We start from the raw sequence: 288,358 nt of genomic DNA, 5'->3' as shown, positions 1-288,358 counted from the left end.
TCCTGTACCAGTGGGCCCTGGCAGCTGTCCAAGAGTGCTGGGTGCTGATGCTAGCCCTGAAGGGGGTGAAACAGTGGACCCTGTGAAATCACACAGTCATTAAGTGACTGACAGCCTTTGCTTGACACCAGCAGCTTGCATTCCTGTGTGGTGCTAACTGAGCCACTTCTGCTGCCTCCACAGCTATCCCCTGACAGTTACCAATAAAGGAATGCTTTCTCTCTCTCTCTCTCGCCCCACAGGGAGGCCATCAACACCCACATCTGAGATACCAGCCCACCACTAGGATTGCACCCACACCATAGATTTAACGCACTCTTATACTGCTTCAACAGTCAAGATTTCCTCCCAAAGAATCCTGGGAGCTGTCCCTTCTTGAAGGTGCTGAAAGAGCTACGATTCACAGCACCCTTAACAAACTTCCATTCCTGCAGTGCGGAACCTTGACTGTTAAAGCCAACAACAACATATTTATACCCCAACCCTCTGCCTGGGTTTCCCCAGCCACTCTGGGCGGATCCCAACAGAATATTAAAAACACTATAAAACATCAAACATTAAAAGCTTCCCTAAACAGGGCTGCCTTCAGATATCTTCTAAAAGTCAGATAGTTGTTTATTTCCTTGACATCTGATGGGAGGGTGTTTCACAGGGCGGGCGCCAGGCCCTCAGTACTGGACTTCAGCGTCCAGGCTGTGATCCAGGTTATATACTACAAGGTTTGAGGTCCGGTCTCAGTTGATAAAGTTCTTCCTGGTCCCAAGTCCGAGAGCCTGCAACGCTTCACCTCCTTGCTTGGGGGCTTATAGAGCCAGAAAGCACTGGCCAAAGCAGGCCACTGTGGAAAGGATTGGCAGGCCCATGCCCAAGAATGTCACATAAACAATAGGAGCAGAGTTTCTGGCCTTGGGGACTATAATGGCAGCTACTAAATGCAAGGCAACAGCATGGCAATCTTATCAGCTGGGTGAACACACAAGATAAGGATCCTCCTAAGCACCACTGGAAAGAGCTAGTTCTCTAAGCTCTGCTGGCATCCAGCCTCAGACCTGGTGATGTGTTTGCTCTCAAGTCTTTGGTTTGTTCTGGCTATCAAACAGCTTGCAGCAAGGTTTAGGCCACCTGGGCTAATTAAATGTAAATACGCAGGACCAACAATGGACATACCATAGCCTTATTATAAAACCCAATAGGTCATTCCTCAATGGCAAAGCCTTGGGTGGAAGTCACCACTACCCCTTACTAGAGAAGCCGAAAGGACACTTTGCTTTGAAAGTGAGTTCCCATAAAACTAAACTGGCACTGACTGAGCTCATCAAAACCTCGCTCCTGAAAGACGCAGGCCACTACAAAATAGATTATTTCCCACCCTGAAAAGCTACGCCTCACACACAGCTTGTTAATTCGCTTAAAAGCATCCTTGCAGTACATTAGCGATAAGCTGCTGGAAATGCATTCCAAGGGACTAGCGGGGTGAAGGGAAAGGATGGATGCCCAAGGTGAGCCATTGCCAGAACGGAATCATCTGGGCCACACAGCATCCCAGTCCAAAACCGCAGTGGCTGCAGTCTCCTTCATGGGGACCACACACTGGTGGATTAAAATGCAAGCACTACAATTACCCAGAGAGAAGGGCTCCGGGCACAACAAGGGGGAGATTAGCTTTCCCAAAGAGATATCTGAGCAGCGGAGTTGCCAGCCTTTGTTCCAGGATTTATTAGCAGTCACAGTGAAATTTGACTGGATACATCTGCACAGGATGGGCCTCTGTGCTCCTGGCTCAGGTCTCCTAGCACACAACCAGAGAAGCAAGGAAACAGTCCCAGGGAAAAACCAGGTGGGATGTGGCATGGCGTTTCTTGAGTGAGCGCTGCATATCCCCTTCTGTCAAGAATGAGAAACCCCTTTTCGACCCAAGGGTCATGTTCCCTTGTTGGTAACCTTTCTGGCAGATGTAGAGCCCAGGCAGGTGGAGCAAAAGGTGTGTCTCTTACTGCTGAACAGTAGGCCAGTGTTTCCCAACTGGGAGCCACATGGCCCCCCTGGGGCCCCCCAGATATACCAAGGGTGCCACAGGTGAAAATTGTTTAAATGGGGGGGGCACAGAACGAGGCTAAGGGGACACAGAGGAAAGTGAGAAGTGAAGAGAAATAAATCATTAAAAAAACAACACCAAACCCTGATTGGCTGGCTATCCGCTTGGCCAATCACAAGCGGGTAAGGGGGCGGCCCACCAGGGTCTAATGCTGCTTTTTGCCACATGTGTTTTCTTCTAGCAGTCCTGGTTTGTTTCCGGCGGGAGAGGGCGATCGCTGAGGCTCCTGTTTTGACCAATAGAGCCCGTGATCCAGAACCCCCAGGTCAGGTAAGTGCGGTGGTGGGGTAGCAATGGGTAGGGTTGGGTGAGCTGGAGCTGCTTGTTGCTGCTGCCAGTGCTGGGTCTGGTGGCAGCCTGGGCCTGACTCTGCAAGGTGCAGGGTGCAATCCACCCCAGCACCTAGTGGATCAGGGCCTTTGGATGTTGCTGAGGGGTGCTGGGTCCATCGGCAGCTTCAGCCCGGCTCTGCAAGACGCGGGGTGAAATCCACCCCAGTGCCTAGCAGAGCAGGGTCATCTGGTGCTGCTGACTTGCATCTAGTAAATAACTAAGTGTCTACTCAGAAGAAAGCCACATTGAGTTCCGTGGACCTTACTACTATACAGTGGTACATTGGTTCTCAAACTTAATCTGTTCCAGAAGTCTGTTCCAAAACCAAAGTGTTCCAAAACCAAGACGCGCTTTCCCATAGAAAGTAATGCAAAACGGAGTAATCCATTCCAGACTTTTAAAAACAACCCCTAAAACAGCAATTTAACATGAATTTTACTATCTAACGAGACCATTGATCCATAAAATGAAAGCAATAATCAATGTACTGTACTATAAAATAAATAAAACAGTATTGTAGATGATAAAAATTAAAATTAAATATTTTTCTTGCCTGCACTGATGATAGTCATTGTTTGGATGGGGGGGGGGGAGGAGGCTTTTATCCATTTCCGCAGTCACACAATCAATCAATCAATCAGTAGCCGAACTGGGATCCACACAGTCACAAAAACAAATTAACTGAAAAAGCCTCAAAACAAAAAACACAAAATAAATAGCAAAAACAAAAGCACCAAATATAAGCTCCAAATATCACCTGAGAACACTGTAATTGGAAACGAAAGGCTTGAATTTCAATGGGGGGACGCAAATTAGCAGCGCAACAGGAAACACAGGGGGACTCAAAACAGAGCACGTTCGGCTTCCAAAAAGAAGTTCAAAAACTGGAACACCTACTTTTGGTTTTGCAGCGTTTGGGTTCCTTCCAAGTTGTTCGTGAAATAAGCTGTTCGAAAACTGAGACACCACTGTAGTGTTTTATCCAGGCAGCCAGGGCTACTCCGGCTGACAAGATCTTTTTGCATCAGGTCAGTGAGGACCACTTGCTTTTTAAAATTCTCCCATATATACAGAACTCCCTGTGTGCCTTTTGGACTGTATCTGTAGGTTTCCCGCTCTGTGGCAAATAACTGTTATCAAATAAGTGTTGTTTACTTTTTATAATACATGGAAGATGGATCTCCTTCTGAAGGTTCTGGACTCTCCTTCCTTGGAGGTTTCTAAGCAGAGGTTGGATGGTCATCTGTCATGGATGCTTTAGCTGAGTTTCCTACATTGCAGGGGGTTGCACTAGAAAGATGACCCTTGCGGTTCCTTCCAGCTCTATGATTCTATGTTTTTCTGCTTCAACAATATTTGATTATGCTCCTAGTATTTTATGTAATTGTATTTTGCATAAATTATAAAAATATAAATAAAACATGTTCTATTTACAAACATAACATTTAAATAGATACCTTTCTACCAGTAGGAGGGGGGGGGCATGGGTGTAGCTAGGATGTTTGTCGAGGGGGCAGAAACTCAGATTTGCATTGATTTTTTCTTATGGGGGAAGACAGCTGCCCCCCTTGGCTGCATCCATTGGGGGAGTAGGCGCACAGGAAGGAAACAAGGTCAGAAGGGGGTCATAAAAAGGTTGGGAAACAATGCAGTAGCCTATGTTCCAGCCATGAAGCCAAAGGTTTCTGCCCTCCCACCCGCCTTTCCATCCAGACCAGCAAGAAGCATAGTCACAAATCAAAGACACAATCTATCCAGACAAAAGCAGTCAAGGTCAGCAAGGGATGTGGCCAGGGCTGCATTAACCATTAAGCAAAATAAGTACGTGCTTAGGGCATCAAGGGAAGGAGGGCACCACGGAAATTGTCCATTGTCAGATTTTTAACGTTAATGGTCACTAATTGCTCCACTGGGCATTCATTTTCTCATATTAAAAATCCCAGCAGAACAACTATGCAACAAGGCAGGCTAGATGCCTCATCTCTGCTAAGCATAGAAGCAGATGTGCTATGTAAGATTAGTTCTGAGGATCTGATCACTGACTTTGAAATTAGAAAAAGGAGAAAAAAAATTCAAATAGAAATAAAGTGGAAGTATACAAAAATGAACATTATTTTCCATCTTACGGTAGGTTTCGTTTCATTTCGAAAAATAAAATGTTACTTAACAGTTTATTATTGCTTATGTTTTGAATTAGTTATAGATGGGGGGCACCCAAATCTTTTTAGGTGCTTGGGGCCTCTAAAGCTCTTAATCTAGCCCTGGATGTGGCCCAGGGAAATTCCCTGAAGGTCACGCAGACTGGAGGCAGGAAGGGCAGTACTGTATATAGGCCACAGGTAGCTGTTCCTCATCCCTGCCCAGTGTGGACTGTGGTTTCTGTTCACATCCTGGGATGCTGCTCAGGCAAGAGATCAGGGCAGGTGCCCTGAATCAGAGTACCGAGTACTAGAGCAGAAGCAACTTTTCGGCATGCGATGATGGGCTAACATTGGAAGTATAAAGCTTTCAAAGAACAGCAGCACCGTGCAAGCTTCTCCTCCCTTGGATCCTTCTAGAAAGACGAGCCAACTCAAAGGACTGCAAACAAAAATTGAACCACATGCGTAGGAGGAAGGAACAAAACGCACAAAACCCAGAGTGGAAGGGGTTGTCCACACACAAAGCACCACTACACAGATTCTTTTGCTTTCCTGGACCTCATTTCCAAAAGTATGAGAATGAATGAAAGTGACTCATAAAAAGGGATGGTGTAAGTGCTCCCCTGACTGTACTTTGACGCAGAAAAATCTCTGAGAAGAGCACAGAAAACTGGGGGAAAGCTCTATCTCATTATCTTAAATACTGTAGAATGCACCGCATTATGATTTGATGGGCTTTATGGATGCCACTGCCACTCCCGTGTTGGTTCCATTTGGGACAAAGAAGCCTTCGATGGATAGGAGAGACGTGAGCAAAAAGCAGCGCTAATGTTCTGCAGTTTCCCTGCAGTGGTGGGAGGTGGCAAGTATTCTATTTAACAGGGAGAATACCATTGCCAACGTGTCCTCAGCTTTGCATTCTTCATCTAACAACAGACATAGCAACAGATAAATACACTCTGACAAATTTGTCAACACTGCATTATTGGCAGCCAAACGAAGAAGAAGAAGGGGGAAAAAAAGATGACTCTGAACTAGGCGCTTGAATTCCTGCCAAGAAGTAACAAGTGGATCGGCAGCTGAGCTCAGGGATTTAAATGTTTAAAAGCCACAAATAATCAGAATTAATAACTCTGCTCCATTGTGTTCTTGAAACCAGGCTAACTAGTCCATTAAAAGAAAATAAAGCACAATCACTTCCTAAGCAGTTTGCCGTGTGCTGAGCTTCTGGATGTAAAGCACAAAAAACCCTATTGGAATTATTGAAGGTTTTCATGGACGTGAGCCAGCTGAAATTATTTACGGGACAGATCTGAGCAGGTGCTTTGCAGCTTAAGGCATACTTTGCTAAACCTGAGTTACTAAAGCAGTTTTGATCTTACAGGCTCTTCACTCATTTTCTCCAGCAAACCTTTCAGGAAAGACCTACATTAAGAATAGAATAATATACAGCCTTAAACAAGTAGACACATGAAGACTTTAATTAATTTGACTTTTATCATTAAATAAGCAACAAGCTCCCCATCAATACAAATTAATGGAAGTTGTTCACTTTCATTGTAGCATAAAAGTACAGTCATACCTTGGATCTCAAACTCCTTGGCTCACAAACAAATCAGCTCCTGAACGATCAAAACCCGGAAGTGAATGTTCTGGTTTCTGAACAATTTCCGGAAGCCAATTGTCCAGCATGGCTTCTGCGGCTTCTGATTGGCTGAAGGAGCTTCCTGCAGCCAATCAGAAGCTGTGCTTTGGTTTCTGAATGTTTTGGAAGTCAAACAGACTTCAGGAACGGATTACCTTTGAGAACCTTTGTACTGGGAACAAGTGGATGGAGATCTGAAGGCAAGCGTGCATCAGAGGCCAAATGTCACACTCTTGGATCTTCAAAATTGGCAAGAATTGATCAGATAATGGGCCATTAGTGATACATCAGTGCATAGTCTGACTCTTTGCCCCATTATCACTTACATTATTTTGTAATTTCTGCCTTGCTCATCCATTTATTTCTGAGTGTCTAGTGTCTGCATGACAGCTAAGGATTCTGAATGCTTCTTGGCCTATGAGCATAGCTGTCAACCCTCCCTCTTTTTTTTTTTGAGGGAAACTCCCTTATTCCAAGCCACAGCTGTCAACCTTCCCTTTTTTTGGCTGGAAATTCCCTTATTCCAGTGCCGTTTCCCGCTGCTATCCTGGATTGTTAGATATACCGTAGACCAGGCACAGGCAACCTTGGCTCTCCAGATGCTTTGGAACTACAATTCCCATGATCCCTAGGCTACAGGGCCAGTGGTCAGGGATCATGGGAGTTGCAGTTCCAAAACATCTGGAGAGCCAAGGTTGTCTATGCCTGCCATAGACTGTCCCCGGGACAGGTGAGGTGGCTGATCCCTTATTTTCAAATCCGAAAGTTGACAGCTATGCCTATGAGTGCCAGTTCTGGGTTTGATAGTTGGAAACCGCAGCTCAAACTCCTGTTCAGTCATTATGTTTGTCACGCAGCCTTGAGGATGCCATCATTTCTCAGCCTAACCTTCCTCACAGGTTTGATGTGACAATAAAATGAGAAAACTCCTAGCCTACCTCTTTGAGCACCGTAGAAAAAGATTAGGATAATAAAACGTGTGACAAAATAAACACACCATTTTACAAGAAAGTGTATTTTGCCACATAATGGATTGCAGCTGTCCAGTTTGTGGGGGATTTTTAAGAACACCAAAGACCAGGGCAGGACAGTCACTTCTTTGAGAAAAGACTCCCCACCAACCCTGGTGGTTTAAGAACGGCATGGTGCCTCTTTAGCATCTGAGAGAGGCAGAGCTTGGGGAGTATGTAACGGCTCTTGGCAGGAGAGAAGTCTCTGGAAATGAAACTTTACAACATTACTAAAGCCTGAGCTGAAATGAAAGGAACAGGATTAGGAATAAGACATGAGGTGGCAGCTGTGCTGTCACCACAGGGAATTTACCCACTTCAGCTCACTCACTTATTTGAAGAGAGCTGGAGTAGCATGGAGGAGATGTCTGAAGGCAAAGACAGGATGTGTGGCCTTAGGCCTTAGGAAACTCTGTCTTGCCAGCTTTGGGGCTTGGTTGAAGATGCAAGGCAGGATCTGTCCACAAGACCCTAGGTGGCTTAGGTCCACTCTACCCACCATAAGACTCTGTAGCTTTAGCTAGCAAGCTACCCAGAACTTAGATAGGTTTGCTTGGAAGAACACAATAGCACCTCTATCTATCTATCTATCTATCTATCTATCTATCTATCTATCTATCTATCTGTTGTCTGGGCCAGCAGACCCTCCAAATGTCCCTATTTTCCAGGGACAGTTCCAGATTTACAGAAGCCACCCCAGTTTCTGATTTGATCCTGGAATGTCCCACTTTTCCTTAGGACATCCCTATTTCCATTGGAAAAATGTTGGGAGGGTATGGAGTTATGTGATCCATGCCACTAAAATTAGGCTTGAAAGAAACATTCCACTGTGGCCAACACACTGGCGGAGCTTCATTCTCCGGCACCAGGGGTGGAGAGTAGGCGGCGGCTGTGTGTGTGCGTTCTGGGGGCGTGGCGCCTGGCACAGGTGGGGGAACAGCCGCCATGGCGCCCTCGGGATTGTGCTGCCCGGGGTGGAGTGCCCCCATCACCCCTCCCTTCCTACGCCCCTGAGCCAACAGAACAGGTTGCAGCATTTGCTTGACTGCAGTCTGGTGTGATGCCCAAAGCGGTTTCCCCACTTAGCAAATATTCCTACAGGCCCGAAATGTTTGGTGACCCCTGTGTTACAGCACTTAGCTTTTCTCAAATTGGGGTGGGGGTAGGGATAATGGTCACATCAAATATCAGGGCGACTTTTACATTGCCACTTGAACATTAGGTTCATTCATTACACTGTACCGGTGTCAGAACATCCTGATCAAATATTAAAGCAATGGAACTCATCAGGATGATAGAATGTCTAGGAGACAACTCACCATAATTGTCCAAGGAACAAAGAGATGCAAGTTGAATTGTCAGATCTGGCTGCATCCCAGCCCTGAATGTAATATCTGACCCACAACATTTCATGGAAGCTCACTTTGCAACAGGAGTGGGGAATCTCTGGCCCATCAGCCCTAGGAAGCTTGGACAATGGCCAGGGATGGTGGAAGCTGCAATTCAGCAACATCTGGGGTGGGGAAGGTTTCCCACACCTGCTTCATAAATTCAAACTGTCCCAATTTGAAATATGATCAATGTAGATAGAGATCAGAAAATATTTCGAAGCGGAGAGACTGTTCAAAGAGAACCTTCCTTCAGACGCTGACTTGTTCTCTCTTTGACTGGTTTCTCATGGGAGGCTTCCCTAACCTGGCCTTGCTGGCTGGGCCTTGCTGGCTGGGCTGATGGGAGTTGTAGTCCACTTTTTCAATTTATTTCAAAGCATCTGCTGGCGATGGAGCTATTGATAGGGCTGCCATACATCAGGGATTTCCCAGACATATCTGGGATAAATTTGTTGGAAATAGCGTCGGGGTAGAATTTCCAAAAATCGGTAAAAATGTGCAGGGAAACCCAGGCGTGTGACAGTCCATGATTGAAGTGTTAATTTTTTGGTGAACCCCAGATCTTGATGCCCATCAGATCGGTGATGTTGGAGGAGTGGTCCTTCTACATGTTTCAAGCGTAAATTATTTCCTGAGCTTCTGTTAGCCCCACTGGGGAGGGGCGGGATCCAGACATGATATACCATAGGTTCTCTAGTGGAGTTAATAGCAGCTTGGGGGTTAGGGCAGACAGGCCTAGAAAAATGGGGAAAGGGCTAAACACCTCCTGCTTCACAGCACTGTTCCAATCAAGATCAGAGCCCTCCACAACAGCTTTGAACTAAATAAAGCCACCAAGTGGTCAATAAGAAAATAAATAAATAACGATCCCAACAGATTATTAAGAACATGATAAAACATCAAACATAAAAAAACTTACCTAAACAGGGTTGCCTTCAGATGTCTTCTAAAAGTCAGATAGTTGTCTATTTCCTTGACATCTAGGAGGGCGTTCCACAGGGCAGGCACCACTACCGAGAAGGCCCCCTGCCTGGTTCCCTGTAACCTCACTTCTCACAGTGAGGGAATCGCCAGAAGGCCCATCAGAGCTGGACCTCAGTGTCCAGGCTGAACAAAGGGGATGGAGATGCTCCTTCAGGTATACAGTCGTACCTAGGTTCCTGAAGGCCTTGGGAGTCGAACATTCCTGCTCCATAATGATTGAAAACCAGAAGTGAGTGTTCCGGTTTTTGAACTTTTTTTGGAAGCTGAACATCCGGCACAGCTTCTGCTATTGTTTCCGGCACGCCTGTGCAATTGGAAACCAACCGGAAGCCGCGCCTTGGTTTCTGAACATTTCAGAAGTCGAGCAGACTTCCAGAATGGATTCCATTCGACTTCCAAGGTATGACTGTAATGGGCCGAGGTGGCATCAATCCACAGATGTCATTTGTCTGCTTTGGTTTCCAAGGCCGTAGGACAAGAAACCTGGCATTCCTGACCCTAGAACTCCAGGCAGCCCAGCTGAAGCGACATATTGCCAAGAGGTATTCCAGTATGGTATGAATAAAGATCAAAGTGCATTGCCTGGATGGCCAGGTTGATACGCCTTATCACCTCTTCTCAGAATGGGGCTATTATTCTGCAGTTCCACAGCATATGTGTCAGATTTGCCTGTGGGGATCCGCAGTGCCAGCACAGCAGACAGGCCATTATCCCAGCTTGTGTTAAGCATGCTGGGGTTCAGAAGGCTCCAGCAGACAAGAGAGAGATGTTATCTTTTGCTGCCCATGAGAAAATGGTCTACGGAAAATAAAGAATGCACAGAACACCCTGAGATTATAGAGAGCCCCTATTATAGAATGTTTTGCAGTCTAAGGATTTGGGCAGGGCAGTTCACCAGGCTGCCTCTTTCATTTCCTTCCTTCTTTATTTTTCCTCTGATGCTGCAGCAAAGAACGGAGATAAAGGATGAGCAATGGGATGGGGTGGATTTCTTAAGCAAAAGGAAAACATGACATATATTGTGAAGTTTTATTGATGCAGCCTTTAATTTGGATTAAAAAACAACTTCAAAAAATAGATATTTTTTAATTATTATAAAACACACACACACACACACATAACACAACTCTGCAAACCTTGTTCCAACATTTGGGGCTTTTTAGTTTAGGGGGGGAAAGCAAGTAAAAGGAGATGTGACAGAGATGTATAAATTTATGCATGGTGTGAAAGAAGTGGAGAGAGAGAAGTTTTTCTCCCTCTCTCAAAACACTGGAATTTGTGGACATCCAATGAAGCTGAATCAACATTCAGGACAGACAAAATAAAGTAAAAAAGCGAATTATGGACACCAACTAGGATGGTTTTATAAAAACTTGCCATGTTCTACCTCCACTGTTGGAGGAAAAATGCTTCTAATACCCATTGCTGAGAATTGCAGGTGGGGAAGGTGCTGTTCTGGATGAGATTGACCTTTGGCCCAATCCAGCAGGCTCTTCATGTTCTGTCCAAATCTGCTTCCTTGCAATTTCCACTCATTAATTCTAGCTCTGCCCTCTGGAGGAACATCTTCTACATGACAGCCTTTCAGATATTTAAAGACCAGTATCATCTCTCTCCTTCACCTTCTCTTCTCCAGGCTAAAAACACCCACCCTCTTTCAACTAGTCCTCTTGGATTTAGCTGTGATTACAACATTGCAGCGGGTGGGACTAGAGGACCCTTGGGGGTACCTTCCAACCTGTCAGAAGCCGGAGTCAAGCAGAAGTCAGCAATAAAAACATGATGTCTGTGAAGTTAACACTTTATTCAAAGCAACCAAAACAGTGCAGGCCTAGTGCTCTTCCCAGCTGCTCTTCCCAGTAGGTCTTGCTTCAGTTAGGCAATTGCGAGGGCAGATGCCTAAGTCTCCTCCTCTCCAGGGTTTTTCCCAAGCAGTTGTAGACTGCATCTGCACATGACCAATCTTCAGCAGCCTGTCTTGTGGCTCCTCTCCCCTCCTGCCTCCTCTTCTGCCCCTGAGCCTGAATGGTTCCCTGCCCCAGCCTCTTCCTGCTCACCAAACCATGTTGCCCCTTCAGCTTCTACCTCCTCCTCCTCCTCCTAGTCTTCTCCCTCTGACCACTCATCGTCCTACCACCAGCCCCTGATTCTGAGCCTTCTTCTCCTGGGGGTTACCTTTGGGGTTCCCCAGCTGGTGCCTCCCACCACTCCCTGACATCCAGCTGATCCATCACATCACCCTACATACAATTCTCTGATTTGGTTCCAGAACCCTCACTCTCCTAGTCACCCTCCTCTGGAAACCTCTAGTTTGTCAGCATCCTTCTTAAAATGTGGTACCCAGTGGAAAAGTGGGGCAGCCCCTGCTCCAGTGCCAACCCTGTAGCGTAGCCTAGTAGCACCAGGGATCCTATTCTCTCTCTGCTGTCACCACCCAGTTATGTGTGACCTAGGTAAGAAGCACGGGATTCCCACTGCCGTACAGTGGTCTCTTTGAAAGCAGGGAAACAGCCAGATGAATTCCACTTCTCAGCCCATCTCCCCTCCTGCTCTCCCAGACCCCTAAGCAACTAGTAGCGTAGCCCAAACAGTTGAAGCCGTGTGGCAGGACAAGCAGCCCCTGAGAAACCTGTTCAGAAACCAGCCCAGCCCAGAATCCAATTCAGCAGTTTATTCAAAAGAATAAAAGTTAGCATGTATGCAGATCAAAAGTGAAACAGAACATTATCTTGGTATCGCTGTTTCTACACTGGTCCAGACTAACTCTGCAAAACATACTATTGTTGTCACCACCAGCTTCAAGCATACAGTGCAAGTTAGGGGGATCAACAGGAACAAAGGACCATTTTGCAGCAGTCCACTTTTAAGGGTGTTTGGGCACCTAGGTGGGACTTGACTGACAGCTAACAATATTCTGCTAATCAGAAGCCTAGAATCATAGAATCGTAGAGTTGGAAGAGACCACAAGGGCCATCCAGTCCAACCCCCTGCCGAGCAGGAAACACCATCAAAGCATTCTTGACATATGCCTGTCAAGCCTCTGCTTAAAGACCTCCAAAGAAGGAGACTCCACCACACTCCTTGGTAGCAAATTCCACTGCCGAACAGCTCTTACTGTCAGGAAGTTCTTTCTAATGTTTAGGTGGAATCTTCTTTCTTGTAGTTTGAATCCATTGCTCTGTGTCTGCTTCTCTGGAGCAGCAGAAAACAACCTTTCTCCCTCCTCTATATGACATCCTTTTATATATTTGAACATGGCTATCATATCACCCCTTAACCTTCTCTTCTCCAGGCTAAACATACCCAGCTCCCTAAGCCGTTCCTCATAAGGCATCGTTTCCAGGCCTTTGACCATTTTTGTTGCCCTCTTCTGGACACGTTGATAGCTTTCGGAAGTTGGGAGATAATTATATTGGTGTAACTCATCACTAGATTTCTGCCTGTTGCTTCTCTACAGAACCTCTATTGTCAGTTGTGGATTCACAGGATGACCTGACTTGTCCACCAAGGCATAATGGAGAAACAGAGAACAGGCCCACCCTTCACTAGACCCATACTCCAGATGTGGGTAACCAGCATAAGCCAAACTTCTAACAAGACAGAAACATTTTTCCTTAGGATTGATAATATATTTGCCAAGAATGATGCATGTCATTGGGAACCATGAATTGGGGGGGGGGGAACCCAACAACAATCTGCCCTACACCTGGGATGGTGAAGTAATTTCAGCCATTTTAATCATTCTAACAGCAGGCCCATAAAACTTTATCAAATGGTAGCAGAAAGGCAGGGAGGAATATTACCCAGGTGCAGGACAAATGACAAAGCAAATATTTAAGCAAATATTTCCCTCCTAAAAGTGATAAGTCACTGAGAACCAGCGCCAGCAGCAAGTGGCAACTACAGAATAAACATACACATGCAGACATAATTTTATTTGTATGCTCAAGGCTACTTACAACATTAAAAAATACATAATTACAACATAACAAAAGTACCTATAAACAATAAATGAAACATTTTTTAAAAAAATACAGAACTGAACTGAACAATTTCCACATAAATCTCAACAAGATCTAAAATAAAGATGCAAAAAAGCCAACAGCAGCAACAGCAACAACAGCCGCCCTTCAGCAACTCCCTCTCCAAACAAGCCCCCCCCCCCAGCGAAAGATAGCTAAAGGAGCCAGGCTGTCACCAATGTACTGTGAGAAATCTAAAGCCAGCTGTCTCCTTGCACACTTCATTCACAGGCACACACCTTGAGTGGCTTGGATTAAGAGAAGAAATGTACAGTACTTGAAAGCCTCAGGAGGCAAGATGTCCCAGGGACAAATCGGTAACAATAAACCAGCTTTGGGACAAATGGAGACAGAAAAGAATCACATTGATATAGAACAAATTGGTCATTCAGGTTTCTCAGTGACACTCTGAACTGTTTCGAAGCGGGAGAGGTGCCAATTACGCAGCATCTGGAACCACTTGGGTAACAGCTACTTTCAGAGAGGTAAGCCGAGGTTGTTGTGAAGAGGTTATTCTAAGGAGAGCCAGCCAGGGGATTGGTTTCCCTCCTGATATTTGGCAGGCACAGCAAGCCAGCCATGAAGTCTATTAAACTGTTTGAATTTTCCATCTATTCTTGTGGCTGTAATTTTAGCTTTATTGTTAGCTGGCTCAACTTCAGAATATATTTTTAAACAAAAAACAGCTAGATAAATACTTTTAATTTTAAACATGCAAGAGTAAAATCAAAGGCTGCTGCAATGTATACAATGTAATTCAGTAAAATATATACAAATTTGATACAAAACTTAAAACATTTACATTATCAAAACATGACCTAATCAGCACAAAGCTATGGAAACACTTTAATATGCCAGTTGAAACATTAAATAATAAAATTTATAAACTAAAATCATCACATGGCCACTGTTGTATTAAAAGAAATATTAAACAATACAATCAATAATTCTGTACAACTTTGGTGAGAGGAATCCATCTTGGTATGGCTGGGGTCAGATAAATTCATCTCCTTTACAGTTAATAGCTACCTCAGCAATATAATTTTTCCTAATTTTCCTGGCGGCAGTTGCAAAAAGTGCTACACGCCAGGTCACATATTTATCTGTGTCTGCAAAGAGATAAAGAATCATATCAGAAGGATTCTGGTCAGGGGACCTTGTCATTATAGGTGTCAAAAATCGTTCTCTTACATCACTGTATAAAGGACAATGTAACATATAATGCGTAAGGTCCTCTAATTCAGGTCCTCTAATACAAAAAATTCAGGTCCTCTAATACAAAAAATCAGGGCCAAATAAGATGGGCACATACAGTTGCAGACCAAGTGTCCCTAGTTTCCAAGACAGTCCCGGATTTTCAGATCCCTAGGAGAGGTATAATAATAATAATAATAATAATAATAATAATGGTCACCCTGAAGAGGAACCAGTTAAAAGTTACTGGTTTCTGCAGCCACAGCAGACGATGATTCTCCAGCAGTTTGACTTCACCCCCAGAGGTGCACTCCATTGCCTCTTGAGACAGACAGATGCCAACAAATCGCTACACCACCACTGTTGTCGGGGCCAGAGCAAGAGGTTGGGTGAACCAAGCAAGCAGGATTCAATGGTGAAGAAAAGGAGCAGATTCAGGGGCATACCCTCCAACATTTTCCCAATGGAAATAGGGGTGTCCTATTCCTGCAGCCAATCAGGAGCTTCTTGCAGCTAATCAGAAGCTGCGCTTTGGTTTCTGAACATTTTGGAAGTCAAATGGACTTCCAGAATGGGTTCTGCTCATCTTCTGAGGTACGACTGTAAAAATTACCCCACCCATCTGCATAGCTGCCAAGTACTCCATTTTCCCCGGGAAACCCCCGTATTTTCTTACCGTTTCCCAGTGTCCCGAATGGCAAAATACCCCGTATTCCCCTGGATTACGGAGCTCCTGCCGGCGGCAATGTTCTTCTGGTACTGCGCCGGCACCGGACGTCGTTTCTATGTACTTCCAGACATGCGTAGAAGTGACTTCCGATGCCGTTGTGCCCATTTCCAAAATGTCTGCAGCGCCAGAAGTTGCTTCTACGCACTTCCGGACATGTGTAGAAACGACTTCTGGCACTGCGGACATTTGGGAAATGGGCACAGCAGCATTGGAAGTCGCTTCTATGCATGTCCGGAAGCACGTAGAAGTGATTTCCGGTGCTGCGGTGCTGCTGATCCCGAATTTTTCAATCCGGAACTTGGCACCTATGCTCATCTGACTCAGCTGCTCCAGCCACTCTGGGCTGCTTCCAATATATATATAAACATAATAAAACATTAAACATTAAAAAGCTTCCCGAAACAGGGCTGGCCTTCAGATGTCTTCTAAAGGTTGTACAGCTACTTATCTCCTTGGCTTGGGGGGTCACATAACTCCATACCCTCCAACATTTTTCTGTTGGACGTCCTGAAGGAAAAGTGGGACATTCTGGGATCAAATCAGAAACTGGGATGGGTTCTGTAAGTTTGGGACTGTCCCTGGAAAATAGGGACACTTGTAGAGTCTGCGGGGGGCTCCTCCTGCCAGTGTCCCCTCTGCTTGGGTGTAGCCCTCAACCATGCTGATCCTTAGGAAATTCAGAACATAGGAAACTGCCTCAGAACAAGCAAGAACAGTGGTCCATTTAGCTCAGTATTGTCCACATTGACTGACAGCATCTCTCTGGATTTTCAGATGAGTGATCTCTCACAGCGCCACCTGGAGATGCCAGGGATTGAACTGGGGACCTTCAGCATGCTAAGCACATGCTGTGCCACAGCCTTGTCTCCCTTTGATACTAGCCACGGCAATGAAGGTGACTGGCACCAGGAAAACACTAGAGCAAGTGGCAATTGCTGTCCTTAATTCTGTTCCGATTACAGCGAACCTACCACTTATGCAGGATTTACATTCCAAGGATCATGCCTAAAGCCAAAATAGCATATACTCAAAATACATTGAGTTCAATTGCTAAAGTCATTTTTCCTAGAACTCCATCCCCTTTCTATTTATTTATTAACCATGCGAGTAAAGCTGAACGCACATAATTTAAATGAACGTAAATTGCGGGCTAACTGTACTAAGGGCTGCTTCAGACATGTCTAGTTTCTTGTACATCAGGGGTGGCCAAGGAGGTGCCCTCCAGTTTTTGTGCACTACAGCTTCTATTATCCCTGACCAGTAGCCATTCTACCGTAGGAAGGTCTGAGTCTCCACAACATGTGTAGTAGGGCACCACCTTTGCTACCCCTGCTGCACATATATCATTTCAACTTTGGAAACTCTGTATTTCATGCACCACATGTGATGGATACACACTGCAAAACAGACACACGTGAGCTGACCACAAATGGGATCTCTCAGCAGGGAATGTGTCCTGTGAAAAGGGTTCTTGGGCGCATCGCTTCTGCTCAACCTTGCACTGACTGAGCTTTCACAGTCCTGTACCTGCTGGATTTCCAATACAAGTTATTGCAGCATGCTGAACATCAAAATTGTTGAGAGAGCAGAAAATATATTGGACTGTGCATCCAATTCAGTAATGGCAGGATCGAAAGCATCTCGGGTTCCACATAATTCAGTAATAATATTATCGAGTCTGGAGGGACAGCAGAACAAAAAGCCCCAGCGACAGAATTTAACTTGGGCTTGATGCAAAGGTCCTTGTTCATAACAATGCATGAAAGGTTGTTTCATCAGTTTTAAGCATTGTCTTGCAAATGTACTGAATGTTCCCTTGCTCTGTATTACTGGAGAGTCTAATTTACCTTCTCTTTACCACACCATTTATCACTTTGTATATCCTCTCTCATGTCCAATCTATTCATCCCCTCCATAAACAATTTCATTCACTCCTACTCAGTTTCTCTGCAGGCGTGAGATGTGTGCTCCCATCTCCCGGGCCTGCTCCCCCTTTTGTTTTCAAATGAATCCTTTTAGACCGAATGCCTGATTAGCTTCGAACACAGCATTCAGATGACTATCTGCATTTTATTAATCTACCTTTGTCTTCTTTCTGACATAACTGCCCTCCGCAAAGTGCTAATTAATAACACTAAACAAGCCTCTCATCGCAAATGCAGCCTGACCATAGAACAATGTCATACGGGATCCAGGGAAGAAGCATTCTGCTTAATGTCTCTTCCACTCTGCATAGTGTTACAAAAGTGGCGTGGCAACTCCCAGTCTCTGCTGAGCAATGACAAGATTCTGAGTGGGGTGTGTGTTTTCCGGGCGCTCACCCAGGGTTTGTGTTCCTTTGAGAATCAAGACACAGAAGGGACTGTCGTAGCTTTAAGAAATATGATCTATTCACAGATACACACCTGAGTTTAGATGGAGGGAGTCCTGATCTCAAGAGAAGTTTGTTCCCCACAGCAGTGCAGCACTGGAGTCCAAGGCATCTCTCCCAGCCTCCCTTCAGCCAGCCTGCCAAGATGGTTCTGTCCTCCTTGTCTGCTCCAAACAACTCCTCCCCATCCCTCTCTTGCTTTGGGTTCCCAGACTCAATAGAGGACAGGACTTCTGTTCCTTTAATTGCCCTGCTCTCTTTTGAGTCTGGAAACCTTAAAGAGAAACCAGCAGACCCTTTGTTTAATTTCCAAGCAAAGGGTCTGCTGGTTTCTCTTTAAGGTTTCCAGACTCAAAAGAGAGCAGGGCAATTAAAGGCACAGAAGTCCTGTCCTCTGTTGAGTCTGGCAACCCTACTCTTGCTTGGCGAGGCCCCAGGCAGTTCCCTTCAGAAAGAAACACACAGACATGAGTGTGTTGGGTTAATGGGATAAATTAGGCCACAACTTTCTTGGTTACAGATGTGAGCGGTTTGGCTTAGGCATTTGGCTGAAGTCAGACTATATCCTGACTCTCCTGCCCGTCTGCAAGAAGCCTCAAAGGGTCAACCACTGATAGGGGGAGCCCTATGCTATACATTGATTATGAGCTCCCCAAGGGTCACTGATGGGGTCATGGCATGGCCCTAGCCCACGCCCAGGCTTCGGACAGGAACCACACACCCGGATCCCTTTAATGGAGCATGGAGGGGCAGGCAGAGGCAACAACCTCCCCTCCCATAACAAGGTTTACCCAATGCCTAACCTTACAAAGTTGTGACAATTGCTACAGGGTAGGCAAAAACCAAATGGGTGGTGCCAATTTGCAAAGTGGGAAAAATTCCTACCTGGCCCCAACAATAAGGTGACCGGCATTAGTCCATAGCAAGGCCAAAGTCAAGCAATGCATAAAAAGAGGGCAGGTAGGCTGGGTGATCTGCCGAAGGAAGCAAAAAGGAAGGGGGGCAGCCACACCATGGTTTAAACGGCAAGTGGCCATGCCCTCTGGCTGACCCAATTGGTAAACTGGGAAGGGTATGTGTGATGCGGCCAGGACCCCTAATGACGTGGGCAGCATCTATCCGCCCACTGGGAGGTCCCAGATGTCTGCCAGCAATGCCCCCGCCCCGGAAGGGGAGCGGTCTTATCCAAAGCTTAGTGGTTTTTGGTTTTTTAAGGCACATTTTTTCTGAGCACAGCCTTCCCACTCCCCATCACTTTGGCAATCTCTGTCTGCCCAGGCCCAAGGTTTCCTCTCTGATGTGGGTCATCAACACCTTTTGTTGTGTTTGTTTGTTGTGTGCCTCTGTCCCAGATGAGGAAAGGAAGCTTAGCCTGTGCTCCCCACTGGCCTGGAATCATCCCTTCTATATTCCAGATATTAGCTATAACCTGACATTCGTCAATTTCTACTATTCACTAGTAGACTCTCATACCAAAATTGTAACAATATGGATCAGAACCGATAAACCGCAAGAAACTTGTAATATCCCAAAATATGACAACACCATCAAGGAAGCTGTGCTATTGCCTTCTCCATCTTCTTAGTTCCTCAGAAACATATGGCTTGCAGAGGGAATGGACTTATTTTATTATCTAGGTCAGCAAGCCCTTCTTACTAGCTACAGAGTGCAAAATAGTAATGCAGTTTCATTATCTATAAACTGGAATTAGGGAATGCAAGTTTAACCATTCAGATTAATCCACAAACTGGCAAAAAAAAAGTTTAAAAGGAGCCCGCTATCAGACACACTCCGCTAGGAAGCTAAAGCTGGAGGGTGTAGGATGAAAGATGACCACAGAACACAATAAATCATTTCAGCTGGTCCCTAGTGACTGGTATAAATTGGAATAACCCCAGGTGTTTGGCTAGTTGATATAATGTACCAGCAATTACATTATATCAACGGGCAGCATCGAAATGGGCAGCATCGAAATCAGATTGATTATATTCTCTGCAGCCAAAGATGGAGAAGCTCTATACAGTCAGCAAAAACAAGACCTGGAGCTGACTGTAACTCAGATCATCAGCTTCTTATAGCAAAATTCCAGCTTAAACTGAAGAAAGTAGGAAAAACCACTGGGCCAGTAAGATACAATCTGAATCAAATCCCTTATGAATACACAGTGGAAGTGAGGAACAGGTTTAAGGATTTAGATTTGGTGGACAGAGTGCCTGAAGAACTATGGATGGAGGCTCGTAACATTATACAGGAGGCAGCAACGAAAACCATCCCAAGGAAAAGGAAATGCAAGAAAGCAAAATGGCTATCCAACGAGGCCTTACAAATAGCGGAGGAGAGGAGGCAAGCAAAATGCAAGGGAGATAGGGAAAGATACAGGAAACTGAATGCAGATTTCCAAAAAACAGCAAGGAGAGACAAGAGGGTCTTCTTAAATGAGCAATGCAAAGAAATAGAGGAAAACAATAGAATGGGGAAAACCAGAGATCTGTTCAAGAAAATTGGAGATATGAAAGGAACATTTCGTACAAAGATTACCATAATCAAGGACAAAAGTGGTAAGGACCTAACAGAAGCAGAAGACATCAAGAAGAGGTGGCAAGAATACACAGAGGAATTATACCAGAAAGATATGGAGGTCTCATACACCCCAGGTAGTGTGGTTGCTGACCTTGAGCCAGACATCTTGGAGAGTGAAGTCAAATGGGCCTTAGAAAGCACTGCTAATAACAAGGCCAGTGGAAGTGATGATATTCCAGCTGAACTATTTAAAATTTTAAAAGATGATGCTGTTAAGGTGCTACACCCAATATGCCAGCAAGTTTGGAAAACTCAGCAATGGCCAGAGGATTGGAGAAGATCAGTCTACATCCCAATTCCAAAGAAGGGCAGTGCCAAAGAATGCTCCAACTACCGCACAATTGCGCTCATTTCACACGCTAGCAAGGTTATGCTTAAAATTCTACAAGGCAGGCTTAGGCAGTATGTGGATCGAGAACTCCCAGAAGTGCAAGCTGGATTTCAAAAGGGCAGAGGAACCAGAGACCAAATAGCAAACATGCGCTGGATTATGGAGAAAGCTAGAGAGTTCCAGAAAAACGTCTACTTCTGCTTCATTGACTATGCAAAAGCCTTTGACTGTGTCGACCACAGCAAACTATGGCAAGTTCTTAAAGAAATGGGAGTGCCTGATCACCTCATCTGTCTCCTGAGAAATCTCTATGTGGGACAAGAAGCTACAGTTAGAACTGGATATGGAACAACTGATTGGTTCAAAATTGGGAAAGGAGTACGACAAGGTTGTATATTGTCTCCCTGCTTATTTAACTTATATGCAGAATTCATCATGCGAAAGGCTGGACTAGATGAATCCCAAGCCGGAATTAAGATTGCCGGAAGAAATATCAACAACCTCAGATATGCAGATGACACAACCTTGATGGCAGAAAGCGAGGAGGAATTAAAGAACCTTTTAATGAGGGTGAAGGAGGAGAGCGCAAAATATGGTCTGAAGCTCAACATCAAAAAAACCAAGATCATGGCCACTGGTCCCATCACCTCCTGGCAAATAGAAGGGGAAGAAATGGAGGCAGTGAGAGATTTTACTTTCTTGGGCTCCTTGATCACTGCAGATGGTGACAGCAGTCACGAAATTAAAAGACGCCTGCTTCTTGGGAGAAAAGCAATGACAAACCTAGACAGCATCTTAAAAAGCAGAGACATCACTTTGCCGACAAAGGTCCGTATAGTTAAAGCTATGGTTTTCCCAGTAGTGATGTATGGAAGTGAGAGCTGGACCATAAAGAAGGCTGATCGCCGAAGAATTGATGCTTTTGAATTATGGTGCTGGAGGAGACTCTTGAGAGTCCCATGGACTGCAAGAAGATCAAACCTATCCATTCTTAAGGAAATCAGCCCTGAGTGCTCCCTGGAAGGACAGATCGTGAAGCTGAGGCTCCAATACTTTGGCCACCTCATGAGAAGAGAAGAATCCTTGGAAAAGACCCTGATGTTGGGAAAGATTGAGGGCACTAGGAGAAGGGGACGACAGAGGACAAGATGGTTGGACAGTGTTCTCGAAGCTACGAACATGAGTTTGACCAAACTGCGGGAGGCAGTGCAAGACAGGAGTGCCTGGCGTGCTATGGTCCATGGGGTCACGAAGAGTCGGACACGACTAAACGACTAAACAACAACAACCAGCAATTATATTTATGTCACCACTGCCCCCTGCTGGACAGGAAGTTAGATAGGTGTAGGTGTGCATGAAATTGAGCCTAATTACTGCGACCTAAGAAAATGACACACCAAAACCAGATGCAAAAGAAGACGAGGCACCTGTAGCTTCAGTAGCTACATGGAAAACAGCATTTCAGCAGCTGTAACTTGGGTGAAATGCAACTGTGCAATAAAACCATCTTTTACTCAGGTGGTAGGTGAAATGGCATATCCAGAGATACATTTGGGCAGCCACAAAGCACTATGTAGGCCTGTAGGGTGTCCAGTTAAGCTGCTCAACCAAGTGTCTCCTAAGGGAAGCCCACCATTCAGACACGGGTAATTTATTCACAAGAGTTACAGACCAGGAAGGCAAATCATCCAATCCAACAGAACTTTTGTAGCTCTTGTTTAGCACTCACTCAACACATGCTATAGTGCAGTTTCAATATATGTGAATAGTTTATTCATTGGTGAAGAGACGGCTGGTTCCAGACAGGTGGAATGCCCCAGATTCTCTGGTTTGCTTCACATATTGCCTCACTCAGTATGTTTGTGAAGTGTTATGTCCATCTGGGAACATCCTAGGGGCCTACAGAGGAGATGGCAGGAAACGAGTGGCTATGGATGATGGAGATTCCCTTGCCTAATAACAAACCACTGGAAAAAACAGCTTGAGGCCAGTCTACCACCATCACCTCCATCCACCCAGAGTTATTTCTGAGGGAAGGAGGAGAGGAGCTAAGCACTTTCCCACATTGCCCCAGGGCCCATACCCCCCAAGGAAACTTAGGAGCAGAGGGAGGACTGACACCAGAGGAAGCTTCCTCAGAATACAATTCCACCCCCCACCCCCCAAGCAATCAATTCATTGCAAGGGAAATAATTTTTGTTTAAATGGCATTTTATTTTATTTTTTATAAATCTTGTACACTGCCCTGAGATTTAGTATGAGGGGATTTTATGCAACAAAAGTGAGGCAAATGGCAAGAAAATCTTCCTTGGCTCCTCCCGCCAAAAAAAATCCTTGCAGGATTGTGTGCCTCATACTCAACACTGGACTGTGGGGGGGGGAGAGAAATTTGTCTATAAAACATATGGGCTATATGCACTGGGGAGAGGATACATCTTAAAGGGGAAATGCATCTCCCCTTCACACCTCATAGTGCAGGCACCCCCAAACTGCGGCCCTCCAGATGTTTTGGCCTACAACTCCCATGATCCCTAGCTGACAGGACCAATGGTCAGGGAAGATGGGAATTGTAGTCCTAAACATCTGGAGGGCCGAAGTTTGGGGATGCCTGTCATAGTGCCTTTAAGTGTCCATCACAATAAACACCAGGGCTTTTTTTTTCTTCAGCAGGAGCTCACCGGAACTCAGTTCTGGCACCCCTCAGGTGGGCGCCATTGCCATTCTAAGAAAATGTGGGAGGAGTTTGTGACCTCTTTTTCTAGAAAAATCACTGGCAAACACCCATTTACAAGTGGCAAACACCCATGGTGTTTGAAGAGCGAACTCTTTTAGATTCCTAGGAGGCAGAGTTGAGGGATGCTCCCTTCATCACTTTGTATATTTTTTCATTCGTTCTTCCTCTTTTGTCTCGGGCATTCAGAGGACAAGATTAGGAGACTGTTTGGCTTTCCCTCCGTTGTGCAGTTTGCATAGGCTTTGCCCTTATTTACAGCATCTTGCAGTGACCTTGTAAGAGCTACAGAGACCCACGTGGCCGCAAGTCTTGGCTTGATTATTGTAATTTCACTCAGCAGGTTTTTCTAGCGCTCTCAGCTCTCTCAAAAACAAGCAGCGTGCTTGGCTCTCTGTTTTGGGCTACACTGATCATATTAGCTCCACTCCGGCTGCCTATGAAAATGTTGAATTGACTAAGCTGGCCCTGTCATTCTTAAAAGCCCTTCACTGGGCAAGCTCTGGCTGCATTCGAGACTTGGAAGCACAGCTGCCTGATCTTCCCTTTCCAAACCTATTTGTCAAGCCGCGTCTCACTCTTCTCTCGGATCACTCTTCCAAATTCACTCCTACAGCACAGCAATATATGGAGAGACTGTGTAGGTGGGTGCTTTAAAAAGAAAGCAAGGTGGAAACACCAGCACATGTGAAATGTGATAATCTTAACATGCTTTGTGGTACTTCCCAAGTGCTGGATGCCGGAGGGCCAATAAACTTTTGACACTCTGGAGAGATTGCTGCTTAAGCCCCCCACTGCACTTGCTGTTGAAAACCAGCCAAGGCTGATGTTTAGACACAGCATAATATGTACCTGCCATTTTAATCTGCATTCCAGCACAGGGGAATCGGCGCCAGTATAGGACAGGGCCAGGTGGAAGGAGCTGAGGAGCAATGCCAAGCCACAGCATGGGGACACCTAAGTCACTGCATTCCTTTCAACCCTTCTGAGCACCACTGCAATCTGCCATTCATATCTCATTGTGAAAGGTGAATGCATGTGAGGTACCATTTGCACACAAAACAATGCCCAGAACTCTGTACACACCATCCTTTTAAAGCACATTCAATGTGCATGCTTTCCGTCAAAGAACTCTTTGTTTACCCCTCAGAGTTACAGTTTCCAGCACCACTTAACAAATGAAAAGTTGGTATCTAGTATTACAGGAAACTCCCCATTTACATGCACTCAAGGCATGTGCGACCACAACCGTGTGCATCACCACAAACCCAGAAGCGTCACGAAAAGGGAGGGGGGAACAGCCTTTAAAAAGTGCGAAAATGGCCCGGAAACAGCACCTAGCAATCCCAGGAGCCTTTACAATCCCAGGAGCTTTTGCACCAACCTTTGAGGCCTGTGGAGAGTTGGAGATTGACAAAGGAGGTTTGGAGAGAGTGGTTGTGGTGGAATTTGGTGGAGTTTTTGTTTTTTAAAGGGATTTTCAAAGACTTCAAAAGAGGTTTAGAGGGTGCTTGCAGGCTTTTTCAATGGTTTTCCTAATATATGTGTGTTCACTTAAACATGTGGTGCCTCGGAACGTAACCCCCGCATAAATGGAGAGTTGCCTGCATTATCTCTGGAAGTGTGTTTTTGTAGGTTGTTTTTTTTAAAATCAAAATTGTTTCAGTGGAGATGACTGAGGCTGATCTTTAATGGGAGCAGAGCAGGCATAGAGAGAGCATGTGACCCTTTCCTCTCCTGCCCTGGTCCTCAGAAAAAAATATCCCTTTTTTGAAGCTAGCATTCGCAATGGGAAGAAACTCTCACACTTTAGCAAACAAACTAAAGAGCAAGTACTTTGACATGATCTGAAGGCAGCCGGGATGTCAATCTTTCGTAAACTAAGCGAGGCTTGGTGAATGCAAAGCCATCTTTGAAGCTTGCCTAAGAGGCCATGGGCTCCATAGAGCAAAGGCAGGATATTAAAAGTCAGAACTAGATAAAACGTTCTGTTCACAACCTGAGCTGACATTTTTTGGTTACAATTTTTCATTTCAGGTCACACTGACAGCTGGGGTTGGGGGGGAACAACCCATTTTGGCCGGTTAATCTCTGTTCCTCCCAAATGCTTTGTTTCTCATGGTGCTGGATAAAAGGTTTTTCTGGAAATCCTCCAAATACTCCCAGTGGAGCCAAATAATTTATATCATCTGGAGAGAGAGAAAAAGAACACCTCCGAATGCCAACGAAACAGCAAAACAGAATGTTGTCTGCTGGAGAGCAAATAAAACAGGAAATGCAGGTACCCAGTCCAGCAGAATTAATGGCTTCTCTCTCTCTCTTTGTCTGGGCCTAATGATATAAGTGGTTGTGTTCTGCAGTGAAGAAACAAGGATGTTCAGAAAATGACTGTTATTAAACAGGCGTAAAAGGTACAGGAGTGCCTGGCGTGCTCTGGTCCATGGGGTCACGACGAGTTGGGCACGACTAAACGACTAAACAACAACAACAAAAAGGTACAGGGTGACCTTGCATTTGGGCAACCTAAAAAGTGGGTCATTGGAAACCCAGCAGAAAGCACACACCATACGGCAGGGGTGGGGAACAAGTGACCCCCAGGTGTTGCTTCTGACTTCAGCTTCTACCATTCCTGATCACTGCCCATGCTGGCTGATGTTGATAGGACCCAGATTTCAATAAAATCTGAACAGCCACAGATGCCCTGACCCAGGAGGCTACTGTAAGCTGCAAATACTATGCAATAAAGCCAACAAATAGAGGTCAAAGCATCACTGATCAAGGGTCTAGAAGCCAAGCCTTATGAGGAATGGTTGAAGGAGCTGGGTATGTTTAGCCTGGAAAAGGAGACCAAGAGGAGATAGGAAAGCTATCTTCAAATATCTTGAGGGCTATCACATGGAAGATGGAACAAGCTTGTTTTCTCCTGCTCTTGGGGGGGGGGGTTAGGATTCGAACCAATGGCTTCAAGTTACAAGAAAGGAGATTCCAAATAAACACCAGGAAAAACTTTCTGACAGCAAGAGCTGTTCAACAGTGGAACGGTCTCCCTCAGAATGTTATGGACTCTCCTACCTTGGAGGTTTTTAAGCAGAGGTTGGATGGCCATCTGTCATGGATGCTTTAGTTGAGATTCCTGCATTACAGGGGTTTGGACTAGTTGAACTTTGGGGTCCTTTCCAAATTTACAATTCTATGATTCTACGGTATGATACTGGAAGGTGAGCTGTGTTTATGATATGATATGATACGATACGATATGCTAGGACACTATTTTTTTAATTGTTGGAACAGTGTTGGCTTCATAATGCTGCTGGCCATTATTGTCTTGCAATTTCCTCCCTCCCACGGCACAAGATTAAGAGGATGTTATTGGAAGCCCGTGTAAATGCATGGATGTAAATGCAGGGAGGGGTTTGTATGAAACATTTTGTTTATTTAATGATCATAATGCTATTTCATAAGATATATCACGGTGGTGTACAACATGCAAAATTTAATAAGGTCAATAAAAGTAGCCATTAAAACACAATGAAAAAGAGCAACAAAGCATCAGTAGATAATTAGGTGGTGGAAAAGAAAACAAGACAGCTTTCAGAAGACATCTAAAAGAAGGCAGGGATGTTCTAGTGGCAGGGAGTTCCACAGGGCAGGGCTTGGTCCCTAATGATTCCTTCAGAGTGATCATTCCCCCTTCATTGTCTCTCATGTTCCCACATTCCCAGAACATTCATACCAGGCACAGTCTATCAGCTGATCCAAACTTTGACAATAATGCCTATTCTCTTCTCTCTTGAACCTTTCCCCAACAACAGCACATCTTGCCATCTGTCCCTACACTGTGCGTGCTGACAATTTTAAAGCACAATAACCATAACAATAAAAGCAACAATAACTCTAATATAATGCTCGTACATATTTCATAGCATTTTAGCAGCTAAGGGAGGGATTAAATGAAAGATGAAGCTATGAAATGTAGAGATTGCAAACTGCATTGTCTTCCTTTCCCCCCTTTTATTGAGTTTTTCTCTTTTTGTGAATAAATTGGCCAAACTGCTATTTTTCTCTCTAAACCTATGTATTGAAAGCTTAAATTTGATATCTTATTAGTCACTCTGAAATCATAGTAATTGCTGAAAATACTATCCAAAAGTGGCTTTCAATTGATATGTAGATTCCGTGTTTGCGAGCACTGGGTTATTCTAGGGCAAAAAGGCACCAATTTGTTCTCTTACCCTCATAGCTTCTCTTGCACAAACATGGGTTTTATGAATAGCCATTAAACCTGCAATCAAATAAGCGTTTTCATATTTTTATCGTTATGTGTCATAATACTGTTGCTGCTCGTCTAACGAATTTTCATAGTAGCTACGAGGGATCAAATATAATTGGCACCCCCAAAACAGGAGGAGTGGACAAAAAAAGGGGTGCATTAATGACAGCTTTTATGCACAGGTAATACTTGCGATGTGTGATTAGCACAGTTTCTTTTCACACATACTTTTGCAGCATAAAATGTAAGCAAATAAACAGCACTGTAAATAGAAGCACTTAAGTGGAAGCTGCGTAGTAATTTGCTATTTTTCAAACTGGTATAATTTTCAGAGAAATATCAATGCACTACATTGATTCCGAAAATCTTTGCAGATGGCACAGGTCACTCTTCAGAAGTGACTCATATCATGCTGCAAATTACTGACGCTGGCAAGTAAAACCTTCTACCTCAGTGTTTCAAAGGATAATCAGAGTTACTTACAAGGGGCTTTCTCTGTCAAAACCAGAAGGAGAGGGAGAGGGAGAGAGTCATACTTTTTACTGAGCCAGCCTCTGTTCATAAGTGAGTGTGCAAGTCTTTGAGCAAATGAAGAATTCCTTGCAAAATCAAAAGCTTGAATATGCTTTCACCAACTGAGAATGGTATAATAGAAAATATACTTTGCCACATAGCACCTGTCAGTCTCTGAAACCAATTCTCTACCAAACCCATTCATAGATAAATACTCATAGACTTATTCACGGTTCTGCTGCCATAACCTCATGTATTAACTGAGTGAGCAAACAAGGATATGACAATCTGTTCTTCAGCATGCTATGGTGGTCATGAGAGGAGGAACACAGCTGCTGATCTGAATAGCTAAGGAACAAAACCTTTCAGTCACAGATATTCACAGCCCCCCCGAACAAGCCCCCCCCTTCCAGCAACTCAAATAACAATTCCTGCAACATGGAAGAGGACACACTGATGATGATGATGATGTCACTTTTTTTCCTCAAAGGTGAACTCAAAGCAAGTTAAAGAAACATTAAAAACAAGTACAAAAAAGAGTAAAACTATCTTAAAACCATAGAATTGTAGAGTTGTAAGGGGTCCCAAGGGTCATGTAGTCCAACCCCCTGCAATATAGGAATCTCAACTAAAGTATCCATGGCAGATGGCCATCCAACCTCTGCTTAAAAACCTCCAAGGTAGGAGAGTCCACAATTTCCCGAGGGAGACCGTTCCACTGTCGAACAGGTCTTACTGTCAGAAAGTTCTTCCTGAAGTTTAGTTGGAATTTCCTTTATTGTAACTTGAAGCCACTGGTTTGTGTCCTACCCTCCGAAGCAGGAGAAAACAAGCTTGTTCCCTCTTCCATGTGAGATATTTAGTGATGGCTATCATATCTCTCTCTGTCTCCTCTTTTCCAGACCAAACATACCCAGCTCCTTCAAGCGCTCCTTGTAAGGCTTAGTTTCCAGACCCTTGATCATTTTGGTTGACCTCTTCTGCACACATTCCAGCTTGTCAACATCCTTCTTAAATTGGGGTACCTAGAATTGAACACAGTATTGCAGGTTTGGTTTGACCAAGGCAGAGGAGAGTGGTACTATTGTTTCCCTTGATCTGGATACTTCTGTTGATGCAGCATAGAATAGCATTACCTTTCATCACACTGTTGACTCAATGGTCGTATGTATCGCTGCTATCTTTAAGCTTAAAAAGAATGACTGAATAAAAAAAATGGCTTTAAAACAGAGAGTGGATAGATTTTTGTTATTTTAAGGTGGTCAATAAATACATTGGCAGTTTAGTATTGGGTGCCATTGTTTGTGTGGCAGCCCCTCACATCCCCCATTGTTAGAGGGCCCTCAGACAAGAGAGGAAGGAATGAGGCCAGCGCTTCAGCAAGAAAATGTTCATCTCCTATAAATTGCCTCAACAAGGCATCTCTAGCGGATGGTGCTAGAACTATTAGCGTGTATTGATTGTGTTTTTAACTAACAGCCCAAGGCAACGCTCACTTCAGAAGGGAACATTTCAATTCTTTATATCATTGATGTGAACGAATGAATGAATAAAACAAAACCCTGGGCTTCTGAATGTGCCAGTAATGGACAGAGCTAAGAGTTCCCTGGGCAGGAGTATCCTGCTCCCTTGCACTGCCAACCTGGGGACTATAACATCCCTATTCCCCTTTGTTGCCACGTCCCCATGGCAACTGGCCAGCGGACCGAGCTGGCTTGCAGTTCTGCACAAAAGCGAAGCTTCAAATCAGACACTAGCTTTGGCTCTTCAGTTTTATGGCCTCTCATCTCACGCTTCGCCTCTTTGAAAATGAAATTTATGAGCAGAACCGTGAACTTTACCACATCGCTAATTTTACGGCTGCCCTTGTCGAACTGCTTCCTGCTGTTCACTGGTAACACTCTGAGAGGAGGAGAGACCTGTGGCCCCGGGGCCTAGCTGCCTGTCAGCAGGTGCAAAGGAAGTGTGAAAGATTTGTGGAAGGAAGAAGTGGCCCCGCTCACCTAGAAAAAAAAATGGTCCAAATGACTCTAAACCTTAACCCAGAAGGTAGCTCAAAACCACCCAGTGAAAAGAAAATGACCCAAACAGTCATTTCTCTCTGGAGGTATCTAATTGTAGAATATGCCAGAAAAGCACATCAATGATCGGGGAAAAGAATGACATTGATTAAAACGGTGCTTCCTACAAATTATGCTTCCGGGATTCTAGAGAGTCACAGGAGGCCAACGTGGTCCCAAGCATGTCTCTCGGATAACAAAGCTCCTTCTTTTTAATTTCTGGTGCCTGTGGTGTTCTCTAAAAACTGCACTTGCCACACATGTCAGGTTTTGACTATTTTTCCCACCCAAAACTTATGTGGGCCAGATTAGCTATTATCCATGATGGCTAAGTGGAGTCTCCACATTCAGGGGCCCTCTAACAATATGCTGGTAAACGGCAGCAGAGAGGGTTGTTGCCTTCATACTCTACTTGAGGGCTGCAGGGCCTTTGGGAAAGATACTCTCAAAGTCTCCCTCTCACTGCCGCTGCTCCTCTGTCTCATCACTGCTACCACCAGAGACATGGCCAATGAGCAAGCAAGCAGTGGCAGTTCCTCACTGCCGCCCTTGTTTGCTTGCTGGCCCTCACACCTGAGCCACATCCCAAGGCAGGTGAACAAACAAGGTGCAATGATAAAGAAGAGGAGCAGGTCCAGGGGGCTTTTGTCAGTGGGTGTCTAGTTGGGCCATGAGCTCTTGGCAACTGGACCTGCGTGCTCATTTCCCTGCAGCATCTGGCTGGTCACGCTCTTTAATATAGTATTTTCAAATTTTTGTAGCCTGCCCTGTGACCTCATGGTGAAGGGTAAAGGTAAAGGGACCCCTGACCATTAGGTCCAGTCGTGACCGACTCTGGGGTTGCGGCGCTCATCTCGCGTTATTGGCCGAGGGAGCTGGCGTACAGCTTCCACGTCATGTGGCCAGCATGACAAAGCCGCTTCTGGTGAACCAGAGCAACACAGAGAAACACTGTTTACCTTCCCGCCAGAGTGGTACCTATTTATCTACTTGCACTTTGTGCTTTCGAACTGCTAAGTTGGCAGGAGCAGGGACCAAGTAACAGGAGCTCACCCCGTCATGGGGATTCGAACCGCCGACCTTCTGATCAGCAAACCCTAGGCTCTGTGGTTTAACCCACAGCGCTACCTGTGTCCTATGGTGAAGGGTAGGTAAGAAATAATAGTAATAGCAATCATATTTTTTGCTCAACTAGTTTGACTTTTGGTGTGATCCAGCAGGGCTTTTCTTTTGTTCTTATGGTGTCTGTACATACTGTACCTATATACTTACTAGAACAAGTCAGGATCAGCTAATCTAGATCTGTAAGTTGAGTCACATCCTATGTAATACACTCAGTGTATTTAATTGGTTAGTTCTCACTAGCTTCATAGTTAAGGAAGGGACTAAGCTGAGGGATAATTGACCCAGATTCTTGTTGCACCACCCCTAGCTGCTTCTCTTTAAGGTGGAGCCTATTCTGCTGCTACCATACAGTTTCTGATTATTCCTCCTTATTGTTATTTTTAATATATAAATATTTGTTTTACCTCCTTCTTCAAAGACCAGCAACACTTTTAAAAACAGCAGTGTCATCTGTTATAAGTCCCCAGTCAACTTAGCTACAAATTCCCTGTTACGCTGTGGAAGGTGATATCAAATTTTGCTATTCAAATAGGAATTTTACAGCAGGAGGAAGAAAGCAGACAGTTATCAGAGCACTGTCCAACTGTGAAAGATGGAAAATTGATCTGAGAAAATACCGTGCACCTCCAAGCACAGGGTAATGTGGCCAAAATGAAATTGAATTGGCTCTACATAGTGAATTCCACAAATTAATCTATAGTTTAAAATAATGCAATGACATTTGTTGTTGTCTTGCCTTTATCCTCTCCCACACAGCCAACACTTTGAAAGTTGAAAGGAACCAGATAAGAATATTATTACTTTACTTTTCTTCTTAGGATCCATGCTGAATGTAAACCCTTTATTTGGAAATGTTTCAGGACTTTTAACAACTAGTTTGCTGCCATAATTTCAAATGTTGTTTTTGGCCGTATAACTCTTGCCCCGAATTGTTTGGTCTTGCTTCCTATTGGCGGCATGTTTCCAGCCCTCTCTTTACACAGCAAACCTAAACGCACAAGTGAAAATGCCCCGTTGAAGGCAGACGGACTTACGTCTGAGCAAACATGCACAGGGTTGCTTTGCAGGGCTCTCTATCTGCTTGCCTTTGATATTATCCCTACCCTCATCTTCCCTTTAAAATCCTTTCTTGTCTCCTGCATTGTTGTTCAGTCGTTTAGACCAGCGTTTCTCAACCGCTGTTCCGCGGCACACTAGTGTGCCACGAGACGCTGGCTGGTGTGCGGCGACGAGAAGGGCGATTTTGCAGCTGCAAACTCCACCTCCCTGGGCGTCCTATTTCTTCACCCCTTCTAGTTTCCACAGACCAATCAGCTTTCATTATTTCCATTTTCCCCATGCCTCATGTGACATCCCAGAATCCTTTAGCCAAGATGGCAGCCCCCAGCAGCTAATAGTGCCGCACGTGTGTCTCTTTTTTGGAAAATCGAGCGGACTTCAAGTAGCTACTTTTAAAATATTCAATCTCCATCATTCAAAAGGTAGTTTGTTGCTAATTCACGGAGGCATGAAGACCAAATCGTCCTCTCACAAGTCCGAGAACACGCACAAGGTAAGATACGGGACGGCGGGGTCGGGTGGGGTGGATCAGAAACCCGGATCTTTTAAGAACTCAGCAGCGCTGACTCGCCGGAAAGCAATATTTGGCAAGTGTTTCTTACAGTCATAATTACAATATAGGGCGGCACAGAGTTAATTTTTTAAACTTTTTTAATGGTGGTGTGCCTCGTGATTTTTTTCACGGAACAAGTGTGCCGTGGCCCAAAAAAGGTTGAGAAACACTGGTTTAGACTCTTTGTGGCCCCCATGGACCAGAGCACGCCAGGCGCTCCTGTCTTGCACTGCCTCCCGCAGTTTGGTCAGACTCATGGTGGTGGCTTTGAGAACACTGTCCAACCATCTCGTCCTCTGTCGTCCCTTTCTTCTTGTGCCCTCTATCTTTCCCAACATCAGGGTCTTTTCCAGGGAATCTTCACTTCTCATGAGGTGGCCAAAGTATTGGAGCCTCAGCTTCACGATCTGTCCTTCCAGTGAGCACTCTCTAAAACACATGCCTGTGTGAAGGATACAGCAAGCACCAGTCCCTCATGCTGCCTGTTCTTCGGCGGCATCAATTATAAATTTGCTTTTCACTTTGCACCCAGTGGGGGGATTCACAAAGCCCAATACTCCCTGAGCATTACATAATGTCTAAAATGGTTCTCTGAAGAAGAACAAAAGCTTACACACAAGGCAGCAATAGTTTCTGAATAGTTTCTCTACCTGGCAGTCCAAATATATACATTTTGGGTCTGCTTCTTCCATGCTGAAACAGCAAACCAGAGAGCTGGGTCTTTTGAACCCTCGGGACTCCTTAACAATGGACAACTGACCCACAAGATGTGGCAGCTTGAAAGCTTTTTAAAGGGGGATTGGCCACTGCAATGGTGGGTGAGGCTATCAATAGCTATTAGTAAAGATGACTATTGTTACACCTCTTAATGTTAGCTGTGTGTTTATGATATATGTAGTCATGTTTGTTCTGTCTGTGTCAAGTATTCCTGTTTGTTCTTCCCTTATAAGATGCCTCTAATCCCCCCAGTTAAACTTCTAAGTATAAACTCTGCATCTCTTCTTTATAAACTGCCTTTATCCTCAGTTTAATTGCACTCCACCAGTGTTTAATGCCCCTGGTGTAATATGAATGAATTAAAAAAATTCCTTCAGTAGCACCTTAAAGACCAACTAAGTTTTTATTTTGGTATGAGCTTTCATGTGCATGCACAGGAATGGCGTATGAACGCTTAGCTTAGAAAGAACACTCTGCTACCCAGAAAGAAGCAACAGGCAATGTTAGCCTCATCACAAAGTGTGGTATTTCAGCACATACCCAATCACTGGTGTTGCTGGACAAATGTCTCTCTAACCATGCACTGACAGCCTGTGGGAAAGATAATAAAGTGTGTAAAAGAAAATGCTTGAGCAACTGATACCTGGAGAAAAAAGTATAACTGATTGGCCACAGTGATAGCAGAATGCTGAACTAGATGAGCTTTTGGTCTGATCCAGCAAGGTCTTCTTTTGTTATTACTTGCTGAATACAAGCTGCATTTATTTGTGTTCGGGATTGTGCTTTCCCTAGAAGGAAAGAATAGTTTTGAGGTTCTTGAAAGGTGGCTGTGATGGCTTCCTGGTGCTCTGGCCCCTGATCCGTGCCTCTGCGCCTCAAAACCGGCATGAACATTCCCCACTAGATTCACCTGGCAAGAGAAACTTCACTGCAATCCCTCTAAGGCATCCATTTGCTTGACGTTTCTCAAGTAGCAGCAAGCATACGCCAAACCCCTGATTCTCCAGGATCTTTCAGAAATCCTGATGTTCACTGTGATGGATGCCACATGTAGCGTTTGACAGCTCTGAAGTTTCTTTGCTAGACTTTTTATGTTTATATGCCACTGTTTTGTAACACGCAGCTCCCCTGAGTGTGGTACTTCATCTCCTTGAATAGGCACCATTGACCCGTAGCAATGGAGATTCGTGAAAGTGCAACATACTCATTACCATGTTGAACTTCCTCCTGCACAGGTCAGCAGTGGGTCAGATGTGTACATTGAAGTGAGTCTGCTATTAAGGCGTTCAGGGGAACCAACAGCTGCCATGCTTTTTTGTGTTAGCTTGGGAGTGTGGTTTAATTTGAGTTGCGCTGCAGGAAGATGTATAAAACCACCCTTTGCTGCCCTCTGTTGCTCGTGTTCCTTTCAGGCTACTCCACACTGGCATCGTAACATTGCATTTACTGTATAGGATAGCAAGATGGCAATATGCCTTGTAGGTGTAAAATCAGCTAAAGTTACAAAACTCCCATCCTGACCTCATGCTAATGCCAGGACATGATGCTACAAAGGATGGCAAAAGACCATTATAAGGGATGAGCTACTAGTCAACTGCTTCTGGATCCTACTTTGATGGCTCTGAAGCAGTTTAATCTAAAATAGTACTGAGCCACTTCTTCTTCTTCCTTATTGGCTACTAACTCCTCCTCCAACTCCATCAAAGTTGTTGCATGCATGCTTATGCAATGGGACCGCCCCCCTCTTTCCTCTTGCACCCCCTAAATTTGCTCTGAGGGCTGTAGGAAACCTCAGAACAAGTTTAGGGGGTACATGAGGGTGGGAAATTCTTGTTCTACAAGCAGACCTTGTTCCCTGCACACCTAGTGATACATTGAATTCTACCCAGTATGTCTAACATCCCTTGCCTGAGTACTCTTTATATATTGGACAGAATAACATCCATTAACATATTAGACACCCCTAAATCACAACATGACAGCAATTGTGCCACAATCAGAAAGTGGAAAATGGCCTACAGGCAGTGCAAATAGAAAGGAAATGAGCCAAGCCACACACTACAAGTCGAGTCTACAACATATGGTCAATGAATGAAGCATGTAGAAAATATTTGCTCATTTTACAGATATAAGGCTGAGACCCGTGAATCCAACAGTGAATGCATGGCAGAAGCAGCCGTGTTACTGAGCTCCTTTTACAGCAGATAGCAGTAGATTCCTTATGCATTCAGACATCCTCTTGTACACTCTCATAAACACTGATAGGACATAAAACACAACTCTCACCCTCATCTTCAACATGCTTGCAGCTGGGGAAGACAAAGAACAGCTCAACTTAGCCTGAGACTCCTAACCCCGGTTCTGATTTGCCCAGCCCGCCCATTCTCTGCCACATACCAACAGCAGTCTGGCCCTGTGGCAACAAACGCAACAGTAGCTCCTTGTCAACATCGGCTGTGGAGATGGCCAGGCAAGGAACCTGCTCATCTCAAGCTAAGATGGGAACAAAAAGATTGAGGCCAGGGCGAGTCTTGGCTTTCTCTGGCTTGTTTCATCTCTTAAGTCTGGGATAAACAGGAAAGACGCTGGCCTATCAGTGCTGTCTCAGTTCTGGAGCATGAGACCACACACACACCCCTCCCATTTCTGGCCCCCTTAACTATATTTGTCCACCAGTGTCATTCACCTCTCAAGCCCCACAGATGCCTGAACAATGGAGCTGCATTGTGTAGTGGGGTTTCTGTTTGTCTCCATCCATCAGCCCTGTGAGCAAAGAACTGACACCAACTCAATCACTACCATGGACAGCTCCCCTTGAATGCTTCCTCAATTGAGGAGCAGACCCTGACTATAGGCTGACATCTGTTGCCCAGCATCTCCTATCCCAGTAAGAGACCACAACTCTGAAATACCCCCCAAAGATTTGCTGTTACCTGCTTCCAGGCTCAGCTTGATCTCTCGGCAACCACCAGCCAGCTGCCTATGAAACCGACTGTGTGCATCACTGACGCTATCAATTGGGATAAAAATGCAACAGATTTGCTGAAAACAGAAAATGACTCAGAGGATAAAAAAAGTGAAAAGGAAATGGAAAGATCTTCAGGTGAATCTTGCAAAGTGTCATTTTTAGAAACAATGGGAGGTTCAAAGCCTCCCAGTGAGGCTGCCTGAGCAACAATGAAATGTAACTATGCTAGGAGAAGGTGGTAAAATTAAAAGGACTAGAATAAAACACTATACAGCCCCACATGATAAAGCCCATACAGCACTGCTCCATCCTCTATCCTATAAATGTGAATCGAAAAGATTCCTGCACTGCAATTTTTACTGCACTTTAATTCAAGGACTGTCATTTGGTCTTCTCCCCTGCATGGAATGCTGTCTAAACACTTATGCCCTTTAATATAGAGATCTAGTAAATGATAAACAATTTTGCACTGAATATATACTATTTAGACTTCAGCCGTTTCTGTTTCAGCTTGCTGGTTAAAGTCTTTGTTCTGGGCATTTTATCAAAAGATCAATACCATTTCTTTTACTAAGTTTTACATTCCTATTCATCCATGGAGCATCACCATATATGTAAAAACTGAATGCCAGGCTAATGTTGGACATGGGCTATGCACACAGTCAGTGTCATCCTTTCACCTGCAATCATTCATAATTCCACAGTATTCAGAGATGTGCCCAGCTCTCCTCTACTCTCTGATCATACCACTGCACTGAAATGGCAGCTATTCTTGAGAAAAATAGTGTTTCAGGAGGTTCAGTTTTGCTACATGCCCTGGATCAATAATCCATCAATAATCCTGAGCCGTCTCAGTGAGCATCTGCCTGTTCACCTCATTTAGAATGCCTCTCTCCTTCCTATTATCTTCTTTCCTTCTCAGCATGCCACACACCTCCATCTTCCACCCTGTTTCCCCCCCCCTTTAATTTTTTTTCCTAAGTAGGTCACTATTCCCTCTTGCCCTCTCATTTATTCTCTCTCCACTAATCTACATCTATATTTTTTATTTACTCCTCTCTCTCTTGTTCAGTTTGCTCTATCTTTTTTCTTTTCTTTACGAACTGTTCATTTCACTGACAATTACCATAAAGAGATATTCATGAAGAAATAGCAAAAAGCCTCCCTTTCTCCTCCGCAAACCAAATTTATTTCACATTTTGTCCATTCTCTATTTTAAAAGCAACCAACTTCAAATGAGCCTTGCGTGCGCTGAGAGGATTCGCATTACTACAGAAATGAAAACGCTGATGGAGAAGATGGGTTATTTTGCTCAATGACCATCAGGCTCCGATCTCCTTTTATAATTGATCGTGAAGATCAGTAAGGATGATAATAATGGTTCTCATGTTGTGTTTTTCACCCACTGCCTTAGGCCTGAAATGCATATTTTTTGGGGGGCAGCATTTATTCTGACATAGGCACATTTTGTGCTATGGTCCTCTGACTTATCCTTTGTTTCTCTGAACATCAACTCAGCTGAGTTACTTGCTCTGTGGGCAAGCTCACCCAAGCCAGGATGCAGAGCAGAGATGAGCAACCTGTGGCTCTCCAGAGGTTGTTGAACTCCAACTCCCATCATTCCCAGTCAATGGCCATGCTGGATGAGGCTGATGGGAGGTGGAGTCTAACAAGACCTCCACTGCTGCAGTACAGGAATGAAAAGCAGCAGCAATCTTTGCTTGCCCCACCCTCTCATCTCTCCAGTGTCCCCAAGTTACATTAGAAAAAGATTGCAGCTATGCCCTTCATAGGGTGGTTTGTTTGCTGGCTGGCAGGCAACTACATTTATCTTTGATATGCTAAATCTCTCCTTGCAGGAGCTCTTTATGCATTCTGAGTGATATTCCACACATGAAGTCCCATCTCACACTGTTATATGTGTAACCTGCATCTCTTACATCTTACAGAGTGTGCAAAGCTCCTGTCCAAACAAGCTGAGAGGTAACAGATCATTCATTTAATGAGGGGCCTGTATACTTGATGAAGGTTCATCAACATATCTCCAGCATGCAACGCGTTTTGATGTTTCCAGAGGGAGAAGCAAAATTCTGCATTTTGGGGGGCAGGAGCCCACTTTGCCTCCATAGTCCAATTGCAAGCAATACTGCCTGCAGTTATTGGAATTTGCCATTTTTCATTTGTTTCCCCTGTTGATATACCTGGACAAATGTAGCTCACACTCAGTGATCTCTGCAAATCAAAGCAGGTCCCCAACTGTCAGTGGGAGCATTAGCCATGCTGGGGACCCCTCTTGCAATGGCGTGAGCTGTTTCAATAAGATAATGAGAAATTAGCCAAGTGTTTAAGAACAGATGCTCTTTCCTCTGAGAAAAGCAGGGCTTGTTTTGTTGTTTGAACAAATCTTTCACCTAAGCTGTTGCTGGCTGCGATGGTGCTGATTTGATGTGACACACACCATTCATCTTCATAAAAGTTTTAAGCCCAAGAGAGACAAACTGAGGCTTGTTGTCACTTACTAGCGGCTCTGGTGAAACATGACAGATGAACATCATGTACCACCTCTTCCAGCCAGCGCATTTGCGGGAGTAGCAAAAAACTCATTTACTTGGTTCATAAGGTGACTGCCTTTTCCTTCTTTGCATCTCTTCTGAAAATCTCTCATACTACAAAATAGACAGGAGATGGCCCAGCAATTAGATTTATTTTCAAAGTGTCTTCTCACACTGATGAGGCTTCTCAGAGATTGCTCATTTTTGATGATGCCCAATGGAAAGTATTAACTTTGAGATGCACATTTCCCACGAAACAATTCCTGGTTTGGGGAGTTTTGATAAGATGCTACTGGTACTTTAATTACCAACATACAACACTGGAATAAATCAAGGACTGCTATCCTTTTCCATGGCGTTTCCCCAGATAGACTCCCACTATATTTATTTCTTAATTGTGTAAAAATTTGGACTCAGCTTCTCCTAATCTCTAAATTCAATGAAACTATAAAAACAAAATAAAAGCAATAATCAAATGCAATACAATTAATAACCAGGGGGGGGATGGGGCAAGGCTGCAGGGTCTACTTGGCAGCCATGGGACATGTAAAAGAGGCAAAGTTTGCATCCTGTCTGAAAAAGAGAAATTGGCATGGACATCTTGACCTTATGTGGGTCACAAAATAGAGACCAAAGAACGTTGGGTGGGCTCATTTTTCCAGAGTGAAAAAAAAAACCCTTGTTTTGGTATGTCTGCATACCAATCTGATACAATGGTCAGGGAGAAGGCTGCCCTCACAACCCACCAGGATACAAGACACAGACTGATGCCTGCTTGTGCCACAGTGCCACCTCAGTAATAGAGCCAGAGTCAGAGCTAGCTGAGAGGGAGAGCAAGGTGGCAGAAGCCCAGCTCCATTGTCATGAGGATGGAGACACTTTCAGGAACCCACAATGTGTAGCTCCAACAGGGCTGTAGTTTCTGTCAAGCCTGTTTCTGGAGTGAAACAGAACACTATCCCTTTAACCTTCCTCCAGGAAGTTGGAGCCTAGGGCACACACATCGGTGCAGGATTGTTTAAACCTTCATTGATAGTGGAAACGATTTGTCAAGTTGCTCATCAACCTGGTCTTGGGTGCTTCCAAATGTGGTCAACGTAGCAGCAGCCCGAACCCAAACATTGCTGTCCTGTTTTAAGCTGCAAATGTAAAAATTATTGCAGACATTCATATTGCACAGCTTGAAGCAACTGGATGCATAAAAACTGACTCCTTTTGGAATAAAACATTGTCCAGACCCTTAAGTATTCTTGAAAGCTTTACTAACCTCAACCTCTTCAAAAACAGTTCCAAAATGTTCAAAATGATACATCCAAATAATTCCATAAGACATATGCCTGTCCAAGACTTAGGTTCATCTTCTTAGAAATAAAATGACTTATAATCACAGCTGACAAACATAGGTCTCTCTCACACACAGGCTCCATTTCAGCCCAAGGCTGTGAGCTCCTGGAGTGAATCATTTACACATCCTTCTCCCATGGAGCCTGGGAAAAACAAAGAAAACAGCCACTCCCCTTCCAAGATGCCAAATCTGCAACTGGATACCTTCATCACATGATATAAAGCTAAACACTCAGTTTAAGAGCAGAGAACACCCCAGTTAATTATCAACTACCGTAGTTAGAGATCAGAGAGTTGCATGGTGAGGCCCCAGGACCCCACCATTCCCCTTAGATAATAAACACATGGACACAAATATTCTGAGTTAATAACTTAGGTTACAACTTTATTGATTACAGATGTGAACAGTTTGGCTTAGGCATTGGGTAAAACTGACTATATATTGACTCCTGCATGCCTGCAGGAAGTCTCTTAAGGGTCAACCACCGATAGGGGGAGCCCTATGATATACATCAATTAAGAGCACTCCCAGGGTCCCCGATGGGACAGTGGTATGGCCCTAGCCTACGCCCAGGCTTCGGACAGGATCCACACCCCTGGATCCCTTTAATGGGATATCCTTAGCGTGGAGGGGCAGGTAGAGGCAACAACCTCACCTCCCATGAATCGGGCCTACCCAATGCCTAACCTTACAAAGTTGTGCCGATTGCTACAAGATAGGCAAAAATCAAATGGCTGGTGCCAATTTGCCAAGCGGGGAAAAATTCCTACCTGGCCCCGACAATAAGGCAACCGACATTGGTCCATAGCAAGGCCAAAGTCAAGCAACACATAAAAAGAGGGCGGGTGGGCTGTGTGATCTGATGAAGGAAGCAAAAAGGAGGCCGACCCCCCAGCTGCACCACAATTTAAACGGCAGCAGCCACACCCCTAGCTAACCTGATTGGTCAGCCAGGGGGTGTTATGTGGCTGGGAGTTCCGATGACACGGGCAGCATCATTCCGCCCCCTGCCAGGTCATAGGGAGGTCCTGGATGCCCGCCCGCAACTTCATCCTCTGGGGGAAGAGGAGTAGTCCTCTCAGTATGCTGCCATGGAAAATCCCCAATGTTAGCAATACGCATTCAGGCATTATCCATTTCAGTGTCAATTAAACAATTGTACTTAACAAAAACAACTGCCTTCAGACTTCTGAAATCCAAATAATATCCTGAAGTCAGGTGGGCAGTCTCCCTTTTTCTAACATGTGGTGGAAAGCCAGGGGTGGTTTTTATTTAGATAATAGTCGGGGAGGGGTTAAATACTCTCCTGCCCTCCCCACCCTGCTGCACCCCTGATCATGATCTCCATCCTTCCTCACCTCACTTCAGGAAGGATGGCAAGAAACAAATGCAAAGGGAAGGGTTAAAGCATGGGTAGGCAAACTAAGGCCCGGGGCCGGATGCGGCCCAATCGCCTTCTAAATCCGGCCCATGGACAGTCCGGGAATCAGCATGTTTTTACATGAGTAGAATGTGTCCTTTTATTTAACATGCTTCTCTGGGTTATTTGTGGGGCCTAGGACTTCATTCATCCCCCCCAAAAAAAATATAGTCCAGCCCCCCCCCCAAGGTCTGAGGGACAGTGGACCGGCCCCCTGCTGAAAAAGTTTGCTCATCCCTGGGTTAAAGTGATAGAGCTGATTGCTAGAGAGGAGAGGCGGACCTTACTGAAGGAAAAGGCTAGAGTAGAGCAATCTGCAGATGGTGCAGCACTGCAGATGGTGACAGCAGTCACGAAATTAAAAGACGCCTGCTTCTTGGGAGAAAAGCAATGACAAACCTAGACAGCATCTTAAAAAGCAGAGACATCACCTTGCCTAGAAAGGTCCGTATAGTTAAAGCTATGGTTTTCCCAGTAGTGATGTATGGAAGTGAGAGCTGGACCATAAAGAAGGCTGATCGCCGAATAATTGATGCTTTTGAATTATGGTGCTAGAGGAGACTCTTGAGAGTCCCATGGACTGCAAGAAGATCAAACCTACAGGTATCCATTCTTAAGGAAATCAGCCCTGAGTGCTCCCTGGAAGGACAGATTGTAAAGCTGAGGCTCCAATACTTTGGCCACCTCATGAGAAGAGAAGACTCCCTGGAAAAGACCCTGATGTTGGGAAAGATTGAGGGCACTAGGAGAAGGGGACGACAGAGGACAGGATGGTTGGACAGTGTTCTCGAAGCTACGAACATGAGTTTGACCAAACTGTGGGAGGCAGTGGAAGACAGGAGTGCCTGGCGTGCTCTGGTCCATGGGGTCATGAAGAGTCGGACACGACTAAATGACTAAACAACAAACAGAGCAATCTAGTGAACAGCTATGCCTGCTACCCCCAACCTGGTGCCCTCCAGCTGTTTTGACTAGAAGCTCCATCAGCCTCAGCCAACAAGCTGAAATGGATGGCAGTTATAGTCCAAAATGTTTTGGTAAGGCTGAGCTGTAGGGTGGGTCATCTGCACCGCTGCCCATTGATTTTTTTAAAAAACCACACACACATATTTCATTTTTTTTTAAAAAAAAGCAACAGTCCGAAAGCCAAGCAAGAAAACACAGAGTGGGAAGTTTTGTTCACGATGTCATGGAGATGCCTTGTAAAAACCAAGTGAACAAATGCCCTGTGCAGAAGCAGACTTTGTCTCAGGTTTCTGCAGTGCCCTGCCTGAAATGGTAGCATTGGACCTCTATTCTGTTCCACTCCTGACTGGTCTCCCTGCCTGCAGAGACCTAAGCTTGCAGCCAATCCCTGATTAGAACTGCAGGTGCTTCATCTGCAGGCTCCAGTTGTGGACTGAATACATGCATGCTCTCACTAAACACACACACACACACACACACACACACACACACGGCCATGTAATGATTTCTTCCTATCTTGGAATTGCCACATGGACCAATTCCAACATGATTGATTTTAGGTGTGTGTGTGTGTGTGTGTGTGTGTGTGTGTGTGTTGTTTGCCTTCCGGCCACTTTTTTCATAACCCCAGCATTAGGCATTGGACAATTTAAAATTTGCATACAAATTAAATTAAATCTTTTAAATTAATTAATATATGTAAATGGGCAATAACTGGAGGCTTTCCCTGAGAGGACTGGCAACACTAATCATAGCTGCAGCGTTCCTGCTGCAAATTATTCTAATGGCTAGCAGGGGAGAATGTTCCTGCTTGCCAAGTTCCAGTTTTAATTCAAATAAGATCGTGCACTGTATGTATGCCCATTTATTTCTATTTAGAGTCATTGTTCTTCCCACAGCAGACACTCCGAATCCCTGAAAAGTCCCCAACACAGTGAAAAGAGATAAGGCTCTTTCTTTTCCAACTTGGCTGCTAAAGAAGGCAGGTTTGTTTCTTCCCATGAAGTTTTCTACCTTTATAAGTTATCGGTCTTTCCTAGGACCATGACTGGAATGACAGGTCACCTGCAGACTGTCAGTGTTTTACAGGAGGGATTCAAGCACCTACCAGCTAGTCAGGTTGGTACAATTAAAGTGGATACAGAGAAGTATATTTTTCAGAACCCATCCTATATTTTGAGATTGTTTTTTAATTGTAAGTTTTAAAAATGTTCTTAAAGGTATTTAAAATTGTTGTAACATGCCCTTGGACCTTGGGCTGAAGGGCAGGTAAAACAAGAACAACCACCACCACAACAAATAAACATGATATTATTATTAAAGTGGTCTGTTGCCCTAGCACAGGCATCCCCAAACTGCGGCCCTCCAGATGTTTTGTCCTACAACTCCCATGATCCCTAGCTAACAGGACCAGTGGTCAGGGATGATGGGAATTGTAGGCCAAAACATCTGGAGGGCCGAAGTTTGGGGATGCCTGCCCTAGCACAACAGAGCAGTTGTGGACTTTTTGCTGTTAGGAAAGTGATTGGGAAATACCTTTAAAAACATTTTAAAAACTTATAATTTTAAAAAAAACAATCTCAAAATATAGGATGGGTTCTGAAAAATATACTTCTCTGTATCCACTTTAATTGTACCAACCTGTGTCGGACAGGGCAAGTCCTGTCGTGAGGCAAAGTGAGGCACCTGCCTCAGGTGACAAATTTTGAGGGGTGGAAAGTGGCTAGAAAGGTGTGCCATGTGGTCTGCCCTGCAGCCCCTAAGCTAGGTTTCTGCCCTAGCATAGCTGGCGCATCAGTGAGGCAACCCACCTTGGGTGGCATGCTTTATAGGGGGCAGGAGAGTCCCATATAAAGTGGCTTTTGACAAGCCACCAACTTTCTCCAGGCTGCCTGTCGTGGTTCACCTGTAAAACCACCACAGCAAGGTCCTGATTTCATCTCCCTTCACCAGTCAGCCTTAGACAACAGCTTGGGATTTATTATGCTGGGGCTTGTGCTCCAAAGCGTGAGGATGCTACCGTTATCTGGAGCTGACAGGCCATCACGAAAACACTACTGTCAAACTGACAAAGCCGCCGTAAACATGCCTCCCAACTCTTGCTTGCCTGGAAACTGCAGCAGCAGCAAGACGAGAAGCGTTGCACTTCGGGGAGTCAAGCATAGCAAGGATCTGAAGAACACACACTCTTCGTTTGTCAAGGAATGCTCTCCACTCCCATCATGCAGTGGAGAAAACAGGAACCTGCCATTTCCCATTGTCATTTTAACCTGTTTGTTTTTAAACTGAGTCTTGTCCCTTTCCCAATGGTCTGTAAGATTTTTTTTTTTAGGAAAGTCCAGGCATAGAGGAATGGCAAAGCCCCCCCCCAACCTGGTACCTGCCAGATGTTTTGGACAAAAAGATCCATCAGCCCCAGCCGCCAGCAGGACCAAATGCCAGAGATGTTTAAGGTTTCACAAGAGGGTGAATGTGATATGGATTTTCTCACTGCTTTCCCTCTTGATACTTATTAAGAACACACAATGTGTACCTTTGCCATGTCTTCATTTTGTAGCTGGCACAGAGACTGATTTAAATAGACTTCTTTGAATTTTCTTTTCTTATTTTCTTTTAAAGCAGGGATGGACAATGTGTGGTTCTCCAGATATTGTTGGACTCCCATCAGCCCTAGCTAGGCTTTACAATGGTCAAGGGTGATAGGAATTGAAGTCCCACAAAATCTACAAGGCCACAAGTTTTCCCCTTCCTGCTCTAAACCATGCTTTTCATTTCTCTGGCCCTTGTTGGTAAAGAAGAAATGGATAGATTTCTACGAAGCACACCTTTCCTCAGGTACAGGTACTGCAGTTTAATGCTAGGAAAATGCAACAACCCTGCAACAGATGGGTGACCATATAAAGAAATATCATGAGGGAGATACACAACAAAGGAGATTGAAGGGAAGGTTATCAATGGCTACTAGTCATGATGGTTATGTACACTTCTTCAGATACACTGAAATAGAAGTCCGCAGACGCTTATGTAGAGAAAGGGTGGGGAGGGGGTATCACTCAGAAGGGTGGTGGAAATGGGTGATTGACAGACTGATAGCTGTTGACGACTGTAAACGACTGCAAATGGTCTTGCATGAAAAAGCAAGGGTTGAGATGGCTGAAGATCGCTTTATCATGTATAATGAGATAAGAACCCAATGTCTCTGTTCAAACCAGGTCCCTCCGTGGTTTTGAGCTTGGTGATAAGTTGCAATTCAGCAACTTCTCTTTCCAGTCTATTTCTGAAATTCTTTTGTAGTAAGACAGCTACTTTGAGATCTTGTATAGAATGTCCTGGGAGATTGAAGTGTTCTCCTACTGGTTTCTCTGTCTTGTAATTCCTGATGTCGGATTTATGTCCATTTATCCTTTGGCGTAGGGTTTGGCCTGTTTGTCCAATATAGAGAGCTGAAGGGCACTGTTGGCATTTGATGGCATACAAAGTAATGTCTCTGAACACCAGTTGCTGGAAAACCACAGGAAGGGAGAGGGCTGTTGTGTACCGGTCCTCCTTATAGGTTTCCCACAAGCATTTAGATGACCACTGTGCGAACAGGAAGCCAAAACGGTTGCTTGTCCCTATATCAAAAATACATCTGCACAGTCTTTTCACAGTTCATTCCTTTGCCATTTTTAAAAAGTCACATGCTGTCATGTTTTCCATGTCCGTCTGCATAGTCAGAACCCTATAAATACATTTTGTGAACAATTACAAATAGCTTCATCCCCTCCCCCCCATTCTGAATTAGTACACAGCCACCTGTGCAGCCATGAGCTAGATAAAACCATTTTTAAAAATTATTTTTAAAAAAGGTATTTAAAAGGGAGGATAATTAACTCTACAAATGCTGGTAAATAGACCAAAGAGACATTTCACTGAATAACATTTTTAGCCCTTAGCTCTCATGTTTAGTAGAAGTTGCCCCTCCCTGCCAGGGTGAAACGTACCAAAATATGAAAGAGGCAGGAAATGACATACGACCCTTTCTACCAGATAGTCCAAGTCTCATCACAGGAACTGGGCTTCAGCAACCCAAAATTAGATTTTTGCTCAATCCAACGTTCCCTCTGAGCAATTGTCAGTAGTGCTTGTCAGAAAGGAAAAATGTTCTGACTCCATGAGACTGCAGCCCTCGAACCAAATCCTCTGAAACGGAGCCAGTGGTTTCATTGGAACTACTTTGGATTAAGTGATTTGATGCTTGAAGCCCATATCATTCTGTCAGTAGACTTGGAGGGTAACCTTCTATCACTGAAACAAACACCAGCTCCCTTAGGAGAAAAATAAAACAATCTTTCTAACGAAGTTACCTAAAGTCAAATCCAAACTCCATTAGCAGCTGTGAGTAATTTATTGGTTGGGCAATTGCTGCAGAATCACTTCACAGCTCTGAATTCATGTTCAAATGATATCCTGGAAGTTTGTGGAGAGGCATCAATAACCAGCCCATTCTCTCTTGTTTAACATTGACCAAAACTAGTGATTTTAGGATAAATGGCAGCCGACACAGACCTATGGCATCCCCTGTGCATGGTATCAGTATCATGAGTGTGTGTGTGTGTGTGTGTAAGGTTTTGCACACGCTGCCAGGGTGCTGTGGTTTTCCTGTTTTTCCCCATGGGAGTGAATGGGAACCATGTATTTACAGAGGAGTGCCAAAGGTGGTGTATTCAGTAATAATATTAGTCCACAGGAAAATGGGTAGGTAATTTCAATTACGGTATGTGCTAGATGACAACATAAGCATGAAAGGGGGGGTTGAATATTATATTCTTTGGGAAGAAGAAGAAGAAGAAGAAGAAGAAGAAGAAGAAGAAGAAGAAGAAGAAGAAGAAGAAGAAGAAGAAGAAGAAGAGGAGGAGGAGAAGGAGGAGGAGGAGGAGGAGGAGGAGGAGGAGGAGGAGGAGGAGGAGGAGAAGAAGAAGAAGAAGAAGAAGAAGAAGAAGAAGAAGAAGAAGAAGAAGAAGAAGAAGAAGAAGAAGAAGAAGAAGAAGAAGAAGAAGAAGAAGATATGCTGCTCATCTGACTGGGTTGCCCCAGCCACTCTGGTCACTTCCAATAGAATATAAAAACACAGTAAAACATCAAACATTAAAAACTTCCCTATACAGGGCTGCTTTCAGATATCTTTGGAATGTCATACAGCTGTTCATTTCCTTGATATCTGATGGGAGGGCGTTCCACAGGGCGGGCGCCACTACCGAGAAGGCCCTCTGCCTGGTTCCCTGTAACTTCTCTTCTCACAGTGAGGGAACAGCCAGAAGACCCTCGGAGCTGGACCTCAGTGTGAGGGCTGAACAATGGGTGGAGAGACGTTCCTTCAGGTTACCAACTAAATGTGAAAACTTTCATGTGAAAAAAAAAGTAATGGAAAGTGGATTAATCTGTTCCAGACGGGTCTGTGGAGTACTCAACCTGAAGCGTACTTAACCCGAAGTATGAGTGTAATTGGTTCTGGAAGTCCGTACTTAACCTGAAGCGAACTTTCCCATTGAAAGTAATGGAAAGTGGATTAATCTGTTCCAGACTGGTCCACGGAGTACTTAAACTGAAAATACTCAAACCGAGGCGTACTTAAACCGAGGTAGGACTGTATAGCTTTAAATCAACAAACTAGGACCACATTCACAACATACATTTAACACACTATGGCACCATTTTGAACAGTCACAACTCCACCCAAATAATTCTGGGAATCGTGCTTTGAGGGTGCCGACAGCTGTCAGGAGGCCCCTATTCCCCTCCCTCACAGAGCTACAATTCTTGGAGTCGTTTAACCATCAATCCACCTTCCCAGGGATCTTTCATTGTCAACACACAACCCCCCACTCTGTGAATGCAATGTTATAAAATTATGTAGGTCTCTGGGCACCTTAAATAAAGGGGATCTTGACCCAGGTAGAGTCCGCAGATCCTGGTAAACTAGCGCAATTGCCGCTGCTTACCGCTACGAAAATAAACAGAGCCCCAGCCAGAGCTGTCAGAGCAAGGCAAAATTTATTAACCCAAACAAAAACAAAGAAATAATAAAAGGCCGTTGCAACAGCGGTTCAACCCCACGCAGCAATAAAGTGGAGAAGAACCCCGAACAAAAGAAGCTTTGGATTTTTATAAGAACAGTTTCTCCATGTTACACAGTTAGCGTGAAAAAGGCGGGAAGCGGGCGGAAAGGAAGCAATCAGGCCTGTACAAAAGTTTAACAGTCCGTGATGGGTGGCGAAAAAAGGTGACAATCTTTGGTGATAGCTGACTGATGCATGAATAATTTTTCCTATTGTTTCAGGATGACGCAACGGAGATGCGGAGAACATCGGTGATAACAAAATCTAAATAAAGTTGTTTTTCTCCCTTGATTTTGTGTATCTGTGTCATCTGTCCGCGGCCAGCTAGGTGGCAGTGTGGTATTACATATGATGAGGCGGGAGGGACAGTCATCCTAATTCAGCAAAATATGTGAGAACTAATACACCGGAGTTCATAAACATATATAGGAACCAACTTGTGATAATGCGCTGAGCGGGGTATACAATATTGATGATAAGTAGCAAGAAGTTACAGTTTCATGTGCATTCTAAAGAGGGGTTACATACAATTGTAGCGGGTGAAAAGTGGAAGGAACGATTACGTTCTGACAGCGATCGTGCAATGACAGCTACAGCGGAACACTTTGACATTCAGTAACAAAATATAACGGGATCTCAGGCCAAACAGTGTATCGAAGGAAACATTTGTTAGAGACAGTATAAAGAAAATTCCTCCTTTATTTTGGTACTGTTTACTGCAACAAGATCGGCTGGGCTTCCTTGGAATCGATAATCTCCTTTCCTGGAAGGGGGGGGGGAGCGGAGACGCTTGGTCAGCAGCGGCAAGGAGTTTGTGTAATCAGACGAGATAGCTGTCATTTCCAAACATCCTGGCTTGGCTTTGTTATGTGTACCTTCCTATGGGCTTAGGGCGGAGGTTGTGGTGATCGGATCATGTTGATTGGGATGGTGGGGCATACCGGGGCATGTCTGGTTGAGACAATAGAAGGATTTCCCCATCCCGGTCTCAAGTCAGCTTTCCCTTTTGACCTGATTTGGTACTCTGTGAAACATGGCTTCGGTGTGGCCAAGAAATGCGTGTCCCCTCTCTGTTCATTACTGAACCCTTATTTCATTTCCCCTCTCTGCGGCCTAATTTTTAATTTATTAAAAATTAATGCCGCACATCAACGTTTGCGTAATCACCATTTCCCAAATGGAACATCGGAATTTCTTCTGGAAACTCGGGGGCTCGCTGGAGGGGGGCTTGGAGGCTTACAGAGGGAGCTAGAGATCTGCCAGCGGCTGTCGCTAAGGGACAGCTCTGGAGGCAGCAGCAGGAAAGGAATAGGAGGAGTGCCAGGGATATAGCAATGTAAACGGTCCCCTTCACTACCTCCCTAAGCCAAGTGACATTTGGGAGCCATGACCAAGGGTCCCAATTCCCCAGTCCCTCATGCTGGATGTTCCTTAGATCATGAACGAGGGAGTCCATTGTTTGGAGATGCGCGGTGACGTTAAGGGTCTGATCCGAAATGTAGGAGCAGCACTCTGCCCCGATGAGCTTACATGTGCCGCCCTGGGAGGCCAAGAGGAGGTCAAGAGCAAGGCGGTTCTGTAGGGTCATGGAGCGGACCTGGGTCAACTCTGTCAGGACTGACATGGTGGAGGCTTCAGATTCGTTTATAAAACGGAGCAAAATGTCCGTCAATCGTAAAATGTCCAAGTGGTTAGAGTAGGCTCCGTACGCAGGAATGAGTGCACGGAGCCATGTCTCTCCACTAGCATTGGGCTTCCGGGAAGTCACTGGGGAGCGTCTGTTCCTTCTACGGCCATGGGGTAAATTCCGGGTTACTCGAAGCCCCGGGTGCACATGACCCAGGTAGCAGGATCCTTGCATGTGTATGCTGACCCAAGTGAAAGCTCGTGTGGAACAGACCCAGAACAACCCACCCAAGGGTTCCCCAATACGGCCGGTCTGAAAGGTTTCCACAAGGGCCGCGCTAGGGGTTTCGGTTATAAAGGGGTAAAGCACTGCGGTTAGGGCAGATTTCATATTTGGGTAAGGGCGGGAATGGGTACGGTTCTGAATCCATGTCCTGTTTCCCTCAGGGTCACTAATGACAGTCACTAAGCAGGAACTGGATCCTATGTGGTCCTTGGTTCCCGAAAATTTTCTACATAGTGGCCCGGTGATTTCCCCGCTTAAGTAGATATATTGAGAGGTAGGCTTTATAAAGGTCAGGTTGCGGGTGAAGAGGTATTGGGATCTGTACTGATCTAGTGTGAGGGGTGTAGCAACAAAAGGTACTCCTTGCTCAATATGTGCTGGGGTATGAGCGCATATCCAGCAGTCAGTGAGGTTAGTTGCATGGGCTACCTTCTGTACTAATTGGATATAGGAGTTGCCTTGCCAAGCGGATATTAGGGAGTTGCGTTGGGAATCAAGGAACTCAGATAAGTTGATAGATCTGGGGGCCGTGCCGACTGGGTGGAGGGGGTCATGGCGTTGAAGGAGATACAAGTCGGAAGCTATCCCTCCACATCTCTGGGGCCCCTTGAAGTCCCACTCTAGATCAGTGCTACCCCCAACCGGGTGTAACCATCCTTCCACATACTTGTTCCCATCCCATGCTGAAAAGGTCCCCAGATCCCATAGACAGCAGAACTTTCGTACACAAATACCTTGAACTGTGGTGGTAGTGACAGGATGGGTGCAGGTGAGTCCATAAGTCCAGAAATCATTAATAGCGGAGTCCGTATACCCTTCCCAGAGTCCATGTCCTATCTCAGTGGGGTCATAAGTCCTGACTGTCATTCCCCATTGAGTTTTGTGATAAGTTCCATTGTGGCAAGTTAATCGGTTCCACAGGTTGTCAATGGTGTAGAATGCACGTCCGATGATGGAATACGAGGCAGACCGGATGAGCAATTCCCAGACTTGAGTGTCCCGTAAGCGGGGGCGGAAAGCATGTCGGAGCCAAGTCATGGTTCCGGGCAGGCAGAAGTCGAGGTTTCCCAAGTTGCTCCGAGATGAGGGATCGGTGGAATCAACCGCTCGTCGGTCCAGGAAGAAGAAATCCGTCGGGTTCCCTCCACAGTCGAATGGTTGTTTCGCGGCTACCAGGAGGGCGGAAAAACTGCATGCCAGGAGCAGGAGGCGGTCCATCTTTTAGGGGTGAGTCGCCAATCTGTGTGGGAGAGAAAGAAGAACATGACAGACACGATACACCTAGGGAGGAAGGGAATTGGGGCTTGGGCTTGACGGCATGCAGGGGGGGGGTGAGGGGAGAAGAGGGTTGTGATAAGGGTAGGTAAAACAAAAACAGGGAACTCAGGCGTCAGTTTCGGTGGTTTTCTCCTTCCGGAATTGCAGTCGAATAGGAGGGTGGTCAGGATCGTCTGGTCGTGGGTCAAGCAGAATCTGTGACATCCACCTCTCTGGGGTCTCATAGCCAGAGTCGTCTCCTTGAGGTGACGGCGTAGTTGGTCGAGCTGCGGTGTCGCCAGGAGGGTCGACGTCAGGGTGAGCGTTCGATGCAGAGTCGTCTGGGGGAGTGATGTCCTCGGATGGCGGTCGTGTAGGTCTCTCAGCGTCGTCTGGTTGAGGCTCCTCTTCCTCCGGTGGTGGGGCTGATTTGCAGAAGGTGTGGTGGATCCATGCAGAGCGTTCGGCCACCTTGACAGCAGTCGGGGTTGTGAGGAGGATCTGAAATGGTCCTTCCCATTGCGGTTGTAGGGCAATACGTCTGTAGGTTTTGATGCGTACCCAGTCTCCCGGTTTAAACGAGTGGGCATCAACATCAAGGGGTACATTTTGACAGTTTGCAGCATATTGGTGGAGCCTTTTGAGTTGCCGCTGCAACTGTCTTACATAGGCAATTAGTTCATTTTCCCCAGCTTCCAGTTCAGAAATTGGGAGTTGGGTAGTATGGGTTGGGGAAGGTCTTCCAAATAAAAGTTCGTAAGGGGAGAGTTTTAAAAGTCCTCGTGGCTGACTTCGGATATTATGCAGGACTAACGGGAGGGCATTAACCCATTTGAGGCCTGTGGCTCTGCATACCTTACCAAGTTGGGTCTTGATCAACCCATTCATTCGTTCAGTTTGTCCGGACGAAGGGGGGTGGTATGGGGTATGGAGCTGCCATTTTATCCCAAAAGCCTTGGAAATGGCTTGGACTATTTCAGCCGCAAAATGGGTGCCACGGTCTGAGTCTAAACGGCGTGGAACTCCGTACCAAGGTATAATTTCTTGCATGAGGATCCTGGCTACAGTTTGTGCGTTTGCGTGTTTGCACGGAAACGCTTCTGGCCACCCCGAGAGGCGGTCTGTTATCACTAGCAACTGTTTATATCCTAAGCAGCTAGGAAGTTCGGCAAAGTCCAGTTGAAGGCTTTCGAAGGGAATGTACGCCCATGGTCTAGAGCCTGGGGGTTTGCGAGGTTCGGTTTTGGGGTTAAAACCTGCACATATGGGGCAGTTTTTAGTCACTGATTTGGCAAATTGGTGGACACCCGGGGCATACCAGTGTCTAAGAATGCTGTCACTAAGTCGGTTTGTCCCCCAATGTGTGAAATTATGTAGTACCCGGAGGTGGCGTGGTACCCAAGCCTTTGGCATTGCCAGGCGGCCATCTGGCATAATCCATAAATTGTCCTTAAGTTGGGCCCCTAGTTCCTGCCATGAGGTTATTTCTTCTATGCTCGCAGTGCGATACATTCGAGTGAAGTCCACGTCGGCTGGAACTACAATGGCCTGAAATTCATTCCTATACATTTCCCCTCTCATGGCCGCTGCCTCCTGGGCAGCGGCATCCACAATACGGTTTCCCGTTGACACAAAGTCTTTCCCGTTTGTATGTGCCTTACAGTGTATAACTGATATGGCCTTCGGGAAATGTATGGAGTCCATTAACCTTTTTACGAGGGGGGCATGAGAGATCTGTGTTCCTGCAGCTGTTAGGAATCCTCTTTGTTTCCAAAGAGTTCCCGTAGCATGTACTAACCCAAAACAATATTTAGAGTCAGTGTAGATATTAATGCTCTTGCCTTCGCCTAATTCACAGGCTCTGATTAGGGCGATAAGCTCTGCCGCCTGCGCACTGTAGCGTGGGTTAATAGGCGCAGCCTCAAGGATGGATTCATGTGTGACTACAGCATAGCCGGTTTGTCTGTGCCCTGCCACCACCTTGGAGCTTCCATCAGTAAAAATCGAGAGGTCTGGGTTTTCTAAGGGGAGATGATGTAAGTCTTCCCGGGGTTTTTCTGCCAGTCGGACAGCTAAGGTGCAATCGTGATGGGGGGTTCCATCATCGGGCAGAGGTAGAAGGGTGGCGGGATTTAAGGTGTTGACCCTTTTAATGCGTACATTCGAGGGAGTGAGTAGAGCGGCTTCGTACTGGTTTAGACGTTCGTTACTGAAATGTTGACAGTTCCTTAAGTTTAGTAAGGTGGCTACTGCATGTGGCACATTTAAAATTAGCTCTTGGTTTTGAACTATCTCTAGGGCTCTGTCCACTAATTCCGCAGCCGCGGCAATCGCCCTGAGACAACCTACAGTCCCCTTCGCCACTGGATCTAATTGTATGCTGTAGTACGCGACAGGACGTTCCTGACCTCTGAAGGTTTGCGTCAGAACTCCGGATGCTACCCCCTTCTGTTCATGTACAAATAATGAGAAGGGGAGACGGTAGTCTGGCAACCCTAAGGCTGGAGCTGACCTCAGTTCTCTTTTTATGGTTTCAAAATTTTGTAAGCTGTCCTTGGACCACTGAAGAGGTTCTGGTTCATCTTTATTAGTCATTTTTACAAGGGGTTTGGTTAATTCTCCATATCCTGGGATCCAGGACCTGCAAAATCCGCTCATTCCTAGAAACCCTCGGAGCTGTTTCTTGGTCCTTGGCAGGGGAACCTTAGCTATAGCATCTACTCTCTCAGTTGTCAAAGCTCTTGTTCCGTGGCCAATTATGTGACCCAAGTATTTTACTTCAGTTTGGCAATATTGTAGTTTTTTTGGTGAGACCTTGTGGCCCTTGTCGGCAAGGGCGGTTAGCAGATGGACAGTGTCCAGGTGGCAATTAGTGTCGGAGGTGGAGCAAATTATCAAGTCATCTACATACTGTAAAAGGGAGGAGCCTCCAGGAAAGGAGAGGTCTTGTAGGTCCCTATGCAATGCACAGGCAAAAATTGTTGGGCTCTCTACATATCCCTGTGGAAGTCTAGTCCAAGTCAGCTGTCCCTTTTCCCACGTGAAGGCGAACAGAAATTGGCTTTTCTCATGCACTCTTATGGAAAAGAAGGCAGAGCATAAATCGATGACACTGAAATATGTACTATCTGGTGGGATTCCGGTCAAAATGGTATTAGGGTTGGCGGTGATGGCGTGGCGGGGTATCACAAAGTTGTTGATAATTCTGAGGTCTTGGACAAGCCTGTATTTAACTGGGGCACCCGGGGGTGATGGTTTGCGTACCGGCAGGAGTGGACTATTGCATGGGCTGACGCAGGGAACAAGGATGCCTTGATCCATGAAATCCTGTATCATTGGTCTCAATCCTTCTATTGCCTCCTGCGGCAAGGGGTACTGTTTGATGGAGGGGTATGGGACATCGGTGCGGAATTTAATAACAACGGGATCTGCCGATTTTAAGAGTCCCACAGAGGTATTAGTAGTTCCCCACAGGTGAACTGGTACCTTGTCAATCAGAGGGGTTGGTATTTCTAAATCAGTCGGGTTTTCTTCCTTTAAAATGCCTTGAAAGGAGACTGCCGCCTCTTCTGGCATGTGGAGGTAGATACCCTCAGCGCTGCAAGTTATAGTTGCCTGTAATTTACATAGTAGGTCTCGCCCTAGTAGGTTGACAGGGCTCGAGGTCAGTAGAAATGAGTGCTCGGCAGCCAGGGGCCCTATCGTTACTTTCGCTGGCTCTGAAAGAGCGCATGTCCTGGGGATCCCGTCTATGCCCATGATACGTTGCTTTTGTTGACTGGACCTCAGATGACTGTCGTTTAAAGTTGAGAAAGTTGCCCCTGTATCTAGTAAACACTGATACTCATGGCCATCTATGGTGATTGTGCATATGGGGTCATGGGCTGATAAGGCAATTGTCGGGCATACCAGGGCAAGGTTCGAAGGATCCCCATTTAATTGTCATTGGTTAGTCTCTGAATTAAGAGTGGGGTGCATTTGCTCCTGGTTAAATTCCAGCGGTAGTTGGAATGGGCGCTGATTTTGGAAAGGGTTTGGCGCTATCGGGTTAGGGTTTTGTGCTGCCGTGGATCCCATCCCTAGAGCTGGTTTTGGTGCCACGGTATTTAAAAGTAGCGGACAATTTCGCTTGAAATGCCCTATTTGATTGCAGAAAAAGCATAGAGAGGTGGCCTCTCGATGTTGGACATTGTTAGCCCTTTGGTAAGGAGAGGCTTGACGATTTGCATGTGCGTTCATCCCCCTAGGTTGTGTGGGAGCCTTTGAATTTCTGAAGGGGTAACTCGGTTGGGGGTTATATGCGGTACTGGCTGCACTCAAAGCCAAGGCAAGGACTCTAGCATCGTCCTCCTTTTCCTTCCTTGCCTCCTTTTTCTTTTTCTCATCCCTTCCATCATAAATGGTTTTCGCAAGCCCGAGGATCTCACTCATGGGTTTCCCTTCATAGGCTACTTGGAGGGAGAGGAATTTTCTGATGTCTGGACAAGCTTGGTCTTTAAAGAAGCTTTTTACCACTACTTGGTTGTCTGGGGTATCAGGATCGATTCCCCCCCATGTTCGAAAGGCGGTTATTAGCCTGGTATAGAAGGCGGTGGGAGTTTCATCAGGTTCTTGGGTTACCTCCCTGATCTTAGTCCAATTTGTAGATTTTTTTCCCGCGAGCCTTATCCCATGTAAGATGGCTTTTCGAAACGCCTTCAGATACCAAATCCCAGGCGTGGTGTTATAGTCCCATTCTGGTTCGGTTCTAAGTTGGGCTGCAGTTAGAGGCTCGATCCCTGCAGGTTTATTGAGTTGGACATCAGGTAATTTTAGGGCTTCTGTTGCTTTCTCTAAAATCTCCTCCCGTTCGGGCTCATTAAAAAGACCATTCAGGAGCATGTGTACGTCTGCCCAGGAGGGATTATGAGTAGAAAAAATAATGGCAATTTTACGATAGCACATGTCAGGATTGTCTTTTAAGGTCGACATCTGCTGAGCCCAATTCAGTAGGTCCGAGGTTAAAAAGGGAACATGGGAATAGACGAAGTTCGTCCCATCTGAAACTGGGACTGACCTTAAGGGATATTGTCCCTGGGTTTTCTCGGTAGCCTCTGGTTCCTTTTCTATGGGGTCTCTTTCCTTTGTGGATGATCCCTTTAATTCCGATAAAACTGTCACTAGTTGCTCCACTAAATTGGTTTCTGGGTCACGACTACGAGTTCTACTAGCAACAGGACTTAGCTGGGGGGGTACTTCAGCAGGAATTCGGGCTTCGAGGTCGCCCTGAGGTGCTGGACTTAGACTAGGCATGGCAGGAGTTACAGATCCGCCCTCCACTGCACTCCGGGAGTCTTGGACCTCAGCCTCCCGTTGTCTGTTTGCGTTAGAAGGAGATGGTGCCGGGGCTTCGGCAGGGCTGCAGAGCTGGTCTACCGGCTCTTCTATAATTGTTTCCTGGTACGGTGGGGGTCTTGAGCTCCTTTCCGTTATTACTGGCATTTGTGGGGCTGTTGGACCTTCAGTCCCTTTAAGAAGGATTTTTGCCTTTTCAAATAAGTTGAGATATCGAATTTGCAAGGGATATTGGTCTTCTAGGGTTATTCTTAGTGCAGAGATTCTCTGGGCATTAAAGGAACCTCTCGGTATCCACTTCTCCCCCTCTGGATGGTCCGTGGTGACGCGGATCCAGTTTTTCTGGCAGAGTCTCTTTAGTCGATTTTTGTCAAGTTTTTCCACCCCAGGTAATTCATGCCAATGTTCGAATATGAATTGTAATGGGCTTTCATCCTCAGAGTCCCCACTTTGGCGAAGCTTCCATTGAGCTTTGCCACGGCTGGGAGTCTGGGACAGGAATTCCTTTGAATTATGCGCACCCATGTTTATTCTGGCTCTTTATACTGCAGTTCTGGGTCCCCGACCCTATTCTTTGGACACTCTAACTTCCGAGTCTATGACTCACCCCCACGTTCTAGTGGTTTTCCTGCCTGCCGTTCGCGTGCACTAACTACTAGGCGGCCTGGTGCAGCTAAAACCCTATTGGAACCCTCCCACTGGTCATCAATTGCCTGAGGGTTCCACAGCAACTTCCCTGCCTCTTACACACTAAACTCAGCTCCTACTGAACGCTTGCCTATGCAATGCCAGGTCGGAACTGAGGAATAAAAGGTTGGAAAAGAACGGGTGCACTTGCGTTCCCTGGTCATGGGTCATACCCAACAATGGGTCGCCATGGCAGGGGGGCGTCTTCACCCGAAGATTAAGAGCAGAGGAATAGGAAACAGAGCTGGGATAGCCAGATTCCCAGATTGGTAGAAAAGGCGACAGTTTGCTCAGACTTCTGCTCAGTTTGGCAGAAGGGAGCTGGGACAGTCTTTCTAAGCACTGCGTTTAACGTAAAGACTGTTGCCCTGCACCTCAGTTCTACTTTATACCCGTGCCTTGGCAGCCTTGCTGCAACTGAGGTCCAAAGAGGAGAGTAGAAAAGGATAGTCTAAGTGGAGAAATAGATTTTTAGTTGCTGTGGTTCTTAGCTCACCCAAAGTGTCCCCTTTTTATACTCACAACGATTCTTCCCTGAAGCTCCGGATTCTCAACACTTAAAGTCCTGGTAGGAAAAGAGAAAAAAAACCCACACAACCTTCCCCGAAACGTTGCTCCGCTGTGGCCGGTCCCGCTGGACTCCCAATTACTCCCCAGAGCTCCGGCCCCTGAGGTCTGGATGCCCCCTGCAAATGGCAGGAGCGCGCAGGGCTTCCCTTTCCCCAGAAAGGTCGGGGCTCAAGGAAAAACTGGGTCCCTTCGTGGTCGCCAAAATCTGTTATAAAATTATGTAGGTCTCTGGGCACCTTAAATAAAGGGGATCTTGACCCAGGTAGAGTCCGCAGATCCTGGTAAACTAGCGCAATTGCCGCTGCTTACCGCTACGAAAATAAACAGAGCCCCAGCCAGAGCTGTCAGAGCAAGGCAAAATTTATTAACCCAAACAAAAACAAAGAAATAATAAAAGGCCGTTGCAACAGCGGTTCAACCCCACGCAGCAATAAAGTGGAGAAGAACCCCGAACAAAAGAAGCTTTGGATTTTTATAAGAACAGTTTCTCCATGTTACACAGTTAGCGTGAAAAAGGCGGGAAGCGGGCGGAAAGGAAGCAATCAGGCCTGTACAAAAGTTTAACAGTCCGTGATGGGTGGCGAAAAAAGGTGACAATCTTTGGTGATAGCTGACTGATGCATGAATAATTTTTCCTATTGTTTCAGGATGACGCAACGGAGATGCGGAGAACATCGGTGATAACAAAATCTAAATAAAGTTGTTTTTCTCCCTTGATTTTGTGTATCTGTGTCATCTGTCCGCGGCCAGCTAGGTGGCAGTGTGGTATTACATATGATGAGGCGGGAGGGACAGTCATCCTAATTCAGCAAAATATGTGAGAACTAATACACCGGAGTTCATAAACATATATAGGAACCAACTTGTGATAATGCGCTGAGCGGGGTATACAATATTGATGATAAGTAGCAAGAAGTTACAGTTTCATGTGCATTCTAAAGAGGGGTTACATACAATTGTAGCGGGTGAAAAGTGGAAGGAACGATTACGTTCTGACAGCGATCGTGCAATGACAGCTACAGCGGAACACTTTGACATTCAGTAACAAAATATAACGGGATCTCAGGCCAAACAGTGTATCGAAGGAAACATTTGTTAGAGACAGTATAAAGAAAATTCCTCCTTTATTTTGGTACTGTTTACTGCAACAAGATCGGCTGGGCTTCCTTGGAATCGATAATCTCCTTTCCTGGAAGGGGGGGGGGAGCGGAGACGCTTGGTCAGCAGCGGCAAGGAGTTTGTGTAATCAGACGAGATAGCTGTCATTTCCAAACATCCTGGCTTGGCTTTGTTATGTGTACCTTCCTATGGGCGGAGGTTGTGGTGATTGGATCATGTTGATTGGGATGGTGGGGCATACCGGGGCATGTCTGGTTGAGACAATAGAAGGATTTCCCCATCCCGGTCTCAAGTCAGCTTTCCCTTTTGACCTGATTTGGTACTCTGTGAAACATGGCTTCGGTGTGGCCAAGAAATGCGTGTCCCCTCTCTGTTCATTACTGAACCCTTATTTCAGCAACTAGAAAAAGGTTTCCCATTCATGCTTTTTTGGGGGGTGCAACCCTGAGTTCTTATGTAAGACAGAGGGAGCAAGTCTTACAAAGGCACTTATTTTTAGCCTAAAAAACCCCCGAAGAAAATATTTCTTAAGTGAACTTTCTTATTCCCCTATTCTTGTGACCCTGGGAATATTCAGGGGGGGGGAGGGAAGGCCCTGTAACAAGTCTACTTTACCAAAAGTCAGCCTGGGTGATAATGCTCCACAGTAAAATATTCCTGTGTTGTGGAAGCGCCTCAACTCTCCATCCGTGAGAGGGTTCTTTTAACCTTCATCTTGAGGGCTGCATCCAGAAAGGGATGTATTGTTAGATGGGGTGTTCCTTATGCATGGAGATTTTTCACATTGGCATAAAAATGCCAGCCCATATCCCTACCCCCACCCCATTTAATCTGGATTTACTGGGGGGGGGTTGAATCTGTTAAATTTGTCCATTACTTGTTTGCAACATCTGAATGAGCACCTGAGGTCAGAGAGGGACCCACTGCTCATTGGTTTATGGTGTCCACTGTCCAAACTTTTTTCAAAGAGGGCCAGATTTGATGACGTGAAGGACCGTGAGGGCCAACCAAAGGGCCAACCAGGTTTCTTTAGGGTTGAAGTTGTCGAGTTTTTTTTTTTAGGATTTTACCCCAGGAACTAAACTGCCACAGGGGCTGCAATAAACCGACTGGCGGGCAAGATTGTTGTTTTTTAGTTGTTTAGTCGTGTCCGACTCTTCGTGACCCCATGAACCAGAGCACGCCAGGCATTCCTGTCTTCCACTGCCTCCCGCAGTTTGGTCAGACTCATGTTGGTGGCGTCGAGAACACTGTCCAACCATCTCATCCTCTGTCATCCTCTTCTCCTTGTGCCCTCCATCTTTCACAACATCAGGGTCTTTTCCAGGGAGGCGGGCAAGATTAGGCCCCCGAAATGGACATTGGACATGCCTGGATAGTCAAATGAGATTTCTTAGCCTGTCACTTCCTCCACTATCCAGTAGAGAGCACTAGTGGATTGTGGACTCTCATTATTGCAACTTGACTGGACAAATTCACTTGGAGATACCTGCTATGCCCTTATTATTAATTTGGCAACCCACCACAATTTGAGCAACTGCACGAGGCTGTCTCCTTTGCATGCTGTCTCATGACCTTTTCCTTTCCAAGGCACTTCTCCATCCTTTTGACGGCCACACTGTTCTCCAGGGTCTAGGTATCTCAAGCCATTGGCAGTTGGAAACCCTCTATGCCCCCGGTTCTGTGTGACATTAAGATAACTCTGCGAGTCACTGCCATTTGGCTCACCAGCATCACCCTGAAATCCCTCATGTAGCATAATAGATTAATGAAATTTGTAGAGACCACCTGATCCAGTGAATCACTAGGTGTCTGGGTCCCAGCATGAATGCAAAGGGACAACTTGTCCTCTTCTGATGATGGTATGTTGGGGCAGCAACATCAGCATCAGCAACCTTTGCATGAGCCACCACACAGCTCCAGCACAGCAAGGTGGGATAAGGCCAACACTCTCCATCTTACATCATATGCTATGGGCTGATACCTTGTTCTGACATTCTCCACCAGAAATTTTATGAATCTTCGGAGATCTGCTCAAGCCCTGCCTCTAATTCTTTGGCGTCAGATAGCTTAAAACAGGTCAGGTTCACTTTGCAATAAAAATTAAATCATCGTTGTGAAGTGCTGGCAATACAACTTGTCTCTTTCAGTTGTTCCAAGTCCTTACTGAAAGATGGGGAGCGGTGATTTATTAAGTGGAAGTATTTTGGGGAAATCAGGCACCAGGCCTGTGGGTGTAGCACAGAAGAATCCTACAGCGTGCAAAGCAATTTCAGCAGCACAGAGAAGCTTATGATGACATCCTTTCCCACATCACTCACTAGGTTGCCAAAGTGACACAAATAGCCAAGCACATGAAAGGGCAGGGAAGGTGAGGAGGACTCTTGCTATCTTCTCAGCCAGGAGGGTTACATCTCACTAGAGGTTAGCATCCTCCTGCACAGAGCAAGGGTGCTGCGTTAAGAGGATTAGAAATGTAATGTAAGGCAAAAGGGAAGTGAGGCTGATTTTCCTACTTGAAACACTAATGAGTTCTTAAGTCTCCAGTGGGTAATAGTGCTGTCCCCAATTCTATCTTTAGCCTTGCTTAAAGTGGGGCTGAAAAGAGGAGAGATGGTCGATGCCACTGAAAGTCAAAGCTGGAGAAACCCCAAATAAGAAGACTGAAAGGCATGCAACTCCTGATTTGGATACATCACTGGGTATCATTTCTTAGAATGCTTATGGTAAGCCAGTGAATTGCAGGGCGATTCATTCCAGAGATCTCCTCCCCAAAACACTGGCTTTCAAAAAGCTGATTGCAAAAGCCAGGTATACTTTACTCAAAATCTTAAGTGAATAAGGGAAGCAAAAGAGAAAGACTTGTTCACAATGAAAGAGAACCAATATTCTATACTGTACTGTTTTTTGTAAGCCGCTTAGAGATACTTTGATTAAGCAGTATATACATCCGGCTAAATAAATAAATAAATAAATACATGGGAACCAATTTACAAGCAACAAGAATTAAGTATTGAAAATGTTGTGGATTTAGAGATATGATATAAAAGGGGAACTCTAGTGGATTTCATAGTACAGTAGTTCTCAAAAAAAGGTGTTAAAATCATAGAACTGTAGAATTGGGGCATTCCTCCGGCCAGGGCATTCCTTGATTCAGAAACCAGATTCAGACATCATAGTTTGAAATGGATTTGCCAATCTTGCTTTGCGCCAGGCCACCAGGGGCGCTGCTGCGCCTGCTGAGAGGCGCAGCTGAGGCTGCCCCAGGCGCGCCTCCGCTGTTCAGCGGCTTCAGGCCGCTCTCCGGAGGCGCGTGGGCCTGGGGCCGCCTCCGCCACGCGCAGGGGCATCGCAACAGGGGGCGGGCAGCGCCCCCGACCCAGGGCCGGCCCTACGGCAGACTGGGTGGCGCAGTGCATCTGCGCCCGCAGTGCTGGGAAACGGGGGGGGGGTGCGCCGGAGGGATCCATCACACCATGGCGCCGGGCATGCTTAAGACGTCCCTGCCTCCGGCCTCCAATTAACCCATTTGTTTTAACCACATGCCTTCCTTTCTCTTTGCGCTTCCCCTCCTCTTGCAGCAGAGGTCCACAGCACAGGAGTCCACAAACACCTAGAAATAGAGGCCTGGAATTCATAACTTACTAGTGATTTGCATTCTCTGGTTCTGCCCTGTAAGCAGACAGGCTGATGAGAACCAAGATTTAAAACTTGGGAATATATCCTCAGCAAATCCTAATACATCTCCATAATATGTGATGCCCTTAAAAATCTTCCTGGCCGCACCTGCCTTTATCATCTCTGTATTATTTTGATGAGGTCATCCGGTTCTGCCAAGGCTCAAGCCATCCTGAAGAGGTCTCTCGTGACCTTACAAGCCCTTTTCCCTCATCCGTGTTTATTCCAGTCCCTTGTGGTGCTAAAGCCCAGTTTCTGATGTGACTAGTTAGCCAGGCAAGCTTGGATTTGAAATGGGCTCTCTGACTCGTCCCAAAGAATTAAGTGCTCAAGGCGAGTTATCTAGCTAATAGGTTACGCGTTTGGCGTAAAGGCAGGTGCAGTGCCTCCTTCCATTGCCAGCTTGTTCCCGACTCTAATAAGTTTGCCCGGCCCTGCTCTGTCAGCTACCCCTCCCAGACCCAGACTTTCACTTACCCTTATTGGAAAAAATAATTGGATGGATTGAAGCGCGGCACCATTTTACTTAACAGATAAGAAATTTCATATCTTCCCTGATTAGAGGCCCTGAGATACCAAGCTCTCCATAGCCAGCAGCTGAGGCAATTTCATTTCACTTCTGCTGATATGTGGAGAAAGTTGGTGGACTGAACACAGCAACCCTGTTGCTTTAATATCCTTCCCCATAAGTTGACACTGTCCAAAACAACAGACACCCATACGGCAGGCATCTCTCTTTGCCTCAGCAGGAACCTCTCTGGGGGAGATTTAACTTTGATACAATCATACAGACTTCCCTTGTTACTCTGACACTCCTATCGCTGTTGTTGTTGTTAGGAATGTGCAGACATTACTCGTGTGTAGGCCAACTGGGCTTACAGTAGGAAAGTGGAGTCTACTTTCAGAAAAAGCTGCTGGTAAATTCCGGTCATAACACGACTAAACGACTAAACAACAACAAATTCCGGAGTCCATGGGGTGGATGTGTGATACTTTGGTAATAATAATAGACAACAAAAATAATATGCCACCCATCTGACTGGGTTGCCCCAGCCACTCTGGGCAGCTCCCAACAGAATATTGAAAACACAATAAAACATCAAACATTAAAAACTTCCCTGAAGAAGAACTGTGAAGTATTTATTTATTTAAACCATTTCTGAGCAGCTTTTTGTCAGTGCAGGTTCTCCTTACAATAAAGATTTATTGTTCTCTTCCAATGAATAGTGTAATAAATGTGAAGACCAATGTTCATAAGGGGTCACAAATTATTGCTACTGTGCCAGAGAAGTAAATTTAGAGCAACAATCATATGCATGTCTACTCAAAAATTCATTTGAACAGGGCTTACTCTCAGGTAAGTGGGCTCTAGGAATCTCACTTTGGAAATGCAAAAAACAGCAGTCCAGTCTCCAGCATAAATCATTTTAACTAACGCAAGGAAAGGTTCTGAGTATAACACAAATAATGCCTGCATACCTTTAAGTATTACTGATAAGTTTTAAGGCAGTAATTTCAAGTTGCGAAATGCAGTTCTTTTAACCCCTGCTTAAAAAACCCCCAAATCAGCAGTTTCTATAATTAGCCATAGGGTTAACACAGTGAAAAATGCTCTCAAACAAATTATTATAGATTGCAAAATAGTCAACATCTGAGCTGGAGAATGTGCTTGAGAATAGTTTTGCCTCCATTTGGAACCAGCAGCACACAAAATTAAGACTGGTAGGCTTGCAAAAAACAACAACAACAAAACCACAACATGATTTGTGTTGATTTGTAAAAATATGGAGAAGGGCACAAACTGGACATCCAAGGTGGAGGTGGTGAAATTGCAGCATTACATAGAGTGTTTCACACATTACACAAGACAAACCTAGATGCTGAAGTCGTCACGAGTATATTTGCATGTCACGTTTTGCAAACAAGTTTATTCCATTTCAGAACACTTAAAATGTCTTTGGCGTTGAAAAATAATACGTGAAAAGGTGTAAAGACATTCATAAGCATTCCAAAATTTATGGAATAGCTTATGAGTGCATATAATATGCTTTCCTTGTTCTTGCATTACAGAGAAGCAAGCCCACATGCCAGGCTTCCTGTGGTGTTATTGTCACTTTGCTAGCATTACTAGAACTTGTTATGGAAAATAATTGAAGCACCAAATAACATTTCCCTACAAGGAGATGCCAAGAGATGATTTAAAGGGCTACCAGGTTTGCGATAGTCACTTGAAAGTTCTGTTCATGCCAGTTCCCTGCCACATACATGCCATACCAGCTATATGTAAGTTTAATCTTATTGCCTGCCCCTGCAAATTTCATTTTCAAGCATTTAGAGTGACATGCAAAACGTTTTGTTCTGTGCATGGTGCCAATTATATTTTCAAGGCCTTCTTCATGAGCTGCTTGGTGTCTAGTGCTGGAGCGACCCAGACCTGAGTTTCGGAGCTCATGACAGAATTCCATCCTGCTCATATACAAAACTGATGTCGGGTTTTTCCAAATCAATAACTTCACCTTCTAAAATCTTCCAGAAGAGCCTGTAGCGGTTTTTAATCTATTTTAAATGTCAGAACAAACAACAACTCTTCACAAAGCCTTCGCTAGCTGGAGGCAAAGAGATGAGCAGGCATCACTTCCAGGCCTCATCCAACGGCCTGTCTATCATTTGCCCTGCATCAGGTGTCACATTTGCAAACTTTGCTCAAGTACACAGGGGGGGCGGCGGCAGGGCCGGATTTAGGTTTGATGAGGCCCTTAGCTACTGAAGGTAATGGGGCCCTTTATATGTCCTTTGTCATCAACAAATTGTCGCTGTTTTTTATGTTGAATATATGGTAATTTATGGACCTAATAGGTATCTAAAGCCATTTGCAAAGAACAAAATATGTATTTTATCAAAATAATTGTTGAACTGAAACCAGTGATATTTTAGGCAGCAGGCTAGCAGGCGGAGTCCATTACTTATATCATAGGAGCCTACACAACACAAAACACTGTTGCTGTATGTAGGTTTCATTTTATCTTATATTTTGGAAATGTACATCCAGGTTATTTTTTTCTTTATTTTTTTGGGGGGCCCCAAGAGAGTGGAGCCCTAAGCTATAGCTTGTTTAACTTATGCATAAATCCGGCACTGGGTGGGGAGTGGGGGAGAAGGGCTTACTTAACATGCATAACATGCCACCTGAGCCACCGTTGCCCAGTTAATTTTTTCTCTGCAGCCTACATGCAGCCACTTAACTGCAAGGAATCACTTATACAGTGGAACCTCGGTTTATGAACACCTCGGTTTATGAATTTTCGGTTTATGAACGCCGCGGACCCATCTGGAACGGATTAATTCACTTTCCATTACTTTTAATGGGAAAGTTCGCTTCAGTTTATGAACGCTTCAGTTTATGAACAGACTTCCGGAACCAATTACACCCATGTTTCAGTTTATGAACGCTTCAGTTTAAGTACTTCACGGACCCGTCTGGAACGGATTAATCCACTTTCCATTACTTTCAATGGAAAAGTTCACTTCAGTTTATGAACTGTTACTCCGCGGACCGTCTGGAACGGATTAATCCACTTTCCATTACTTTCAATGGGAAAGTTCGCTTCAGTTTATGAACGCTTCAGTTTATGAACAGACTTCCGGAACCAATTGTGTTCATAAACCGAGGTACCACTGTATCTTATTTCCACACTGTGCGTGAGGAGGGCAAAGAGGGGTCAGGTATGTCAGGGGAGGATATTAGCCACAGTAGATGTTTCAAGTGGTGTTCATTATCATTAAGGATCAACGAGGAGTATTCTTAAACAATGAACTTTTTTAAAGCAAGCTTCCTTTCAACTGATCATTCTCTCTGAACCCCCACCCCCACTGTTGCACACCACCCAATCTCCGAGTGGTGCAAGATACCAGGGGTTCCAGGCCCTTTTTCAGGGTTTGTGTTTCCTTTTGGAATGAGAAACAGCAGAGACTCTGGTGTCTTTATGATGATCTATGGTTTATAATCACTTATATAATAATAAAGGTAAAGGGACCCCTGACCATTAGGTCCAGTCGCGGACGATTCTGGGGTTGAGGTGCTCATCTCGCTTTATTGGCCGAGGGAGCCAGTGTACAGCTTCCGGGTCATGTGGCCAGTATGACTAAGCTGCTTCTGGCGAACCAGAGCAGCACACAGAAACGCCGTTTACCTTCCCGCCGGAGCAGTACCTACCGGTATTTATCTACTTGCACTTTGACGTGCTTTCGAACTGCTAGGTTGGCAGGAGCAGGGACCAAGCAACGGGAGCTCACCCCTTCACAGGGATTTGATCTGCCGACCTTCTGATCGGCAAGCCCTAGGCTCTGTGGTTTAACCCACAGCGCCACCCGCATCCCTTATATAATAATAGATTCATAGAATTGTGGAGTTGGAAGGGACCTCAAGGGTCTTCTGGTCAACCCCCCTGCCAGCTAAAGTATCCATGACAGATGGCCCAGGGCCATCTTTAGCAGATGTGGCGCCAGGGTGCAAATATCCGCTCAGCGCCCCCAAATTACCACGGATAGTGGGGGCAGCGAAGTTGCACACTGCCAGCCATGCAGGGGTGTGTGCAACTCCCCCCCATGTCACTGCGGGAGAGAGATCCCTGCAGAGGCTTGGGAGGGAAGCTGCGTGCCCGCCAGCCATATGTTTGATGGGCGCAGCTGACGGGCGTGCAGGGAAAGGGGAGACCGGTGGCAAAGCCACACAGCTTCCCCCACTCACTGGGGCACCCCTGAGAGGCCGGTGCCCTGGCGCAACGAACCACTAAGCCATATGGGAAAGAAGGCTCTGAGATGGCCACCCAACCTCTGCTTTAAACCCTCCAAGGAAGGAGAGCCCACAACCTCCTGAGGGCGATGGTTCCAGTGTCGAACAGCTCTTATTGTCAGAAAGTTATTTCTGATGTTTAGTGTGAATCTCCTTTCTTGTCACTTGAAGGCATTGGTTCGAGTCCTACCATCCAGGAGAAAAACAATCTTGCTCCATCTTCCATGTGATAGCCCTTGAGATATTTGAAGATGGCTACCATATCTCCTCAGTCTCCTCTTTTCCAGCTCTGAATTCTGAACATCACGGGGGCCCCATAGCATCGTCTTCCGGAGAAGCCATCGAACTCCAAACACATACTCTCCAACCCTTCTCTGACGAAAATAGGGATGAATTACCATACCGTACACTCCAACATTTCTCCAATGAAAATAGGGACATCCTAAAGGAAAGCGGGACATTCCGGGATCAAATCAGAAACCGGGGTGGCTTCTGTAAATCTGGGACTGTCCCTGGAAAAGAGGGACACTTGGAGGGTCTGCAAACATAATTTTTAGAGCGGGTCTCAGATTTGCAGGAATGTCACAAGTTTGATGCGCTGGTGGTAACTATATTCTCAAAAGCTGGTAGCTTCATTCTCAAAAGCTGATAGTTAAGATTCATCCTGCACATTTTCTTGTCGTGAGAGGGGAAGATGTGCAGACATTGTTAGATTCACATCTCAGGGGGCCTTTTTTATCTCCAGCTATTTCTAATACATTTTGCTTGCAGTGCCTTTGCCTGGCATTTCCTCCAGCCCATTGAACCACAGGAAGTAGAAGTGGTGGGGATTTGGAAATAATGACTTTGCTGAAGCAGATCATCTTGGAGATGCCCCCATCCCTTACACACAGAGAGAATTCAGACCTCTGAGGACACCATCAGGCATAATCGTCAAGTGCAAAGCCATTTAGAAGATTGAAGGAAGGCAGAAGGTGCAAACAGTTCCCATCCATCAGGCTAAGCAACCCTAAAAGTGACTGGCAGTAGCTTTAGCCTGGGTGGGTGATTTTGATGGACATGTGGCCAGGCACAGTGTAATGCCCTCAAGAAATTCAAATGGATCTGGTAAGGCATGGACAAGCATGGACTTGTTGCAACTGGGAACTGTAACTATGGAGAGGCCTCGAACAGAGAAACAGTTGGGCAGGAAGTTAGCTGCAGGTTTTTCTGCAGGCGTTCCAAGTGGCGGTCAGACAGCAGCACGAGAAAGACCAATTTCCTTTTTCCATTTGATCTCAATCTTACTGCTCAAGTGTAAAGTGGACTTGTCAAAAAACCAGGCAAGGATATAGTGTGCTGTCTGCCCCCAATCATTTCTGTCCCATAAGGATGTAAACAGCTCGGCTTGCCTTTTTGACGGCTTAAGAACAGCACATCTATGAAATCTCACTGTCTCCGTTGGGGGGAAGTGCTCATGAGATCCTTTAACTTGGTAAACATCCTATAGCACAATTTCACCCCTTCCTTGTTCATAAAAGATAAACACAAAGGGGATTCATTCTCTTCACTTAAAAAAAAAGTTTTAAAGAGCATTGTGGATTACAGTATTTTAAGCAATATGTTTTTAAATGCATGAGCGTTATATTTTGATGTCAGTGTATTGCAATATTTTATGCTGCCATCCTGCTTTTAGAAGATTGCTAGCTGTTCCGGCCATATGGACAATGCAGGCTGTAAAGATTGGCTATATAGATAATAATAATAATAATAATAATAATAATAATAATAATAATAATAATATAGGGATGTGCCATCACTATAGGGCAGATGCAGGGTGGGCAATGTATCAGATGCCTGAAGGTTAAACATGCAATGCAGAGACCTTCTCTTTACTTGGTTGTATGTTCCTTGGAAGTGTCCCACTACATCCTGGCTCAAACCTGTTTGTCTTGTGCAGTATTATAATGAGAGCAAACCACCAGGCAATCTGGCAGTCCGTTACCTAGCCAGATGGGGTGCAGGGCAATGGCTCATATACTTGCACTTAAAGCTTCAAGCAGATTGGAACGGAATCCAGCTCATTCCAGGCTGCCATCCTACACGAAGGCTCAAATTATCTGGCAAAATGCTAGCTACAGAAGCCAGGCCTCTCCAAGTCCTTTCACTGTTTTCATAAATCATGTCTCACTCTGCCAGTAGCTGCCTCCCTCATCCCGTGGCTGGGATTTTAGAGAGAGCCAAACAACATATTTTAGCGTCTTCAAGAAAATGTTGTTTCCTTTTCTTGGTAGGTTCCCCACCCCCACCCCAGTCCTCCCATTGCACTTCCTTAACCAGGAATTCTCTTGCTTCAGAGATGTGTTCACCAACACTATTCCCAAACCCAGATCCTTCAAGTGACCCTATTTTCCAGGGACATTTCCAGATTTACAGGTGCCACCCCAGTTTCTGATTTGCTGACAGAACGTCCCGCTTTTCCTTAGGAAGTTCCTACTTTCATTGGAAAAATGTTGGAGGGTATGGAATTATGTGACCCCCCAAGCCGAGGAGATACAACTTTTAGAAGACACCTGAAGGCAGCTCTGTATAGGGAAGTTTTGTAATGTTTAATGTTTTATTATGTTTTTAATATATGTTAGAAGCCACCCAGGGTGGCTGGGGCAACCCAGTCAGATGTGTAGGGTAATAATGATGATGATGATGAAATAGAACACCCCTGTTTTCATCAGAGAAATATTGGAGGGTGCGCAAGCCCTTAATAGAAGGAATCCTCTCAAGTTGCTTTCTCTTGTTCCACTACCTGGCAAAGGCGGGCTTGAGAAACACAGTTCACAAACAGGCTTTACCGGAGGCTAGGGCAGACATTGTGCTAACTGAAAGCTCCAAGGAGCAAAAACTGGAGCTGAACAACAACAACAAAAAGCAATTGACCAAAGAGCTCTGAAGCTCACCCCCTTCAGAATGTTTGACTTCGGCAAAACAGCAGCACAAGGCAGCACAGGCCACGAAGAAGCAGCGATTAAGGCAAAGAACATTTTCATTTCCCTCTTGTGGCCCTGCTGAGACTCAATCCCTATAATCACAACCAAAGCCGCCGAAGGGAACAGCCTTGGTAGATGTATGAGGAGCGTGACACAAGAGGGTCAGAACAGCAGCAAAAGGCCTGGCCTAGGAAAATCCCCAAGATTTGCTGTTCTTTGCTTTTCATCACATTTACTTCTCCCCCCCAAAAAAAACCACACACCCCCAAAAAAGAAAGGTTACAGTCGCAGGAAAGGCTGTACCAACCAGCAGCTCAGTTGCTCAGTGAGCACAAAGCCTGGTCTTAATCTATCTCCTGACCACCACAATGCACAGAGCAATCTAAATCAAAGTAGAGTTACACACTTTTCAGTCTTCCGTAATCAAGAACAACAACTACTCAGCCTGAGTTTTAGGCTCTGGGGGATACCTGGGATGTTGGCTTTGTTGGTGCTAGGCTGGGAGCCGAGAAGTGCTTGTGCTGTCAATGGACATCAAAGGAATGGCAAGTCGCAAAGGCTGCCACGTGCATGTACGCTACATGGCCTCTCTTCACAAAGGCAGCAATGAAGAGGAGGCCGCAAATATGGGACTAAAATCACTGTCACAGTCTTCATAGCATAACTACGTTGAATTCAACTGGGAGGAGTTAAAATTGGGGTGTGGAGATGAGATCCAATCACTCTACTCTTGGCACGCAAGGAACTGGCCCATACTGCTTGTGCCCCTCGAGTGCTTTGCTCACTCTTGAGCCTGGTCACCTGCAGAAATACTTGAGCCCAGTGCACCTTATTCAGCAGAAAACCAGGACCATTTTAGCTCACAATTTTGGGAAATTCCAGCCATCACAAGACTATGGTGGAAGAGAAAGAAGAGAGCACTGTTGCCTCCTGTTCCCTAAACCATCCTCCCTCCCAGATGATGAGCCCCACAGATCAAGGGTGGGGGAGCATTCTTTTTACAATGACTGTGGTGCATTTAATGCAAAGTTAGGGCATAGCCTGTCAACCCGTTGCACTAGGGAGGAATGGAAAATGGGATTCATTTCATTCTAGGTTTTCCAGACACCATTGGTTTAGTGTTCCAGCTAGGAAGCTGATCTAACCAACTGAGCTGACTACAGGTCAAGAAGTCCCTGGTTCAAATTTAACCTCTGCTACAAATTCACTAGATGGCCTTAGACAAGACTCTCTCACACACACACATGCACAGCCCTTTCTGTGACACACATGCACAGCCCTTTCATATGGTGATGATGTTGTTGTTGTTTAGTCGTTTAGTCGTGTCCGACTCTTCGTGACCCCATGGACCATAGCACGCCAGGCACTCCTGTCTTGCACTGCCTCCCGCAGTTTGGTCAAACTCATGTTCGTAGCTTCGAGAACACTGTCCAACCATCTTGTCCTCTGTCGTCCCCTTCTCCTAGTGCCCTCAATCTTTCCCAACATCAGGGTCTTTTCCAAGGATTCTTCTCTTCTCATCAAGGATTCTTCTCTTCTCATATGGTGATGATACAGATCTCTTATTACTTAAATGTATACTCTGCTTCCTGGCCAAGAGAGACCCTCTAAAGTGGCTTTTTTCGAGATAATGAACTGTTCACAAAGTGCTTTGATAATTGCACAACTATATCAATTCTAGTCTATTATCATCATCATTATGTAAAACTACAGAGATGGCAGAGGTGCACCTGCCTTGTCATGAGCAAGGAAGAACACAGTAATTGGTGAGCAACTGGCCTGATGGCTGGCCTGCCAACAGTGCAGGAACGAGGCAGTTGCCCCAGTGAACCATCTTGCAAGCCAAGTTGACGGGTAAAGTGGGACGGTCTAAGTGGTATTAGTAACTGTTATTGCAGAAGGAATGGTATAGTAATATTCTATATTTAACAATGCAGAGTAAAAGGGCGCCATCTTGTGTGTTTGCATTTTTGTGTCTTGACCAGTTTCAGGTTACACATCTGCTACGACTCCTACCATGAATTTGTGGGCAATTCAGCCTCACACGTTACCTATGCTATATACAACATTGATAAAGACACTTTTCTTTGGAAAGGCATCCTAAATTAACCATAGACAAAGGTAAACTGGGTCAAAGAGTCCTCTTCAGTGAGCACGGGAGCAGGCTCCTGAGCAATAGACACTGCCTGGGACTCGCTGAGTACAACATAATGGTTGAATGGGAAACAGAATCACTTGAAGCTACGGTACTACTTAAGACAGCAAAAGCTTAGCCACACGCTCAGCTCTGCCCAGGTCTCTCCTTTTTTGTCTTGAGAATAACTTCACTTTATCATAATTATTTTCACATGATAAGTTAAGCAATGTCTCCAGAATGTAAGGGGGGGGGGAGAGATACCTTTGACACAATCTGGTCTCCCTTTTTCTCTTTTATTGAAGAACAGGATATTTTAATGCGATCATCATCACAGAGGTGTCTGTGGAGGGGATATATTGATTGGGTTCCTATTGAGGATATTTGGCGAGCCACCATGACAGTGATGTGGGACTGAGGGTTGGAGTGATCGTTTTGTGATATTATGGCAATGGACCAGCCTTTGAATAAGTGTTACAACAACAACAACAACAACAACAACAACAACAACAACAACAACAACAACATGATGCTGAATATATGCCTGAAGGGAATATATTCCCTTTGTGGCTTCTATGGTGTGGTTTGAAGAAAGTGCTTTCTTTTGAGACCCAGATGTGGACTGGAGACATGAATGCTTGATTCCTGGAAGAAGCTATAGCAGCCAACTTGATATACACCCAGTTGTCAGTGCTCTGAATCGCAACAGAATAATTTATCCAGCAGCTGGGAATAGTAAAGTAGGGAAGCACATTAGTCACACGTTTCTCCAGAACCATAGCCCTTACATTTCATCACTAATACCTGCTTGTTGCTATGGAAACTGTTAGGACAAGAAAGGGTAGTTTCTTCACCACAGTTTTGTCCATGTTACCGCCAGGAAGGCCTTGGAAAAGGAGTCACGTCGTGGCACCACAATGATCCTTGTCAGGTGGAAGCCCAGAGAATTGCTCACACTCATACTGATTCCAACACTTATTGCTATCATAGGGGGTCTTCAGACCTGGAAGAAAACTGACAAGATATCACTGCTGGTGTGTTTCCACACAATGATGGACAAAATGAGATGTGATAACATATTTCAATAGAATAACCTGTTTGTGGAAATTTTAAGCAAGCATATTTTCAGACGCACACGGATGAACACATCTAGAATATTAAAAAACGAACTTCATGCCTAGTTTTCTGAAAAGAGATGCATCAATTGGACACATACAACTACCCTGTCTCTGTGTCTTTCTTTTCTTACCAGGGTCAAACTAGTATATATATATAGTTTATATATATAGTTTTTATATATATATATATATAGTTTATACACACACACACACACACACACAGCTGCCACTCTTCTGTATCTTTCTTTTTTTACAAACTGCCCTGCATTTGTTGCATTGAGGGTAGAATTATGTCATGTTTTACCTTTTGTTTTTACCTATATGTTATGTAACCTGTAACAAAGCATTCATGCCCACCTCTTGTAGTTTTGTAATGACTTCTTGTAGGTATCATTAGCTTCAGAAGGAGCAGGTTTGGAATGGAGAGAGGGCTGGAGACAGGAGGGAGTTAACCCTTTATTTCTTACTCCTTTTCTGCAAAACATCTCATATTGCTCCCTCCCCCATGGGCCGAAAGGCAGCTATGGTGGGGGATTTTGAGCAGAATAGCAAGCAGAATTCCTCTCTGGCTATCACTGAGGACTAGAATCGAGGATCCAACTGGAATGCAAACTAGGCAAGACTGGGAAAATGATAATTGAGAAGACTTGTGACTGTGTGCGAAATAGGGAGGCAATGTAATCCTAATGTACTTTGCAGAGAACGGTCTTCTATTTGAGGGGCTGGTTTAAAGATGAAGACGTATAAAGTCATCCATCAACCATTAGTGGTTGGACAGCAAATTTCCCCGTGTGACAGAGTAGGTGCACATGTTGCCTGATCAGTCTTCCCCACTGATAATGTAGTGTATTTCAATATAAATTATTGCAGTTATTTTTAATTTTTCATCTAAATTGGCATGTGTGATTTTTCTGCAAGTCTGTGGGTTGCATCCAGTGCTGCGCATATCAAGTTCTGTTTATGCAATGGGGCCTTCTCCTTCCTCTCCCTGTGTACCCTCAAAAACTGCTCCTGAGAGTCCGCTAACCCTCTGGAACAACTCTGAGGGTGTGCAGGGGAGAGGAGGGGAGGAGAAAATTCAATTGCACTAGTGGAAGTGTACTGTGCTAGTGGAACAGCAGCATTGGACATACCGTAACACTATGTCCTCTTTTATTTTCTTTGGGGGTGGGTGGGATGCTGCATTTCCCCATTTGGGGCAATTCACAAGTTGCCACACTGGTGTAAAAGATAAGGGCACCAGCAGTCATGGGCGTACCCAGGATCAAAACTAGGGGGGGGCAAGGGGAGGGGCCAAGGCACGGAAGGGGAGGGGCCACAAAGTGGGCGGGAACGGCGAACTCGCGCTCCACCGGGCTGTGCCCCTCCCTAGCAGCAGGGCTGGTAGGCGGGCCCGCCGTGCCGCGCTCTCTGGTTCCCCGCCGCGCTTGGCCTTGCCAGAGGGCGCGACGGGGAGCTGGAGGGAGGGCGCAGCGCGGCGGGCGGGAACGGCGAACTCGCGCTCCGCCGGGCTGTGCCCCTCCCTAGCAGCAGGGCTGGTAGGCGGAGGCGGAGCCCAGCCCAGCGGAGCGCGAGTTCAGCGTTCCCGCCCGCCGTGCCGCGCTCTCTGGTTCCCCGCCGCGCTTGGCCTTGCCAGAGGGCGCGACGGGGAGCTGGAGGGAGGGCGCAGCGCGGCGGGCGGGAACGGCGAACTCGCGCTCCGCCGGGCTGTGCCCCTCCCTAGCAGCAGGGCTGGTAGGCGGAGGCGGAGCCCAGCCCAGCGGAGCGCGAGTTCAGCGTTCCCGCCCGCCGCGCCGCGCTCTCTGGTTCCCCGCCGCGCTTGGCCTTGCCAGAGGGCGTGACGGGGAGCTGGAGGGAGGGTGCAGCGCGGCGGGCGGGAACGGCGAACTCGCGCTCCGCCGGGCTGTGCCCCTCCCTAGCAGCAGGGCTGGTGGGCGGAGGCGGAGCCCAGCCCAGCGGAGCGCGAGTTCGGCGTTCCCGCCCACCGCGCCGCGCTCCCTGGTTCCCCGCCGCGCTTGGCCTTGCCTGAGGGCGCGCCGGGGAGCTGGAGGGAGGGTGCGGCGCGGTGTGGCGGGAATGGCGAACTCGCGCTCCGCCGGGCTGTGCTCCGCCTCTGCCCACCAGCCCTGCTTCTAGAGTAGGGCAGCTGCCCTAACTTGCCGCATGGTGGGTACGCCCTTGCCAGCAGTGCTTTTTTTCTATAAAAATAGGTGCCACTACTCCCATTGAAGTTGTTACAGTAAGTGCCAAACTTTTTAACAGCAACAAAAAAGAGTTGCCAGTACTGTGTACCCTCGAGTACTCTCTGAAAAAAAGGACTGGGCACCAGACATAATACACAGCCATAGAAATCATAGAATCATAGAGTTGGAAGGGACCCTGAGGATCATCTAGCCCCGTGGCTCTCACAGCAATTTGATTTTTATGGGGGGCAATTGGAGAATGAGTTATTAACAGTGAATGGCCTTTTAGGCTTCCTCCGCGTGAATAGGAGTTCACTTTTTGAATAGTAAGAAATATATTGGGGGGGGCATCAGGATTTTAGAGATGCTTAGGTGGGGCATGGCCAAAAAAAACGTTGGAAACCACTGATCTAGCCCAACCAACTGCACAGAGCCATCTTTCCCATTGGGTTTACTGGTGCGTTGCGCCAGGGCACCAGCTTCTCAGGGGCGCCCCAGCAAGTGGGGGAGCTGCATATCAACCATATGGCTGGTGGGCATGCAGCTTGCCTCCCAAGCCTCCGCAGGAGGAGAGCGATCCCTGCGCACAACTATATGGCTGTTGGGCATGTAGCTTCCTTCCCAAGCCCCCGTGGGAGGAGAGCGATCCCCACAGAGGCTTAGGAAAAGGTTGACAACTCTGGGAAATAGGGGGGTTGGGCACCGGAGGAATCTTTGCACCACGGTGCCGGATATGCTTAAGACGGCCTTGTACTTGCAATGCTGGAATGTGCAGCAGTCCCCTACAGGGGTCAAACCTGCAACCTTGGCGTTACCAGCGCCATACTAGAAACAACTGAGTTATCCAGTCTCTGCTACTCACACAGTGATCATATGCTTCTGGCTCTGTTGCTAGAGATCAGGCATCCCCAAACTTCGGCCCTCCAGATGTTTTGGACTACAATTCCCATCTTCCCCGAACACTGGTCCTGTTAGCTAGGGATCATGGGAGTTGTAGGCCAAAACATCTGGAGGGCCGCAGTTTGGGGATGCCTGCTATAGATGGTGAGGAATGCCTTTCACCAGCTGCCCTGGTAAGAACATAAGCCCTGCTAGATCAAACCAGATCACTCTCCCATTCATGTTCCCCATCAACTGGTATTCAGAAGTATGGAGCCTCTGATTACAGCGTCATCATGACTAATACCCATTAATCTAGCTATCCCAGTTCCGAAGTCATCTAAACTGGTAGCCAGTGTCTCATAGTAGCAAATTCCATAATTTAACTATGTGCGAAGAAATATTTCCTTCCGTATGTCCTGAAACATCCCCCTCTTCAACTTCATTGGATTACCCCAGGTTCTAGTATTAAGAGAGGGAGAAAAGTGCCTCTCTGGCAATGTTTTCCAAACTTTTATATCAAGAGTATGCACCCCTTCCTAATAATGTCAGACCTAGCTACTATCATTCTTGCCTTCGTAGTATGTGTGGCTGGTCTCTGCATCTCGAACTGGGGCTTTGGTTACTCTTTTGAAACTTGCAGAATATGGTAAGACTCCTGATTGCATGTTGCCTTCCAGTCAGCAATTAATGTTGCCATATTAACATACAAAGCCAGGGGCGTAGCCAGGATGAAAATCAGGGGCGGGGCAAGGGGAGGGGGGAGGGGGCACAGCCGGGCAAGGAAAGCTCCCTTTTCCCTTGCCAGCTTTCCCCCCTCCCGCCCCGGCGATGGCGGAGGGGGAGGAGGGGATCGGAGCAGCCCGATTTTGGGCTGCTCCGACTCCCTCCTCCCCCTCCGCGATCGGCAGGGGCGAGGGGGAGCCAGGATCAGCCCGATTTCGGGCTGCTCCGACTCCCTCCTCCCCCTCCGCGATCGGCAGGCGCGAGGGGGAGCCAGGATCAGCCCGATTTCGGGCTGCTCCGACTCCCTCCTCCCCCTCCGCGATCGGCAGGCGCGAGGGGGAGCCAGGATCAGCCCGATTTCAGGCTGCTCCGACTCCCTCCTCCCCCTCCGCGATCGGCAGGCGCGAGGGGGAGCCAGGATCAGCCCGAAATCGGGCTGCTCCGACTCCCTCCTCCCCCTCCGCGATCGGCAGGCACGAGGGGGAGCCAGGATCAGCCCGAAATCGGGCTGCTCTGATCCCCTCCTCCCCCTCTGCAATCGCCGGGGCAGGTGGAGGGAAAGTCCCAGAGCCGCGCAAAGCGGTTGCCTGGCTTTCCCTCCGCCCGCTCCACAGCCAGCCAGGGAGAAGGGAGACGGCACCGGGCGGGCAGCGGGGCAGGCTAGCCAGCGGCCCTGCTTCTAGGGGGGCAATTGCCCCCTCCTGCCCCCCTGCCTACGCCCATGTACAAAGCACTAAATTACTTGCCCCTTTGCACCTGTGGAGTTCTTGCTTATGTTTCATTGCCGTCTTTATAAAGCAACAGAATGCCATGAAGCATCCCAATCCAAATACAAAATTCTCAAACAAAATAAAAATAAAAATGCAGAGATTCATTTTCAGCATCTGCCCTGCAACTGTGGAACTCCTTGCTGTTGGAGATTCATTAACACCCATGTAAGAAACTTTGTAGGACCTATTGGTGGTTCAGCCTGGTAGCAGGTGGTAATCTTGAGGGTTTTAAAGCCCAGTGATTACATGTGGCACAATGGGTTAGTTAGTGCATCTGGTGGTTAACCAGAAGGTTGGTGGTTCAAGTCCACCCAGGGACAGCCGTGGTTGGATTCCTGCAATGCAGGGGGTTGGACTGGATGACCCTCAAGGTCCCTTCCAACTCTACAAGTCATGAACACAACACATGAAATGTCAATTTGCCCCATTGGTTTAGTGGGGCTCTTAGGATGGGCAATTAGGAAATGAAATAAAAAAATCTAGTGCTTAGAGTTGTAAAAATGACATCTGGTCAGTTTACTGCAGAGGTTACTAAGGCTAGAGCTTTTCATTCAGGAATCCCTCTTCTTCACAACCATGCAACCACTGCTTTTATAAAATCAAACTACACTGATCTATTGTCTTCAGCAGGACTTGCTATGGATAGCTTTTTCTCAATGAGATTATTGTGTTGAAGACCAAAACTGTGGGAGGCAGTGCAAGACAGGAGTGCCTGGCGTGCTATGGTCCATGGGGTCACGAAGAGTTGGACATGACTAAACGACTAAACATGTTGAATGACTTTAAGGCAGTTCCACCAAACACGGAGTGTATCTGAACCTCATCCATCATCACATCTCCCATAATTATCCAGGTGATTAAGATAAAACAGAAGTCTCAAGAGAGCATCCCAGTTTTAATTCAGTAATTTGTTTTTTTTCCCCAGAACCATGGGACCAGTAAGGAAACACTGCAGCTTTGTCACCTTTGCCAGAATGGGAGTAATTTTTATTTATTTATTTGCTGTATATGATGCATGATAGAAATAATGCGTGGAACAGGTCCCCAAGGCATATACCGGTAATACATACAAGGCATATGAACTGGATGGCATGCCAGGCCCCCTGGTACTGTCCTCAAGGTCTGTCAAGTAAAGAAAGGTGCAAGCTATTTCATGCGCCCTCCTGAACAGAGATGTCATGGGTGAATGCACACATGCTGCAAAGCCTCGTACCAATTATCAGCTACAAATGATCCTCCAGGCTTCCTCTCTTTTATAAATTGCACACAACAAGAAGCCTGGGCAGAAAAACCAACTAATTCTCCTGAAAAATGCAGACCTTTTAGAAATCACCTGCTGCCAGTTTGAGGCTCCTCTAACAACACACATCAGAAGTCAATTGTGTGATAAGCTCAATGTAGAGACTGAAGTAAGCTACTTAAGACCTTTTCTTTCCTTGTCTTTTCAGGGATTCCTGCTGATTATGTGCATATGCGTGTCTAAAAGACTTTAATGGGGGGCTTCAAAAGAGGGACTGAGAAAAACCAGCTGCTGATTCTGCCATTCTCCTTCCAGGAGCTGGATAGCAGAGACAAGAGAGCGCATTTAAAGACACCAGAATTGCCTTGCTATATCAGACTCAAGGCCCATTTAGTCCAGCACTCTGTTTTCAGCAGTAGCCACAGTTAAAAACATTAACAAAGGGGGAAAGTAAACCTTTAGTGGACACCCTCTCACGTCCTGGAAACAGAAATAACTGCTCCTGCTTATCCTGGCTTATGCTGAACGATATGACTTCCATAGCTGCCAAGTTATCCCTTTATTTATTTATTTATTTATTTATTTATTTTAAATACATTTTTATTCCATTTTCCAAATTCAACAAATTAACAAAACCAATCTTTTATACAAAATCTTATATTCACATCTTTTACCTTGCTCCGCCGAGCTATGACTTCCCCCCCCTCCCTTCATGCGGGTTTCTTATTAATTCCCTTTTTTGCAGTTCCTTTTTTGACATATTGGTCAATTCGTAAGATTTATTTTAATCCTGCGAGAGTTTTTAACGATCTACAGTTTTTCTCCATATAGTCCACATATTTACTCCAGTCCTTTTGAAACCTTGTCTCCCCCTGGTCACGAATCTTGCATGTCAATCTAGCAAGTTCAGCATAGTCCATCATTTTTGTCTGCCACTCCACAATTGTAGGTAATTCCTGTAATTTCCATTTTTGGGCTAACAAAGTCCTAGCCGCGGTTGTTGCATACATAAACAGTGTTTGATCTTCTTTTCTAATCTCTCCTCCCATTATTCCTAACAAAAATGCTTCTGGTTTTTTTGGAAAAGTATATCTAAACATCTTTTTCAATTCGTTATATAAACTTTCCCAAAATCTTTTAACTTTTTCGCATGTCCACCACATATGATAAAACTCACCATCTTTCTCTTTACATTTCCAGCAACTTTTGTCACTCATTCTATACATTTTAAAGTTATCCCTTTTTTTAAAGGGATTTTCCCTTATGCTGAATAGGCTTCCTCGCGAGAAAAGGGAAAACTTGGCAGCTATGGACTTCTGAATACAGAGGTTCCACTTTTACCAGCCATGGTTAATAGTTAATAGCTATTGGTGGGCCTATCCTCCATAAATGTGAGTCTAATTTCCTGGCTACCACATACCCTCCAACATGGTGAAGTGAAAAACCGGGGTGTGCATCTTCTGGGGCCATGCTCTTGTGTGAGTTATGTGAGATTGCAACCCTGAAATAATCACTTTTGGGGGGGGCATGCTCTTGCAGCACCCAAAACATGTGTTTTGGGGTGCCGCACAAGATCGTGCCGCCCAAAAATGCTTTTGGGGGGCAAGATTGCAGTGCCCCAAAACATATTTTCTAATTGCATACACCTAGATCATGATCTCTCCTAAGTTCAAGGTTTCCCCTTCTCCCTAAGTAAGAAAGCTAGAATCTCTTAGATATTTCATAGGAACATAAGAAAAGCTTTGACGGATCAGGGCAAAAGCCCATCTAATCCAGTGTCCCTTTCTTACAGTGGCCAGCCAGATGCCTATGAAAATCATGCAAGCAGGATCCCAGTGCAACTGAACTCTTCCCAGTTATGATTCTCCGCAACTGGTATTCATCCTGCATAGGATTATATTGTTAATGCCATTAAATGAGGCTGGGAAATAGTCTAAGTGTGAGCATACCGTAGATTTATGAAGTGTTTTGATATTTGCTGTACTTACATTCCCAACGAGATGGACTTTTTCATTGCTATAGAACTCTGTTCTGACATTTTCAGAGCTTTCTGTTATGATCCCAACATTTCTTTCCTGGGTGATTACAGCTTATCTTGATCCTTTTGTCAGTGTGCATGGGAAGTTGGAATTTATTGCCCCAACGTACATAATTTTTCACTTATTTATGTTTTCCCTCTGCAGGAACAGGCAGTCTCTTCAGAAGAACAGCATCATCCATTACAGGCAGCCGTTCCAGACACAACAACGATCATTCAGGAATCTGCTGATAAAAAAAGTACATCCAACATACTGAATGTTCAAATGTCATATTATAAAGACACTTTAATACACAGGGGTTAGGCAGCTCAGAGGGTGTCATGGAAGCCTTAGAGGAAACATCAGTCATAAACCTAGATGAGAACTTGATTGTCTCTAATGCTATCAAACAAGATAGAATAGCAACAGGCAATGCTTACATTTGCTCAGGTACAACCGCATCCAGTACCACCTTAGAGACTAAACTATGGAATGACATTATCCACCCAAACAGAAAGGAATAGGAGAGACTGAATGAGGACAAAATGCGTGCTAGGAAGAACAGAATGCTCTTACTGCAACAAAGACCATGGCCTCGAACCACAATGGACTGATGAGAGAGAACCCTCTAAAGGTCTGCTTCTTTTCCATTTCTTTCCTGTTTCTGGTGCATACAGCCTTGTGCAGGTCTACAGTCTTGTCCCTGACATCCTTGGACAGCTCTTTGGTCTTGGTCATGGTGGCTACTTTGGAATCTGTTGGATTGATTGCTTCTGTTGACAGGTGTCTTGCTGGGATTACGGGTAAGACCTCTCCCTCACAGCAGGTGCTTCTAATCTCAGCTTGTTACATACAGTGAAGATACCAGGTAGCCTGACATCTGGCTGGTTGATAGGGGATCAAATACTGTATTTCACTCGTTATAATGCACATCAATCTCTGACTTTTGTCTTCTGGGTTTCTGGGGTTTTTCCTGTTGTTATTCTGTCTCTCACAGCTACAATAAACCTACCATTAAAATTATGGGCTTGTCATTTCTTCATCAGAGGGCAAATGGGCAAATTTAGCAGGGGATCAAATACTTCCCCCCCCTCACTATATGGGGTTCTCAGTTTCATAAATTGTAGCTCATATGGCTGGGCTATCACATTTGGTCCAAAGAGGATCGGCAGTTCCAGATGATATATTTGAGTCTGTAATTTTGTTTGAACCTGTTAAATTTATACCCCACCTTTCCACAGAAATGAGCCAAAAGCAGCTAACAAGGATACAATTAATGCAAAGGGTTGTATCTGGTGAAGTCCCGTTAGCACAATAACTTCAGCTTCTGCAATAGAACTTGCCCTCTCGCTCCTCTCTCTGCGAACACACACCAGATCTGCCCCAGAGTGTTGAGGGAAACCCCAGAACTGTTGGGGGTGAACAGGGAGAGGAGAAGGAGGGGAAGCGCCATTGTAGAAGTGGAAGTCTTTGGGATAACAGGACAGCTTCACTGGATACAACCCAAAGGGACAACAATATGAAATATATCACAATATATAACCAGAGATTTAAGAACGTCAGTAAAACCAACATAAGACAAAATAGCACACAACAAAAATAAGACACCCATAATAAAAAAAGGTCATTACTTTCTCGGTGGAATGTCAATGAAGGGGCTACATGGGCGTCCCAGGAAGGAAGCACCTGAACATAAGGGCAGCCACAGAAATAGTCTTTTAAAGCAGAGGCTGGATGAGTATCTGTCCTGGAAGCTTTAGTTGAGATTCCTGCATTGCAGGAGGTTGGATTCGATGCCCCTAGGGATTCCTTCCAAATTCCAACTTGATGGTTCTATGATTCTATGAGTCATTGCCAAAAAAAAGATGCCTTATATTGGCAAGAGGAGAGAGTTTTCTCCTAGTGAGTTCACAAAAATTTCCTGCAAGGTCAGAACAGCAGAAAAACATACTGAAATTCAATAGCCATAAATCAAAAGCTTAGTTATTCACAACCACTTTTCCTACAAAGGCTCCTAGTTGCTTTTTAAACAGATAACAAAAGGCCAGTGTTCAGCAGTGGAAGTTTCCCCAGCCTATCACTGCATCTCTGGGCTAAGAAACACGGCACTTAAGGTATCTGTCAAAGGCGCAGAGCTTCTGTCGAGCACAAAAGGGGGAATATATATATATAGCAACCCTGGTATTTAGGGTCCATCTGCCCACCTGCGGCAAATCACACTATAATTCGGTGGGGAAATGCATGTCATCTCCTCCTCCACAGGAAATAGGACAAAAGAGAGGCCATGATCTTGCCCTCCTCAAGTGACTCAGGGCAAGTTCACACTTCCGCAGTGATAACTTCAGTCGTAACATGATTGATGACTCACTGTAGATCCTTGTCTTGAGGAACCAATTTAGGATGAAGCATTAGTAGACCACTTAATAAAGCTGAGACCATTGTCAAGGAGCAGCAGCATCTCCTTTACAAGTAGGCAACGGCAGAGCCAGCTCAAGAAAGTGCTACTCCCCATTTCCCACAATGCCCTGGGAATTTTCTCTCTAATGGCATTATTTGTGCCTTCTTTTTTTCCTTCTGATCTGATTCGTCCTTTTAACACTTTATCTAGAATCACCAGACGAGATGTGGAATCTGTTTCAACAGAGTTTGCAGGGAAGGAAAAGAGGATACTACCTGAAACATGAAATAGCTATTAACCTTAGAAGCTGGAACTCTCACTCCTAAAGCATAATTTCTCCTTTTTTCAGATGTATCGGTTGCACCCGCCTGGTTATTTATAAGTGTTACATCTGGTCACCTGTAGCACGTATTGCCTCCATGTGATCCAGGTATGTGTGAAAGAAATGATAAACTAGCACAGAATATGTATACGGAGATTTTCAGCCTTTCTAATTTCCTCATACCACCCCACCACCCCTAAAAGCAAGTCTGCAGTCATATTGGGGCATTTGTTTTAATTCTGCTTTCTGCCTTCCTACCCAAACGTGGCCAGTTTTCCAACAGAGGAGGAGGAGGAGGAAGAGGAAGAGGAAGAGGAAGAGGAGGAGGAGGAGGAGGAAGAAGAGGAAGAAGAAGAAGAAGAAGAGGAAGAAGAAGAAGAAGAAGAAGAAGAAGAAGAAGAAGAAGAAGAAGAAGAAGAAGAAGAAGAAGAAGCTTGATAGCTTAACATTCCCAAGAAGAAGAAAAATGCATACTTTTCTCCTACTATCACTTCATGGCTCTGCTCCTGTTGCCCACAGCTTTCCCCATCTATGCCCTTGCCATAAATAGTGAATGGTGTAAAAACACTGGACACAATCCAGCTAAAGCAAAGCAAATTTATGGGAGAATTATATAAATGCTGAACATTATCTGAACAAAATTGATTCAACTTAACAGTGATTCCCTTTGGCTGGAAGGAACTCCTGCTTTTCCAACTGAAGAAAACAAATACATTTAAATGGATGAACATCGCTCATAATCTTTGAAATGCAGAATAAAGGTATGTGCACGTTAGCGGCTTAAAACACAGCGAGGCCCTTTTCCTCACTGCATTTCAAGTACACACCAAAGAAGGGGTCATGGGCGTAGCTGGGGGCAGGGAGGGTCAGCTGCCCCCCTAAATAAATATAAATAAATAAAAATACATAGCTAACTGAGGTTCTGTCCCAACAAAAGGCCTGCCCCCTAACAAAAATCATGGCTACATCCACGTGTTTTTTTTGGGGGGGGGTATCTTCATCGGATATACTACCTGATTTGTTTCCCCACACCTGCAACCCCCCTGAATGCCTATTCAAGGAAGCTGTCAATTGCACATGTTCAATGGTTGCCTAAACTGTACACACCTCAGCTTAACTGCGGCTAGTGTTTTCAAGTAGGATGGAAGCTCCAAAGAGGAGTGTTTCTTAGGAAATTACAGGATACCAGTGTGGTGTAGTGGTTAAGAGTGGTAGACTCGTAATCTGGTGAACTGGGTTCGAGTCTCCGCTCCTCCACATGCAGCTGCTGGGTGACCTTGGGCTAGTCACACCTCTTTGAAGTCTCTCAGCCCCACTCACCTCACAGAGTGTTTGTTGTGGGTGAGGAAGGGAAAGGAGAATGTTAGCCAATTTGAGACTCCTTAGGGTGGTAATAAAGCAGGATATTAAATCCAAACTCCTCGTCCTTGTGGCTAACGTCATGTGTACTTGGCTTCAAACACCAGTGGTGGGAGCACACAGGAGCTAGAGTAAACAGTAATGTGTGCATAGCCCAGGTTTCTTTGTTACAGAATTAGAACCTTTTGGTAGATCACATAACATCCTGGTTCTAGAAATAGGTATGTGTGTGTGTATACACGCCTACCTTACAATTTTTCTAATCCAGTTTTTCTAGAACCAGGATGTTAAGTTCTTCCTCCTCTCAAATTTTTCCAGTCACAAAACAAAGCGCAACAAAGTGCAAATCCACAGGTTGACCACTGTGATAACAGGATGCTGGACTAGATTGGCCATTGAAGATCCAGCAGTGTTGTTCTTCTGTTCTTATGATGCTGAAGAAAAAGACAAAAAGTTAAGGTTTCTATGTTCTTCCAATTTTTCCTCGAACCCACACTATACATTACTTCCCCCTGGTTTCCCCCTCACAGAGCTTCAATTCCCAGCACTCTCAGAAAACTACAGTTGCCAGGATTCTTTGGGGGTAGTCACATACTTTAAAGGTGTGCTAAATGTGCTTTAAATGCCTGGTGTGGATGCCACACGCTTGCTTCAGTGGCGAAGATTTAGTTCACTTAATGAAACAAGGAAGATAAACCACAAGCTCGTCCAGCTCTTTACCACAGGATCTTTCTCCATGCTCTGTTGGTGAAAGAGTTATGAACCAAAACAAAGAGTAAGGTTGTGTGGGTGGGGAAAGAAACAGGTGAGAAGGTGCTGGTCACACCAGGGAAAAGGAGCTTGGGAAATAATGAGATGTACAGACTTTGTACAGACCCCAGGTAGTGTGGTTGCTGACCTTGAGCCAGACATCTTGGAGAGTGAAGTCAAATGGGCCTTAGAAAGCACTGCTAATAACAAGGCCAGTGGAAGTGATGATATTCCAGCTGAACTATTTAAAATTTTAAAAGATGATGCTGTTAAGGTGCTACACCCAATATGCCAGCAAGTTTGGAAAACTCAGCAATGGCCAGAGGATTGGAGAAGATCAGTCTACATCCCAATTTCAAAGAAGGGCAGTGCCAAAGAATGCTCCAACTACCGCACAATTGCGCTCATTTCACACGCTAGCAAGGTTATGCTTAAAATTCTACAAGGCAGGCTTAGGCAGTATGTGGACCGAGAACTCCCAGAAGTGCAAGCTGGATTTCGAAGGGGCAGAGGAACCAGAGACCAAATAGCAAACATGCGCTGGATTATGGAGAAAGCTAGAGAGTTCCAGAAAAATGTCTACTTCTGCTTCATTGATTATGCAAAAGCCTTTGACTGTGTCGACCACAGCAAACTATGGCAAGTTCTTAAAAGAATGGGAGTGCCTGATCACCTCATCTGTCTCCTGAGAAATCTCTATGTGGGACAAGAAGCTACAGTTAGAACTGGATATGGAACAACTGATTGGTTCAAAATTGGGAAAGGAGTACGACAAGGTTGTATATTGTCTCCCTGCTTATTTAACTTATATGCAGAATTCATCATGCGAAAGGCCGGACTAGATGAATCCCAAGCCGGAATTAAGATTGCCGGAAGAATTATCAACAACCTCAGGTATGCAGATGACACAACCTTGATGGCAGAAAGTGAGGAGGAATTAAAGAACCTTTTAATGAGGGTGAAAGAGGAGAGCGCAAAATATGGTCTGAAGCTCAACATAAAAAAAACCAAGATCATGGCCACTGGTCCCATCACCTCCTGGCAAATAGAAGGGGAAGAAATGGAGGCAGTGAGAGATTTTACTTTCTTGGGCTCCTTGATCACTGCAGATGGTGACAGCAGTCACGAAATTAAAAGACGCCTGCTTCTTGGGAGAAAAGCAATGACAAACCTAGACAGCATCTTAAAAAGCAGAGACATCACCTTGCCGACAAAGGTCCGTATAGTTAAAGCTATGGTTTTCCCAGTAGTGATGTATGGAAGTGAGAGCTGGACCATAAAGAAGGCTGATCGCCGAAGAATTGATGCTTTTGAATTCTGGTGCTGGAGGAGACTCTTGAGAGTCCCATGGACTGCAAGAAGATCAAACCTATCCATTCTTAAGGAAATCAGCCCTGAGTGCTCCCTGGAAGGACAGATCGTGAAGCTGAGGCTCCAATACTTTGGCCACCTCATGAGAAGAGAAGACTCCCTGGAAAAGACCCTGATGTTGGGAAAGATTGAGGGCACAAGGAGAAGGGGCCGACAGAGGACGAGATGGTTGGACAGTGTTCTTGAGGCTACCAACATGAGTCTGACCAAACTGCGGGAGGCGGTGCAAGACAGGAGTGCCTGGCGTGCTCTGATCCATGGGGTCACGAAGAGTCGGACACGACTAAACGACTAAACAACAACAACAACAGACTTTGTAGCAGGTTTATCAATGTTAGTGCCATCCCTTGACTTTTCCACAAGGGCTTGCTCACCCCACCCCACCCCACCCACTTAACGCTGCAGGGACATAAATAAAGCTGCTGATATACAATAGTCACATATCCCCCGTGAAATCTATTTATATTCAGCGGCTTCACATGGTGTCATGAGCTTTCCCTGTGAGCGTTTTTCAGGCTCTGTACCTTATGGAATGTAGCTCAACATGCTGTTATGAAATAAAAGTGTGATTTTTCTCTCTTCTCCTTCTTCTTGCTCCACGGTGCATACCAGAACCATATTTCAAATCAGGAAATTTAATCAGGGCAAATTTGCTCCTTTCCACTTTAGTGGGAGAACGCAAAATGTGGAGCTTCATAGGAAATTGATTTGTTTTAATCGTGAGACAAGAAGACAAATCCCGAAAACATACCATAGATCTATTTGCTTTTGTACGCGAGAAAAAGGAAGGCGAGAGTATTGTAAGCAGAACAGGAACCTCTTCCATAGCATGAAGGGGAGGTAGAGGTGCCTGTTGGTGTGTGCTCAAACTCTTGCAGTGCTGTGCAGACCCTCATTTTTATCCCAGCCCTTCTTCAGCCCAAGCAAGCTCATTTTCAAGCTCTCTTTAGCCAGGCCTCCATTGCTAACAGGATTTTTTCTTTCCCCCAGACTTCTCTCCATTCTCATATTTGATTCTCTTCATTTCCCCTTAGTGGGGAAACTGCCTTTGATTTGTGGACCCAATTTCCCCCTGTGTAATTCTTCTCTGCCCTATGAATTGGCTTTTCACTTGTGCATTTCTGTTTGGCTCAGTAAGGATTAAGAAACTTCTTTTACTGTGTCAGTCCTATTTCTGGCCTCTGCCTGTTATCTGGGAATATAGGACAGGGGTGGCGTGAGAAGAGGGTTGTTAACAGGCACAGAGATCTGCCATACAGCCTCCTCTCTCTGGCTGCAAGGAGATAAAGTTCTCCTCACAATGGGGAGTAGCTCTGTTATTTCTCCCTTTGTCGCCAAAGACAGCTGCTGAATTTTCTCTCTAAAACTCCTTTTCCCATTCTAAACATTATTACTGTTCCCCTGCTTTTTAGTGTGAAACCTACACAATAGGCATTAATCTAGTAGTGATGGTTTGGTATTTTTAAGAGGCAGATAAGAATTGTGGGGAGAAAGAGAGAGAGAGAATGAAGACTGCCTCAGTTTTTCCCAGACACAAAAGTTTTTACTGCTCCCATAAGGGGCAATGCAGGAATTCTGCGTCCTACATTTTGCTCCACCCTCAAGAAAGACTGTAGCCTGTGAGGAAACACAAGGGAACAAACCAGCTTATTGATTCCATGGCGCCTCAGTAAGTATTCTGGGACAGGCCAAATATATATTAAAGCAGGCCTGCTGATCTTGCACATTTTTACAAAATATAAACAAGGCCATCATCACTTTAAACTGTTAATAGCTTTCCACAAAGTACTTTGGAAATTACAGTTTTATGAAAGTGCTGGCCGTTCTTCTCCATGGTACAGATCTCAGCTTTCTCACAGAAATTCAATTCCGAGGTGCTGTACTCAAATTACTACAATTCATTATGTTTCCGTTTAGAAGTTAGAAGTTTGTCCCTAGAGTTCCTGTAGGCTAGCGATCAGGACTAGACTTCCCACTGTGCTTAGGGTGAAAAGAGGGGCGAAAGAGAAAGCTGGAGGATGAAGGCAGAAGCTGGTAAAAAGAAGAAAAAGCTTATACTGTAAACTATTTCTGCACTTTAATCCTGCCTCTGCTGCTTGCTTTGGCTTCATTATCGGGGACAAGCAACAAAGCCCGGGTTTCATAGAGCCTAATTAGATGCAATAGCAGCCATGTCTGGTTGTATTTAGAGCATGGTGAGAGTCTAGAGGCACATGGAGAGGTAAAAAAGGTCAAGTTCCCTGGATGGTTAAGTCCAGTCAAAGGCGACTATTGGGTTGCAGCGCTCATCTCGCTTTCTGGCCAAGGGAGCTGGCGTTTGTCCACAGACAGCTTTCCGGGTCATATGGCCAGCATAACTAAACCGCTTCTTGCATAATGGAACACCATGACAGAAACCAGAGCGCACGGAAATGCCGTTTATATTTCTGCCATGGTGGCACCTATTTATCTACTTGCACTGGCATGGTTTCGAACTGCTAGGCTGGCAGGAGCAATGGGAGCTCACCCCGTCATGGGGATTCGAACCACTGACCTTCTGATTGGCAAGCCCAAGAGGCTCAGTGGTTTAGACCATAGCGCCAACTGCGTTCCACAGGCACATGGATGGGAAGAGTTGAATCCACCTTACTTCCCTGAGGTCTGTTGCTCGAAACCCATCCAGTCTAGCTCCATTTGCAGAAGTGTTTTGGGCTGAAGAACATATCCAAGGAAGAATTCAGCTATCCACATAATACAGCTATCAAAACGGGGGGGAAATTGTATTTGGGAAATAAGATTAAAAACCAGACATTTCTAGGATTCTATGATTGGTGTGATTTTATCCCTGCCCCCCACACATAAAACTAAATAACAACAGTAATTGGATCCTAATGTGCATGGGCTTGGGGTGGGTGGGTGGGTTGTGTCACCTGTTACTGTAGGGTTTGGCAAAGTGTGCCCCCTCTCCCTCACTTCAGGAAAGTGTCAATCAGCTGGGTGAGGGCCTGAGCCTTGTCACCTCACAATTGGCCACCACCAAAGAATCATGTTTTGTACATGGGAAAATTTAGCTGGTTCAAGGCACGGGTGTCAGTTTGTTTTAAGTATCAGCCAGATGCTGTTTCATCCTGTATGCTTCTGAAACTCACATCCCATCATAAAACCCTCCAGCTGGCAGGCTCCCTCTTAAGACCTGCTCTGTAGCTTTGTGCTCAGTGAGTGACAGCGGCTTCTCATTTGTTTCTGTGCATAATCCTAAGAAGTGGATTTAATATTTCTAAATGTACTTTCACACTTCACAAAACTCAGCCCAACCTCTTAGTTTCCAGGGTCAATTTTGTTCTGCAGGCGGCTGGAAGAATGTTGGGCAAGATGGATGAAACTTAAAATGTGCTCATTTCCGAGATGTTCTGTTACTCAGGTCTCCACATGAGAATTATGGTGCCCAAAGATGCGCTCTTTGTTGACCCTATTTTTTAAATAAAAAATATTGAGGGGTTTATTATTATTATTATTATTATTGTTATTATTATTACATTTGTTAATCACCTTCTAAACTACCACCTTGAGGTGATTAAAAACATATAAAATAGTTAAAAACACAAAAGCAACAAAAACATTTTAAACAAGACCAAAACCCTGGTGGCCACCAATTTATCCAGCTAGGAAAGCCTGTCATAATAAACATGTCTTTCACTGTTCTTGGAAAGTGCAGATAGTTGGCACCTGTCATATTTTGACAGGAATGCTATTCCACAGAACAGGGCATGCACATTAAAAGCTCTGCTCTGAGTTACTACAGAATGGGCCTCAGTAATCTTTGGAACTTGCAGAAGAAACTCTCCCACAGTCTGCTTTGCTCTACTGGGTGTATAAGGGAGAAGGTGGTCTCTCAAGTAACCTGGTCCCGAGTTATATAGGGCCTTAGATGTTAGGACCAACATATTGAACTTGGCCTGGTAGCAAATTGGCAGCCAGTGCAAGTCCTGCAAGCAAGGTGTTATGTGCTGGCTCCCACAAGCAACCCACCTGCCACATTCTGCACCAGCTGCAGCCTCCAGGCCAACCCCAATGGTATTCCAACACAGAGCACATTGCAGCAATCCAGCCATTTTTTGAGGAGGCATGTGTCTGGTTTTTCTTAGAGTGCTCACTCCTTTTTTTTTTTTTTTGGTCTATTTTATTTGTTGCAGGGGTAGGCAGTTTGCCTCTTGTGCTGGGGTGGGTTGAGCTCTGAGCACTGCCAGGTTTCCCTCCGTGAAATGGGCAGTTTGATACACCTGCAAGTTTCTTAGATTTCCAGGTGTGTCTCCAGGTCCCAAAGGGTCTATTACTTTTACCAAATTTATCTGTGTTGTTGTTGCTGTTTAGTCATTTAGTCATGTCTGACTCTTCATGACCCCATGGACCAGAGCACGCCAGGCACTCCTGTCTTCCACTGCCTCCCGCAGTTTGGTCAGACTCATGTTCGTAGCTTCGAGAACACTGTCCAACCATCTCGTCCTCGGTCGTCTCCTTCTCCTTGTGCCCTTAATCTTTCCCAACATTGGGGTCTTTTCCAGGGAGTCTTCTCTTCTCATGAGGTGGCCAAAGTATTGGAGCCTCAGCTTCAGGATCTGTCCTTCCAGTGAGTACTCAGGGCTGATTTCCTTCAGAATGGATAGGTTTGATCTTCTTGCAGTCCATGGGACTCTCAAGAGTCTCCTCCAGCACCATAATTCAAAAGCATCAATTCTTTGGCAATCAGCCTTCTTCATGGTCCAGCTCTCACTTCCATACATCATCACTACTGGGAAAACCATAGCTTTAACTATATGGACCTTTGTCGGCAAGGTGATGTCTCTGCTTTTTAAGCAGAGACATCACCTTGCCGACAAAGGTCCATATATTTATCCATGGAAATACTTAAATTGCTTGAGCTCTCCAGGAGCTCTTTGCCAGGATTGTCTGGCTGCTCCAAATGGGCACAATTCATGAGCTGTTTATGCACTGCTTTAAAGGTGCCTCCTTCATAAAGAAGGTATTTATTATAGAGCATCATAAACTCACTGTGGTTTTAAATGTTGAATTTTAACAACTTTCTGTATATTTCTGGATGGACCACCCCCTTGCATCTTTTCAAGGTATGTTTCAAAATCCACTGCACAAGACATATTTTAAAATTAAGTTATTTATTCAAATACTGCGGAAGGGACTGGATGTTTGCAATATGTTTATGGCACCCAATGCTGTGAAGCAATCAGCTAAGAATAATCAAAGTCAATTCCCATATTCAGCATGAGCTAAAAATATGGAGCTGCTTAAAAAACATAACATTAAAAAAAGCTTGAGGCTTTTGCTTTGTTTGACCTTGTGATTTGAGAACAGAAACCATTTTAAACGCAATAGGTTCTCACAATTTCTAGGCAGCTATCCATTTATCTATTCACAATACAACCCACTCTTCCTATGGGGTGTATAAAACACCTGTTGGTTAGCAATCATTTATGAGCATCTACGTGCACTTTGTTGCGTGTGATTTTTAAAAAACAAAATCTTACCTCAGAACTTTCCAAACTGTGTGTCGTGACACGTTAGTGTGTCGGCTGCAGTGTGTAGGTGTGTTGTGTGAACGCTCCCTGTGTTCCGCCCAGGTCTGGATAGTTTAACCTCATTTGCTAGTAAAACTGAATTACTGTGTCGCAAAATGATGCGTGTCTAAAAAATGTGTCACCAACACGAAAAGTTTGGAAAGCTCTGTCTTACCGTAACATTGATCTTGAATTCAGGTTGGTTGCCTCTACTGTCTTTATGCATCGCCATATTGAGAAACGGATTCTGAATAGACAGCCCCGGAATTTAGTTTGTTTATCTCCTCTCTTTCCTTTCACTGCAGCAAAATATTTTCATCCTGCAAGCTCTTTGGAGCACGCTCAGAGATTGCTGATGCCCAGACTTTTAATTCAAGTCACCCACTGAGGAGGCAGTGGTGGTGGAAGAGGTCCAAGCCATTGCTAATGACGTTGGTTCAAACATTCTGTTCAGGGCTGGATCTACAGCGAGATAATTTTCTACCACCTGAAGATGGCTATAACATTGTGAGGTTACATCCCTTCCAGCCACACAATTTGGCTTGAATTGATTCTTTTACCTAGTACATCACCTAAAATCAATTATCTGGCTTTCCTAATACAAAGACTGCCATGATTCTCTTTATTCATGTTCTCTACCTGTTCAGGAACCTGTGTTTTCACTTAAGGTGTGGAACAGACCTTAGTAACACTGGCCTTCGTTTTTTAAAAATGAGGAGCAACCATTGCTTCTTTATCCTAGGATGCTAGACACATAACCTGATGCACCTAGTAGAGACTTATTCAGTCTGCAATCTCCATCTTTGTAGAGTTTAAAAGTTGACCTCATGCCTGCAACATCCAGACTCCCCCCTGCCCTTCTCTCTCCCCAACACTTGTTTTCACCTTGCCTAAATAAGACTTCGGGGTAACTCAAAAGCTTGCCATGTTGACCACTGGGACTAAGGCGAGTTTTATAAGGTGAGTCCTATCAAGACTGCAACTTACCAATTCTCATCTGTATTCCTCATGGACTCCTGACTACTACAATCCATCTGTGATTGTACCATGGCCAAAACACTGTGTCTCTGCAATGGAAGATCCCTTATCGCTACCACCCCCCACCCCACGTTGAAGACACAGAGTCCCACAGATAGAAGCTGAAGATCATGGCAGGTTGCCATGGCAATGTGCATTTAATCTCACTGTTTCCAAGGCAACTGTAATGGCCCATTCTTTTCCTCTAAAAGATGTCAAAGGTAAATGAGACCTGATTAGCCAAACGGGGACATGAGTCAAAGAGCTGATAGGCTACAAAGGCTGAAAGCAGGAACTCTTGTCATTAAAAATAAACTACCCAAAAGCAAGGGGAGGACTGCATAAAAAGGCCTAATTTTAAAGCCCTTCAAATAAGGAATGCATGCATGCTAATGATAACACTATCTTCTTACCCATGTTCTTCATAGCTAAGGGCAGATAAAGAGCTACCCTAAGTTTGGTTTTCTACTTCAGCTGTACATCCTACCGTTGCAAGTATCGGTGTGGGATGGGACTGAGCCCAAGAAGGTGGGTTTGATATGGTGATTGTGCCTCCTGTCAAGACTGCCAATTATCACTTCTGGTTTGGGTTCAGCATGGGAGACTTCAGAACAGTTTGAAGAAGGTGTTGGGCTGGGAATGCAGGAACTGTGCCCCAAGAAGCAGAGGCCACAAGCAGAAGACTGTGCCCCAAGAAGCAGAGGCCACAAGCAGAAGACCTGCTTCAGAACACGCTCAGAGACAACCTGTATTTGCAGACCACTTCTTGGCACTAGAAGGTCTTGCCCGACTTTGGCATTCAAACATAAGTGTGTGTGTTCATGTACAGGTACAATCAGGTGTATAAACTTAAGAAAGCTCCATTTACATCTAGGAGTAAAGGTTTAGCAGGAAGGCCTGAACACACAGAATGTGTTCATGATATATAACAGTCTATTCCACATACCGGTATTATATGGAAAATGAATTTTGTACCAAACATATTTGAATATTGCAGTTTGTAAAGTACCGTGCTTGGAACTTTATTTTAAAAGTATATAGGTTGTGACCTGTATTTAGCTCTGATACAACACCGCCCTACAAAACAAAACTCCATATATATCTGGGTCAATCTGCAACGTTCTTTTAATTTAATGTTGTTAGCTGTCTGAATTATTATTATTATTATTATTAACGTGAAGGGTGGCATACCAAAAAATAATCTCAGAATTCTGGCGTGAGCTCTTGCACTAATACATTTAAACTGCCCCATCCCAGGGATATTCTTTCAGCTGAAAGAATCCCAAGCAAAAGTTGATGTATCAAACGTCAAAGGCCCCAAATATGATAAGATTTCCCTTTCTTCTGACTGTGACCGAGCATTTTCTACATCTGAAGAAAATGACAAGTGGAACACGAGGCCAATAAATTATGTTTTGTATTTAATTCTCCAATATTCATCATTTACACATTGAGAGAGTTAAGAATGCTGGCATTGTAAGGACCAAACAAACCATTTAGATCAGGGGTAGCCAACATGATGCCATTCAGATGCTGGACTACAATTCCCTTCATCCTTGACCATCAGCTGGGGTTCATGGGAGTAAGAGTCCAACAACACTGGGAGGGTTCCACATTGAGAACACCTCAATTTGGATCATAGAACAGAACTTACTCTTCTCATTCCTACATCGGTGCTGAACACAGATGCAGTAGCAATCAATGGTTTCCTTGGACCAAGTTGATGCTGGAAGGTTGGGAGATACTTTGAAGCTAAAAAAGATTGCTACACTCAAACAGGAAACTGTGTACTTTAAGTCAAATAGAATAAGCCTTGAATACCAAAGCCAACTTGAAAGAAATTCTAGAGTGTGAAAATCCATACCCAAGGTCACCCACCGCTCACAATGCTTTTCCTATAGGGGGTGAAGGTCACAATCAGGATTGTTTTACTTGCCCAAAATGTATAAATATGGTAAAATAGGCATGCATGCAATCTACACATGATGGTTATGTTCAGGTGAATTGGTTTGCACCAATATACACAATATAGTGAAAATGTCATGTATGGTCAGATGTGTCAGACACCTGATTTGTCTGCAATTTTGAAAACACAACAGCTCTTAGCAAAACATTTAGTGAAAATTGCATGTTCTCAACACAATTAAAATATTACACCATCTCTCTGCCTTCCTTCTCACATAGTAAGTGGAGATTCAGGAAGCTCTCAAGTTTTTAAGGGCATGAATGCTTTGGAGCAGAAGCAAATCTGCATTACACTCAGATAGCCTAGGGAATCTGAAATAATTTGTGACCAGACTCTTTCTCAACTGCATTTGTGTTCCTTTGTTAATGGCTCTAACAACCCCATGCCCCTCCCTCTTCGCCACTCCTTTGCATTGCTCTACTTCAGGACCTTGACACCACCACCTCCCTATGCTAGGCATTTTGGACTATAAGAAACAACCCTTTTAAGCAATTTCTTCAGCCATTTGCATCTCAAAGTATAAGGGTGCCCCCTAGTGAAGTAATGCTATAAATTCTAGTAGATAGGCAATCCAAATCTGCACCCTATCAGTTGTAGCCGAGTGCAGAGGAGCAAGAAAAAGAGGTGGCTTAATTGACATTTATGTAGAAATGGCTAGAGATAACAGATAAATGGATCTGGGATTTATATTCTAACTTACCATTTCCCCATACTGTGGGAAAATTAACACCCCCTCCCCACCCCCAAATCCTCCAGGTTAGCAGGAGATCAAGTTTCTCTACCACTGTCAAGGCTTCCTTCTCCCCACTATTCCTCAAAGAGGGTATGCCCTTCACTTTAGATTTTGATTCCTTCTTGGGGTAGATGTGTCAGACCCGCCAGAAAATGAGTTGCGCTCTTCAAACAAGCATGTCTGCTTCCTTAAAACTGAACAGGTGGCAGATATAAAAGAAAATAAGCAAATATGAGTTACATGTTTTTTTTAGGAACAGGCAAGCCACATAATTAACTACCTTAGTTTTTCTGAACACAACAAATGAACTGATAATTCATCTATATGGTTTATGCTCTCATGTGGAAACATACAGCTTACATTTTGTTACTTGTAAGAAATTAAACCCGACAATAGGAAGAACTCTCTAATCCAAAAGGCAGCTGAGGTTCATTGGGGGGGGGATCAGTCCCAGCTGAGCAATAACAAAGGTCACTACAAAGAACGATGCACAAATGTAGGCACTTTATAAAATGTTATGACCAATACTCAGTTGCACATCCTTCACAGATAAATACCCCTCCAAATAGCGTTCCAAAAGTCCACTAATTAGATACAGGATTTCCTTTGTGGCCAAAGAAACAAAAAATTATCTAGAGGCATGCAGTGCTACTCAGTCCAGTTCTATTCCAAAAATGAAGCTTTCAATTCCCATGTGATTTTAAAGGAGAAACAGAGTCAAGGCATTAATGATTTAGCACTGTAATTAAGCAACACTTCCTTTAAAACAACAACAATACTGAGCTTCTTGGCCAAAAGATGAAACAAGTGGGGGGTTTTTATGCCTCCTGTTTACCATTTAGAGAAGGCAAAAGGACAAAGGAAACCTTAAGTTATGAAACATGTGCAACATAACCTTCTCCCCATTTGGAACTCACAACATCCTCACAACAAAATTCCCTTGCAAGACAATCCTTAAAAACTTTGTACATAGCAACACTCCTTTCCCCAGGGATCCAGATCATCCGTACAGGATCCTGCGTGCATTCAAATGCATATAGGCACCATGCAACAGGTGCTTTTGAATGTGTGGGGAGCAACTGTGGGCCCCAATAACTCAGCCATGCATTCATCAGGGTACAAATGAAAATACGGGGGGGGGATGACTATTAACATACATGAAAATTACATGCTGTGGAAAATAACTTCAAAAAACCAAAATATGTTAAATTACAGAAGTATGTACACATATCTCCCAAGGTGATCAAGTGCTATGCAGCGAGTCATCAGGGATCCTACTGAGAAGATGCATTTGGGATTAAGGAAAACATAGGTGCCCAGCCCACTTCACACCTAATCATGGAGAGATCAGTTCTTATACGAGACTCAGTCCAGACTATTTGCATGGTACCATACAACTGATTACACCAGCTGCTGCTGGAAGCTGAACATAATGAAAAAGGGATATGCCACTCAGCATCCACTAGGGTCCACATGGAGATGGTTGTTCAAAGCTTAACTGAGAAGGATGATCCACAAGAGCAGCCTTGTTCTGCCTGTGGATTGTTGACCACCTGAAATGCGCTGCGAATTAGCTCCTGGTTGAAGTCCACCATGGCCCCTTTCACAAAGCTCAGACTGTCCAAGTCCACAACCACTCGGGCACCACCTTGTTCAAAAATCCTGGAGGAGGAGATACAGATAGTTGCAGTGATTTTGAAATGCAATAGATACATATCCAAGATCTTATTTGCCCCTACTTCCAGGTCACACTCAAACATAGGTGTTACAATCAGCAAGATCTTAGAGAATGCCCACTCCATCACAAGCCCCCTTATCCTTCAAGGCTGGCAGGTGAACCCTTTGCCAAGACTCCATCTTTCTCACTGGTAAAAACGGAGACAGGGTTTTCTTGGCTGTGATCTCCACACCTCTTGAACTCCCTTTCAAGAAAGGCCTGCCTTTGTCTGGCCAGCTTTTCAGGAGGAGGATGAAAATCCTGCTTCTTCAAGAAGCTTTTGATTTGGCCTAAGCACCTCTCTTAGATTTATCTTTTCCAGGTGAGTAGCTGAATTAGTCTGCTGCAACAGAGCCTTAGATACAAACACATTCATTGTGGTATTTTGTGCATCCGATGAAATGAACTCTGGTCTATGAATGCTTATGCCACGATACATTTATTAGTCTTTAAGGTGCCATAAGACTCTTCGTTGTTTTAGTTTACCTTGTTGATTAGATGATTATTATATGTATTTTGCATGGCGGTATTAGTTAACCTGAATCATTAAGTGAAAAAGAAAAGCAGAATGCATGCATTTAGGGGTAATTGTAACACTGAATGCATTGTGCTGCCAGGAGGCTTGGAAATGATATGCACAATTATAGCGTTGGAAAACAGTACAACGGGATTATCTGCACTATATAATAGGATATTCATTCCTCATTCAATCATTTGCTCGCTCTCTCCCTCTCACCCCTCCCCTAAAGTTCTCTCTCCTCCACCACACAGGAACCTATGCCCTTACCTGTCATCAGAATTCACAACTGTATCCAAAGAAAATTTGTACTGGAAACCAGAACAGCCACCTCCTTCTACATGCAGCCTCAGAAACTCAGATGCTCCTGCAATCTCCAAAAGTCTCTGTTGAAACAGGAAAAGAACGCTAAGTGGTGGATCAGATTCATACAAAAATATTTAGCAATCACTTGAAATCCAACATCAAACTAGCAAGATCCCTCAAAGAGATGGTAAGTGCCAAATACAGAACAACCCAGGCATCCCCAAACTTCGGCCCTCCAGATGTTTTGGACTACAATTCCCATCTTCCCCGACCACTGGTCCTGCTAGCTAGGGATCATGGGAGTTGTAGGCCAAAACATCTGGAGGGCCGCAGTTTGGGGATGCCTGGAGCAACCTAAAGCAAAACACACACGGGAAAGGCACGTAGCACCAATCAACCTGGCAGCACATTCTTTCACATGAACTCAAAGAGAACACTTGGAGTGCCTTGGGTGAAAGTGCTGCCATTGCTGCAAACGTTAAGGACTGATTCGCATCCAGTCTTTGACACTACAGAACATGCCTGGCCTTTTCACTTTTTGCTAAGCCTGGATTGAGTACCCCACTACTAGTTGTATCACAGTTTGTATGCTACTGCAAATTACCAACCCTCACGTGCAGCCACATCAAATTATGCCTCTCTGATGTGGACAGGCCATGGAGATGGCTAATAATATGCATACTTTTTGGATTAAAGCAACCGCACACTCAGCTACACATATACATTCTTTTATGACATTTTTGCACCAAACACCACATCATACTGCAGCTCAGGAGGAATCAAGACACTACAGATGCTACATACAGCTGGTGCTTTCCAAGAAGCCATACCTTCACACAGTTCTCGCTGAGGTAAATCTGCCCCTCGTTGGAATCAGTCAAGGTCTCTCCAGAGGCAGAGGATGCAACCCACTGCACTCTTATCGTTGGCATGGAGGCACCATTCTGTGTGGTGCAGGATGGGGCTTTCATCAGATGCCAGTGAGGAAGAGAATGGCTGTGTGGGAAAGTTAAGGAACAAATAAGATCCAAGGAATGGAGGTAGTGTAAAAGCAATAAATGGGGGAAACAACTACAGACAGATTGAGGGACTTTTAAGCTAAGGGTCAGAAATATACCCCCCCCCCAATCAAACCTGAACACACAAAGGCAGGTAACTTTGACTCTGTACTTCAGGCATGGCCAACCTTGGCCCTCCAGCTGTTTGGGGACTACAACTCCCATCATCCCTAGCTAACAGGACCAGTGGTCAGGGATGATGGGAACTGTAGTCCCAAAGCAGCTGAAGGGCCAGGTTTGGCCATGCCTGCTATACTTCCTAACTATGAGTTTCAATAGCAAAACTGTGGAACTAGAGAAAGCATTTACAGAAGACTGAGGCAACAAGAATCAGTGAGTGAGCGAGAGTGTACCCCCCCCTCTCTGTCTCTTACTTTCTCTCAATTAGAAATTCTTGTCTGAGTGAGAAAGAATATCTGATACAGTACTCTGTCTCTTAATGATCTACTCATTAAGCAAGGGAGAAGAAACCTGTAGTAAGAAGTATCCTCTTAGACAGAAAACAGAATCCAGCGCACAAAAGTGAGGATCTTTCACAGAATGCTTGTTGTTCTGGACCTTTTCACTCGGGCAAGAGAGAATAAGTGATGTGACCCTGAATACTGGAGGGAGGGAGGGAGACAAGAGAGAAAATACTGCACCCTGTGGAATAGGCCTGAATCCCTGTCTGAATCCTAAACAACCGATTCCTATGATATGGTGTTTAAGCATTTACTGTTAGGTTGGGACTAAGTTCACAAAGGGCTGAACATACACCAATTGTTCCAAGTCGTGTGCTTCCTGCTCTTGGTTAGTCATCATCTGTCATGTGAACACTTCCCTTCCTTTCCTCATTTTACAAAGAAACCTTTTTCTAGCTCGCTATTCATGAGTTTACTTTGGTGCTGAAGTCATAATAAATGTCTTTCCTCCTTATAGCTATAGGAGATTGACTGCAACAGAGCTGGCTATTCCTTGATCAGGAGGGAGGAGCTGTTGTCTATAACAACCTTATAACAATTTTAATTCTTATAGAAACAAAGAAGCATATGCCCATACACACACATTATAGAGCAGAAATGGTAAAACCTTTGACTGAAATTAGCACTGCTTATTTTCATCTGCTCCCTGGTTCTGGATGGCCATAGATACATTAGAAACCAAACCATCATCTGTAGTTATTTTCCCCACTGTACTGCTGTCATTATCCATATGCCTGAACCTTGCCTGAACCCTGCTAAGCTGCTGGCCTCAATACAATCTTCAAACTGTTGAGACACACAGGGTAATTATACTGTACAGTACAAAAAGAGCGCTTCATTTCATTTTCTTTCAGTTTTTCTTAACAATCCCTTTGTTCTTCCCTGGACCATTTACTGTTTTGTTCCATGAATCTTTCTCTCAGTGATATACCGTAACATTACTACAGCTCAGAACTCTTGAGCTCAATATATAGACTTTCTGCACGATTGTTTCAGCCCCCAGAGCATTAAAGAACAAGCATTTATACTAACAAGAGTACCACTGACTTCAACTTTATTTTTTTAAAAACAAACATGGAAACAGATTTAAGCTACAGTCCTAAATGCACTATGTGCCCCCACAAAATGTAGTGAAACGAAAGTAATTCCTGACATTTCAAGACTTTTGGGTATTAAATAACAAATGAAAACAGAACATCATTAGGCATGTCTTCTTTGCAGGTTTGCTGACAAGTGCCTAACAGCACAGTTGCATGCATCTGAATGTACAGATAGTTTACAACTTAAGGCACAAGTGTGGGTTTTTTATGAGCAAATTTAAATTTAATATTTTTATTGCACTACCCAAAGGCCATGGCAACATCCAAAGAAGAAGGAGGGGGGAAAACCCCAGCAGTTGCTACATATGCGGTAAAACCATGATCATATCCACCAAAATTTCTTACTACACAGAATCAAAAATAATTCTCAAATAAAATGTGCAAATTAGATCTCAGAGACCCCTTTGCAATTGACCACTAGTCCATCCAGTTCTTTCCTCCTAATTGTCCTAGTTGCCAGGGCATAGAGAGCCACCTTATAAGTCACAGTCATCAGTATCACTGATGTAACCCTGCACATACTGCACAGGAGACTTGCCTCCAACAACACTGTTGCCAGTTAAACATCTAAATGCCTTAAGAATCAAAACCTACCCCTCCTTGCAAAGCAGTGAAATGCTCAGTCACTGAATTAACATGGCATCCTCCAACAACATGATGCTAGGGATCATCTAGTCCAACCCCCTACAATGCAGAAATATGCAGTTGCCTCATATGGGGAGAGAACCTTGCAGCCTTGGCGTTATCAGCACCGCTCTCTAACCAGAGGTGCTATCAAGAGACTTATTGTTGGTTGTCTTGGAATTAAACTCTTGCCTTCGTTTTCTCCACCTGCAGTACCAGAACCAGATATGACCCACCACAACCAGTCGCAGCGCTTTGCCCATTTACTTGTTTGTTCCCACAATAAGAGAATATTACGCTCTAAAAGCCTTTGCCTCTGAGAAGAAGCAGGTGCGGTTGGCAAACTTTGCAACACCACATATATTTCCCTAGTAAGATAGACGGTTGTGTTTGTTCGATGTGTCGCCATGGCGATTCTCTGGGATCCCTGGACTTAAGCTATCGGGACCTATAGGACACGGGAGGGGGAGGCAAATCTCCCGACCCCCTGTTTGGGGTAGGAGAATAAGGGCGCCTAGGAATACGAGAGGAGCGTGTGTGTGTGAATGTGTATCTCCCATCGACTGCGAAAGGGAAACCCCGGCTGTGTCGTGCATTGAAAACCAACAAGGGGTGACACCTCGCCCGCGTTCGCCGCCGGGAACACCGTTCCTCTTCGCTTAACCGACAGTCGCAAAGCACGGAAAGGGAAAAGGCCCACCACTACCTGCTCTGCCCGCAAAGCCGCAGCGCCCTGAAGCTAGCGAGCGCCGCCAGCGCCGCCATCTTGATCCGCCTAGCAGCGCTGCTATTGGCGGAGGCGTGGCCATATGTCCCGCCCAGACAACGAAGGGAACGTACGGGGAACCGAAGAGGCTGCTTCCACTGGGAAGGGGAGGGGAGGAGTGGGGAAGATCACGTGCCTCCGAGTGAAGCCGGGAGAAGCCGGGCGGAAGTGTCCTCGTTTGCCTTTACTGTAAGTTCTTTTGGGTCTCGCTGTGACGTCGAAGCGTGCGTACGGCCACGCCCACTACTGTTGGGGTTGTGTATCGAGTTTGAGGCGCGCGTAGGAAGGAGCCTGGGGCGCTCCGGATGATGCTAGGCTTAAGCAACCAAAATTTCAGAGCCTTGGCCATGCTGACTGGGGCTGGCGGGAGTCCAGCCACATGGGGGGGGGGCACAAGTCTCCCATTCCTTAGGGCAGGCACCCCCAAACCTGGCCCTCCAGCTGTTTTAGGACTACAATTCCCATCATCCCTGACCACTGCTCCTGTTAGCTAGGGATGATGGGAGTTGTTGTCCCAAAACATCTGGAGGGCCGAGTTTGGGGGTGTCTGCCTTAGGGTACAGCATGTTTACTCAGATGTAAGCTCAAATGAACATATTTCCACGACCTACATTCACTGTTGCTTCAGGGTGAGAGCCCGTGAGGTGTTGCGGTTAAGAGTGTGAAATTAGGATGTGTTAGATCAGGGTTCAAATCCATTAAGCTCACCTGGGCCAGTCACTGCCTCTGCTGTGACCTACCTCACAAGGTTGTGGGGATTAAATGAGGATGGAGAGGACAATGTAGAGCTCCTTGGAGGGAAAGGTGGAATATAGATGCAGTAAATTAGGTATATCCCACCTAATTAAAGGGGGTTTAATTTTGAAAATATATGCCTATGAACTGGTTGCATGGCCTAGCTTGATTATCAAGCATCCCTATAGCCAGCTTGTAGGAAGCCGCCCCATGATAATTTTTTTCATAAAGGTAAGATCTTCCCTATTTTGCATGTCTCACTTGCCCAACGTCTCACTTGCCAATGAACCAAAGTACCAAGTGTCCTAAACTGTATTCTTACAAAGGCACAGTGCAATCACTGTTCCAGAGGTTTACTGTAAAGGTACCCCTGACCATTAGGTCCAGTCGTGCCCGACTCTGGGGTCGCAGCGCTCATATTGGCAGAGGGAGCCGGCGAACAGCTTCCAGGTCATGTGGCCAGCATGACAAAGCCGCTTCTGGCAAACCAGAGCAGCACACGGAAACGCTGTTTACCTTCCCGCTGTAGCGGTACCTATTTATCTACTTGCACTTCGACGTGCTTTCGAACTGCTGGGACCGAGCAATGGGAGCTCACCCCATCGCAGGGATTCGAACTGCTGACCTTCTGATCTACATGTATATAAAAAAAGTAGGCATGCCTATGTCCCATTTCAACTCACATTAGTTTCAGAGCGATCTTGTGCATGCACTTGTAAATACTGTAACCCTCTCCCTTTTTCCCCAACTGGGCATACCCCCAGTAAATATGCATAAGATTGCTGCCTTAGTGATAATTTGTGTAAATGCAAGTGAGGTTAAAAAAAGTAATTTCGTACAGCCTACTGCTCTATAGCAGGGATAGGGAACCTGTGGCCCTCCAGATGTTGCAAGACTTGAACTCCCATCAGTTTCAGACAGCATAGGCAATAGCTAAGGATGATGGGTGTTGCAGCACAAATCTGGAGGGCTGCGGGTTCCCCATCTTTGCCTACAGTATGTCTGTCTGTCTGTCTGTCTGTCTGTCTGTCTGTCTGTCTGTCTCTCTCTCTCTCTCTCATATTTCCAGTAATAATCAGTAGTTGGTCCTTATTGTGCCGAGTAAGGGCTTGTCCACACTTCTGCTTGCCCCACGATTAGAAAGCCTGGGTCCATAAGGTTTTGTACTTGTCCCACACTTCCTAGGCACAGGTCCAAGCAGGGTTTTTTCTGTTTGTCCCTCCACTTCCCCTGGGAGACCCCACCGTTTACCACTGAATCAGAACAAAGATCAATGTGCAGAAAAACTGATCGACATTTGTTCCGATTCAGCAGTATCAGCAGGAAACAGTGGGCTTTCCTGGGGGAAAGAGGCAAGGGAAGCAGAAGTGTGGACGAGCCCTGACTCTCTCTCTCAAGCCAGTTGTCACCATGATAATCTGCCAGTGAATTGTGAACTCACCCATACCACTCTCAGCAACTGCACCCTCAACTCTTCTGTTATTCCTTTTCCATCTTCAGAACATGCCTTGAGCTCCCTCTATGTAGGTGAAAGGGATGCGCTGGACAAGCAAACTGAGGTAAAGTTTAAATTTTGCTGCTACTAGATTCTCTTTTTTTGGTGATCTGACATTGGACAGGAGAGACATTTCAAGGGAGCTGGTTATCAGTTTTGTGATAAAGACAAGGCAGAAAGCTGTTGCTCTGTCCAAACAAGGGAGTGTTTCTAACCTTGAAAACTGGGCTAAAGGGTTTCCAGAAGCAACAGTCTTCAAATGACATATGGCATAGTTTCCTTAACTTCAGCTGAGATGCCGGTACATAAAGTCTTAATGGTTTAAGACTGAGTCAACGGAAGTGAGGTTAACCAATGCATTGCAGTGGAGGTGGCTGCTCTAGCCTGAGCACTACGGTATGTGGCCCAAACCCAGTAGTAGTAGTTCAGGATGGACCGGAACTGAAATCACATCACTCATAAACAGCTGTGTACTGCTATGGGTAATGGCGATGGCAACTTAGTAGCCATATAGCCTTTTACTATGGGTTTCCTTTAGTTGAGCGACAGGTCACCAGCTCTAAAGCTGTCCGTTTCTGTCTTTATAACTAGGAAATTCTCTCTAGCCCCCACTTACCCTTACATCTTTGAAAGATGTTTGCTCTGGCTTTGGTGGCTCTGATGGGCTTGGAAGGTTCAGCGAATGCTAGTCATGGGGAGTATTGCTATTTCCAGTGAAGTGGCATAACATGGCACAACTGTGGCCTGTATGTGCATTATTATTATTATTTAATAAATTCATTAAACACTTGTTTCTTGCTGCAAGCAACTCAAAGCATCTTTACAGAAACAGAACAACAAACAAACAAACAAACAAAAACAACTCATATATTCAATTAAAACCATGGGGGGGGGGACATTAAAAACATCCCCCATTACTCCCTCTTCCAGGCCATACCGTAATTTGGAATGAAGACAATACAGCAGGTGAATCAGGTAGGGGAACAGGTTCAGACTTTGTTTGGATTCAAGCAACCTAGTTATGCACAGTGTTGCCATTAAGTCTGCTGCTAGGTTTTACGTTGTGATTTTAAATGTGCATTTTTACCGGCTTTTTTTTTTAATGGGGATGTATTGCTGTTATTTTAAATTCTGTGACCCACCCTGGTATCTTTTGGTGTAGGGCAGGCAAAATATATTCTTAAATAAATATGGCAGGACAGGGGCTTACGGAGAACATGCTTTCATCATGGTGATCTAAACCAACTATATTTCCACTGGGGTTGAAATTGCTTTATGGGGTATTTCTCACACATTAGCTCAGCCTCAGCCTTCACCAACCTGGTGCCCTCCAGATGTTTTTGATATCAACTCCCATCAGTCCTAGCGAGCACAGCTATGTAGCCCAAAACACTGGAAGGCACCAGAATGGTGTAGTCTGCATTGGCTCAGAGGAACTGAGAGTTTGTTTCTGCTCCCTCATTGCTCCATAAGGTGTAACTTGGGTCAGCTGCTATGTGTTGTGCAACATTATGTTTCTCAACTGGCTGAGAACTTTTCAATTTCTTGGCCTTCTGCCCATTTAGGAGAAGCAGGAGTAGGTGTGGGTGCCATTGAGGAATTTATGAACAGGGTAGAGGCGGCAGATACCTTCCTCCCCACTCCCCCCATCTCTTCTTTTTCACACTTTTTGCTAGGTACACATTATTGAGTGGATATAATGAATCACTGCCAAAATGAATTTGTCTGCATTGTGGGACTGCTGCAAGGCTCCCCACCCAAGATCCATTTGGTTCCTGGTGCTTTCCAGCAACTCCCCTTAGCCCTGAAGCAGCCATGCCAAAGCAGGAAAGGCAGTGTTTGAGTATGAGGCTCTTAATCTCAGGGTCGTGGGTTCGAGCCCCATGCTGGGCAAAGAGATTCCTGCATTGCAGTGGGTTGGGTTAATGATCCTTGTGGTCCCTTCCAACTCTACAAATCCTATAATTCAACATTCACCTGGGAAAGTTTCAGTGGGGCTTCCTCCCAAACAGGTGTGCTTGAAAGTAACACCTGTTGCTGGAAGCAGAGGCTTTCCTCGTCGACGGGGGGGGGGCTCCAGGGTGTGGTTGGACTCCAACTCCCATCAGCCCCCACGAGCAAAGCCGATTGGCAGGGATGATGGGAGCTGGAGTCCTGGCTCCTGGAGGAACTCAGGTTCCCTGTTGTAAGCCCGGCAAGGTTACAGGGGCTGCCAGGGCCGAGCGAATGTAGGGTTCCTTGGCTGTGCGCCCGGCTCTCTTGCAGCAGGCTCGAGGCTTTCGTGGCGGCGGCTGGAGGCGCTCTGCCGCTTGGCGCCCCTTCTCTCTCGGCGAGGCGCCAGCCAGGCAGCGGGCCAGGCGAAGGCGGCGCGCGATGCGGGCCCGTCCCCGTCAGGTGACCGCTCCTGGGCGGGCCCGGCCTGGGCTGCCTCTCATGTGACGCCGCCGCAGAGGCGCAGGCTCGCACTTCAGCCTCCGCTCCACAGCCGGCCGGGAGAAGTTTCTTGGGGGCGGCGCGAGAGCAGACGGGACGAGACGAGACGATGCTGGCGACGACGTTGCTCCTGCTGCTGGCCGCCGGCTCCGCGGTGCTGGCCGAGCCCCTCAAGTTCGTGGACTGCGGTGAGTCGCCCTTCCCCCGCCAAGGCGCTCTTGCCTTCCTTCCTGCCCCCCTTTTAAAACGCGGCGTCTAACACCAAGTTCAGACCTTTCTCCGATTGTGTTCGGTAGTGACCTGACCACTCGGGGCGGCACTTCCTGCTTTGCAAAACATGCGCGCAGTCTTTCTAACGGACAGCCCTTCCGCAGCCTGGGACTCTCCAGAGAGGCGAGTTCCCCTCCGACGGGTCACACGCTGCTGCTGCTTTTGCATTGCATTCTCTGCCCGCCAAGGCGTGGGGAAGGTAGAGAGGTGGGTGTTGGTAGGACGTCCTCCTTCTCTCAGGTTAGACAGCTGTCACCAAGGAGCAGCGTTGCCATGTTCAGGAGGGCGGAAGTCTGGCAGCGCACTGTCTCGCCAGGGTGATACATGCGCTGCTTTTCTCCTGCTTGGACTACTGCAATGCGCTCTACATGGGACTACCTTTGAAGGTGAATCGGAAACGACAACTAATCCAGAATGCAGCAGCTAGACTGGTGACTGGGAGTGGCCGCCAAGACCACATAACACTGGTCCTGAAAGACTTACGTTGGCTACTGGTACATTTCCGAGTGCAGTTCAAAGTGTTGGTGCTGACCTTTAAAGCCCTAAACAGCCTTAGACATATATACCTAAAGGAGCGTCTCCACCCACATTGTTCAGCCCGGACAGAGGTCCACCTCCGCAGGCCTTTCTGATGGTTTCCTCACTGCGAGAAGTTACAGGGAACCAGGCAGAGGGCCTTCTTGGTAGTGGCACCCTCTCATCAGATGTCAAGGAAATAATTTTCTGACTTTAAGAAATCTGAAGTCAGCCTTGTACCAGGAAGTTTTTAATGTTTGATGTTTTATTATGTTTTTATATGTGTTGGGAGCTGCCTAGAGTGGCTGGGGCAACCCACCAGATGGGTAGGGTATCATTATAATTAGTAGTAGTAGTAATCAGGGAGCTTAGTCTAGAGAAAAAGGATGCTCTGTCAGAGGTAAACTTATCTCTCCCAACAGGTTTATATATCTGCTGCTGCTGCATTTTCCTCCTCCTACAACAGGAGCCCATCCCACACATTGCCTACTCTTTCCCTTCTTCCAGAAGACAATTTCATAGGTGGTGCTGAGGGCTCCTTTGAGTCTGGAATGTTCCGCTTGTGATCATGTTTTCCTGCATAACAATCAACCCAGCCTACACATTGCTTTGGTCACACAGACTGCTTGAAACAGTCTGTATACCATGGCTTGTTGTGCCTGCTACAGGATCAGCTGCTCCAAGCCAGTGCCAGCTTCTGGAAGGTATGGAGAGAGGAGGGAATGACATATGTCGGAAGGCTAGCCAGTGTCACATGGAAGCTGAGTGGCATAGGCAGTTCCTTGTTTGAGGGCAAATAAAAATCCAGCTAGCAACCACCAGTTCCGGTTTGGCCCTCAGGAAATTTAGATGTGAAGGCTAGAACTGGGTTGCCCTCACTCTTCTGTAACAGGTGTGGCAAACCTTTAGCCCTCCAGGTGGTGAACTACAACTCCCATGTTTGCTGGAGCTGATGTGAGTTGTAGTTCAGCAACATCTGGAGGGCCGACGGTCCTATAGTGTGTGTGGATTGATATGGAAGAGATGAAAGCAGGGACAGGTGGTGGCCTAGGCTTTCCTCCATTAAATTACTTCTCCCCAGATGGTTTGCTCTGAGTGTTCTCAGTCAGAGTTAACATCTGCTGGGTGCTAAACAGCTGGGGAGAAGTCCTTTCAATGAGGAAAGTAGGAAGTTCAGGTCCCTTCCCCAATGAGTCCACAGCGCACTATTAATATTCCTCTCACTTCCCCACTTTGTAAGGAAACAGCAGGAGTTGGGGTGTGCCATCATATCTAGTTACAGCTTTAGACCACTGGTCAGCAACTAGTTTTGCTAGAGGCTGCTTTGATAAGGCACTGTGGAGTGGTAGGCCGGGGAACATCACCTGGCAACATGACGTGCCTTGTACTGAGATAGAGCATCGGTCCGTCTCTCTCAGTATTGTTTTACACTGACTGATAGCAACTGTCCAGGATTTCAGACAAGAGTCTTTTCTCAGCCTTACCTGAGTATGCAGGAGATCAAGCCTGGTAAGAGCAGTAGCAGATGCTTTTGCCACTGAACTATGGCCCTTCCCTCAACATGGCCCAGCAGTTACTCCTGTTGCTGCTCTCTCCACATCCTTCAGCAGCTGGCAGCGGCTTGGGGCTTGGGTAGCAAGCCCAAGAAGCCATGGCACAGAGGTTGATGGCTGGGCTAAAGAGACACTTCTGCTTACGCAGAAGCTTTATGGTCCTATTGAGGTTTGAAGGGGAACCACTTTGATGCTCTTAATACAAAACTGGCAGCGTGGGAAGCAATAACGGAGCAAGAAGCCACGCAAACCTTGTGTGGCTGCCAGTGCAGCCGTTCGGAGCTCTGCAAGGGTGCCTGGTGGCTTAGGAGTGACCCCAGATAAGTTCGTCAGATACCTACCCCATAGACAAGCCCTAATTGGGAGGTAAAGTATGTAGGTGTATAGAGCAATTCAGTTCCCTTTGTGATGGACTGTATGGGGTTTGAACCGAGTGGGGGTAGAACTGCTGAGCTGGCCTCTCCCCCTCCACCTGTTGAATGTGAGTTCTGAGGATGTGGGAAGGTGGGGCAGGGCTGAGCCATCCTGGGGTCTTCTGGATCCTGAGCTGGTCTTGCTGTCATCTGATGAGGGGCATGGGGCTTGATCCAGACCTGATCGTCCTGCTCTCCCCACCACTACCCTCTTATGTGGCTGCCATGATGGCTCCACTTCTCCACGAAACCCCGCTAGTGGTGAGTGGGATTAGACATGCCACCTTATCCAGGCATAAAACTTTGGCCACAGGTGTGCCTAAAATAATATAATGCAAATTCATGTGTGTTCACTGATTGAGAGCTGGAGCCTCCAACATCATACAGCAGATTGGCTCAGTTCATGTCTTTCATACTTTTTTCTTTTTAAAAAATAAAACTTTAAAACAACATAGGTGTTAATTGGATTTTGTTCTATATTCATTTTACTACTGTTGCCCAATCTTACTGTATCTCAAATTGGTCTGACCTGATACCTTCTAGGAAACATGAATCGTTAACAGTATCGGATGGCCTACTAGAATGTATCTTAAATGTATCGGAAGAAAGTGGGTTTCCTCTACTGCTGGGAAAAGCAATTGGAATGCAATTTGATATTGCCCAGTTTTACAGCATTGCCATGTTTTATTGCAGGATCAATATATAGGGCAGGGTGCACCTAAGAAGCCCTGTCAGTGGAAGCCCTGTGCATGCACTTCTGCCTGCGCATTGGTGCGCAACCCCTGAAATTGGCTTTTGCGGATGGTGTTGGGAGAATCCCCCAGAATAGCACACTTTGTACCTAATACCACAGGAAATTATATATGGGACTTTCCAATGTCCAAGTGGCTACTTTCTTTTTCTGTTGGTTTCAGAGTTTATTTGAACAGTGCAACCATGTGCACAGGTTCCTGGGGTTAGGGAGCATTGGACTCAATGAGGTTAATTTATGAGTTAACATGTATAGGATGGGACTATAAGGCTTCTGTCTAAAATGCACTTAACGGGCCATAAGTCCAACTGAACTGTGTGCGGTTTACTTGTGAGCAGACATACTGTTATTGTAACTATTCTATATTGCCCCATTCTTGGACAGGCAGGCTTTTCAGTTCATTGGCAATTTAAACTCAGATTCAGCAGTTTTATGAGACCACAACATCCTTCCACAGCTGCATGTGTATCTGAGCAAACTACGTGAAACTGTTATGAAAGTCTGATGTGTTGCAAGTCATGTGAGGATAGAAGTCATTTTTCCAGGGCTGATTCACACTTAAATGCTTTTTATGAGTATGCTGGTCTTGTCAGTACTAACCACTGTGCAGAAGGGAGACACACTCACTGGTATTTATTCCATTTCATTCCTGAGTGTAAGTGTTTATGGGCTCTTGTATGATACGCCAAACCTGGACCCATGATAGCAATGCATAGTGTTGTATCCAAGATTACCATCCTGTATTGCGAGGACATTGAACTGATGACTGTGTTTCCCTCACAGGTTCCAAAGATGGAAGCATTGTGGAGGTCAATGTGAGTCCTTGCCCTGAACAACCTTGTGTTCTCCACAAAGGAGAGGCTTACAGTGTCAATGTCACGTTTTCTAGCAGTAAGTATAGCCTGCTGATCTCTAGCTTCCTTGAGGCAGTGATAATGATGGCAGGGGTGGGGCATCTCTGGCCTGCAGGCCAAATTTGGCTTGAGTCCCAGTTTGGTCCGCAAGGCTGTTCTCTCCACATCACTCCCACTTTTTTCTGCCCCACATGTCAGCTGTGGAGCAGGTAGAGGCACAATTGGATCAGTAACTTCTTTGCACAGCTGATCCCTGCAGAAAGAGGGTTGAAGGCCCAATGGGCAGTGACTTAGAATCATAGAGTTGGAAGAGACCACAAGGGCCATCCAGTCCAACCCCCTGCCAAGCAGGAAACACCATCAAAGCATTCCTGACAGATGGCTGTCAAGCCTCCGCTTAAAGACCTCCAAAGGAGGAGACTTCACCACACTCCTTGGCAGCAAATTCCACTGTCGAACAGCTCTTACTGTCAGGAAGTTCTTCCTAATGTTTAGGTGGAATCTTCTTTCTTGTAGTTTGAATCCATTGCTCTGTGTCCGCTTCTCTGGAGCAGCAGAAAACAACCTTTCTCCCTCCTCTATATGACATCCTTTTATATATTTGAAAATGGCTATCATATCGCCCCTTAACCTTCTCTTCTCCAGGCTAAACATACCCAGCTCCCTAAGCCGTTCCTCATAAGGCATCGTTTCCAGGCCTTTGACCATTTTGGTTGCCCTCCTCTGGACTTGAGGCCTGCAGGATTGGCCGTGTGATTCCTGATACTTCCCAGTCACTAAGCATGGGGTTGGTAAATGCCAAGCTGGGTCAGGTGCTTGTGAAGTGATGCGCAAAGGGCTTTGATGGATGGTTGGAACAGCCCACATGCCAATCATCTGATATCACTTTGTTGACAGCTGGGTTGCCCTGCCTGCTGTCAGAGTTGGCCCACAGGGTTAGGATCTGATAATGATCTGGTGTGCCAAGTCAAAACAGTTCCCCAGTCCTGATCTATGGGACTGAAACCTTTTAAGAGTATTGTGTTCAGCATTCAAAATGAGGATGCTTCTGCTGTTTGGAGTGTCTCACATGGAAAACATTTCAGTGCAGGAAAAAAACTACATGTATATCTTGGTATGGGATAATTGCAGGGGACTCCTGCTTGCTGCCTGTACACATTTGGAAAATTTTAATTGGCTATGGCTTTTCAGCACATATACATGCTGCAAAAGAGAAATATATATGGATAATTGCATGCGCTTAGTCTTCATGCCTTTTTTTTCTATTCATGGAAGTGTTTTGTATAATCTGAGAGGGTATAATCTTAGCAGGTGAGGGTAGCATCTTGTATGAGAGGGTATAATCTGAGAGGGTATAATCTTAGCAGGTGAGGGTAGCATCTTAATCTTGTATAATCTTAGCAGGTGAGGGTAGCATCTTGACCCCCTCTCCCCACTTGCAATGCAGCAATCAGGGGAATGTCACAGGGCAGTTGAAGAACGTCTGTAACACGCTTTAGTTTTGACATGAAACAGTGAGAGCACTTCTGTTTGTTGTATGCCGTCTTGGGAACCACCATTCTCAGCCCCAGTATAAAGCTCCCTACTTGGTTCCTGTTTTCTCAATCTGTTTCTTCTCGTGCAGAGACTGTGAGCAACGGCAGCCAAGCTAAAGTATATGGAGAAATGCTTCACATGGACATCCCCTTCCCACTTGATCAGCCTGATGGATGCAAGAGTGGAATCATTTGCCCTATCCAGAAGGATCACTCCTACAACTACCTGAACAAACTACCAGTAAAGAGCGAGTATCCATCTGTGAGTGTCTCACCAGGCTGATCCCAATACAGTCATACCTCATGTTGCGTCCGCTGCGGGTTGCGTTTTTTCACGATATGAACACAGCGGACCCGGAAATGTTTACTTCTGTGCGCTTTGTGCATGCACAGAAGCACTCTATTGTGCAAAAGTGCCACTCGGGCTGCAGACTTTTCGGGGTGCAAATGGCACCCTGGAATGGATTGTGTCCACAACCCGAGGTACCACTGTACTTACAACTGCCTTTCATATCCCTTTAACATGTTAATGATATAAGGTGCTCACAGGAGGTGATGGAGCAACTCAGATCATCATCATCATCTGGCTGCCCCTCGCCAAATCAGAGAGATGGCAGGATAGCAAGGGGCTAAGGAGGATGTTCACACAAGGCAATAAGCCCAAGTATGGTTTGCCATAATGGAAAGTTCCCCCATGGGGGCGGGAACCCTTTTCATCCATACAGAAAATTAGCACATCAGGGGAAAGGCTCTACTAGAACCCTTTCCCTTACTATCTAGCTTTCTGTGTGCAGGGAAATGCTTTTGTATGAAGAAATGTTCAGTCACATGTCTGGGCCCTACCTGCAGCAATCTCTTTATTAATGGGCATAGTGTCCTGATTGTGTGTTGGGGGTCCTATGGAAGAAAATGTACAGTATGTATTCTATAGCAGTAAAATTTATTCTCTGGGTAGGGTTCCCAGATTCCAGCATAGATGAGGAAAGGGTTTGAACCCATCTTAATCTGAGAGCATCATTTTTAATATCATGCCTCCTAAAATAAATCTGAATACCAACCCCTTCTCACTTCTTTTCTCTGTTTTCCCCCCGCAGATAAAACTTGTTGTCAAGTGGGAGCTGGTTGATGACGACGGACAGTTGATGTTCTGTTGGAAGATTCCAGTCCAGATCTCCAGCTAAGGAAACCCAGCTTAGATCCTTAGGGCTTCATGGGGGAGGGAAAAGAGAGAATTCGGTATAGAGAGGAAACAAATGCTTTGCTACACAAGGCATTTATTCTTTCAGTTCCTGTAGCATCTGTGCAACAATTACTCCTCTTCCCTCAGAGCCAATTTCTGGATGCAGCAGGAGGTCAGTGGTCAGAATGAATCTATCCAAGAGAGACTGGGGCTTAAAGAAGTTTTGCTGTAGCTCATGGCAAAGGTTCTTGTAACCATTGGTGGAAAAGATCTGTGGTGGATCCTAACTGCTTAAAATAGAATGTGCATCATGAGAAAGACTTTCTGAAACAAAAGCGGGTCAGCAAACATCAAGATTATTGCTGTTTGCCAATACTTCAGTGCCTCTCCTGGTCAGAAGCTGGCTGCAGGCTTCCATCTGCTTCCCACCCACCTCACAAGTTCCCTGCCCCTTTCCCGAAACTTCCCTTGGATCTGCATTTATCGTCTGGAGCCAGAAGATTGAGCAGCCACCACCCGTGGCTACTTGCTGCAGAAAAGGAAAACTTTCCTTTCAATAGATGCCAAACCAAATGGCATTTGGTCTCTGTGTAGAGATCATTTGTATTAACCATTTTGCACATCTTGTAACTCGCCTAGAGTTGCTGGGGGAGATGCTCTCCAAACCCAGCCTCTTTTTATAACTTTCTTTTAATAAACCCTTATAATGAAAATGTCTGCCTGTCTTGTTTAGGGGATGGTGATGCGTTTTCTGAATGGGAGCCAATTATGTCCTGGCATTGCACACCTGTCATTTTAAAGTTACATGAGCTGGGTTTAACTTGGTTAACTGAAAGTGATACACGCTTACTCAGAGGAAGGCAATAAGATCAGTGGAGCTTACTCTCACAGTAAGATTACATCCTAGCATTTTGCTCTCTACTGGGTGAATTAAATGCTGGAAGAATCTGCAGAGTTCTCCCTCTCGTGCAGTTAGTTTTTGTTTAGCTCTCTTCCTGGCCTTAATCACATGCTACTGAGAGAATGACTTGTGTCATTTCAAGGACATTGCATATAGAGACTTCCCAGGTCTGCAAACAGTGTGGTTGGAAGGGGATGCTCCTGTCAATAATTCGGCCGTCCCGGGGGGCCAGTTGTCAGACTGGTCCCACAGGCCAGATATGCGATTGCTCTCACAAACGTGATGAACAACACACAAGTCAGTAAACAAGGCTAAACTGCTTTATTTACATATAAACAAACTGGGAGCTCTACATCATGGCTCCCTCTCTCTGGCATCACAGCCAGTAAAGAGAAAGAACAAAGGAACAACAGTCCCACGTAAGCATCCTGTCTACGTCACTTCCACTCTGTGGGAATGAAAACACATACAGTCATATGATGCACAATAACCCTATGACTGCAGACGGGGAATGAATCTCCTAACAGCTCCCAGTCAGTGCCTGTTTGCGCTGCACTGAGTGCAGTATGATTTTAAAGTGTCTTTTATTGACTTTTTTGTTTGCATAGAAATCCAATTGTAACACAGTAAAATATAAAATAAAAATGCAATTAAAAATCAGTATTAATATTTAATGCGATGGATGTGCCTCCTGTGAATGGCCTGCTCGCTTCGTATCTAGGAATGACAGAGCAGCTGTCCCAGCCCTTTTCAGCCATGCCTGCGGACGACCTTAAAAAACACCCTGTGGGGCCATATACCACTGTTTGGGAATGCCTGGCCTAAAATTCACAGTTTACAAACCAGCTCTTCTCTTTTACCCTACCCACTTGGCTTCTGGCTAACTCTTTGCAGCGGCTTCCGGTGCCAAGCTTGGGAAAGGATAAGGCAGAAACATTCATGACCAGCTCCAGCCTAAAAGCTGTAAGGCACAATATAAAAACCATTTATTTTAACATCGTGTTGAATTTTTCCCAACAGAAAAGCACCACAAAGAAAACTTCTCAGAACTAAAGAGCTGTAGTCATCCCGTCCCCCCGAGCCAATACTCCAGCAGCCATAGGAAGTGCGGGGGGGGGGTGCCCATGGTTTGGATGAACCAAGAGAGGCGGCATCCAATCTGTGCCAGACTATATAAATAGAATCCATACACGTTGAACATGACCACCCCTTTTCCTGGCTCAGGTACAAAAGACTGTGTACCTTTCCTTGCTAGTGAGGGGGGCTTTGGGACAGGGTTAGACAGACCTGGACAGGAGAAGCTGCAATGTTTGTGACACCTGTGGACTGAAGAATGTTAATCATTCCCTGTGAGAAATCTACAGAGTCCAAGCAGTACCTGTGTTGTTGGGGGATGCCGCCCATTTAGCACACAGAGCTGGAAGAGTCCTGCACCTTACTGTCCTTTTGCCAACTGTGACAGAGTGACTTGGGAACCCCACAGCAACTAGTATGAGTAAACATGCATTGGAGTGGTTTTGCAGTGAGTTAAAAGTGTGATATGAACCCATGGAGGGGTGAGAGGGAAATGAATACTTGTCATATGGTGAGGCCCTGTGAGAGTGATTCCCATGGCATGAAATTCTGCAGCTTCATGATATGAACTGGAGGGCAAAATAGGTGAATGGGAATGAACATACTCGTGACCCACACAATGCAAGTTAGTATTTGGAGATCAAGGACGTTGATAAAAATGAGGATGACAACCTATATAACAGGACACGATGAAGCGACTAGGACCTGAGTGTTTTCACCACAGTTGAAGCAGGAGGCTTGGGCTGAGCGGGCCAGCAAGAGAGACGGAGGAACTCTGGAGCTTCTCACTGGCCTTTGTCCCTGTGAGTTGAGCCCAATGAGGTTTTTGTCCTTTGGGAACAAACAATCGACGGGTTTTTAAAGCTGTTTCTTTTCCGGCTGAGCAGACCTACAGTTCTCAAAGCAAATGTCCGTAGGGGTTCCATGGCTGCTTTTTGGGTCACGCGGCCTCTGCATTCTGAGCTGTCCCTGGCACGCAGCGGTGGGGCTCAGCTAAAGCTACGTAACCAGGCAAGCAGTTGCAGCGGTAGGAGCCTTCTGTGTTCTCGCAAGTGCTACCTTCACACAGGTTCATAGAGGCATTTGCTTCCCCGCACTCATTAACATCTGGTGGGGGAGAGAAAAACAATGCATCCATTAGGCCCAGCAATGCAGACATTCTCTCCTATTCCCTTTTGGTAGAATTCACAACAAGACAAGGCTTAAACGATATATTGAGTGCATATAAAAACACACACATTTGAGCCCAGATTCTGTTCTACACATGTATTATTTGCATACAGGCATGGCTTCCTTTTGGGCCAGAGGGAGCTGGGGGGGGGCAAATGCTGTGGGTGCAAGAGCCAATGGATAAAAAACATTAAAAGCCGGAGTGGGCAATCTGTGGCCCTCCAGATGTTGGGCAGACCCCAACTCCCACAAAGGACAGCCAGCATGGCCAATGATGATCAGAGATGTGGCCTTCCAGATGTAGCTGAACTACGATTCCCATTATACCTGACCTTTGACAATGCTGGCTGTGGCTGATGGTAGCAAACGCCATGGTTCAGTGTTTTGTATGTGTACTAGCAGATTCTTATTCAAATCTATAAAAAAACAAGGGTATCTGGGCTGGTGCCTAAAGGGGCAAAACACACCAAAGTCCATAATTGGACAACATCTTTATTAGGACAAAGCCAAAGTCTCAAAGATGTGGCATGTTTCAAATTATCCAGAATTCTTCATCAGGCAAGATGGTACACCAGTTTGAGTGTGGTTGGATGGGGAAAAACAATAAGTTTTTTTGTAAGTTGCTTTGGGTTGCCTTGGGCAAATAAAGCGACCAACAAAAGAAATAGATAAATGGTTGGATGTTATAGTTATGAAGTCTTCTTATAGGTGCTAAGGTAATAATCAGGTTGAAGAAGAAAAAATTGCTGCTACCCCCATTTCTCTGAGAAAACAAAGCCCAGCTTGTAAGCCAGTTCTGCCCCACACCTTAAACAAAACCAGAAGTTCCTGGGCAGGCAGGCTTTGCCCAAATGACTCATGTTTCTCTTTACTTCTGCTCTCCACTTGCCCAAGAACCTAGGGTTTCATTTAAGGAGATTCCTCAAACTCAAAGGTTTGTCAACTTACCCACACAGGCCATGAGTATCAAGTCTAACTGGAAGCCATCAAAGCAGTCGCAGGTGTAGCCCTCCTGCACTCGCACACAGCGCCCATTCTCGCAACCATTCAGGATCCCACACTCCTCAGCTCTCAACCCTTCAAAGCTGCTGTAGCGTTGTCCTGAAGACACAAGGGAACAATAAGCCAGTATAGAGAGGGACTCTCAGTGTCTACCCAGAAGAAAGAGCATCAAGGGACACACACACACATGGTCAATGTATTAAAGACAAATGTGGGCCAGATAAAAGATGTTGTGGCTTGTGTATCTTTGCTCTAGCCTATTTCCTTCCCCATTAACCCCACTTTTAACTATAAATGAAATAAAACTTTCCACTTCGTTTTAAACATTCGACTCCAACTAAACACCAGGAAGAACTTTCTGACAGTTTCCACAGTCAGAACTTTCCTCTGTTTGATAGTGGAATGAACTCCATTGGGAGGTGGTGGACTCTCCTTCTTTGGAGGTTTTTAAGCAGAAGTTGGGTGGTCATCTGTCATGGATGGTCTAGTTGAGATTCCTGCATTGCAGAGGGTTGGACCAGATGACTCTCAAGGTCTCTTCCAACTCTACCATTCCATGATTCTATGATTCAGTATAATAACAGTATAATAACAAGAACTAACAAAGAAGAAGAGGATTTCCCTCCCTCCTTTTGCCCTCTCTGTCCATCCCGCCTCAACCTAATAACAAGGATCTGTGTGTGGAAGCAGATTTCCCCATTGACACTAGGTATAAATCTGCCATCCAAATGGAGAGTTGAATGTGTTTCCAATTTACAGCTACCGATATGCACACCCATATCTCCTTACTTGGATTAGCACAGCCAGCTCCAGGAAGTTATTACAGGGCCTCTGCTTGAGATGTGAAGTACCTCACATGATCATACACAGGTAGTGGCTCGAATAGGTGTCCCCAGATTTGGCTCTATGGAGCTAACTCCAGCTGAGAGGCTGCTGCAGCAGATATTCAGCCCTCAAGACAATTTTACAGTTGGAAGGCTATGCACCCAGTCCTGGTTTCTCCCTAGGTTTTTTGGGCACCCAGTACATCTGTACATGGGGTGCTCTGCTAATTACAATAGTGATATTTTGTGAATTCCTTGGGTAGAGATTAGCTCAAAGAATCTCCAAGATGAAATTGAGCAAATGTGTGCCTACAGTCTGCTAATGTATCTGTAGCTCATCCCTGGGTATAAGATGGATTTTCTACAACTTTTCTTTCTTTTAGCATTTACCAATTTGGCCAGGCACATAGCGAGGTTGAGTTTGTGCTGGGCGGAGCTGTGCTGCTTGCAGGGATGAATCACCGTCAAATCCATGACTCGGTTCCCTGTTTGAGAGGCTGATGTCAGGTGCTCCATACTCAAGACCCAACTGGTTGTAATAGGGTTCTAAATCTGGCCTGTAGAGTCCATACTGATGGTCTTCCTGAGTTGGCCCATATTCATAGCCAGGCATTTCTCGGAGTTCAGCCTCACTTCTGGCAACATTACACAGCTGGGCAAAATCCTCTGGAGGGAGACACAGAGAAAAGAGGCTGATAAACACACCACCATATCCCACCTGCCCAAGTATTGCAATAATCTCTGGAGGCCTTTCTCCAAGTCCCTCTACCTTTTGAGATGAGTCAAATGGTGACGGAGAACAGGGCATTTTCTGGGGTGGCCCCTTATTTATGGAATGCTCTTTCCAATGAGGTTTGCCCAGCTCTTTGGCTGGCCACTGTGAGAACAGGATGCTGGACTATATGAGCCCTTGGCCTGATGCCTAAGAAAAGCCTCCTGTAATGACATTTTTATTTGCCCAGGTGATTTCAAAATGTTGTGTTTTTACATCTGATTATACTGTTTATTTTATACCAAGGCTGTTGCTGCTAAGTGTTATGTTGAGTTTATTGTTACAATTCCTGTGCTAATCACTGTAAGTCACTCTGAAAGTTTTATGACTGAAGAGTGAGTTACTAAGAAGAAGAAGAAGAGTTTGGATTTGATATCCCACCTTATCACTACCCTAAGGAGTCTCAAAGCGGCTAACAATCTCCTTTGCCTTCCTCCCCCACAACAGACACTCTGTGAGGAGGGTGGGGCTGGGAGACTTCAGAGAAGTGTGACTAGCCCAAGGTCACCCAGCAGCTGCATGTGGAGGAGCAGAGACACGAACCCGGTTCCCCAGATTACGAGTCTACCGCTCTTAACCACTACACCACACTGGCTCTCGCCAGTCTTCGCAATCAACCAAATCAGCATATTCTGGATGCTAGACAGTATACCTGGGTGCCAAGTACTCTTGTGCTTGGGTCCTGTTTGCGGGTTTCCTACTACCGGTAGCATCTGGTTGGCCACTCTAAGAAGAGGATGCTAAACCAGATGGGCCATTGGTCTGATCCAGCAGGCTCTTCCTATGTTCTTATGCCAGATAGTGCACAAAGGACCACGGATTCATTAGAGTGGGCAGGGGTTGAGGTTAAAGCTTGCACTACGCAGAAATAGCTGCACCATATGCAAAAATATTATTTAGTACTTCTTTGATTTATCCATGAAAAGGTCTCGGCCGCCGAGACCACATAACACCAGTCTTGAAAGACCTACATTGGCTCCCAGTACATTTCCGAGCACAATTCAAAGTGTTGGTGCTGACCTTTAAAGCCCTAAATGGCCTCGGTCCAGTATACCTGAAGGAGCATCTCCACCCCCATCATTCTGCCCGGACAGTGAGTTCCAGTGCTGAGGGCCTTCTGGCGGTTCCCTCACTACGAGAAGCCAAGCTACAAGGAACCAGGCAGAGGGCCTTCTCGGTAGTGGCACCCGCCCTGTGGAATGCCCTCCCACCAGATGTCAAAGAGAAAAACAACTACCAGACTTTTAGGAAACATCTGAAGGCAGCCCTGTTTAGAGAAGCTTTTAATGTTTAATCGATTATTGCATTTTAATGTTCTGTTCTGTTGGAAGCCGCCCAGAGGGGCTGGGAAAACTCAGCCAGATGGGCGGGGTATAAACAATAAAATAATAATAATAATAATAATAATAATAATAATAATAATAATAATAATTCTCATGGGTCAAAGGAGGAAGCTTCATTTTTTTTTCTCCAGCCTTGTTGAAGAAAACAGAGATCCCCATAGATATGGGACAAAGTCATATATGTGAGGTCACAGTATGTCTTTGATGTGGATTAGCTCAACAGATACTCAGGTGTTATAAGTAGCAGTAGATGTATTCATTATTAAATATTATTAACAATGTATCAATAATACATTCTTGGTAACATTGCTGATGATGACTCAAGTTCTTGGAGATACTGTGAAGGGTCAAGTCAGTGATGTGAATCCAATTGCTCATGTGTGGATTTGCCCAGTGGAAATCTTATATGAGGCCTAACCTTAGCTGTTGAAAGGCACACCCCCTCCTCCCCAAATCCCAAGGGATTTGTGCATTCTCACCAGAGGACCTAGGGGGGCAGAGTGCACAGTCCTGACTCCAGGCGTCTCCATAGCGGCAGCAGCATTCTGTGTACGTGGTTCGTTGCCCCAGCAGTGGCTCATTGCAGATGTAGTTGGAGACACTCTGCCAGCAGATGTCTAAGTGAACGTCAAGTTCATCCACATCATCTGCCGGTGAAAGAAACAGAAAAGCCATCGGAGCTACAAAACCTGCTTTTAGAGACCATTTTGCGCTGTAGTCAGAACTGCACTCACCTGCGCTGTTGGAAACATTGACACAGCGGTTGCGGCTTGCATCCAGCACGAAGGGAAGGCTACAGAAGCAATGATAGGAACCAGCTGTGTTGAGACACTTGCCGTTTGCACAGGCATCTTCATTTTCACATTCATCAAGATCTGCAGCCACAGAAGCGCAGCAGAAAAGTTGACATCAGTAAGACTGACCTCTTTGACCCTCTCACACAGAAAAAGATCCCCCCCATCAGGTGTACACAGAATTTCGGGGAGTAACTTACTTACTCCATATGATGCTTAAAAGAAAAATGGAGGGGAGGGGAGCACCGTTCCCTACAATTGTGTGGGCAATTCTACAAAGCACAGAAAATATATCAAGTAGCTAGAAAGAGATTTCTCACCAATACATTCAAGCTTGCTGGAGTCATAGATAAAACCGGCGCGGCAGAAGCAGGCATACCCTGGCGCTACGTTCACACAGTGACCATTACGGCAGACCTCGTGGCCAAACATTTTACACTCATCAGCATCTAGTGGAGGAGAGAGGTTTAATCAGACCTAGAAACCGAACAGTTAAGACCAATGGGGACCCTGACCTATTTATTCTCAAGGGTGGTGATTTTCAAGCTATCTATCTTCAGGGAACTCATTTCACACCTAACTTGCTATTGAACACCTGCCTGTTTTAGAGGATTCTGGGATGCATTCATTTAATGTGTGCTGCTGTGTTGGTCAGGCCTGTTGTGCCTCATCATAGTTGTGAGTGACTTTTAGAACACTTTCACCCTAGAAATTTACTGTGGCAAAGCCAACCTTTGTTCAGTCATTATTTTTACAGGGCATCTCTTTGACATTGTCAGCAAATCATAGTTCTTCTATACCCCCCCCCCCCAATAATTCTTATTTTTCTTTCCAGACTGCAAAAAAATATCCAAGTTTTGGGGAATCAACTAGAGATATTGATCACCTTAGTGCCAACTCTTCCCTGTTTTTTAAGAGGTGTATATTTTGACATGCACAGAGACACAATAGGTAGGCTATACTGCCAACACACCCCTTAACGGTTACCATTCCTACTGGTACCATTTTATCAGCAGGTTTTTTCTTTTTTCTTTTTTTTAAAAAGAACATGTTAATGACTTTTCATCTTTGTTTTCAAAATGTTGAAATATTTGTGCTTAAATATAAAGGTGTTTCAGTGTACACAGAGAAAAGTGTCATACCCCCCACCCCACAGTGTGAAAAACCTACTCCCAATTCTGCATGTAGCATACAGTGAAGAACAACTCCTGTTCCCATAATAAAGTTAATGGAAGAAATGGCCACATACAAAAATGATAATTCAGGCTGAAAAACCTTTCTAGATGGCAAGTATCAACCATGAGTTTTCAATTCTCAACTCAATACTACTACTAAATCCTGCTGCAGGAAAGATTCGACGCTTTTAAACCTTACTCCTATTACACTGAAGGTTTATTATATTCGGTGCTATTTTTCTAGAAAAAGAGGTGCTGGAACTCACCATGAACACCTCCCTCGTTTTCTTAGAATGGCACCTGAGAGGTGCTGAAAATGTGTTCCAGTGAGTTCCATTATATTCATACAAGTGAGTAAACTAATCATTTTTTTGAAACATAAACCACCTCTGTATGTCTAATGCAGAAGGTTTGAAAAGCAAGAGAGGCAACTGCAGTCCTCCCTTCTACTTAATTCCTTCATCTTCTACATACTCTGATAAATTCTAAGACTTGCACGAATGAAAGTAGACCATTTTATGAGCACTTACAGCAAAATGATTTCTTTAAACTCAGTTCGCCTCCCTGGTCCTTTCCTAAGGCTCCATTAAGAACTCAATAGAGACTGCCTTGGTCAGTCAGAGGGGCTGCCAGATTTTATTTTCTGGCCTGATCTCTAACTATCTGACAATTTGTAGTTCACAGTCTTATTCTGTATAGAGCTATCCCAAGATTTATTGGTGATGTTGCCTACTAATCTTTCTTTCTCACAGACTGTCACAAGTAAGATTACAAAAGTTTGGGAGAGTATCGCAGATCTGTTGATTTAGGTTTTACTCAGTTTCTCATTTTTCCAATAATAAGTTCAGTTCACACCATTTCAGCATCAATTTGTGGGTTTTTTTGGGGGGGGGGAGCCTTCATGAAAATCCACACACCTGTTTGCAAGCAATTTCCCCTAATACAGTGCATTTACGTATGTTATTGTCACATATGTATTTTTCTATACATTTCCCCCTAATGCATTCTTGTATTCATTTGTTGGTTGAAGAACTGCATCAATATATTTGGAGAAGTGTGAAATTTGAAGGGCAGCTGTGTTTCTGTTCACATACTGGTTTGTGAAATGTGAATATGTGAAGGTTGTATTAACATGGGAACCAAAAACAACAACAGCACCCCATCCTTAGTCCAGATTGTATCTGTCTTCTCCCCAATTCCATGACTAATAGTAGCTTGCAGAAGGCAGCGGTATGTGTGTGTGGGGGGGGGGGAGGCTGTCCCAGCACTGCTGGCCCCCACCAGCTGCTTTTAAGTCAAGATACAAATGGTTCAGTTTTTAAGTCAAGATAAAAGTGGTTCAGAGTTCTGATTACAGATCTCCCACTCTGAAAGTACATTTGGCAAGGCATCCCATGTGAAGATTGTCTGCGTCCCTGCGGAGATGAAGTAGTCAAAACTTTGGGTCATATCTTTTTTGAATGCAATGTTCACAGAGAGGAATGTAACAGCAACCTTGCCCCCTTCTTAGGAACATCCCGCAAGGTTTCTGGAATGGCATCCAGAATATTTCTTGGCTAATGCAAGCAAGTTAATAACACAGTTAGTGGCCAAGTTCCTCTTCTCTGCTCAAAGGTCCCATAAGATGGTACTCTCATTTTAATTGCAATCTGTATCTCAGGTTTTTATCAATGTATCATATTGTATTTTAAATATGGCTATGCTTTAATGGTCATATTTTTACTTTGTCTGTTTTGTTTTAACAGGTCTAGGACCGTACAATAAATGACTGACTGACTAACTGAGTGATTCATTGAGATCTTCCACATCACACCTAACTTTGACCATCAGAGGCTTGATGGAACAGGTAGAAAAAAAGAAAGGGGTACCTGTGTAAGATGTCTGTCCAAAAATCAGCGTCCCTTCCACAGGGATATATCCTTTCCCACTAGGGCAAATGTCAGTATATTCCACTGGCAAAAACAGAGGAAGAAACAAGAAGTTCACCGGGATAGGTAGAGACACAGGAAGCATATCATTATTGCAGCACACAACTTGAACATGGTGACCTCTCTCTTTGACTGGATCTGGCAGAGAAGAAAACACTACAGAGCAAATGTCTCACCTGAGCCAACGACAGGGCATGGATGTGTCTCACAATTGTCTCCCCAGGCTGCTCCTTCTGTGCAGCAGCATTCCTCCTTAGTGGTGTTATTGGCCAAGACACTGTCACATAGTGGGATGTCACCAATATGATAGTAGCACTCCTTCCTCTCTGAGCTTCTGGGATGCAAAGATACAGGCCTTCCGGGTCCTCCTAAGTTTAGAGAGAAAATGTAGCGGTTTTCATTTTGTTATCACCCACTGATAATATGGGTGTCTTCATTAGAGTTCTAGGAAGGCTCCTGGAGTACTGTATCCATTGATTAAGAGCATCTGGTAGAGCATGGCATTCTCAAGATTTTACCATAAAAGTAATGCTGGAATGCAACCAATTTTTTAAAAGAGGAAGTAGCAAACAGCAGCATAGCCACCACCTCTGCAGTACAGCTGCCCTCTCCATGATGGGGGATGGGACATCACACTGCTGGTGTCAGATTGGGGATTATAAAAGTCTGAGTAAGAATAAAATTTAGGGCATGCATTTGGAGTCGTGCAGAAAAGCCTTAAGAACTCAAGTTTCAGTTTACTATCCTTACCACTCATCAAAAGATTTTGAGCTATGCCTTTTCACATAGGAATTACTGCATCCTTGATTGGACAAGATGATGACTGGTGGAACTATGTTCAGAAGTGATGTCATCATGTGCATAATAAATTGTTTTGTGACTCGGTTAGATCAAAAGTCTCTTTGAGCTTGTCTGATCAGCAGATCATACTGTTCACAGGGATTGTGCAAGATACTCAAATCTAAAGGTGAAGAACCTACTGCAGGGCTTCCTTTTATACAAACCCATAAAATGAATTTGTGGTTCTTCTTACTAGAAGTGTCTTGGATTCTGTCTTGCATTGCCCTGCCCAGCAAGTAACTCTCACCCATGTCAGCTCGGGGGCGGCATTCCCCTGCTTCTGTGTCGTAGTCCTCGTGGTCACTGGAACACAGGCACAGAAAAGCGCCTTCCACATTCTCACAAAGTGCTGTCCCACACACGGCAACCATCATCTCACATTCATTCACATCTGCAAGATACAAAATCTCATAAGTGGATTAAGTAGCCATACATCTGCCCCAAAGCTTTCTGATTTGCCATTCCTTCTCTTCACAACTAAACCTTGAAAATAAAATAAACAAACTGGGCAGGGCTGACCCAAGACATTTTGCTACCTGAAGCAGAGCAGAAAATGCTTCCCTATGGTCAAGCGGCACAGTAGCCAAGGCCAGTCAAACTCTTTGGGCATTGAAGAAGAAAACTCCACAAGCCACCCTCCTCATCTATGGCAGTAGAAGCACAAAAACAAGGCTGGAGTCCTAACCTCACTTACTCGGGTGTAAGCCCCACTGAATTCCATAGGGCCTACTTCCAAGTAGACATGATTAGGACTGCACTTTTATAAATTAATTTGCAGCCCTTTCCTAACACCCAGCATCAGCTTTTGCCTAATGGTAGGGCCAGCCCTGAAAGGCAGCCCATCATTTAATGGGTATTGAGAAATGTTCCTCATTTCTTAGCATGTTCATTCATTTACAGAGGTGTGATGGCAGCTGTACTGTGCTTTAAACAAGGGATTGCAACTTTACTTTCTCAAGTTTGGGCTCCAAGTGCAAATACATGTATAAGCCACTTTTGGGAACAAAGCAAATGGGAAGAGGCAGTTTCAGGGGGGGAAGCATGAAGGGGGGGAATGATTAGACCCCTCCACCACTTCTCTGCTCTTTTGCATCCCCTTGCTTTATACATAACACATGGGTCGTGCCATCATCACATCTTGTTACACCTTTAGAAAAGGAATTGATGAATCTTGGAGATTCATCTGGGGCTACTTTTGCCTGTACTGTAGTCCTATCCCTCCAGTATAAGGGCCTAATCACAGAATAATTTTTATTACTAGGAATTATGAGGGGCTGGATTTTTATGAGGACAGAATTTACAACAATGAGAGCAGAAGCATGAACAGATCTTGGGCCCGTATTCTGGAGAGCTGTCAGCATCTAGAAGAAAGAAGTAACATGGAACTAGTGATTCGTACCAATGCAGTCAAGGCCTGAAGGTGAGTTTTCATAGCCACGGTCACACAGACAATGGAACGAGCCCTCTATGTTGACGCAGAACCCATGAGTGCCACACAGAGTCTCGTTGGCACACTCATCAATATCTGCAGGGAAGAAGGACAGATGAATCAGCACAGTGTCTATTTTCTTAGCAAGCCCATCCCCACTTGTGCATCACAATCACAGGGTAGCAATCTTCCATCTTTCGCAATAGGGACATCTCTATTTCCTTGGTTGATCAGAAGTTTACGCAAGAATAGGAAGTATGGTAATTCAATGAACTATTTTGAAACAAACTTGACCGCAACACCATCTGAGGGTATTCAGAAAGATGAAAAGAAGAAAACAAAGCAAGCTGACATGTAGAAGAAGTAAGATGTCAAGAGGAATGGTCTGTTTTATGGGGTAAGGAATTTGGTGAAGGAAGAATGTGGAAAAATGAATGAGGAAAGAAAGGGAGTATAAGCAGAATTTGGTTAACAAAAACAAATTTAAAACACTGTGCTGTAAATAAGCACGGGTGAGTTTCAGATGGTTTCTATATGTTTGTTATAAAGTATGCAGGAAATATGTGACTGTATCAATGATGTTGGGCATAGCCAGGTCAAAGTAAACAGGTGGTCTGATGGTGCAAAGGTGCTCAACTAACTGAACTTAACGTTCTTTATTAGTTTTACTTGCAGAGCAGCAAGGAGGTTTTCGGACTTCACCACCATAAATGCATCTCAGAAACAGCTTAACACTGGGCTTGTGTTCTTTTCCTATGTAGATCACACACATACTTATGTGATAATTCTATACTGGACATTAAAAGAAACATTTTGTTGACTGGCACAGTATTAGCTAGATATTGCATTGCACTACGGAGAAGCCCTGAAGTGATGACACCAGTAACACCTGATACTGGGATGGGCAGAAAATTATCATGGTATTATTAGCTAAGGAAACAATATATGGTATATCTACATTCTGACACTCCCAAAATGTTAAGGAACTGGAGCTTATCTTTAAGGTATCAAAACAGTGCTGTCTCCAGCAGATCATTTCCCCTTTCACAACTACTATAGGACCAAAGTCCAATATTTACACTGCTCCCAGCCCCTGGCTATTTGATCTACCGGTAGTTTGCAACAGACAGAGAAAGAGAGAGGCGGGTTGGACAATAAATCCTAGCAGGCTATATTTTATTAAAGGCTCCTGGTTCTGAAGTGCCTATCTCGTGCATACAGCTCCTTAAGAATCTTCCTAAAAGGGAAAGAAAAAAGGTGGTTTCTCTTATTGCATTCGAAAAAGGCAGGTGCCTAGGCTTAATGAGAGCACAACAAGGGAGAAAGAGGCAGAAGAGTTTTGCCTTCATGTTGGACATGACTTTCCCCTCCTTTCCTTCATCGGCTGAAGTACTCCATTACAGAGGCTCTTTCTTGTCTTTTGAATGCCCCAGAGCTTCTACAGACATGGAACCCACCAATGCATTCGCCAAATGATGTGCGATGGAAGCCAGTTGGACATCCCATAATGCAGTGATATGAGCCCAAGGTGTTCTGGCATTCCCATGTGCCACACACGGCATCCCCGAATTCTTCACACTCATCCACGTCTGTAATCCAAGGGAAAGCATTTCAAAGTAAGTAGTCAGAAATACAAACATAATAAGGGAATGTACACACCCAAAGCCAAATGGAGTCATGGCAACAATGTACAACACTTCTATGACTACAGTGGTTGATGTGCAAGACAAGAGCCTCTAGCATTTAATGACTGCTATTTGCATTGAATATCACACTAGTTGGCCCTATTCTGTAGACACTTCTCCTCCTTTAGAGATCACTTCTTACCTATACAATTATCAGTCTCCTGGGAATGTTTGAAGCCAGTTTGACACAAGCAACTGTAAGATCCTTCTGTATTGAGGCATTGGCCATGCAAACACCTGGACTGGTCTGCACATTCATCTACATCTAGAGAAGAGAATATAATTTGGAAGGAGCAAGGGGAAGAGAGACCCTTGGGTTTTCCTGCATGATCCCCTCCCATGGTAGGATTTGGCACCATCACTATTGGCATGAAGGGTCCAAGAGGGCAGAGCAGCAGACCAAAGCCATTCTAGCATCTAGGATCTTACCTTGACAGCTGACTCCACCACCAGCATTTGAAAAGCCAAGAGCACAAATGCAGAAATAGGATCCATGGCTGTTCAGGCATTCACCATTGGGGCTGCAGATGCCACTGTCCAGGCACTCATTCAGATCTACAGGAGAGCAATGATAGTTACAGACAACTCGCTCAGACCAGCTGCTACTGAGTATTCTTATTTGTCAGCCCTTATACCGGTACATAGCCTTATAGAAAGGACAGCTCTTCCAAGTCCAGCAGCAACGCTCGCTGCATCCTGATGCTTATGCTAGCCACATCTTTTGTTTCTGGAAGGGACATTGTTCTATAGGAGCTTGCAAGGGTTTCCACAAGGGAAAATGCAACTTGGGCATGTTTGGCCTGATTGCATGGAAATGACTTTATTTAAGAGGAACTTGAATTAAGAAAGAATACAGAATGAAATGAAGAAGAACACAGAATGAGAACAGAGCCCGGATGGTAGACTCACAATACAAATGAACAGTCAAATGAGGAAAAGAAAAGAGGAAGTGGGTAAGGAAAGGGGAAGATCCACTGAATCCAAACATCTTAGTTAATTGTCACAGGCATGTGAAAATAGCTATGCCTTTGAGGCATTTCTTAAAGAGTTGGGGATGGGAAGGAACTGGATGATGTGAAGATCTGAAGATTTCTCCATCTGATCCAGAAGGGATGAGCCCTTTGACCAACCTCCTCACACAGAGGGCTGGGAGAGTCCAAGTCTACTGTTTAAATTTATATAGATGGGAACAGGTGCTTATCTTGACAAATGCTCCATTTATTCTCTCAATTTTTTTGCTGCCAACATGAACACTCTCCCAACCACTGGCTTGGAGCACCTTTATCCTACCATATTCAAGCTTGTGTGGCAATTTCTTCCTGAACCCTAGCTTGCACCAGGGCCACGTAGTCAGGAATGGGAAGCCCCAAAAGATACTGTTTGTGTTTTCCTTCTTTCCTTTCCTGAGCTAATGGTGAAGACGTGAAGACATGGCTCAATGGGAAACAAATGGACAGATCCATCAGGGAAGAATCTGCCATACCTTCACAGATGCTTCCATTGAAGAGCTCAAATCCAGTCCGGCAATGGCACCTGTAGGAGCCTGGTGTGTTTAAGCACTCGCCTCCCAGGCAGTGAGTGTTTGCATCTTCACATTCATTAATATCTGTCCAAGCAAAGGAAGACATGATTAATGGTAGAGAACAATTTGAACCCATTATGGAAAGCTGCAGCACTTAAACAAGGAGGGGAGGAACACAGGGTATAGAAAAATTGGTCCCATGTAGAGGAATTATGCAAGCGTAAGCTCTTTTTAAAACAAAAACAAAAACAAAAAAAATGCAAAGAGGAGATATTTACCGAGCACCTATGTGCAAGCTGTAGCAGAGGTAATTTATGTTAGTCAAACCCCAGGTCAATTTTTAGGAAGGTAACAAGCACACATTTTTCTCTCTCTACACCGTTGTCTTTGACCCATATTCTGATGAGTGGTATTCTTCTCTAGGTCAGTCTAATCTTTGAAGGAATTCTCCAGCATATCTCTCCCCCAGCTGCATCAGTGTCAGTCACAGGGGAAGGCAAACACAATCTTAGTCCAGTAAAAGAATAGAACGTGCAGTACTTTAACTTCCTCAAGGAACTGGATCTCCCCCCACCCCCGTGTGTGCACCGACCAATCCATCAACTAATTAAACAGACTCGCTTCCTTTCCTTACTTAAGGGCCATTACATGCATTCAGAAGAGATGTTACAGCTCCCCAGTGAGTGTTCCTGTGTGATACAACAAAAGGTTTTTGCAGATGTAGTGTTATTTGTAGATGTCCTCTTAAACCATCTTAAGGTGTGAACATCTAAAAGAATGTAACTTGTAAAGTAACACCAAGAAATTATCACACTTGTACCCAGTACTGCTCCTTAAGTGCATATCAATTTAGGTAATCACGTCAAAAGATTTCTCCCTGTAAACATATCTCATATATAAAAAGACTCCCACACAATCAATTACCGAGCTGGAGAGAAATGACAAAATTATACATCTCTTTATTACAGTCACAACAATGTCTTTTATGCATAACTCCTGAAGGTTTTACTCCCTATTGTAGAACTTAAGAGCTAGAATTAGGATGGATATTAGCTGCCCCTCCAGACTTCTTTTTTATTGTGTTCATTTGTTCCCATGAGGGTATACTGTTTGTGCCTGCAAAACATAGCTGCCAAGTTATCCCTTTTTTTAAGGGATTTTCCCTTATGCTGAAAAGGGAAAACTTGGCAGCTATGCTGCAAAAGTTTTCCAGCATGTCCTGCAACTTGCTGCTGAAATCCTGTAACTTTTTCGACCACAAATGTTCTGGGTCCTTTTTTGTCTCCCCTTTGTTGTACTTTAGTGCAAGAGTGCCCCTCCAGGTGACAATAACGTAATAACATTGGGGAAGCATCACAGAACAATTAATATGGTGGAATGATGTGTGGACAGTCCAAAATACACCCACCACCACTCTATTGTTGCATCAATGACATGTTGCTGAAAAAAAATTCCTTCAGTAGCACCTTAAAGACCAACTAAGTTTATATTTTGGTATGAGCTTTCGTGTGCATGCACACTTCTTCAGATACCAAGTGTGCATGCACACGAAAGCTCATACCAAAATATAAACTTAGTTGGTCTTTAAGGTGCTACTGAAGGATTTTTTTTATTTTGCTTCGACTCAGACCAACACGGCTACCTACCTGTAACATGTTGCTGAAAACACCCTTTAAAAAAAGCAGACTTGAGGGTCCCAATGAAATTATTTGTAGGACCCTGAAATTTCAGGAGGAAATTATTTTCCAGGAAGAAGGCATTGAAGCTGTACGCTATATACAAACACACTGAACATATATCTCTGGCACATTGCTAGGAAACAGCAGAAATTACAGAATTACAGCAGGCATGTGTTCCATCTTCCCCTGCTCCATAGCCCCCCCCCACCTGCACCCTTATAAAGCAGGGGCCCGTTTGCAGGGGGAGAAAATGCTAACAAAATGCAGTTCCCCATTTCGGCATGTCGCAGCACACAAGGATCCTGTGAACTGGTCAGCACACTAGAGGAAAAACAGCTCCAGTTCTGTTTGATAACGCAACCCATCTCACTGATGTCCAGCCTCTCTTCTTCATTTCTTGTTTGTTTTATTCTGTGGCCATTGCTAATATGAAGTGGCAACAAAGCCAGGTTTTCTACCAAGGGCAACTGCAGACAGTTTTCACTCTTGATTGAATGCACTTGTGATGCAACTGCTTCCAACGTGTGTTTGTCTCATTCACATATTATCTTTTTAAAGGTGTATTCCCATAATTTAATAAAACACAAGCCTCAAAACGCGATCTCTTTAAGGGGCAAGAGCTGTAGCTCAGTGGCACAACAGGTTTTATATGTGCAGAAGGTCTCTGGTTCAGTTCCTTACATCTCCAGATAAGGGCTGGGAAAAGCTCCTGCCTGAAACCTTGTGATCAGCGAGGGCTCGTCTATACAATTCTGCTTGTCCCACTGGGAAACCTGGTCTTTACTGCTGAATCAGAGCAAACATCAATCAGGTTTTCTGACCCAGGCCAGGCAGACGCTGAGGCAGCTGGGGGAGAGATATGCCGGAGAATTCCTTCAAAGATTAGACTGACCTCCTTTCTGCACGACAAGACCGTTTGCTCCAATTCAGTGGTAAAGAGCGGGTTTTCCTAGGAAAAGTGGGGACAAATGGAAAACCTCTCAGACCTGAGCTTTCTAAGCATGAAACCGAGCTAGCTGGACCAATGGTCTGACTCAAAGGCAGCTTCCCATGGACCTATAATGTGTGAAGTAGCCTGCAGTAAAATGTTACAGTAGTTTTTAGAACATGAGAAGAGCCTGGATCAGGCCAGTGGCCCATCTGGTCCAGCACCCCGTCCTCACTGTGGCCAACCAGGTGCCTGTGGGATACCTGCAAGCAGGACCCAAATGCTCTCTTCCAGCAAATGGTATTCGGAAGCATTACTGCCTCCAGTTGTGAACCACAGTTATGCAGCTCTGCTAGATATATCCTTATATAGCACACTCATCAACAACTGCAAAAGATTCCAGAGAAGACAAGTGCAGTCATCCACGTAGGAATCCTGTTTATCCAAACTGTAGATTATTCAAATATTTTTGATGCCCTTGGACCATCCGGAGAACAAAATATATCATCGCATGGACCCTGTTCTTGTAAACATGCGAGTTCCTAATTTTGAGTTATGTCGATTTTATTGAAGCTATGTCCTTCGGTTTCAGTGTGAATCATGGGTGTGTGGTTTGTTATTTACAGTACTTACATAGTGTCCAGGTTTGTACTTTATGCTTTTGACATGTGCAAGACAGATGTCTGCTTTATCGGGTTTTGGAAGATCGCAAGAGAAGCAAAAAGAACAGTAAGGGGGGGGAGACAGTTGGACTTGATTCTTTTATAATAATTGCTTTCCCATTGTTCTGAATCTTCCCTGTTTTAGCCCTATTCCAGGGAGGTGGTGGTGGGGTTTCAAGTGGCACTTTTGTTACTCTTAATTTCTCAACTACCGTTATCCCAGCCCCACCTTAAGAGGAGACTTTTATTTATGTATGTTTACATTTTCCATATCTCCTTTACAAAATGAATTGTTCAAGACAGTTCACGACAATAAAAAGCAATTAATCTTTGCTAATTTATTTCAATTGGCCTATTTAACCAGATAAAAGTTTACCTGTACTATATTTGCAAACACTTTGTTGAGTTGGTTGTCTGAGCCATTTTCACAATGTCCTCTAATTAATTGTGCATTCACTTTGGCTTTGTTAGTACTTTTTCTATTTTTATGTTGGTATATTTATATCCCTTGCACCCCAGCCTAATTATTCTCCCTTGGTTGTTTTGACACTGAAAATTCAATACCTTCCATTCACCCCCCCTCCCCTAATTTGTGGTTTGAAATCACTAGGCAGGTTTGTCTCATTTAATCTTTCTGAATAATTATGCACTCGTTCCTTTCACTCCCCTGATCCATTTCCTTTTTCTCCTCTGAATTGCTCTAATTTGAGTTAATGTAAGTTAGCCGAGGAGCTGAAACCAATTCATTAATGAATGTATTAATCTCTGCCAGATATTCTCAACCCAGAGAGTCCCAAATACATTAGGTTGCTGGTGCCCAGGACTTTTGTGAATGGAGGCATAGTCAGAGGCAGAAGTGAAATAAGATCAATGTGGCATGAGATGTCCCAGGTGATAAATCATACTGGGGAAGGGAAGAATCAATCCTGATCATAATCTCTGCTTGTCCAGCTATTACACTACATACAGGTTTAATTTGTGGCCAGTGTTATAGTCATTCATCCAGGCAGAATGAAGTCCAGTATCTTTACCTTCACAAGTGAGCTTATTGGATGACAGAACGTAGCCAGTGTCACAGGCTTGGCAAGTGAAGGAACCCTGGGTGTTAGTGCAGATTCCCCGAGGGCAGGCTGCGTGCGAGACACATTCATCAATATCTAGAGAGGAAAGAACAGACAGTCAGTGATGGGGGATAATGGTCAAGACATTGTGCCCAAGGAAAAACTCCTTCCTATTGCACACTGCCTTGGCAGCATACTCTCTGAAACCTATGTAAAAAGGACAGAGTTCTGCCGTTACTCCCTCTAAAACTCATTTCAGAAGCTCATTTAAGTTTCAGAAGCTCATTTAAGTTTCTTCAGCTCAAAGGTTAGGCTTCTTCTGTAGGCGCTCTGCCATTTTGAAGTAGCTGGTGGTGGTTCTGTCCGCCCTTGCGACTGAAAAGCAGAAGTAGAGAATTGTTTTTGTGTGTGAGCGGGGTATGAGTGTGTATTTTTTAAATCAGGTTAAGCAGATTGATTCGTATGCTGTCGGGAGATTCTTGTTGTTGTCTTGTTGGGCTGTGGATGTGATAAAGGTGAACCAAACCCGGGGTGGGGAGCAGAAGTAGATTCCTAGGCAAGTCCCAGCTGCACACAAACCGTACGTGTGCAGCACAAAGCATCTGGGGAATTGTAGCTTGACTCTCACAGATCAACAGTTCTCAGCACCCTTGAGAAATTACACTTCCCAGGATTCTTGCAGAGGGGAGCTATGTGCCTAAAGCTTCAATGTTGTTGTCCTAGAGCAGTTCCCACTGGGGGAAAAAACTTTAGAGCCAATCTGGAAGGACAGCAGAACAGACTTGATGAGGAAGATAGAAAAACCTTGTTAAATTGGACCAAAGTCCAGGAGTCTAACAGGAGTCAACCAGTTGCCATTGAAATCTCCCTAGCAAGAATATGAAGGCGATGGAAAACCCCAGTTATTTATCACTAGCAATAGGTATTAAGAAACACTGTCTCTGTACAGGGAAGTTGTTGTTGTTGTTGTTGTTGTTGTTGTTGTTGTTGTTGTTGTTGTTGTTGTTGTAATTTATTACCTGCCCTACACCCTGAGCTCCCAGTGCAAGTTACAACAATTCAAAATACATGACAAACAATTTAAAATAAAATAGGGTGGTGTTCCTAAAAATATGCACCTCACATGTCAGTGGCTAAAGAGGTTTAGCTAGCATGGCTGATATGATGTGCAGAATATGAAGCACTGACTAAACATTCCACTTTCTTCAATGAAGCAGATTGCCAATAGTTATCAGCTAAGCCTGGGAGGCATGTGGCGCTGTGGTCTAAACCACAGAGCCTAGGGCTTTCCGAGCGGAAGGTCGGCGGTTCGAATCCCAACGGGGTGAGCTCCCGTTGCTTGGTCCCTGCTCCTGCCAACCTAGCAGTTCGAAAGCACATCAAAGTGCAAATAGACAAATAGGTACTACTGCGGCAGGAAGGTAGTGTAAATGGTGTTTCCATGCGCTGCTCTGGTTCACCAGAAGCGGCGTAGTCATGCTGGCCACATGACCCGGACAAACACCAGCTCCCTTGGCCTATAGAGTGAGATGAGCACGCAACCCCAGAGTCGTCCGCGACTGGACCTAATGGTCAGGGGTCCCTTTACCTTTAAGCTTGGGAAAGGAAAACTGTGGTCCTCATGTTGCTAGAGTACAACTCCCATCATCCCTGACCATCCCTGACCTATGACCACAATAAGGTTGTGGCTACATGCTTCAGGCCTGAGGAGGAATCTTCCCTGCTCACCACAGCTGGCTACAGAATATACCTTCACACATTCTTCCATCCCTTGACGCAATATAGCCAATGCCACAAGCCACACAGGAGAAGGAACCCTCGGAGTTGAGACAGAGTCCTCCAGGGCAGGCGTCATGGGTTGCACACTCATCGATATCTAGAACAAACAAATTATAGAGACAGGGAACAAAGTTTTGATCTATGAGCAATGGACACTGAGCCTTATAGATCAACAGTCAGAGAAGACAAAGAACTCTATGCACTGAAAGGCACCGAAATGATTGCACGCAAAGTAAGGTGGTCACAGAAGCCTACGAGAGTCAATAGCTTGCTACATTGGCAGCATTTCCCACTGCACACCGTGGCACACAATATGGAAAAAACATCTGGGAGCCCTTTGAGCCAGCTTGAAACATAACGCCAGCAATCAAAATTAGGGACCATAGGAAGGCGTCCAGAAGCATGTGCAAAACTCAGTGCAGAATCTGACACCCAATGCAATGAGGAGATAATAGGATTGCAAGGACAGAGGGTGGAAGCAGCTAGAATTCTGCATGTGACACAGCTTCAGCAACCTGCTAGCCACTGACTGAGCTGCAGGATGTCATAGAAAGCTCATGAACATTCTATCTATGCAGTAGCATTACAGCTAACACCATGCAAGTAGGTAGTCAGTTTTTCTGCAAGCCTTCTTCCTATTATTTTCAGATCAGACACGTGTCCCTTTTCTGTTCATTAAAGCTGCTGTTCTTGCTTAAGCAAAGTTTTCTTCTTGAATCTTATTGGCTCTTGCTTCCCTGGATCCAGACACCTGTTCTCCTGCCTTGCTATTACTGTACGTACAATGCTTGCCCCCTTCACACTTTTCTAAGTCCTTCAGCTGCATTCTAGTCCTGGTTCTGCTTCACCTCCTGTTCAGTCATCTGGCAATTGTCCAGCCTACCATGCCCTAGCTGCATCTTGATTTGCAGTCTATTGTTATTATTTGTTATTAAATTTGTTTTTTTTATTTATTACTATTCATTAAATTTGTATACCGCCTTTCATCCGAAGATCACAGGGCAGTTCGCAACATAAAAACACAAAATGAGAAGACAAAATACATTACAAAAACAAGTGCGAAAACAAAGCAATAATCCCTGCAAACACATTTAAAAGGATGTAGAATGTTAACCAGCCAAAGCCAAAAGCCAGGCAGCACGTCCCAGAGTGGACCTATTCACAGACCCAAAGTAATATACAGATAATATATACAGACAATCTGTACAGGTCTAGAATAAATATACAAGCTGCATATCTGCAATATACCAAACAACCAAACCCATGCTGCTGCTGCTGCTGCTAGTAGTGGGGTGTTTAAGCAAAGAAATAGGAGGTGGCAGAGAGTGGGGCTTGCCCCTGGCCGTATTAGTTCCTGACTATGCTTAAATCACAGGGCTGGTGTGGGCCATCCATATACCTCAACAAGGAATGTCTATCATAAATCAAGGTAAGTCAGGAGCTGAGTGAGGGGATTGCATTCAGGGCTTTTACCTACACACTATTTATTACGGTACTTTATTTTTAAAAAACCCACCACAGCCTGTCGTACATCAGTGCTAAAATCAGGAGATGTACAACAAAATAAACTAATTACATACTGGATTTATGCCTAGACAAAAACAAAATAATAAGGATCTATAAGCATTAGCTATTCACTGGTGACCAGCAGCATCCTGGCATATTAGGAAAGGAGCTGGGATTAGCACACTTATCAATGTCTGCAAAGGGATCCATATTTGTTCAGATTCCAGAAAAGACAAATGGAGTTCAATCTGTCCCTCCCAGGCCTCTGTAGCCACTTTCACTTCATCTTCGCAACAAATTTTGACAAAAGAAGAGATTGCGAGACCCCGAGTGATGTAAATAGGCATTGAGCTTTGCTGAAATTGCTGCACCACACAGAGACAGTTAAACACCTCTGGTCTTAAGAGTGCTCCCTCAGGAACCAGCTCCTGAACCTACAAACAGCACCATCTTCAGCACAGTTTCAGACTTGCTGAAACATGCAGAGAAAGGAGAATCTTGAGGGGATCAGGAAGAAACGGAACACACACTGATGCAAGAGGAGGGAAGTAGAATTTTCAACTTAGTCTTGCCGGATTGAGGAAACTAAGTTAGCTAACACACACACACACACACACACACACACACACAACCACCCCTTAGCTACAAATCAGGAAGCCCTTGGTTTGAAACTGTGGCCTACTGTCGAACTCACACAGTGCCTTTAAGAATAGCAGGGAAAGGACCAAAATTCAGCAGCAGAACATATGATGTGTATGCAATTCAATCCCTGATACCATCAGATAAAAGGACCAGGTTGCAGAACAGACAATAGATGAACACATGGGAAGCTGCCTTACACCCGGTGAGACTATGTTCTTAATCCACCACTTCTCATCCTCAACCCCTGATTTGAATAGGCAAAATGGCCAGTGAAAATAACAATATTTGTCTGTCTTGTAAGATAATGGTAAGGATGACAACAATGTAACATATGTGAATAACTGTGAATAAGGGCTCATCCAGATTTCCTTTTGCGGCACGGGTCTTTCCAGTTTTGTGTCTGTGTCCATGTGTTTGTCCCGCTGCATTCCCCAGGAAAAACCTGTTGTTTACCGCTGAACCGGAACAAACAGCAATCAGGTTTGCTGTAGATAAGCTTTAGTATTTCAATAAAATATTTCTAAAGCCCCAAACCGGGAGGCTTCATTCCCTGCCTGTAAAAACACACACCCAAGAACCACATTTTAATATTCTTAAACTGTTTCTTAAAAGGGAATTCTGGATAACTCCCTGCATATGCATGTCACTCTTATACCAACCTGGCTATATTTCAGTGCAGCAACCAAGCCATGTTGCAAAAGGAGAGGAGAAGCAGCATGTTGCGTTTCCTCCTTTTCCCCAGCAGAGGGCAGCCTCTGTCCAGCACATACAGTACTATATTCTGCTGCTTTTGTTTGTGTTTGCTGCCCCCTTGTAGCCAAGAGAGGTAAGAACTCAACGCTAAATCTAGTCTCAATGGGTGTAGTAAATGAGATGAAGCATCCTTCTAAATAAGCATTTGCTGAGGATGCAGATATGCTATGTTAGTAAGAAGTGAGAGTAAAGCCCAACTGGATATTCAAGGGGATAATTTTTTGCATGCAAATATACAAGACCTTTCAAAGTAGCTTTGGAATAGTCAAGTTACCAATAAAATGGGGGTTTTGCACACTCACCTTCACACTGTCCCCCATGACTCATGGTGTAGCCTATTTTGCACTCACAGAGATAAGAGCCAGGTGTGTTGACACACTGCCCTCCTCGACAAACATCTGGCTGGTCACACTCATTTAGATCTGTTAACACAGAGAGATATGTCCCTTCAGCAAAAGGACTGGATCTAAAGAGCTCTGGCATAGTTGTGGGCCAAGCAGCTAGATAGCATCACCTCCACTTCCTCCATTACCTATACATTACCACCCCAGCCTACTAATTAATTTGCACCCCTCCTCAGTGCAGGATCCAGCATTATAGCAAATGCAAACACAACATTTTTGTATGCCTGCATTAGGGCTTTCCACACTTCCTCTTGTCCTGCTGCTTCCCCGTGGCGAAAGCTGCTGAATCGGGTAGGCATTTGCTCAGATTTAGCACTAAAGAGCAGGTTTTACCTGGGAAGGGAGTGGGGCAAGGGGGAAAACTGCTTGAACCTGTGCCTAGAAACCACTCAGACCCACACTTTCTAGGCAAGGGACAAGCAAAAGTGTGGATGAGTCCTTACTGTTGCTCTTCCATTTGTTTATCACCACCTTGCTGATGCATTATTCACTCCCCCTACCCCTAGGAAATCTGAAAGTGATCCAGTCTAATGACAAAGCCATAAAAGAACACGGAGGATGACGACTTTCAGACCACTTAGTCCAGTTTCCGTTCCCATATATAAGCGCCAATGAAAGAGGTAGGAAAAGTTGCCAGAGGAAGTTTTCTTGGACACAGAGAAGATAGCAGAGCTGTCCCACTCCCAGGAGGCAGAGGAGGAAAAGTTCCAGCTACAAGACAGATCAAAAGCACACTTCTCTCCTATGCAGAGAAACTCAGTCAGGCAACTTGCTTTATCTTCTACTGGTGGGTGCCACAAAAACGTAACTCACCCTGACACGTTTGTGTGTTCTGTGAGCTGAAAAGGGTGTACCCAGAGAAACAGAGACAAGAATAGGAGCCCTCGTTGTTGAGGCAATGGCCTTTCCCACTGCATGGATTTCTCTCACATTCGTCAACATCTGAAACAAGAGGAGATAATCAAAGTCAGCTGGCATTACTATGCACCTCTGTCCTTTCTAGAGGTAGCTCAAGGACTGTAAGACTGTAGATTGGAATCTAAAGGCCATGCAAGACGTTTCCTCATCATCCTGACTGTGCTCTGGCGCTTCCCAACTGCATTCTCTGAACTTTAAAGTGGTCCTTTGGATAGTATCTTGCTGCCCCAAATATACAATTCTCCCATAGAAACAAAACCAGGTGTCGATGAAATACCAATGCAATAGGAGTGACTTGGATGCTGCCGGTAACCAGGGTAACACAAACAGGCATATCCTCCTGGCAAGTTCACACAGCTGCCTGGACCACAGATGTTGGGTGAAGAGGAGCAGGCACTCATTTCTGAGAATGAAGAAAGGATACTGTCAGGAGACAAGCAGTGAACACTGTGGTTTCTCGGTTTTTAAAGCACATGAATTGTCCGAGGCCCTGGGAGGGCTTGTAAACTGTCAAGGTGATTCTGAAGACCTCTTCCTATGTTCTTATTGATTTACATAATTGACTGCCACAAGATGTGGCAATAGCCATTGGTTTAAATAGTGCCAAAAGGGGATAGCATGGCATGTGCTGAACGATCAGTGTACAAAATTCTGCTTCCAGTTGTTTCCACTTTGGATTGCATCAATTCATTGTCAAGCTCATCAGGGCAGTGGAACTCAACTCAGCAACAGTAGAAGCAAGAGCATGAATGGCAGCCACACACCTCTAAACGGTCTTGGGGATCATCCAGACTTCCTTTTGGAACATGCTTTTCCAGGCACAGGTCTGTGTTTTCAAGAGTTGGGCTGGGGGGGGCGGTTGCCCCAGAGCTTTCCCCACAAAAAACCCCATCATTTACTGCTGAATTGAAGCAATAGCAATGCACAGAAACCCAATTGCTATTTCTCCCATTCAGTGAAAAAAACACAGGTTTTCCTGGGGGAAACGCTGGGACAAAAAACCCCAACAACACTCAGACACAGAGCTTTAAAGCCCAGACCTGTACCTAGAATGTGACACAAAAGGAAGTTGGGATGAGCCCTTAAAACAACCTTGTCATCCAACCAGCTTAAAAACAAACCACTCAGACAAAAAGGCTATTGAGAGCCAGACTGTGAGAGAGGTTCTTTCCAAGAAAGTTTAATACTTTACAAAGTGTAAGGACGTTGGTAGAACTACCAGACATTAGACAATGCTAAAATAACACAGCTGCTATTATCTAAGCAGTAAACATATTGTCTCTTGAGGTCACAGAACTTCCCACTCCACTAGAAAACCCCCATGACTCAACTCTGTAAAGGACAAGAGACATTTTGCACATTTTCCTACCCTGCCTATTCAACAGCGGAGGTCCTAACTCTTCTAATCTTTGCCATTCCATTGTCCATAAGTGCTCCTTTTTTATATAAAAGGGACTCTGGTTTTACTTCTGTGTTTGCTAGGAAGAGTCTATTTGATGTTGTTTGGTTTCTAGGCACTTTCCCTGCAGACAGTGTGCAGCATGGAAATGAGTATCTGGCAAGACCATGCTTGTCTGGGCCAAATTGGGAGCCTAGTCACCTATGTCATAAGAATCAAAGGGAAATTCACTGTGTCTTTCAAATACTAAAACACACAGTATATGAAGCCTGGCCCAGCTGTTCTTTCCGAGTGAAGCTAGATAGTGCGAAACCTCTTTTTGAACTAGCATAAAAGCTAAGAGGCTGAGCTGTGAACCAGGAAGCACCCAGTTCAAACATCATCTGTGCCACTAGGTTGTTCTGGGCAAGCCTTCTCTCGGGTTCAAGAGGTTTTCTGTTTGTCCCATGCTCTCCAGGCATGGGCCTCAGCAGTTCTCTGTTTGTCTTGCCACTTTTCCAGGGAAAACCTGCTCTTTACTGCCAAATCAGAGCAAACATCAATCCACAGAAAACCTGACTGGTGTTTGCTCCAATTCAGTGGTAAAGAGCAGGTTTTCCCCAAGGGAAAGTGGTGGGACGAACACAAGTGTGGATGAGCCCCAAGCCTTTCAATCTACAGTAATAATACAGGGTTGTTGTACACATTGCTGAGATAAGGTCTGCGTAGACTGCTTTGAACACTGAAAAAGCACCACATGCTAAGTATAACAGTGATTTGAAAAAGCTGTGTAGGGAGGCTATTTTCACAAGAAATGCTCAAGAGCTATTATTAGGCTGGGATGCATCATTTATAAGTGTTATTAATACAGTACAAAGAGCAGAAGCAGGAAAGAAGATTAATGCATGTTCAGTTTTAAAATTCAGGCCAATGTAAGTTTTCATTGTCAAGAAATGCAAAAATTAAAAGAACTACCACGTTTGAAAATGTGCTTAAAACAAAGAGATTGCTACATCTCCTTTTAAGATCAGTAAATCATATCTTTCTCCTGCAGCCTGGTCTCTTGTGTGAGCCACACGAAGTGCTTCATCTGATCTCTATTTCCCTTGCCCAGGCAAACCCTGAGCGGTTGGCCAAAAACAAACCTCAGCCATGAGTTGTGGCTTGTTTGGAGTTAAGACAAAACACCAAGACCAAGTTTGCATGTAATGTTAAGCCAAACCATAGCTTAGCTCTCAATAGTCTGAAAGCAGCAGCGGTGGCAATGAGGGAAGAACAAAGTAGCCACAAATTTTGGTCTGTGCATCAGCAGGCTTAGTTTGGCTTAGCCATACATTTTAAGCACACCTCCACCCAAAAGAATCATGGGAACTGTAGTTTACCCCTCACAGAGCTACAATTCCCAGCACCCTTAACAAATTACAGTTCCCATGATTCTTGTTATGAAGGGCAGTATAGAAATGTAAATAATAATAATAATAATAATAATAATAATAATAATTAATACTGGGGCACTGCTGGCATACCTGTAAATAGTGTTGCTACCTCTGTTGGAGCAGTATCCTGCCCTATAGCTCCTGGTAGTGGCTGGGCAGGAAAATGGGGAGAAATCTTTACTACATCCACTGCAAAAGATATAAAGAGAAGTGAAAACAACTATGACCCAGTTTTATCATTATTTATTTATTGAATTTGTATGTCGCCCTTCACCCGAAGATCACAGGGCGGTTTCACAACATAAAAATACAAAATGAGAATACAAAATACATAATAAAACAAAAACAAACCAATAACACCCCCCCAACACATTTAAAAGGACATAGAATGCTACTCAGCCATGACTATAGGGACACGTTTTTGCCTGGCGCCTAAAGATACGTAATGAAGGCAGCAGGAGGTGAGCCTCCCTGGGGAGAGCATTTCACAAATGGGGAGCCACCACAGAAAGGGCCCATTCTCATGTTGCAGGATCCGAGTCAGTTCATAGGGGGAGAGGCCATTCATGAGGTACTGCGGTCCTGAGCTGTTTAAGGCTTTTAAGATCAAAACCAGCACTTTGAATTGGGCCTGGAAGCTAACTGGCAGCCAGTGCAGTCGGGCCAGGATCAGTGTCATATGCTCAAACCGTCTTGCCTCTGTGAGCAACCTGGCTGCCAAATTCAGCACCAGCTGAAGGCTGCAAACCGTCTTCAGAGGCAGCCTTATATGCAATACAATGCATTGCAGTAATGTTAGATAATATGAGCAGGGATCCACTAGACCAGGCCTGTTAGGTTGCAGGGTGTACCTGGTCGATCCCCAGTCAAAAAAAGAAAAAAGCTCAACAACTCTGGTCAATCTTCCAATGACAATGGGTAGATCACTGCCAGTTTTATATATATATATACTGTGAGTAGATCGCAGTCTCTTGGAAGTTGGACATGCCTGCACTAGACAATGCAATCCTATGCAATGAATTCAGTGCAGCTAACTTGTGAATAAATGTACATAAAATGTATAAACCTTGCAGATGGAACAGCAGGGAAGGAGTTGGGGGAGGTCAAAAGCTTTTACAACACAATAGTAAAAATAAAATTGTTAAAAGAGGCAACATAATATTCCATGAAACTTGACAGATATACAGCATCCTTAAACCTCATAATGTGTATTGAGTTTTGTATTAGTCGTGTGCTTTTAATTAATATTTATATATCTTTCTTTTTAGTGATCCCTATGCATTTTTTGAATATTACCATCTGAGAATTGCTTCCCATGCTGATTATTAATTCTTCTAATAGTGCCATCCTATGCACACTTAACGTGGGAGCAAGTTTCACTAAACTCAGCCAGACTTGTGAGTAAACATACAGAGGATTGTACTGTAAATCAAACAAAACCTTTTTTTTAAAAAAAAAGCCTATGCAGCAGCCTGTAAAGCTAAAACTAAAACACAAATACATTTCGCAGAGCATCTTGTGAAAGATACAATATTTCCCAGACTCCTCCCACGCAGCAGACTCAGTGTCTGCCCAGTTCTTCTGCCTAGAAATAACCATGCAATAAACTATAGACCATATTTAGAAGAGCCCATTGAAAAAAAAACATTTTCCTTTTCCCAGGCACCAAAATTATCAGTACACATCCGAGATTTTTCATCCTTTTTTTTTTTTGGCCCCATTCTTAGTTACTGGATTCAGCAAGTTACTTTGCAATTTACCTGGGCTAATATCAGTTTCTTCGATAACATCCTCTGCAACCTGTGAACAAAAAATACAAATGCAATGATTGGCTGTACAGAAATCAGGCAGGATTCACCTAACCAGGAAGAAACAATTTCCCCATTATAGGAGCTTTCTTCTTTATTCCCTCTTCAGTGTATTGTATCAATGGAGAAAGGTGTTGTTGCCAATTTACAATACCCACAGTTTATTAAGATGAAAATATCATCCTTAGTGAAGTGCAATCACACCCTAGGTACCTAAATTTGCTCAAATTCATCTATAATAATCTTACTCCCAGTTCTTTGACACACTAGTTTAATTAGTCAAGTTCCACATCCTCCAAACTACAAACAGGGCTGTGGTACATGATCAGGAACAAGATGCTTGAAATGCTCTGCTTTTCCCTCTTAATCTCATTCTACATTGCAGCCAGACATGCATACTGATTATCCATTTTCAGCAGGTGCCAAAATAGGCACTGGAAAGAAAGTAGCAGCAACATGAGATCAAACAGCTGCAAAAAAATTCAATGGGAAAAACCAACAGCTGTAAAGGAAGACAATAACCTTTATTCTCAATGTGTTTCAACAGAAATCTTATCTCAAGGGGTGTGGTCTTTGCAAATAAAACAGCTGGATTCACTTGCCTTAGTACTGACGGCCAGAAAACTTCCTCCAGAAAACGTATCTGATGAAGTGTGCATGCACACGAAAGCTCATACCAAAATAAAAACTTAGTTGGTCTTTAAGGTGCTACTGAAGGAATTTTTTTTATTTTGTCCAGAAAACCTGTTTATTTAGCATTCATCCTGATTCGAGTGCACAAAGCTTATATGGTGGGTAGACTATGCCTGCTCTTAATTGAACATTCATTCTGATTTGTTTACAGGGTGATTATTTATCAATGAGCATTCATCCTGCATTCATCCAGAATTGCTTGCTGAGTGTTTACATGTCTTCTTGTTAATCATTTGTTCATTCCGCACTTTTCAGTGTATTTCCCCATTGCAAGAAGTCTGTAGGTGGTTGGTTGTTATTTTAAAGTGCACTTGTTGTGCTAGGTCAGTGTTTCCCAAACTTGGGTCTCCAGCTGCTTTCTGACTACAATCCCCATCATCCTTGTCTGCTGGTCCTGCCAGCTAGAGATAATGGGAGCTGTAGTTCAAAAACAGCTGGAGACCCAAGTTTGGGAAACAGTGTGCTAAGTCAACAGAGCCCTTTAATCCACTTTAATTGAGCAAAGTTTAATTGATCTAAAGTCTTGGTATACACTTGAATCCCTCCCACAAAATACTGACAGTCTGGAGGCACCTTAGGTTTCTGACAAAAGTCAACCAACTTCAATGAAGTTTTCTGAGAAGGTGAGCAGATCCAATAGCCTTCTTTCATTGCAAAGACCACTTGCCTTTAAAACATCAGCACCACTACCAGCAGCAGCAGCAGCAGCAGCAGCAGCAGCAGCAGCAGCAGCAGCAGCAGCAGCAGCAGCAGCAGCATCTGTCCAAAATTGCTTCTGCAATAAAGGGTGCTGGGGGTTTAAGATTTAATAAAGAACAAAATACAGCTGCTGTGGTGCTTTTTTCATTTTGGTTGTTTTTCGTGTTAGAGAGGAAGCCTCTGTCAAAGACAGACAGATAAGGATAACATGGAATGTGACTTTCGCTGGTTCTCAGTAACCTTTGGGGAGGTCTCTGAAATGCTTGTTGTTAGTAGTGCGAAAGAGTCTTTGATGCATTAAGACATGGAATTGCATAAGGTGTTTTAAAAACTAAGCAATCAAACTCCTTTGCCTGCTAACACCTGAACTTCTATTGCACTGCCTATAACAGAGTTAACACTTCTCTAAATTTGCTGCTGACAGAGTCTTCCAAATTAACGACAGTAATTACACTTTTGGTGATAGGTGATCTTAACAACAACATAAAGTGATTAAATAGTCAGGCTTTTGTTGCACATCTTTTTCCATTGTATCAATAAAACACAAAAGAAACGATGGAGCGCTCATACTATTGAAAAGAGATACTCTGAGACTTATCTTGGATATTAATTCAGTTCTGACAGAGCACAAATTCCATCCAACAGCTATTAAAGAATTAGAAGTCTATATTTTGACTTCTTACGGTACAATCTTAAGTGGGATGGGAAACTGGTGAATCAACAGCCACTTCAAAAGCTGTGCCACCTTTTGCTGATTAAGGTGTTAGATGTTGGGGGTGTGCATGTTTGTGTGCAGAGGATATATTGTCCTTCCCCACCCCCATGTGATTTAATTACACATGGTTTCCAGTGGAGAAAGGGGGGCTGCTCCAGGCTGAGGTGGGGGGCACTGGTTCTGGTGTCTAATGAAGGAAGGGGACTTGGATACAGTGGGTTCAAATTGCTGCCATCCTGTCCATGCCCTGCTCCTGGAATGCTTGTTTCAGTGTCTATCATTTTAACTGCCCTCCACAGAGATATATGCCTGTGGTGTGGAGGTATCTGCCAGCGCAGTGGAGGTCTCTTTAAAGGGCATGTCCCTCCACCAGCAAAACTCTTCTCCAGCCCTAAAGAGGCACCTTTGCTCCATCCCAACCCCCTTTAACCAGCAGCAATGACTGCTGAATGGTGAAGTTAATTTCTCTATGCAATATGCCAGATGTTTCTGAATCTTTCTTTCATTTTCCTTCCTTCCTAGCCCTCTTCAACCTGCAGTTAGGGTTGCTCTAAAATGAAGTTAATTTCACTGCGCAACGTGGCAGACATTTTAGAAGCATTCTTTCCTTTCCCAAGATGTCCCTAAAGCAATTTTAGCAGCTGCTAAGGTATCCATTATACATTTTGTTTCTTCCTGTCTTTCAAATGGCCCACTAAAAATAGGGCTTGATTGTTCTCTGCTCTGCACCTTAGGATCTGGTATATCACGTCAAAAAACATATTCCAAGTCTTTATTTAATTATTTTTAAATGAGGACATTACAAGGATGAATTTACAAGGTTATCTTTTAACCCATGAGTCGGCAAACTAAGGCCTGTGGGCCGGGACAGGCCCACTTGCCTTCTAAATCCGGCCCGCGGATGGGCCGGGAATCACCACGCGAATTGCCAGCACGTGGATCGCCAGCGCACGTGTTCTTTCCCTCTCCCTCCCTCTCCCTCACACAGCAGCGACGCCTCCTCCCTCCCTCCTCCTGGCTTCTCCCTGCCCTGACTAGAGGAGGAAGAGGGCTGGGCTATGTTGGTGCCAGTCCCTCTCCAGAGCCCTTTCGCAAGCCGCTCATTGTCCCTCGTTCATTCCCCCCCCCAAAAAAAATATAGTCCAGCCCCCCACAAGGTCTGAGGGACAGTGGACCGGCCCCCTGCTGAAAAAGTTTGAGGACCCCTGTTTTAACCCTAAGGTGGATCTTCCATATCACTTTTTATTAAAACTTCAGGAAGTATTTACTGAAAATGGTTTATTCTTCATTCATTCAGTTCTTTAACTACACATTTGCGATGTACATCCCAAACATTAAGGGTATGCTCACATTAGTGCTTACTTTGTATTCCGTACACTCCCACTGCTATTTCTGAAGCCATACTCACATGGCATTAGCTGCAATTCATATTGATCCTGTAGTTTCCCTGACAAACACTGCTGTTTGAGGCACACACACACACACCCCAAAACCAGCTTCAATCCAACTAGAAAACTGGATGCGGAATAAACAGTAATGTGAATATTTCAGACAGTCGTGTGTAGATAACAGCATCACGAACAAGAGGGGAATGGGGAAACCCAAAAAGTCATGTAAAGGTACTCCTACCCCCTCTCTGACATGAACAACACTCTGCAAATGTGGTTTGAAACACAGCAAGGAAAAATGACTTCACTGCATTTTAAGCCTCTAAGTTGCTAGCAGCAGAAATTTTACTCACCTGATCTTCTTCAGAATCCCCTGTAAAATGACAGAAGAGAATTACTTGTAGGTGCATTAATTAAATAAATTTGAAAGTGCAGTCAGAATTCATTTTGGAATTCAAATTTCCTTGTTTGATTTTGCACAAATGCTACTTTACACTTTATCACTGAGGTGTCACTCAGTAATGCCACTGCTCAAGACTTGAACTTGCCTGGTGGCTTCAGGCAAGCCTCTGCTTCCTTAGCTTCAGTCCTCCCCACCTCCCAGAAATTCTATTTATTCGTTTTCTTACCCTTATACCCTGCCCTTCTTCTGCCATGGAAACCAAGGCGGCACACATGTTGTTCCCATGTATGTATTTATTTATAATATTTCTTACCCACCCTTCACTTTTAAGGTCTAGGGCAGCTTGGATCAGTACAATCATACAATTATATAACAGTAATTGTACATGGTTAAAAAAGCAAGTAAACCAATTCTAGAAAAAAGCAGCAGAGTCTAAATCAGGCATCCACAAACTCGGCCCTCCAGATGTTTTGGGACTACGATTCCCATCATCCCTGACCACTGGTCCTGTTAGCTAGGGGTGATGGGAGTTGTAGTCCCAAAACATCTGGAGGGCCGAGTTTAGGGATGCCTGGTCTAGATTAAACAAAACAAAGAAGAGGCTGAGCCCACAAAAATGCCTTAATTATCAAGAGGCCAGGGTAGAAAGGTACATCTTCAGCATACAATAGAAGATGTCTAATGAAACTAGATGCTAGAACCCCATAGGGAAGGAGTTCTATAATGCTGAAAACAGCACTTCAAGAATTAATAGGATAATGCACATGAAGTGATTGAGCACTTAGATATGCTATACAAAAAGTAAGTATTTTTATTAGCATATCCATGACGGCAGCATTCGTTTCTGAGACCATTAGCCAGATGTAAGGTACAGTACTTGGATATGAAGTGAACCTTCCTGAGATTCAGGAACAGTCAACAAGGCAAGGCAAATGGTCAGGCAAGATGGGCATTGGCATCCTGAAACATCTGAAGGGTGCCATGTTGGCAACTCCTGTTCTACCCGAACCAGGGACTTTTCTATAGTGGTCCCCAAACCTTGGATTACCCTCCCCTCAGGATGATTAATTTGTTTGCCTCTCCTTTTTGTAGGTGGGCAAAAGTATGCCCTTTTTATGTTCTATGCATGTCCACATACCCAAAGGGGCAGTGCTGCCACATGCCACAGTGCAATGTGTGGGTGTTTGGAGTGGGACCAGCAGTGTAGCACAGCTGCCCCATTTGCAACCTGTGTAGTGTGTGAAGGGTGCTTGTCTTCACAGTCTAAGTCATTTAAAGGGATTTTAGTGGGGTAGGAGAGCTGAAAACAATGCCAATATATTTCACATCTGGCAACCAAGGCACCCCTTTGGTTTCAGATAAGTACATGGGTAGACGAGTCTCGAAAGCCTGTGACATGAATTTTCATGGCCTTCTAGCAGCTATGGTGGCTCATTTACCAGAAGTGATGTATTTAGGGTTACGTCTGGAAGTGTATACTCACTTCTGACCAAACTAAGCCTCCTACAGCAAAATATACTGTACATCGGTTTGCGCTAGTGGGCCATGAAAATTTGTGCCCTGGGCTTTTTAGACTCGTCTACCCATGTACTATCTGAAACCAAAGGAGCACATTGGTTGCCAGATATGAATTTATTTCAGCTCTCCTACCCCACTATTTTTTGTTGCTCTGCTATTTGTTTTGTTCTTGTTTGTTTTATTACGGTAAATATTACTGTTTTGTTATCTGTTTCCGCCGTACTTGTTTTCATCCTAGTATTATTGAAGTTTCATCATGGAAGGAGGCCTGATGAACTAGTTTGAGATAACACAGTCCTGGTGTGCTTTCGTGTGCAAGTTTAGAAGACTCTTGAAACCATTCCAACACTGGAAATTTGTGAACTGCCTTTAATTCACTCAAACCAGTTGGATTTACACGAGTATTACTATACCCTTTCCTGCGGAGGTGTCAGCCCCCGGGAGCGTGTCTACGACATCTCCACGCAAGACCTCCTGCAGCTGTTGTTGCCTTACTGCCCAGCTGGGAAGCCGGCCACTGTTTTTGCTCTGCTCCTCTGAGCTGAGCGGGAGCTCGTCTGCTTCTGCTTTTCTCATGGACATTCGAATGTCAGAACTGGAGTAAGTGTAGCCGTGCCCTGCAGGGCAAATCTCCTTAAAGGCTTCTGCAAAGAAAGGAGAGATATACATGATATACAATCTGATGAAGCAGAGAACAGGGAAAGCTACAAAAGTAATAGCCAAGAGCACAAAGACATCTCTCGCAATCTAATGCATTAGTAAGGATACTGTTGTTTTTCTGCTATCCCGTTAAGACATGCTGGGCCATGTTTCCTCTTCTTTATTTAAGGTATCTGCCACAATCGAAACACAGTTCTCTGACATGTGTAAAACATGTTTAGACTACACCCACTTGGAACCAGCACTGAAGGCTGGAAGTTGCCAGCAAAAAGAAAGATGTTTGCAGGGCTGGGTGTGTTGTTAGTAAATGCAAACTACTGTTAACCGATACTCAAAACTGGCTGCCCTTTCTGTCAGAGTTGACAATAAAATATAACCACATGGAAACACCCCCCCCGTGTGTGTGTGTGTGTGTGTGTGTGTGTGTGTGTGTCAAAGAGAAGCAGCTGTGTAACAAAAAGACCAAGGGATCTACTGCATGTTAAGGCTGCATAAGAGACAAAGGTCAAATAAACAGACATAAAGTTTTGCAAGCCCCAAACCCCCTTTTAATTCATCACTGTAGATTTTGGGCATATCTGATAGGGCCATCCACAAAGTTCATTTGGCAACACAGGCCTTGCCCTGCTTCACAGCAGAGTGGTGTAAACAAAAAAAGAAACCATGTATGTTAAAGAAGTTGGAAAGGACGAATGTTTATTATTAAATTAGCTAATTTAATAATAAATATCCATCCTTTCCAGCATCTTTAAGATACATTTTTTCCTTTTTGTTTACATCGTTGCTGCTTGGAACCACATAAAAAACAGGAAGCATCCAGAGTGAATCAGCCTGCTTCAGGCAACACCACAAAGGGCGGGGGACTAGATGAAGGCAGGAACTGGTGCCTGAATAGTGCAGCAAGATTTTTTTTAAGTGTTGGTCCCAAAGGCAGTAGGTGGTGTTTCAAATCTGCTTCAGGTGGCAAAGTGTATTGGGCTGGCACAATGTTCAGAAGTAAATGCACATTGAGAGTCCATTTTCCAGCACTTAATGAGAAATGCTAAACTGGTTCATGTCTGGTGCAGCTTGAGCACTCACTGACTGCAACTACAGAAAGGCAGAAGCCTTCATAGTGCAGGCTAACCAGTATACACTGCCCTCCAGTTGTCACTGGACTGCAACTCCCATAATCCCAAACTATTTGTCATGCTGGCTAGGGCTGTTGGGAACTGGAGTTCAACAACATATGGATGGCACCACATTGGCTACCCCTGTCAGAGTATCTACAAGGAGGTGCAGGAAGGGGCAAAGTTTTATTGTAAGGCAGTGTTGTGTGAGGGCTGAGAGGCCATACTTATAATTCTCTATTCCTCTCAGTTTCTTATGCTGTGCTTATGGTCTTTTGAGTGCTCAATGATTCATTTTCTATCTAAAAAAATTCCTTCAGTAGCACCTTAAAGACCAACTAAGTTTATATTTTGGTATGAGCTTTCGTGTGCATGCACACTTCTTCAGATACCTCATTTTCTATCTAATACTTCTATCTAATACTTCTATCTAATACTATCATTTTCTATCTAATACTTCATTTTCTATCTAATGCTATACATTCACACTACCTCATGACAAATACATTCACACTACCTCATGACAAATAGTCAACAAGTGGCACTGGACTAATCTGGTTTCTTTCTTTTTTTCTTTCTTATTTTTAAAGGAGAGAGGAAAAAACAAAATAATAATAATATACAAAAATAACCATTATAATAACAATAGACCACCATCAACTTACATTGTGGATGCAGTGACCATCAGTACACAAATCTTAATTAAAACGTATAAGTTAATATAAGCCCTATAGATGTTCAAGTATGTATCCGTGTGACACTAATGCCTATATGAAATATGTTTGAATGCAGTCGGGGCAGGGAGGTGATCAGATTGTGCAATAGACAGGGAGGTATAAGTCTCTTAGCCACCATAAGGGCTTGCAAAATCCACTTCTGTTGTCCATCGGTTAACTAAAATACTACAGGGATATAATTTTAAAGTACACAAACATCTGCAGATATGATGGATTTTGCCGAATTGAGGCAAGTAACAACATCAGATGAAAAGGAATACAGTATATCACTGGAGAAGCCTTCATCACATGTCTCTAAGTTAAAGGCTTTATAATCCCATTTCAGGCAGAGAATTGCAAATGGTATTGCTGCTCTGATAAAGAGCCGGAATACCCTAAGTAGCCACTAGTTTAAAATCTGCAGAAAGTGAAAGGGCAGGGGGAAAGGTCCAAAAGAACAAGCAGAGTTTTTACCAGATCCTGGTAATGGACACGTCTCACAATTCCTTCCCCACCCTTTGCCAACACGACTACAGCAGCAGATCTGTTTGGTGATGTGCTGATTGAGTGGCAGGGCACAGACTCCCCTGACAGTTGAGCGATAGCACAGCCCCTGCTCTGTGGAAACTGCTTTATCCGCTGAAACACAAATGGTTGATTAGTCAGCTTTGAAAAGCAAAGATTTTCAGTGCAATCCTATGAATGTTTACTCAGTAGTGAATCCTACTGTGCAATGGGATTTATTCCCCGGTAAAAGGGAATTATCCTATGACACTTACTAGAAGCCCAGTTGAACACAGCGGTATTTACTTTTGAGCAAACATGTATAGGGATCCTACTGTTAAGCTCCTCTTGTTCATCTCCAAGTGGACCCATTTGTCCACTCCTTCACCAATAGTGAAAATGAAGGCAAGAAAAACAGTGGAGCTATTTTAATACACATTTAATTGAATTGAATTCAAAGTCAAGAAGCATTTCAGATGCTTAATTTCATCATGCTTTAAGATGAAGAGTTGATTAAAACACTATTCTACTTTGAGATTTGAATCTATGTATCATCTCTTGCTAGCTAATAAATTCACCACCAAACAGTTAAGAAACTTTGCCAAATCATAGAGTTTGGTAGCTCATGCCAAAGGTTTTGCAACAAGACTATGCAAGACTTCACATTTCAGTTAAGATTTCAAATTAAATTCTTAATGAGGGGAGCAGAGCAGTGTGGCTTTTGTGCTTAGATTTACCAAATTTGAGTCAGCTTGGGGAAAATTTTCCTGAATCGACTATAACATGTCATAGGAAACTATAACGAAGGCAAAATGGATCAGGACAAAGGCAAAACTGGGAAATTCACTTTAAAAGAGAGAAGCAGAGCAGCTTTAAAAATTAGGGGGTCTTTTGCCCAAAGCGGGACAGTTGGCAAGTCTCTTTTGGTTCATAACGATGACATCATCATTATGGGCAGAAGCAAAAGGGAAAGCATCTTCCTCTTGTTTTAGACTCTCTGGTGCATGCAGCGCCCTGGCGCTAAGGTGCCTCCAGCGCCCCCCTCTGAAAGTGCAGCACCAAAGCAATCATGCTGAGGCAGTCGCCCTTCTATGAGCTGGTGGGCTACAGGCAGCCCCCTCCCGCCTTGCTGGCCAAACCAGCTCCTGAGCGGCCAGACTTGGCTCCAGAGCCTCTCCAAGGACCCGGGAGTGCCAAGTGGACCGCGGCAGCAGCGGGAGGGCACCTCTGAGGACTCCGCGCTGCGCCTCCTTCTCGTTTCCCCAGCGCTGGGTTCCGCTCAGTCAAGCTTCGCCACCAGCGCATGCAATGTGGGACCAGCAAGAGCTGCTTGGGCGCTGTGCGCGCGCTGGTGGCGAAGCTCGACTGAGCGGAACCCAGCGCTGGGGAAACGAGAAGGAGACGCAGCGCGGAGTCCTCGGAGAAGGAGAGAGACGCGGCGCAGCCTCTCAGCTTGTGGAGCGCAGTCCTGGCCAGATCGCCGGAACCCTGCGCTCACTTGGCGCCCTTCCAGCGCCCTCCAGCGCCTGGCACCGTGGTTCTCCGCGCCACTAGCCTCTATGGCTAGGACGGGCCTGGGTGCATGGTGTAACTGCCCACTCCTTCAAACTCCTTATGATCTAACCCAGGCATAGGCAACCTTGGCTCTCCAGATGTTTTGAAACTACAACTCCCACGATCCCTGTCCACTGCCCCTGTTAGCTAGGGATCATGGGAGTTGTAGTTCCAAAACATCTGGAGAGCCAAAGTTGCCTATGCCTGATCTAACCCATACAGTTATTGTGCTAATGGGAAAAAGATGGATTGGGGGGGGGGGAGTTGTTATGGTCTATCTGGGGACACTTACAAATACAGTGACTGCGGGATGGGTCCAGCATGGTTCCAGGCTTACAAGTGCAGAGGAAGCTGCCGCGAGTGTTCACACATTCTGCATCTTTGCATATGCCAAATATTAGACATTCGTTGATATCTATAAAGGTGAACAGAGAGAACAAGATTAGCCAACCTATTCTGGTGCTGCCCACAAATGGCACTGCAAGGAGGATCTGCCTGCAAAGGGAACAAGTCCTGATGTGACAGAGCAGAGGCGATGGGATCACCAAGCAAAAGAGAATGCTGGGGGCGGGGCGGGGGCTCACAGGTGGAGGCGGGGGCCACAAGTATAAACAGATATAAAAAGTTAGAGCTGTTAAGGAAAGGTTGGGAGGCAGGTGACTTTGTAAGAGCTACCTATTAAGCACTTCGAAGAGTCGGATTCAGTAATGGGCTAGATAGATGAGGGCCAGTAACGTGAAGCTAAATCCTGACAAGATGGAGGCACTGAGATGAAACAGTTCTTGTGTCCTGGAACCTGGTGTACAGTTAGTTCTAGGTGGGGTTACATTCTCCCTGAAAGAGCAGCCAAGCCATTAGGGGGGCACCTCCTTGTTCCAGCATTTCCCCTTGAAGCCAAATGTCTTTTACCAGCTTCAGACTGAGTCTGGTGATTCCAGAAATAGGCTTGCCACTGCGATTCCCACTCTGGTAGCCTCTCAGCTGGGTTACTGTGATGTGTCACATGGGGTTGTCCTTAAAAGAAAACCTAGAAGCTTCAGTTACTGAAGAATCTGGCTACCAGAATTTTGTCTGGTGTAGTCAGGGTTGCTCTTATTACTACATTGACAGCCTATTCAGAATCCAATTTAAGGTGATGGTGTTCTCAAGTGCTTAATGGCCTGGGGGATTTATCTGAGGGAACAAATCTTCTCCTACCAGCCTGCCTGTGACTTCTGTAGAGGCCCTTCTTCAAGTACCCTCTTCAACAAAGGTACATTATGTAGTCACAAAGAAGACAGCTTCTTTCTGTGGGATTGGCCCAACTTTGGAATGCCCTCTGGTGCTGTCCAATGCTGCAATGCAATCTTTTTGGCACCATGTTAAAACCTTAAGGACAAAAGAACATGAGAAGAGCCTGATAGATTAGGCCAGGCACCCCCAAACTCGGCCCTCCAGTTGTTTTGGGACTACAATTCCCATCATCCCTGACTGCTGGTCCTGTTAGCTAGGGATGATGGGAGTTGTAGTACCAAAACAGCTGGAGGGCCAAGTTTTGGGGGGTGCCTGGATTAGACCATTGGCCCATCTAGTCCGGCATCCTGTTCTCACAGTGGCCAACCAGATGCCTGTGGGAAATAAGAGAATGGAACATGAGCACAAGAGCACTCTCTCCTCCTGTGGTTTAGGCATTAGAGATGGAATTTTAGACGGAACTGCCTTCTTTGTTCCTTTAGCCTGTCTTTTATCTTGTTTATTGTTTCTTTTAAAAATGAATGTTGTGTTCAAGGAAGGAAGAGGCATAGTTCAGAGCATTTGAGGAGGCATGAAGTTGGACCAGTACAGTGAAGGAGGTGGCTTGGAGAGAGGGGGCATAGTCCGAGGAGAGTCCCAAGGACTGGGCAGAGAACCCAGGCCTGAGGTTCCCCACTCCTGATAAACAGAATCAGGCCATTAGTTTTACCTAGCCCAATTTGAGGTTCTATCTTGTACTGTGGGGCTCAGAACACTCTGAATTCTCTTCCTCCCAAAGTAATCAGTCACACAAGATGTGGTATGGATTTCCAGTTTAGGGCAACTATATAATTATAGGATGGAGATAGATAGATAGATAGATAGATAGATAGATGATAGATAGATACCGTAGATAGATAGATGGTAGATAGGTAGATAGATAGATAGATAGATAGATAGATGATAGATAGATAGATGATAGATAGATGGATGAATATTCTGTTTTACAATTTAAAATATTCCCTTCTTCTCTTTCCATGATTCATTTTACATATCATAAATCCCTGCATATTTTACAAAAACTATACCATTCAGTATTCCCATTATTGCATCCATCAAAACTTGTTTACACTGTTGAATTTATCTTAATGCTGCCAGTGTTTCAGCTGTACACAATTAATTCCCATATATTCCCATATGTTCTTCTTGTTCTCTTATTCTATATGTTAAGTCTGCGAGTTGTGCATATTCTGTCAACTTAAGTTGCCATTCTTCTTTAGTTGGGACCTCACTTGTTTTCCATTTGGGGGCTAACAAAACATGGGCCGCAGTAGTAGCATACATAAATAACCTTAATAATTATAGTTTTAAAACCATATGCCATGTCATGTTCTTGCACTTCTCCAGACCTTGAAAGGCATTTTCACACAAAGCTTAAATCACTTTTGAGCTCTTAGCTATTTATGCGAATGTCTCATCATACAGAAAATAAGAGAAGATGCATCTGCAATGATAATGAGTTTTCTGGCCTATGTACATTATACTTTCACACTACAATTCCAGTTGAAACAAGAATCACTTAAAAGGAACTCTAAAGCAGCCTTGGCTTGATTCTGGATTGTAATGTGAATGTGAAGCACATCCTAGCCATAATGCTAATCTCCTTGCGGATGCTTCTCCTAGACCTCCTTTTCTGCATCAACATCGGATAAACATGAACACAAAGCTTGACGTATGAAAACACTCTCAGCCACATGTGTGCAAATGTCACAAATGGGTCACAAGTGATCATTCCTTTACATGAGCAGGTGGGGGCACTATTTGCACATGATCCATTGACAGGATGCCCACACTACAGCATTAGATTAAATAAACATCTTCCTGTAATAATGGGAAAGATTTGCACGAGAATTTGGAAGCACAGATTGGTGGGGAGGGCTCCAGATCTCAAGGAGCTGTCAGGGAAACAGAATGTGCTAAATTGCTCTGCACCAACCCACCACATGACCTCTGGCAAGTTCTTTCCACTTGCCATGCCAGCAGCACAATTGGGCTTTATGGCCTCTGACCCCCCCCCCCAGGGACTAGAAAGGGTCAGACGTTGTTTGCTAATCATGGCGAAGCTCCCAGAAGTGGCAGGTGCCTGCGAAGAACTATGATCAACAACACACCAGGAGGGAAGAGGTAACAGCTTCTTCTGGCCCCATCACTCAGTAGCGTCACCAAGAAGGGGCCCAAATAACTTGCTTACAGCCCAGCTGAGATACATGGTATGCTCACAACAAACAAAGGGGCCCTTTCAATTGTGTCAGGTTTTTGAGAAAACCAGGTTTCCAAAGATTTGGGGAGAGTTCTTTCCATGATGGCCAGAGGGAACAAGAAACACAGAATAGGTAGTTATTAGTAGATTATTCTTTACTGGTCAAGACAATGCAAGTTGCAAGATGGAAAGGATTGTAACCACAGAACAATGGGTAGAATTTGATGTTGTGTTAAGGTGATTGTTCCATAACAGCAAGCATTTCAGCTTGACAGACACAACAGTCCCCCCTCTCCCCTCCCCATGCACTGTTCTGGGTGATCTTCCCCACCCCTAGGGCCAATTTTTTTGGGGGGAAGCAATGTTGCACAAGCAGAAATCCTTGCACAGGACTTCCACTGATGGGATTTGTTAAGTGAATCCCATCCAACATTGCTGAATGCTTGGTTGAATAGATAGCTGTGCTGTCTGTGCCATTCAAACCTGTGCTACTTAAAATTACATTGAAAACAAAGGCAATTACAGGCAACCCCCAATTTGTGCAGGGGTTCCATTCCAGGTCTTTGTGTGCTTACGTGAAATTGTGTGCAATTGAAACACCTTGTTCTGCCCCCGCTCTGCCCCACCCCACCCCACCCCGCCTCCATTTTTCCCTTTTAGTGATATCTTTTATGACATTTCTGGGTCACTTCTAAGTCCAGTGCCATGCACATGTGTGCATTCACACACATTATCAGTCACACCTAAAAAGGGGGGTTTTCTGTATATAAAATCTTATTCAGTGGATTGTGAAATACTTATCTCCCCATTCTTCTTCTGAATATTCCATGTTCTTAGCAGTGAAAGGACACACATTTTCCATAAGGATTATCACATGGGATCTATGAGCATTTTTATCTCCCAACATTTGAAATTTGCCTGCTAATACTGTGTGGGTGGGTGGGGGGTTATCAGTAGTGAAGAAAAGATGCATGGCACATGCTCAGAGGAGCTCTAATCTTTCTGTTTTACTTCCCATTTTCCAGAATGAGGTATTCCTTGCACATGGCTCAAATTAAACCTTGTCAGCATGAGAATACACACATAGTGTAATGTCTGAACTCTACCACTACTGAAGGGAACTGGCATTTTTTCTCCTTAGCACATGGTGGATGAGACAATAACTCAATGGCCGAGCAAAAACAATGCATGCTAAAAAGCCAAAGATCTCTGGCATATCCAGGTAGGATTGGGAAAGAATCCTGCCTAAAACCACAGAGTCTTTGTCAATCTGCGTAGGCAAAACTGATCCAGATTGACAAATGACCTGATTTAGTATAAGACCACTTTATATGGCTGTGTTAGCAAAAGAATGGAAGAAGAAAAAAAAACTTGGTTAACCATTCATTTGTTGGCTCTTTTCCAGCTTGGCAACAGAAGCAGAGCCAAAGACCCTGAAAAATTAGCTTTAAGCATCTCGTTTACTCTTCTCCCCCACTTGGGGAGGATCCCAGGCATCCTGTGTGGTCTCATTCCAGTGCTCATTGAGCCAAATGGCTCCGAGTGCCTAGGCAAGGCCTTCAGATCCAGATTCTGGGCAAAATGTGGTCTGCTGGGCACACACTCCACAGTTGCCAGAAGGTGAACCAAGTGCAAACACAGCAAAGAGCTCCTAAAAATAGAAGGCTATATGCAAGGCAGAGGGGAATTGAGGAGGCAGTGTTGCTTTTGAGCGCTGGATTAAAGAAGGCTAGGATCTCCCTCTCCATTAATAATAATTATAATAATAACTTTTATTTATACCCCCGCCCTTCCTGGCAAGAAGTGGGCTCAGGGCGGCTAACATCAAAATATAAATACATTAAAACATAAAATTCAGCAATCAAGTGAAATACAGCTTAAAATCGGATTAAAATCACATAAAACCAGATGACAACCCACAAATTACAACTATAGGGGTTGGGAGCCTTAAGTACTCACCAGGCTCAGCTATTTACATGAGCCGGTGAGAAAAGTTAAAGAGGCCTCTTGTATGCAGTGTTTTGTAAGAAGAGAGGGGTCAGACTGGGCCCCGACCAAAGACCTTGTGGAACAGCTCCGTCTTGCAGGCCCTGTGGAAAGATGTCAAAGCCCCTTAGGGCCCTGGTCTCTTGCAGCAGAGCATTCCACCAGGCTGGGTCCAGGGCCGCAAAGACCCTGGCTCTGGTCAAGGCCAGTCTAACCTCATTGAGGCTGGGCACCTCCAAGATGTTATTGTTTGTGGACTGTTAGGTCCTCCGCGGGGCATACTAGGAGAGGCGGTCCCACAGGTACAAGGGTCCCAGGTCGTATAGGGCTTTGAAGGTTAGAACTAGGACCTTAAACCTGACCCTGTACTTCACCAGGAGCCAGGGCAGCTGATGTAGCACGGGATGGATGTGGTCCCATGGTGAGGACCCTGTAAGCAGGCTCGCCGCGGCATTCTGCACCTGCTGGAGTTTCTGGGTCAGCTTCATGGGCAGCCCCGCATAGAGCGAATTACAATAATCAAGCCTGGAGGTGACCATCGCATGGGTCACAGTGGCTAGATCAGGGCGAGAAAAGTAAGGAACCAACTGCTTAACACAGCAGAGGTGGAAAAATGCCGCCTTTGCTGTAGCTGTAACCTGCGCCTCCATAGAGAGGGAGGTGTCGAGGGTTACACCCAGACTCTTGACAGAAGGTGCTGGCACTAATTGTGCCCCAGCAAGGGATGGAAGTTTGCCCCCCAACCCCATGTTGTCTCGACCCAACCAGAGGACCTCTGTCTTTGAAGAATTTAGCTTCAACCGGCTCCCACGCAACCATCCAACCACAGCTTCCAAATATCTGGTCAGTGTATCTGGGGGCGAATCAGGATGGCTGTCCATCAACAAATGAAGTTGGGTGTCATCAGCATATTGATGACAACCCAGCCCAAAACTCCTAACAAGCTGGGCAAGGGGGCGCATAAAGATGCTAAAGAGCATCAGGTAGAGAATTGCGCCCTGTGACACTCCACAAGCCAAGGGGTGCCGCGATGACAACTTCTCACCTTGTGCCACCCTCTGTCCCCAGCCTGTCAGGAAAGAGTGCAGCCATTGTAAGACTGTGCCCTGAATCCCGTCTGCAAGGTGGTGGTCCAATAGTTCATGGTCAATCATGTCAAAGGCTGCTGACAGATCTAGAAGAATCAGCAGCCCAGACCCACCTCAGTCCAGCTGCCTACGGAGATTGTCTGTTAGGGCAACTAGGGCCGTCTCGGTCCCACGTCCAGGGCGAAAGCCAGACTGGAATGGATCCAAGGTCGATGTTTCATCCAGAAACCTACCAAGCTGTTCGGCAGCCTCTCTCTAAATTACATTACCCAGGTACGAAAGGTCCATAACCGGGCGGTAATTGGATAGATCTGAAGGATTTAACAATGTTTTCTTTAAGAGCGGGCACACTACTGCCTCCTTCAACTCCCCTGGGAATGCCCCCCCCCAGAATTACCAACCCATCAAGCAATGTAGTCCCCCATACATCTCTGATAAGAAAGCTGCATAGGGTCAGTTCCAGTATGGAGTTAAACAGCCACTCCAATCCCACATTCATATTGTGTCAATAAGCAGGTTTGGGAGTATGCGCTTGCCAACTTTTCATGCCACTCAGGCACAGAGTGCAACCTATTTATAAAGTCTCTCTCAGAAAGTGTCAACACCTAAATACATTATACCTGCCCTGCACTATATATATTTGTGAGGCCTGAAGATCACCGATCAGCAATCATGGTTTACAAATCAGCTATGAGTCAGAAAGATTGAGACCAACAGAACTGTGGTGATTCGCTAATCAGTTCAATATGAGAGGAATTCCATGCTAAAGGAAACATGTCAAGAGAACATCCATCAATGGACTTGCACAAATCCAAGCTAAGACTCTGCATTACGCCATCCAAGTAGAATCTCACAGCTTATTGTAAGGGGGAGATCATAGAGAAACAACGATGACATTCCTGCCACCACTATGAGGAGACACTGGGCTTTATGCTTTGAACAGCATCTGGAATTTGCACTAAGAACAAGTAGAAATTCCCAGAGAGGCCCAGTCCAATGCCAACTTCATCTCAAGATGCATTAGCAAAAATGTAAGAGGTATACAGCCCTCATTCGACCTAAAGCAAAAGGAATTTTGAAAGCAAGAATCCGTCTGTGCTATGGCTTTGAAGCAGAACCAACCAGCATTCATCCAGTGTGCATCCGGTCACATACCGGTACATACTTTTGCAAGCATTTGTAAGCACATTTACCGCAATTATATGCATTTTAAACATATTGTTTTGTGGGAGAACCACACCGTAAAATCCAGAGAAGTATAAATTTTGAAGGTTAGCTGTGTTTCAGTTTGTATATTGGCTTGAGAACTGCAAATTAGGTCATTTCGTATTAAAGTGCAAACAAATCGAATTTCTCCCCCATCCTTAATCCTCCATCACTCTACAGAGCAAATTCCAGTTCTTGAAACCATATATAAACCATTGGTATGGATATAAAATTGTATGATCCATCTCATACACTTATGCAATCAGATGCTCAGCATACCAGCATTATCTGGTGTCGGGAGCATCTTTTGTGGGGACACTTTCCTCACCCAACTTCTTCCCTGCATAGATTCAGAAGGCCTGCAGAGTTTTCATTTTTAGGAGATCAGTTACTTAATATTCTTGTGGGCATTTGGAGAGACATGAGTTTTATTCCAGACTTGTTGTAAGCATAAGTGTTTCATAACTGTTATTTACCCTGCTTATTGTTAACTAATTTTATTGCACTAACAAGATGTTATTGTTTTTAAATTGTTGCATTAACTGCCCTAAGGCATTTCAACGCATGTGGCAGGATGTACATTAAAAAAAATAAATTAATAACAGATTTCCCCACACCTGTTCACTTTCACTTTTAAACCTTCCTCTCAACACCTCCTACACAAATAAAACTGCTACAGCTAAGATTGCTTTAGGGCATAAGGAACATAATCCCTTTTCAAAAACAACCACCAGAAAACATTTACCTAGAACACACCCTGCAGTTGTGAGGTTATATTAACTATAAACTCATCAAAGGCAAAGATATGTATCAGCCTACATTTCTCTACATTTGAATTATGGTGCTGGAGGAGACTCTTGAGAGTCCCATGGACTGCTAGAAGATCAAACCTATCCATTCTTAAGGAAATCAGCCCTGAGTGCTCCCTGGAAGGACAGATCGTGAAGCTGAGGCTCCAATACTTTGGCCACCTCATGAGAAGAGAAGAATCCTTGGAAAAGACCCTGATGTTGGGAAAGATTGAGGGCACTAGGAGAAGGGGACGACAGAGGACAAGATGGTTGGACAGTGTTCTCGAAGCTACGAACATGAGTTTGACCAAACTGCGGGAGGCAGTGCAAGACAGGAGTGCCTGGCGTGCTATGGTCCATGGGGTCACGAAGAGTCGGACACGACTAAACGACTAAACAACAACAACATTTCTCTACAGAATGGAAGATTCTGTATCTGTTGTAGGGCAGAGTTTATCTTATCACAGGACGAAGTAAGGCAAATGTTCATGCATTGGCACTGCTGGTAATTGAATGTAGATGAGATTCAAGGGGTGAAATATCAATTAGAATACATAATAATGTGACTAAATGTTTCTGCTCTTTGTAAGTAGAGCTGTAGGGTTTTGGGTTGTAATTAAGCAAGTAACCATGGCACAGATCATTTTTGCATATAATGAGTGGGATCCAACACAGCACTAAGTCTCTTGTTCCATGCATCCCCTAACTCAGTTCCAGAGATTCCCCCAACCCTCTGGCACAGATTTGGGAGGGGGCATGGGGTACTAGCCAGGGGGGCTATGTCCTACCTCTAATATCATTATGCCTCTGAATACCAGTTATTGGGAATCTCAGGTGGGCAGAGTGCTGTTGTGCTGATGTCTTGCCTAGGGTTGTATCTGGTTGGCCATTGTGAAAATAGGATGCTGGACTAGATGGGCCATTGGCCTAATTCAGCAGACTCTTCTTATGCTCTTAGGATCCTGCTGTGCAAGCAAAAACCTTTGTGCTGACATGACACAGTAGCTGAATAATACCCAGTACCTTCATACAGTACCTGTGAAAGGGGATGAGAGAAACTTTCACACTTACCTTGGCAGTGGCTCCGATTCAACCTTTTATATCCCTGTGGGCATTCAACTTGCCCATTTTCAAACACTGGGTGAGCTAGATGGAGAGGAGAAAAGAAAAGAAAACCTTAAGCACAGAGTCTACGGTAGGGCGTGCCGATCAGAAGGTCGGCGGCTTGAATCCCTGTGATGGGGTGAGCTCCCGTTGTTCGGTCCCTGCTCCTGCAAACCTCGCAGTTCGAAAGCATGTCAAAGTGCAAGTAGATAAATAGGTACCACTCTGGCGGGAAGGTAAATGGCATTTCTGTGTGCTGCTCTGGTTCGCCAGAAGCGGCTTAGTCATGCTGGCCACATGACCTGGAAGCTGTACGCTGGCTCCCTTGGCCAGTAAAGCGAGACGAGCGCCGCAACCCCAGAGTCGTCCACGACTGTACCTAATGGTCAGGGGTCCCTTCACCATTTTACAAGGCTATATTCAAGTTGTATCAAATCTGAAAGGCTACAGGATTTGGCTGGAAGCCCCACTAAACTGCTAAAACTCAGGCAATGCTTCTGCCACAAGAGCTACACCAGGCAACCTGGCCATACAGATTGATGGAACAACCAAAACAGGGTAGAGTCATAGGCAAGAAATGGGTGCCATAGGGGAGGAGCATACTATGCTCCTTATGCTCCTATTGACAGCTCAGGTTTAAACTAGCCCTGGACCTGAGACAAATGATATCCCTCTTATTGACTTCAATGGGAGGGGAAGGAATTTTAAAATAGCTGCATTGATGACCACCATGCTCAAATTGGACCGGCAGAGCATAGATTGTGATGTAACTCAGCACCTAATTGCCCCACATCATCCCCAGGATATAAACCATACCTAGGGGAACCACAACTTAGATTATCGGACAACTAGTATGAGTCTCTCCCTTCCTCTGATCTCATTCCATGTAGTGCTTACTTAAGAGCTCACAAGAAGGAACAGGGAGAAATGGCATTTTGCATGAAGAGGGAGCACTTTGCACAAACCGTCTCTTCTCCAGAACACACTCAGCAACTTGAGAACTTTGCTAAAACCTATCCTCCTAGAACTCTAAAAAGTATTCTGCCTAGAGACTCCAAACACAAACACCCAACGTGAAAGCACAATTGCTATGATTGCCTTCCTTGTCTTCCTTGGTTTGCAGAATGTGAATACTGTGTTCTGTCTGGTCTGAACTGCAATGCTCTAACACTGTTTCCCCCCAACAGTGTGGAACAGATTCTCCCCCACACAAAGAAGGCACTCATTCCCAAATGCTGGTAAGCCCTCTGTTGGCAAAGACCAGGTATTCTATTCCAACAACTGCAACCAATGGCCAAACACTCATGAGCATGTTTATCTTGCAGGATGAATGCTCTGATATATGCAGTGGAACAAGGGGATCAGCACTCTTCCGCTTGCCATGCTGCTCTCCCCCTGGGAAAACCCACTGTTTACCACTGAATCAGACCAAATGTCAATATCATTTTCTCTGGATTGAGGTTTGCTCTGATTTAGCACTAAAGATTGGGGGTTTGGGGGGGAAGTGGTTGGACAAAGGCAAAAATTGCTCAGACTTGTGCTTTCTAGGCACAGGACAACCAGAAGTGTGGACAGGGCTGAATTCAACTAAGTAAGTTTTGCTAATGACCCTGATGTTGGGAAAGATGGAGGGCACAAGGAGAAGGGGACGACAGAGGACGAGATGGTTGGACAGTGTTCTCGAAGCTACCAACATGAGTCTGACCAAACTGTGGGAGGCAGTGGAAGACAGAAGTGCCTGGCGTGCTCTGGTCCATGGGGTCACGAAGAGTCGGACACAACTAAACAACTAAAAAACAACAAAACGTTTTGCTAGCTGGAGCCTGTGCACATCTGTGACAGCATTTGTGACAAGTGATGTCATTTCTGGTAAGTGACAAAATTCCACGGCTCCTGCTTAAACAACCTGAGAATTGCTCTTTTGCAATGGAAAAAATGTTCAAATAATTAAGTTTAAACAAAAAAAATGAGGTAAAATAATCCTTATTCTTTGAGGATTAAGCAGTCCCCTTCTGTTACTACCCAAGCATACGTTAGGAGCACCCATGATGTAATAACTGGCTACATCTTCCTGTTGTGTGTTCACTGCCATTTTGGAAGACTTGCCTCCCCTTCACACCAATGTAGCCAGGTTGTGAAGCAGCTCTTAATAAAAATAAATTGTATAAGTTTGAACATCAGGTACAGCTTCCAGAGGCTATGCATAGCTCCAACTATTGAACTGCATTAGGCAAAAGTAACAGCACAGTTTTCAGAGGTTAGAAATAATAGAATCTTAGTGAGGGGATTAGTTAAGTGGCAACAAATAACCCCTTAAGGTTATTGCTACCCACATCAACTCTGAATTATCTGTTAAGAACAGTGACAGAAATTACTCTCACTCACCTGAAAGTAATTTTGTGGCTGAGATTAGAGGACCTAAATTGTGCCTAAATAATGAATAAGAATAGTTCAGAACACTTTACTTTGCCCCTCAGATGACCAGAGCACATTTGTTCCATGGACCCTAATACTGTACAGATTTCACTGCGATTGTTTCTATTTCTGAATTTAATAATGTAAGAAAACGGAGAGGATTGACATTACTAGTCTAGAGGATATGAGACAGCTGGCTCTTTTAAATATGTTCTCTGCTTAAAGGGCTGTAAAACATTTTTTAAATGAACCATATCTTAATTAAAGCAGCAATGGTTGACATTTCAGCGTTAGTACATCTGTACTTTTAACAGTTGTATAGATGAGGGAATGTTGGCAGGTACGGCTTGCCAGGTTGCTGTGCTGAAGGGATTGGAAAAGCTTCACCTGCCAGAATTCCCTCATCTGTGCAACATTTAAAGGTACTGGATCCCTAAAGTTGAAAGATTGGTTTTCAGTTTCCCATTCATATTTTTGAGAAGAGCTGAAATGGAAGAGCATGAGGAGGATCGGCAACAATGTGTTGCAGTGTGGAGTGCTCCTGTTCAGTGCCCTCATCAGTCAGCAGTGGTGATTGGTGCCCATTGGGACTGGTGGGACAAAAGACAGGGAGACCAACAAGAGGTGGAGTCAATGTCAATGAGAGGCAGAGCTATTCCCTGAATGATTGTAAGTAGGACAGGATGCATGTGGAGGCTGGCTGAGGATAGGTCGAGCCCTCATGGAGACTTCCTTTTGTGCTGCGTTTCTAGGCACAGGCTCAGTTTCTGAGCATTTCTCCCACCCCACCAGTACTTTCCCCATGAAAACCCGCTCTTTACTGCTGAATTGGAGCAAACAGCAATCCACGGAAAACCCGAACTTTTGTTTGTTCCAATTCAGTGTTAAAGAGCAGGTTTTCCTGGGGGAGTGCTAGGGCAAAAGAAAAGCACTCAGATACGGTGCTTTAATGTTCAGACCTGTGCCTAGAAAATGTGGGGCAAAAGGTTGCCCCCAAGAAGAAGAAGAATTTGGATTTGATATCCTGCTTTATCACTACCCGAAGGAGTCTCAAAAGCGGCTAACATTCTCCTTTCCCTTCCTCCCCCACAACAAACACTCGGTGAGGTGAGTGGGGCTGAGCAACAAACACTCTGTGAGGTGAGTGGGGCTGAGAGACTTCAAATAAGTGTGACTAGCCCAAGATCACCCAGCAGCTACATGTGGAGGTGCGGAGACAGCAACCCGGTTCACCAGATTACAAGTCTACTGCTCTTAACCACTAACACCACACTGGCTCTCTCAGGGGCCTCCGGTGCGGGATGCACACACAATGCTACATTGTCTGGAACAGACCAAGCACTCTGGAGGAGGCAGCCACTGAACCTGCAATGCACATCATGTACACGTCATGCATGATAGGCCCTTCAACACTGAGGGGGCCAGCTGCCTTCCAAGAAATATTGAGGGGGACAGGGTGTCTTGGCGCACCTGGCAAAAGGTAAGAGTGGATGAGCCCTGAGGTTGGTGGGGGCACTGATCCATTTGCCCTAATTGACCAGGTCCCATTGTCAGTCAACTATTTAAACAGCAAGCCTACTAGCAGCCTCATACCCAGTGCTGCTCAGGAATTCTAAAAAAAACCAGAAAAGTCAGCGGAGTTTTGAAATCAGTGGTTAAAATCAGTACAGTTTTGAAAGGTTCAGTCTGGTATCTTGATTCAAAATGGCATCTAACTGTATCCAAACAGATTGAAACCAGCTCCTAGATCTCAAGAGCAATCATTAAAAAAAATGGTTCTGAACTATTAAGAGGTGTCCAAATGCGTAGTGAAAAGATTACTTTCCAAAACATATAGCAGAAGATGTTGGTTTGATGCTAGTTTAACAAGCATGGCTGCTCCCAGAGAATGTTGGGGACTGTAATTTGATGAGGGGAGATAACCTCTTTTAAACTCTCTCACATTCCCACTAACAGATTAAATGGCTATTAAAAGCAATTTAATTCTGTGGTATACATAAGGTTTGCCCTGGGACCAGAATTTGGGACTTCCGAGAAAGAGCTCAATCCTTTTCCTCTATAGCAGCACAGACAAGAGGATACAGTGAGACTATGTGACACCAACCCGGGAGGCATAATTTTCAGGGGTGGTGGTGGTTATGACAAGTTCCCATTCTTTCTTATACTTCCTGGCTCACTGCTGGTCAAACTCTGAACCTTCAACAATTTGACTCTGAGGACTGTGAATGTGGACTTTTCATATGGTTTTAAATCCTTATTAAATATTATTTTAAAGTTATAAAGATTTTTATTGTCAAGTAAAGAAATATTATTTGAATTTCTCCCAATTTCCCATGGAAAATGGTTTTAATATTAATTCAAAAGCTCTGGGGTTATGAGTGATTTTAGAAAAGGATTATTACTTTTCCCATGATAAACATGGATTAGGCCTCCAGTATTCTAAAAATATATATGTCTCTGGGTGCTGTATGGCTGGATAATATGCAAAAGGATATAATATCCATGAGGCTGGATAGCTCAACTGGTAGAGCATGACACTCTTAATCCCAGGATCGCGGGTTCGAGCTCCACGTTGAGTGAAAAAATCCTGGATTGCATGTGGTTGGACAATATGACCCTCGTGGCCCCTTTCCAACCCTTTCGTGGCCCCTTTCCAACAGAATCTATGATTCTGTGACTGTGGTTTGCATGTCCCTCGCTTCCTACACACAGGCACTTCATGCAGTGGGGGAAATGGCACCTGCCACATCATGAGCATATATGCAAGCTGACTTAATTGAATGACCAAAAATACCCCTGAGGTACCACTTTAGCTAATGGGGCCTCCTGCTGCCGCCGCCCAAATATTAGTAAGGGTGGAGAGGGCATCCTTTATTAATGTATATTGCAGTGAAGTTTTAAGTCTATTGAACTAATCACTGAGAGCAGGAATCACTCAGCTTTGTAATACAGTGGTACTTCGGGTTACAGATGCTTCAGGTTACAGACTCTGCTAACCCAGAAATAGTACCTCGGGTTAAGAACTTTGCTTCAGGATGAGAACAGAAATTGCGCGGTGGCAACTGGGGCTTGTTAAGCTTGCTTGGAATTGTAGCTATGCGAAGGATAAGCAACAGTTTTCAGGATTTTAGAGGAAGTGTGTGCGGGCTTTAAATATATAGTGCGCATGTAGCCTAAGACTTGCCCAAGCCCTGCAGGAAGAGTCCATCAGCTTAAATGGTTATTTTCAAAAGTCCAACTACTGTTAATGTCAGGTGTTGCCAAAACTGTGCAGTAACGGCACCTGTGACTGCCTTTCCAAAGCACTCTGCTTATGTGGGATTTTTTTTCGTCCTGGTGGCACGTGATAAGGGAAATGAAAGTGGAAGGAATGACACAGGCTCCTGATTAGGTGCTGGAGTAACAGCCCAGGGCTCATTTATTACCTTCCCCCTGCTTTTTTTACAAGGTTCTCACAGTCTTGGCTACACATGGTTTCCTGACTCACCGTAGTCAATTTTAAATAGTTGCTTAAAATAGGTCTATGGGTTTTTTATTTTAAAAAAATAGCTGGCAACATGCACAATTAAACCTCTCAAAACCTTTTTTTATAGGCAAGTATAAGTAAGCCAATAAATTCCAGAAAAACTCCAGCAACATGTTTTTCAAGTGAACTGAAGTGATTTTTTTTAAAAAAAGGAAATGTAGGACAGATGCAGGACTAAAGGTGAGATTATTAATGCACAGCACAATCATGCTTGCTTATTCAGTGAGAAGCAAGTCTCACTGCGTAGAGTTTTGATCTGTACATCCTGAAAATAATATTTGAGTGCGGGGAGGGGGTAGGGAAAGTGAAAATATGGAAAGAAAGGTTGTTGAACTTTTTTAGTTTTGCCCAAAGTTACTGAGCAAATAATTTTCTCTCTCTTTTTTTGCAAACACAGACCCTCCAAGTGTCCCTGTTTTCCAGGAACAGTCCCAGATCCACAGAAGTCATCCCAGTTTCTGATTTATTCTCGTAATGTCCCAGTTTTCATTGTTGTTGTCGTTTAGTCGTGTCCAACTCTTCGTGACCCCATGGACCAGAGCACACCAGGCATTCCTGTCTTCCACTGCCTCCCGCAGTTTAGTCAAACTCATGTTGGTAGCTTCGAGAACACTGTCCAACCATCTCGTCCTCTGTCGTCCCCTTCTTCTTGTGCCCTCAATCTTTCCCAACGTCAGGATCTTTTCCAGGGAGTCTTCTCTTCTCATGAGGTGGCCAAAGTATTGGAGCCTCAGCTTTACAATCTGTCCTTCCAGTGAGCACTCAGGGATAATTTTCTTAAGAATGGATAGGTTTGATCTTCTTGCAGTCCATGGGACTCTCAAGAGTCTCCTCCAGCACCATAATTCAAAAGCATCAATTCTTTGGCGATCAACCTTCTTTATGGTCCAGCTCTCACTTCCATACATCACTACTGGGAAAACCATAGCTTTAACTATATGGACCTTTGTCGGCAAGGTGATGTCTCTGCTTTTTAAGATGCTGTCAATGTCTGCCATTGCTTTTCTCCCAAGAAGCAGGCGTCTTTTAATTTCATGACTGCTGTCACCATCTGCAGTGATCATGGAGCCCAAGAAAGTAAAATCTCTCACTGCCTCCATTTCTTCCCCTTCTATTTAGCAGGAGGTGATGGGACCAGTGGCCATGATCTTAGATTTTTTGATGTTGAGCTTCAGGCCATATTTTGTGCTCTTCACCCTCATTAAGAGGGATGCACCTATTTTCATTGGAGAAAGGTTGGAGGGTATGCAAACATGCTACAAATCATGCTCATAGTATGAGATGGTGCCACTGTAATATTCACCACAGTGTGCTTGCCACTCCATGCTTTGAATTGGTTTTGCTTCTAGTAAAAACCAACAACCCCGAGGTGCTAGACAGTGGTAGAGAGGCCTGATTCTCCTACTCCCACCCAGAAGTGCCACAAACCACTGCTGCTTGCACGATTTGTGACACTGATCTATGCCACAAATTAGACACCTATAATCTAGACCACCGTTCAGACACAACCTCAGCTACTGAAGCATCTCCTTCCATATGTATGAAGTCACCATTTAGTCAACAGTGGTCCAAAAAGAGTGAAGTCATTAAAACCAAAAGCCAGGTTTGAAGGAGAATTGCAGCCGACCTTCTCATTCCCTTCATTCCAAATAGTCTGATCCTGCTGCTCTGGATTCCTGGACTTGGATGTGATATAAGGAAGGAGAACAAAGTCACTTCAAACAAACAGGTCAGATATTCTGACTAAGCACAGCCAGTGACTGCATCTGTAGAGGCAGCCAGAAAGGATTAGGGCTTCTCAACTGTGTGTGTGTGTGTGTTTATAATTCTCTCCAGAAAGAGGAAATGTGGTTTAGACTAACAGGCATCGGAGAGATCCTTCCTTGGGGGAAAGTGGGATATCAGCCCTGCCTGAAGACTTGGCTGAAGGTTAAAATGATGTAACCTGTAAGCCTTACTTTACTGCCAGATCTGCAAACAGTAGGCTTTGTTTTAAGCACCAGCACTCTGCAGGTGGCTAAAGCCAGGGCCTCCACCTACTGCCGGGACAGTAACCTAGTTCCCTAGTGTCCATTCAGTGCCATGTCAGTCTCTGTTATGTCTACAAGCAAACAACGATCCCAAGCTGAGAGAAGGGGAAAGATTTGTCATTTTACTGGGAGATTAGACACAATTAGAAGCCTAGAAACACGGGGGAAAGTACACCATTCAGAGTCTTAAACTTGAGACTCCTGTGGTCATAGCAACGCATCGCATGAGCTCCACAAAGGCATTCATAAAAGATGAACAAAAATGAAGAAAAGATAATTCACTGGATAGGTAGTCCATTGTGCTGGCTTTCAAGCTGTGGAAAAGATTTCATTTCCAAATATTTCATATGCTGCATCCGTAGATAAACAAAATAACAACACCATTGCTTACAAATACAAATGGAGGTTTGGCAGGCGCCTTCATTATACACCTATAGGTACCAGGTGAAAACATTCCTCTTCACCCAGGCCTTTGGCTGATTGACATCAGATGCTCTTTTAAATGTGTTGTGGGAGAGGGGAATTATTGGTTTGTTTTTTGTCCTTATTTTTATTATGTACTAGCTGGCCCTGCCACGCATTGCTGTGGCTCATCCCTGTGATTTCCCCCACTCTGTGCCGATCCATGACCTATCCCGCCCCTCCCCCCCCACCCCGGCTTTTCCCTGTGATCCCCCCTCCTCCCCACCCCCGGCTTATCCCTGTGTTCCCCCCCCTCTGTCCTGACCCATGACATATCACACCCCCTTCTCCCCCCACCCCGACTCATCCCTGTGACTGGTCCCACCATGTCCTGACATATCCCGTCTCCTCCTCCCCCCAACCCCCACCCAGGCGAGTCAGTACATCCATTCGGCCTAGTCTGTAAAGGCTTCGGCCTAGTATGTAAACGGGAGCCAAGGTGCTCTTGAGAGGGAAGGTTTTATAGGTGTAGTACCAGCGTAACCACCACTAGAGGGCGCTGGTTTGTAACCTGGTTCTTTTCCCAGCATGCACTTTTGGCTGAGTGGGTTCCTGGCGGAGGTGTGACATCTGTCTTAGCAAACTCTCCTATTTCCTTCAGACATTCACATGTGATGTTGTGTCAAAATTTCACCTCAATCGGTCAAGCGGTTTTGGTGAAAAGTGGAAACATACCCACATGTCCTTTTTACATTTATATATATATATATATATATATATATATATATATATATATATATATATATATATATATATATATATATAGATCTTGTGTTTTATATATATATATATTGTAAATTTATGTTGTGAACTGCCCTGAAATCTATGGATGAAGGGCAGTATACAAATTTAATACATAATAAATTTATAAGCAATAAACAAATACAGTCATACCTCGGGTTACGGCCGCTTCAGTTTGCACATATTCGGGTTGTGCACCGCGCCAAACCCGGAAGTCCTGGAATGGGTTACTTCTGGGTTTTGGCGCTCGCGCATGCACAGAAACACTAAATTGTGCTTTGCGTATGAGCAGAAGCGCCAAATTGCGACCTGCACATGCGCAGATGCGGCACTGCGGGTTGCGAACATGCCTCCCGCACGGATCACGTTCGCAACCCGAGCATCCACTATAAACTCATCTCCTACAGTCTCGAATTAATTTGTACCCTCAAAAGGCTTCCTGTGGCTTTTTCTTTCAGATAGTAATTCTCCATCTCTTTGGTTGCTTTGAGTTGTGTTGTTGTTATTATTTCAAAAAGAACAAAACTGGCATCTTGATTATTTCAGATAACTAATGAAACTGTATCATCCCGTCATAATGTACTTTTTCATCCTTATTCTCTGCCTTGTAGCAGTAACTGCACTAAAGGTTCTGCATCTAAACCGGGGACCCATTGTGTAACTCCTGCATGAAGAAACCCGACAGAGAAATGGCAAAAAAAATGCACAGGCAGGAACAGTATCTCAACTTATAAACAGTGTCGCAGGTCTATGCAACCACCAGGCTTCTCAGTTTAAAGTCAGTGTTCTACACGTTGGACCACCTGACTTTCTAAGTTGGACAAAATAATATATTAATTTGTTTTGATAGCAGAGGCTTGAATCCTAAGACAACTTAGAGAGAAGTTCCCAGGAAAAGTTTCCAATGCTCTCCTTTACCTGACCTGCCCCCCAAACCAACCTGTGCTCCACAAAAAGCCTCTCCACAGGGTCATGGGGATAGAAGAAGAAGAAGAAGAGTTTGGATTTGATATCCCGCTTTATCACTACCCGAAGGAGTCTCAAAGCAGCTAACAATCTCCTTTCCCTTCCTCCCCCACAACAGACACCCTGTGAGGTGGGTGGGGCTGAGAGACTTCAGAGAAGTGTGACTAGCCCAAGGCCACCCAGCAACTGCATGTGGAGGAGCGGAGACGCGAACCCGGTTCCCCAGATTACGAGTCTACCGCTCTTAACCACTACACCACACTGGCTCTCTTGGGCTTGGGAAGGTAAAAGGGAAAGGAAGACTATCCCAAAGCTAGACAAAATTTGGGGGATTCCCACCTCCCCAGGCAACTCCTGTGTCCCACTGCATTGTTCAGGAGGGACTCCTGACTTTCCACGGGGGCTTTTTCAGGGGGGGGGGGGTACAGAGAGGAGGAATTGTGGACAGGAAACTTTCCACCTGTGAACTTCCTAAAATTAACTTATTTTAGGATACACGCCAGAGTAAGGGATATTCACTTGTGAGTACATGGCAGGCTATGGACTAATATGCAGTTGACTTTCTTTGCAGCACCTTCAGTTCAAGAAAAAGCTTTGGCCAGGGGCGGGTAATCACAGTTTCTGTGTAAACTCTAAACTGGGCCTAAGAATCCTCCCTAGCCAACTTCCAAGGTATTTAAAATGTGGCACGTGTACATCCCACTCCTCGGGAGCCCTCAGGGTGCCAAGCTCTCAATTAGAGGAACTTGTTTGCAGATAATGCTTGAAGCTGGCCGCACACTTTGATGCTCTCACTTCTAGGCTACATGTCTGCTCCAGTGCTCCAAGCATGCCTTACATCAGGTGCAGGCAGCAGCTGCATATGAAAGAGGGCAGCCTGAGGGCTAACAGAAGCCAGAATGGAGTCATTGCTATGAATGATTAGCTACAAAACGCCAAGCTGACTTGCTGAGCTGCATGTCGAAGTAGCTGCGTAGAAATTGGTTTTAACAGTCACAGTTAATCTCTGCAGGGGGCCCAGCATGGCTGCTTGGGGGGCTGTGAGCCATTGCTGACAGGAAGGTTGATGGAACCGAGCCAGAAAACAGTGAGCTGCCTATATGACAGGAGCAACGGCAGGTTCCAACAAGAATAAAAGATATTATTACTTGGAGAATAACCACATGGAGTAGATGATGCAAAGGAATTCAGCTGTTCGATGAGACTGTGCAACAGTGAGGAGGAATGCGGCGGATAAGAAAGCCGTTCATGATTCGTAGGAACAAAGGAAGGGGATAGTGTAAAATGCTGACTTCTGAGATAGACGGTATTCAACATTCGGCCTAGTGTAATTTAATTTAGGTTAGCATGAGTGTCTCTGAAGAAGTGTAACTGTGAACAAAGCAGGCCTAGCATCAGAACATGGCATTTTGGGTAGCTTGCCAGGTGGTTGGGCCAGCAAGCTGCCATTTGAACTGCACACAATACTGCTGGTGTCACTCCAGGGCCATATGACAAAGCCAAATGAGAGCCACCAGTGTGTGTAGGGGGGGGATACCATTTCCCATTTAATTTCCCACAATGCCCCAGGGCGATGCTACTGTTGGAGATTCATTCCCCGTGTGCAGTCATAGGTTTGTTGTCTCTCATATGACTGTATGTGTTTTCCTTCCACAGAGTGGGAAGTGACGTAGACAGGATGTTTGTCTTACTGTGTTCCTGAAGTGGAACTGTTGTTCTTTGTTCTTTCTCTTTGCTGTGTGATGCTAGAGAGAGAGGGAGCCATGTTGAAGAGCTCCGTGTGTTTATATGTGAATAAACTAGCTTAGCAAAAATGCTGAGTTGCTGTGGTCTGTTACGCAAACCTCTGTGGTTGCTAAGAGGGTGTTGATGTATTCCTACATCAATCACTATGATGTCCGGGGGCTGAGGAAGGCTAAGAAGCTCCCGAACGATCGCCCAGGGAACATGCCAGTCAGGCACGTGTCTCTGCCAGGGTCCTACTCGTAAGTAGGCCATTTCCTGACAGCTACATCAGGGGCACTGGGAGAAAACAAAATGGTAGTGCTGCTGCCTACCATGTCCCACCAAGTGCAGGGAGCATTTGCCAAGGACTCCCTCAAACTTAGGTCCAGTCCTGGACTGCATGCCTTTCCTACGATGTGTCATTTGGCTGTGACACACCTTAGCACAATACTCCTATCCCAATGTAATGGGAGTGGGTAAGGCAGCCTTATTGCTGAGGGATATACATCCTTGCTTTGCATGCATTTTTCTTAAGTGAGGTTGTGTTTGTCTTCTTTAACATATTGGGTTGCAACGATAATCTAGCACTATAAAGCAGGACCATAAGAAGAGCCTGTTGGATCAGGCCAATGGTTCATCTGGTCCAGCATCCTGTTGTCTCAGTGGCCAACCAGATGCCTGGGGTAAACCAGAAGCAGGACCTGAGCATAAGAGCACTTTCGCTTACTGTGGTTTCCAGCAATTGGTATTCAGAAGCATTGCTGCCTCCATCTGCAGAGTCAGAGCATAGCCATCATGGATGGTAGCCACTGAGTTTGTCTAATCCTCTTTTAAAGTCATCCAAGCAGGTGGCTGTCACTGCCTCCTCCTGCAGCTCATGAAGAGACAGGAAACAAGGGCAACATATGCAAAATAACAACACGCCAATTAAAAAGACCAGCCACTGAAAAATCCTAGCTGCTGGAGCAGCAATATTAAACTATTAGGAACTGTAATCAGAAGAGCAGCATTAAAATTGCTTCCTGAAAAAGTGCCAAGATTGCTTTGAGTCTATTTGCTTCAACCAGGGGTTAGAATTAAGTAAAGCGTCCAAAAAAAGAAAGAAAAAAGTAAAAAAATACCCGCTTCTGGATTTCCTGCTCATTGTAGTATGTGAGCACAAGTATGTGCACTGCAAATTCAGTTTGCTTGCTGTGAGAGGAGGGAGTTTGGAGGGAGAGTCACCTGGGCAGTTAGTTAGCCATCCAGCTGAACACCTAAGTGGAGACTGCTGAGCCCAAGCTAGCTGCATTCCTTCTTAATAAGCTGCAGCTTTAAATTCACAGCAGGTCTAAAATGGCTTGGATGCCCAGGGGCTTCAAACAGGGTAAACTGCATGGAAGTCTGAAGAAAGAGAGGCTTGGAGTGGATGTCCTTTTAGTCTTTCTCGACAATATGATTCTATTGTGGGATATAGATTTCTGATCATACAAATTCAAGGGCACTTAAAAAAATAAAGCCTCCAACAGCTTTGGTGTCTGGGATAGATTTCCATCCAAGCAATTCCACTGAATCTATTTAAGCAATTAAAATTGCTTGGTTACCCTCCTATGCACTGCAGAACAATTAGCAGAGCACTTCCAGCTGCACTCCGCTAGCAAAGAGTCGTGAGCTAACAGAAAGTTGAAACAAAAAGTATGCATTCAACAAAGACAATGCACTGGCCCTTTTCAAGTAGCAGAGTCTCTATTCTAAATCTTTGGGGATCGCTCCAGAGAGAGAGATGAGTAACTCATGCTGAAATTCCACAGGATGAAAAGACTCACAGAAATGCATGCTTAATGAAAAGCACTACATAAATTCCATTTCCATGGAATCAACTCCCTTTTTCCATTAAAAAATTGCCCCACAGCACACTCAGCAGGAGTTGAGCAGCCTCTGGGGTGCTATGGAGCCACTCTGCTTGGCAAAGTTATTTTCATAGACTTCATTAGCTGTTTGCAATATTTTATCTGAGTCATCTTTTTATCATTATCCCAGTGAGGATGGGCAAGGATTTGGTTTTAACAATGTTTTTCCATTCTAGTTCAAGGAATGGTGTGCAGCTTGTAACATCATTCAGCATTTCTCAGTGACTCTGGCTTAATCTGGGCGATCTGCCACCTATTTGCCAACCCTTGGCTGACTCAGTGGGAGGTCCATTGAGGGAATGCGTTGAATACCATACTCAACACGGCCCATTGCAACTTGCCAACACTCATTTTCTCTCATTAGAGCAAGAACAACAAAAAATGCTTTTTTAAAATGTGAGAAATGTGATATGTGTAAGTTGCTAGTTCTAGAAGGAACTGAGGCAATGAAAGTACAGAGCTGGGGGAATGCACAGGTGTATGAGTGTCAGGAGTAGGTCAGCAATAAAACAGTGAAGTTAACTCTATAGTTTAAAAAAAACCAAAAGAGTGCAGGCATAATTATAGGGTTGCTATATTTCAAAAAGTAAAACCCAGGACACCCCGAAAAATGTTGAGCCTTTTTTCGATCCAGGACAAAGCACCACCTTTCAGAAATTCTCCCTATACGTCAGTTCCACAACTCTTCCAGTATGTCTTGCCCCAATGAGGTAGTTGCAAGAACTGAAGGCCACTGCCTTCCCACTGCTCTCTAAGGCTCCTCCCCTGGGTCCTTCCCCAGCAACCTGTGGCTCCTTCACCTTGTTTCTCTTTGCTCTGCCCTCTTCGTTCCTCTCTGTGTTCTGGGAGACTAATGGGAAGGAACCTGATTACAGCAGGAGGGAGAGACTCCCTGGCAGCCTACCTCCACTCTGCCTCTCGGGTCCCCTCCTCACCAGTCTCTGCTACTGCCTCTGCTTCCGGACTGCTCTCTGCCACAATCTCTTCTTGCTCACTAAACCTTGTTACCTCTTCAGCTTCTGACACCCCCTCCTTCCAGTCTGTTCCCTCTGCCCACTCATCATCGCCCCACAACCAATCCCCTGGGTTCTGGGCTGTCTTCCCTTGGGGGTTCCCCAGCTGATGCCTCACACCACTCCTTGGCATCCGGCCAGTCCATGACATTGAGTTCATTCTCTTCCCCCCCCCCTCTCTCTCACACACAAGAATAGATGAATGGGCAGAGTTGAACCCTTCTATAGCACTCCAAGAAGCCAGACCTGGACTGCAATCTGACAAATCTGTAAGCAAAGATGATTTATTCCAGCCCATGACTTGCAGCCACCCAGCCATGCAATTCCTAAGTGCTGAATGCATGGTTCAGCTTACTACATCTCAATGCAACCAGTTAAAAGACTATGGCCACAAGTGCCATAAGCCCGTCCATGCTGAGTTTGTTACACTGCATCAGCTGTTGCACAGCTGGTTCAGTCCATGGCAGCACAGGTGAAAGTCAGCTGGGCTAACAGAAATCGTGGCTGCCATGAGCGTGAAGGTTATGTGAAAAGGTTCTGACAGTCCTGCAAACCTAAAGCTGGCATCGAGATCATTGTGCAAGGAGATATGGATTTCCTTTATCCAGCAAGTCTTAGAAAGGATAAAGATGAACTCAAGAGTAGACCCTGGACATGTTCCTTTGACAAGCACCGAATCAAGCTAAATGTGTCCCAGATCAAAAGAATCTGTGATGCAAACACAAGTTGGCCACTTCCAGTCTTATAGCGACTATTCTTTGATCACATGAGATTGCCCTTTCTGATATACAGTAATAATCCCTCCTTGAGGCTGTGGGCTGATTTTCACATGTCCCACTAGGGAGCAGCTCATTAACAGACTGAAGCTTGATTTTGACTTGTGGAATGCAAGGGCCATTTTGGGGCCTTTCGGCACAATCAGTTACGGAGCCCTAAATGTGTTTGTTACTAATTTCTTCCCCACAGTCAAGTTCCCCACCACCACCTCAAAACTGCACACCTGTTTTGGTACTAGTGTTTTTATTTTCACTTTATTTATTTTGCACCTGGGAAAATGGAATACTTTCCTAACATAGTTTGTTCATTTAAAAGATTTTATATACTTGTATGTATACAGCTTTAATTCTATCAATGATTAATTCTATTTTAATGATAGATTTTTCAATGTTTTTAGTGGTCTTCTTTAAACCACCTTGAATCCTGTCAGGAAAAAAGGGTAAAATATAAATAAATATATACTGTAATAATTGTTGTTGCTGCTGTTGTTGTTGTGACTGCTGTGTGGAATATGTCTATGTGAATGTCACTGGCATGCCTGGATATTTTTGTGTGACATACTTAATGGGCTACCTTTGAAAGTGGCAAAGAAACATAGGAGCGGCTGCCAGGACCACATAACACAGCTGGTCCTAAAAATCTACATTGGCTCCCAGTACGAGCACAGTTCAAAGTGTTGATGCTGACCTTTAAAGCCTTAAACAGCCTTGGCCCTGTATAATTGAAAGAGCATCTTCACCCCACAACATTCAGCCTGGACACTGAGGTCCAGTTCTGAGGGCCTTCTGGTGGTTCCCTCACTGCGAGAAGTGAAGTTACAGGGAACCAGGCAGAGGACCTTCTCGGTTAGTGGCGCCTGCCCTGTGGAAAACCCTCCCATCAGATGTCAAACAGATAAACAACCACACAACTTTCCAAAGACATCTAAAGGCAGCTATGTAATATAACTGCTATAGCCTCAAGCCTGACACACATAGATCAAGACAATGCCATCTTCACTTTCACCATAGCAGTTTGACCCTTCTCTTACTTGATTGATTAAGACTACTTATATGCCACTTTTCCACCATCAGCTGTGCCCAAAGTGGCTTACAACAAACATTCAAAACATCATAATACAAATATATGAAATAGAGAGCATGTCAATAAATTTAAAAATGGCAAAATAAACAATTTAACAAACATAGAAGAAATCCAATATTACTAAAAATAAATAAAAGCAATATAGGTTTAAGTATATAAATACAAAGCAGAACAAGAGCTAATTGTCAATTACGGTACTTCTCGGCACATGCTACTCACGAGGTAGGGGCAGGGGAACCTGATGAAAGTAATCGTGCCACAGTTTCTAATTAAAGGGGAGCTTGTCACAAATTCAAGTATTTATTTTAAAAACTGTTAAGAAAAAAAATATTTTAAACCAGGCACTAAACTTTGCCCCTACCCTACCTACACAGCCCTGGCATACCCGATAGTGTGGGCAATTCAGCATGCAGATTCCTTGAGAAGTGCAATGAATGGGTAGACCTAGCAGCCACCACTCTGGAAGAACTCTCAGTCGGTCTCCCTCTTCATTCACTAGGTCTTTCCAGTGCACACCAATAAATAAGCCAATGGAAGTGCCATGCTCCTTTCAGAATAACCTCTACATTTGTTCTGCATCAATCTCTTTGGGTACTGGGAACAGAAAATGCAGAACTGGATTTGTATGCCCCTGGAATGGACTCTAGATTCAATCCTGCCAATTGTTTGATGTAGTGTTATTTCCAGAGCCCCTGCCAAGCCTTCATCTAAAGCAGGCCTGTAAGTATGCAACCTCACCAGCCAATATGCAGGCATACCTCCTAAAATGACGGGCCCTGTTTTCCAGTTTTCTCCTGCCTAATTTCTCTGACATGGAACAAACATCAGACTGCCCCTTGGGTTTTACAGATCTGGTATATAAGGAGACCACAAAGTTCTGAGCCAGCAACCGCGTCAAACCAATTCCTGCTGGCACCTAAACTGACACTGCAGCCAAGTAATCATCCCTGAGAATACCATATTACATGCTTTCTCCTGCCCAAGTGCGTCCAGGGTCATGTCCAGGAAGAAACAGTGTCTCTGAAACAAGTGGCCATGCCTTGTGCTAATTCCCAGTTCCAAATGGGTCAGTCCAAATGGATCAGTAACAACCCAGTTTGTGGTCAGCCCCATGCACTGCATTGGCCCTACAAGACTTGTAGATGGCAGTGCTAATGATATCCCCCTTAGATAGCACTTACCTGGTTTCGATGGGCATGGAATGCATCTGCTGACCCCCCAAAAGGCCCCCACACTGCCACAACAATCCTCATAGTTGGCCAGACCAGGCAGTGGGTCAGCACACTAGAAAGAGAAATGGGGGGGGGGGGAGAGAGATAACATCAGAATCCTGTGCTATTTGTACTTTGGAAGGAAGGCTATGTTAAGCCCTATGCCCAATCTTTCATTCCATTCTTTCAAGGGCAGCACACTGTAGACCACAGCTAAAGGTGCCAAGATGCCAAGTGATGGGAAGGAGAAGTACAGGCCTGCCTTTCTGTGGAAGACTAGGGGTTAGGGGTGGATAAATCTGTCAATGTTGGTTTCTCTCACTTTCTGCTTTTTCCATTCTTTAAGTTCCGTTCCACATCACTTAATGGGCTTAAAAAAAAAAAAAGACCACATTAAAATTATATGCATTTCCCAGAAAATTTCTCCTAACAAATGCATTTTTGTTTAATGTACACATTTTTCCCTCATGCTGAGCATTCTGCATGTTATTTTCACTAATATGACAGTTTATGTGTGCCCTTTCCCCCAACACAGACATTTTTGGGTTAGAGAACTACATTGCAAAATTCAGAGCAGTGTAAATGTTGAAGGATTGCTGTTCCTTCGCTTTGTGTTAAGGAGTTTCGCAGTGAAATGCAAGCCAAACAAACTTCTCCTCTATCCCTAACAATGGTGCTTGCATTATTCTTAGGCGTTATTACAGGCACCCATGCTCCCTGCAGGGCCAGAGGTATATTTTAAGATAGTAAACAGTCTCGCAGACAGGAAAACGAGAGCCTGCCTGTATCTTTGGCTCTTGGAAAGCCAGGGTATTAGTGTTAGATACAAGGTATTACTGTTATGTTTGAGCAGCAGAGCATGACCCAGAGATAATATCACCAAGCAAAGCCTTTGGATAAAACAAATGCCTTTTCACAGACGTGCATCTATTAACTCGTGGGATGGGTAGACAATTCCAGACCTTGTGGGGACATTTGTGGTGAGGCGTTTTCATTTACTTAATGAGTATTCCCCCCCCCCTCCTAACAAGGCCCTCTGGATTACAGTCTCCCCCATTAGAGCTGAATTGTCGTAGTCCACAGGCCCAATCTGGCACTCATCCATCGCCAAAATGGCCATGTGCCCAGCACTCACATTCCAATAAGTATGGCTTCAGACTGAAACGGAAGAGACAAATGCTTCCTGCCCAGGCTCCTAGCCACCACCTAGTCTGATCAGCTGCGGACCCCGATCCAGTGGAACGAAACAAGAGAAGAAAAAGGTAGCTGCTTTCCCCACCCCCACCCCCTGAAGTTACCTATAGAACCCTACCTGAGATGAAGTAAGGCCTAAATGTGTCTCCACCTTTCACTAAATCCGCCAGTCATCACTTGGGGGGAAAACAAGTACAGTACTTAAGAAAAACAGCGACTGCATGGATCATTTACTCTCATAAAGTGGAATTGGGATTTTCCAACCCTATTATTATAGGCAAAATGTTTCATACCAAATTTTCAGAATGAATCCATGTAGAATCGCTTGGCTGAGAATACTTAGTACTAGGAATCAGGATGGAGCCGAGTCTGACAAATGTCAAAATTGATTGCCTTGGGCATGGATCCCAAATGACATAGAATGTCCCCTGAAAATCTGGGTTAAAAATGCAATGTAGCAATCTAAAAAGTACACACAAGCATTATTCTGAACTCCTGTATAATTCCATAGATGAAACAAGAAAGAGGGAAGGGAAGGGAAGGGAAGAGGAGGGGAGGGGAGGGGGGAAGGAAGGAGGGAGGGAAGGAAGGAAAAGAGTAGGGCTGGATTGCACCACTCATGTGAATTTTCTTTCCCTAGGAAGCTTCAAGGGAAATGAATTTTTAATCAATACCAAGCATCTGTTTATTGTGAGAAGAGTTTATATATATTCATTTCCTACTAAATGAATACACACACACACACACACACACACACACACACACCCTACTAAAATCATAACTAGCTATAAAAAGTGTGTCCTTTGGACCCAAATTGTTTGAGTGTATGTGTGTGAGGAAAAACAGACAGTAAAAAGGCTGGAACAAAAAGTCTCAGAACACTGTATGGTCAAGGTAGCATCAGTAAATCAGCTGATCTGCACTTCTATTGACTCACAGGACTAGATGTGCTCTTTGACGATGTGCAAAGTGCTTCAGACCACAGGCTCAGCTGCCTGCTTTGTGAGGAAGGGTTTCTGGGGGAAGGAAAAAGCACTACCTACAGAATTGAATGAACCATGCCTGCCATTTTTTGTTTGACTTTCTAGAGCAGGCATAGGCAACCTTGGCTCTCCAGATGTTTTGGAACTACAACTCCCATGATTCCTAGCTAACAGGGGCAGTGGTCAGGGATCATGGGAGTTGTAGTTCCAAAACATCTGGAGAGCCAAGGTTGCCTATGCCTGTTCTAAAGCATTTGTAGGCTAAGGTAATTTTAAAAATAATTGTACATTCTCCCTGGTGGACCAAAATGTCTGAATCATTTTCCTTGTTCCTTGATCTTTTAAATGTTTGTAGCTGCCTCTATTTCACCGTTTTTACCTGCTTTTATCCATTAGTTTTCTGCCGGTGCTTCTTTTTCTTGATGATTATTTTTGCATTTTATTATTTTTTATTGCATTCAACATTACCTTATGACGTTACCTTGGATTTTTCAAGAGAAGGTGGGATACAAATGTTTTCAATAAATAAAACCAAATAATAAAAAATGACATTTCTTGCGCATGCTCAGGGTTCACACACATTGCATCCATTAATCTCACATTCCATAACCTACACCCCAAACGTGCGAACAAATTTGAGTTAAGACATAATAGCTCTGACCTTTCCATGCACTGACTCCATGTAACACTTTCCCACTAGTCCCTGAGGCCTCTGCTGCTGATGTCTCTCTGTGACAATGTTGTTGTTGATGGTGATGGTGGCGTTATCACTGTATTGGTGGGAACCCAATGGAAACTGAGATATCAACACAGCTTCAACACTGTTCTCTTCTGACTGGTCTGCGCCACTTTTCACTCGAGCTACCTGATGGATCTGCACAGCAGCTTCCGGAGGGTGGTTGATATGTACGTTCACAAGGGAAGGGTTTCTGGAAGCTGGAAAGAAAGTTTTTCAATGGAAATGTGACTTTGCTTCTTGCTCTGCAGCAACCTACAAATTTCTAGAGGGGTTAGTGGATATACTCTGACATTTGCTCCATCTGCAGGACCACACTGGTTCTCAGTACAAACACTAGATTAGAAAGCAGCCATCACCGCTCAGTCATGGCCCAAAATGTACAAATGAGGGAAATAACTTTTGACTTGCCATGAAGGCCCGAGAAAACAACAAAACCTGTGAGTATCAGAATATGGACAAGAATACAGTATTAGCATCATCCATTAGCTTCTTTCTAGGCTATGTGTAGATTATGGCCTACATGGGTGGCTTATGATGAATTCTAGACCAGGGGTTTTACCTATGTGAAGGGCTATTTCTTTATGGGGATTTTAATTAAGAAATTCAGAAACTTCTACTTAGGTCCTCTGGGTGTGTGGGTGTGGGTGTGTATCTATATATCTCAACCATATCTAATAATTAATTAGAATACAAAGCAGATACCTGCATTGCAGTAAAAGGAGTCGTAAGCACAGGTACACACCTAAGCCAACATCCTGTATTTATCTTGAAGCACACACAATTAAGATTGTGAATAGTTAAGCAGAGTTAGGGATGTTTCTGTAGAGAACCATCCCTTCTTCTATAAGGCACTTGCCATCTGATAATTATTTTCCCACTTCATGACCGGGGGGGGGGGGCAAAGGCATGCCCAATATAAGCTCCACACACCAGCAGCCTATAAGAAACAACGAGACTAGTGCTGCTTACCAAGTTGGTTGGACAGAGGAAGTGTGTACATTGAATGTTTCATGGAGTTGATCGCCAGGCTGTTTGGCACGTGTTTTTTCCTTTCCACTTTCAAAGCTGGTAGATGGCAAAACTTCCCTGTAGAGTTAGATGGGCACCAGCATTCATCCCTGCCCACGCAGCGTCCCCCATTTAGACAGGGAATCTGGCAGAAATCTGTAAAGAAAAGAAATCTGTAAGTGAAAGCCAGAGGTGGAATCCAGAAGCTCACCCTAGTCAACAAATAGACCAATACCTGTCCTATCAAGAAGTCTTTGTCACAGACAGATGTCAAGCTGTCCCAGTTATGAAGTATACCAAGCATGTGAGCTAACTCTGCTTCCAAAGACAACTAAGAAACTTTCTACATGTGGTGCTTGAAGGCACTTCTATCCTCAGCCCTACTATTTGTGCCATGGAAGAATGTTACTAACATGGGCCGGATGAACGTGCAATATGGCCAAGGTAGGTTTCATTTTCTAATTCAACATGTTAAGCCAAAATGGACTGAATCCTCAAATGGGAAGACACCCTAAAATTCAACCACAGGGAGGAAGCATTTGGGCTCTTCTTCTATGAGAGCCTGTGCAGGGCCATTCCACAGAACCACTAGATAGGGTCAAACTCTAGAGCAACCCTTCCCCAACCTGGAGCCCTCTAGATGTTTTGTAGCTCTAGTCATCTAGAGCTGGTGGGAGTTGCACTCTAAAACATCTGGATGGCACCAGCTGGGGAAAGTTGCTCCAGAGCAATGGTTAGAGGACTGACCTGTCCAGTTCACTGAAATTTCCTGTGCAATTACAGTTTCAACAAGATCAGAAGAAAGGCTTCAGCTGCCATAATAATTAGGAACAGCATAAAAGCTTCAGCCAACTCTCCTGGTTTCCACACAAGCGAAAGGAGAGAACAGGAAGAAATTAGGTGTTGGGAGTCAGACCCAAAAGCTAATGCCAATGAAAGCAGAAAATTGGCCCTGACAAGAAAAATTGCAGCAATGCCTGTCTGAGACTCTGACTGAACTGCTGTATTGAGAGGAGGACAAAAGGTAACTGTATTCGACCTCTTGTCTCAAAGAGGGCAGGACCAGTCTCAGGGAAGACTCATTTTCAGGCCAATTGAGCTGTCATCCTCCTCCTACTCTGAACTCTGCTTCTGCAGTGAATTGCTAGTCTTGTGGATGAAAGCAACAGAGGAAGATAGATAAACCTTGTGAAAGGGGTCAGGCATATGGGAAGACTCACAGATACGGAAGCCAGATTTAGGGTCGTGGCCATGCCCGGCCTGGCTGTACAGGGTGGTGGTGTCTCCTTTCTCACAGCTGTTGTAGCAACGGCCATGTCGACAAGTCTGTTTACAGATTGTGGGAGTGAAAATAATCTTTATCTTCCTGATTTTTTCTGTCAGGTTGACACCTGCAAAGAAAAGAAAAATGACCATCGCAGAGCAGAAAGATGTCTCTGAGCACCTTAGTTTAGCACAGGGGTGAGGGACTTGTGGTCCTCCAGATGTTGGATTCTCACTCCCATCAGCCCAGCCAGCATGGCCAATGGTTCCAGGGATGATGGGACTTGTAGTGGCTTAGGGCATGGATGGAAGAACATAAGAAGAGTCTGCTGTACCAGGTCAATGGCCCATATAACGTAGCATCCTGTTCTCACAGTGGGCAACAGTAAGGCCTATATTACAAGCCCTGATATTACAAACTCTATGAAAGCAATAAGTACAGACTACTAAACGGTGAACAGGAGGATTTAGTGGATTACGTAGCAAACCCACAGAATACATTTCAAGGATTTACTCAGATAAAACAAGGGGAAGGGGATAAAATGCATTGACTGAAAGAAGCACGAGGCATTTCTTTATCAGAATGACAATAAATTTTTCCCCCTTTATTTCTCGGCCCTCTTTTAAGGAAGGAAAGGAGACTAGGAAAACTACCCTGAAGGGAAATGCTTGGATGTAATAATAATAATAATAATCTACAATATTAATGCCTCCCACCAGAACAGAGCACATGGCTGCGTTCCAGTCTACTCCGGTCCTGCTCCAGCTGAGACGCGGGGGATGGGGTGGGGGAGAGAGAGAGCCAGGCCAATTAGTTGAAGTGAACGTAGAGGAATGTTGGGTAGATCAGTTAGAGGGTAGAGATGTCAAAGTTGAGAGAAAAAAGCTTCATGCCTTGCCTCAAAAAGGATATCGGGGAGCTGGAAAGGGTTCAGATAAGGGCAACCAAAAGGATGGAGGCAATGGAGCAACTATGAGGAATGAGTACAGCATTTGTTTCATTGTATTTTTTAATTAAGGATGTTTTAATGCCCCAGTGGATTTGTTGTTTCAGTGTATCTGAAGAAGTGTGCATGCACACGAAAGCTCATACCTATGACCAACTTAGTTGGTCTCTAAGGTGCTACTGGAAGGATTTTTTTTAATTTTTTGTTTCAATTTTATAGTTGTAAGCCACTTAGAAGCCATTTGGGCATATAAGCAGTATATAAATTAATAAACAACAACATTTGGGGCTTTTTAGTTTGGAGAAAAGGCAAGTAAGAGGAGACGAAGATAGATGTGTAAAAAAATTAGGCATGGTGTGAAGGGTGAGAGAAAGGTTTTCCTCCCTCTCTTATAACACTAGAACTCGGGGAACATCCAACAAAGCTGAATGTTGAAAGACTCAGGGCAGACAAAAGACGGTACTTCTTCACTCAGCACATAGTTCCCCCACAAGAAGCAGTGATGGCCCCAAACTTGGATGGATTTAAAAGACAATGAGTCAAATTTATGAAAGACAATGCTATCAACAGCTAGTACACATGATAGTTATGTTTCATCTCCACCTGGAGGGCGAGTTTGGGTAGGAAATGGGGGGGGGTGACATGACATAGTGATGTTGCATCCAGGCACTGCGCATGATGTCACGACACTGTGCATGATGCCCTGGTGTCAGATGTGACGCTCAATGAAAACCCCTCAGAATTTTATGAATATATACATCTTTGTATGCAGTTCTGACCAATATACACATTTTTGCAAGTGATTTTCCTAATATAATGCATTTTTGTATGTTATTTTCACCAATGATTTTTAATTTGCATACTCCCCTTATATATTCATTTTTGTACATTTTGTTTGATTGTGTGTAGAACTGAATTGCAAAATTTGGAGAACTGTGAATTTTGAAGGATAACAGTGTTTCAGCTCGCATATTAGTTTGAAAAGTGTAAATTAGGTAGTTTCTTATGAAAATGCAAATTAAATCATCATCATCATTCTCACCCCCGCCTGTAGCTAGCTAAATTCTGTGCTGGTACTTTGGATTATACACCTAATCAGGCCCACGGAAATGAGTGCTTGTGTAAACCTTACTCACTGTGTTGCTACAGGTTGCTAGCACATGTACATGACTATGGCGTTCTCAATTACTATACCCTACCTTAGTGGTAAAGGTAAAAATTAAAGGACCCCTGGAAGGTTAAGTCCAGTCAAAGTCGACTATGGGAAGCGGCACTCATCTCACTTTCAGGCTGAGGGAGCTGGTGTTTGTCCACAGACAGATTTCCAGATCATGTGACCTGCATGACTAAACCACTTCTGGTGCAACAGAACACCATGACAGAAACCAGAGCGCACAGAAACGCTGTTTACCATCCCGCTGCAGAGGTACCTATTTATCTACCGGTACTTGCACTGGGATGCTTTTGAACTGCTAGGTTCATAGGAGCTGGGGCAGAGCGGGAGCTCACCCCATTGCTGGAATTTGAACTGCTGACCTTCTGATCAGCAAGCCCAAGAGGTTCAGTGGTTTAGACCACAGCGCCACCCATGTCACTACCTTAATGGGCTCCACACACACACACACACACACACACACACACACACACACACACACACGAAGCCTGTGCTTAGAAATATTTGTTGAAGAAGCCTGGCTCATTCTTCAGACCTTACCCCCGAGAGGTGAAGATGGCTCTTGAAATGCCGTATGTGGCCCAGAACTGCTCTGTTCAAATCCATTCCCATTCGGCAAGGCATTGGATGTGAGCTGATCGTTATTAGTGGCTGGATAGCGCCGGACTGTACGAGAGGGCCCCGTGTGCAGCTGAGGGGTAGCAACAGAACGACTTTGGCTCTGAGACCTGTTGAAAAGAAAGCAGAGCTAACATCTGTGCTAGATAAAGTGATACAAATCTTTCTTTCTCTTTTACTGATTTTCATACCAAATTCAACAAAGAAAGAGATACAAAAACAAATAAAAGGAAGGAAGAAAAACAAAGAAAAAGGGAGGAAGAAGCCCCTCACAGTTCCCATTAAAATACAATATCCACTGATACATCCATCTTAGGTTAAACATATAAATTGATGTCCAAATGTTGAAACAGCATGACATTGATAAGAAACACACTCAAATGTAGCTAGGGTGGTACAGTCCTCACACTATTGCATATAGACGGTGGACGTTTATCCTTCCAGGCTTGTAATATAAGGCTGTGTACACATTACCAGCTTAAAATGCAGCTAAATTGTTCTTATTCTCATTTGGGATTGAAGCTGGTTTTGGGGAAAACATATCAATAGGAAATGACAGGATAGATATGGATTTTGACAAACATTGTGTGCATGCCGCTTCCCAAACCAGCTGTGGGAATGCACTGGATGTAGAGTTAACAGGAGTGTGTACACAGTCTAAGTCTCTTGGCAACCATAAAGGTTCATGAAATCCCCTCTGTTGTCCTTTCATTAATCCCCAAACTACAGGAATATAATTAAAAAATAAACGGACACCTGCAAATATCAAGGGTTTCACCAATACAAAACTGATACGGACAACAACTTCAGTCCAAAAAAGGAAGTCTCATTGGCCATGCCCATATCATATGTCAGCATTTCCAGCAATACACCTCCAGCTTCTATCTATGTTAGACATTGCCAGGCATTTTTTCTGACTGCATCAGAGGGAGAGATGAACCTGGAGGCTCCTCTTCATCAGCTCCATTTGGACCAGCTGCTATTTGGTTCTCTCAGAACTGTCTCCTCCACCGCCATTACACAACTTTATTATGTAACTTAGGAAGGATCTGGACATGCATATTTCCCTCTTTTCTTCATATTCACCCCCACCATTCTTTTGACTTGTATCTTTTGGTTTTAAGCCATCATTCAAAATTGTAAGCTGCCTAGCCTCTCACCTTTTCTGAGACACGTGGAAGCAACCAGCTTAAATGGCTTCCAGGATCATTCCAGACTACTTTTTTACAGCTGCCTCCAGAGAATTCAGCCCATTGTGAATGAATTTAGCCAGTGCTATTTTTCTAGAAACTGAGATGCCGGAACTCACCATGAACACATCCCTTGTTCTCTTAGAATGACCATGGTGCCTATCTGACAGGTGCGGGAACTGAGTTCCGGCAAGTTCCGGCTGGAAAACAGCCCTGAATCTAGCCACCATTCACAAGAATACAAAAAGCTTGTGGTGTGGCAATAATATATATCTGTTGGGTCCTCTTGAGCTGTGCAGAACCATTTTGGCACATCCCCAGTTCAAAACCACTTCAAGAAACTTTCCCATAGCTCAAACCTATCTGGGCTCAAAAAAAAACCCCACCCCAGAAGTCATGCAAGCAGCATGCTAAATGAATTGGCCCTGAGCAAAGGGCTATCACTGCTGTGACTGGGCAAGATGGTAATGTATTTATGAGGAAAGTGCTGTTGTTGTCCTAAGCCTCTCATCTTCCTCCAGCCGTGAGTGATCTCACAAAAGCCTACTCATCTTCTGCAAGGGCTGAAGTGCATTCCCATTCCTGCCTCTGGCATTGACAAGGAAAGAGATGTAGCCAGAAAAGAAGCCTGGCCAAGAAAATAAACAGAACACGCAACCCATAAAAGTCATGAAAGAAACTTTTACAGGGAATGAACACCCATGAGTGAATTGGCATCCCCCACCGCCACCCCTGGGTAATTTTATTTATGGGGCCTGGCATTTTGCAGCAGTCAAACAAACAATACGCATACACTCCCAGTTCCCAAGGCCACTCTTCAGTGCCCACTTAACACATGCTGGTTGTCACCCCAACAGAGCAAAGCTTGTTTTAACTCAGCAGATTCTAAACCTCTTTCTTTCCTAGGCTTTTCAACCCATTCCACCCTGTTGGCTCCCATTTTCCTTTCAGGGGATCAATGCCAAGCTTTCCAGACAGCTTTGTTTGTAAGTACCCTGACCCACCCTGTATTTTTCAGCATCCTAAATGAGCCAGGACAGAGTCAGTACTGAGATCTCCAAAGAAGCCTAAAGTGAGTCAGTGAGATTAAATAGGTCTTATGTGAGACACATAAACCCCGCAAGTTGTATCAGATTCCCTGCACGTTCCTACTTCCACAGCATATACACAATGTGCATTTGCACAATACAGACATAGATGCATGAGATCCCCGTTTCGATGCAGAGCTTAAAGAACCTCCAAGAAGCAGGGCTGGAGGGGGAGGGGAAGCCCTACCTGAAACCCTGAAGATTTGGATTCAAGGTTTGTTGCTAAATTTGGGGTTAACTATTGTTATAAGCAAAAATCTGCTCTTATTCCCTTATGGGGTACACAAGAGCCCTTATTGGGTTCTCCATCGGTCGGAGAATATAACAGAGGCCAACCAGAGAATTTTGAGAAGCAAAGCCTTTATTTTTGCTGTTGCAACAGGGTCCTTCCCCTCACACAAGAGATCAAGGAACCCAGAACAAAAGAGAACCTCCACTTTTATCAGTTTTCTCATCCCCAAGAAACAACCCCAAAATACATCATTCCTACATCACCGCTAAGTAATCAATACCTCAGGTATCAATACCTCAGGTAGAATCTGAGCACCTTTGACACCTCTCCTAGTCCTCCTCTCACCCCTCCCAGGTGAGAATTCCTAAACACAAAGAGAAATTAACAGTTTCCTAAAAGTTGATCACTATCTTTTGTTCGGAGGAGTCTTCTTGTGAATGAGATGGCTATAACCTTAAAATTTACAACAATATATCAAACTATTGGTTTGAGCAGCATGAGCCAGCTCTTTCTTATACTGGGAGCTTTGGAAAGAATTCCCACTATGTTAACTTTGGTGGCTCAGTCATTAACTATTATTTGGAATCTGGTCCTTATCTTGCAACATGAATCTTGTGTACATATTGAAACAAAGGACAATGGATTCGATCCTGAGAGTTGCTAATTGAAGACGGTTCACAGAGGGGGACTATCTCATCCTCATATTCCCCCCACCCAAGAAAGACTCTCTGGAGAGTTGGGATCATCTTGAACAGTGTGGGTAGTGCACAGGGAGTTTTTGGAGAAGGAAGAGAATTGCCCTAAGTCAGATGCAGGCACCTGGTGCAAAACAGAGCTCCATTCACACAAAGCTGCTTCTGATTCAGAGCGATTCTCTCTTCCCACTTCAGCCCTCTTTACTGCAGCCTTCACTGTTCAGGAGGGTTTTTGAGCCTCCACTAGGGAGACACAGAGCTACAATTCTCAGTTTCTTTTCTTTTCTCATTTTCCCAATCTTAAGTTCAGTTTGCCAAATTTCCACACCAGCCTCCATTTTTTTAAAAAATTAAACATCGTCATGAAAATTCACTAGCATTTTAGTGAGCATTCTTCCTGATACACACACTTTACAAGCAATTCCCTTAACATAACATATTTTTGTAAGTTATTTTCACTAATATATATCTTTTAATGCACACTGTCTCCTGATATATGGGTTTGTACATGCAGGTGAAAGGGACACAGGTGGTGCTGTGGTTCAGGGCTTGCCGATCAGAAGGTTGGTGGTTCGAATCCCCACGACGGGGTGAGCTCCCATTGTTCGGTCCCTGCTCCTGCCAACCTAGGAGTTCGAAAGCATGTCAAAGTGCAAGTAGATAAATAGGTACCGCTCTGGCGGGAAGGTAAACAGCATTTCTGTGCGCTGCTCTGGTTCGCCAGAAGCGGCTTAGTCATGCTGGCCACGTGATCTGAAAGCTGTCTGCGGACAAACACCGCCTCCCTCGGCATATAGAGCTAGATGTGTGTGCAACCCCATAGTCATCTGCGACTGGACCTAATGGTCAGGAGTACCTTTACCTTTACATGCAGCTGAAGAACTGCATTGCCACAGCCACAGCTCTGAGCCCAACAAAGGACAATCTTTTCTCCAAATGAGCCATGGCACTATGGGTTCTCCAGAATTTCTCAGCTGCCTTTGCTTCATGGGAATGCTGGTGAAGCCCAAGATGCTTTGAGCATATTAGCTTCATCATCACATATCTGATCGACATGAAGATAAGTTTGATAAGGTCACTGAGATGAACATTCTGATACCCAGGCAGGTACAAATGGGAGTTCTCATAAAACTGTTATGAGTACAAGAATTATCTCCATCTCTGAACACCAGGCAGGAACATTCTAGTGGCTGTTCTATTAGCATTTCATTCAGAATTTTTCAGCTTCTGTTTCATCCACACACTTTCCATTCAGCTGCACGCAGCCTTTCTTCATCCCTCATTGATGGTTGTTTAACATTCCTGTGGTAACCACAGGAATCACTTTTTTAAAAAACAAAAACTTACACTAGTAAAAAGGCAATAAAAGGGATGCATCACCAGGAACTGAGCTGTCCAAAACAACAGGAGTGAATTGTTACAGTAGAGAAACATGTTCTAAGATTTCATGGAGTTCACCCTAGAGCTCTATAGGCATGTAAGAATGGAATGGCTGAACTACTAAACATATGAGTTTTCTCACTGGCAGCGTATTTAGTGGAAGAAGTTACACACACACACACACACACACACACACACACACACACACACACAATATTTGGGTATTCGAAGAAAACACAGTTCTGGCAACACCATGTGCCATGAGGATTTTCAGACAACTCCCATCAGCCACAGGCAGCACAACCAATGATCAGCGATGGTGAGACTTGAAGTACAAAACATCTGGAGGGCATAAGGCTGCCCTAGGCCTTACCACTGAGCAAGATGAATAACCTAGTAACTAAAAGCACCTTTAAAAAGGCACATTCTAAACTGGATAAACAGCGGCAAATGAGGCTCAGTGTAAATAAGTGTAAAGCACTGCAAATTCTGGAGGAAAAAAATCCTACCTCCACCTATACACCAATGAGACTGAAGAAGTGATAAATCAGGGGAAAGATCTTGGGGTGGTATGTAAATTTATTGTGCAGTGGCAATTCTATGCTAGGTACTATTTGGAAAGGGATTGAAAATGAAACAGCTGTTATTTTAACATCACTATACAAATCTATGCTGGAATCCCTTTTGGAAAACCCTGTGCAGTTCTTGTTGCTCCATCCTCACAAAGATATTATACAATAGGAAAAGGTGCAAAAAGAAACAAGAAACATAGTAGTCAGAGGATTACAGCACCTTTCCTGTGAGGAATTGCTGAAAGCATTTGTGGCAGTTCTTCCTATGCACTCTATAGACCAGAGGCTCAGCATATTTACCCAGAGTCAGTAAATCCTATCAGCTGTACTGGATCTTGCTTTTCTTGGGATCTCAATAGCCCTGATGGTGTTTATCTCTCCCACCCCATGGCTTCTTCTGAATTTAGAAAATGCCAGGGAGAAGTCTTGGACATACTGGTAGTTCTTGGGACAGCTTTCCCACAAGGGATTTCAAATGCACAGGCCCTGGACCTGGAGTTGTACCCAACTGCTCACTTGCTTGCTCTGTCTTTTTCCAGAGGAAGTCCTTGACCAGCAGCTCACTGTTTAGAATGTTGATTGTTCTGTTCTCTAATGCTGCTCCTGAGTGGCTTCTGCAATTCTCACAAGACCTGGACATTCCATACAGGCACACAGATATAATGTAAAGAACTAACTTTGCACAAATATCCTCCAGCATGAGGCTCAATTTCCCCCCCCCCCACCCGATGATAACTGACTTGGAGCTCAGAATGAGGCCCTTTGGATCCAGGTAAGGTCTTTCCCTACCCCATAATGCTTAGGCAATGGATGGTGCTGCAATGCAGACCATACATGAGATAAACTGGTGTACTTTTACTACCCAGCACTTTTGATAAGGTCAATGGTCATTTTACGAAGCATAAAACATCATAGGGATAACGAGAATTACATCCAGAACCTCTCCTAGAATCAAAGCAAGATCAGCACAGCAGAAGAAAGGAAATATTTTCATTAACTTTATCAGGATCTCAAAAAGCTTCCTAGCCAAAGTAACTTTCCAGTGGTTAACATTATCCAGAAGCTCACACACAGGCCAAAGTTATATTGAGAAACGACTGTCCTGGCCTACAAAGCACAAACTGTTCTTGGAATATCTCCTCCAGCTGTTTGTTTTTACTTTATACACTGAACACAAATATCCATTTTCCACATTCTTCTAACCCTTTCATTCTTTCCTAGAGTTCATTGTACCACCCGCCACTGCCCTCCAAAAGGAATCAGAATGAACTTGTCTGAAGGACTCAGACATTGTGTAGGCAGCAACAAAATGATGGCATCCCATCTAGTGAACTCATCCTTTCCAAGGTCACCCAACACCTCATCATCATAGTATCTCTGCCACGCCCTCCATTCTACTTCTCCATTACTCCACCAGTGCCTTGAAACTAGTTCATATGTTTCTAGTAAAACAAGCTGATGTCAAAGGTGGAGGCCACAGAACTGTGAGCAAGACTCTTTGGAAGCCTCACTTACAACAAGTGACTGGAGGTCTTATTACATCTGCTCCCTATCATTAGCCCCTGAAAGTGCTGCTGTGTGCCAAATGGAGCACGAACTCCAGGAGCGTCCACTGTGCACAGGAAATAATACAAAATGTGATGATTTTCATACAGTCCTGCAAAAATCCTTACAAGTAAAATGGTATGCTTTGGTAACAGGTCTGAATAGTTTTTAAGTAGACTTATGAGAGGTCATGGGTGGAATGGGAAGGGATGGGGTGCAATGAAGACCTGAATTCACCTGCCAGGTTTCAAGAATCAAGGAGCCATAATTTAACACTAAAGAGCATGCTCTGTCTGCAAAAGGTTCCAGATCTAATCTTTGGCATCTTCCACTAAAAGTATATCATGGAACAGGACTAAGGAGAAATTTTCTTGAGACCCTGGAGAACCACTCATAAGTGAACAGTGTTGGGTTATATGGCTGAACAATCTGGCACTTTTTACTTGCATGATTTTAATTGGTTCTTATGATAACCATGGGGCATATTTTGGCAGTCAATACATTCTTATTTCTCGAGGTTACTGCTTCAGCTGCTGCTCATGCATGCACATTTCAGCCCCTTCCATTCTTAGAGGCCAGTAAATACCAAAGAAAACAATTTTAGCACACTTTAGAAAAGATTTTTTTTAAAAAAAATTCAGGGTTGTGTTTAAAAGAAGGCTGAAATATGCAAAGTCTGAAAGCAATAGATGACCTGTGTTGACAAACATTTCTGCACAACCATCCATTCAGAGTAGACCTAGATGCTGCAAAGAAAACTTTGTTTCCCATGTTTCTGTCAGGGGGCCAGGGGTGTACTTGCGGTGATGGATTGGCAGGTGGAAGCAAGAGGGGCTCCCCCGGAAATGCCCCCCCCCCCAAAGCCATTTTTCATTGCTTCCCCCTAGCTAGGTACTGAAAGTATTGTTGTGAGTTTTAGGGTGGAGGTAGGCTGAATGCCTAGGCTCCTTTCTAATTCTTGGAATTGCCACACTAGCTTTCTGGTGAAGTGATAGCCTAGGTGACGGGCCATTGTTGTTGTTGTTTAGTCGTTTAGTCGTGTCCGACTCTTCGGACCCCATGGATCATAGCACGCCAGGCACTCCTGTCTTGCACTGCCTCCCGCAGTTTGGTCAAACTCATGTTCGTAGCTTCGAGAACACTGTCCAACCATCTTGTCCTCTGTCGTCCCCTTCTCCTAGTGCCCTCAATCTTTCCCAACATCAGGGTCTTTTCCAAGGATTCTTCTCTTCTCATGAGGTGGCCAAAGTATTGGAGCCTCAGCTTCACGATCTGTCCTTCCAGGGAGCACTCAGGGCTGATTTCCTTAAGAATGGATAGGTTTGATCTTCTTGCAGTCCATGGGACTCTCAAGAGTCTCCTCCAGCACCATAATTCAAAAGCATCAATTCTTCGGCGATCAGCCTTCTTTATGGTCCAGCTCTCACTTCCATACATCACTACTGGGAAAACCATAGCTTTAACTATACGGACCTTTGTCGGCAAAGTGATGTCTCTGCTTTTTAAGATGCTGTCTAGGTTTGTCATTGCTTTTCTCCCAAGAAGCAGGCGTCTTTTAATTTCGTGACTGCTGTCACCATCTGCAGTGATCAAGGAGCCCAAGAAAGTAAAATCTCTCACTGCCTCCATTTCTTCCCCTTCTATTTGCCAGGAGGTGATGGGACCAGTGGCCATGATCTTGGTTTTTTTGATGTTGAGCTTCAGACCATATTTTGCGCTCTCCTCTTTCACCCTCATTAAAAGGTTCTTTAATTCCTCCTCGCTTTCTGCCATCAAGGTTGTGTCATCTGCATATCTGAGGTTGTTGATATTTCTTCCGGCAATCTTAATTCCGGCTTGGGATTCATCTAGTCCAGCCTTTCGCATGATGAATTCTGCATATAAGTTAAATAAGCAGGGAGACAATATACAACCTTGTCGTACTCCTTTCCCAATTTTGAACCAATCAGTTGTTCCATATCCAGTTCTAACTGTAGCTTCTTGTCCCACATAGAGATTTCTCAGGAGACAGATGAGGTGATCAGGCACACCCATTTCTTTAAGAACTTGCCATAGTTTGCTGTGGTCGACACAGTCAAAGGCTTTTGCATAGTCAATGAAGCAGAAGTAGACGTTTTTCTGGAACTCTCTAGCTTTCTCCATAATCCAGCGCATGTTTGCTATTTGGTCTCTGGTTCCTCTGCCCTTTCGAAATCCAGCTTGCACTTCTGGGAGTTCTCGGTCCACATACTGCCTAAGCCTGCCTTGTAGAATTTTAAGCATAACCTTGCTAGCGTGTGAAATGAGCGCAATTGTGCGGTAGTTGGAGCATTCTTTGGCACTGCCCTTCTTTGGAATTGGGATGTAGACTGATCTTCTCCAATCCTCTGGCCATTGCTGAGTTTTCCAAACTTGCTGGCATATTGGGTGTAGCACCTTAACAGCATCATCTTTTAAAATTTTAAATAGTTCAGCTGGAATATCATCACTTCCACTGGCCTTGTTATTAGCAATGCTTTCTAAGGCCCATTTGACTTCACTCTCCAAGATGTCTGGCTCAAGGTCAGCAACCACACTACCTGGGGTGTATGAGACCTCCATATCTTTCTGGTATAATTCCTCTGTGTATTCTTGCCACCTCTTCTTGATGTCTTCTGCTTCTGTTAGGTCCTTACCACTTTTGTCCTTGATTATGGTAATCTTTGTACGAAATGTTCCTTTCATATCTCCAATTTTCTTGAACAGATCTCTGGTTTTCCCCATTCTATTGTTTTCCTCTATTTCTTTGCATTGCTCATTTAAGAAGACCCTCTTGTCTCTCCTTGCTGTTTTTTGGAAATCTGCATTCAGTTTCCTGTATCTTTCCCTATCTCCCTTGCATTTTGCTTGCCTCCTCTCCTCCGCTATTTGTAAGGCCTCGTTGGATAGCCATTTTGCTTTCTTGCATTTCCTTTTCCTTGGGATGGTTTTCGTTGCTGCCTCCTGTATAATGTTACGAGCCTCCATCCATAGTTCTTCAGGCACTCTGTCCACCAAATCTAAATCCTTAAACCTGTTCCTCACTTCCACTGTGTATTCATAAGGGATTTGATTCAGATTGTATCTTACTGGCCCAGTGGTTTTTCCTACTTTCTTCAGTTTAAGCTGGAATTTTGCTATAAGAAGCCGATGATCTGAGTTACAGTCAGCTCCAGGTCTTGTTTTTGCTGACTGTATAGAGCTTCTCCATCTTTGGCTGCAGAGAATATAATCAATCTGATTTCGATGCTGCCCATTTGGTGATATCCATGTGTAGAGTCGTCTCTTGTGTTGTTGGAAGAGAGTGTTTGTGATGACCAGCTTGTTCTCTTGACAGAACTCTATTAGCCTTTGCCCTGCTTCATTTTGAACTCCAAGGCCAAACTTGCCAGTTGTTCCTTTTATCTCTTGATTCCCTACTTTAGCATTCCAATCCCCTGTAATGAGAAGAACATCCTTCTTTGGTGTCATTTCTAGAAGTTGTTGTAGGTCTTCATAGAATTGGTCAATTTCACTTTCTTCAGCACCGGTAGTTGGTGCATAAACTTGGATTACTGTGATGTTAAAAGGTCTGCCTTGGATTCGTATCGAGATCATTCTGTCATTTTTGAGATTGCATCCCATTACAGCTTTTGCCACTCTTTTGTTGACTATGAGGGCCACTCCATTTCTGCTACAGGATTCTTGCCCACAGTAGTAGATATGATAGTCACCCGAACTGAATTCGCCCATTCCCTTCCATTTTAGTTCACTGATGCCCAGGATGTCGATATTTATTCTTGTCATCTCATTTTTGACCACATCCAGCTTACCTCCACTCATGGTTCTTACATTCCAGGTTCCTATGCAATATTTTTCTTTACAGCATCGGACTTTCCTTTCGCTTCCAGGCATATCCGCAACTGAGTGTCCTTTCGGCTTTGGCCCAGCCGCTTCATCAGCTCTGAATCTACTTGTACTTGTCCTCCGCTCTTCCTCAGTAGCATGTTGGATGCCTTCCGACCTGAGGGGCTCATCTTCCAGCGTCATAACTTTTATATGCCTGTTGTCTTTGTCCATGGAGTTTTCTTGGCAGGGATACTGGAGTGGCTTGCCAGTTCCTTCTCCAGGTGGATCACGTTTAGTCAAAACTCTCCACTATGACCTGTCCATCTTGGGTGGCCCTGCATGGCATAGCTCATAGCTTCTCTGAGTTATTCAAGCCCCTTCGCCACGACAAAGCATTGATCCATGAAGGGGTTACGACAAGGCATTGATCCATGACGGGCCATTAAAGGGAACAAAGGAAGGGGCTTTGTGTGAGATGGTAAATGGGCAGGGACCTCTTCCTCAATTTGCAGGCAGTTAGAAGAACAAAGTGATGTGAGCTAGAAGCAAAAAGAAAAGTGAGAGGCTAAGAAGCCAGACAGTCTGACTGATGTTTGATTTCTGTTTGAATCCAGGCTGCAGCTATGGAGGAAGCAAGGCCCTCTTCAGGTGTAATGCTGGGAACTCCTCCACTCTAGGCTCAGGTTGAAAATATGTGTAAATTAACCATATATCATTCCAAAGGAAACACAAGTGCCTGAAACCTCTGGAATCTTGCACTAGGAGACTGGGGTAGCGTGCAACAGTATATTGAAAGTACTGTAATCCCAGTAGAGGGACCTGAGGAACATTTGCAGTGGAGAATGTTAGAGTTCTGTTAAAACAAAAGGAGGCTACAGCAGGAGCTCATTGATTATTTTACTGAAAAATTATGAATTACTGGGATACCCTTACAGCTGTTTAGGGTTCCTTCCCTTTTCAATAAACATAACTGCTGAAGAAAAGGAGCTCCCAGTGTCTAATTCCCATATGTCTATACATATGAAGATACCAGTGGTTTGAGACTTGACTCAACAGGCTACCCTCCTCCAGCTACTGTACTGAGCATTCATTCTAATTTGGTGGCAGGGATGATAGACAACAGCACATCAAGTTAATGCTATCCCACACTTTCCCTTTCCTCATCTCAAAGAGTCCAGTTTGGGGGGGGGGGTGCTGCACAACCTGAATTTGTTGTTATGTAATTGGATCCCACCCAAAAACAATGGCAGTATTGAAGTTCCCTCTGCCCCAGATAAAATTGAAACATGGATATACTGGGCACCTCACAAACGGAGCCCTACTGGATAGAATCCGGAAGGGACCTACAATCTTCCATATTTTCTTATTGGTTTCCACTCTTACAAATGGAGCATTTTAGAGCCAGTTATTTGTCTAAACTCTTGCCTGTTCCATTAAGATCTGCCTTTATTGAGATGCATTTCCGAGCAATGCCCTTAGTTGTGCTGGATGGGCATAATAACAAGATTCCATACACAGATAATCTGTATATGGGGACAACGGCAAGAAGACTTTTTTATTATTCGTTACATTGCCCATTATACACATAATCTAGGAGACACTTTCTAAATCCTGTTTGTTCAAGAAACAGTCTCTCCTTGCTTAGGAGGGTTTTGTGGCTGCTGAGTGACTCAAATGCCTCAGTGACTCATAAAGCGACCCTTTTTGAGCTGGCAGCAAGAAAGACTATGAAAAAGGAATAGCAGTAAATTTTTAAGGAATGTTTGGAGGTATAATTTGAAATATGCTGTATATGGTTCTGGTGGCTCCCCAATTCTCTCACTGCATGGTTCTGTTGGTTTAAGCAGAGAATTTGTTACATATTTTTTATTGATTGTAGGGTTTTGTCATGGTCTTCAACTAGTGGGTGCTGAAATGTTATTAAGTTGCTACCTCATGCTTTCCACAAAGTCTTCCACAACTTATTACCTCAGCTTTTCGAGGTACTGTTGACCATCAAAGTCAAGGGCTACAAGGAATTGCTTTTTCACAAATGTACACTATTAAAGTGCTGGCAATTCCATTCAGACATTGTTAGTCTAATGGGTGTGTGAGCAACTTCCAAATGAAGAACTAAATCACGGTTATATCCTAATAACCAGCCCATTTTGTTTCATCTTAAAAATCCCTTTTCAGTTTCTGCCCCATCCACCCACCTTCCCTATTGGCCAGCAGCCCTCCTTGTTTAAAGCCATTTAAACCATAAGTCAGTGATTCACTTCCTCCTCTTATGTAATTTTCCACTGAATCACTAGAGAAGAATGGACACCACACAGACAACCAAGCCTACAGGGACAAAAATAAGTAGCTAGGCTTGGGAAGTCCCAAACTAGCCACAACCTAGCAGCTTTCCCTCTTCAATCATGAAATGTCTAGGCAGAATGTGGATGGGTCATTCTTTGTGTCATAGTGCATGTGCTTTCAATAGCAGCACTGGGGTTTCTCAAATCACACAGCTCACAAACAATGTGAAATACAAGGTAGCTGTTAAGATTTAATTTGGAACGTGGGACAATGTAGAAAACGGCTTATCTCTCTACATTACACAAGACGACCAACGTGAATTTGTCTCACTTCGCTACTCAGAGAGGGCAAGCCAGTAACCACAACACACAAGTCTAGAAGGCTTCCCAACAGAAGAGGCCTCTTAACACATTCAACTCCTCTGCTACACAAACCCAATGTTCCCCCTTCTCTTCTCACTTGCAATAATAGTAGCTGGGAACTGTTTCTAGTGCACCAGACACTTCTCTCATCACTCTCCCTCTCAGACAGGAGTGGGATAGCCAAAAATACCTACTTTCCTTGGTAGCTGACCTCTTTTATAAATAATATTTGTTTGACTTTGGAAAGGCATCCAATTTCATGTCGTAACAATGATACTCAGTTGTATAAGTTAATAAATACTCCCATTCAACCATCAAAAGTAGTATAGAAATCAATGGCAATGTCTTGGAATTATTCAGACCTTTTTTTCTAGAATTGTCAACTGTGCCAGCCTGAGTATCATACAAATCCCTTTAAAAACTTCCATAGCAGCAAAAAAAGAAAAGAAAAAACACAGCTCTTCTGCCTCCCATCCATTCTTTCATGAGCTTTCCAGCCCATCCTCCTCCTCTGCCTGCCATAGAGCAAAACTAACATTCTACTTACTAGTCTCTTAAAGCGATTAACTCCAAAAAAGAATTTATTAGGTGAAATGGATGAAGCAACATAATTCAAAGCAGCAGTACTCCATAACTAATTTTCAGCTTTGTTACCTTAAACATATGGATGGGCTTGTCTCTCAGAGTTTTTATATTCCTTCTCAAATTAAACAAAGGGAAGATAGAAGGGGAAAGTGCTTCAAAGAAAACATCACTGCCTGCCCACAAAGTATCTGCCATCAGATTATTGTCTTTTTTGTAGATTTGTTTCTCTAAGGCTTTACTGTGGTTACTGCTATGACGATATGGAGCAGAAATAAGTAGTTAACACTGGAAGATCCCAAATTAAGCATTCTGCACACAGCACTCTGTTGTGACTGAGCATGTGATAGCAGCCAACTTCATTCACAGTACAGCAGGGATGTCGTCCCCTGTATGTTGTTGGACTCTAATCCCTTCCAGGCAGCATGGCCAATGGTCACAGGTGATGGGATTTGCGGTCCAACCACATCTAGAAGGCCACAGGTTCCCCAGCTCACGCAGGCTTGGACACCAGCATCCATGCATTCACAATCACTAGATCCACCTCAGAATGGGAAAATGTGCAAAACCCACCACTTTGTAGAAAATTCAACAAGAGAAAATGCAACCTCGTATCGTAGCAGTATTCTAGAACCATTCTTCGCATTACACAGAATAAGGTGGCAGAATTCTAATCTCAGCTGCGCCACTTAAAACTGTGGGAGACCATATTACCACATTAACATTTTCTAGTCTTCACTGATGTAGTAAACTAGCACACCAGGGAAAGGGTTATACTAAACTTTTCATAGGATCATCTACAACATGCAGGGAAACAAAAACAGATCTGCAGTGCTAGAATTCTGGATTGTACCACTTCAATCTACGATCTCATCCTGCATAATGAAGAAAATGGCTCTGACTCAAAATGTCAGTGGACACTATGAAATATAGATGATGGCACTTTCATGGAAGCTGGATTTTCAACCATGGAATTTGCTTCTACAAAAATAGAAATGAGCACAGAATTAAAAGCAGATATCATCTGCATGATTTAGCTTTCTGCCAGTAATTCCCTCCGTGCTTAATACATTCAGGGTTTTTTTGTAGGCTTAAAAACGGGGATAAGAGATAGGGATGGTTTCCTGTATTTTTATCTACTTGGGAGGTGCCAAATAACTTAGCATTTAGCAACTAGCTATACAAATTTCATCAGTATCTAGAGCTCTTTCAAATGTACTCCACAGGGAGGATTGGGTCCCCAGCAACAGCACCGCACAAAACTCACACACACACACCCAAGAGCCACCAGTTGCCCTGTGTATTTGTTGAGATCCTTAGTCTTTGCACACATTAGCAGTTTAAAAATCATCAAGGTTGCTTTTCCCCATTGTGTTTCAAGTCCATTTCCACATTGCTGTACACCACCATAAGGGAGCAAAGATGTCCTCACTTGGCGTGCATTATGTGTTGTTTCCCCACACCAGCAACCCTCCTGAACGCTTCTTCACGAAGCTGTCATCCGCACATGTGTAATGGCTGTCTCAAATGTACACACCTCAGCTTAACTCTGTAGTGAATGTGGCTTATGTTTTCAGATTGTATGGAAGGTAGTTTGAGGGAAAGTCCATCAAACAACAGCATATCTCAAGAAGATGGGTATGAACTGTGGCTCAGCTTCAAACATCAGCAGTGGGAGCACACTGAAGCCAGAGTAAATGGTAATCATACTATGCCTATATGATTTTTTGTTGTTATGCTAACTGGATGGCTGTGGAATTAATAGACCAAAGTGTTGACCCCTCAGATGGCAGGCAGGCAGCTGCCATAGTATGTAAGGAACACCTGTAAGTACAGATGAAAGAGAAATGCAGTTCAGTACAGACAAAAAGCCAAATCTATCAAACCTGCACTTTCCCAAACAATATGTAAACCATATCCGAAATTTGTGATGCAGTTCTCCAATCAATGTTTGGTTGCCCTTCTCTTCCAGCTGTTTAAAAGAGTCAGATTTTCTTTAGTTGTAAAAAAAGATGGACGAGATACTGGGAAAACATTGGAAGATCATGAATGGATGGTGTGTAAGTTAGATGCACACACACCACATGTGTGTGAATGAGGCAGTATGGACGCAGTGTTCTGAGTCAGTACCTGAACAACTGGAGTATATTCAGTGAAATATATTAATTTGTCTTTGGCCTGTAGGCTCTGGATACAGAAAATACGTTTTTAATATGCATGCATAATGCAGCCAAAGATGGTGCAAAACCATATATACTGTCTATGGATTACATGCTGATCTTTCCAGAGAATTCATCATGGGCGTAGGCAGGGGGGGCAGGAGGGGGCAATTGCCCCCCCCCAGAAGCAGGGCCACTGGCCAGCCTGCCCCACTGCCCGCCCGGTGCCGTCTCCCTTCTCCCTGGCTGGCTGTGGGGCGGGCGGCGGGAAAGCACCAGAGCCGCGCAAAGCGTTTGGCTGGCTTTCCCTCCCTCCGCCCCACAGCCAGCAAGGGAGCAGGGAGACGTCCCTTCTAGCCGGCTGGCTGTGGGGCGGGCGGAGGGAAAGCCAGGCAACCGCTTTGCGCGGCTCTGGGGCTTTCCCTCCACCTGCCCCAGCGATTGCAGAGGGGGAGGAGGGGATCGGAGCAGCCCGATTTCGGGCTGATCCTGGCTCCCCCTCGTCCCTTCCGATCGTGGAGGGGGAGGAGGGAGTCGGAGCAGCCCGATTTCGGGCTGATCCTGGCTCCCCCTCGTCCCTTCCTATCGCGGAGGGGGAGGAGGGAGTCGGAGCAGCCCGATTTCGGGCTGATCCTGGCTCCCCCTCGTCCCTTCTGATCGTGGAGGGGGAGGAGGGAGTCGGAGCAGCCCGATTTCGGGCTGATCCTGGCTCCCCCTCGTCCCTTCCTATCGCGGAGGGGGAGGAGGGAGTCGGAGCAGCCCGATTTCGGGCTGATCCTGGCTCCCCCTCGTCCCTTCCTATCGCGGAGGGAGAGGAGGGAGTCGGAGCAGCCCGATTTCGGGCTGATCCTGGCTCCCCCTCATCCCTTCCGATCGTGGAGGGGGAGGAGGGAGTCGGAGCAGCCCGATTTCGGGCTGATCCTGGCTCCCCCTCGTCCCTTCCGATCGCGGAGGGGGAGGAGGGAGTCAGAGCAGCCCGATTTCGGGCTGCTCCGATGTGGCCCCGCCCCCGCCCCTTGGCCCCGCCCCTTGCTCCCCGCCCCTTGCCCCCCCCTGATTTTCATCCGGGCTACGCCCCTGGAATTCATCCAATAAAGAGGCTAGCAAATGATATCTCAAGTTAGTGCTGGCTACTTGTGTGCCTAAGAAGCTTAGATTGGCAAAGTATTTTCAGCTAGGCTACAGATGTTGAGATTTTGAATAGCACAACACCAGGGGCTCAGCTATCATACATTAGTAAAGAAAAACCAGTTTATATGCGTTAGAACACTGTGACACCATATGGCACTGTAGCGTCCCATCTTTCACCAACGTGATTTCCCATAATAAAGTTTACAACGGGTTTCCTGAAACGCTGTTTGGACTTGTCTAGATCCAGCCCAGGTCCCTATACTGTAGTTGCATTTTCAACATAGCAGCAAACTACAGTTTGATTCCATTCAGGTCCAACCTTTATACAGTAGGCCCAAAACTTATGTGGGGGTTACATTCTGGTGGTCTGTGCACAAAGGCAAAATTGTGTAAAGTCAGGAAGACACACACACCCCGAACCGCCCCACACCCATGTGACAATCCCTACCTGTCCAAAGCTGCACATTAAACAAGGAAAACCTTTGGAGTCTCATAGGGCCTTCCTGGGACTCCTGAGACTCATGCAACCTTCCTACAAGTTAGTAAACAAGGTAAAGGGCTTAAAAAGCTCTTTCCGTGCTAGGTTTTCCTGCAACTGAAATAGATTTTAAGCCCTCTGCATTGCTTACCATGTTGGATGGATGGCGGCTAACAGACTGAGGTTGAATCCTGACAAGACAGAAGTACTGTTTTGGGGGGACAGGGGGCGGGTGGGTGTGAGGGACTCCCTGGTCCTGAATGGGATAACTGTGCCCTTGAAGGACCAGGTGCGCAGCCTGGGAGTCATTTTGGACTCACAGCTGTCCATGGAGGCACAGGTTAATTCTGTGTCCAGCGCGGCTGTCTACCAGCTCCATCTGGTACGCAGGCTGAGACCCTACCTGCCCGCAGACTGTCTCGCCAGAGTGGTGCATGCTCTAGTTATCTCCCGCTTGGACTACTGCAATGCGCTCTACGTGGGGCTACCTTTGAAGGTGACCCGGAAACTGCAATTAATCCAGAATGCAGCAGCTAGACTGGTGACTGGGAGCGGCCGCTGAGACCACATAACACTGGTCCTAAGAGACCTACATTGGCTCCCAGTACATTTCCAATTCAAAGTGTTGGTGCTGACCTTTAAAGCCCTAAATGGCCTCGGTCCGGTATACCTGAAGGAGCGTCTCCACCCCCATTGTTCAGCCCGGACACTGAGATCCAGCGCCGAGGGCCTTCTGGTGGTTCCCTCACTGCAAGAAGCAAAGCTACAGGGAACCAGGGAGAGGGCCTTCTTAGTAGTGGCGCCCGCCCTGTGGAACGCCCTTCCATCGGAGGTCAAGGAGATAAAAAACTATCTGACATTTAGAAAACACCTAAAGGCAGCCGTGTTTAGGGAAGTTTTTAATCTGTGATATTTTAATATATTTTGTTACTTGTTGGAAGCTGCCCAGAGTAGTGTGGGAAACCCAGCCAGATGGGTGGGGTATAAATAAAATAATAATAATAATAATAATAATAATAATAATAATAATAATAATAATGTTCTGGGAAAGTCATGTGAGGGCCCTGGGACACTCCACAGCTTTCCCAGAGCCCCGTAAGCAAGGTGGAGGGCTTTAAAACTATTTCTATGGCAGAAAAGAGTTATGTGACCACATAACATGCCAGGCAAAAACATTCCTCTTCTCTCAGGCTTTTGGCTAATTAAACAATATCTGGCCTTTTAAACGGGGGTGGGGGATATTGTTTGTTACTATGCTATGTATTTTCATGTTTTTTATATTTCAAACCACACTGTGACCCTCAGCTGAAGGGTGGTATGGAAAATTTAATAATAATAATAATAATAATAATAATAATAATACAAAACCCAAAACCCAGCACAAAAGAGCTTTTAAAACTCTATACTGTACCTTGCTTTCTGGGCTCTGGAGACTCTCGTGAAATCTCACATGGCCCCTTCTTTTTGTTTCTCCCGCTCTCTTACCTTCTTTCTATTTGTTTGTTTGTTCGCTTGCTTGCTTGCAGTATTTATTTATTTTTCAATAAAGTACGCGAGTGGCGATCATGTAAGTAAATAAGTTTTGGGCCTACTGCAGTGTGCCAAAACTGAAACTCAACTATTTTTATGCATTCATACATACATATATAGCTAGTCAGAAAAGTAACCTTCTTTCCTCTTTTAACAATAGAAAGAGCACAAGGGAGGCTTCCCTGAATAACAAAATAACAAAACAAAACAAAACAGAAAACAGATTTTGATCCTTGGCATAACCGGGAAGGAACTTTTTTGCATGTGAAAGACAAGAACACTGGTAATTCTCCAGAGAATCCGAAACATTCTATGGCATTAGAGCAACTGCAAGCATGCTAATTTAAAATGACAATCACCAGGGGAGAATTTCTTAAAGTGGGGGTGGCCTTTGGATATGTTCTACTCTAATTAGGTTCCCCCTTATTTCCTCTAATGTGCTATTGACCCCTTTCCTGCTTTGTGAACCCATTAGGGCTGTTCTGCTAAGTTACATTGTGTTCTCTCCACAAACCTTTGGCATTGCAAGAATACAGGGAGTAAGCCTCCTGGTGCTTCTGCCCAACTACATCCTCCCAGTTGCTCATTAGCAAAGGGATTAGAGACAATGTCTGAGCAGTATCTCATCTCTGTCCTTGTTCACTTTATAGGCCATTTTTACGGGGGAGTCTGAAAAGCATTTTTGAGCCCCTTCCTGTATTCACATAGCATGGTCACTCTGGAGAATGCATAAGGTTTTAATAAGGTAAAGGTAAAGGGACCCCTGACCATTAGGTCCAGTCGTGACCGACTCTGGGATTGCAGTGCTCATCTCACGTTATTGGCCGAGGGAGCCGGCGTACAGCTTCCGGGTCATGTGGCCAGCATGACAAAGCCGCTTCTGGCAAACCAAAGCAGCACACGGAAACGCTGTTTACCTTCCCACTGTAGCGGTACCTATTTATCTACTTGCACTTTGACGTGCTTTCGAACTGCTAGGTAGGCAGGAGCTGGGACTGAGCAACAGGAACTCACCCCATCGTGGGGATTTGAACCGCCGACCTTCTGATCTGCAAGTCCCAGGCTCTGTGGTTTAACCCACAGCGCCACCAGGAACCAAATTCAGCAGGCAATTGTCTGGTGCCATTTTTTAACTTTGAAGGAGGTGGTGAAGTAGTGTTGATCTCTTTCTCATGGCTTAAAGGCCATGGCTGGGTCAGGAACATTTGGAAAAAAGCAGACCTGGTCCCACTCCATGCTCTGCCCATGGCAGTGGCCTCAGTGATGGATGGAGAAGGATGGAAGAAGAACTCTCTCTTCACTCTCATCACTTCAGCCTCCATCTTCAATGCTTAGTAGCAGGGTGGATCAAGGTCAGGATCACTTCTTTGCTTGGGAAATTACTTCCATTCTTCATCTCTTCTTTCCCTGCCCTTTGCTTCCAATAAAATAAGACTGATAATGTATACATGTGCAACAGCAAAATCCATTTCTTTTAAAATGTATGAATATGGTTTATTATGGATAGCATTTTCTTTTACATATTGTGCAATAGAACAGTAGCTGGGCAACCAGTTTAATTTAACCAGTGCTGTTGACTCTTACCTACAAAGACTCTTATCATACCATTCCTATCTCATACCATACCTCTGAACCTTCCTTCAGAGGTTGTCGGACTACATCTCCCATAATCCCTTAACAGTGCCCATGCCGGCTAGGGATTATGGGGAACGAGGTCCTAAAACATCAGCATTGGGGAAGGCTGAACAGAATGATTGACAGCAGTCATTCTATTAGAAACAAATGTTGCATATTACATTGGAAAAATCACTATTGTGTAAGATAACATTTGGCTGCAAACAAAGCTGAGACCTTGAATTTGGTTGCCCCAGAAATCATATGGCTGTTCCAAAACAAGAAGTTTCCAGGCTGAAACATGGATTTGATATATATTCTCTCATACCATATATAAGCTGTATCTACATCCTACCAGGCACACACTTTCTAACATTTGTGTTTAAGGAAAGGTATAAAATATCAGTTTGTCTTACTGACACAAAATCTGTTCCTTCTCCCCCAGGAGATGATTTGTGAAGCGCATACAAATCCCTCTCCCCACTAAGTAAACTTTTCAAAAAGAATTATGTTTAAGAATAGTATCCAGAACAACTCTTTCAAAATACAGTACTGATGCTGCGTGCACTGTGATTTAGAAATAGTATTTTCATGCGGGAACAAAAGACATTAACACTTTTCTTGGAGAGTTCTCGTATTTTAAGTTTCCAGAAGTGCTTGCCAAAGGTATTTGAAACTCTGTCAAAAGATGGACTGAGAGTTAGGAGTTTCTCATTGTTCTAAGTAGAACTGCTATTTATATAATTTAACTTTGACTGGCATTAGTGTTGTTGTTGTTTTGTTTGTTTTTTGCTCACTTTAGAAAAAGGAAAGGAAAAAGGAAAAACAACAACAGAGAGTATCATACGATATCCACTCTCTGATGGTTGTGAGGACCAAAGAACGTCTTGGCTGCTTTATCAAAATTGTGTATTGCTGAAATAAGAGGCAAGAAAGTGGATAATGAACACTATTCTATATCAGAAAGAAAACATGCATGGGCATAATCATGTTGACTGAACAGTTGCTTCTGGGAAAAACATTAGTGTGCACCAATGCAAATTTGGTTTCCATTCATATCGGTATTCCCAGTAAGCTCCAAAACTAAGGAAATCTCTTTTGATTGTCAATAGCATTAGTTATTTGGTGTGAAATCTTCATAAACATATGAAGGGCTCATTTTAGTGGTTGTTGTTGTGGTGGTGGTGGTTGTTTAAAACCTAAAGTTTAAGATAATGTAATAATGATAATGTATCTGAAGAAGTGTGCATGCACACGAAAGCTCATACCAAAATAAAAACTTAGTTGGTCTTTAAGGTGCTACTGAAGGAATTTTTTTTATTTAACTACAGACATTGTCACTTTAAATTTACAGGGCACCAGGATACATTTACAGTGGAGAGGCAATGCAAATGTTCATAGCAGCAGCAAATCATGTATTATTGGGTTATTAAAACTACCTACCAAAGACTTTTAAAAGCAAGGCACAGTGTGAAAATGAAGTTAATCTATCAGCTGCAGCATTAGAAACTGGTTGGGTCCCAACTTTCTCAAAAATGCTCAACAGAAAGTTAGCTGCCATCTCTCCTTGGCATTTGCAAAGGGGTTCTATTCTCCAGCTGGTGCCAGTTATCAACAGAAGCACAGTTAAGGGTTCATCGCATCAGAAGGAATAACCAACAGACAAACCTAGTAGCACCAGTGCAAGATTTTGGGAGTGCCAATTACATGGACTCTGATGAGTGAAGTTTCTCTCTTAAACATGTGAGTTGCTTAAGCTAACAGGTGAAGTTTTCCAACAAAGCAGAGAGACAGCAAATGGGCACTCACTGCTTCTTAGATGCCAGGATGTTCAGTTGAAAACCTCTCTGGAACAGATGAAGAAGATCTTTCCAGAGGCCACAATAGGACCAAAAACTCAGCATAAAGATGAAAGCAAAAGCTTCTGCAACATATTGGAGAGATACACTTGGGAAGTGTTATGTACTGAGCTGAATCCTAGAACAATAGGATTCAGAATCAGCGGGAGCTACCCAATCCAACTCCAGGTGGAAGTGAATCCGCAACCTGATTGGCCTGCTGGAGCAGCCAATCAGGCGGCTGGCAGAAGTGAATCTGCTACCTGATTGGCCTGTAGGAGCAGCCAATCAGGCTGCAGGCAGAAGTCAATCCACAATATAATTGGCCCACAGGTGTAGCCCTGAAGTAGCCAATCACGCAAGGCCCATTGTGTAAATAATGTATATAAGCAGATGGTTTTGGGAAAAGAGCCATTCGTCTTCTCTTCTCCTCCTTGATGACTATGAGCTGAATAAAGAGCATGAAATTCACTCTTGACTCCGAGTATATTTCACTGGCGACGAAGGTGGGATCCTGCTGAGCTGACCGCCACCACGCACTGCACCGCAGCACCGCCACCTGGTGCACCGCTGCATCGCACCGTGCATCCAGGCTTCAGCTCCAGGACCCAAGGAACCCAGAATGGCAACCGACAGCAGCTTCTCGCCATTCAAACCAGCATCAGGAGACTGGGAAGGGTACGCCGCCCGTTTCAACTTCCTCCTGCAAGCGAAAGAAGTCACCAACGATGCCATGAAGAGGGCGACATTCTTCAGCGTCTGTGGAGAGGAGACGTTTGAAATCGCCCGGGCTCTCCTTGCACCTAGAGATGTCGCTACCGTCTCTTACAAAACAATAATGGAACGGCTGAAGGAGCACTTCTCACCACAGCCCTCGGTGGTAGCTTGCCGAAATGCCTTCTACGCAAAGCGGCAAGCCCCGGGGGAAACCATAACTGGGTTTGTGACCTCCCTCCGCCAAGCCGCCCGGTTATGCAACTTCTCAGAATTGGAGAACATGCTTCGTGACCGCCTCGTCGGTGGCCTGAGGGACGAGATGTTGCAACGACGCCTCTACACCAAAAAAGACCTCACGTTCCAGATTGCTCTGGAGGAAGCCCTGGCAACCGAAGCCGCCGAGAGGTCAACGCAAGAGGCACGACCGGCCCCGCCATCCCAACCGAGGGTCTACCACGAAGACCTCACCGACGAATCAGAATCTGACAGGGAGGAAGTACACCGAGTACAGCGGCGCACTCAAGCAGCACACACACCACAGCAGCCTCGACGAGAAGGAGGGAACTGTGCAAGCTGCGGGGAGAACCACGAGAGGAGGACCTGTCGTTTCCGCAACGCAGAGTGCAGGCAGTGCAGAAAATTGGGACACATCGCCCGGGTGTGTCGGGCTCGACTCACCCGTCGACAAGCATCAGATGACCGACCCAGGAGCCCCAGGTCACACGGCACCATGCACCAAGGCAACTCGACGGAGATCACGGACTACCAGGTATTCCAGTTGCCCCATCCCAGCACAGAGAAAATTTATATAGAGGTACAGATAGAGGGAGCCCCATGCCGCATGGAGCTGGACACGGGTTCAACTCTATCCATAATCTCGGCCCGAACATTAAGGGAACTGTGCCCTAATGGGGGTCCCAAACTAAGGCCGGCCCCATTCACCCTCCGGGACTTCCAGAAACGTAAGGTCCCTACTATGGGGGTGGGGACCTTCAGGGTGCAATATCGAGGGCGAAAGCAACAATTGGACTTGCTGGTAGTTAAGGGCCCCTACGTTAGCTTACTGGGACTGGCATGGTTTGGACCTCTGGGGCTAGCCGTTACCGGGGTGAACCGCACTAGCTTACAAGTGGACGTGGACGCCATATGCAAAGAGTTTCCAGGGGTTTTCGATGGGGCATTGGGACGATATACAGGACCCCCCATTGCCCTACAGCTAGACCCCGCTGTACGACCCATCAGGCACAAGGCCCGCTGGGTCCCGTTTGCCCTGAAACCCCGCATAGACGAGGAATTGGACCGGCTCGTGGAGCAAGGAGTGCTGGAGCCGGTGCCCAACGCCCCCTGGGAAACTCCAATTGTCACACCCGTCAAGCCTAACGGTTCGGTCCGCATCTGTGCAGACTACAAATGCACCATAAACAAGGCTCTCACGGCCCATGCATACCCAGTGCCAGTGGTCAGCCATGTCCTCGCCACCCTGGCTGGGTCAAAAATCTTTGGCAAACTGGACTTGGCCCAAGCGTATCAACAGTTGCCTGTGGACGAAGCCACAGCAGAGGCTCAGACGATTGTGACGCACAGAGGGGCATTCAGAGTAAAGCGGCTGCAATTTGGCGTTAGCGTGGCACCAGGCATATTCCAGAATCTAATGGACTCTCTCCTTAAAGGGATTCCTGGTGTCACCCCCTTCTTTGATGATGTACTGATCGCCGGGCCCACACCAGAGGAATTTGAGGACCGCCTCCGCTCCGTCCTGCACCGTTTCCAGACGGCGGGCCTCAAGGTGAAGCGGGAAAAGTGTTTACTGGGAGTGCCGCAGGTGGACTTTCTGGGATTTAAGGTGGACGCAGAAGGGGTCCATCCAACCGGTGACAAGGTACGGGCCATTTGTGAGGCCCCAGCGCCCAAGAGCAAGCCCGAACTTCAGTCATTCTTGGGACTATTGAACTTTTACCATGCCTTCCTTCCCCATAAGGCAGCGGTAGCGGAGCCCCTACACAGACTCCTAGATAAAAGGGCCCCTTGGGTGTGGGGCCAGCGACAAAGGGCCGCATTCCAGGCAGTCAAGGACTTGCTCGTCTCGAACTCGGTCTTGGCACACTTCGACGAGAGGCTGCCAGTGGTGCTGGCATGCGACGCCTCTCCCTATGGCATCGGCGCTGTCCTGGGACACCAACTCCCGGATGGAAGAGAGGTGCCGGTGGCATACTTCTCCCAGACGCTTGCTGCAGCCGAACGAAACTACTCACAGATTGACAAGGAGGGTCTGGCAATCGTGAAGGGCGTAAAAAAATTCCATGATTTCTTGTACGGGCGGCCCTTTACCATAGTGACTGACCACAAGCCGTTGCTTGGCCTGTTTGCCCCTGAGAAGCAGACCCCCCAAGTGTTGTCTCCACGTGTCCTCAGGTGGTCAATTTTCCTTGCCGGCTACCAGTATGCACTAATCCACCGCCCTGGGAAGGCGATGGGCCACGCAGACGCCCTCAGCAGGCTACCACTACCAGAAACAGGCCCCGACCCAGCGCCTGCGCAAGAGGTTATGACCCTGGAGCTGCTTCCCGACCGACCCATTCAGGCACAAGAAGTTGCGCACCATTCCACAAAAGATAGGGTCATCTCCCGGGTCCTGGACTGGGTGTGGCGAGGATGGCCCAGCAGCAGCCCCGGGCCAGAATTCGCTGGCTACACAAACCGCAAACATGAACTGTCGGCCCACAAGGGGTGCCTGTTATGGGGAAGCAGGGTTGTTGTTCCCCAGCCCCTCCGCAAAAGGGTCCTCACAGCCCTACACGAGACACACCCAGGGGTAGTGAGGATGAAGGCCCTTGCCAGGAGTTATGTGTGGTGGCCGGGGATTGACAGAGAGATAGAGGCCTGGGTCCAACACTGCCAGACCTGCCAAGAATCCCGCCCGGATCCCCCAAGGGCCCCAGTCCAGCCCTGGGAGTCCACCCGACATCCATGGTCACGCTTGCACGTGGACTTCGCTGGCCCCTTCCAGGGAAAAACATTCTTCATAGTGGTGGATTCCTACACCAAATGGCTGGAGGTCGCACTGGTACCATCCACTTCTACGGCGGCAGCCATCCGGGTACTACGTAAGCTGTTTGCGACCCACGGGCTCCCTGACACCCTCGTCTCGGACAATGGAACCGCATTCACGTCAGAGGAGTTCCAGACCTTCACAGCGCAGAACGCCATCCGCCACATCCGCTCAGCACCATTCCACCCTGCCACCAATGGCCAAGCGGAGCGCATGGTGCGGACCACCAAGGACAGCCTCCGCCGCATGACACAAGGGGACTGGGAATACCGCCTTGCCGCATTTCTTCTAGCACAGCACAGCACCCCAAGCACAACGACGGGCCGGAGCCCAGCTGAATTACTAATGGGCCGGCGCCTTGCAACTAGACTGGACCGACTTCACCCCGACAGAGCTCAGGATGAGGTAGTGGTGGGGAAAGGCAGGAACCCCCGGACATTTGTGGCCCAGGACCCAGTGTATGCAAAGAATTTTGGGGCAGGCCCAGCATGGGTACCCGCCACAGTCACCAAGGTGACCGGTCCCGTGTCGTACGAGGTACTAACGGAAGGGGGGCAATGTTGGCGCCGCCACTGCGACCAGCTACGGCGACGATTCCCAGGAGGAACCCGGGAGGAGAGCGGGACAGAGGGGTCCCAAGGGGACAGCAGGGCAGTGAGGCCTGTAGAGCGAGAGGGGTGGGCAGAGGAAGCAGAAGCAGTAGGCACAGAGGGGCGCCCCGAGGCTGGAAGGACACCGGAACCAGAGCTACAACCTAGTGGTTCAGTGGCGCCAGACCAGACAGCCCCGGCACAGCCAGCAGCCTCGGAACACGAGCCAGAACCAGAACCCCTGACCAAGGAACACCCCAGGCCACAACGCACACGGAGGCGGCCAGCAGACCTTGGGGACTACGAATGCAACTTCCCGGGCAGGACTGGAACTTAGAGGGGAGGGGTGTTATGTACTGAGCTGAATCCTAGAACAATAGGATTCAGAATCAGCGGGAGCTACCCAATCCAACTCCAGGTGGAAGTGAATCCGCAACCTGATTGGCCTGCTGGAGCAGCCAATCAGGCGGCTGGCAGAAGTGAATCTGCTACCTGATTGGCCTGTAGGAGCAGCCAATCAGGCTGCAGGCAGAAGTCAATCCACAATATAATTGGCCCACAGGTGTAGCCCTGAAGTAGCCAATCACGCAAGGCCCATTGTGTAAATAATGTATATAAGCAGATGGTTTTGGGAAAAGAGCCATTCGTCTTCTCTTCTCCTCCTTGATGACTATGAGCTGAATAAAGAGCATGAAATTCACTCTTGACTCCGAGTATATTTCAGGAAGCCTCGTCATTTGTTGATATATCATATTTGAAGGAGGAAAAAGTACTTTTTTTGCGGAGACCTACAGTGAAGGCCACCAATGTAGCACCTTGTTTAAGATCTCACCTCAATCCTGGCCAGTTAAGGCAGTAAGTGGTTAGGAAAGCAAGCATAAACCTACTTCAGTCTCCCTGGGGAACAGAGGGTATTTCAAAGTTTGGATAGCCTGAGAGGCAGCCTAAGACTATACTGTGTCTCTTTGAAATGTTCTCCAAAACCACAGAAGCCAAATTCATTTCCACCATTATTTAACAGGATAGATGGCTGTGGTAAAGACCACCCGTGTGTGTGTGTGTGTGCGCGCGCGCATGTGTGCTAAGCGCAAACCAAAGCAAAGAAAAAAGCTGTAGACCCTGAATGAGTCCCCTGATACTAATAAGCAATTAAAACAATTTAAAAATAGTCCACACATTCATGAAAGGTACTTTCCTGCTTCCAGGGTTCTTTTCGGGGGGGGGGGGGGTTAAATGTATGGTGTGTACAAAGCCTCAGTGTATAGGAGAGCATGAGCACAATCAACATGATCAGCAGCACCCAGAACCTGGGAAGGCCAACATCCTCGCAGGAGGCCCACTGCCAATACTTAGAGCCTCCCGACCAGTTCATTCTTTTTGCTCTCGCTGCCTGTTCACCTGCCCTTTCCAAGCAAGTACTGTAAGCAGAACTGAGAGAAGCAAGGCTAAAATACAGTTACCTCCACACACGTGTTTTCTCTTCTCTCTCTCTCTCTCTCTCTCTCTCTCTCTCTCTCTCTCTCTGTAGGAAGTGGCACCAACTATGTCTCAAGCAGGGGAAGGGAGTGTCAGGCCTGTGGGGCGACTGCCTCCCTTGGCTTCTCTATCTGGCCCCATGGGGGTCTTCCTAGGCCACACTCCTTTGCAGGTCATGCCCCTCATCCATAGGCCACAATGGTCCTGCTCTGCACTCTCCTTGATTTCTTTTGCCAGGTTGGAATGTGTCATTGAACTGTGATAACATTTTTTATTTGCCTGGATGTATTGATGTGGGGGGGGGGGTCCTATAGAAATGTCTGCCTTTTGCTCAGCTAGAACATAGCCAAGGTTGCCCATGTGGGATGGTGGCCCTCAGGCTGAAAAGGTTCCCATCCCTGGCCTAGAGGAAGAGGCAAGCAAACCTGCAGTAGTAACAGCAGTGACAAGGAGGAAGATGTGGTGATGAGCGCACTCAGAGGATCTTCCCCAAGGGCTGCCCCAAACCTGGCAACAGCACTGCATTAAGCAATGCACAGTTGCTTGATGTTTTACTATGTTTTTTATATGCAGTAAGCCCCCCAGAGTGGCTGGGGAAACCCAGCTACCATAGATGGGCGGGGTATAAATATTATTATTATTTAATTGCATACCTTCCAACATTTCTCCAATGAAAATAGGGATGCCCTATTCCATTATTATTATTATTATTATTATTATTATTATTATTATTATTCCGCCTATCTGACTGGGTTGCCCCAGCCACTCTGGGCGACTTACAAGATGTATAAAAACATAATAAAACATTAAACATTTATAAAAACCTTCCCTTGACCAAACTGCGGGAGGCAGTGCAAGATGGTGCTATGGTCCATGGGGTGCTATGGTCCATGGGGTCACGAAAAGTCGGACACAACTAAACGACTAAACAACAAAAAAAACCTTCCCTATACACGGCTGCTTTCAGATGTCTTCTAAAGGTTGTATAGTTCCTTGTCTCCTTGGCTTGTAGGTTGCATGCCTCTATACCCTCCAATATTTCTTTGATGAAAATTGGGACATTCTGAGGAAAAGTGGGACATTCCGGGATCAAATCAGAAACTGGAAAATAGGGACACTTGGAGGGTCTGTAGTTGTCTTCCCTGCTTCTCTTTCTTTAGGATTACAAGGTACAGTGGAAGCCTTAAAACAATAGGGAAACTCAAAACGGAAGCCAAGTAGCACGTTCAGCTTCCAAAAATCATTCAAAAACCAGAGCAGTTACTTCCAGGCTTTTGGTGTTTGAAAGCCAAAATGTACAACTACAGAGGCATTTGACAACCTAGGTTCCAATGTAGCTCCATTTAGAACCAGAAGGTGGGGTAATGGTTATGGTGTCAAACAAGAACTGAGGAGACCTAGGTTCAAATCCAAAGTCATCTATGAAGCTCACTGGACAACTTTGGGCCACTCACTATTTCAAACCTACCTCACAGGGCTGTTGTAATGAATAAATGGGGTAGAGGGGAGAACCACATATACCAATCTAAGCTTCTTGGATGGGCAAGAAATTTTAAAATTGCATCTCCATAATCTACGTTACAACAGGCAGCAAACAGTGTCTTCTTACATCTGTGCTGAAGTCCCTAAAATAAATTCAGGGCTTCTACACCCTGGGGAAACACCAGCTACTTCATATGTATAGCTTCTTTAAAGGGGGGGTATTTTTATTAACATAAAACCATAAATACAAACAAAAAAGAAAACATAATCAATGTTACAAAACATAGCAGCAGTACATAGTTTCTATTTTCTACACAAATAGAGAGCAGATAATGCAGAAAAATAAAAGCAGCAAAACACATCATGAAAGCCAAATTTTTGCAGTTGGGTGGTAGAAGAAGTATAGTTGAATACCAGCCTAAATTAAAACCAGTGACTTGATAAAATGGTCAAATTTCACTTTGTATTTCAAACTGTAAGCAGAACCACAACCAACAACATCAACAACAACAAAAACCCCAAAAAAATCACCGACGGAACATTTTAAAATGAAAAGTATAATGCTGTGAGGAATCGATTGTAGTTTTAAGTCATAAATTTGCCAAAAATATAATTTCAAATTTTTATGAAAGCTGCATTCAGAAAAAAATAAATTAAGGGAAGTGTCAAATGCTAACATTAAGGTGACAGGGGTGTGCCTGGGTAATAGGATATTTTGAGCCTTTTATATTGAAATTTAAAAATAAAGAATCCCTTCTTAGTGGAGTTACATTTCCTTGGGACAGAGCCAGCAAGTCTTAAGCGGAGAAGAGCAGCTGGGGCAGTCCCAAATCCCAAGGCTCGCTACTAATCACTATGTCTGCCTGCCTGCACAGAGTATTCAATATTTGAATGTATGTTCTTTCTCTCCATCTAGCTGCCTAAGAATTAATGTCAGTCACATTAAGATATCTGAGTACAGTACCTTTATGCCCTGCCGTCCCAGATTTGTGGCCATGAAAACAAGCCATGGCCTGTCACCATTACGCTTGTGAGATTCAATTGCATACTGGCAAAGTCAGGTTGCACAATTAAAGTGGATTTGACGTTTTTGTGCAATAGGCCCGCTCTGCTTCTCACTCCTCCAAATCAAACTTTTAGTGGTAAGGAAAGGGACAGAAATGTGCTGGAAAGTGTGGGATAACCACTGTTTGGTTTGACGCATCTTCCCTGCAAACATTGTGCAAACAAACCAGGATGCATGTGAAATAAACAGGTCATCTGGAAGTGACTCATATCTTTAGCCTCTTCCACACTTCTTACCTTTAATTTACAAGGGGAGCAGTAGCTCTGGTGCTTAAAACTTACCCAGCTGGTAGCTTCTGCATGGTAGGTATCTGTCTTCCTCTTAGTGGGCTATCTCTCTCTGCATTGCCCATTCTTTTGAGAGGGGAGCGTCCTGGGGGCTGGAAGGCAGCCACAGGGCCAGGAGGATGATACTCTTGTTCTGGAACCACCTCTTCACATCGAGAGCCTCTGAAGCCTGAACGGCAAATACAAAGCTGGGGGCGGCTGCAGGATCCTTTGTTCTGGCATGGAGGGTCACATACAGCTGAAGCAACAAAGAAGAAAATTAACAGATGGAGGCAATCCTAGCTTGCAATAAACTATGTGTTCCCCAGAAGAACCTCTTACCCTGTCTCACTGCACCCATGGAGACAGGTAACAGACTTTCTCTTTCAGGGTGAAATTTGCTGGTTCCTGCCTTTTCAATACAGTAGTACCTCTGGTTAAGAACTTAATTCGTTCCGGAGGTCCATTCTTAACTTGAAACTGTTCTTAACCTGAGGTACCACTTTAGCTAATGGGGCCTCCCACTGCCGCTGCACCCCCATCGTGCGATTTCTGTTCCTATCCTGTTCTTAACCCGAGGTACTATTTCTGGGTTAGCGGAGTCTGTAACCTGAAGCGTCTGTAACCTGAAGCATCTGTAACACGAGGTACCACTGCGAAAAAATCAAATGCTGGTTCAATCTCATCCCTTTCCCCCTACCGTACTTTCAGGTAGGCTCTCCAACTTCTGATTTTTTCAAATTGCCAAATATAAGTTTCTCATTTAAATATCATTTGTTGCATTATTATTCTTTCAAAGGATAATCACATCAGTAAAACTGCATCAGGGGTGACAGAATTATGAACGTGGGTTTATAACAACACCAATTGATGTGATAACATCAACCAATTGGTACTGTGCACAACTGACTAGTGCTGCAAATCCACAAGGCTATTTTTTTTCTAAGTTTAACCCTGTAAAGAAAATTGTTTGAACCAAATGTGGTGAGTAGCCCAAGAATGGAATGAGTGGCTCAAATAATATACAGGTAGACATAGTCACCAAATGCTTCAAAATGCTAGCAAAGCTTTGTTTGACATTTAGTGACTCTCAAGTAAGAGGTTATATTGCTTCTTGGTTAAATTGTTTCCTCAAATGTAGCATCTGAATCGGCAACACTTTGTCAATTTGTTAGTCCTTAAAGGTGCCACAAGTTTTTAAAACTTCTGTACTGTACTTCCTTATTCAGGAGGCCATGAATACAGTATCCCTGTTGACAAGCAAGGGAGTAGCAGTGGATCGCAAGACCTGCAAACTTGCACAGGCAGAGATTAAGCAATAACCAGGTCCTAGGGCAGGGCCCTCCAGATGTTGTTGGAGCCCAATTCCCATCATTCCCAGTAGTCCAACAACACCTGGATGGCAAAAGGTTCCACACCAGTGTCCTAGGTGGGGATCCTGTGGCTCCTAGGCACACTCTGCAACCCCCCCAAGGCACTGCCGCAGACCAACAAGCTACAAGTCCACCTGACACTCCTCCACCACTGATCCAGGACACCTGTGAGGCTGCTTCTGAGCAGAGAACAATTAGCTCGCTCCCCTCTAAAAAAAAGCTGACTTTTGTGCTGTTTCCTGACTGGATTATAAAACAAAATTGGCTCCTGATAGTTTAAGAAGCACGGGGTCCCCAGTGTGTAATAATTAGCGGTGCACTGCTTTTCCTCCTCAGAATTTCCTGCTGAAGTTGATGTACTGTAATTAGTAACATACATAGACCGTGGGTGGATTTTGGGTGCAAAGTTAATGAACTGTGGCTTCCAATAATTGCTGAAGAATTTGAGTGTGGTGACTTCCGAATTAGCTGGTGTAAGGAGCACAAGAATCCCCCTCATTGGATAGGACAGCTTAGAAACCCCACCCCCAAAGTATATGGGAAGAAACAAGATATTTGATCATATATACACAGGCAATAACTGTGTTTGTTTGATTTTTACCTATCAGATTTTCCACAGAAAGGGTAAAGTGGATTAAATTGGGAGAAATACAGGCTGGCGTTTTGATGCCAATGACACTGTGTGGGCACTGAGATTAACTTGCATGCATGAGGATCGCACAATAAACACACATGCAGAAACTGGAAGCTGCAATCAGGTTTCCCTGTCCACAGGTGGATAAAGAAGGTATGAAAAAGTGTTGAGGGAACAATTAAAACAACACTGCAGACAAGAAAGGGGAGCGTCCATGCATAATGATTTTATGGAGACAGATTTAAGGATTTACTATGAAGCAGCTACCTTTTGTTGGTTAAAAGAATGGTGTTTTTATACAAAATACAGATGCGTTGGATTTGGAAGGGTATGACAATGTATTTGGATGGCACGCATATTTATGGTATGACAAGGTCAAAAATCATAAAGGATTTAAAAAGCATGTAATTAGAAAATCTTTGTTCAATGTTTGGATTAAGTATAAAGATTTATTAGAAAGGAAAACACCCCTTTGGATTTCACCGTTAGAAGCAAAGGCTCAAAAGAAGTTAAATATGGAGACCAGATGGCCAAAATATAGAGATATTCTGGTGGAAGAAGGAGACCAGTTTAAACTAAAGACATATGAACAGTTAAAAACTAACTTGGATGACTGGCTCCAATACCATCAGATAAATGAATTGTATAAGACGGATAAGAAAAATGGTTTTCCATTAGAAAAGTCCAAGTTGGAGATGGAATTATTAGAGCCAAAGACAAAAAATCTCTCCAGAATGTATAGTTTATTGCTGCAGTGGCACCCGAAAGATGAACAGACAAAAAAGGTTATGATAGATTGGGCAAAGGATGTGGGACATAATATTATGATGGAGGATTGGGAAAGGTTATGGAAGAAGAACATGAAATTTACTGCATGTACTGTTTTAAGAGAAAATATGATGAAAATGACGTATAGATGGTATTTAACACCAGTAAAACTTGCTAAGATTTACCATAATCAAGACAATAAGTGTTGGAAATGTAAAAAGGTGGAAGGAACATTCTATCACATGTGGTGGACTTGCCCATTAGTTAAAGATTTCTGGGAAAAGATTTATAATGAACTGAAAAAAGTGTTGAAAAACACTTTTATTAAGAAACCAGAATCCTTTCTATTGGGCATAGTAGGAAAAGAATTGCCTATGAAAGATGTCAATTTGTTTTTATATGCCACAACTGCAGCCAGGATACTATTAGCAAAGTATTGGAAGACACAGAAGATACCTACAGTGGAAGAATGGCAAATAAAGATGCTGGACTATATGGAACTTGCTGATCTGACCGGAAGACTACGCGACCGGGGAGAGGAGAAGGTGGAAGAGGAATGGAAGAAATTTAGAATTTATTATAAAAAATATTGTAGAATTGATGTATGAGTAGAATTATAAGCGATTGTGAAGTTGCAGGTTAAGAAAATAAGTGAGATATAATGGAAAAAAGGCTAGCATATGATAATGAGTTGTAAAATTTGAGAAATAGAACATGCCAAGAATGTTATGCAATGAACCGCTAGAAGGTGGACTCGGGGAAGTCCCCTACTAAAATGAGAAGAAAATGGAACCTATATGTTGTTGTAGTTTTTTAAATTTTTGTCTTTTTCTTTTTCATTTTTGTCTTTTTTAATATGGATGTTGGGACCCAGGTGGTGCTGTGGTTAAACCACTGAGCCTAGGGCTTGCTGATCAGAAGGTCGGCGGTTCAAATCCCTGTGACGGGGTGAGCTCCCGTTGCTTGGTCCCAGCTCCTGCCAACCTAGCAGTTCGAAAGCACGTCAAAATGCAAGTAGATAAATAGGAACCGCTACAGCGGGAAGGTAAACGGTGTTTCCATGTGCTGCTCTGGTTTGCCAGGAGCGGCTTTGTCATGCTGGCCACATGACCTGGAAGCTATACGCCGGCTCCCTCGGCCAATAATGCGAGATGAGCACGCAACCCCAGAGTCGGTCACGACTGGACCTAATGGTCAGGGGTCCCTTTACCTTTACCTAATATGGATGTTATAATAATGTACAATTATATGGATGTTATTCTTTTCTTTTTATAAAATTTAATAAAAATGATTTTTTAAAAAATGATTTTATGGAGACACGGTTCCTGGTTTTTCAATTCTTCTTTGGTGATCACTCATAGCCAAGTAAGAATGTCTTCCATGAATGTGGTCTTAACAGTTTGTCTGTAAGTGGCTGTGCAGGTCAGTTCTGGTTTTTCAATACGTAAATAGGTGGACAGAAAACCTCCAGCAAACCAGCAGACATCCTGGAAGGACATACTAAAATTGGTGGTTGTGAAAGGAACATCCAGCCATATCCTGAGGTAACTTTTATTATGTGAAGCAGGAACTTTCCTGTTTATTGTTTGTTGGTTTTAGTTTCTTTGTTACTGTTGGCTCATGTCATTTTCTGGATAGGAATGCATCTCAAAAAATCAATAAAATATTCTTTTTAATAAAATAAATCTCAACCTGAAATATACTTTGGTGTATTTAATGTGTGTTAGTGTCATGGAATGAGCTTAGCAGAAGTTAGGGCACATACCATGTATCTTGTAAAGCTAGAGCCCATAGCTTTGACTAACACTCAAATGTTGCTATATGCATATTGACCCTCAGGAAACAGGCTAATAGTTATTGGTCATTGTATTTCAGTTCCCACATTACAAATAATTCATAAAAAGACCAAAGAATTCTACCCATGATGTGGCATTCACACACACACACACACACACACACGAGAACAGAAATGAGAGATCCAGCCCTCACTGGAAAACCCCGGTGGTGTGAGAGAGAAAGAAATGTAGAGCAGAACACAGAAATTAAATTAGAACATGGAATGCAGTTTTTGAGGCACATATTCAGCTTTGGAGCTAAACTCTTTCCCCTGTCTTAATACCGAGTCCTTCAAAACCTGAGCTCAAATTCGCTTGGGTTGTGGCTTCATTCAAAGACTCTCAAGTCGTCCCTAGATCCAAGCAACAACTTTAGCTAAACTACAGTGAGCCTTCTATGAGTGGGATTCACAAAGCCATTTGAAGTGGTTGGATATTCAGCTCATATTGAAAGGAATAAGATTTAGACATGTGAAACAACATGCTTCTCCCTTGTGTAGCTGCAAAGATTCCAGTCACTGTGCTGCCTGCAACCTAAAAGGCCTAAGAAAAAAAGTGGGAGGGGTGTGCTGCTAGGGGAACCAAAGAGTATTTACACTCATAAATTATTAGCCTCTTGCTTGAAAGAAAGACAGAATATCTTGACCTTGAGGCCCAGCTGAAATTTACCATCCCCTGTCTGGAAAGGGGTTGTTTTTTTTAAGGGTCTTTTGACACAACCCTTTTAATTAATCCATGCAAACAACAGCCTACCACTTGAAAAGTCACCAGGAGTCCCAATGGCCAAGAGCCCAGGTCTGAAAAAAGCATTTCTTTCGTTCCCAGAAAAACCTTTAATGAGAGAAAGATGCTGCCATTCCCGGCCTGGCGGGATGTTTTCAGACACTGTCTGGCAGCTCAGCATGCTCTCTACTGTTCAGCTTCTGAGACAGTGAGTCAATCCTTGGCCCCGTATTCCAGAGCACAGAGTTAGTCAGCTTCTCAGGAGTAATCACATTAACAACTGTAGAACCTGGCCTACAGTAAACATGCTGAGACAGCCTGGTCGCCACTGAACATATTGGAAGTTCCTGGTACCTGTTTTCCAGCGTACCACCATCAATATACTTAGTGCTGAGTAAGTAGTTCCACCAGTGAAAGGATTTCTGTTTGCACTACCAAACTTTCCCCTCTCTCCTCCTCCTGTGCACCCCTAAATTTGTTTTAGGGCTTTCCTCCAACCCTCTGGAACAGATTTGGGGAAAGTGCTGGGCATGGAGGGGAGTACCATATGTAAATAAAGCAATTATATATTGAGATACTAAGTCTTCAGTGTTCTCATCCAAAGAAAACTGAACCTGGTAGCACTGCCCCTAAACCTTCTCACCATTTGAGGGTGTGCAATAGTTGTGGCTATTTTTCATGCCTCAAAATAACCAAATATAAAAGTACTGCTGAGGAACAATCACATGTTCTGGAACATCCTAGGCCAGTTATCACCCAGTCTCAAACCTTTCATTCTCCAGCAAGGTGATTGAGTGGGTGGTTGCTGAACAACTCTAGGCATGTCTGGATGATGCAAACTATTTGGATCCCTTCCAGTTGGGATTCAGGCCCCATCATGGGACAGAAACGGCCTTTGTCGTGCTGGTCAATGATCTCTAGTGGGCTAGGGACAAAGGTGAAAGCTGTTTCCTTGGTTCCCTCACTGCGAGAAGTGAAATTACAGGGAACCAGGCAGAGGGCCTTTCGGTAGTCTCACCCACCTATAGAATACCCTCCCAGCAGGTGTCAAAGAGTTAAGACATCTGAAGGCAGCCCTGTTTCGGAAAGCTTTTAATGTTTGATGGTTTCTTCTTCTTCTTCCTTCCCCTCTGTATTTTTCCTGGAAAACATCCAGAGTGGCTGGGGTATTATTATTATTATTATTATTATTATTATTATTATTATTATTCAAGGGCAATTGTCCTTCTTAACTGGATGGACACCTGATGGTCACCACCTGGTGAGGGGAAAACACTGTGTGGTGATTCTGATACACTTTCTCATTTCTAATTAGCTTGCAGAGAAAATATCACACCTTATGGGAGTCCCAGCTATGAGGAACTATGGTTCAAAGTTTGTACAGTGCAATTCTAGCCATGTTTACTCATGAGTAAGTCCTATTTAATTCATTGGGGCTTACTCCCAGATAAGTAGTATAAGGATTGCAATCTAAGTCTTACTACTGAGTTCCGCTTTCTATCACTGGCTGACATTAAATATCAAAGTTGGTTCTAATAATGTATTAGATGCCTAGTGATTTTTAAATATACATCTAGCTGAGGAATATACTGTTTTAACATTTTCATTTTCCTTCCCTTGAACAGTGGGACTTTCTGAACAGTCTTTGTCAAGGTCAGTTCACTTGGAACAACAGCATGCTGAAGACCCAATGTGTTTTCATAATACAGTAACTTCTTTATTTACAAACATACAGATTAAGTAATCAGCGCTAGATTCACAAAAATCCAACCGTCTCTCCACAAAACCATCTCCATTCCATCCCATGCCTCTTAGGACAGGGGGTAGCCAATGTGGCACCCTCTAGATTTTGCTAAATCAGAACAATAATCCTTGACTGTTGCCGATACTGGCTGGGACTGATGGGAGTTGTAGTCTCAACTTCATCTAGAGGGCACATTGGCTATCCCTGTTTTAGCAACTCTGTCAGAACCAAACCACCACTTCTTGCTCTTCTTCTTGCCCCTGTTCCTCACACTCAGTCCAGACAACTCAGCACCACCATGTTTAGACTTCTCTATAGCAAGAACCTACAAGACAGTTCAGTGGTTGGCTACAGCACCTTGGAAAGCTCCAAATGTGCAATTACTGTAACTGCAACACAGGGCTCATCCAGACTTGCTTTTGTGCTGCGCTTTCCAGACACAGGTCTGCACTTTAAAGCTCCATGCCCGAGAGTTGTTTTCTGTCCCAACACTTTTTCCACATTTTACCACTGAATCAAAGCAAATGGCAATCTGCAGAAAACCCGGTTGCTATTTGCTCTAATTCAGCAGTAAAGCGTCAAGACAAATAACAACTATCGGTCACAGAGGTTTAAAGTCTTGTCCTGTGCCTAGAAACATGGCACAAAAGAAGTCTGGATGAGCTCAAAGGTCACATTCACACTGTAAGACATCCTGCCTAGTTTTTGGCTCTTGATCAGTCAGAAGGCAGGACAAGGAATAAGGATCCAGCCTGTGTTGGAGGGGGTAACACTCCCCCTGAAGACACATGTTCATGGTTTGGGAATGCTCCTGGACTCAGCCCTAAGCATGGATGCTCAGCATTCAAGATGATCTTAACAGGTTGGAAAACTGAATTTCTATGGGGACAAACATAAGGCTCTACACTTAGGCCAAGAAGGATGTTGACAAGCTAGAACGTGTGTAGAGGAGGGCAACCAAGATGATCAAAGGTCTGGAAACCAAGCTTTACAAGGAATGGTTGAAGGCATTGTATGTGTTTAGCCTGGTAAAGAGGAGACTGAGAAGAGATAGGATAGCCACCTTCAAATATCTAGAGGGCTGTCACAGGGAAGATGGAGCAGGCTTTTTTTCTCCTGCTCTGGGGGGGTGGGTAGGACTTAAACCAATGGATTCAAGTTGCAAGAAAGGAGATTTTGACTAAACACCAGGAAGAACTTTCTGGCAGTAAGAGCTGTTTAACCATGGAATGGACTCTCTTGGGAGGTTGTGGCCTCTCCTTCCTTGGAGGTTTTAAAACAGAGGTGGGATGGCCATCCATCAGGGATGATTTACCTGAAATTCCTGCATTGCAGGAGAGTTGGACTAGATGGCCCTTAGAGTTCTTTTCAACTCTACAGTTCTATGGTTCTATGCTGGTTCCCCAAGGCTTTGGCAAACCTTTGGCTTTACATAAAGTTTTGCCAAAGGGCTGCTGGGGACAGAGAGGCAATTGGTCTCTTTTCTACTTGCAATTTCTCCTATTAGTCACTGTCCTTATGGAGAACCTTAAGCCAAAACTGATACATAAGAATAACCAAACAGTAAAGTTTCCTCCTCTCCCTGCAGTTTCACCACCTCCCTGTGCTAACTTTAACTTGCCTCCAATCCCCCCCCCACTTTCAGAGCAATGTTGCTGCCTGGTAGGGCATGCTCTCTCTCTCTCTCTCTCTCTCTCTCTCTCTCTCTCTCTCTCTCTCTCTCTCTCCCCCCCCCCCCCAGCATGCTGATGAATCCTGCACTTCCACATCATGCAAATGGATTTCGACAAAGCAGATGCAGCCTCCATCTCCACTCCAGCACAAGCCTTGACACATTCAGACTAACAGCAGGAGCACTTGAGTGAGTGGAAGGCTTTAATCAGCCAGCAGCTTTGAAAACTAAGAGCTCGGAAGTGACACAGCCCAAAAGATAAGGTTATAAAAAGGCCGGTGGAGAAAGTATGACACTGCCCTAAGAAGAAAGGGAAGAGATTTAAGTGGTAGGAGACTCCCAGCTGTGTAAGTAGGCGCTGAATCCAGTCCTGGGCATGGTTTTGAACTGTCAGATCCAGGAGCTCCATTTTGTTCAGACAAATCTAAGCAGTTCGAATGCTTGTGCCACTTCGCACTTTTAACCTACTAATAGAATACTGTTATAACGTTTTCAGGCCACATGTCCCTGAAAACAGAGGATGGAATTCAACATAGTGTTATATGGGGCATCCACATGGGGAATGAAGTCTGCTTGCATAACAGGACTTTTCCTCCCTGTCCTCCCCTTGCGCACACACACCCAAACATATTATGGGAGTTCCTGCCAGGGGCAAAACTAGGCTTTATTTCACCCAGGTCAAAGACCCAGTTTGGCACCCCTCATGTGTATTTGCGCGCACACACACACACACACACACACACACATGCTGGGAGACTCAATGATGCCCCTCTGGTGCCCCCGCAGCTATGGCTCTGGTCCCCCCCCCAACCACATTTCAGGACTGCAGGGAGTACACAGGGAGTAAAGAGGAAGGAGAAGTCCTGTTGTATGACTGGACCTCATTCTGCACAAACACAAACTTAGTTGAATCCTACCCATAATATACTGGGTGAAATTCAACATACTGTAGCACTAAGAAGATCCATCAGTAAGTACAGTGGTACCTCGGGTTAAGAACTTAATTCATTCCGGAGGTCTGTTCTTAACCTGAAACTGTTCTTAACCTGAAGCACCACTTTAGCTAATGGGACCTCCCGCTGCCGCCGCGCCGCCAGAGCACAATTTCTGTTCTCATCCTGAAGCAAAGTTCTTAACCCGAGGTACTATTTCTGGGTTAGTGAAGTCTGTAACCTGAAGCGTCTGTAACCTGAAGCGCCTGTAACCCGAGGTACCACTATACAAGGATTTCTCCTCTCCTCTCCCTGTGTACTGTTCTGGAATGTGGAGGTTTGCAGGGGGAGGAAATGGGAGAAGTTTGCACAAGCTTCTGCTAGCAGATCCGATTAGAATCTGGCCAATTGCTTTTAGCATTTCATTTCTAACCGTTTTAATTGTACCATTTTAGATTTAGTATTTCCATATTATGTTCACTTTTATATGCCACTTTGAATGTGTTCCTACAGAAGGCCGATGACAACACCACCACCACCAATGTAGTTTATTAATGTAGTTTTTGCCACTGGTTATGGCAAAAACTACCAACTTCCACAATACACTAGAATGCTAGGGCTGAATACTCTGCAATTCTGGAAAGCAAGCTCATTTCACCGGGAATAATCCTTCCTTCTGTGGGTGCATTTGTGGACCCACCCAGAGTGGGACAGTGTGTTGATCTCCCTCACCACACTCAGTGTGTGCACATGAGCATTCAGATCCTTCCAGATATGTGTGGTGTGTGACCATGTGGCGAAGGTTCATGACCCAACATTCTGATGGACAGCATGTGCTCATGTAACACTGTAGCCCTTGGAGTCAGCCAATTAAGTCTTATTTGTAACAGTTCCACAGCATTGTCTTCTGCCTGGAAATTCTCTATGAATTTCTCATTGTGTAATATACAAAGCTCTCATATACCAAGTCAGATTTTTCTGGTGCCATCTATTCTGACTTGCAGTATCTCTCCAAAATTTCAGTCCAAAACCATTTTTTCTAGCCTGCTACCCTTTAGTTAGAGTTACAGTGGTGAGGGTGTTGAATTTGGGACCTTGTGCACACATAATGCATGCTGTACTGAAATGTATTTCCTCATGGCCAGATCCCACAACTTGGTTGCCTTAGCAGCATTTGCCCCTTATTATTTCAGACATTCTGCAAAGGGTTCCTATGGCTATTCTTGTGCTGTTTCTGAATCAAGGACACAAGCAACTCCCAAGAGGCCTACTGAAGAGCCAGTGTGGTGTAGTTGTTAAGAGCGGGAGACTCGTAATCTGGTGAACCGAGCTCGTGTCCCTGCTCCTCCACATGCAGCTGCTGGGTGACCTTGGGCTAGTAGTCACACTTCTCTGAAGTCTCTCAGCCTCACTCACCTCACAGAGTGTTTGTTGTGGCGGAGGAAGGGAAAGGAGATTGTTAGCTGCTTTGAGACAAAAGCAGGATATCAAATCCTAACTCCTCCTCCTCTTCTTAAGAATTCCACAGAGAAAAATGCTTCAGTTGAGCCATTGTTCCCATCTGACTATCGTGATACTGCTAGGGCCCTGCTCAGTTGCAACCACCCAGTCAAGTAGTTCAGAAAGCTTTTCCCAGAAGTTTCTTACTTTCAGGTGAGGAGAAATAGTAAGTAGATGGCAGAAATGCAGCACTTTTGGGGAGAGGCACTCCAGTCTGACAACCCATGAAAGCGGAATCAAACCACAAAACAGAAGAATCTAGGAGATAAGTACTGATATCTTTGGGGGCAGGGAGAGAGATCTGAAAAGGGTTTAATTTTCTTGGCTGAGCATGAGCAACCTCAATCCACTCTTTTGCATTTTGTCAAAACAAATTGTCCAACACACAGTTAATGAGCAGTCCAGCATATGATCAGAGTGTACCTGAATTAATTGCTTAGAAACACAGGACATATGAAAATCCGTGGGAAGCACTTGGTAAATTACTGTTTCAGCACTTGCAGGCTTTTGGGAGAAGGCAGACTTCATCCCTAGCTCACCCTACTGAAGTCCTGGCCGCAGAGATTTGGGAATCTGTAACACCTTCTTCAAGTCTTGTTCCCCTTCTGTCTTATCATCCATTTCACACACAAATGATAACTAGCAAGGCAAGGAGTTGGTGTGACATCCTAGCATGGACAAGTAACAGCGTGGCAGTGTCTGACTTCGAGGAATGCAGATGAGCTCAATGGAAACGTATCTAAATTTCATGCAAACATAATGCAGCCATAGTGATAATATATAATGAGAAAGGTCGCCACATGATGGCAGCTACCCATTTATGCTTCTTAAAATCTGGCCAACAGCGGTAAAGGCACAAGGCAAGAGGACTACAGCAGGAATATCAAAGGATGGATGATGACAGCGTTAAGTACAGCAAGACTATGAGGGTGGTAATTCAGTTCATATTATTGCATCTGTCCTGCCAGGTTCTCATTCAAACGCAATGCAATCGCAATGCTCATTTTATTCAAAACTTCAGAAATATGTTTTCAATATCCTTGTGTCATTAGCACAATGGCAGAGTCATCAAGAGAAAATCCTATTAGTAAACATCATGGCTGCAATGTGTGAAAGGCTCCAGAAGGAACCAGGCAACTGCTGTGGTTTACTTAGTCAACCACCATATGGAGGTCTCGTACACCCCAGGTAGTGTGTTTGCTGACCTTGAGCCAGACATCTTGGAGAGTGAAGTCAAATGGGCCTTAGAAAGCACTGCTAATAACAAAGCCAGTGGAAGTGATGATATTCCAGCTGAACTATTTAAAATTTTAAAAGATGATGCTGTTAAGGTGCTACACCCAATATGCCAGCAAGTTTGGAAAACTCAGCAATGGCCAGAGGATTGGAGAAGATCAGTCTACGTCCCAATTCCAAAGAAGGGCAGTGCCAAAGAATGCTCCAACTACCGCACAATTGCGCTCATTTCACACGCTAGCAAGGTTATGCTTAAAATTCTACAAGGCAGGCTTAGGCAGTATGTGGACCGAGAACTCCCAGAAGTGCAAGCTGGATTTCGAAAGGGCAGAGGAACCAGAGACCAAATAGCAAACATGCGCTGGATTATGGAGAAAGCTAGAGAGTTCCAGAAAAACGTCTACTTCTGCTTCATTGACTATGCAAAAGCCTTTGACTGTGTCGACCACAGCAAACTATGGCAAGTTCTTAAAGAAATGGGAGTGCCTGATCACCTCATCTGTCTCCTGAGAAATCTCTATGTGGGACAAGAAGCTACAGTTAGAACTGGATATGGAACAACTGATTGGTTCAAAATTGGGAAAGGAGTACGACAAGGTTGTATATTGTCTCCCTGCTTATTTAACTTATATGCAGAATTCATCATGCGAAAGGCTGGACTAGATGAATCCCAAGCAGGAATTAAGATTGCCGGAAGAAATATCAACAACCTCAAGATATGCAGATGACACAACCTTGATGGCAGAAAGTGAGGAGGAATTAAAGAACCTTTTAATGAGGGTGAAAGAGGAGAGCGCAAAATATGGTCTGAAGCTCAACATCAAAAAAACCAAGATCATGGCCACTGGTCCCATCACCTCCTGGCAAATAGAAGGGGAAGAAATGGAGGCAGTGAGAGATTTTACTTTCTTGGGCTCCTTGATCACTGCAGATGGTGACAGCAGTCACGAAATTAAAAGACGCCTGCTTCTTGGGAGAAAAGCAATGACAAACCTAGACAGCATCTTAAAAAGCAGAGACATCACCTTGCCGACGAAGGTCCGTATAGTTAAAGCTATGGTTTTCCCAGTAGTGATGTATGGAAGTGAGAGCTGGACCATAAAGAAGGCTGATCGCCGAAGAATTGATGCTTTTGAATTATGGTGCTGGAGGAGACTCTTGAGAGTCCCATGGACTGCTAGAAGATCAAACCTATCAATTCTTAAGGAAATCAGCCCTGAGTGCTCCCTGGAAGGACAGATCGTGAAGCTGAGGCTCCAATACTTTGGCCACCTCATGAGAAGAGAAGAATCCTTGGAAAAGACCCTGATGTTGGGAAAGATTGAGGGCACTAGGAGAAGGGGACGACAGAGGACAAGATGGTTGGACAGTGTTCTCGAAGCTACGAACATGAGTTTGACCAAACTACGGGAGGCAGTGCAAGACAGGAGTGCCTGGCGTGCTATGGTCCATGGGGTCACGAAGAGTCGGACACGACTAAACGACTAAACAACAACAACATGCATTTAGTATAGCAGCCAGGATAATTTCTCTTTCTCTTTTTGTTTCACCCACCCACCCATCTCACACACATCCAAATTAAACACTTAAGTTTTCTGCAAGAAACAATATGGGATCATCTAGGCAACAAGGGAACTTTCTAGGAAAGCATTCAGGAAAAGAAAGCTGAAGCAAAGAGCCTAAAATAAAGAGTTATTTTAACCCAGAGATTGCTGACCTGTGGCCCTCCAGATTTTGTTGGATTGTAATTCTCACCCCCCCCCCCTTGCCATGCTAGAGATGGAATTCAACATCTGGAAAGTCTCATATTAGCTATTCCACTTTTAGCCATTATATCTGGCCATTCTCAGTTAAATGGGATTGTTATGAATTCTGCCTGTATAGCATTATGTAAAAATGTTATGCTAACTTTTTAAACATGGCTCCCAATCACACCTACTCAATACGCAATGGTTCGAAGAAGTATTATTGAAGTCATATTGGGACTCAGCTGAATATTTTTAATATAGGTTTTTTTAAAATGTTTAACACAATTAACACTGGTAGCCAAAACACAATTTTACAGATCACGTGGTCAATATTAAAATTTAAGAGTAAGTAATCAGGCTGCAGCTAATAAAGGGTTCTGCTATTACAGAAGAAACAACTATAAAAACAAGTACCATTTAATCTCTCTCTGTTGGTACAACCTTTTCACTTTTACTTGCCTCTCCCTCCGAATCTTTATCATCCAAGAGTCTTCTCATGTTGATGTGTATGAGGGAAGTTGTTCAAACTGACAGCGTGCTGAAGGATGTAATGCAATGACAAGTCCTATTCAGCACATTGGCAGATAGACAACTCCAACCTCACTGGCCAGGCATCTAATAGCTGCCAGATCTTTCAGATTTCACACCCTTGCTATACGTGCTTGGTGCCAATTTTTTAAAGGCTGAAAGCACCTGTTTCTTTACTTTAAATCAAAGGAAGGGGATGGCCTTGAAAACGACTCTACATCTGAATACAGGCCATTATTTTTGTGACTGATCATCATCTACTTTGCTGCCATTAGCTACTGCTTTGTTCACAGTCCATGCCACAAATTATAGCCATCATTATTCAATTCGGCTTAGTCACACTTTCCCCTCGCTCTGCAGAAAATAAAGAGTGCCTTTCTCCTGCTTCTGCCCTTGCTCTTAACATTACTGTCTGTACTGCTGATCCACTTTCTTCTGCATTAAGAAAAACTTGTTCATGCAACTTCAGCCCCGTGTTCTACTTAGATGGACAAATTCACAAAGGATTAGGCTGTCAATGGCAGCTATTCCAGTTGACTATATACTACCCTCAAGGTTCAGAGGCACTATGCCTCTGAACACTAGTTGCTGGGAATCATGATCAGGGAAGTGCTATTGTGTTCCTGTCCTGCTTCTGGGCTTCCCATAGACTGACCACCATGGGAAGCAGGATGCTAGACTAAATAGGCCTTTAGTCTGATCCAGCTGTGCTTTGATGCTTTCTGACTGCTAAAATTGCAAGCACACACTCTTTATTTTTCTCCATTTGTGTTTGGTGAAACAATTATGGTACAAGACAAAGCCACACAAACTGGCATTTTGAGTATTCAGAGTAACCTAGACCCTAATGCAAGGTCCTGGAGCTTTGAATCCGAGCTAATGCTACTTCCATTTTGCAAAAATGTAGAATGTGTTGCATGCTTTTCTATACCTCATCCAAAGAGCACCACCCTTCACAGAATATAAGGAATTCCCACTCCAAGTTTAGCAAAGCAAAATGCTAACAGATACTACAAAGCTAGCCCAGAGCCATGACATGTTTCTCAAGGAGATATTAATTTCTTTTTCAACATTGCCTTTATTATTTCCCATGAGTCTTCATTATTTCTAATGAAAGAAGATTGATTTGCAGCAGTGATGGGAAACTTGTCGTTCTTCAGATATCTGGAGGCACAATTCCCACTATTTCTGACCATTAGCCATGCTGGTTGGAGCTGATGGGAGTTGGAGTCCCCAAACGTCTCACAGAACACAAGTTCCTCACCACCAAATTACAGAATTAAACAGAAGAGTTGTTCTGTCCTGGTCTATGATTATTTCCCCCAACAGTGAAAATGTCACATGTAAAATGTAACATGAAAAAAGGCATTCCTGGGCATTCATTGTTGAATAATCAGTCTTAGAGCCCAGACCTCCATAGTAAGCTGGGCACAGAAAGTAAAGAATGAAGTGATGATTTCAAAATTGGCATGGGGAAGAACTCCATTTAGTCTGCAGTTTAAAAGTGAACCAACTTAATTCACACCTTCCAGATTAATGCATAGATTTGAATGAAATTTAAATCTGGATTTTGCATTTCTCAGCTCAAAAAATTTAGAAACATGCATTAAAATGAATATCTTAGGATAAAATATGCTTAGACATGGATACATTGAAATAAAAATATGCTTAGACATGCATACAGAGAAGTCCTGTTGTTACTTTAACATATATAATTCTTTTTATATGTGCAACTGCTTTAACTATTTTCCTATATGTTCTTATTATATTGGAAATTGGTTCAGGATGCCTCGTGGGAAGCGATTCATAAATGAAGTAAATAGTAATCATATAACACAAAAATTTAAATACAGCATGGATATATATATATAAAAACCTTCGCAGATTAATGCAGGAGTAGGACAAAACAGAGACAGATTAGAAATAGATTGATCCATCCCTATTTTAAAAAAAACTCTGAAGTATTGTTCTGGGCAGCATGTTGAAATTGTTCAGACAGGTTGTTGTGTGGAGAACTGTGATATCGGAAGGAGTGAGTGCTAAATATGAATGTGGATGAGATTAAGTACTTCTTTATCATTCTTCTGGGGTTTTAGGGGATTGCCATGTTTGGATGTTTAAAAGCATGCCTTTATACAAAGGTTAGCATAACGGACCAGTAACCAATGGGCTGCCCTGATTTACAATGTAATTAACTGCTTCCCCAAGTTTCCAGCTCATATGGTTAATGATGTCATCATAGCCTCCCCATGAGCCTTTTTACTTGTAAATCACTCCACTCTGTCCCTGTACCTATGAATATACTGAAAGTAAAACAGCCCTGTGGAAGGCCCCAGCTTACAAGATCCCATGTTTAAATTTAGAGAGGAATTGCTGAAGCAATAGCCTAAGCTGGTGGGGCAGGGGGTGGGGATTCCCACTAGGATAGTCTCAGGAAAGCTATAAAGTAGAGGCAGGGATTTTCAGAGTCACCCAGTTTCAGATTAAACCCTTCTGCTCGGACCTCTTTAATAGATCAGCTCTCAGGAAAGTACATAACTGATTGGCAACCAAACAAAGACCTATGATCTCTCCCTATTATCTCCCTTGAGTGCAGTCATGCCCCATGAAAGACAGATTATCACATCCCTGTCCCTCCCAGTGCAGCCTTTTAACCACTTTTAATGAGCAAGTGGTTAAACTTTCTCATGTTCTGGAACCAGTCAGAACCATCACTTCATGCAAAGGTTGTCCTTCTTCTAATCATGTAACCTCATCCAGAAACTTGTCTGTGAGCCTTTCTTCACTCCCTTATAGCTTCCAGTTACTATTATTGTGGTTCAACATTGCAGGGCAAAACCAGAAACACAGGAGCAAGTGCCCACATGCCTTATGTGTGGGCTTACATATCGTCTCTCCCTCTATGTAGACTGCACCATCTGCACTATCCCCATGATTCCCCCAGTCAGCTACTTTTGACTACTTCTGTATGTTGTCTGTAGACAGGAAAAGGAACCAATCAACCCAATAGGATTGGTATTCCTTCATTTTTTTTGTTCTTTAAGATCGCAAGCGATACGTAATTAAAGATTTCTTTTTACATTGTTTTGGCATTTCCTTTACATTGAACTGAATGTAAGCTATGTAAGTTTTATAGTTTCAAAACTTGTGTTAAATAGAGGACAGCAAGACAAGTAACATAGCATTTGGCAGAAATGGAACTGCATCACTGATTATGACAAAAAGAGGTTGGAGCAGAAATGGCTACCCTCTTAAATCACTATCAATAACTGAAGTAGGTCTAGGTAGGAATCCCTCCCACAATACCTTATGTGGTGACACACCTCTCTCATCCTACAAATCCATCCTTTTGCATTAAACCTGTGTTTAATGCACCCCAAGAAAACTTTAGTCAACACACATGTTCATTTGAATGCCTGAACACATCTATTTGTGTGTGGGCTCCCTTCAGGCCCAAATGGTCATTTTCTATTCAGCTAGTTCATTCCAGAAGTGAACGGGAGAGATACAGTATGTTTCTATGACCATCATCCCCACCCCAAAGCTTGTTGACCACACTTCTTAAATGCCTGAACAGGGCTTAGGTGACCTGTGCCCCTTACTATGGGAACTGACACTACAGTATATAATACAGGAATTCCTATTATAATAATCCCAGAGAAGATGATTTAATTATTTATACAGTACTCACGTTTAATACACCGATTGGTCCCAGGAGCTGTTGTCCACCCTGAGCAGCACTGACCCCCACAGGCATTTGGCCTAGAAAGTTGCAAAATAATAATAATTAAGAAATGTTACATTGGGTGCACCTTGAAACCCCCTCCTTTATTTAGCTATTGTTATCTCCTTCCAGGGATGTGGGTGGTGCTGTGGTCTAAACCACAGAGCCTAGGGCTTGCCGATTGGAAGGTCGGTGGTTTGAATCCCTGCAATGGGGTGAGCTCCCGTTGTTTGGTCCCAGCTCCTGCCCACCTAGTAGTTCGAAAGCACGTCAAGTGCAAGTAGATAAATAGGTACCACTCCAGTGGGAAGGTAAACGGCATTTCTGTGAGCTGCTCTGGTTCGCCAGAAGCGGCTTAGTTATGCTGGCCACATAACCCGGAAGCTGTCTGTGGACAAACGCTGGCTCCCTCAGCCTATAGAGCAAGATGAGCGTCGCAACCCCAGAGTCGTCCGCAACTGGACCTAATGGTCAGGGGTACCTTTACCTTTATCTCCTTCCTAAAGTGCCTAAACTTCCATTAAGAAACATCAGCTGACATCTGCATGGTTGAAATTTAAAAAGGTGAGATTCCATCATCTACAGGTACTAGTGACGAGAATGACATTTGTGATACATATGGTTTTAGAGCAGGGATAGGGAACCTGGGGAGTTCCAGATCTTGTTGGGCTCCTCAGCCTCATCCAGCATGGTCCATGATCAGGAATTAAAAGGACTTGTAGTCTAGCAAACATTGAAGGTCTCAGGTCCCCTATCGCTGCTCTAGAGCAGGGTAGTAAATGTGGTGCCCTCAAGATATTGTGGACTACAAAACCTATAATTCCTGACCACTGGTAATGCTGGATGGGGCTGCTGGGAGTTTTAGTCCAAAGCATATGGAGGGTTAGGGAAGGTTATGCTAAACTACTCCAAGCCATTATGTAGCATTGTTGTGTAATCTTGAGCATATAGCAGAATCTAATGGCTCAATTAAAAATTGAGAAGACTGATATCTGCAGTTGGTGAAATTTGTTGAAGTGTTTTTTTCTAAGCTACTGACAACCTCAGCTTATGTTTTCCCCAGGCCAACCGTGTTACAGCAAAGAAGGCAGTAGCATAGCTTCCTATTCCTGCTCAAGGATTTGTAAACTGGGATATTGCAAAACTGGTGGAGAAACATTTCCAGTACTTTCCTCAACTTATTGGCACAACGTGGCAGCGATTCCTGTAGGCAGGACGACTCACCAAGCTACGAGGAAAGCTCTGGCTGTAAACCAAACCAGCAATTCCTGATGGAATAAGCTCCAGAACCTTGGCATATAGTAAGTCCCATTGCAATCTAGTACACATGCACAGCTTGTTCACATTAAAAACAAGTTATATTGCCCACACCTGGCTACCTTCCTTAGGATAAAAAATCTGCTTAAACACACACATACACCTCACAGGCACAGCAGCATGTCATAAACTTCCAATAACCACGTAACACTTTAACACAATGAATGCCGGAAGCACACTTCTTTCTTACATCCAAATCAGTTTACTTCTACAAATGTATAAGGAACAAGTGTCTTTCCACTGAGGACCCTGTTCCCTGTCATTCTTCTGACTGTGCTTCATGTTTGGAAACCTTGGCCAGTGATTCATGCAGAGAAACAACAGTCTCCTATGAGACTGCTGCATCTCTGCATTGGGAACAGCTGAATGATCAAATCACAGCTGATGCAGACACACAGCAGAATTACTACCTGATAATGCAGTAACCACTGACTAGTAAATGGGTAAAGGGAAGAAGCCCTATGTCCATCCAGGTGGCCAAAGGGAGGGGGAGACTGTACACTTTACAGCTGGGCATTATACACCAGCAGTGTTGGAGGCGAAGAGCTGCAAGGTTAGCATCATACAGGCAAACAGCTGTTCTGTGAAAGGTCATACAATTCTCAGCACCCTTAACAAACTACACTTTCTAAGATTTTCTGGGGGAAGCCCTGACTGTTAAAGGGGCTAAGGAGTGCTTTAAACATATGGCATGGGTGTTCATTCTCTTCCTCCTTCTCTCCCCCCCCCCCTTTAAAGACTAAATGATGCAAGGAGGGGAGGATGTGGGCCCCTGTATGAAACTCAGAGCGATGCATTGTTTACACAGTGGATTTTTCAGCGAGGGTAAGGAAGGTGTTCATTATAAGTAGGCAATAGCTTCAGAACCTTAAAATAACTGTTCCTCTTCTTTTATGATACTAACAATTCATAAACACTGAAGTACAGATGGACACTTGTTGGGTTTGGCACCAGGGTTATAGAGGTTATGAGGAAATCGCTGGTTCTTTCCATTCATTTCTTTGAAGGCCCATCTGGAAATGTGGCAGCCCTTCTTCAGAGGAAGGCTAGAAAGGTTTCAGGTCCTAGTGCCTGTTCTGTTAGGATACAGCCATCTTCACCACGAACCTGGTGCCCTCTGGATCTGGATATCCCTCACATGCTGATGAACATGGTGGAACACCAGGATCACATCTATCAGCTACACCAGGCATCCCCAAACTCGGCCCTCCAGATGTTTTGGGACTACATTTCCCATCATCCCTGGTTTTGTTAGCTAGGGATAATGGGAGTTGTAGTCCCCAAACATCTGGAAGGCCAAGTTTGGGGATGCCTGAGCTACACCCTCCACCATCCAGACATTTGGCTTCAGTGCAAGGGGGCCAAGTGAACATGCAGATGTACTCATCTAGAGCTTCTCTATACAAGTGGGGGACCCTGAGACAATCAGGGTTCACTCTCACATGGAGAGCCCTGTGGACAAACCTCCGTCTGCATGCAGCCCCTTCACATGGATGTCAACCCTACACAGAACATAGCAGGCAGGCATGATCCTATTCTCATCTCGTATGTTTTAAAATTTATGAAGTGGCATTATTATGTGAGCCCCTCCCTGTAGCTATCCACTTGTCAAAGTTGACCCACAAAGTGTATGGGGGGGTACTGCAGGGAGCACACTGGCAAAGCATCACAGAGCAGGATGGAACTACCTGTTCATCCTACAGGGGGCTGGGCAAGATTTAAACCATGCCCATCAGCTTATGAGTGAAAGTTAAACTCAGTTTCTTTGGCTACACACACCAGCTCCCTACAGAGAGTTGAACCTCGTCTTCCACCCATCAGCTGACATGACCTGCCTATTGGAGTGACATCAGCTAATTAACAGTTTGGTGTGGTTTGGGGAAAAATAATAATAATAATAATAATAATAATAATAATAATAATAATAATAATAATTTATTTATACCCCGCCCATCTGGCTGGGTTTCCCCAGCCACTCCGGGCGGCTTCCACCAGAAGCATTAAAATACAATAATTTATTAAACATTAAAAGCTTCCCTAAACAGGGCTGCCTTCAGATGTCCTCTGGGCCAAACTGGACTCCCTAGTGGGCCAAGACTGACTTGTGGCCTGGAGGTTCCCCAGCCCTGCTTATAAAGGGTAAGGTAGAACCACAGATTATGAAAGAAATTTGTTCTTCAGACCCCCAAGCAAATGTGATGCAACAGGGCAATCCCATACATTATATGGCAGCACACCTGGCTATTGTGACCAAGAATGCACTTGATGGAGAGTTGCAATTGATCCTGGCTCTTCAGTCAATGGACATGTGTGGTACATTACTGTCTAAATAAGCGTACATGTTAAGAACCTTAGGTGTGTAACAACCAAAAAAACATTATATGGGGTGCGGCTCCAAAACTATCCCCAGAATTAGAAAAATGCATGTGAACAGCCATCATTGGCAGGAGCAGCAGCAAAAGCATGTTGCACTGAGGATGGAGAAAGCTTTCTCCAGAGTTTGGAACCACATTTCCCATCAGTCCCAGCCAGTATGGCCAATGGTCAGGGGTGATGGGTACAAACCTGTGGAGGGTGCCACATTAGGAAAGGCTGGAGTAAGGAAAGGGACATAGTTTTCTCAACTACCTATTAACTACATGCTTAGTGGGTTCTGGCAGTGGCTTTGGGCTACGGAGATGACTAAAGGGGCTGTTACTTTCCCCTTGCACAATAAGCAAACCCCCCCCCCCAAGCATCTGGTTATATTTAAACAATTTACTCAACATTTGAGTGGCTTGAATGTGGTGTGGTTTTCCTTGCCTCATAAAGAATTCAAAATAAATGCCTGCAGCTTTGAGGACCACAGCATGTTTATAGGAGGGAGAAGGACGATGTGCCAAGGAGAAGCCAGCATCCTGCAAGTGAGCAGGGAAGCAGACTCCCTTCCCACTTGTGCTTTGCTGGCTTTGTGGCATGCTCAACTAGCAATGCCCAGTCAGCCTGTGGATTCCCTACAAAGCAGGGGCTGAAGCAGGGGAAACTATGACCCAGCTGCGGTTTTCCAGTTGAAACTGTCTCTATCTCTCTTTCTCTCTTTCCAGAAAGGGATACTGTATTTATGATCACAGACCCTTCGTTTCAGGGGAAATAGGCAGAGGAAGAGCTCTGCTCCTCTCCCAACCCCTTGCCCCATTGTTAAGGATCAGTGGATATGTTAATTTTAATATCTCTCACTTTCTCATTTTTTCCAACCATACATTCAGTTGTCCACATTTCCACACCAGTTTGGATTTTTAAGTCCTCGTGTAAGCTGATCAGCATTTTAGTGCAAAATTTTCCTAATATGTACATTGTGTATGCACAATTTTACCTAATATACACATTTTTGCAAAGCAACTTTTCCTAACAGAATGCATTTTTCCTATGTTCCCTAATATATACATTTATAGGCACACACTGAGTAGTACCGGTATATGCATTTTTGCACACTATCTGTAGCTGGAGAAGTGCATTCCAAAATTCAGAGAAATACGAATTCCGAAGTGTGCATGTGTTTCAGTTTGCATCTTGTTAACATATATTGCGAACTGAACTGAATTTCTCCCTCATCTCAACGCCACAGTGCACATTAAATTGCCCATAGCTCAGTAGTACAGCATCTGCTTTCCAGCAGAAGACCCCCGATTCAATCCCTAGCATTTCCAGGTAAGGCTGGAATAGACTCCCTATCTTAAATCCTGAAGAGACTCAGCCAGCCAGTGGAAGCCATACTAATCTGAAGAAGTGTGCGTGCACACGAAAGCTCATACCAAAATATAAACTTAGTTGGTCTTTAAGGTGCTACTGAAGGAATTTTTTTATTTTGCTTCGACTCAGACCAACACGGCTACCTACCTGTAACCATACTAATCAGTTTCCGATGTTCCTACACTCCTGGGAGCTACTTTATAGTGATTCAAGAACAGACCCAATTCTGCATGCAGGTCCATGTCCAGCATGCATCAGCAAAGTAGTTTGCTGACTGCACTCCTTTTGAAGCCTTATTTACATGGGAATAATAGGTAGAAGCAAGAGTAAGGATTGCCAAATACTCAGTTTTTAAAAATGAAGCATATATTTGACATCTGTGAAGTTGACATTCTCTAGGCCAGTATCCATGAGAGAGCTCTTTGCTGGGATGAATTTATCTGGTCTGACCCTTAAGCAGTGTATACAAGCTAACACAGGTATCAGCAACCTCCGGCCCATGGGCCGGATACGGCCCACGGAGGACATTTATCCGGCCCACGAGCCACCCGGTCACCGAGCCACCCGCCTGATAAGTCCCACACGTGCTGCGCTAAACTGCCGCAGCGCTGTATGGGGACTCCCCAAGTGGCGCCAGAAATGGCGCCTGCGCCTGCGCAGATGCCGGAAATCACTTCTGCACAGGCACGATTTCCGGCGTCTGCGCAGCCACAGAAGCAATTTTCGGCGCTGCAGATATGTGCAGAAGTGATTTCCGGCGCCCCAGACATGGGCAGTGTGGCACCGGAAATCGCTTCTGCGCATGTCTGGCCCATGGCCGGAAAACGTTGCCAACGCCTGAGCTAACACCTTCCTGAGGTCTGCTTCTCTTGCAGCCAGGGGAGCCAGACCCAAACATGTTAGGAGGAATATAGGAGCTAACCCTCTTTCCCTACACTAGAGTCCTTTTCCAGAGTGTTACTATTTTGGCGTGGTATTCAATCATATATTGCTGGAAAATGCAGGTTGCACCGTTATAGTTGATTGGGAGGTCTTGCACAACAAATTCACTTCCCCCGAAAGTCATACTTTTTGTGATAAGGAAAAGTGACAGGGAAATGCACAGAAAAATATGGAATAAGACTTGCTCAGATGTAAATGGGGGCTGTATACACACTCCCATTTACTCTGCATCCAGTGCACTCTCACCACTAGTTTGGGAATGTGTACACATGGCATTAGCCACAATCCATATCTGCCCTGTCATTTCCACACAGGAAATACTGGAAAGGGCACATGTGGGACATCAGCACCACACAAAATGCTGGAGACAAGTTCAAGTGCTGGGATGATAGCAGCACAATGAATCACCAGAGTGTTTTAAATGGAGCAAAGGGACCCAGCCTAACTCAGACAGAGAGCGCTCCCTAGGAGCAGATTTTAAAATAGCAACACAAGCTTGAGGGATGTTCATAAAAGCCTCCCTATCAATTACTACAGCAGTTCTCAAACTTCGTGTCTGTGGACAACTTGAACATTGCTGGGGGTCTTGGTGGACCATTTAATTATCTGTTCCCTACTGGCATCATCATTAAAATACAGTGTCATGTTATCTATTTGTTTGTATAAAAATATTTATATGCCACTATATCACAAAAATAAATCCAAGTGGTTTATAACATTTAAAAGATTCTTGAAAAATATAATGAAAGTGTGAAAATAAAACAAAAACAATCTTATGAAAATCACAGGCCCTAGACCAGTGCCTTGTTAGCCTTTTTTATCAATCTGATTCTGTTTAAAGCAGCCTCTGGTTCTGTTCTCAGAGAAAAAGTGCCAAATACATATATTCTCACTTGTTCTGCACCATTTCTATGAACCACCTGAAGGGAGCTTGAAGACTATCAGTGATCCGCAGACCATAGTCTGAGAACATCTGCACTATACAAACTCCTTGGAGAACCCCTTGAGGAAGAACATAATGCAGACAACTGGGGTTGCATTTTTTTTTTCATTGGTGGTAGTGGGAATATTATTTCAGTTTCCAATTAATAACTGGAAACTGAAATAATATTCCCACTACCACCAATGAAAAAAAATGCAACCCCAGTAGTCCTGTTTAATATATTACAAGTACATTCTAAATGGCCTGATATATTCTATGGGACTGTAAGATCAACACAGTTAAGCAAGCAATAATACTAATAAAGTAGACATCACACAACCATGATTTTTATGCAAGAAAAAGATGTGTGGGAACTGTACTTTGTTTAGACTCGTTTTACATAGGTGGTCAGGTTACTTAACACCCTCTTCTTAAAAAAAAATCAACAGATCTATAGCATTAACAAAAGGGCAGTATCACAGACACTCTCATAATGCACAGAAAACAGTGCATCTGCACGCACCAAAACATTGACATGTGCAGTAAACCCCAAGCCTGGAAATCAAAGTGGATTCTTTTTTTGTACACCCGAATGGCACATGAATACTTTGTGAACATCTTGAGCAAATGCACATCCACCACAATGACAGTGGGTGGATGTGTTAAATGCAATCGGTGTCTCAATGTGTATGCATATTGCACAGGCAGTAAATAGGCCTTGGGTATGCATACAGGGGGCCCTTTACCTTTTTATCCATACAGTATGGGGACCCAGGTGGCGCTGTGGGTTAAACCACTGAGCCTAGGGCTTGCCGATCAGAAGGTTGGCGGTTCGAATCCCTGTGACGGGGTGAGCTCCCATTGCTTGGTCCCAGCTCCTGCCAACCTAGCAGTTTGAAAGCACGTCAAAATGCAAGTAGATAAATAGGAACCGCTACAGCGGGAAGGAATAATGCGAGATGAGCGCGCAACCCCAGAGTCGGTCACGACTGGACCTAATGGTCAGGGTCCCTTTACCTTTACCTTTATGCATACAGTATATATATATACCACACTGAAACTATCAGTTGTGACGTTTCTAATCGCCTTTAGGTACATCTCCCTCAGGTACAGATGACAGAATAGCTTAAGCAGACCATAGATCAGGCATCCCCAAACTTTGGCCCTCCAGATGTTTTGGACTACAATTCCCATCATCCCTGACCACTGGTCCTGTTAGCTAGGGATCATGGGATTTGTAGGCCTGCCATAGATCATATTGTTGCTATGCATGGGACAGTGCTGTGCATTGTTGCTGTACATTGCACAGTCTTAAGATTCTTTTGTGATACAAGATCTGGGTAGTTTGCTCTTTCTTTGAAAAAGGTGGGCATTTTCTGTGACAACATCATTGCAACTAGATTCTGGGTTAGCTGCCAAGCCCTGAAAACTAAAGTTTGATGGCAAAACTGCCATCATAGCTCTGCTCTGACTGTGAGGAAGCAGCTGTCAAATCTTGCAAGTACCTTGCTTGACAGTTTGAAAGCAGTTTCTGCACTTACCCTACCATTCGGCTTCGGGAATTTTGCATCCTCGGCTGTGTCACTGTCTGTGGCCTCGGCCCATTCCGTAGCCAATGGTGTGAGGTGTCCACTCTCTGTCTCTGTGAAGTCCAGCTTGGGCTTCTGCCGGGAGCATCAGCTCTTGTCCCAGGATTGATGGATTGGGATCTGACATTGGTGGAAGCAGGGAGCTTGCGGTCTGTGGGAGCAGAGTGCGGCTTTCTGTTTTCCCTCGCTGCCAAGTTTCTCACCCAGGCGTTAGAGGCTACATCCGTCTTAGGGGTGACAGGAACATGATCCAAGGGAGAAGGGGAACTGTGTACCTGGAACAAACTGAACACTTTGTTTGCGGGTCCTGAGCTCCCTTGGCTCCGGAATCTCATCTGAGTTGTCTCTCTGCTTCCCAAGTCAGCTCTGAAGGAAGGACTTGGGTCAAATTGCCCAGCAAAGTCTCTCTGACATTCGCCAACCCCTACAAAAAGAGCTACAGTAAATGGGAGAAGGCTCCTCCAGGATCCCTTCATGGTTTCCGTCCAAGAGGGAAAGCACTCAGTTGTTGGACTGGAAGTTTCATATAACTCAGAGTGCAACTGGAGTTTAGAAAAAAGAAGAGGAGGAGGAGGAGGAAGAAAGGGCAGCTGGGCTAAATTCCTCAGGCAGGTTTCGAAGCCATTCACATCTTCAGGTACATGTATGCAAAAGGCTTAATCAGTACCTGCTGTCTGGAGGGGAAGGAATGCTCAGAGGGGCAGGAGCACAGAGTAAGCCCAACGATGCAGGTTTCCCAAAGCTGCAGCTGCAGTCCTCATACCTTAGAAAGAATGAGAACGCCCCGTCTTTCCTCTCCCCGTCCCCTCTCCCTCTGGCTGTCAGAGCGTGTGTTCCTTGAAGACAGCTCCAAGCACCTTCTCACTTGCCTCTGGCACTGGCTGGCTCTGGAGAGGATGGACAGTTTTATTTTTGGAAACCTCCCCCTTTTGTGCCTTTTTGATGCTGACATCGCCCCTCTCCAGAGGACACAGCTCAGCCCCCCTTCTTACAAGAGACATTCCAGCAACACCCACTTTGGCAAAGGGAAACAATTTACAAGACAGAACTATTAACCCATGAGCAACCGGAGAGGCCCATTCAAAGCTTATGCAAAAAAAAGTTTGCTCTTAAAGTGTGTGAGTGTGAGTGTGCATGTGTGTGTGTAGCACACATACACACACTCACACACAAACCCATCATACTGAACAAATCTGCAAGTCGGCTTCCTCAATTTGCAGCACAAGCTAAAATTTCTGCGCAGTTGTAATTGTTTACTGAAGGTGGAGCAAAGGTGGGTATGAATAGATGCAAGACACAATTGACAGGAATCCCCAGATCCCAGGGTCTCTCTGCTCTCCGGAAGAGCACTGTTAAAGGCCAAACTATACACTATGTTTGTGTGGTTTCCTTTGCATCCTTTCTTTCTGAATAGGAGCAGCTGGTACTTGCGTGCGTGCGGGGGAAGAATCCTCTGTGCCACGGTCCCAATCAAAATACCCCAAGGTTATTTGCACTGGGAGGTACGCTGTTCTTCCCTTTGTGCAAGTAGTGAGGAGTCTCATCGGGACTGTGGCACAGGAGGAAGTGTTTAAATCCCACCACTGCCATCACTCCAGTCTGAATCAAACCTCAATCCCACAGCTCCTTAAAAAAGAAAGTTGCAAGAACAAACCACACATTTAGCATAACATGTTGTTTGGCCCAGGGATCCTTACCTGCAGATACCAACGAATGAACCTGGTCCATGTGTAAAACACTGCGCTACATAGCCTATACAGTAGGTCCATTTCAGTGCAGAGCTCAAAGCACAAGACCCACTGGCATGCATCCATGTGTGTGCTTTCTTTATACTATTTGCAATTCTCATGTCTATGTCAAATAGATTCGAGTTTGAATTATTTTCTTTTTCTCAGACTAGCACATACAATGTACATACAATGGCTGTGAGTGAAAAAAGGGTTAAGAAGGTGGCAATTAGTATGTGGAAGCTACAGGGACCTTTTTTATTTTTCATCAATGCTGCGCTTTGGGTTTACCTAACTCCTAATTATTAATTTGATTTCTTTTTTGTCAAAGGTTCTAATATTGGCTTTAAGGAGTGTTTGACAGAGGGGAATTAGCCTCTGGCTATGTTTGCACATCCTATTGAACTGTAGTTAATGTTAAACTGTGGTTTAACATGAATGAGCAGCATGCTAGTGCATGCTGCTCTGAAGTTCCTGCTTCAGGCTTCATCTGCTCCTGGCCATGTCTTCCTGGGAGCAACAAACCACATCTGGTTTGTTTCTTCCAAATAAGCCATGAGCTATAAGCAGAGAAGCAAACCGTGAGCCAGGAGAAGTCAAGGCTTGTGGTTGGTTGCTGCCAGCACAAAGAGGACAGGAGCAGAGAAAGAGTACAGTGGCGACTTTTGGGCAGCATGGACTAGCATGCTGCTCACTTATGTTAAAACATAGTGAAAAACATTAACTGTGGCTTAGCATGACATGCAAACCAGGCTCACTGAATGCTTGGGTTCCCTTAGGTCAAAGAATCCTACACTTTTCTGACTAATACACAATAGGCTGAGCTCAGGGCATTAGTCATGTATTTAGCTCTTGTGTGGTTGGAATATGGCATGTATTTATTTATTTATTTTAAATCATGCAAAGGCAAAATATGCAAATAATGCCATATCTAATTTGGCCCTGCTCGCTGCTCAGATGGAACAGGATCAGTATTCTGACACCTATACAGGTAAAAGTAGAATTCATTTGGTACCATCTGGGGGAGAAACAGATCACCTCAGGCTTTGGCCCTATGGTCCTTGTGCTATGGTGTGCCACAAGGCATGTTGTTGTTGTTTAGTCGTGTCAGGCTCCTCGTGACCCCATGGACCAGAGCATGTCAGGCACCTCTGTCTTCCACTGCCTCCCGCAGTTTGGTCAGACTCATGTTAGTAGTTTCGAGAACACTGTCCAACCACCTCATCCTCTGTCGTCCCCTTCTCCTTGTGCCCTCAATCTTTTCCAACATCAGGGTCTTTTCCAGGGAGTCTTCTATTCTCTTCTCATGAGGTGGCCAAAGTATTGGAGCCTCAGCTTTACGATCTGTCCATCCAATGAGCACTCAGGGCTGATTTCTCACAGAATGGATAGGTTTGATCTTCTTGCAGTCCATGGGACTCTCAAGAGTCTTCTCCAGCACCATAATTCAAAAGCATCAATTCTTCGGCGATCAGCCTTCTTTATGTTCCAGCTCTCACTTCCATACATCACTACTGGGAAAACCATAGCTTTAACTATATGGACCTTTGTCGGCAAGGTGATGTCTCTGCTTTTTAAGATGCTGTCTAGGTTTGTCATTGCTTTTCTCCCAAGAAGCAGGCGTCTTTTAATTTTGTGACTGCTGTCACCATCTACTGGGAAAACCATAGCTTTAACTATATGGACAAGGCATGATCTTGTCCTTAATGCTTTCCAACATCTTTATCCATAGGGAGCAGTCACCAGGAGTACTGGGGCAAGGTGTTATCTGTGTACTGGTGACACACAGCTCTATTTTTCCATAACATCTGAGCCAGGAGAGGCTATGATTTGGATCATTGTCTGGACACAGTGGATTATATGAGAACCAATAAACTGAACCCCGGGAAGATGGAGGCAGTGTGGGTAGGTGGTTCCTGTGTTTGAGATATTGGGCAGTCGTCTGTTCTGAATGGGGTTGCACTCCATCTGAAAGTAATTGGGAAGTGATTCTGCATCCATTTTTTGTTACTATAGTATCAAGTAGCCTCAGTAGCTAGGAATGCCTTTTGCCAATTTCAATTGGTACACCAACTAATGCCATTCTTAGACAGGGATAGCTGGGCCATAGTGATTCATGCATTGGAAACCTCAAGACATTGATATTGCAAAGCCTGGTCTGGAAGCTCCAGCTCTAGCTCATGCAAAATGCTGGTGGTAGCTAGGCGTCAGCAAACGTTTTCAGCAGGGGGCCGGCCCACTGTCCCTCAGACCTTGTGGGGGGCCAGACTATATTTTGAAGGGGGGGAAATGAACAAATTCCTATGCCCCACAAATAACCCAGAGATGCATTTTAAATAAAAGCACACATTCTACTCATGTGAAAACACGCTGATTCCTGGACCATCCGTGGGCCAGATTTAGAAGGCGATTGGGCTGGATCCAGCCCCCGGGCCTTAGTTTGCCTACTCATGCACTAGACTGTTGGGATACCTTCAGGACCCCTTGATATGTCTGATCACGAAAGTCTTCAAGGGAATACCTATTACTGTTCCCTCATGGCTCAGATACACAGCTCACACCTACCAGGAAATGTGTGTTCAGTGTTGTGGGACCAATGCTGTGGAACCTCCTCCCAGCTGTGATCAGACTAGAATCATAGAATCATGGAATTGTAGAGTTGGAAGAGACCATGAGGGTCATCTAGTACAATCCGCTGCAATGCAGGAGGAATCTTTTTACCTAGTGTCCCTGTTGAGCTTCAGATGCATGGTGCATAGCTGCCAAGTTATCCCTTTTTTTAAGGGATTTTCCCTTATGCTGAATAGGCTTCCTCGCGAGAAAAGGGAAAACTTGGCAGCTATGGCATGGTGAAGACATTTTTTTTTATAAGCAGGCCATTTTAGTAAGCTTTTCTAATTAATATTGACTGATTTTATATTTTGCATCTCTTCTATAACCTCATTGTACTCTGCTTAGAAACTACGATATTAAGCAGTATATAAATAGTTGAAATAAATAAAGATTTTAATACAAATAAGTTATTGACCTAATGCCATCTTGGCACATTCTTCCACATGGCTTCCTGCTGAACACACTGGAAGTTTTACAGTATGAGCTAGGCCTGTATTAAATCCAAACTTCCACCCTTGGAATCTTCATGAAGGGACAAACGATACAAATGTGAAGCCCAAGATTAGTCTGTTTAATTGGGCTCAAGTGAAATCCAAGTAGTAGCCAAGTTTTGGAAATTTCATCTTAATTTCTTAAAGGTTTTTAACAATTATAAACTACCAGAGGTGAACCATGGAATGTAATGAGGGGCATGGGAGACATTTCTCTCTCTTTTTTATCCATAAAACTTTGCCATTTTTAGGTCATATGGAATAGCAAAGTTTGATGGATGCATATAAGCAGTAGTGGGAACCTTGGGAGCTCATAGATTTCTGACCCATAGCCAATACATCTGTTTCTGCACAGAGTAATTCGAAGTCATGCAACACAAGCCATTCAAATGCAGCTGTGGATATAGTAAGGCTGAAAAGGGTGGTACAACCTTAACAGCAATTGGTTGTGTAAACGGCAATTGGTTGTGGGAAGGGGAACATGTGCCAATTGGAAGATCTCCTCTTGGGTTCTCGTAAGACAGGATTGAGCGTGGAACATCACGTTGTGCATTTGGGACTAGATGAGGTGGGGTGGGGTGACAGAATGAGACATGCTAGGTTCTGAAGAAATTAACATTATTGAAATATACTCAGAGTCAAGAGTGAATTTCATGCTCTTTATTCAGCTCATAGTCATCAAGGAGGAGAAGAGAAGACGAATGGCTCTTTTCCCCAAACCATCTGCTTATATACATTATTTACACAATGGGCCTTGCGTGATTGGCTACTTCAGGGCTACACCTGTGGGCCAATTATATTATGGATTGACTTCTGCCTGCAGCCTGATTGGCTGCTCCTACAGGCCAATCAGGTAGCAGATTGACTTCTGCCAGCCGCCTGATTGGCTGCTCCAGCAGGCCAATCAGGTTGCGGATTCACTTCCACCTGGAGTTGGATTGGGTAGCTCCCGCTGATTGTGAATCCTATTGTTCTAGGATTCAGCTCAGTACATAACACCCCTCCCCTCTAAGTTCCAGTCCTGCCCGGGAAGTTGCATTCGTAGTCCCCAAGGTCTGCTGGCCGCCTCCGTGTGCGTTGTGGCCTGGGGTGTTCCTTGGTCAGGGGTTCTGGTTCTGGCTCGTGTTCCGAGGCTGCTGGCTGTGCCAGGGCTGTCTGGTCTGGCGCCACTGAACCACTAGGTTGTAGCTCTGGTTCCGGTGTCCTTCCAGCCTCGGGGCGCCCCTCTGTGCCTACTGCTTCTGCTTCCCCTGCCCACCCCTCTCGCTCTACAGGCCTCACTGCCCTGCTGTCCCCTTGGGACCCCTCTGTCCCGCTCTCCTCCCGGGTTCCTCCTGGGAATCGTCGCCGTAGCTGGTCGCAGTGGCGGCGCCAACATTGCCCCCCCTTCCGTTAGTACCTCGTACGACACGGGACCGGTCACCTTGGTGACTGTGGCGGGTACCCATGCTGGGCCTGCCCCAAAATTCTTTGCATACACTGGGTCCTGGGCCACAAATGTCCGGGGGTTCCTGCCTTTCCCCACCACTACCTCATCCTGAGCTCTGTCGGGGTGAAGTCGGTCCAGTCTAGTTGCAAGGCGCCGGCCCATTAGTAATTCAGCTGGGCTCCGGCCCGTCGTTGTGCTTGGGGTGCTGTGCTGTGCTAGAAGAAATGCGGCAAGGCGGTATTCCCAGTCCCCTTGTGTCATGCGGCGGAGGCTGTCCTTGGTGGTCCGCACCATGCGCTCCGCTTGGCCATTGGTGGCAGGGTGGAATGGTGCTGAGCGGATGTGGCGGATGGCGTTCTGCGCTGTGAAGGTCTGGAACTCCTCTGACGTGAATGCGGTTCCATTGTCCGAGACGAGGGTGTCAGGGAGCCCGTGGGTCGCAAACAGCTTACGTAGTACCCGGATGGCTGCCGCCGTAGAAGTGGATGGTACCAGTGCGACCTCCAGCCATTTGGTGTAGGAATCCACCACTATGAAGAATGTTTTTCCCTGGAAGGGGCCAGCGAAGTCCACGTGCAAGCGTGACCATGGATGTCGGGCGGACTCCCAGGGCTGGACTGGGGCCCTTGGGGGATCCGGGCGGGATTCTTGGCAGGTCTGGCAGTGTTGGACCCAGGCCTCTATCTCTCTGTCAATCCCCGGCCACCACACATAACTCCTGGCAAGGGCCTTCATCCTCACTACCCCTGGGTGTGTCTCGTGTAGGGCTGTGAGGACCCTTTTGCGGAGGGGCTGGGGAACAACGACCCTGCTTCCCCATAACAGGCACCCCTTGTGGGCCGACAGTTCATGTTTGCGGTTTGTGTAGCCAGAGAATTCTGGCCCGGGGCTGCTGCTGGGCCATCCTCGCCACACCCAGTCCAGGACCCGGGAGATGACCCTATCTTTTGTGGAATGGTGCGCAACTTCTTGTGCCTGAATGGGTCGGTCGGGAAGCAGCTCCAGGGTCATAACCTCTTGCGCAGGCGCTGGGTCGGGGCCTGTTTCTGGTAGTGGTAGCCTGCTGAGGGCGTCTGCGTGGCCCATCGCCTTCCCAGGGCGGTGGATTAGTGCATACTGGTAGCCGGCAAGGAAAACTGACCACCTGAGGACACGTGGAGACAACACTTGGGGGGTCTGCTTCTCAGGGGCAAACAGGCCAAGCAACGGCTTGTGGTCAGTCACTATGGTAAAGGGCCGCCCGTACAAGAAATCATGGAATTTTTTTACGCCCTTCACGATTGCCAGACCCTCCTTGTCAATCTGTGAGTAGTTTCGTTCGGCTGCAGCAAGCGTCTGGGAGAAGTATGCCACCGGCACCTCTCTTCCATCCGGGAGTTGGTGTCCCAGGACAGCGCCGATGCCATAGGGAGAGGCGTCGCATGCCAGCACCACTGGCAGCCTCTCGTCGAAGTGTGCTAAGACCGAGTTCGAGACGAGCAAGTCCTTGACTGCCTGGAATGCGGCCCTTTGTCGCTGGCCCCACACCCAAGGGGCCCTTTTATCTAGGAGTCTGTGTAGGGGCTCCGCTACCGCTGCCTTATGGGGAAGGAAGGCATGGTAAAAGTTCAATAGTCCCAAGAATGACTGAAGTTCGGGCTTGCTCTTGGGCGCTGGGGCCTCACAAATGGCCCGTACCTTGTCACCGGTTGGATGGACCCCTTCTGCGTCCACCTTAAATCCCAGAAAGTCCACCTGCGGCACTCCCAGTAAACACTTTTCCCGCTTCACCTTGAGGCCCGCCGTCTGGAAACGGTGCAGGACGGAGCGGAGGCGGTCCTCAAATTCCTCTGGTGTGGGCCCGGCGATCAGTACATCATCGAAGAAGGGGGTGACGCCAGGAATCCCTTTAAGGAGAGAGTCCATTAGATTCTGGAATATGCCTGGTGCCACGCTAACGCCAAATTGCAGCCGCTTTACTCTGAATGCCCCTCTGTGCGTCACAATCGTCTGAGCCTCTGCTGTGGCTTCGTCCACAGGCAACTGTTGATACGCTTGGGCCAAGTCCAGTTTGCCAAAGATTTTTGACCCAGCCAGGGTGGCGAGGACATGGCTGACCACTGGCACTGGGTATGCATGGGCCGTGAGAGCCTTGTTTATGGTGCATTTGTAGTCTGCACAGATGCGGACCGAACCGTTAGGCTTGACGGGTGTGACAATTGGAGTTTCCCAGGGGGCGTTGGGCACCGGCTCCAGCACTCCTTGCTCCACGAGCCGGTCCAATTCCTCGTCTATGCGGGGTTTCAGGGCGAACGGGACCCGGCGGGCCTTGTGCCTGATGGGTCGTACAGCGGGGTCCAGCTGTAGGGCAATGGGGGGTCCTGTATATCGTCCCAATGCCCCATCGAAAACCCCTGGAAACTCTTTGCATATGGCGTCCACGTCCACTTGTAAGCTAGTGCGGTTCACCCCGGTAACGGCTAGCCCCAGAGGTCCAAACCATGCCAGTCCCAGTAAGCTAACGTAGGGGCCCTTAACTACCAGCAAGTCCAATTGTTGCTTTCGCCCTCGATATTGCACCCTGAAGGTCCCCACCCCCATAGTAGGGACCTTACGTTTCTGGAAGTCCCGGAGGGTGAATGGGGCCGGCCTTAGTTTGGGACCCCCATTAGGGCACAGTTCCCTTAATGTTCGGGCCGAGATTATGGATAGAGTTGAACCCGTGTCCAGCTCCATGCGGCATGGGGCTCCCTCTATCTGTACCTCTATATAAATTTTCTCTGTGCTGGGATGGGGCAACTGGAATACCTGGTAGTCCGTGATCTCCGTCGAGTTGCCTTGGTGCATGGTGCCGTGTGACCTGGGGCTCCTGGGTCGGTCATCTGATGCTTGTCGACGGGTGAGTCGAGCCCGACACACCCGGGCAATGTGTCCCAATTTTCTGCACTGCCTGCACTCTGCGTTGCGGAAACGACAGGTCCTCCTCTCGTGGTTCTCCCCGCAGCTTGCACAGTTCCCTCCTTCTCGTCGAGGCTGCTGTGGTGTGTGTGCTGCTTGAGTGCGCCGCTGTACTCGGTGTACTTCCTCCCTGTCAGATTCGGATTCGTCGGTGAGGTCTTCGTGGTAGACCCTCGGTTGGGATGGCGGGGCCGGTCGTGCCTCTTGCGTTGACCTCTCGGCGGCTTCGGTTGCCAGGGCTTCCTCCAGAGCAATCTGGAACGTGAGGTCTTTTTTGGCGTAGAGGCGTCGTTGCAACATCTCGTCCCTCAGGCCACCGACGAGGCGGTCACGAAGCATGTTCTCCAATTCTGAGAAGTTGCATAACCGGGCGGCTTGGCGGAGGGAGGTCACAAACCCAGTTATGGTTTCCCCTGGGGCTTGCCGCTTTGCGTAGAAGGCATTTCGGCAAGCTACCACCGAGGGCTGTGGTGAGAAGTGCTCCTTCAGCCGTTCCATTATTGTTTTGTAAGAGACGGTAGCGACATCTCTAGGTGCAAGGAGAGCCCGGGCGATTTCAAACGTCTCCTCTCCACAGACGCTGAAGAATGTCGCCCTCTTCATGGCATTGTTGGTGACTTCTTTCGCTTGCAGGAGGAAGTTGAAACGGGCGGCGTACCCTTCCCAGTCTCCTGATGCTGGTTTGAATGGCGAGAAGCTGCTGTCGGTTGCCATTCTGAGTTCCTTGGGTCCTGGAGCTGAAGCCTGGATGCACGGTGCGATGCAGCGGTGCAGCAGGTGGCGGTGCTGCGGTGCAGTGCGTGGTGGCGGTCAGCTCAGCAGGATCCCATCCTCGTCGCCAGTGAAATATACTCAGAGTCAAGAGTGAATTTCATGCTCTTTATTCAGCTCATAGTCATCAAGGAGGAGAAGAGAAGACGAATGGCTCTTTTCCCCAAACCATCTGCTTATATACATTATTTACACAATGGGCCTTGCGTGATTGGCTACTTCAGGGCTACACCTGTGGGCCAATTATATTATGGATTGACTTCTGCCTGCAGCCTGATTGGCTGCTCCTACAGGCCAATCAGGTAGCAGATTGACTTCTGCCAGCCGCCTGATTGGCTGCTCCAGCAGGCCAATCAGGTTGCGGATTCACTTCCACCTGGAGTTGGATTGGGTAGCTCCCGCTGATTGTGAATCCTATTGTTCTAGGATTCAGCTCAGTACATAACAATTATTATCGTGAGCTACCCTCAAAATGAAAAGTAACATAGTACAAACATTTTTTAAACAAGCAGACACCTGTAACTAACCATGTGTAGAATAAGCCCTGAAATATCTGGCCAAACTGGTGTTTTGTGCTTTATCTGTCCTGTTGCTGATTTGCCATTGAAGGGTTTTTGCTTGGCACTTTTAAGTGGGTGCATTAGGATTCTAAGTTTGCATGCTAAGCTCTTCATATTCTTTGCAGTCCTCATCTCCTTCTAGAGATCAGTTTGTGATAGAATGTGCATAGCTATTGAATCCAGAGAGTGCAGCTCGATAAAAGTCATCACTGATTTTTGTTTTTGTTTTGTTCTAAAGCAAAATGTCCTCCCAGTCTCCTCTTAATTACTTTCTTATGTAGCCCTGGAACAAAAAAAAATATTTGTTATCTAAACCCAACACTCAAGAGACGTAGACTTTACTGACCACCCCCCTGAAATTATTTTAGGCATTTTTCTGTATTACACAATATTTACTTACGTCTGTGGAAGATTTTCCTCACAGGAGGTACTGTTTCACTTATTTGCAACAAATATGAAATTGGCTGTCTACACAGCCAATTAAACCTCTTTGGATAACCACACACAGCGAGAACCAATTAGCTCTTGGAGCAATAATTGAGACTGCAAGAGCCTGAGAAAGAGGAAGGATATAATTTTCCTTTAGAACATACCGGGTAGGAAAAGAATGCAAAGAATCCACAATGTAAGGGATCAATGAAATGCCCTCCCAACACCCTACACTTGCCAGTGGCACCTGCAACTCACTCAGATCAACAGAGGGGGAGACCCAGGAAGTGTTAAATCATTGGCTCTTTACAAGTTCAACACCATACTTTTCTGTCCTCATTACATGCAGTCACATGAAAATCCACACGACCATTCCATTTTTATTGGAGGAGCTTGGATACAGTATTTTACATTGGTCATGTTGCGTGATGGCAGAATACCGGTACAAATGAAAGCTATGGATTTTCTGGGGTATGGGCTCACAGCAAAAATAGTATTTCATTGCCAAGCTTCATCAGAGTTGTATATAACAAATATGAGAAATTATACAAAGAAGATTTTGTAAAATAGAAAGCAGGTACTGCCAATTAAATTCTACTCAGAGAAGGTCCATTAGAATTCACTATGTTCATTGATTTCAATGGATCTAACATTGGATAAAACAAGATGTCACAGATCACAATTTACAAGGCAAAAGGAGCTATTCTCTCAGTGTGGAGTACTAATATATTATTATTATTATTATTATTATTAACTTATTATAACTTATTATTTGCTCTTTTACAAAAAGTAACTCAAAGAGACTTAAAACAAAAAAGAAAAACACATGCATTAAACATTAAAACTAAAATTAAAAACTAAAACAGTGTAAAATCTAAAAATATAACAGGAGGATGGGATTTGCCAGAGTTGGAGAAAAGGCTATTTTTCCTTTGTTCACTCCTGAAAACTCTCTAGCATTTTTTACCTTGTCATCTGCATCCCTTTGTGGCTAAACTTTTGGGGGATAAAGGGCTGCATGTGAAATGAGTGTGGCCAAAGTGTAAACATAGCTGCGGCCAAAGTGAAAGCGTTGGTGTGATGAGAACCATGATACTCCAGACTGCCTCCCCAAAAGCTTTCCCATCAACTATTATATTTTAAAACACTTTTAGCAACCATTATTCTTCATTAATTTTTGTTTTTAAAAATTAAAGGGGCAAATTTGGGAGTCTTGAGGGGTGTCACAAAAACCTTTTGGCATCATAAAGTACCCATAAGATCAAATTTGGGAGGACTGAGGGGGCACTCAAAAATCTTTGGGGAGGGGGAAACAGGCCAGAAGTTAACCAACTCTGTTTTACAGTTTAAAGCTGTCTTTTCTGGTCTTGTCAATATTCTTGATAAAGTTGTTCTTCTAGTTTTTGAAAAGAGACTCTGGGCAGTTATAGAGTTCCAAGAATATGGACTCTTTTCATCTCAGTTAATCCTGTCACATTATGAAGGAACTTATAATGGAACATTGCCTCCACAAAGAACATCACCCCAATCACAACTCCAACTAACTGCTCCAATAATTTAAACGCATATTGTAAGTCCCTAATAATATTATTAACACTATCCTGTTCCAAATGTTCTAGTCTGAGTTTACACTGAGTTTAAAAACTGAATACATTTTCGTCATAATAATCATCAGTGTGCATTATACAATAAAGAGTCCTGTAGCATCTTAGCAATGAACAAATGTGGCAAAAAAAAAACTTTCATAAGCCTAATAATAGGCTCCCAGCAGAATATTAAAAACACATTTAAAACTTCCCTAAACAGGGCTGCTTTCAGATGTCTTCTAAAAGTCAGATAGTTGTTTATTTCCTTGACATCTGATGGCAGGGAGTTATCACTACTGAGAAGGTCCTCTGCCTGGTTCCCTGTAACCTCACTTCTCACAGGGAGGAAACTGCAAGAAGGCCCTCGGCGCTGGACCTCAGTGTCTGGGTTGAACGATGGGGGTGGAGATGCTCCTTCAGGTATACTGGGCCGAATCAAGCTCATCAGATCCATGACATCCTGTCAATTTGATAAGTCAACAACCCTTCCCAAAAAAAGCTGAACAGACTTTGGGCTTTCAAATTTCAATGGTGTGCAACAGCAAAATTCGGTGTCTCCCTCCCCTCCGTTTCAGCTCAGCACCCAGTGCAGGTGAGAGCATTGCATTCCTCATCATCATCCTCTGTGGGCAGAGCTGGTGGTCCACCCAGGGAATGGAGGCATCTGTACTGCAGCAGTGGAAAGTTCTTGACCTTTGAACCTTGGCATGAGCCCCTTCCTGCCCCTAAAACAAATCCTTCCTGGCACTAGATATTTAAATGGCACTGCCAGGACAAGCTAATTTTCAGCAGGGGGGTCTATGTGTTGTATTTAGATGCCTAAAGTTAATCAAGATCCAGGATCTCATTCCATATTTATCAGTCTTTGAAAATAAATCTGTCAGAAATAAGGAAGTGCAATGTTTGTGGGAGACTAATACAAGTTGGATTTCAACAAACTGCTCAGCAGAGGTCCTGTAGATAAGCACAGAATATCTCATTTCTCTGGAACTCACACATAAAGCAGAGGTTGAACAATCATACTATAAAATCAAGACTTCATCCAAAAGAGATTAACTACAGAGGGTTGAAAGAAAGAAGCCAACGTCACTAGATTAAAATAAATTATCTGTGATGAGAGTGTTATACAGCCTGACAATTTATATGCTTGGAAATTGGACAATCCTGCTTGGCATCAGCTGAGATGTCTGTGGCAAGATCTGCAGCTTTTAAGGAATCTTCAAAGAAAAAAAGCTAGCTCAAAAAACTTCCAAAAACGGCCAGACAATATGATTTCCAAATACCTCATGTTACGGGTAAGCTAACAAGAGGTGGTTAAATTTAAAGACACTGATTTATTGGTGTAATGTAAAACAAAAAGCAAAAAAAAAAAACCACCAAAATTTTCTACGCAAGTGTGCTCTGTTATTATTTTGTCACTATGGGAGAAAATTATCACAAATTATGATTGAATGTTGCTTGGGCATTTGAAGGTATTTGTATGAACTCAAGCACAGTCACTGTGTTCCCATTTCAGTGACAAGAGCTTCTGCTATCCAAAACACAATAAGTTTGAAAATTTTAATCTCTCTCTTTCTCTCTCTAACCTGAGGAAAGAAGCTCTGCAGGCAGAGCTGGTTCAAGTCTTTTTGACATGAGAACTAGTCATAAATTGTTAGCCATTACTTCCTCATTTTGGTGACAGCATAAACTGTGTAATATCAAGCATGCTAAAACTATAGTACTCCATGTGTGCATGGCAGTTGGTTCCCAGATGTGACTCCTGGCGCCATGTTCCTTCGGCTAATTAGCCTTCCCCCCTCTTTAAAAAAGGTTCAGAACCCACATATGCTTCTCTCTGTCACTGAGCGCATTCCCTAATACACTGCAGATGGGCTGCATTCCATGACCTTGGGAACTGATTGCTGCAAGGGAGACTCTGACCAAGAGGGGGCATTTCTCTGTAATTAGGAGTGAGGCGATGAATTTAAAGCTCATGGATCAAAGGCTGTACTTGATCCCCTTCAGCAGTGGTGGGGAACCTTTTTGGCTCTGAGCTAGATCTTTATCAGATCCCAGTCTTGTGGGCCAAACTTGACAGGTGGGTGAGGCCAATCATAATGAGACCAGGCGATTGTGTGCTTTGAAGTCCCAAAGTTGGGGCTTCAAAGCGCCACACAAGGCTTGCAAAGAGGTGCTTTAAAGTGCATGAAGCTTTAAAAGAGCCACTTTAAAGAGGAGGAGCCTGCTTTCCCTTGCACACAACTGGCAACACACTTTAAGACACGCTCATTGTGCATTGGCAGCCACATCTCTATCTGCATCACAGGTGACATCAGGTGTGGGACAGGTGGGTGTGGTTAGGGAAAAATGCTATTGCAGGCCAAATTTAAACCCCTGGCAGGCTAAGTTTGCCCCATGGGTTAGAGGTTCTGCAGCCTTGCTCTTCAGTTGTTAATGGTATTGACTAAGGGGTGTCTTAGTGGTTCTTTGTTGTTTTATCATTACATTTTAATATAAATCAAACAAACACAATACTGTTAATAATATCATTTAATGCCAAAAAATGGGCTTCTAAGCTGCTTACAAGTAAAAAACAAAAAACCCAATGACCTAAGCATTAAAAAAATGAACATCCATAATAAAAATATGCAATCAAACAATACAATTTAGCTGACAAATTTTTGTTTCCTACTCTGGTGAGGTTCTGTATTCTATAAAAGCCACGTGACTGTGTGGCTCACATTTTCTTTCTCATCAGTATCCAGACATCCCAGGGTTTCATGCCAGGTTAAGAGGGTTGTTCCAATGAAGCATAACTGAGGTTTGCTTGTCTGCTATCTTCTTGGGAGAAGTGTCCAACTGCAATCCAAGCAGCAAAGGATCAAGTAAAGGATGACGCAAGGATACTGATAGACACAGACACAACATAGAGTCACCAACAGCCATGAACAAAAGGGCTAAAAACTTTTTGCATGGGCAAGTGATCTCTTTTAGTTCATAGCACCCTTTTTCTAGCAATCTCATCACCCAAGATCTCACCTATGTGCTCTAAGGTGAACAGAGTGATATATTCCCAGCAATGCCTACCCTGTTATCTGAGATACACATTTCCTGGCCATTGCTGAAGTGCTGGTTGCTGCATAGTTCAGCTCTGTACAAAAAGGCCCCCATGCATTCACTGAACACATAGACAGGAGAGCAGAGCTGTCAGGTCCTCACTGACTTCCAAACATTCACCAGAGGATGAATGGAGAGCCTATGCATGTACATTCAGATGTAGGCTATCTGTTCAGTCCTGTTGCCAAATGTGTAGAGCTTGTGGGGGAGGGCAGAGTTGGCAGGAATATTATATGGTGTGGGGTCAGCAGTATAGGGTGCTAGTTGGAAATCTACCCAATGTTGGGGTTGTAGAGATGGGACAGAAAGAGATGGGGCAGGTATTTTGGGCCCTTCAGGAATATATGCATGTTAACTTCTTTTGACAGTTGTTATTATTATTATCATTAGGACAATATTTCACTGTTAATTTTGTGAATTTGTAAAAATAAAATAAAATATTACAGATCTATCTTATCCATCTTATGGCAATGGATTCCATCAGTTAATTGTGCATTGTGTGAAGAAGTACTTTGTTTGTTTGTTCTGAATTTACTTGCAACCAAATTTAGTGGCTGAATCCTGGAAAGGGTACAAAATCCCTCTCTGCTAGCTCAATGTTTTTCATGATCATCTGTCTCAAGTCCCTCCTTTTAAAACAACAAAAAGAATCCAAAACTTCAGCATTTCTATGAAGTTCTTCAGTCACTTGACTTGATCATTTGTCATTTTCTATATTCCCTCCAGCCCTATAATATTTTAGAGATGGGAGAAACAGAACTGGCCACAGGCTTTCAAGTAGGACGACAAACTAGGAAAAGATGAACAACCAAATGGACAGATAAAAGACCCTGGGAGCCAGTATATTAGTAGAAGCAGAGTCAAGAAGACAGCAAGGAAACATCCTAGAGATGACGCATACCTTGAGCTTTGTCGTTAAATACATGGCTGGAAGCACTTGTAGTTATTTGAGACTCTTCTGCTGAAAACAAAAGGCATATTCACAGAAGAGTCTCAGGATAGCATTCAACAGTCATTTCCACAGACACTCCATTCATGTCGGGCCACCTTCATCAGCGCTGTGAGATCCAGCACAAATCCTCAGAGGCAACAACCCCAGCCTTGGAAGTAGCTCAGCCAGACAACCAGACGTGTGTCAGTGATGGTCTGCTGTCAAAACAAGGAGTGTAGAAAGCTGTCCAGCAACTCCCAGTTTACAAGTTGGTGTTTGTTTACTTTAATATTTCTTCTGCTTTCACTTAAACAGAACACCTCTGAGACAGGGGGAGGGACAGAGGCAAAGGCCAGCCCTGTGGGTGTCTCAAGGCCAGACGCTATGGGGGTGATGGTGTCTAAACATGTACATTCATATTAACAATGGCCCAGACCACACACTGTGAAGGTTGGCACACAACTCTACATGTAAACAGGTACATACAATTTAGAGAGAAACCCGGGATGCATAAAAAGTAGAAACCTTTTTTTGAAGACATTTGTTATTGAGAATGCACAAGCTGTATGAAGCGTTGGGACTGAAGGGAGCTCAGTGTTTCTGAACAGCACTTTCAAGCTGCTCTTCGTTCATTGATCACATTGATTCGGTGCCCTCTTAGCAATACCATGAGTGTGCCAAGCTACATTTTTTGCAAATATGTACAGAGGCATTTTTGTGGCTGTCCCACTCAAGGCATTTTTCTGAAGTGATTTTCACTTTGCATTTTTGTGTGTATGTGTGTGTGTATATATATATATATATATATATATATATATATACACACACACACACACACACACACACACACACACACATGCCCTTTTGTGAAGGGTGCATGGGTGTAAACTTTAGCTTGTATCCCTTTAAACCATTTGAAAGCAAGGGTGCAGTCCTTTCCTGTTCACCCTTTCCAATAATTTCAAGGTGGCATGTGTCCAGGTTTTATATGAACCCACCCTTCAGATTCAATAAAATGTGTGTACTGTATATTTTGTTTTCAGGTACATGTGCCCAAATTGTAATATGAGTCCCTTACAGACCTTAAAGAATTAATTTGATGCTTCAGATTTATGATGGGTGGGCTGGGATTTTAACATTTTAAAAAACCATATTTTGTTATTTTGCTATTTGTTTTTAATATAGGATTATATGCTCAGAACATCCTGGCTAAAGCACACTGGAAATCTGAATAAACAATACAGTAATTATTATTATTATTATTATTTGCTTTCCTGCGTTGCTTTTGGAAATCAGGAGCAAACATCAGAAAACCAAGGGCCAGGGGCTCTTAGATCCCAACAAGATATTTCAGTTCTAGGCCAATTCCACCTCATATGTTTAAAGCACTATTATACCACTTTAACAGTCATGACTACTCTAAAAGGATATTGTGAACTGCATTATGTTAAGGGTGCTAAGAATGGTTAAGAGACCCCTTTCTCTCACGCACAGCTACAACATCTAGTTTCCTGGAGAAAGGGATTGATTGTTAAACTGCTCTGAGAATTGTAGCTCTGTGAGGGAAATAGGGGTCTCCTAACGACGGGGAATCCCCGCGACGGGGTGAGCTCCTGTTGCTCGGTCCCAGCTCCTGCCAACCTAGCAGTTCGAAAGCACGTCAAAATGCAAGTAGATAAATAGGTACTGCTACAGCGGGAAGGTAAACGGCGTTTCTGTGTGCTGCTCTGGTTTGCCAGAAGCGGCTTAGTCATGCTGGCCACATGACCCGGAAGCTGTACACCGGCTCCCTTGGCCAGTAAAGCAAGATGAGCACCACAACCCCAGAGTCGTCCGCAACTGGACCTAACGGTCAGGGCTCCCTTTACTTCTTCTTTTTTTAGTTTTAAAAATAACCTTTATTTAAGTCATTAAAATACAATACAAAGGAAAAAAGTATATCATTTAAACAAATATTTGTTAAAAGAAAAATAAAAAAGTTTAGGGTTCCCTTTACCTTTACAGCATCAGGAGTCAAGAAGGGGGAGTTTAATTTTTTTTCCCCCAGCCATTACTATTGACACCTGACTGCCCTTGTCAAACACACATTATGAAGCTGGAACCCACTGGGAATAATTTAGCTGTGTCTACCACTTGATTCTGTCCTTTTCTATTATTCACTTTTTCAGCATCTTAGACAGGCTGCAGAACCTTAGCAAGGACAGCAATTCCTGGACAGTGAGCTCCAGGGAAGTGGTGCCAGCAGTTACTCTAACCTCTGTCCATTTGGCATCAAAGTCAAAGGACAGGGTAGCCCCTGCAGTTGTGGCTGAAAAGGCCATTCTTCTCACTTGTATTGTCCCTTCCAAGTTCTGGTGTCAGAGGGCAAACTAAATAAGAGTGAAAAGCAATACCGTATCTGCTCATCTCAAAAAAAAAATTACCCAGGAGGAAAATTTCTCCAGATCCTAAAGCTTCCACACTTTTGCCCCCAATAATGAAAGTGTGGGGAGAGGAAAAGAATTGATGCTGAAATATACCAAAACTCATTCTGTTTCCAAGACACCTGAAGTGAGAAGGGAACCTGAGCTCATCATTGCTTCCACTGCCAGTTACTTCTTACAGTTCCAAGATCTCAGGTGGGGAAAAGAGAAGCAGGATTTGACATGCTGCTGCAACCTGTTCTTATTATTAAATAAGAATAATAATTTATTACTCTTCCTTCATCCCAAGGTCAAAAGAATTTAAAATACAATCACGAAAATAGGGAGGGTCCTAAAAATATGCATACAACTGTCAAAGGATAGGCTATCTCGTCACTGAGAATTTGTCCACATTTGAGCATTATTTAGCAGTTTTCCCTCCATTCAAATTAGACCTGGAGCAGTCCCACACAGGGGGAGAAAGCAAGGAGTACCTAGTACAGGATCAGTGGCCGTTCTCCGTGCATCTAGGCATCACCTAGAACAAGGCAGGCTTTGTGCTGGAGCCAGCCCACAAGGCATAGTTTATCCATCTCTGATCTAGCAAGTTGTCAGCATCCTTTCAATCTGTAACACAGTTCCCACACAACCTTTTCAAAGAAAATGGATTATCTAAAATCTCTGGGCAATTTTCAGAAGGAAGAATTCTCTCCTTTTATACAATCCCCATGAATGGTGGAACAAAGCACAGGTTTTTGACTAGTTCGTTTTCTTTGTAATTACATGCACCTTGTGTACCTAAATGAGTGTTGTGTTCCTGCCGAAGCCTTTGACAAGAAGATCTGATGGAAGTATGAAATAACTGGTCAATGAATGACTGAAATACACTAAGCAACTTTAGACTTCATACTACAAACTGAGTCAAAAGCAATTGTGACTAATTGCTTGTGCCATTAAGAATAATAGAATCACAGAATTGTAAGGGTCTATGAGGGTCCAGTCCCCTGCAATGCATGAAACTTTTTGCCCAACACAGGGCTCAAACCCATAACACTGAGATTAAGAGTCTCGTGCTTTACCAACTGAGCTATCTCAAGGGCCACAAGCAACACAGAAGATCCTTTGTAGAGACAGTATGTGTAAAAGGGCCTCAGGATGAAAATCATAATATGCCAATACTTGAATAGCATAGGGAATTTATTTTCTTCATTTGTGAATAAGAAAAAAGAAATATCATGGTACACCTACATCAGCACAACCAGATGCCTTCATCTGCCCCAGCAGCAACAAAACATGTCTCTCCTGTATCGGTCTCTACAGAACAGTGGCAGAGCTTCATGCTCTGGCACCAGGGGCGGAGAGCAGGCAGGGGCATGGCTGGCACGCATCCCGGGGGCGTGGTGTACATCCCGGGGGCGTGGTGCACAGCCCACAGGGGTGTGGTGCCCAGTGTGGGGTGGCAGCCACGATGGCACCCCACCGGGATCGTGGTGCCAGGGGCGGTGCGCTCCCCCCACCCCCCTTCCTCCGCCAGTGCTACAGCCACAGGAGACACTCTTACCTTCCAGCGGTATGACTACATCTCCCAAGGCACACTTATCAGTTCTCTCCCGAGACAGATGGATGGCAACCAATGGTGTCTTGTTAAATTGGAAAACAAAACATTAAATGTATCATAGGGAGTTAAGAAAACATACAGCTGCGGAGGAGGCACTCACCAACCGTTCTAAGCAGTTTACACACACACACACACACACACACACAAAACAACAACTAAAATTAATCATTTGTGTACCATTTGTTCTTCCAGTAGGGATTGCTTGCTTATTTACATACTGCCTCAACCAAAATCTTAAATGCAATTAAGAACCATACTTAGAGTATTATAACTTTAATACCTATGATACATTTAAATGAAGTTTTAGTGTGTTCAGGATTAACAAGGTTCCAGAATCATTTATAAACTCTGCTGTGTCACATACACTATGTAGCCTCAAGGCAGCCTACCGTACCTAAAATTAAAAACAAAAATAATAAAAACAGTAATAATGAAAACTATTAAAAAAAACAGCAGAAAAACTGCAGAAACAATAAAAAGCAAATGGCAAAGCCAAAGCTAGTAAAAGGGGCCCCAAATATTAAAAACCATAATGAGGCTTCCAGTTATAGCTTTACTCAACTTTTAACAGGAAAAAACAGTGAGACGTCTACTGCTGTTGTGTGCAAGGATGCAATGGAAATACTGAAATAGCAGTAATGAAAACAAAGAGTTCTGTGGCCCCAATAATGAAGAAGGCATTCGATAATTGCAATAAAGAGGAGTAACACAGAACTCCAACCCACAGGTCAAGCTTGGGAACTTTTTAATGACATATATCTTTTAAAAAATCTGGAAGTGTAGAGTTAAACAAGAAGAAACTGTGCCACCTTCTTTAAGAATCCAGGAATTCAGTGAATGTAAAAGCTTACCAGTTTGGGTATTCCCCTAAAATAATGTATTAAGCAGAAGAACATTAGGTAAGGTAGGCCCCAGAGTATTTAAAATAATGATTCAGACTGCATAATATCACCTAGGTCCATTATAAATTTTGTGGAGAAAAAGGGATACACTACAGGTTTCCCTACACAGAGCAGTAAAATATGTCTGTCTACTAACGAGACATGAAAAACACTCCAGCATATTGGGAAGGAAGAGCTAAATTCTGCTGCTAGTTCAGGATGGAAGAGGAGGAGCATGGAAAGCAGGGGTTTTAACTTCAGCTCAGTTAGAATCATAGAATCATATAATCACAGAGTTGGAAGAGACCACAAGGGCCATCCAGTCCAACCCCCTGCCAAGCAGGAAACACCATCAAAGCATTCTTGACATATGGCTGTCAAGCCTCTGCTTAAAGACCTCCAAAGAAGGAGACTCCACCACACTCCTTGGTAGCAAATTCCACTGCCAAACAGCTCTTACTGTCAAGAAGTTATTCCTAATGTTTAGGTGGAAGCTTCTTTCTTGTAGTTTGAATCCATTGCTCCGTGTCCGCTTCTCTGGAGCAGCAGAAAACAACCAATCACCCTCCTCTATATGACATCCTTTTATATATTTGAACATGGCTATCATATCACCCCTTAACCTTCTCTTCTCCAGGCTAAACATACCCAGCTCCCTAAGCCGTTCCTCATAAGGCATTGTTTCCAAGACTTTAACCATTTTGGTTGCCCTCTTCTGGACATGTTCCAGCTTGTCAGTATCCTTCTTGAACTGTGGTGCCCAGAACTGGACACAGTACTCCAGGTGAGGTCTGACCAGAGCAGAATACAGTGGTACTATTACTTCCCTTAATCTAGATGCTATACTCCTATTGATGCAGCCCAGAATTGCATTGGCTTTTTTAGCTGCTGCATCACACTGTTGACTCATGTCAAGTTTGTGGTCTACCAGGACTCCTAGATCCTTTTCACATGTACTGCTCTCAAGCCAGGTGTCACCCATCCTGTATTTGTGCCTTTCAGTTTTTTGCCCAAGTGTAGTACTTTATATTTCTCCTTGTTAAAATCCATCTTGTTTGCTTTGGCCCAGTTGTCTAATAATAGTTGTACTGTCAAGGTTTGACTGCAGCAAGAGAAATTATATGAGGTCCAAGGCTATGTTGGGGCAGCTAAGCATTCTTCAGTTAGTTGCCCAAAAGCCCAAGTATTCATGCTTCTAGGTTAAACGAAAGGATGCAAAAGAGAAGGTAGGTATGGACCAGAGTTCTCAATAGGACAGTTCCAGAAGAAACCTCTATACAGTACACAGGAATTTAAACAACCTTCATAGGTGCAAAGATATGTGAAACCCAGAATGCAACAAAAGGACATATACAACACTGAAGAAACATCTGATAGTCAGATAGTACATATAGCGAACATCTTGCAAAGAGAGAACACAATTCCTGGGGTGCACCACTGTAGGACTGACAAATGGCTAATGGATTCCAGATTAAATAATCTGGCAAAATGGTTTAAGAGCAATTTAATAACAGCAAGGCCTATATTAGTTTAGTTTTCCAGAACAAAAGTGGGGCATTGCAACTGCACCTTCTCTCTTGCATCCCCCAGAACACTGCTCAAACTCTTTAGCAGTGTCATACTGTGTTTGCTTACTTGGAAGTACGGTAAATCTTGCTGTGTCCACTGTGTTCAACAAGACTGAAAAGTATCAGAAGAGGAGGCCACACAGAGGCAGAGCAACAACTTCAATGTAAAACAGCTTACAGAGGGAGGAAACCACGCAGCAGGTCCCTGCTTCTGATGCACAACTGAAACTATACAACACATTGCCTGAGAGCTAATTCAGCACTTCCTGGTATGACAAGCCAGGAGGGCCAATACACTACGGAGAGTTATTTCCTCTTTGGTTGACCTAATACATCTTTCTACCTGAGATGAAATATAAAATGGCATCTCTATATTCCACATACAGAAGTTTATCTCCTTGACCTCCGATGGGAGGGCGTTCCACAGGGTGGGCGCCATTACCGAGAAGGCCCTCTGCCTGGTTCCCTGTAGCTTTGCTTTTCACAGTGAGGGAACCGCCAGAATGCCCTCGGCGCTGGATCTCAGTGTCTGGGCTGAACAATGGGGGTGGAGATGCTCCTTCAGGTATACAGGACCGAGGCCGTTTAGGGCTTTAAAGGTCAGCACCAACACTTTGAATTGCGCTCGGAAACATACTGGGAGCCAATGTAGGTCTCTTAGGACCGGTGTTATGTGGTCTCGGTGGCCACTCCCAGTCACCAATCTAGCTGCCGCATTCTGGATTAATTGCAGTTTCCGGGTCACCTTCAAAGGAAGCCCCACGTAGAGCGCATTGCAGTAGTCCAAGCGGGAGATAACTAGAGCATGCACCACTCTGGTGAGACAGTCTGCGGGCAGGTAGGGTTTCAGCCTGTGTACCAGATGGAGCTGATAGACAGCCGCCCTGGACACAGAATTAACCTATGCCTCCATGGACAGCTATGAGTCCAAAATGACTCTCAGGCTGCGCACCTGGTCCTTCAGGGGCACAGTTATCCCATTCAGGACCAGGGAGTCCTCCACACCTGCCCGCCCCCTGTCCCCCACAAACAGTACTTCTGTCTTGTCAGGATTCAACCTCAATCTGTTAGCCACCATCCACCCTCCAACTGCCTCCAGGCACTCACACAGGGCATTCACTGCCTTCACTGGTTCTGATTTAAAAGAGAGATAGAGTTGGGTGTCATCCACATACTGATGAACACCCAGCCCAAACCCCCTGATGATCTCTCCCAGCGGCTTCATATAGATGTTAAAAAGCATGGGGGAGAGGACGGAACCCTGAGGCACCCCACAAGTGAGAGCCCAGGGGTCTGAACACTCATCCCCCACCACCACTTTCTGAACACGGCCCAGGAGGAAGGAGTGGAACCACTGTATAACAGTAGTAGTATCCTCCACCACACCAGCAGGCAGTAGGCTAGCACAGGGAGCACAAGGTGGGCCACATAATTCACACACCTCTGCCCTCTGACACTTTGCCACCACCCTGCAACATCTGCTGCCTGAGGTAACTGCCACATTCTGCCTAATGGTTGGGCCGGCTCTGAACTGGCATGCTGAGGATTCCAGCCTGTGTGTGTTCCTATCAAGAAATTAGAAGTCCGCTCCTGGGTATTTCAAGCTAGTTTTTATACTTTCGCATGTAAAGACCTGCATAAGGAGTATTCATACAGAGTGGATTCAAATTTTAATAACCATGCAGGTGCTTTGTACACGTTAGAAGCACAAGAAAGCAGTAAGGAATAGATCTGGGCATTTGTAACAACTTCTAAATATTACTTAATGACAACCTTCCTCAAAGGACCTATTAGGGTGTGGTTTGGTGTCAGTAACTAGCCTTTGGTTCTATGGCTACAAAGATTAAACAGTACACACACTATATATCACAGTTAAAGGAAACCCTGAATTATCTCTTTGTTTCAAGACCTGTAATTCAGAATCAAAGCACTTACCAGAAATCACTGTTGAAGATTACTTGCGTTCTTTAGGGTTCATTGGTAGTTTTGTGGAGAAGGGAATTGATCAATATTACAGATCTGCGTCTTGACCCACGAACACAATGAGCTTTAAATCTAGGGCTATTAGGGCCCTAGTAGCAAGGCAGGTGGATGGCAGGAGCCTTAAAAAAATGGTTGCCCTTTCTTTTTGCCAGTTGTTTTGTTGTTGAACTTATACGGCTGATCTGTGAGGTAGGTCTGGCAAATGGTGTGGGGGGGGCAAAACCTGCCCCCAAAACACCACCAACATCTCAGATCACCTTCTTTTTCATCCCCACTGCATGTTTTGTGGAGGCCTCCTTTTGTCTGCTGGAATTTCCCCTCAGAAGTATGTTACACAGGCCCCATTTGTGGTGGGGAAAGAATCCTGGAAGTGCAGCCTTTTAAGAGGACTGAGTGTTGTTAGGAGACCCCTATTCCCCTCACAGAGCTGCCATTTTTGGAGTGTTTTAACAATATCTCTTTGCAGGAAACTCTGGGAATTGTAGCTTTGTGAGGGGAAGTTATTTGATAACAACAAAGCAAATGTGAGGGGAAAACTAGTCTGTGGGGGGGGGAGCTTATAAATGTTTAAGGAGCCAAGTGGAAGGAAATTACTAAAATATAAGGGGAAAGGTTGAGGGGGGGGGATAGCCAGAACCAGCTCTGGGGATTTGGAGTTAGTTGCCCTAGGCATTCTGAGCATCACCTCATTGTTGACGCAAACTTTAAGAAAGAGAGGAAGTGTTTTATACTGAAACTTTTAATTTAAATTCAGTGGGTCAGAGTGAGCGGACTGCCATTGCCAAGACAGTTCAAGGGAGCAAAATCTACCCTCGCTGGGATCCCTAAGTATTATACTTGAGTGTCCTCCTTAGCTTCCCCCCCCCCCAATATAAATCATTGGCTGCCACTTAATTCCTTTGTGGTAACTGAAACTAGGGAAAATCCCTGCCGTGTAGGCAACACCCACACCTCACCCCTTCTGCTAGTTGGCCCAACCACCACTAAGAGGAAACCCTCATGGGTGGCAGCCTGTGTGCAGAGCACCCAGAGATCCATGGAATCCCATGAGGATCCACTGGTTGGTGTCCCTCCAACACCCCGATGTAATTCTGTTAGTTGATGTTAAAGATCAAAGTGGCAATGGCTCTACATAAAACAATTCTTGGATCATCAGTGAAGGAGATTGAAATCTGCAGGCCAGTAGCAGAATATAAAGCACACAGACATTTGCTTAAAACACATGAGATAAATATAGTTTCAAGGTGGTCCAACTTTGACAGAGTGGACAGTTGTATAACCACTGGTGAGATATGTAATCTTTTCCATACTTCCAGATGCTTTGGGGTAAGAAAGAAGCTTACCCAATTATTAGACAATGAAGCAGATTTGTTTCTGATAAAGCTTTTTAATAATAATAATAATAATAATAATAATAATAATAATAATAATAATACTGTGAATCCTGCCTAAGCAGCCTGGATAGAACAGTTAGCAGAGATGTGGTGGGGAAAGAAAGAAGGAAAATAATAAAATAGTAGTAGTAGTAACAACAACTAGATTGTAGATAAACAATATTCTTCATGCTTTTTTCAGGCGTGGGTGTGTGTGAATTTGATGAGATCTTGTTCCATCTCCAAAGGCGCTCATTTATTTTGAGCTGGCATTTCCACCAACCTATCTCTGTTTAAAATTAAGAGAAAATAGCTATTTCCAAGGTTGTGCAAGACTTCCCAGTTCTGTTCCCTGGGACAAAGGGCCTCCGTGTTCTGTGCCTGGGGCATGGAGAAGAATACAAAGAAGGGGGTGGAGTACTGAGCCCCTCGGAGACAATGCAGCAAACCGTAGGGACACGTCTCCTCTTGTAAGGAAAAAGCTGCCTACACTGTTGGAAAGTGTATTGTCCTAGGAAACCGTCTGCCTGCTGAGGAAAACCCCGAAAACAATCCATCCTGAAGAGGTTAGGAGAGGAATGTGGGGCTCCTGAGAGCTTTTGTATGGATTTATTTTTTGTACGCATTTTTTTTAATCTAGGTGGCCCTGGGAGCAACTCCCCTCCTGGCTTCGAAAGAAGTTCTATCCCACTATGCTGCTGGGAAAGGGGAGACCATATTTAATACAATAGAGTCTCACACAATGCACGATTGTAGTTCCCTTTCATGTGCAGAAAGAGAGGCCTGACCCTAACAACAAGTGGCAACCGAATGATGAAGGCCACTGTAGCCTCAATGGACCACAGAAAACCCATATGTGAACCCACTTTGTCAGGATCCCACAAAGACTGTGGGGAAATGACAGCTGTGCTTGATGGGAAACTGGCCCAGAAGAGTCTCACAAAATTACAACTCGGGGGGGGGGGCATTATTCGACCTCTGAACTCCCATTGAAATCAATTTAGCATGAGTGAAGACTGATTGTGGTCCATGCGAAAAAAATTATAAACGTATCAATGTGTTTTACTGACATAAATCTATGAGCTGTGTGCATCTTAAAATAGTTATTGGATGCTCCTTATGGAATTTAAACAAAAAAAGAGAATTTGAAATGCTGCATTTGCTTCCCTCTTTGTTCAAATATCCTGTTAAGTCCCTTATAAATATCTATTTACATGCATTGCTACCTTATCTAATTTTCTTGTCAGGAAGTTTTGCATTTTGTAATTCTTAATCGTGCAGTCAGTTCCCCTAGCAATTAATCAATACATCAAGAAAAGCTTAAAGGACGCCCAGTCTTAGATACTGCTGGCAGTGTGAGTATTATACAAGGATGTGGCAGGCATAGCAGCAGAGCATCATATATCTTCTCTTTCAAGAACAATGATTCGCCCTCCAACATCCCGCTGATCAAAATCAGGACTTTCATTTTTTTTGGTCCTGAGCTCTAGTGGGAGCCAGTTGATTTGCACAAGACCAAAAAACGGGACATTCCAGGATCCAATCAGAAGCCAGCATGGCTTCTGTAATTCTGGGGTGTTCTGCTCAAATCTCGACAGTTGAGGGGTATGCAATGACCCAAACATAACACTGCCTCTTCTTAATACTATCTGCATCAACATACAGGACCCATCCTCCCCATACATTTAAGCCACTCTTAGAATCATAGAGTTGGAAGGGACCCAAGGGTCATCTAAGCCAACCCCCTGAAATGCAGGAATCTTAACTAAAACATCCATGACAGATGGCAATCCAATCTCTGTTTAAAAACCTTCAAGGAAAGAGAGTCCACCACCTCTCGTGGGCATCTGTTCCACTGCCAAGCAGCTCTGAAACCCGTACACTCTTGTCCCATACAGTTAAGGCACTCTGAGAATTTTAGCTCTGTGAGAGGTCTCCTAACAACTCTCAGAACCTTTAACAAACCACAATTCTCAGAATTATTTGGGGGAAGTCATGACTGTTACAATTGGTTTAAGAGTGCCTTAAATATATGGTGTGGATGTGACCACATGTGACCAAAGGACTTAAGGGTGAGCCTTCTCACTTAGGGATAGCTTGGTCATCATGTCTATTGCTCTACAAAGCAGCAGACACTGCGCAAATGTGTGGTGAGAAGTATAATGATCATCTGCCTGCATTGACTTTCAATGTGATCAGATCCTTGACGTATTAATTCACTTCCAGAAGTATCTTGTCTTTTGCATTTCAGACACTCAGTACAATCCAAATATTCATCCGCATCCCTCACAATGTCAATTGAGAGCCATTATCATAATGGCAAGTAAGAGAAACACCCACCACATGAGTTAGTGCTGGTTAGTTTGGGACTTTTTTCTTCTTCCCAAGAGCAGGATAGAATGTCCAAGAATTCGTCGTGGCTGATACCCTTGTTTCCTCTTCTAGCTGCAGATCCTATCAAAAGAGAGAACATCTGTGCCTGGCACCGTCGCTAAAATAAATATTCAGGGTACTGGCTAGGTTTGTCACCCATTCAGCTTTGTTCATATTTTGGGAGCTTTGTCCATTAGAAGTAAACATGAGAATATGGATGGAGCGTGTCCAGATTTTTGTGAAGCCAGAAAGAATTGTATGTCCAAACAAACCTCAGTCAGTCTTGCCTTCACTTGCAAAAACATTGATATGATCCCATCTGTGGCATACTTGTATCCCTGGGTATGTGCAGGCATCCTGCTTGCACAGCTTCCCCTCACACAAAAGAGAAACAAATGAGGAAAGGGGGTTGGTGGGAAAGAATCCCATGTGAGGGTAGCATCCGTGTCAAATCCAGTGAACTTTTCCAAACCTGCTTCCCTGTACATGGAAAGATCACTCGACTTTAAAATAATACTAATAAGAAATATCCACATCATTATAAGTTGCCTCTATTCTCCCTCCTGTTGTCCTGGAGAATTAGCCTCCAGCACCCCAAAAGGCCTTGGTCTCAATCTGTGCTACATGCAGTGCGAGGCAATAAGATAGATATAGCCTGACTTAAGACTACAGGAGGAATCAATGCATGCCTGACCATATTTTACAAGTTGTAACATAGCAGTTAAGCCCTTAATTGCACAGTATTCAGCCTGCACATGGGGTGGGGGAAGTAGCCATGCAACAAAAGGACAATCAATCCACACTCTTTAAAACAAGCTGTAGGGCTGTGTTCCATTGACAGAGAACCGGGGTGCATAAGCCATGGGAGATTGTGCACTGGATGAAGCACAGAATGCTACTGACCATGACAGCTTGTGCAGTCCATGCACATATGTTTGCATGTGGCCTCTACAGCTGTATCTCTCCAATGGTTTGACTTTACCCCTGAAGGCACACTTGTCCATTGCCTCTCAAGACAAAACAGATGCCAACAAATGGGCTTGTATGCAGAGGAGGAGTGCTCCCCCAGCAAATCACTTTTGAAGGTCAGAAAATAGCATGGGCAGCAGCGGTGTGAAATTTCTGTTGCTAAGAATCATTTACACTAGAAGCATGCATACTCTTAAACTACAAACCCCCTCAACCCATATCAAAATATCGTTGAAACCACTGCCACAACTACCCTTGATTAATAGATGCATCATAGAAAGAGAGAACTTAAGAACTTGCACATATGCATCAGTATTAACTTTGATAATGGCTGTGGGCCCCTTATACTGCTTTCCTGCAACTTTAACTACTACTTCTGGAACAACTTATGCCTTAAATTGGTGGTTTCAAAACTGTTTTGAACTTCTTGAAAGTTTATCAACCTCAACAAGATCAGTAGAAGCAGACAAGCCTTCCTGAAACATTTATTTCCCACACTTATCAATTTTCCGGCAATGCATAGCTACTGCAAATTGTTGTGTGTGTTTCTGGATACATTCCCAGCTTATACGCAGCAATGGTGAGGCCAGTGATCTACATGGGGTGGGGGGAAGCACCCTAGAACATACTCCATTCTTCTGCAGCACACAAAGGTTCAACAGCAGATGTTAAAGAGATTCTTGAAGGTAGGAAATATTTAAAAACTAGCTGGATTCTTTACAGTAGGGTTGAAGAACTTACGGCTCTCCACATGCTATTAGACTCCAACACTTGTCAGCCCCATGGTTAATGATCAGGGATGATAGGAACTGTAGTCTAGTAATAGCTGGAGGACCAAAAGCTCCCCTCTCTACTCTACAGGCTTGTGGGTTGTCTTTGTTTCTGGAAATGAGATTGTCATGCCCCATAGTTTGTCTACTCTGCAAACCACCAATGTGAAAGAGAACCAAATGCATGTACAGATGTTGCATAGGTAGTTAATGGATGAAGTACCTTGGGGGAAGAAGCAAGAGTAAAGGGGGGGGGGAAGTGCACCTAATTTTTGGAAGTTGAAGTAATATTATACAGTAACATTCTAGCACATGGATGTTTAGGCTTGCTGTAAGCTCAACCAAGCGACAGCCAACACAAACATACAAGTCTTGTCAATGCTACAGTCCAGCAAAATATGACAGCACTTTGTAGTATTCATGACCTCTCCAGACTCTCCTAAAACTGTTTGTTTTGTCTGAAACTTGAATTTTCCAAAAGGGAACTGGCTCTTTATGGCCTTTGCTACAGCATACCCATTGCCAGTTCTGGGGATCTTATTGAATGAAGTCTCCCAAGAGCTGTTTCCTCTGTATAATCGTCATAATGAATCATCCTGACCACAAAATATGCGGGTAGGTCGCAGCTAATTGGGCACAATGTCCACAACCGCTGCTGAACCACTGGACTCTACATTAAGAGAAAAATCCAGTTTTACATGGGCTGCTGGGCATGACCTTAGTAATGAATGCTGCCCTTGTTTCTCTCTCCCCATGTTCTTTTTTGCTGTTGAAAGAAATGTAAGCTTTTTCCCCCTTTTTGCTCATGAAACTGTACATTTACATGGCCATGGCCAATAAAACACAATGGACCCTGGTAATAAATTGCAATTGTATTTTAATACCCAAATATTCAAGCAGAATCCTGATTTTGTTGTTGTTGTTTTGCTTTCCAGCACAAACCCCCAATTTCATGGCTGGTTTCCTGCAGGCCCTACGTCACTGTTAGGCATTGGTACAGACTAGGCAGGTAAGGAAGAGCCAGGTTGCTTCCCAAGGACGAGGAGCCTCAGCGTGTTTCTGATAAACGATGACAAAACTGAGATGGGAGAAGGAACAGAAATGTTTAAGAAAGCAGCTTTCTTCCTAACTTAAAACCCATTCCATTCTGTGAACCTTGGGGCTGTGGCTTTGCTGGGCAGAAGGAGGGGCCCCTTTCAAGCATGTTTGTGCCATTCCTCCTAATGGGGTGTTGTGTAACGGCAAGGGAAGTGACTGCATCAAGGACCCCAGCTGAGAACAGAGACTTTAAGCCTGCAGCCCAGAGAGAACTTGGAAAAAATACCTACATGTGTAATATTGAATTAGGCTTATGGCTCCGAGGCTGACAGCTGACCCTGGCTGTTAGCGATGCTGAGGTCCAGCCTGTGCCAAAATGGTGCCAGGGCAAATTACCCTGACTGACTGGAAAGGTGAGAGCTATCCAGGGAGAATGAGGAATGAACACACACTGCTCAGATCATCAGAGAACAGAACAGGGCAAGTAGCCTTAGAATTGCGAGCATTTTTTCCTTTTTCAGATTGAACCATGCCAAAGTTGGCTCTCGCCAGTGAGCGCAAGGTCTAATGTCTCTCTAATTGCAGGAGGAAGGTCAACTTAATACAGTGGAGGAGGAAAAGGGAACAGCTTCAGCCTTTAAAGTGAGGGAACCGAAAAGAGTAAAAACGGAAGCAACACAGTGAGATATTAGCAGGGTCTGAACACTTATGCACTCAACTGTACAAGCATGTAAGCATCCAGGCATTAAGTGCAACTTCTAGCTTGACCCACATAGGGATTTAAAACAGGACCAAAAGAACCAGAGGAAGATAAAGTGGGCAAGTCAAACAGAGTGAAACTCAGTATTCCTTCTAAATGCAGGATACACTGAAGCTATTCAATAGAGAACCACCACTCCAAACAGATTCACAGCCAGTCAATTGTACCGTACATGCTTAACTGTTGTTCACAATCCAGTTCTTTCTTTTAAATGAAAACCTAAAAATATAAGGGGCATTTATACGTTGGTCATGCTTTATGAATGCTTGCTATGTGAATATTCGTTTATCTGAACACAATGAATTACGGTAGTACCCAAACCTCACTGTACACACCATGAAGTCCATTGTTGAGAAGGCATTAGAAATTCCCCCATAGGAATCAATGGAAATTGTCAACTTGTTATGCAAACAAAAATTATTAATTCATTATGTAAGAGCTTGCCAAATGAAAAATTTCAGGGAACACCTTGTGTTCATAAAACGGGACCTGCATGTATAAAAACATGTATGAAGAGGCACTAAGTCAGGGGTCGGCAACCTAAGGCCCATGGGCCAGAAGTGGCCCAAGGAGGCCGTTTAACTGGCCCACAAGCTGCCCCCAAATTGAGCCGCCCGCTTGGCAAGTCCCTGCATGCTGTGGAGAAAAGCAGTGTGGGGACTCTCTGCCGTCACACTAGAAAGCGCTTCTGTGCATGCCCAGCTTCTGCGCAGGTGCGATTTTCAGCATCTGGGCATGTGCAGAAATGATTTCTGATGCCATGGACATGCACATACTATTTCCAGCGTCGTGCTGTGCCGGTCGGCCCACGGAGGATCTCTGCAGGAGTGATCTGGCCGCACACTTGATGAAATTTGGCTAGTATCCCAGATGTTAAAAATTTAGATGACATGCTAGTGTATCTATCAAAAAGCCAGAGGGTTTTTTATTGCAGCAGGTGCTGCCGTATAAAAGGAATGTTCATAATCAGGACAGAAGCACTAGCATTACAACCAATAAAACAAATGCAATGAGCCCTAGATCTGAATGCAACCTTGTCAAATATCCCCCCTCCTTCCAGCTCAGTTGGTTAGAGCATGCCAAGGTCACGGGTTCAATCCCCATATGGGCCACCTGCATATTCCTGCACTGCAGGGGGTTTGTAGTAGATGATTCTTGAGGCCCCTGCCAACTCTACAATCTATGAGTCCATGATCTTGTTTTTTTTCTAAAACTCCGTCCACAGAGCTGTCTTGCCCATTGGTGTGGAGAAAACATACAATGTTCACACAGCACTAGGGTAGAAAGTCAACTGCAATTCTGAGCACTGAAAGAACAATGATTCAGTAGCACTTGAAGCCAATTGTCTGGAAGTGCCCTGTAGTTGATTGCCTCCTGTTATATTGTTCAAAACTGAATTCTTACTAGTTTCTATTTACTATGGAATTTCAAAGTTGATTTATATTTTTTTGCTAGCCATATAAACATTGCAGCCATAGCAAATTTAAACCAGCTAGCTTTCTGTATTGTTAAAGTACCCAGTTGATCACTGTAAACTTTGATTACACTTAACTACAGTTTATTAAAACAAGCCAGCTCCACTACACTTTGAAGTTGGCTTGCTTCAATAAACCAGTTAAGGCTGACCACAGCTTGTCCAGGTTCAGACATAACAGTAAGTTCAGATTAGATAAAAATGGAAGCATAAACGTATGGTCTTCTTGGAGCCATGCATAACCAGGCTTGTTCCTGTAATGCTTTATCATCTTTTTGCATTGCATCTGAAAGAGACAAGTCTTGGAATCCGTTAGCAGCACTCTTAAATCACTTAAAAGTTAAGTGTCAAAAATGCATGAAAACCACCTGAAGTCTGGGTGTAGTAATAGCCTACACACAGAGAGCCTGGAAAAGCATGGATGGGCACAGCCTTTCACTCTGGATTATAACAAAAATAAACACCACCTGTTTCCAGGAGATAGATTAGAATCCCTATTATCATCTATAAATGTGAAATGAAACCCGAGGGAGAAACCCACCCCCATTCTTCTTGATTTGCCCTGGATGCAAAAACCTTCTTATAGTGAGCTGCCAGGCCCAACTGAAGGCGTTAGTACAAGCATGCAAAGCCCATAACAGCTTGAGACCTAAGTTCTTAAAGAAGAGCCTACCCCCAATTATCTTGCACCCTATAATCAGCAGGGGAGGTTCCATTGTGGGTGCTGCCCAGTTGGCACTGACCTGTGACATGTTTGTTTTTTAAAGTAATAGTTCCCCATTTGTGGAATGCCCATGCTGGTGAGGTGCACCTGTCCATCATTAACAACATTAAAGAGAATTTTTAAAACATTCCTGTTCACCCAGGCAATTGGTGGCTGAAGTATACTGTTCCTCCCCACCTTGAAACTTATAACTGTGAGGATATGCAACTGTTTTAAGATGTGTTTTAAGTATCATCCTGCTGTCTTGTAGTTTTGACATCCTAGGCTCCTTTGTGGGAAAGGACAGGATAGAAATTTAAAAATAAATTATGTTGTGTAAAGCCATCTTAAGGATGTACATTTCAGATGTATGATCAGGAGTATGGAGACACTGGGAGAAGTTATGTTTTAAGTGTAGGCTTCCCTCTAGTGGCCAAGAAGCAGCAATGAGCTTCATAGAATCATAGAATCATAGAATCATAGAGTTGGAAGAGACCACAAGGGCCATCCAGTCCAACCCCCTGCCAAGCAGGAAATACCATCAAAGCATTCCTGACAGATGGCTGTCAAGCCTCTGCTTAAAGACCTCCAAAGAAGGAGACTCCACCACACTCCTTGGCAGCAAATTCCACTGCCGAACAGCTCTTACTGTCAGGAAGTTCTTCCTAATGTTTAGGTGGAATTTTCTTTCTTGTAGTTTGAATCCGTTGCTCCGTGTCCGCTTCTCTGGAGCAGCAGAAAACAACCTTTCTCCCTCCTCTATATGACATCCTTTTATATATTTGAACATGGTTATCATATCACCCCTTAACCTTCTCTTCTCCAGGCTAAACATACCCAGCTCCCTAAGCCGTTCCTCATAAGGCATCGTTTCCAGGCCTTTGACCATTTTGGTTGCCCTCTTCTGGACACGTTCCAGCTTATCAGTATCCTTCTTGAACTGTGGTGCCCAGAACTGGACACAATACTCCAGGTGAGGTCTGACCAGAGCAGAATACAGTGGTACTATTACTTCCCTTGATCTAGATGCTATACTCCTATTGATGCAGCCCAGAATTGCATTGGCTTTTTTAGCTGCTGCATCACACTGCTGACTCATGTCAAGTTTGTGGTCAACCAAAACTCCTAGATCCTTTTCACATGTACTGCTCTCAAGCCAGGTGTCTCCCATCCTGTATTTGTGCCTTTCATTTTTTTTGCCCAAGTGTAGTACTTTACATTTCTCCTTGTTAAAATTCATCTTGTTTGCTTTGGCCCAGTTGTCTAATCTGTTAAGGTCATTCTGAAGTGTGATCCTGTCCTCTGGGGTGTTAGCCACCCCTCCCTTTAAAGCTTGTGTCCTTTAAATCCAAAAAGTCCTCTGGGAAATCAGGTAGTCTGCTTTTCCCTAATCAACTTCTTGATCACTATGTGCAAAAGGAAATGATGATGATTGCTGGAAACAAAATGCCTTAAGGAATGAAAACCAAAGCCACAAATAGGTATTGAATTTTCTCTGCAGACGTTCAGGAAAGATGAAGCACCATTTCACAAAATTATAATCCCCTTTCTTCCTCTAAATCCACATTAAGGCTGCAGAGAAACAAATACTATACATAGGAGTGGACTACTTATGGCCCTCCCAATGTTACTGGACTACAACTCCCATCATCCACTACAGGCAATGCTGGCTGGCAGATGGGAGCTGCATACATCTGGATTCCTACAGGTTCTCCATCCCTGCTGTGAAGTATAGCACATTAATCTACCCAGGTAGTTTTTAGGTAAAAAGGTAAAGGTAAAGGGTCCCCTGACCATTAGGTCCAGTCGTGACCGACTGGGGTTGCGCGCTCATCTCGCATTATTGGCCGAGGGAGCCGGCGTATAGCTTCCAGGTCATGTGGCCAGCATGACAAAGCCACTTCTGGCAAACCAGAGCAGCACACGGAAACGCCGTTTACCTTCCCGCTGTAGCGGTTCCTATTTATCTACTTGCATTTTGACGTGCTTTCGAACTGCTAGGTTGGCAGGAGCTGGGACCGAGCAACGGGAGCTCACCCCGTCACAGGGATTCGAACTGCCGACCTTCTGATTGGCAAGCCCTAGGCTCAGTGGTTTAACCCACAGCGCCACCTGGGTCCCAGTTTTTAGGTACTTATTACCTATAAATCTCAAAATGACTTGAGTCGTGTACCTTCTCATATATTCTTCCCATTCTCAGACTGGGAGACATTCGCTCCCTCAGAGGTGAAATTAGTGGGGACCAGGGCTTTCTCCCTAGCTGCCTCATCTATTTGGAAATCCCTAACCAGAGAACCTCATGTATTTCTCTTCTCCTTTACCATTTGCTGTTTGGAGAAAGCTTTTCCAAAGGTTCCCTCTGGCTCATGTTTTGTTTACTACGCAATTACGGTATGTATTTCTTGTGCACTTGGGTTATTGGATTTTATTTTAGCAGTCATTTACTGGAATGTACGAGAGATGTTTTGAAAAGAGTGTTTCTACATTCTATTATTTTAATAATACATGGTCATTTCATCAAACACAAGCATCTAAAGTACCGTATTTTTTTTAATGTTACCCGTATGTTAATAGCATTGTCCAAGGCATAGAGGGAAGTGATCTGTGGAGTTAGGATCACAAAAATCACTCCTTTTTAGTTTGAAATACACGTCCAATAGTAGCATGTAAATGGCTGTCCAGGCAATTGCT

The 288,358-nt window shown here is 44.7% G+C and overlaps 3 protein-coding genes across 3 annotated transcripts; 1 reads left to right on the top strand and 2 right to left on the bottom strand.

Moving 5' to 3' along the window:
* Positions 1-95,198: 95,198 nt before the first annotated feature.
* ISCA2 (iron-sulfur cluster assembly 2) lies at positions 95,199-104,627 on the bottom strand. Its single transcript, XM_035108585.2, has 4 exons — positions 104,539-104,627; positions 101,420-101,585; positions 100,554-100,669; positions 95,199-99,711 (listed from the first exon to the last, which is right to left on the bottom strand). The coding sequence occupies exons 1-4, from the start codon at positions 104,595-104,597 to the stop codon at positions 99,537-99,539; spliced, it is 516 nt and encodes a 171-aa protein (XP_034964476.1). The 5' UTR covers positions 104,598-104,627; the 3' UTR covers positions 95,199-99,536.
* Positions 104,628-109,265: 4,638 nt separating this feature from the next.
* Positions 109,266-117,046, top strand: NPC2 (NPC intracellular cholesterol transporter 2). The gene is made up of 4 exons (XM_035108573.2): positions 109,266-109,449; positions 113,548-113,655; positions 115,243-115,415; positions 116,248-117,046. The coding sequence occupies exons 1-4, from the start codon at positions 109,371-109,373 to the stop codon at positions 116,332-116,334; spliced, it is 447 nt and encodes a 148-aa protein (XP_034964464.1). The 5' UTR covers positions 109,266-109,370; the 3' UTR covers positions 116,335-117,046.
* Positions 117,047-117,884: 838 nt separating this feature from the next.
* On the bottom strand, positions 117,885-252,124 carry LTBP2 (latent transforming growth factor beta binding protein 2). The gene is made up of 34 exons (XM_035108559.2): positions 251,135-252,124; positions 242,651-242,721; positions 224,282-224,525; positions 193,039-193,226; positions 190,335-190,505; positions 189,076-189,270; positions 188,029-188,303; positions 185,161-185,263; positions 167,320-167,394; positions 157,998-158,120; positions 156,122-156,286; positions 153,576-153,806; positions 151,595-151,614; positions 147,699-147,738; positions 146,029-146,127; positions 143,402-143,527; positions 143,020-143,148; positions 142,105-142,224; positions 138,873-138,998; positions 137,093-137,218; positions 132,754-132,876; positions 131,700-131,825; positions 131,413-131,535; positions 131,043-131,174; positions 129,556-129,681; positions 128,404-128,547; positions 127,493-127,684; positions 127,257-127,340; positions 124,534-124,662; positions 124,154-124,294; positions 123,899-124,066; positions 121,695-121,970; positions 120,427-120,579; positions 117,885-119,415 (listed from the first exon to the last, which is right to left on the bottom strand). The coding sequence occupies exons 1-34, from the start codon at positions 251,656-251,658 to the stop codon at positions 119,249-119,251; spliced, it is 5,235 nt and encodes a 1,744-aa protein (XP_034964450.2). The 5' UTR covers positions 251,659-252,124; the 3' UTR covers positions 117,885-119,248.
* Between the last annotated feature and the right edge of the window lie 36,234 nt (positions 252,125-288,358).

Source organism: Zootoca vivipara, chromosome 1, assembly GCF_963506605.1.
Source record: "Zootoca vivipara chromosome 1, rZooViv1.1, whole genome shotgun sequence".
In the NCBI taxonomy this organism is placed as follows: domain Eukaryota; kingdom Metazoa; phylum Chordata; class Lepidosauria; order Squamata; family Lacertidae; genus Zootoca; species Zootoca vivipara.
Note: the sequence above shows the minus strand (reverse complement) of the source record. Positions and strands in the feature narration are given on the sequence as shown.

Coding starts and splice junctions, on each gene's coding strand:
- ISCA2 (XM_035108585.2), bottom strand. CDS start 104,597: ATGGCGGCGCTGGCGGCGCTCGCTAGCTTCAGGGCGCTGCGGCTTTGC. Junction 101,586..104,538: donor CGGCTTTGCGGGCAGAGCAG/GTAGTGGTGGGC, acceptor TTTCCCACACAG/CCATTCTCTTCCTCACTGGC. Junction 99,712..100,553: donor GTTGTGAATTCTGATGACAG/GTAAGGGCATAG, acceptor CTCCTCCTCCAG/GATTTTTGAACAAGGTGGTG.
- NPC2 (XM_035108573.2), top strand. CDS start 109,371: ATGCTGGCGACGACGTTGCTCCTGCTGCTGGCCGCCGGCTCCGCGGTG. Junction 109,450..113,547: donor CCTCAAGTTCGTGGACTGCG/GTGAGTCGCCCT, acceptor TTTCCCTCACAG/GTTCCAAAGATGGAAGCATT. Junction 113,656..115,242: donor CAATGTCACGTTTTCTAGCA/GTAAGTATAGCC, acceptor CTTCTCGTGCAG/AGACTGTGAGCAACGGCAGC.
- LTBP2 (XM_035108559.2), bottom strand. CDS start 251,658: ATGAAGGGATCCTGGAGGAGCCTTCTCCCATTTACTGTAGCTCTTTTT. Junction 193,227..224,281: donor ATGCAGAAGCTACCAGCTGG/GTAAGTTTTAAG, acceptor TCTTTTCAACAG/GTCTCAGAGCCAAAGTCGTT. Junction 132,877..137,092: donor CAATAAGCTCACTTGTGAAG/GTAAAGATACTG, acceptor TTGCTTGGACAG/ATATTAATGAATGTGAAGAT.